A 288358-nucleotide genomic window follows, 5' to 3' on the forward strand; every position below is an offset into this window, starting at 1 on the left:
AGGAGGAGTCAGCATGGAGAGAGGGGAGAACAGACACAGGCCCCATTCCCTGGTAAGATGGAACCACATGGAAATACTTAGATTAACAGAAATGGGTTAATACTTAAGACAGAGCTAGCCGATAAGAAACTAGTACCTGGCCAACAGCATTATATAGAGAGAGTCTCAGTGTGTTAAATGGGGCTGTGGAGTGGCAGGACAAGACCAGCTGCAGAAGGAAAAACCTTATTCCGTACACAACTTCTTTTCAAGAGTCTCATTCACAGAAAGAGGCACTCCCGCTAAATAACAGTCATCGAAGTTCATAGGCCTTGTGGTGGTGTATGAGGCAGCCTGGTCTACAGAGTGAGTTCCGGGACAGTCGGGGACCCTGCCTCAATAATAAAATAAAAATAATTCATTCAAAATATAGCAAACTAACAGAAGTTAACCTTAATATGTTTGTCTTTTCTCCTTTGGGAAACATTTTTATAAAATTCAGGTTGACATATATGTGTATGTGTCCTCTCTGTTCACAGCAGCCAGGAGCTGAAGAGAAAAAGGAAATTAGCAGGGTGTGTGCACACCTTTAACCCCAGCACCCAAGAAGCAAAGGCAGGCAGATCTCTGTGAGTTAAAGACCAGCTTGGTCTATATAGTGAGTCCCAGGCCAGCCAGAGTTATATAGTGAGATAATTAGAACTAATATATTGATCAGCTGGATGTATTATTGTACATAGAGTTCTATCTTTTCATCCTATTTTCTTGGGGGGGGGCATGCCTTTGGACTACTCAGGGACTCTCTTCCCAAGCTAATTAGTACATTTAAGTAGCCCCAATAATTCTGTCCACAGACATCTTTTTTTTTTTTTTTTTTTTTTTTTGTAGTTAGGGTTCAACTGCAGCATGCAGGGCACAGCTGTAGGTGTTTGTTGTATTTACATTAACTAGTTCAATTCAACAATCCTGTAGAGCTGTTTGTGATCGGTAGAACTCTAAAGGAGTTTAGCCTGCAAAGATTCTCATTTCTATTCAGTAAAGCTGAAACCCAGGCACTACTCAGAAAATATAATTTCAGTCATACACCTTAAAGCCTAGGGGACTTACTCTAGATTATTTGGGCATGTCTTATTTAACCACTTGAGTCCTGAAAACAGAGAATGAAGGTAAAAGAACGCAGAGGAGAAATTGGCTAGTTAGATTACCAAACCGTAGGGAGACATCTTCTACTTGGCTTTGGAGTGGCAGCAAGGACACAAAACCATGGATGTGAATAGTCTCTAAAAGCAGACAATTCCTAAAAACCAGCACAATACAGAAATTGCATGAACCTGAGTCTGCCAGTCACTCAGATGTGTTTAAAAACAGATTCTGCCCCAGGCCTCTGAAGGAGCTGTACTTGTGCAGCTTTCAAGAAGGGACTAAAGAGAATTCGAGCCCTTGGTTGTATTCTGGTTGTGGGTAGGGTGGGTTATCAGTGTTAAGAATATTGTTGGAGTAAGGTGGCTGTAATGTCTGTCACCCCAGCACTCTGGTGGTAGAGGCCAGCATGGGCTTGCCTAATGAACGGACTACAGAGGGAGCCCCTGTTTAAAAAAAATAAAAAACAGCTAGATGATTTAGTTGTCAATAAACAGATATTGTTTCCATCCGTATTAAATTTCCCGGCTTGTAGTTAGCATGCTCTTAGTGCTTTAGTGTTTCGGGATGAAATCCTCCTTATTATGTATGTAGACATAATATGTATGTAAAACAAATAATAATATGTATGATATGTATGTAAAACAAAAAATAATATGTATGTAAAACAAATGCGTAAAGTAAAGCAGTGGCCGTTGGCAAATGTGAATGACACGTGTACGAATTTTATTATTTGCAACTGGCCCGAAAGTACTTTTCGAGTTGGAAATAAAAATCGGCGTGGACAGTCTATGCAGAACGCATCGGGTTGGAACGTGGAGTAATAAAGACAGCAGAGACTTTTTTTTTTTCTTTAAGGCATCCTTCCCTACCCTCCTAACCGCAGGCTGGGCCAGGGAACTCAATCCCGGACCACAGCAGTCAGGGTCACACACAACCCGCTGCACCCCGCAGGGGTGTGGCCGCCTCCCTGCCAGCCGGTTCTCTGCGAGCGCAGCGCGCAGCCACTTTGCGCCTGCGCAGAGACGAGCCCACTCGTTTCCCTGCCGAGGGGGAGGCGACGTCCCGAAGGCCATTAGTCCCCGCCAGGTTCCCCCTACCCCGGCGCCCTTAGCCTTTGCCGCCGCCGAACTTCCCCGCTCCGCAGTAAGTCCTGAAACTGATGCTTAAGGGAGACAAAGCCGGAACTGCGTGAAAGTTAATTTTCCCCTCCGTACCTCGCGAGAGTGGGCTGGGCCGCGGGCCGGAAGCGGAAGTGCTGGCCCGCGCCCGCCAGTTCCTGTCCGGCCATGGAGGAGTCTCCGTCTCCTGCGTTCGGGGAGCCGGTGCTGGACGCCCGGTCAGAGGTACGCTCGGCGTGGACGGGCGGGCGGGCGGGCGGCTCCGGGGAGGCTTTCCCCTAACCTGTGTGTCTGCTGCTGTTGCAGGTCACCTGCCAGGTGAGTGGCCGCCACACGCTGCCGCAGCTGCGGGCGTGCGGTCCCCGCCCCTCTTCGTGGGTCCCTCCCCGGGGATGCGTTTCCCCCCCGGGACACGAGCGGGTAGCGGCTGTCAGCTAGGCCGCTCTGCCCAGACGGTGCACACCAAGCCCTGTTCCAGCTTAGCCTTTGTTCCAAGGTAGGACTGTGGCGGTTTTTTTTTTTTTTTTTTTTTTTAACGCGAGGGTGACGTGAGTGATTACTGGTGTTTGCACCAGTAAAAACTGGCTCCCTTCCTTTATCTTTAAAGTTTTTGTTTTGTTTTTTGTTGAGGCCAGGCCAGCCAGGAACTTCTCTAGGATGATCAAGTTGGCCTTGAACTCTTGAGAGATGCACCTGCCTCTGTGGGGTTGGGATTAAAGGCGTGTGTCATCGGGGGCCCAGCCACTTCTCTAAAAGAAAAAGTTACTCTGAAGATGAGCTATAGTTTTTCTAACTTTTTGTATTTCACATTAGGGAAAAAAAAGTTTGGCTTCCTAAATTAATAATAACACTTCTTCTAGGAAACTGGAGGTTTAGAACAGGAGTTACCTACTTTCGCATAAACTATAAGAAAGTGATGAAGTGGCCCATGGTGACATTGAAGGGGCCTAGAAAAGTGTCTATTCACTATTATTTGTCTCCAAATTAAAAATTTTTTTTTAAACTTTGAGGCAGGCTCTCACTGAACTGTTGAGTCTGGCCTTAAACTCAGTTTGCAGCCTCAAACCTGTGATTCTCTGGCCCCAGCATCCCAAATAGCCAGACTTACCTGCCCAGCACCCTCTGTTGCTTTTGAAGACTCCTGGGAGAGGACTGAACTCTGTCATACCAATAAACCTACCTGTCTTTGTATACTATATGAGTTAGTGGCATTTCGTTGTTCTTTTTTTTTTGTTTGTTTGTTTGTTTCTGTTTTAAGGTTTATTTTTTATCTGTACAACACATGGGTCACCGGAGGCCACAAGAGGCCTTGGATTCTCTGGAATTGGAATTATAGATAGTTGTGAGCCTCCAGGGTGGTTGCTGGAATCCAAACCTGGGTCCTATGCAAGAGCAGCAAATGCTTTTAACCACAGGGCTATCTCTTCAACCAGAGTTAACCTAGTTGGTATTATTATCATTATTGTTATTATTATTTATTATCATTACATTTCATGAACTGTTTTGTTCATTCACTTTGTATTGTGTTCTATTAGAGATGCCCTGAGACGAATTGTACTGGGCTATAGGTTTTTATTTTTATTTTGTATGGAAATTTTCTACCCTAAATCAACACAAATCTACCCCTTACACTTTTGGAAGTCAGAAGTATAAAACCAGTCTTACAGGGCCAAGGTGCAGGAAGGTTTGGGTGTGGCTGGAGGAGAGGGTCCCTCGAGTATCTTTCCCTATCCTTAGCTACCACCTTTCTTGGTTTGTGACCTGTGCGTGATCTCCTGACTATGACCCTCCTTCTACAAAGACCCACTGCATTGAGATTACATCCAGGGCAATGCAGCCTAAGATCTTGTTACATCTTTAAAATGTCTGTTTCGCACTTGGAGACACCTCTGTTACTAGGACATGGGTGTGTCTGAGTGACCAGTGTGCTACAGTCCCTCCCACACAGTGATTTACTGGTGGTCGATCATGTGATTACATACACAAGGGAAGCCAAGATAGTTTATAAGACTATTAAAATTAATAGTGAGTTTGGTAATGTGATCAGTTTGGATTTTTTGTTTGCTGTTTTTTTTTTTTTTTTTTTGGCATGTTCAGACATGAAAAGATGACCTGAAAAATACAATTTTAAACAAGTTTCACAATTTGAAAAAATTATACAGTATGTTGCAAATAAATCTACCAAGCTAGGTATGGGCGCCTTTATTTCAGCACCTGGGTGGCTGAATTAGGAAGGTTACCACAGTTTTGAAGCTACTCTGAGCTTTGCAGAAAAATCTCGTCTCCAAAACCAAAAACCAAACAAAAAATAAGTAATGACAGAAAAAAACAAAAACCACACATTTATGAGGAAAATCACAAGACCATCGGGGTGGCTCACTGGGTAAAGTAAAGGTGCTCGCTGCCAAGCTTAAGACTTGAGTAAAATCCCAGCACACGTGTGAAGCAGAAAATAAACTTGATTCAAGCTGTCCTTTGACCTCCACATGCCTGAGTAATTATGAAAAGCAATGGGTCCACCATGTTGGGACCTTGGAAATTATTACTTGGTCCTAATAATTAAAAACTGGAAAGTCAGCAGCCCTTGTGTCTGTCAGAGAAGTACATCACAAGGCATCATTAGTTTCACTGCAAACGACAGTCAGCCCATCCGCAAGTATCTTTTGATTGCTCCGCACCCTAATGTATTTGGAAGTAAGACAGGCAAATTTTTACTTTCATTGTGCAGAGCTGCGTTTACGCAGCCCTGTTTGATGCCATGGCAACCCTGAATAAGCGTCATCCGGAACTGGATTAACAACAAGGTAGTTGTGAAGCTTTTATTTAGTCAAACTGACAAAGGTTTCTGAAATGTGTGACCTTGATCCCATTACCTAAGCGCTCTGAAACTGGGTTTTGTCATCTGCAAGATGGAAATAACTTATAAAACCGTGGTGATTCAGCGAGGCACTGAACAGGCACATACGCTGCATAGCACGTCACCTGGCATGTGTCTGTCACGAGGACTGATGGAATCCAAGGCCTCGTCATCACTAATAGTAGGCTTGAGCTTGACACTAGTGTTGAAACACCTGGGATGGTTTCCATGTGTGCCTTGGGCAACCGTGAGGACCGTGTCACCCATCTTCTGTTTTAGTCTCATGGCGTATGGAACAGGAAGGAAGGTCAATGCCCCAAAGCATTTGGGGAGGCGAAGTAGAGAATGAGTTAAGCCTACTACAGAAAGCCACTTTCCACATCTTTTACTTCTGTTATACATCTGGTAGACAGCAGTTTCCTTTGTTTGACATTTTGCTTTTCTCCACTTCTTTTCTGGTTGTGCCTATGCCCTTTGTTTTCTCCATTTCCCTTTGACCATTTTTTGCTTTCCTTGTACTGGGACCAATACTGAAGCAAATGCAAGACTGAAGACAGACCTTGGGTGTTTGTTTAAGGCAGTGGTGTTTCTCACGTGATACTCATGCTGTTCTGTTAAAGCTTATAGATTTTCAGTGGAAACTGGCCATGGCTGTGAGCTCTGACCGATGCAGATCGCTCAAGTACCCGTACGTGGCAGTGTTGCTAAAGGTGGCAGACCATTCTGGCCAAGTAAAGAGCAAGTCCATCGAAATGACAATTCCACAGTTTCAGGTCTGTAGCTTAAAACTCACCAAATTTAAGTATGACTGCTGTATACAAGCTTTCTTAAGGGAAAATGTTAATTTATTTACATGCAAGTTGATGTACTTAGGTCATACTAAAAAAAGTATAAAATTATTTTCTCTAGGAGTATGATTTTTTTTTTTGAATAAGATGTACTGATGTGTGTATAGTGTCCTTTAATTACTGTAATGGTTTTCCGTGAGTATATTTAAGAATCTTTTATCTTCTCTACAGGGTATTTACTCTAATTAACCTCTTAGTATTCTCTTTAGGTTGAATAATAATTTTAAGCAGAAGTAATCCTTTCTGTGGATAACATTGACATTGGATTTGTAGACTGTTTACAAAATGCAGTTCAGAGTTAATACCTATTGATGGGTCTTACTAGCTAGAGAGTTAAGTAATTCTGTAGTTTATGCTTCAACATAGGCATTCATATTGACATTAGTGCTTACCTTCTATCCAAGGAAGAAAACAGAAGTGTCTTAGTTAGGGTTTTCATTGCTGTGGAGAGATAGCAAGACCACAGAAAGTCTTATAAAGAAAATAGGGGTGGCTTGCTTACACTTTCAGAGGTTCAGTCCATTGCCGTCACGATGGAGAGCATGGTAGTGTGCAGGCAGATGGCCGCATCTTGGCTTGCAGGCAACAGGAAGTTGACTGACTGTCATACTGAGGGAAGCTTGAGCAAAAGTGATCTCAAAGCCCACTCCTACAGTGACACACTTCCTCCAACAAGGTCGGAGGTCCAAATAGTTCCACTCCCTTAGAGGGCCATTTTTCTCTAAACCCACCACATGGACCGAACACTTTCTGAATGTGTATTATGAGAGATGCCTATCCTTAGCTGATTTAACTAGCACGTACAATTTTGGTTTGGTTGCTGTGAGCATTTCAGTAGCTGAAGCAGTTCTCAAAGGAAAGTTGAATACTCCAGAAAAGCAACCATAGTGAATGAAATGGAAATAAAAGATTAATTTGTTCTTGGCTTTCTTTATTTTTACTTGTTTCATTTGGGGTGTATGGGTGCTTTGTCTGCTTGTGTATCTGTGTACCACATGTATGTAACATCCACTGAGGCCAGAAGAGGGCATCATATCCCTTGGACTGGAGTTTCAGACTGTTGTAAGTGGCCACATGAATGTAGGAACTCACACTCAGGTTCTCTGGAAGAGCGGGTAGTGCTTATAATTGTGGAGCCATCTTTTCAGCTCTGTGCTTCCTTTCTTATTTGTGTATGATGTGGGGATCACACCCACCACCTTGCTCATTCAAAGTAGGTGCTCTGTATCTAAGCCAAGTCTTTCCCTCCCCATTCTGGGCTCCTGGAGAAGTCATATACCATTGTATGACCTGTGAGTTCCTCTTCATAAACTGCACTCTTGGTAGACAACACTACACACGTGTTCTTATTCATATTGATAAGTGTTTGAAGGAATGGGGCATGGCGAAAGGAAGTATGGTGCCCAGTCATCCGCTGAATGTGAAAAACCAGATCAGCCCACACATTTCAGTTATTCACATGTCCAGGCCCTTCTTTTTCTGTGTTCTTCTATGGGTTTTTTCTTTGGGAATAAGTAAGTAAGTTAGTAAACAGGTCACCTTTTCCCTGAAGCATTGTTGAGGTGTAGTTGATAAATAACAATTATATATTTTCATTGTGTACAGTGTGACTTGGTAAAAATATATGTTGTCCAGTGACATGGAGGTAATTGTCACCTGCATCACACACTGTGTATAAATGTATGTGCACTAAGAACATTTAAAATCTCTCACAGACTCACAATATGCTACTGTTAACCATACTAGCATTCTGTACATTAGATCCTCAGAACTTTTCTTGCTTAGTTAGTACCCTTAGCCAACATCTTCCCTTTTTCCCTACCTCCAGCACCCGACAACCACCTTCCATTTCCTGTGTCTGTGAGGTCGATGTTCTTAATACAAGTGAGATCATATAGTGTCTTCTTGGGTTGTGTGATTTGTCGTTACCATAGTGTCCTCTGGGTTCACTGGGTTGGAAATGGCAGGATTTCTTCTTTTATACATGAGTGATTCCATTGTATGTCTACGCCTGTGCATACAGTGGGACAAATAGTGACCACATATATGTGGATACTGCATGCAGTTACTGTGTATACATGTAAGGGATTTGAACGTTTGCAGATTCTGCTGTCCGTGGTCTGCCTTCTGAGCCAGTGCCCTGACGATACCGAGACACTAGCAGAAGTTATGGACATGTGTAATTTTTCTTCAGGAGACAGTTCTTCCTGTTTGTCTTTTAAATGTGGTCTTGCTGGGCTTTGTCTTAGATTTGCTGTGTATTCTGTGTCCTCTAGGAGTGCTTGTTTCTCAGTGATCTTCATTAGGGATGTAACATTGAAATGCAGACAATATATCTGGTGCTTGTATATAATTAAAGGAACTGTAGATAGACTGTAAAGGCAAAATTAATATTTTTCCCCTTTCTCTCCAGAATTTCTACAGACAATTCAAGGAAATTGCTGCTGTCATTGAAACTGTGTGAGAATTGATTCGTGATTCTAAAGTAATGGACTCTACCATCCAGAAGAGAAGTACATATGGATCAAAGGATATTTATACAATGAAAATTGCACTTCTGGGGCTGGAGAGATGGCTCAGAGGTTAGGAGCACTGGTTGCTCTCGGATAGAGTCCAGGTTCAGGTTCAATTCCCAGTACCCACATGGTAGCTCACAGATGTCTGCAACTCCAGTACCAAGGGATTCTACACCCTCCCACAGACATCTATGCAGGCAAAGCACCAATGGGTATAAAATTAAAAAAATAACTAAAATCCATTTTTTTCCCAATAATTAAAAAAAAATCTGATAGACACATTATTTTAATGGTGACCAATGATTTGCCGTGCCAATGAGATAAAAGTGTATTAACTACTAATGTTTGTATGTGTAATTATATCTTAACCGATGAATAAATGATATTTTAAATACAGCACAGTTTTGAATATTAGAAAATTTTCAGATCTTATTGCTGCAGATTTAACTATGAATAAAATCTTGTCTGGAACTTATATGAAGTTAGGAAAGTAATCATTGACTAAAGCTATTTTACAAATTCAGTTTTTAGCATTCCCCTTGAAATAATTAAAAGGAATTATTTGAAGGAATTGGTGAGGTCAGGCATTGGTGGTGCACGCCTTTAATCCCAGCACGCGGGAGGCAGAGGCAGGCGGATCTCTGTGAGTTCGAGGCCAGCCTGGTCTACAAGAGCTAGTTCCAGGACAGGCTCCAAAGCTACAGAGACAAACCTTGTCTAGAAAAACAAAAACAAAAAAATTGGTGAGAAGAGTTAGATTTCCTTCAGACGTTTGCAGTTGGGTTAAAGTAACCAGTCCTTCTATTAGCTTAGCATCCACTGTCTGCTGCTGCTGTTTGTGCTGTGTGCAGCACAAACCAGAGCACCCCCTGGTGGTGTCTGCACTGCCTCCTTCCATGCCTGCTGTGCTGTGTTCTAATGGGATGGTCCCCAAAGGTTCATATGTTTGAATACTTGGTGTCTGGTTAGTGGAACTCTTTGGGAAGGATTAGGTGTGTCACTGAGGGTGGGCTTTGAGGGTTTCAAAAGTCCAGTGGCTGCCTACATGCATGCAGATCAGGATATGGACTTCAGCTCATGTGTGCCTGTCACTGCCATGTACCTTGCCATGATGATCTTAACCTCTCAAACTAAGCCAGCCCCCCCCCCCCCCCCCAGTTTTTGAGACAGTTTCTGTTTAGGCCTGCTGTCTTGGTACTCACTCTATAGACCAGGCTGGTCTTGAGCTTAGAGATGCACCTGTCTCTGCCTCTCTAGTGCTGGGCTTAAAGGTATATACCACCATTGCCTGTTAGAAAGGCCTCTATTCAAAGCTTTCATTTATGTTGGTCATGGTGTCTCTTCCAAGTAATAGAACAGTAATTAAGATACCAACAAAGTGTGGTGAGCTAAAGGCTGCTTGCTTCATCTTTTCTGATTCTCACAAATACCTAGAGTTTCCAGTCAACTGAAGGGGAGGGGGGCGGTGAGAAAACCAGAAATTACATAGTAAGTAGTCTCCAAACTATTATTGGTAGCCATTCACAATATGTGCCTCATGTATTTTAAATTCATTTTTCTAAAATCCAAGATACTTTGGAATGACTTATTCTCCTCTCTTGCTTGGTTACTCTAAAAGTCCCATAATAGTTATGGGATTGAAGGACATAAAATCAGAACACTTGAAGTTCTGCAAACCCTATGCAACCACCTGCAGCAAAAAGATGTGTTCGTTAAAGGATGCTGACCTAGTGCCTTGCTTTCCTACTTGCTAACCCTTCTTAAAAATATCTCATGCTATAAATGATATACCCTCCAAGTGTCATACAAGCTTAGAAAAACATACAAAAGACATAAATGGCCCTAAAAAAAGGATGGGAAATCAGTCTGCCCAAGGTGAAAAGTCCAGTTACACAGCTGTGGAATTTTGGGGAGTGGTATACATGTTTTGTACAGCAATGGCATGTCATTCAACATGCATGCTGCGATGGGACCATTATTCTTTCAAGCCTCCAGTAAATTCAGCTGAGAGCCAAGTGGGACAAACTACAAGAAGGGATGCTCCATCTCTTTAGATGCTCAGCAGTCTGACTTCAGAAATGCAGTTCAAAGATGGAAGGCATTTAGGCATCTTCGCAGCCAAAGGTAGAAGGTTTTGTGAGCCTCTGGGACCATTACTGCATCTCTGTGTCCTTGAATTTGGAATCCACGACTTGAGAGGACTGACTTGTCTTTTAAATTCTAAAGCCCATGACCCAATAACTTCAAATAGCACTTTATAAAGTATTTTACTTATCCCAGTAGAATTGCTGGCAACGACTCAGGCAGTGGCCAGGCCAAAAATGTAATTAGAAGAGCTACTGTTTCCCAGACTGAATTCGAAATCACCCTTAAGTGAGATAGTAACCATCTTTTTCTTTTCTGTCTCAGAACATTTAAAAGTGAGCACATAAATCTTTACAAAAATCCTCTTCTTAGTAGCACAGTGTCTCAGCACAGGATGGAGGGTGGACTCCTGCCACAGTTACAGTCACAGAACATCTTCCAGCTGCCCACCAGCAAGCCAGCCTCTACTGAGCAGGAGCAATTCCTTCCTCATCCTGAGATTTTTAGCTTTACCTTTTCTAGTGTTCAAAGGGTCAGCCCTGAACAAGTGTGTTTATGCAAATCTGCATCTTGGTGACAAATGTGCTGCACACAGTATAGCAGAAATGTTGAAGGATATATATTTAAAACGAAAATAAAACTGAGACATGGTAGCACATGTCTATATTCTGAGAACTAGGAAGGGGAGCCTGAGGCAGGAGGATTGTGAATTCAAGACTCTGTCTCAAAAACCCAGAGATAAATAAGTAAATAAATATTTCAAAAAACAATTAAAAACTAGGAACAATTAATCTGCAAAAATTAAAGTAGATTGATTTAAAAAAATTTTTAGAGCCTATTAGAAATAGTGATCAAGCAAGAACCAGTTTCCCAAGAGTACAGTTTTATTGAGACATTAATATTGCTTTTAGTTGTAAATGTTTCCTTAGGGTAGAGAAAACCAGTCATGATTCCAATACAAATGTGCAATGTACCAGTACAAGATGCATGAGGTTTCACTCAGCGGTAAAGTGTGCAGGGCAGGCATGTTTAATATCCCCACATTAATATTCTTGTGCAACCACACAGTACTTTACAATTTGTGGTCCTGTGTTTGGCTGATGTGGGGCTATTTATCCTGAGAGCATGCGTTGTTAACTTTGTGCATCAAACACACAGTACCGGTCACACAGAAGGCTTTATAAATGTTGCCAAAAGAAAAAAAAATGTATATTTAATTTAACCCTGTTATTCTAGAAACCATACTGACAAGAGTGACCACATAACTTACTGTAGTAGTATTGATGTGAAGAAACTTAAAGAAGAGGTTTTTGTTTTGTTTTTAAAGACTTGACGAGAGCGGTTTTTTGGCAGCAGGGGGACCCCAGAGGCTGCCTCTGAGTGAGGGTGCAAGGGAAAAGAGCAAGCAGAGAAGGCACTAGCATTTTATTAGGGACTATAGCACACTTGCACAGGGAGAATTCAAGACTCATGCCGACAATGGGCATGTGCCAATTCTTGGCCACTGCTGACATGTCTGGTTTTGCTAGGTCTCTGAGGGAAGACTGGTGGAGTGCCTGGTTGCTCAGAGCCACATATGGGACCAGAAGCCAGGATGCTACCTTTTCCTGGATCCCATCTCTCCTAACTTACAGCCAGTCTATTAACAAGTCCTGTGGTCACCACATTCAAGATACACACCAAATCCTCCTTTGTGTCAGTCTCTGCCCACTTGAATGATTCTCCCAGTTGGTCCTTTGGGAATGAGTCTCTGGAATCAAGGAACAGGTATTTTGTTTTTGTTTCGTTTTTTTTTTTAAATAAATTTTCAAATATTGTTTCATGTTAAGTAAAAATAAAGGCATATTTAAACATACAAGGCTTCAAAAAATCTTCATCAGCCAATATTGCCTTAAAAATACTTCTCCAGGGGCCAGAGAGACCACTTCATGGGTAAAGGCAGTTTGTTTTCAAGCTCAGCAACCTGAGTTGAACTCCAGAACTCTGACCTCCATTTGTGCACTGTGGAAAATGCCCATGCTACCTTGCAATCACACACGTGCACACACATGCACACAGGCATACATAAATGCACATTTAGAAGATGCATTTGGAGGAAGCATTTAGTAGATTTAATTAATTTAAGTAGAACTTTGATGATGACCTTTTGGTCAGTGAAGGACTGCATATACATGGGCTGTCTAATAAGATTTCATCACTTAGGGAGCGTAAATACATCTGAGTCCATGTAAGTATGTTAAAAGTTTTTCCACACACCATCTATTGATCATATTCTTTCATTCCCCCAAACATGTAAATACATTTTATGTCTTACAATGATGAAGGTGTTTTTTGTTGTTGTTCTGTTTTTGTTTTTTGCTTTTTGAGACAGGATTTCTCTGTGTAGCTTTGGAACTTGTCCTGGAACTCTTTTTCATAACTATCTATTTTGTAAAACAGTGTAGGGTGCTATAAGATCTATTATCTGTAAATTTATCTTCCACATACATAAATAGCTGCATTTAATTTGGATTTTATTATAGAATTGTATGTACATACTTTTGTACACAAAGTTGGCTTACAATTTCTTTGTTTTCTTTTTCAATTGTTTTTTAGGGTTGCTTTTTGGCTATGATAATAACAGGAATGTTTTGTTCCCAACTCAAGAATATTTATTATAACATGGGGAAGTTTGAAATTAACCCAATGACATCTTCACAGGTGTCCATGCAGGCTAGGGTTAGCCACTCAGCAAAAAATCCACTTGCTGCCATGACAGCTTACAGAGCCATGTCTGAAATAGGTTCCTGAGCAAGAGGGAAGTGCTCAATTTTCAGCTGTGGAGACATTAGATTAGAGCTGTCACATACCTTTGCCAGCTCAGGGAGAAAGAAATTGTACTAAGGCAAAACAGCAAAAATGTGTTAAATATGTTAGTCCAAAACACCAAAATGTCCTCTGAGGGGAGTAGGGTGGTTTCCTGAGAGTCTAGAGTCCTGTGACATGACTCCTCATTAGAATGAACACTACCTGTTTTCAATTTAAGTCACATTTCTGGGAGTTTGTACCATTACCTTTTATACTGTGCCTTTGCTTGGTTGAATGTTCAAAGGAAAACTGACATCACCCAGTTTCCAGTTAGCATTTGTATTAGGCAGGGCTCTCCTGAGGAACAGAACCAACAGACTGTAACTCAGAAAGGGGACTTCATTAGGACAGCTTACCCAGCAAGGCCAGGTCATCTGCATGCCTGAGACTCAGAGGACCTGGACAGTTCTCAGCCCATGAAGCTCCATCCCTCAGCAGCCAAACCAGACGCTGCAGGCTGGGAAGACTCCTGGAGAGTATGTGGTCTTCAGTTCTTGTTGGAAGGCCTAAGAACCTGGAGTCTGATGACAGTGGATGAAGGTGGGGTTAGGGAGGAGACAGACAAAGGAGGCGTAGAAAGGGGAGAGCAGTGCCTGGAAATTTATGTCTCTCATTTTCATAGTTGTTTAAAACCTCTGTGTAGCCCATCTCACATTTGTACTCAGGGTGGCTTGAAAAAGAAATGTTGGTCATTTGAACACCGGGTGCCCACTTGATGGTGCTGTTTGGGCATGTTTTGTTGGTAAAACTTGCTAAGGGGTGGGCTTTGAGATTAAGAGCCTCGAGGCGCTTCCAATTCTCTCTGTTTGAAGACGCATGCTCTTGGCTTTCGGCTCCTGCTGCTGTGCCCGCTAGCTGTGCCTCCCTGTCAAGATGGTTTTTTACCCCTCCGGTACAATAAGCCCAAATAAGCAGTCCTTCCTTCTGAGGTGCCATAACCATGGTGTTTTATCACAGAAGTGTACAGGTACTAAGACAGAAGTTGGTACAGAGAGTCAGGTGTGAAGAACCTGAGCTTATTGTGTTTTGGAGGAATAAGGAGGACTTTGACACTTTGGACTAGGAGAGTAGTTGACTGTAAGCAGAACTTAACAGACCATTCTAGTTTGAAGCTGGGATGTAGGTGTACTGAGAACAATGTGGACTACTAAGGCCCAGCTCAAGAGGTTTCAGAAGAAAACTATAATAGCATCTGGGCTGGAGGCCATTCCTGTGCAATCTTGGCAAAGTATGTGGCTGCCTTCTGTCCTTGTCCTAAGAACTTGCCTAAGGCTACGCTAATAAGTGACAGACTAATTTCTTTGGCAGAGGCAGTTTCAAGGAAGCAGCAGATCTGTGGCCTAGCCATTTTCAGCACCTCTGATGCAGATCTACAATGAAAATGGCAGAGAAAGCAATACAAAATATCCTGTTGGAAGAGAAAAAGAGCAGCGGAAAACTTATTGTTGCAGCCAAGGCTTATGCTGAAAGGGTCAAGGGGAGTAGTAGCTTTTTTGTTTTTGTTGTTGTTTTTCAAGACAGGGTTTCTGGAATTTACTCAGTAGACCAGGCTGGCTTCAGACTCAGATCTTCTTGCCTCTGTCTCCCGAGTGCTAGAATTAAAGGCAGGCACTACCAAACCTGGCTAAGATTAGTACCTTTAGTTAAGGAAAGACCTCTGGAAGTAAGGGAAGGGGAGGGAACCTCAGAGCAAGATGTCAACTCAGCAAGTCTTCCTCCTTGTTAAAGAGAGTCTGGGATGTTTCCTGCTCATAGAAAGCAAATGAATAAAAGTTCTGCTAATGTGGTCCAAGAGATGCAGGGCTCATCCCAAGCTGTCAGCCAGATTCAATAGTATCACCCACATGGTGCTGGCTTTGAAAGCATGAAAGATGCAGTTTCCTCTGTGGTTTCAGACAGTGGGCTGAGGCCAGCGTGCCCCAGAAGTGCCTCTGTGTGAAACCCCATGATGGCAGAAGGTCCTGAGAAGCCACTTTGTAAAGCTGTGAAGTTGAACACTGAGTTGCAGTAGTACCTCCAAGATGTCAGAGATGTCACATCCGTGAGATGTCTGCCAAGGAGGGTTGTATATAGGGAGTGTATATAGGGAGCCCAAGAGAGAGATGCTTGTTGAAGGAAATAAAGCTGGAGAGACAGATACATCTAAGCCCTTTGACACGGGACATGGCAGATTTGGTGTTTTCCTGTCTGGTTTGTTTTAGTCCAGTATTTCTCACTATCTCCTCATTCCTCCCTTCCGGATGGGGATGTATATTCTGTGCCATTACACGATGGAAGCATGGACCTTCTTTTAATTTTACAAGGGGTTATAATTAAGAGATCGTCTTGAGCCTCAGAAGAGACTCTAGTCTTTTTAAACAATGCCTAGACTGTGAAAGACTCCCTCCCTCCCTCTCTCCTTCCCTCCTTCCCTCCTTCCCTCTCCTTCCTCCTTCAATACTTTCCTGTCTGAAGTGTCATGGCAGAATATTTCAGAAAGAAATGGAGGCCTGGCGAGGAAGAAATAGGGCGGCTCCCCTACTGTGTGTCCTAGAAAGAATATGGAAGGGCCCAGGAGTTGCCCTCATCTTCCTCCCCCTTCTCTTCTTCCTCCTCCTAGGGACAGTAAGTGGGACTGGCTTGTCTGTGCCCTCCAAACTGCATGATAAATGCTGCAGCTCCTTTGCCAGGCAAGACCAATGGTTTGCTCCAGAGGCTGTTTCCACTCTTCCGTCCATTTGCCCCTTTCCCCCTGCCTCTTAGGCTTGGCTGGCTTGGGAAAATGCAGATTCCTGGGGCTTATCCCAGAGAAAGTAGCAGGCCTTCTGCTTGGGGGGTGGAGGTGGGGGGTTTTGGGGGGGCTCTACAGCTCCTCTTCCCTAACCCAGCTGTGAGAGCAGAGAGATCTTCAGAAGATTCAGAGAACCCAAACGCTCCTACCTTTTGTTTCTCCATCTTCCAAGTTGAGGAGTTTTTTTCCTTTACCATCTAGAGCAAGGAAAAAAAAAAAAAAAAAAAAAAAAAAAAAACTATTAGTCTTTGCCAGTCTCTGGCTTTTGAAGCATAAATGCTAAGAATGGGCTCTTTTGTTCTTTGCATTCTGCTGTATCATCCTTTCCCTGAAGCCAGAACATAGAATGACCCAGCTGCCTGGGTTGGAGCAAGGTCACAGGCAGTAGGGGAAACCCTGGCAATATTTCAGAACCTGGTCCTGCTAAGGCCAGTCAGAACGTCACCACACATTTGAGGAAGGCGTCCTTTTGCTTTGTAACCTTCAATAATTACCCAGTGGGGCTATTTGTTAATCAGAAGTTATCTAATTAAGAATTTGGCACATCACCTCTGTGATAGTAAAACACTTTTGTTTCTTAAGTCCTAATTAGCGATTTATTCAACTCCTCTGCTCATTCAATACTTATTAACTACCCAGTAATTTTCAGCTGCCGTGCGGCTGTGGGAGGGAAATGTAAAAGAAAACCCTTCTTTCAGGCTCCTGTCCTTGAGGGACTACGAATCATACAGTTTGCTCATAGACAGCTACAGAAAGGAGGCCTAAGGTGAATAAATAAATGTGCCATCAGTTTTAGGATGGACAACCTCCCCATGCCTCCCCTCCAGACCTCCAAGTAGGAACTGTTCACATCTGCTGCCAGGCTCCTTTCCCAGGAACCAAGCAGCTTCCCCTTCTTCATTCACACTACCCAACCCCCACCCTCAGCAATAGCCCAAGCCAGCCAGTTCAGAGGGAGGAAGAGGGTCCATCTCACGCCCACAAGCCTGTAAGAATCCTGATCATCTGGGCAGATTTGGCTGCCCATTCTGAATCTTTTCCCTTCATGGGAGGACTCTTTGTGTGCTGTGCTGTATCTGTGTTTTCACTTATAATAAAATTTGACGGATTGCCGTCTTCCTTGCCTTTTTAATTCTAGTTAGGGTTTCTCTGTGTAGCTTCGGAGCCTGTCCTGATACTCTGTAGACCAGGCTGGCCTCAAACTCATGGAGTCTGTCTCTGCCTCCCAAGTGCAGGCCTTTTTAATTTTTGTTTTTTTGAGACAGAGTTTCTGTGTGGCTTCAGAAGGTGTCCTGGAACTAGCTCTTGTAGACTACGCTAGCCTGGAACTCACGGAGATGGACCTGCCTCTGCTTCCCCAGTGCTGGGATTAAAGGCATGCGCCACCCACTGCCCAGCTTAATTATTTCTTTAAAATTAATTTTTATTTAAATTAAAAACTCTTATTTTACATACCAATCCCAGTTCCCTGTCTCTCCTGTCCTCCCATTCCCCTACCAACCTCCCATCCCACCCACTATCCACTCCTCAGGGAGGGTGATACATCCCATGCAGGATCCTCAAAGTCTGTCACATCATTTGGGGCAGGTCCTAGGCCCTTCCTTGAGTATCTGGGCTGAGAGAGTATCCCTCCATGGCGAATGGGCTCCCAAAGCACTAGGGATAAACACTGATCCACTGCCAGAGGCCGCATAGACTGCCCAAGCCCTCCAACTGACACCCACATTCAGGAGGTCTGGTTCAGTCTTACGCTGGTTCCCCAGCTGCTGGTTGGGTGGGGTCCGTGAGCTCCCACTTGCTCAGGTCAGCTGTCTCTGTTTCCCCAGTGTGGCCCTGACCCCTTGCTCATCACTCCTCCTCCTCTACAACAGGTGTCTGGCTCAGTGCTCAGCTGTGAATCTCTGCTTCTGCTTCCATCAGCTACTGGATGAAGGCTCTTTAAGTTAGTCATCAATCTTATTACAGGGGAAGGTTATTTAAGGTAGCCTTTCCAATATTGCTTAGATTCTTAGTTGGGGTCATCCTTGTGGATCCCTGAAGGTTTCCCTAGTGCCAGGTTTCTTGTTAAGCCCATAACAGCCCCTGTCAAGGCATCTCTTTCCTTGCTCTCCGTCTCTGTTCTTCCCCCAACTCGACCTTCCTGATCCCTAATGTTCTCCTTCCCCCTCCCCCTCTCCCTGTGCTCCCAATTTACTCAGGAGATTTTGTCCCTTTCCCCTTCTCGGGGGTCCATGTATTTTTCTCTTAGAGTCCTCCTTGTATCCTAGCTTCTCTGGGGTTGTAGATTGTAGGCTGGTTATCCTTTGCTCTATGTCTAATATTCAGTTATAAGTGAGTAGATCTTTACCAACCTCACATCTGACAGAGGGCTGATCTCCAAAATATGCAAAGAACTCAAGAAGCTAGTCACCAAAACACCAAATAACTCAGTTTTAAAATGGGGTACAGAACTAAACAGAGAGTTCTCAGTAGAGGAATCTAAAATGGCTGAAACACAAGAAATTGCTCAACATCCTTAGCCATCAGAAAAATGCAAATTAAAACATCTCTGAGATACCATCTTATGCCTGTCAGAATGGCTAAAATCAGAAACACCAAAGACAGTTTATGCTGGAGAGGATGTGGAGAAAGGGGAACACTCCTCCACTGCTGGTGGGAGTGCAAACTCGTACAGCCACTTTGGAAATCAGTATGGCGGTTCCTCAGGAAAATGGGTATCAGGCTACCTCAAGACCCAGCAATTCCACTCTTAGGCATATACCCCAAAGGATGCACATCCATACAACAAGGAGATCTGTTCAACTATGTTCATAGCAGCATTATTTATAATAGCCAGAACCTGGAAGAAACCTAGATGCCCCTCAATTGAAGAATGGCTACAGCAAATGTGGTACATTTACACGATGGAACACTACTGGGGGTGGGGGTGGGGGACAATGGAATCTTGAAATTCCCAGGCAAATGGATAGAACTAGAACTAGAACTAGAAGAAATCATCCTGAGTGAGGTAAACCAGACACAGAAAGAAAAACATGGTATGGCCCTTGTAATTCTTAAAATTGGCAGAGAACAGCCGGGCGTTGGTGGCACATGGCTTCAATCCTAGCAGGCAGAGGCAGGCAGATCTCTATGAGTTCGAGGCCAGCCTGGTCTACAGAATGACATAAGGGCTGTATTAGAGGGAAACACGGGAAAGGGGGCAAAGAGGAACAGCTACCAGCTGTGGCTGGCGTGTAGCTTCCGGAGATGACTCTTGTATTGGATCTTGAGTAATGAAAGGTGTTCAAGTCATGAAGGATGGGAGAGGCTCCGGTTGTGGGGAGATAGGAAGAGAAGGCATGAACATGAAATCATTTATCGTTATTATTTTTACTCTTTTTGTGTGTGTGTATGTTGTGTGTGTACATGCATGTCACAGGGCATGTTCAGAGTGCAGAAGACAACCTTTGAAGTCAGTCGCTGCCTTCTACCTAGTTTGAAACAGGGTCTCTTTGTTGTTTGTCCCTATGTACATCAGGTTAGTTAGCTGGCCCATGAGCTTCTGGGAATACACATTGTTAATATGCCTGGCTTTACGTGCTTTCTGAGAATTCATTTCACTTTCAAAGCCAGTGCTTTATTCTATGTGCCGTCTCTTCAACTCCACAGTTTTATTTTTCAGGCACGAAAGAAAAGTGCATGTGTATGTGGATACCAGGTGTGTGTGTGTGTGTGTGTGTGTGTGTGTGTGTGTGAGAGAGAGAGAGAGAGAGAGAGAGAGAGAGAGAGAGAGAGAGAGAGAGAGAGAGAATCTCGGAGAAACAGAGCGTGGGGGAGGAGAGGAAGATCCTTCTATTTGGGAAGAAAAAAACAAAGATAGAAGACTACAACAAACCAAACCCTTCTCCTCTTTCACTATCACACTAATTCAGGGCCTTCTGTTTCTCATGTCCACGTTATTTAAAGGTTGAGAGCACTTTACAGCTTTTTAGTAGTACTGGCACAATTTTATTTGGAGTAGTAAAGGAACATTTTAACCATACATGAAGTTCACTTCTCGGTATTGTAGGAAGACATTTTTTCCCAGGATTTTCCAGGACAGAGACTTCCACCAGTTCTTTGGAAATGCTGTCTAAATACATATTCTCATCCTCCCTCCAAATGAAGACCCAAAGAATATGCCGAGGCAGAACATAGGTGGTTATAGCCTCCAGCCTCGGCATAAAGTAAACATCATGCACCTACATATTTTGTGTAATTATTCCTTTATGTTGTAGTTGTGTACTGTATTCAAAATTCAAGTGATGGTTATGCAATTGAGTATTTTTAATATGTAAAAGATTCTGGGGTTCTGGAGGTGAAACAGTGATCGTAAGAAACTAATAGTTTACCATCAGTTTATGTAAGTACAGAGTCAACTACTTCAGTAATTATAAAACAAGTTATGATAAGTGTGTGTTAGTGAGCCCATTTTATTATGAGTATGTTTTCTGGCCAGCCCCAAATAACACACAGAGACGCTGTATTACTTATAAAGCTGTTGTCCTGGTACTAGTGTTTCTTATTGGCTAGCTCTGTCTTAAATATTAACCCATTTCTATTAATCTAATATTTCCATGTGGTCTTATCTTACCGGAGAGAGAGGCCAGCGTTCTGCTCTCTCCGTCCTCCATGTTGAATCCCTTCCTACCACTTCTCGCATCCTCCTTGTTCTCCATCAAATGTGTGCTAGTGAACCCATTTCATTTGACAGGCTAAGACAGGCTAATAAGGAAACAAACACACCCACAATCTCAATGGCCTGATAGGACAAACGTTTATTTTTTATGTGTGAGGAGCCTGTCTTGTCCCTGGCAGATTTTCCAGGACAGCTGTCATTAGAGTCGTGGCTCAGCATTCTGGTCCCTGATCATGCGGTGCCTCCATATAGGTGCATTCTTTTCACCATGGCCACTGGACAGTAAGAATGGCCATGTGGCCACTACTGTGCTTCCAATTAAATGCTTTTACTTCAGATATAACCCAAGCCCCTTCTATTCACATGTCTCTGTCAAAATGAGTCACACCACGTGGCTGTATTTAACTTCAGGAAGGCAGAGAGAACTATCTTGCCATGTAGTAATATTTATAAATGTGAGATAAACACAGAAATAAAGAAGGGCTTCAGAGCAGGAAGCAACCCCATGTAGCTTGTTATACATTTGAAGACAGTATCTCCGTTTTCCTGTCAATCGCTGAATGTTTATTCTCCGTTGCTTGGATTTATTAAACCAGCAGGAACTGGTATGATAATAATCCCCACACTGATTGATGTGGCCGGGCTGTAAGGCTTCTGTAATTGACTCACGCCCTTATTCCTTTCTTTCTCTTTCACAAGCCTCAGATGCGCAGCCCTGGGAAATGAGACCTGTGCAAGAAAGCTTCCACTAAGGTCTTGGGATGTCTCCGTCCATGTTCTCAGACATTTCATTGCTCCTTGAGGGTTTTGGTTGTATTTTACACAAAGGTTTTTTAGTGTTAAAATAAATGACTTAAACCAACCAATAACGTCTCAGTTCTGGAATTAGATGTTCATTAACAAGAGGATAGCTACATGGTGGCCCCAGAAATGTAGCAAATGTGACCCATGTTGACTCTGCATGAACAAGAAGCAAAATGACCATAGGATATTAGAGAAAGTAGGAACACCATTCAGTGTGCAGTACAAAAAACAAGAGAAAACTGTGTTCTCATTTTTCTTATAAGTACCTGGGAGAGAGTAAGCTGAAGGTGTCCCCTTTTGCTTTATTTTTTCTTTTACCCATTCCTTATCATCCAGTAAGGGTAGAAAGAGAGTAGGAGAGTTCTTCTAGGATGGTGATACATTCCTGTAACCCCAGGACTTGGAAAACCGAGGCAGGAAGATGATGTGTTCCAAGTCAACCTGTACTGTACACGAAGGAGACTTTGTCTTAAAATAGTAACGACAATAACAGCAAAACAAAATCAGTTTAATCTACTAAAACGGAAAAGAATTCTGCTTTAAAAATAGAATAATTAAATTATCCCTATAATGCTTTTTTTAAATAGGTATTCTCATACATAAAAGGGAGGAAATTTACCATAGTTCTGAAATGGGGATACACAAAGAAGTTCAACTTCTTCATATTTTAAGAACTTAGCTTCATTAAGAAACGGGAAGATTCACATCAAAGTGTTAAAGTTTAAAGTGAATATTACAATTAAACTATTTTGTCATAAAATTGTCATTGAAATCACAAGCAGTGCTCGAGAGTAGGAAAAAAGATGCAGAATATAGTAAAATTCAGACTTTAGACGGAGTAAAACAAGCAAATATTTCTTAAAAAGAAAAAGAAATCCCTGTGTCCCACTGAGAGTGGCCCCTCTCCAGGGGGCAGTAGAGTCTCCAGGAGAGGAGAGAGGCTGGGCTGGTCCGGGAAGTGCCCGCGCCAGGCTGGGTACGGCTGCCCCCAGGCGAGGTGAGGGGCGGAGGCAGGAGGAAGAGTCTGGGAGGCGACCTCAGATCGGCTGCAGCAGGCAAAGCTCTCCGCCGGCCGGATAGGAGGCAGGGCAGCAAGCAGCCGGCTTTAAAGTAGCGGCCTGGAAGGCAGGAAGGAAGAAACGAGGGAGGGACTGGAGCCCTGGAGGAGGAGCAGCGATCTGGGCTGCAGAGTCAGCGGCTGGTGGAGCTGCCCCCGAGAGGCCACGTTTGTTTTTGTTATTTTCCATTGGAATAGTTCTCTGGGACTGAGCGGGCCGCACCCCCGCGCCCCCGACCTTCCAGGTGACAGCCGGTCACCCTGCGAGCAGTCAGCTCCGCCCCGAGTCACCCCTTCCCGCCCACAGCCCCACTCTCCGCCCAGCCTTCTAGTGCCAGCGTCGGGCGAGCGCGGCGGCAGCCGCAGCGGGCTGCAGGAGCGGGAGCAAGAGACCGCGGCCGGCGTGGTCCCCGACCCCGGGGACGGGCGGCAGGAGGACAGGCGGGTCCGCAGGAGCGAGCTCCAGGAAGGAGGATGCGCGCCTGAGCCTCGGTCTCCCGCTAGTCCAGGGCGCTGCAGCCGGAGCCTCCAAGCCGCGCCCGGGAAAGTGTCGCATGGGGCAGGGCCGCTGAAGCGCGGACTTCAAGGGCTGCAGGCACCAAGGCAGGCGCGGGGGCCTGGGGCGACAGTTGGCAGTTTCCGCGGCGCCTGCACAGTGAGAGTTGGGGGCGCGGTGCCCTCGTTAGGCGCGAGTTATGGAGTCGCCTAGCTGCATTCAGGATGAGCCGTTCCCGCATCCTCTGGAGCCCGAGCCGGGCACCCTAGTGCAGCCAGGTGCCGCCAAGCTGGGTGACAAGCGCTTCCGGCTGTGGTACGTGGGAGGGTCGTGTTTGGATCGCAGGACCACGCTGCCCATGTTACCCTGGCTCATGGCCGAGATCCGCCGGCGCAGCCAGAAGCCAGAGGCGGGTGGCTGCGGGGCGCCCGCGGCCCGCGAGGTGCTCCTGGTGCTCAGCGCGCCCTTCCTGCGCTGCGTCCCCGCGCCGGGTGCCGGGGTCGGAGGGGCCGCTGGCTCAGGGACTGTGCAGCCCAACACCGGGGTGTTCATCTTCGAGCACAAGGCGCAGCACATCTCGCGATTCATCCACAACAGCCACGACCTCACCTACTTTGCCTACCTGATCAAGGCGCAGCCGGACGACCCCGAGTCGCAGATGGCCTGCCACGTTTTCCGAGCCACCGACCCTAACCAGGCAAGTCTCGGGCGCCAGGGGCGGGAGTAGAGAGCCTCTGGGACTGACCGGCAGGGACCCCTCTTGGATCTGTCTTGGATCTGGCTGCTGGCTCGCAACCACGTGGAGCGCTCGGGTGCCCCTGCCACTCTCGATCCGCATTTGGGATCTGGGAGTGGGAGGGAAAGCAATTGGCAGCTGGGTTAGCCTCGGGATCGGCTGGCAGAGAGGAAAGTAGACGCAGACTGAGTGGTTCTGGGACCTTGGAGGAGATGGCAGATGGGCTCAGGACTCAAGGAAAAGCGCGGGTCCTAGGAGGAACCTGGTGACCGACGCTGGCTTGCCAGGGTTTCGCCAAGGACTGCGTATGTGCAAGTGTGTGTTTATTAGAAGTGAGGGAGACACCCTCCCCCCCCCAATGTCTCAGTATTCATTTATATCATTTATACCTGTTTGGCTGGCAAGTCACGGTCACCAAAGCGTCTTCAGGTTGTCTGAGACTGGGCAGTGTGATTTCAAAGCAGAGTTTAGGGTTAGAGTTAGACCGGTCAGATTGTCAGGCGAGTATGATTCTGCGAATTTGAAGTCAGAAGACCTTTGCTGATGTTTACCCACCCACCCACGAAGACAATACGTTCCTATTCGAGTGACTTAAAAATTACTGTGACAAAACAGGTTTCAAATGTAATTTTTTTTTGTTTTGTTTGTTTTTCGAGACAGGGTTTCTCTGTGGCTTTGGAGCCTGTCCTGGACCAAGCTGGCCTCGAACTCACAGAGATCCGCCTGCCTCTGCCTGCTGGGATTAAAGGCGTGCGCCACCAACGCCTGGCTTCTAATGTAATTTTAAAATGTATTTTAAGCTTCTAGCTTAGTGTCCAATATTTCCTCAGAATTTACTATCTAGAAGTGTTCTGTTACTAAACGAAACCATGGCTTTCTTAATAAAACAGGTGCAGTTGTAGCTAACACAGTGATTCTTAGCCTGTGGGTTGTGACCCCTTTGGGGTCACCCATCACATATCCTGCATACCAGATATTTGCATTACAATTTATAACAGTTGCAAAATTACAGTTATGAGAAACAATGAAATAATTTTGTGGATGGGGGGTCACCACAACATGAAGAACTGTATCTTAGTGTGTCTTAGTGTGACGAAGGTTGAGAACCACTTGTTTTAACATAGGTAGGAAAAGTAGGAAACTTCAGTATGGTAACTGTGCCTTGGGAATCAGGCTTGGAAGTCTGGAAAGAAGAGTGTGTGTGTGCGGGTGTATCTCTGTGTGTGTATCTCTGTGGGTATGTACGTGTGTGTTCCAAGTCAACCTGTACTGTACACGAAGGAGACTTTGTCTTAAAATAGTAACGACAATAACAGAAAAACAAAATCAGTTTAATCTACTAAACGGATACTATGTGTATGTGTGTGCTTTGCAACATTAAAGTCCCCACCCTTGTACTTTTTTTTTTTAAATTGTGTTTTCAAAGTAATTTAGGTTTTTAGGGAAATCAGTGTTCACTAAATATAAATAAATAATAATAAAGTCTCAGGTTCTATCACGTGGTATCCTTCTGGTAGCTGGGAAATTAAGAATAGATGAGACAAACATCCTAAAACAAGTCCTTATTTCATTCTTATTCCATAGTTGAACTTTAATATTCATTTTTTAAAAATTTGACGGCAGCATTCTACAAAAGTCCTGTAACAAAACTGAAGTAAAAAGACAATTGTCTTCAGTTTCTTCATTATATTCTAAAAGAGAAAAATACCTTTTCGTTCATTCGTATTTTTATTTTTGCGTGTGTGCTTGTGCGTGCACACAGATATGTCCCTGAAGAGGCCAGAAGAGGGATTGGACTCCCCCCCCCCCCAGGAGTGTAGTTCCAGGAGACTGTGCAGGTACCGGGAACCAAACTCAAACTCTGGTCTTCCTGGAGAACAGGATGTGCTTTTGACCACCAGAAACCATGCCAGCCCCCAATTGATAAATGCCTTAAGCAGCCAGAAAAGGCAGTTAAGCTTTTTAAAAATTATTTCTTTTAATTTTCAGATTATGATTGCATCATTTCCCAGTCTCTTTCTTCCCATCAATCTCTCCCACATACCTTTCTTTTCCCCCTTTCAAATTCATTGCCCCTTTTTCATTGATAGTTTTTGCACATACTCATATATGTATGTACGTGTGAAATACAGCTTGCTCAGGCTGTGTAGTTATTAGTATGTAAGTTTCAGGGATGACCATTTGGTATTGGAAAACCACTTCCCTGGGGAAGACGATGTTTTGTACGCCCAGCCTTCCTTAGTGCCTGCAGTTCTCTGTGTAGGGTTGAGGCTTCCTGGTGGCAATTTTAATTTGTGTTCACTGTTATGCTTGCAACAGAATACTTCACTACAAATGACTTGAAATCCCCTTCCATGGGTGGCCCGTGAGGTGGGGTTCATGCTTATTTATTTAAACTCATTTCACAAATGAAATAGGAAAGTTCCTGAGATTATCACTATCTTTTGTTTTGTAATACATTGTTCTGGCTCTGGAAATAAGGAAGAATACATTAGTTTCCAAACTTTTAAGAGACTTGTGGTAGCTGGCCATGGTGGCACATACCTGTAATCCCAGCACTCCCAGAAACAGAGGCAGGTGGATCTGTGAGTGAGTTTGAGACCAGCTTGGTTTACAGAGTGAGTTCTAAGATAGCCAGAGCTGTTACACAGAGAACCCTGTCTCAAAAAACTAGAGAGGGAAAGAGAGAGAGAGAGAGAGACAGACAGACAGAGAGCTCTCAGCAGTGGTTACTGTGTCCCTTCTGGACACAGGATTTGCAGTCAATTACACGCATCCTTGGATTTACCTAGACCATATTAAGTGTTAAGGGCTGAGTGTGCTATTACTTTACAAATAAAATGTTTAGGCTAGTTTCTCTCACTTTATTTCAGAGAAGACAGTGAAAGCCACAAGGCTTTTTGATAAAAGAAAAGAAAAAAACCTTTTTTGTTTACTGTAATTTCTCAGATGAGTCCTTGGTATACATATGGATTCTAAAAAAAAAAAAAAAAGCCAGACGTGGTGGCACACATTTTTACTCCCAGAAGTTGGGAGGCAGAGGCGGGCGCTGTTTCTGAGTTTGATGGCAGCCTGGTCTACAGAGGGAGTTCCAGAACAGCCAGGGCTGCGCAGTAGAACCCTTTCTTGAAAACAACACAAAGCAAGGCATTTATATAAAAATATTACATAATTTCCCTCCCTCTTTCTTCCCTTCCACACCTCCTATGTCCTCCTTCCAACCTGTCCTATCATCCCTCCTCACTCCCTGGAACGTTTATGGCTTCTTTTTCTTTATTACTGTTATATACGTATGCATGAATGTAAATGTACTGCTCATCCAGTTTAGTGCTTCTTTTACTATGTGTGTGATTTCAGGGCTGACCACTTGCACTGGGTGACACTTGCATTGGTTAGAGGGCTCATCCCTGAGCAAGACTAATTCTCTTCTTGGCAGTTTTAATTCCCGGTTCTTTATGTAGGGAGGGGATTCCATGCGATTTCCCCTTTCTACCGTAGCTTTTTGTGGTTGTTGTGTTTTGCTTTTTGGGACAGGGTTTCACTGTGTAGCCCTGGATGTCCTGGAATTCTCTCTGTAGGCCAGGCTAGCCTCAAACTCACAGAGATTCGCCTGCCTCTTCCTCTCCAGTGCTGGGATTAAAGGCGTGTGCCATCACCACCCAGCCCCACCATAACATTTTTATTGCTATTATTGTTCAGGTCTTGTTTAGGGAGCAGCATTGTTGCAGTTTCATGTTGTTTTCTGTCATTCTAGTAACACAATCTCACAGCAGGAGTCTCGGTCTTCTGCCTCTTCCTACCCACTCACCCACGGTGTTCCTTGAGCTTTATTTAGTTGCAGGGTTTGTGTTGTAGACCCCACAGTCAGTTGTCCTCTGCGTTTTGACCGGTTGTGGTGTTCTGTAATAGTCTCTGTCTTCTTTGATGATGGTGAGAACTATAGGACAAGGTTATCTGTCAGGACAAGGATAAGTTGCAGGATGCAGTTAGGAATTTTGCTGGTCTAATAAAGTGGTCATACAGTAGGTTCCCCTTTAAGAACCACAGCCTTACCCTGGGTAGTTGGATGGTTATGATGTCACTCCGAAGTGTCCTTAAACGTAATTAGACACCTATTGATTACCACCAAAATATGTCACTGTTGCTCCTTCAGAGATTTCTTGTCTTGCCGGTCGTTACTATGGTTCATTGGTGTCACAGCTGGGTAGGGCAGTTTATTGCTTTCCTCTTTTAGCAGCTTGCACAGCACCTTCTGATATTATAGAAGGTAGACTGCACAGGGGAGGGAGAAAATTCCCCTCAGAGGATCTTTAATATGAAGGGTCAGATGTGGTCTCCATAGAGACCATCTCTGCTAAGAGTTAGTAGTTCCAAACTCCAGTGCCCCAGAAGAAGGCTGGGTGAGGACTGTGGGGTAACTGGATAGGGGGTGTCCCTTCTCAGTGTGTTACTCAGGGCTATCTGGAAGTGACAGGAATGAATGCAAGCTCAGTGTGAAACTTCTGCTTTCACAAGGAAGAGATGAAGTTGGAATCTTTAATATATATATATATATATGGATATATATATATATATATATTATTTATAAAATATAACCTCACATTTTAAAGCATTGGCAAACACTTTACACTTTAGGAACAGTCTTTGGGTCAAGCAGTGCACTAGAGTTTGGTTTTGGATATTTCCCATTTTCCATCAAATGTAAATATTTAGGACTTGGTGAATTCAGTCATTGACAGTGTTAGTTACATCTCCTTGTGAGCACCTGAGTTGGTGCAAATGACTCTTCAAGTGAGAACCACTGGGACAATTGTCCTTGCAGTATTTATAGCAAATATGCTCCAGCGCATGGCTGCCTTCAGCCAGACACACTGGCACTCAACACTTTTATCAACCATGAGCTTGCTTCATACAAAGCAGGGTTTGGAAGGTCCGGGTACCTTTGGAGGGTAAAGAAGATGTCCTGTTGTTAGTTTTGTACCAAGTTCTTTATTTGAAGTGGATACTTAAACTCCACGCTTCGGGAGCCTATTTGCTGCATTCATTGAGCAAAGTCTCCAAGGCAGCCTGGAGCAATGGGTGTGCAAACATCTCTAGTAGGCTTGCCTTGCTCTGTCTCCCAAGCCTGTCTGTTTTCTGACATGAGCCTGCCTTGAGGAGGACCATAAAATTAATCAAATTGGGATGGTTTTTATTGTGAAAGAGGGCACCATTAGCAAATTACTCAAGCATAACAAGTTATACACATCGACTGGGTAGGGCAGACTCGGATTCCCATCCTTGGCAGTGAACTATAGAATTTGTGTTCCCCTTGGGCCACTGATTTGGAGGCTTGTCTACCAGAAAGGCATGCTTTACAGAATATCCTCTCACATGTCTTTTCTGAGGGCGGATCTCCATGTGATCACAGACACGGGAGTGCTGAGCTGATAGCTTGGGTCTGTTGTGAGGAGTTGCCATGGTGATGTGCTGTGGTTTCATACCTCTTCTTGGGTTAGAGTTAAGGATGTGTGTCAGGAGAAGCACTCAGCTGGAAAGACTTGATGTGCACAGGCCTTCCAGGTGCAAAGAGAGGTGAGAAGGAGGCTAAGAGTAGGTTGTGTTGTGTCCAGTGGTCCCCATCTAGGCAAGCCTGTGGAGTGTGATGTGGATGGAGTGCCAGCTTCAGCCCAGCTTGGGTACTTGAACAAGAAAGGGACTTACCTGAAGAAACTCTTTACAAATCCCATGGCTGTAAATTGAAGTGTAGGATGCCTCATTCTTATGAGCTAGGGTAAGTCACTGGCAGATCTCTTGAGTTAGAGGACAGCCTGGTCTAAAGGGCAAGTTGAAGGACAGCCAAGCTTCGCCAGTGAAGGTGAAAAACAGAACACAGGTGAAGATGTAATTGAATGAGGAAGCCACGTTCCAGCCCCGGAAAGCAGCAGAACTTAGTAGCTTTGGTCATGTGGTTCTGGAGCTTAGGATAGAAGAAAGGGCCTATGGAATTTGCCCCCAACACTAAGGAAGGCCTCTAAGGCCAGGCATGTGTCAGGGGTGTTCCTGGATGGAGGAGACCATTGCATGAAGTTGTGAAGTTGAAGCCTAGATTGCCTTGGAGATCCCAAGATGTTGGAGATGCCAGAGTCATGGGACACCCGCCAAAAGAGTTATCAGGGAGCTGAACCAGCCCAAGAGAGAGAGGTGTGTTCAGTCAACAGAGCTGAAAGGAGTTGCCGATCTGAAGAGCGCTTTGACATCAAGCATGGAGATGCATAGTTTGGAGTCTGCCCAGCTGGTTTTCAATCTTGTTTTGGTCCAGCATTTCCTTACTGTGCCCCCTTTCCTGCGTTTTGGAACAGTAATGCATATCCTGTGCTGTAGTGGCATCTTGTTTTGCAGGTGTACTTGTGGTGGTGGCCACATTCTAGAGGTGTGGCTTCAGGTGTGCAGACATGACCCCATATAGGGGGTTGGCTCAATCTACAATGATCACAGTTGGTTTTGAACTCCTGGGCTCAAGTGATCCTCCTTACAGAAATAAAAATTATCAACAAATAGTTCTGATCAGTACATTTGGAAAATAATTGACACATAATGGTTCTGTTGGAAACTCTGATAGAAATATAAATTTATACTTGTTAATTTTAATAAACAGAATGTAAACATGACAAAGTCAGATTCATCTTTGTCTTTTTTTTTTTTTTTTTTTTTTTTTTTTTTTTAAGCATGTAATCTAAGTTAACTTTCCTCTTGCTTCTCTTACTTTTAACTTCCTACCCCTTCCTCCCAAGTGCTGGGATTATAGGTGTGAGCCTCCAGTGGGGATCGAACTCAGGGCTTCAAGCATGCTAGGCTTGCTGAGATGCATCCCCAGGCAATTCTTCTACCAACTGAGATGTATCCCCCAATTCTTAAACCCATCTTAATCCAAGGAAACATTTATGAAAGAAGCTTAAACTTTTCATTATCCTGTCTCCACAGGAAAAGTTTGCTGACCTTTGCTCTTAGACAGTCTTATAAAAGAGAAGTAATTTTAAAATCTCTGTTTTATAGAAGTGAAAATGAGACTCAAATGCTTGTACACATGGTGACTCGAGGTTTACATCCAGTGTCGTCTTCAATCATCCCCCACTTTGCTTTCTTTACATTTATTTTTATTTTTATGCATATGAGTGTTTTGTAGGAATGTATGTATGTGTACCCCATGTATATCTGGCATTCTCAGAGGTCAGATGAAGGCATAGGATCTCTTGGAACTGGAGTTACAGATCGTTATGAGCCACGCTATGGGTGTTGGGAAATGAACCCAGGTCCTCTGCAAGAGCAACATGCTAGGACATCTCTGCAGCTCCTCCATTTGATTTTTTTTTTTTTAAAGGTGGGATCTCCTAACTGCAGCTCACCAATATAGGTAGACTGGCTGGTCCCAACCTCAAGGATTCTCCTGTTTCCCCCTCCCTGGATCTGGGATTACAGGCTCATGTCACTAGCTTTTTAACTTGGGTGTTCAGGACTGGACTCAGGTTCTTGTGTTTCATGGAAGGCACTTTACCAGCGAGCCATCTCCCCCCGTCCTACTTAAATTATTTCTTAATGCGCTCACATCTCTTTAATCACTATCACCTCAGATTTGATGGAACAACTGTGATCTATTGCTGAGTCTTTGTCTTTGCTATTGTTCCTGCTCAACTCTTACCCTTCCATCAATATTCTTCCATGAAGCTATAAGGATTGGTCCTTTCAAAACACAAGCCAGGCCCCCTTTGAACTCAGGACACATGCACATTCTTTGGTGTACGCCTTGGCTGACTGAGCTGTGTCATAGACTCTCACTCATATGCATACTCCCTAATTCGGAGACTCAAACAGGCTGTCCTGTTCAAAACAAGTCCGGTTTCTAGATAATTTCAAAGCTTGTGCATGCTTCCTATTTTTTTTTGCTGGCTTAGCGCCCCACAACTTCAGTTTTCTGCTTAAATGACAGATGTCACTTCCCCGTATTGGGGTCCATTGCCTCTCTAGCTGTAGGTTGGTACCTTAGTTTATTACTCCTGTGCCAGGAGTTTGTTTTCCTTCCAATGGCTAAACATTGTTTTGGTTGGTTGTGCACATGCACACATGTGCACGCATGCATCTATCCCCACCTGTGGAATGCAAGCTCCGTGCTGGGAGCTCCTGTTTGTGCATGGTTGTATGACCAGGAGGAACTTAGTTCAGGAGGAGATCATTCCAGTCCACTGACATAAGATGAGTTTGAACTGGTCCTCAGGAATTTAGATTGACAGCTAGATGCAGGCCACCAGGAAGAGTACCTGTGTGGTCCTAAATCCCTCCTTGCCATTAGTTATTATCATCTAACACGTGTCAGTTGTCATGTGTTTGTACAATAGTATTTTCCCACATGGATACTTATAATTTTAGAGAAATTATACAGCATGCAGTGTTAAATGGGATTATGAAACATGTTTTTAAATGGAAAGTTAAAAAAATATTCTTGAGACAGGGTCTAACTATGTAGCCCAGTCTGGCTTTAAACTTGTAATTCTCCTGCATCCTAGGGTTGTAAGCGTGGGCCAATCACATCTCAAACAAGTAACTTAAGTACTTTCTGAAATATTTTGTAGGCTAAATGTAAAAGGCTTTCTTCTTCCTTTTCCTCCTTGTCTCTTCCTTAAAGCGTCTTGGTGATCATATGCTTGTATAAGCACAGCCTTTTCCTCTAAGGCCATCCTCTCCATGAAGGGCATTGTCTCTTTTTACTCACTCCTGCATTTCATCAGCACTTGGTCTCTTGCAGGGGCAAGAGATTCTGTCATATAATGGATTCTGTATTAGTCACACTTTTGCTGTCATGATTACATATTGGAGAAGATCACCGTAAAGAGCAAGGAGTAATTTTGGGTCACGGTTTCAGTCCATCATCAGATGGCCCGTTGCTTTAGGCCTGTGGGGAGGCAGGAGGGGCAAGCAGGAGGGATATGGTAGAGGAAAGTTGTTCACTTCATGGAGACCAGGAAGAAAGAGGAGGAACACGAAGAAGCCTGGGTTAAGTTGCTGGGAGTCTTTATCTGTCCCGCCTGCCGGCTCCCAAATCACGACACAGGGACTTATTAGTTATGAAAGCTCAGCCTATAGCTTAGGCTAGTTTCTAACTAGCTCTTATAACTTTTAACACATTTCTACTGATCTGTGCGCTGTCATGTGGCTCGTGATTATTCCACAACATTTCCCCCTTTTTGTCTAAGTAACGAAGGAAAGGTTTTAAACTCTAACATAGTAAAACTATACACTGGTGTCTAGTCAACACAACATCTTATTAAGGCAACAAAGTAAACACATTTCATAGCATGATTGCCTCTTTACTAGAGCTATTTCCTAGCACCACTGGGGTGGAGGGTAAACTCATAAGTCATTTCTTTTAAACAAAGTGTTTAGTGTGTGTGAGCACATGCACATGCACGTGCACATGGGAATGCATGCTAGGGAGTAAGTGTGGAAGACGGAGGACAACCTTTGGGGGTTCTGTCCTTTTGCCACATGTGCTCTGGGGATCACATCCAGTTCATTAGGCCTGATGGCAGGCAGGCGCTTCACCTACCGAGTTTAGTGCATGCTCTTCAGCAGGAGAGCCGATTTCTGTTGGTATTGGATTTGAGGCACAGGACTTTAGTTGTTTATTTAGGAACCAGTTTTTCTGCTTGTGATTGTTCCCCCCCCCCCCCCCCCCCGAGAATAGAATTGATTTTGAGAGTTAGCATATGTTTGCCAAGTAAGATTTTTAGCTGTTCCTGTTTTCCAGGTGGTTTTCTTAAAAAGCTGTGCTGTTTGTCATGAAATCGAGTTACAGCACAATGCTTTGCATGTGTCTATATCCACCTAATTCATGTGGAGACACCAACTTTGTTGGTTTATTTACATATTGTTAATTTGGGGTTGGGGGATGGCTCATTCAGTGAAGGTGCTTTCAGACATGAGTCTGATTGCTCAGATCCCAGGTTTAAAAGCTGGGGGTGTATGGTAGAACATAATCCCAGGGCTCGGAAGTGCAGATAGGCAAATCTCTGGGGCTTGCTGGCCAGCCAGCTTTGCCAAATAGAGTTCAGGGCCAGTGAGAGATCTTATCTGAGCAAAACAGGCTCGGTGGGGAAGGACATCTGAGGTTGACCTCTGGCCTTTACATGTACATTCGTACCTTCCTGCACACATGAAGCTCTCTCTTTCTCCCTCTCCATTGATTTAAAAGACATCATATTTTCTTCTTGATGCTCTTCAGACTTACATTGCAGTTGTTTCGTGCTTTTGCTTCTTGGTCTTAATGAATAAAATACTCGTTGTGTAAAGCAGAGGGTAAATACAGAAAACAACACCCAACAGCTTTTACTGCTTTGAGTATATTCCTAATGATCGGCCTCAGACTGAATTAACCCAGGTTGAGCTTTCATCTGCTGTTTGGTTGTGAGGTCAAGGACAAGAGGAATTACTGTTACTGGATGGCACACAAGTCTCTAACCAGAGAAGCAAGAGCAGACGTAGAACATTGGTGTTCTGGACTCACCCTTCTGTTGGAAGTCATGTAACACGGTGGGTCCTTTGGTTATGGAAGTAGTACTTTCCTAGTTGGTCCTTTGTTCATTACCTTATTCGTTCATGAACTCATTCCCTCAGTCCTTCAACCTTGTGTATTCATGCATTTTTGATGTTGTCCAGGATTGTTATGTGAGTGATGGTGTGTTGAACACGGATACTGAGACAAAATGAACGTGAGCCCTATTGCGTGTATCTGAGGGTTTTTTGAATGAGATAACCTAAGCAAACAAACAACAGCAGAGCACACCTATTGCTTTCTGTAGCAGCCGAGTGCTTTGGCTTTGGGGGGACTAGCTGCTGGGATTCTCAGCTTAACCCCCTGTGGCCCTGTGAAAGTTCCTTCACTGTTCTGCACCTCCATGTCCTTGTTTGCAATGTGGAGTCAGTAAAATAGGCCAGCCTCAGAAGGTCATTGTGAATGCTAAGGGGGTCCACTCATAGAAAGCATTTACGTTTGTAAGATGCATACCCAGAAATGCCGACTTTGAAATAGTGACCAGGGCTATGAAGGAAGAGAAGACGGTGTGAAAGAATGAAGAGGAGACAACCCAGCGTTGCTCAGTGGGCACATCCAGCTCTCCTTTCCTAAAACTCGTAACTTTAAAAACTGGCTGTCTCTCTGGTATCACTCACTCACCCACACACTTTAGTAAAGCCAGTTCCTTCCCAGCTCCAATGTGAGAATTCCAGCGGCGTCCTCTCTCGTGTGCAGGGATGTGTCCCAGTGGAGGTCTAAACCCAAGGATGACCCACGGAGCACCGTGGATGCTAAGCTTTTTCCTGTTCGGCATACTGAATTCCATGCCTTGTAAGAACGTAATTAAGTTCTTGTGTGTCGTGGCCATAACATTTCCATTTGAGAAACAACAGGAAGGCTGGCACACATTTCTTTTTCCCTTGTCACAATTTCAGGACTCACTCTTAACAGGGTTTTTTTGTTTTGTCTTGTTTTTACAAGTTGAGTATATGCCTTTTCCCCCATGTTCCTGCTGGGTTGAGAATTTCAGCTTTTCATTCATATGGCCTCTCTTTGGCACAACCAATTTGGCGGCATCACTCCGCCAATGTTGATAAAGACTCTTTGACCACAAGCATCGCAATAGTTTATCTAATAACCAAACAAGCACCCAAAGTGCGGGGTACCGAATACAGGGTAGGTACGTTGGCCAAGGGGGCAGACTTGTGACAACTTGAGATTTTATGACCCTACTCAGAAGGGCATGCGACTGAAATCTTAGGACTTGTTTGTAGACTAAGTATATGTGTCGGACTGTGTGGCAGGGTATGGGTAAGTGAAACTGAAAACCAGAAGGGGCCACCATACCATGCCATGAATGTATTCAGGAAACCAGGTTCAAGCCAGGTTATGAATACGCACGAGAGATCTAGTGATTCCAGGGAAAGCACCACAGCTTGCGACTGTGAAGGAATAGGGGCTTGTGGGAAAGGTTTTCCTGGAAGTGGTAGCCCTTACTCCATGGAGCTAACAGTTTTCTTAGTGGGACAAACTAAGCAAGCAAAGGGCAACAAATCCACTTTGTGAAGCTGCTGGGTGCTGGGACTCTCGGCCCGACCACGGCGTGAAGACGAGGGTACTGCAGGCAGTGGAGGGAACTGAACTCCAGGCCCAGCCAAGCAAACCTGCCTGGACTTTGCTTCAGTTTATTTGAGTAGAGTTGGTTTCCCGCTGTCTGGCTGAAAGCAAGATGTGGGCGAGAGGAGGAGGCCTTTTGTGGGGATGTCTGTTGAGGGTCCCTTCCAGGTTCGCTGAGTTTCCAGGGCTGGGCAGAGCCCATGCCATTTACAGGGAGGAGACTCCATGGGGGATGGAGGAGAAACAGGTTTTAGAGGCAAAAATGCAGGCTTTCCTTGTTAAACTGAGACAGCTCCACACTGGCGGGAATGACAATGCTTTCCGATCTTAAACTCCCAGGAGAGAGACGACCTCACAGTAGTGAACTGTCAGGTTCAGACTCTTGGGTTGCAATTTTACTGTCACTGAGCCTGCTAGAACCAAAATATCCCCACAGAATGGGAAAGGTGCCGTTGGTGCTTTTCAACCAACTGCTCATGAGAACTTCATGGGACTTAAAGCATACATTACACGCAGACTAGATTCTCGGGCCTGTCTGTGGATACACTGAGCCAGAATTTTAGGGCTGGCCCTGGGAATCTAGCTAAAAACTGGCATGTGGTGAGCCCACGATCTCTATCACGCAGCAGGCAAAGGCACTTTCTACAAAGACAGACTACCCTACTTCTATCGCAGGACCCACTTGGGGGAAGGAGAAAACCAATTCCCACAAGTTGTTTTCTAAAGTCTGCACAGGAAAGGGTCAACTTAGCATTTGAATGCAGCCCGAATTTGGGGAAAACCACTGTATCTGGAGAGCCAAGACTCCCTGCTTTATAACCAGGAACCTGTAACCTAGGCCAGGAAACAACAAAGCTGTGGGATTTGCCACAGAATAGTTTCATATAAGTGCCATCAACAAGATCGTCCCTGTGCTCGTGCTCCTTTACACTTATCTAACCAAGTTGTTGTAGCTTTTCCCTACAGGGGTGGCAAATATGTCATCTCTCACTGTAGACCAATAATCAATATTGTGAGTGCATTAAGAGTTGTCAAAAATCTTGAATACTTGAATGGGCTTCTCATGCCTGTCACTTAAGCAGTAGTTAAAGTTAAAGTTGTTGCGTGAACATTGCTACCCGTGCTTTGACATAGAGAATGCCAATAAATAATACCAGTTGTCAGGCGGGGTCTGGAGAAGAAATTTGTCTCAGACACACAGAAGCAGTCAAGACCGGCACTCTGAGCAATGGAGAGGGGGGATGATTTGTGATATGGGCGAGTCCAAAGCTGAGCCAGTGCCCGAAATAGTGACACCATTCACGGAAGAAATTAATTCATGTAATTGACACTCTTTTGAGTGTGCATCGGCAGCCAACTGGTTCTCTCAAGGTGGTAAGGACTACCTTAATTTTGATGATGCTGTAGGTGTGTGTGTGTGTGTGTGTGTGTGTGTGTGTGTGTGTGAGAGAGAGAGAGAGAGAGAGAGAGGGAGGGGGGAGGGAGGTTTGACTCTGCTTTACGTCTTTTTCCCGTTCTTCCCTCCTTTTCTTTTCCTCCTTCTCTTCTTTCTTTTTCCCCTTCTACCTTTCTAGGTTGAGTATGAGTGAAGGGAGGGAGAAATATGAATTCAAGAATGAGGCAACATTAATTGTAAAAACTGAGCTCATTTATGACTTTTCATACTTGTATATTATACTTTAAATGTATTTAAAGTGTAATTATCCATTATCACTGTTCCCCTTCTTTCTAGTCCCCCTGCTACTCCCAAATACTTCACCCCTCTTAAGCCTGGATTCTGTATATCAGATAAAACAGACGTTTGCTTTTCTGAGTCTGGCTTGTTTTGCTTAACACGGTGACCTACAATTCCATTTATTTTCTTGGAAATGAAATAACTTCATTCTGGTTTTCCGGGTGAGTAGAACTCTGTGGTGTGAGTGTGCCACACTTGTGTTATCTTTCCTCGATGGGCATCTACGCTGGCGCCACAGCTTGCTATGGCACGTAGTGCCTCAGTCAACACGGATGTGCAGTTTTTCTGTGGTATGCTGACTTGGAGCCCTGTGGCTGTGTTCCCAGGAGGGGTATAGTTGGATCATATGGGAGTTCTATTTTTATGAGGAACCAAGGATGTAACATGTCAACTCTTCCATCGCAAAGTGATAGACTACCAAGTTACCGTGGGTTTCTGTTTGCCAGGAAGCAAGGTGTCAGCCACAGCGTTACTCTCATTGCTGATACTTTCTGGATATGATCGCGTGTTGAACCTCACAGCATTGAACACATTTCCTCTGGATCATTTGTGATCCAAAGACGAAACTGGCCTTGGTGCTCACAAATCAGTTGGCGTGAGAATAGTAATAATAATAATACAGATAATGCTGGCGTCAGCGTAGGGATTTTAGAAGTTAATTTTTGCTTGCGTATTAACAAGAGCCGTGAAAACCTGTCAGGTTTTTAGTTACCTTTATCACTGCCTTTGTCGTCACCCTCACAGCCCTAGCAAGTATTGGCGAGGACTAATCAAATGTAAGATTAGCAAGCTGGCAGCCAGGGCTTTAATTGATTTCTGCGCAGACAGACACCGGAGAGGCATTAACTCATGACGGTAATGAAGGAAGATGGGGGAGAAAAGACACATTGTTGTTGGGCTTCTCCCTATTCCAACAGACCAGCACCTAACTGGTCTCAAGGAATGCAGATCTTAGTGTCTGGTTCAGGAACGTAGGGACAAGTAATAAATAATTAAAATTTAAGCTTTTTGTAGAGTTACATTTTAAATGAACCTCTTAATCTGACTTTAAAGTATGGGGTTCAATGATTAAGAAATTTTAATGGAAGTGCTCCCCTGCCCATCATTTTCAATATTTTAGAAAGAATGTGGCATTTATGGGTTCAATCAAGTTAAGAAGTTCTATTAGTGGCATCCTAGTGATTTCGGAATTGCTCAGAAATGTAATCATACTATTTTGCAAGAGCATCTTGATGAAGTAAGAAGTTTGTGGCACCTAGTAATTTTTCAAAGCTGTGGCATTAGAGTGATTTATAGCTCCATTATTCATGGGAAATGCACGGTGGGTAGCACGTGATAATTGCAATCCATAGACAGTCCTTCACTTGCAATTCTTTCCAGAATGAGGCCAGGAACCAATAAGCACAGACGGTCTTTAAGCCCTTTTTCTTGTAAGTCACGGTTCACATTTCTTTTCGTGTCACAATTTATCAAAGACTCTTAATAGGTAAAAGAAACAACAGCTGGAGAAATGGACTGAGTGGACTTTGAGCCTCTGCTCCCTTTGCAAACAGACACTTGGTCCCCTCCAAACACTCAGGGGAAAAATTAGACTTACCCTGCGTGAGCAAGTGGCCTCACAGAGTACACGCTGGGAATGTGTGCCCTTCATCTTGTATGGCGGGTTTGTGCAAACCGTAAGACTCTGAGGTTGCCTGTGGCGTGAGGTTTGCTTAGCTACGTCCCTTGGTCCTGCTCCCTGTCTCATGCTCACTGGAGTGACTCAGGGGAGGCCTGAGCTGCTTACCCTGGCTTCTCAGTCTTTCAGCTTCCTTCCCTACCTCACACTTCAGCTCTGTTATTCGGTTTCTCTGTCACTGTTCATACAGAATAGGAGTGCCGTCAGAAGGCAGAGGTCACATGGCTTTGGAGAAGTATCACTGTGTCAGAGTACAGTCTGGGTGGAATCTGGAGAACTAGTCAGCTAGGTGATCTAACTCTTCATGGTGGTTAATCTTCATTATCAAAGTTAGTGGGTTTAGAACCACCTTGGGGACACACCTCTAGGTTTCTTTAGGAGGGAAGACCCACCCTGAATGTGGGCAGTTCCTCCAACCCATGGGACCAGGTCCCAGACTGAGTAAAAAGCAGGAAGTGAGCTGAGTACCTGTGCTTGCTTCTCTGCCTCTTTCCTGTAGGTGCTGTGTGGCCAGCTAGCTGCCTCATATCTTCCTGTTTTCATAGGACTATCCCCTCAAGCCCTGAGCCAAAACAGTCTATTCCTTTCATAGCATAGGTGGCTTTTGTCAGTTATCTGTCTGTCTTGTCCATCCATCCATCCATCCATCCATCCATCCATCCATCCATCCATCCATGTTTCATCTATCTGTCTGTCTGTCTATCTATCTATCTATCTATCTATCTATCTATATCAATTATCTTCTATCTATCTATCTATCTATCATCTATCTATCTATCTATCTATCTATCATCTATCTTATTGCTTCATCAGTGACAAGAGTAACTAATGGATTCATTCCCCATTTGTAGAAGTATCAGTACTTACCTCACAGACAGGATGATTCCTGTGATGCCCTTAGCATAATGCTGAGAAAGAACTCACATGAGAATGATACAGATTGTCTTTTTTGGGGTGGGGCAGGGTCTTGTTCCTTCCTTGGTGCAGGGATCACAAGCTTATGCCGTCACTTTAGATGTTATCATTATAGTTGTTATCATTAAACTGCAGTGGCTGGGACTAAAATGTAAAGGGACCCAAGGCAGATCGAGACAAGCAGGCAGGAGCCTCAGAGAAGACACACTGGAGGTGGTGGATGGGAAAGTAAGCCCGGGGGAGTGGTAATGTACTGCTGCGGGAAGGCAAAGGCAAGGAGGTTTGAAGAGCATTGGAGGATAAGACACAAGGCATTAGTGGAAAGAATACGACCTTGAGGCTAAGGCATTGCAAAAACACGGTCAGTTTCCTGCTGGGACTAGAGCCATGGCAGAGTGACCAGCCCAAGGCCTGCTGGGGAAAGCAGGTGTGCCAGACATGGGAGCTGATAATTAGGTTAGCGAGTGGAGGGTGGGGAGTGCAGCAGGCACAGATTGTGACAGCATATAGAGCAGAGGTGGCTGAGTTCCTTAGGCCTCTGGGTGGGAGGTGGTGTGTGAGCCTCCTGAGAGACAAATCTGTCAGCATCAGACAAGTCCTACGTCCATTATCTCTGCTTTGGTAAACCTATCTACAGTTTTAAATCATGAAATAAAAATAGACATTTGCTATGCTTGTGGAATTGTTCAACATTTTTTTTTTTTTTGGGTCAGGCTTTGTTAAAATATTTTCTACATTAAATAGAACAATCTGAGAATTCTGCTGTCAGAATTGCTTATGGCTGCCTGCCTGCTTGCCTGTCTGTCTGTCTGTCTTTCTGTCTGTCTATCTATCTACCTATCTATCATCTATCTACCATTGAGCTATCTATCACCTATCTATCCTCTGTCCATTTACCTATCTACCATGTGTTTATTTAGCTATCTATTATTTATCAATCTATTTCCTTCATCATCATCATTTTTTTATATACCTACCTAGTATGTATAGAAAGGTAGATATATAAATCTTCAGAGGAGCTTGTTGAGCAATTGACATTGTCAGGTCCTATCCTATATCTACTAAAACTACATCTGCAGGGCAAGCGCCTAGGAATTTGTGTTTATAAGCATTGTAGACTCTTCACTTGGGCAGCCTGGGAGAAATATTGCCTATGTCTAATGAAAGAATTTTCTTGCAGGTCAAGGATTCTAGCACTTAAACACCCCCCCCCCCACCCCATGGCCTAATTGTGCTCTGCTTCTTATTTTGAGAGGTCCTACACAATACTCTTTCTAACTAGCTAGTAGTTTAATGCAGGTCTTTTCAACTGGGAGGGGGTTACTTCCCAATGCCCACCCAGACATATGCAGAGACACTTGTGAATGTCAGGCCAGGGCAGTTGGAGCTAACACATTTAATGACAACATAGGCTGCAGCCATGCTAACCCTTCCATAGTGGACAGGACAGGTTCCTGCAAAAATGATTTGTTCAAATATATCAACCTCTTAGAGGCTGAGAAACGCTGGTTTGGGCCCCAGGTCTTTGTTAACGTGTACATTGGTTATTTTCTAAGTGAAGTTTTAAATTGTAGTATATTATGTGTTACTTGCCACCTTCTGTATTAACATGGAGAATAATTCCAGCCACAGACATTCCTGCCCCCTTTTCTGGACCATTCTCACTCTTCTCTCAAAACCATTGCTTTGATTTCTTCATTACAGGTAAGTATTGCCTGTGTCGGAACCTCATATAAGCGGGACCACCTGGGATGCATTATTTTGTGTTGGCTTCTATAGCTCAGCATGTTACTTGGGAGGTAGTCATGTTGTTAAACAGAAGCTTAACATTTTTATTCATTCCTTAGTATGCACACCATAATTGCGTTACCGTTTTTATTTTAGATGGGCCTTCCTGTTTTAAGGTTGGGTTATTTTCAATGAAGCTGATATAGTGATTTTAAAAAACGTTTTTGCCATAAAATTCATATTTGTTTTGATTAATGCGTGTGTGTGTGTGTGTGTGTGTGTGTGTGTGTGTGTGTGTGTGTGTGTGTGTACTTGCATGAGTTTATCTTGCATTTATGTGCTCACGGAAGCCAGAGGGGAGCATTGATCTCTTGTAACTGGAGTTACTGGTGGTTGTAAACTACCCAGTGTGGGTGCTGAACCTGAATCTGGATCTTTGCAAAAGCAGCCGGTGCTCTTAAACACAGCCATCTTTCTAGTTCTGTGCCCCTTCAGACTTTTCAATATGGGGATTCACTTAGAGGACACCAACGGTTACCAATAGCTTGTGGGTACATGGATATAGTGGGCCTAGCAGAGGGCATGAATTAATTCAGCTCATTACAGAAGGACAGACTGTGAGTCCAACTGACACACGAAGCTTGAGAAAAATATGAGTGGGAGGACAAATCAGAAGACCGGGCACAGTGTCTGCCTTCTCTAAATGAAGAGCCAGATGTTGGTGAGAGAGCAGCTGTGTAATTACCCAGCAAAGCACTTAGATGCTCATGCTTATATTTCTTTCTTCTAGAGGGCACGTATCCTCACCCCTGAAAGACAGAGGAATATGACATGTACCAATGGCTTTGTTTGAGTTTGTTTCCGATGTAGTTACCCAGAGGACTTTCCAGATCATAATTCAAAAGGTAACCCTGGGCAAAGACCTGGGAACTTGTTAGGTCCTGTTTTTATGTGGTTGGAGTCATCCTTGCACCGACATGCCAGAACCCTCCCTATGAATGCAGCTGGAAAGCAGCGTGCCAAATGGGAGTTACACATACATACATGCTAGCAAAACACTCATACACGTAAAGTAAATCTTCAAAAGCATGAAAAAATTTACAAAAACTTAAAAAAAATTTGAAAGCAACTTTTGTGTGCAGTCTTAATTCTATGGGAATACTGCTTTAAAAAAACATAATAGTCTCATAATAATGTAAAGAACCTCAGTGTTAACGTTTGTGCTCTTGTATTAAAAGTTGGAAAGAACCCTATAAAGGATGTAAATAGGTGTTTATGTTATGTGTCAGGACAGAGGCCCACTTGTTCAAAGGTACAATGGAGATTAGAGAATGGAGAATGTAGAAATATTTGCATCACACCAAACATTCCTTTTATTTTCAGTTTTGCCTTGGTTATTGGCATTGCAATGTATAAGAAATTCTCACAGGATTTTGTTGTCCAATATTATTAAATATGAATCTTGTTAGTTATTATGTGTAAATGCTGTGCACACACACACACACACACACACACACACACACACACACACACACATGCACAGTTGTGAGCCACCATGCAGGTGTTGGGAACTGAAACCTGGTCTTCTATGGGAATGCAAGTGCTCTCAACTGCTGGGTTAGAGGTGGGATTTATTGTAACAGAATGATCCCTGAAAACATGTATCAGACTTTATAATGGCCTACTCATTTATTCTAGGGTTAAGCCCTCAATAGCACTTTTGGCATTGACTGATTTAAGCTTGGCACGCTTTGCGCAAGCATTAAACCCCATGTTCATGGCTCTGATTTTCTACCCCAAACTATGTGGCTGATTGTGTGCAAAGCAAACTAAATAACGACTGTATTCCACTCAGGGTAATTCAGTCTTCTATTTTTAGATGACATGGTTAAAATTGTAAAAATCATTTGTGTGTGTGTGTGTGTGTGTGTGTGTACGTGTGCGCACGTGCACGTTTGCATGTGTGCAAGTTTGGAAGTCAGTTCTTTCTTTTGCCCATGTGGGTTTTGGGGCTAAGGCTGTCAGACATGGTGGCAATTGTCTTTACTTGCTGAGCTGTCTTTCTGGCTTTGCAAACCAGTTCTTAAATGTAGGATGTGATTTTAATTATATCTCCTTTGGTCCACATTTTGTCTATTTTTGTGTGTCTTTTCTTTTGGCTACTTTCTTTCTTCATACCACTTATTTTGCCTGTAGTTTTGTTAATTGCTTCTTTTTACTATATATTGATCCTTCCTCTCAAGCAATATTCATACATACTTACATACATACAATTTATTTTCTTGGTTTTTGGAGACCAGGTCTTCTCACAGTACAGGTCTGGCTGGTCTAGAACTTAACTTGCTGAATAGGCCAGGCTGCTGTTCAAGTCTTAGCAGTCCTGCACTCACATCTTTGGCTTGGGCAAACAGCTTATTTCAAGTGTTATTTAGTCGCTGCACAATGTGTGGCATTGCTCACTAAATTTAGCTGTCTGCTCAGAAATTAGATGACCTTTTTTTTTTAACCTTCACCACAGAAAATAAAGATACTGTGTTGATGTCTGTGATCCAAAACACAATAATCAACACAGGACAAAGCCCCGTTTGTTCAGAAAGCATACACATACGATGTGCATGTCTTTTTGTAACTTGTCACATTGGTTGACACAGCTGAATTAAAACACCAATCAAAAATTTATAACTGTAAGCCTGTCTTCCTAAAACATGTCATGCTCACTGACAAAGCTGAATTAAAATACCAATTAAAAACAGGGAAATGTAATTTGCATCCCTTATTAACTGTAGCAATTTATCGACTGACTCATCCTTATTGAGTTTATAGATAAGTTTTCATTCCATGGTTATTTCTAAGAACTTTCAGTTTCATGGTTAGGTATTAGCCCACATTCTGTTGCATAACCGTGCCTTAGAGGTTGTTACAAATTGCCACCAGAAGTGTTCTTGCCAAAGAAACTGGGGGAGGTTGAACTATAGTCTCCTTTAAAATGTGTGCACGCCTTACGTGTAAGTGAGGTGGAGGAGCGAAGCAATTGTATGAATCACAGGCACTAACATCTTTCTTCATTGCGCTTACCTAGAAACATGACACAAGACACTTGTTTTTCAGTCTCTCTCTTGGTAAAGTCTCTGCCTCTTGTTTTCTGTATGGCCTGTTGTTGTGATGAGGAAACCCGAGAAGGGATAGTGTCTCCTAGCTTTCCAGCTAAGGTTCCTGAACCAGAACAGCTGGTTTTATTTAATGTGTATACTGAGGGAAACATAGACTCTGCAAGACGTTCTTTGAGAAAAGTAATTCCAAATCCAAACAACAAGCATGCTAACTTAGAACCCACTCGCTTCACGGACTGTTCAAGGATTTTTAACAAAAGCAGAGCCATAGGAGATCATCTTAGAAGGCAGGGAAGGGCTTGCATGGGAGGCGGGTACAGGCAGCAGGAGAGAGAGGAGCTCTCCTGAACACCACAGAGGAAGTGAAGGGCGGTAATGATGGTGCAGCTGATAATCGAGTGTTCTTTGCTACAATTGTGTTGTATGCTAAAAAAAAAAAATTGGGAAAATTCAACTACTACAAAGTTAATAAAACATACAATTTTGTGCCTCTTACAATATTCAGGTTATGCAACTGTCATTGCTGTTTTGCTTCAAAACCATTTTATCATTATGTTTTTAAAAAATCTTTTATTTAGCTTGCTTATACTATGTTTCTTTTAAAAAAGGGCCCAAGGGTAGCTTCAAATAAAGGTTATTAATAAAACAGATAGAAGATCAGAACCAAATAACAAGAGGTAACATGGCTTTGAGTCTTTTAGCTTCAGGACATAGCCCTGCATCTAATAAAATGTCCAGAGGAAGCAAAGAATATCAGCTGCACAATCCACAGACCCAGAGATGCTAAGTAACAAGGAAGGCAGGCTCAACAGGGGACATGTGAATCTCACTGTGAGAGGGAACAGGAGTGACTAGGTCACTGGTGGATGGAGGGAGAGAGTACTGGGAATCTGGCAACTCTGGGATAAGCTGGAAACCTAATGCAGTGTGGAAACTCCCAGGGATCTGTGAGGGTGGACATAGCTAGGACTCTTAGCAATGAAGGATACAGGGCCTGAACCAGCCATCTCCTGTAATCAGGCAAAAATATCCAGTCGAGGGATTGGGACTCTAACCCAGCCACCCTTGACCTACAGTTTGCCCTGCCTTCAAGACAGGCTGGGGAAAAGGTGGTATATAAGTTGTGGAAGTAGCTAACCAATGATTGGTCCAGCTTAAGACCCATACCATTAGAAGGAGCCCACCGCTGGCATTGCCTGGAGGGCCTGGACCCAGAGGCTGGACAGCCCAGAGACCTAGGATAGAACCAAATATAACTAGAAAAATGAAAGACAACGACATGATTCCTAATGGTATTCTGCTATATTCATAGATTGTTGCCTAGCCCAACAGTCGTTAGAGAGGCTTCACCCAGCAATTTATAGAAGCAGACACAGAGACCCACAACCAAACATCAGGTGGACCTTGGAAAAAATCTGTGGAAGTTGGGGAGGAAGGATTATGGGAGCCAGAGGGGCAAAAGACACCACAAGAAAACCCACAGAATCAACTAACTTGGACTCATAGGGGCTTGCAAAGACTGAATTGCCAACCAGAGAGCTTGTATGTCTATGCCCTGTGCACATATATTACAGTTGTGTAGCTTGGTCTTCTTGTGGGACACCTAAAAAATGGGAGCAGGGGCTGTCTCTGTCTCTCTGTTATCTGCTTTGGGGATCCCTTCCTCCTCACGCAGCCTTAGTAGGAGAGGAGGTGCCTAGTCTCAATGCAACTTGATATGCCTTGGAAGGCGGACATACATGGGAGGGAGGACTGGCCTTTTCTGAAGACAAAGGAGGAGGGGTGAATTGGGAGTGGGAGGGTGGAGGCTTGAGGCTTGGGGAGGGACTTCGAGAAGGGGAGGCTGATTGGGCTGGGGAAAAGAAAATTAGAGGAAGGATTGTTCTTTTGCTATTTTTTTTTTTTGTTTTTTTTTTTTTTTTTTTTTTTTTTAATTGAGACAGGTCTTAGTATGTAGACCAATCTGGCCTGGAACTCACAGAATTCTGCCTGCTTCTGCCTCCTGAGGGCTGGGACTAAAGGCGTGCGGCACCATGCCAGGCTGGAATGGTTCTTCTAGATACTCAACTGTAGGTGAAATGTCATGATTGGGACTTGATTGACACTGAGCAATTGCAGTTTCACAGTATATACTATGAAACAGTATGGCACTTTCTGTAATAATCTTCAGTAAAAGCAAAGGGCGCAGTATTATTCTGTGATACATTGATAAAAAATTGGCCTCTGCTATCTTAATTTCACAGCCCAGATACATTTTTGTTTCACGAGGAGGGTTGAATGTGAGGGCTTAGAACTGTGTAACAGTGATACCCCGTCCACTGGGACATCAGTGACAGGACAAAGTGGGCTAAAGTGCAGCCTGGTGAACCCACAAAGCAGAGATGACTCAAAGCAGACACCAGTAGCGTCATCAAAAGCCTAGCCTATGGCTGAGGGTCCAGCAAAGCTTGAACCCTGGCGCTCACTACGTGAGGTACAGTCTGCTGGACATGTAAGAGAGTGCCTTCAGGAGGCGTAGCTGATCTGAGCCTCTCTGAGGAGCTTGGCTGGTCTAGACCATCACAGGTAGGATGTCTTATCCTAGCGTGCCACATTGCCTGTATAATCCTGGCTTTAGAACATGCCAAACATCCCGAGAAATAGTAATTTAAGGAGGAAAGATTCATTTTGGCTCATGGTTTCAGAGGGCTCAGCTCATGGCAGGCCGGCTCTCTTGTTTTTAGGCCTTCCCGAGGCAGAGCATTATAGCTACAGGGCATTCAATGCTCCCCTCCTGGTGGCCAAGAAGTAGAGACAGACAGACAGGGAGGAGCCATGGCAGGATACAGCCCTCAAAGAAATGCCCTCAGGGACCTACTTGCCCCACGCTGGTCTCAGCAAACATATAAAGAAGTTCCTAGATCTCTACAACCAACACCCGAGGACCAAGCCTTCATCACACGAGCCTGTTGGGTACTTGTCATGTTGAAACCACAGATCAGGTATTTGGCACTGACGGACCCCAGCTAGCATTTGCGCTCTCCTGTCTCGTTATCTGCATCTGATGTTTGGGGGTGGTGGTGGCTCCACATTGAAGTAACTAATGACCCACCTAAGCCCAGAGGAGTGATGACTGAACCACAAAATAAGCAAAGCACGCGGCAGTTATCACCGTTGGCACTTTTCATCAAGCTAAGTGGGGAAACTATTTTTAGTTGAGATTAGGCCAGAAGGATATGTCTCAGCTGGGGCAGGGTAGGCAGCCTGGACCTTTTTTGCTTCTTCGGTTCACCCTTAGTTTTATTGTTCAGCTTTTAACTTTCTATTCAGTTACACTCAAATGTAAATACTAGCTAGTATTTTATTGTTCCAGAGCCAAATGAAAGTGATTTTAGGTTCCCCTTCTGTTTTGGGATACCCAAAGCCTAGGTCGATTTTGTGGCTGCTCATACTTACATTTCATAATTCATTTTCCTTTTTCATCAACACGTAATGATTGTACATGTTATATGTATCCGTGGAGTGCAGTGTGGTGTTTTGCAGTTGTAAACGATGAAATGATAAAGCGCGAGGATCCACACAATACTTTTAGTCTTACCTGTGGGTGTCGCCCTTGCGCATGGATGCTTTATTCCTTTCTAATTCTGGTACCAGAGGGCTAACCCTCTCAGCTATTAAGGGTCTTGAATGTCCTTCCGGAGGACCCAGGTTCAGTTTCCAGCACACACCACGTGGTTCACAACTGTCTGTAACTCCCGTTTCAGGGGATCCAGCACCGTCTGGCCTCCTCAAGCACCTGCAGGCATGTGGTGCACATGAAGACACACAGGCCTGCACACACTCACACACATGTACTGCTAAAAGAAAATAAACCCACATACATGTTAGTTCACCATGATTCTGCGAGCCCGTTCTTCTGTGAATGCTATTTTGTGTATAGGAACACTGGAGATTTTTCAGAGGTTAAATGTGAAAGCATTTGTTAAAAATTAACACCACTTATGCTCCAATGGTAGCTCACTTTTTTATCTGAGATTCTGTTACATAAGATCAAGGGAGTAAAAGATATGCACAAACCTAGTATTTCTTTTTTTTTCTGGCACTTGAGAGTTGTCCAAATTCTTTCAGAAACCCCAACTTGAGCAGCCTTGCAAAGGGAATTATGAATAATCAATGCTAACCAAGTGTATGATGCTCACTTCTGAGCACATTGGCTGAACATAAAACGTGCACAGACTCACACCATTCCTCCAGACACAAACAAGTATGTGTCTGATTTGAGGCCCTCCCATAGAAACAGAAATACATGCAATAACACCACAGAACCTTGCAGCTTGTCCTGGCTGCCATAATTCAGAGGGGAGTTGCAATGGGAGCAGAGAGGAGAAATGATTGATTTTTACTAGCAGGAGTGGGGAAGACTATCAAATTGCCATTCTGTGTCTGAGCCGAAAAGTATGAGAGTTTGCAATTTCAGATTGATACAACATTCCACTGCAACTTAATTTCCCAGCAAAATTGATAATTGTAGACATTCTTGGTTCTTGGGTTATATAAAAATATTTTTAATTTTCTTATACATACTAGGAATACAGATGTTTAAAAAAAGCTCTTTGGATATTTTTTTTTTTTTGAAGAATAGTTTTACTTTGCTATTGAGAGTAGACCACATTTTGAGAAAGTATACATATCACTGTTTCTTCATATTAAGTTTTGTTTTTTGTTATATGAATTTAGCACCATTTCTTGAAAATACAATTTCTAGATGAGTTTCACAAAATAGAATTAGTCGCTTTGGTCCTATTCCTTTTGCATAGTGTATATATAGTTATATAGTTTCATGGAACCCACAGACACATATCATTTTTTTTTTTAATGAGCTGGTATTTTACAAAGCTCCTGCCTGGAAGAAGACAATCAACTCTGAGTGTCTGTGAGTGAATATTAAGATTTAGTGATGTTCTAGAAAAACCTGGGTCCAGTGTATAAGAACGGAAAAAGCCAGGGGCAGACGGAATCAAGACTACACCGAGTGCAGTTCCTTGGGGGAACCTTAGGCACAGAAGCCTGTCTTAGGTGTCAGCAAGAACAATGGATCATAGGATTTTAGTCAGAAAGAAGAGAGCTGATGGAGTGACTTCATCCTAGCTGGAATGCACCCAGCTTATCTCTAAGTAACATCCAAGATGGTAGGTACATGCCCTGCCAGAGTCCCTTCATAAAGCTCTGCCCACTTGAGTGGCTTTATGTATTCATAGTATGATGGGAACCTGTGAGGAGAAAAGTAACTAGGGATGGTCATGATGGCTGTGATTCATGATGGCAGCAATAAGGTCAGATTGAATCTCTGCAGGCTAAACAGGATGGGTCTATATTGTGTTGTTCTAGAACAAATATCTTCCTTCAGCTTCGGCATGGTCTTCATATACTTCACATCATAGACGGTGTTTTGATTTGATAAAATATAGTATTTCAAGTTATTTACTTGTTTAATGTCTGTCTGTGCACCACACGTATGCCTGGTACCCTCATAGGTCAGAAGAGGGCGTTGAATCCCTTGGGACCAGAGTTAGACAGTTGTGAACTGTGTGTATGCTGGGAATCAAACCCATCTCTTCTGGAAGAGCAGCCAGAGCTGAGCCTTCTCTCCAGTCTCTTGTCCTTTTAAGCTTGTGCCAATCATACAGTTGCTTAGCAGCCGCTTCCAATTTCTCCTTGTTTGAGGGTGAAATCTACTTTCCTTCAGAACTATTGTCTGCTTTCTACTGTAGCTGGACTCAGTTTATCCTCAGTCCTCCACACTGGAGGAATTAGCCCATTCTTTTTGTGTGTTTACCACACTTGCCTTTTTTCCTTCTCTGACTGCAGGATATGTATTATCGCAAAATACTCATTAATTTGTGTGTATCAGTGGGTCTCAAGGTAGAATTCTACCTTGATACATTTTATTACTCATCTTTTTGATAATCAGTGTTTCATGCATTGCAGATTAAAAATTGTTAATCTAGTGATTATGTACTCTCTCCCACAGCCCTACATAATTATGATGCAAGATATCAAGAATCCTTTAATAAATGATACCTTTAAAATCAATTTTAATTGTAGTTTTCAGCATGCTATTTTCTAAGCAGTTCTGGATATTTTATGCATGTATCAATTACCTTTGATACTAGCCCTATTTATACTTGCAACTAATAAAACTAGCATTACTGCTGTAGCAAATTACTGTAAACTTAGATCAACAGAAGCCTATTACCTTACAGTGTTGGAGGTCATACACATGAAATAGGTCTTATGGTGCTAAAGGCAGTGAGTTGGCAGAACTGTCTTCCTTCTGGATGCTCCAGGGGAGCATCTGTTCTTGTCTTTCATGGCTTCTGGGGGGGGGGGGTTCCATGCATTCCTTGGTTTGTGGCCGCTTCCAGAAATTGCATCCATATGATATCTGTTTCAGGGGTCTTATCTCCCTCCTTGACTCTCTTGCCTCCCCAAGAAAGGATTCTGTGATTACACCCAGGATACCCCCGCACTTCATGAGCTGCTGAAAGTGCCCAGGATAGACCCCCCCACTTCATAACCTGCTGAGAGAACACAGGATAGCCCCCACTTCATGACACACTTAGAATATCCAGGATAGCCCCTCCCCCACTTCATAACCCTTTAACCCCTCAAAATTCTTTTGCCATGTGATTCATTAGTAATTAGGACATGAAGCTGAGTGTGGTTTCTCACACTGAGGTGGAGGCAGGAGATTGGGAGTTCTCGATCATCTTTGGCTGCACTGCCGATTTCATGCCTCCCTGGCCTACATGGAATCCTGTCCCCCAAACAGAAACAAACCAAAATTAAATTAGGTAGGACATTAGACATCTTTTTTTTTTTTTTTTTTTTTTTTTTTTGGGAGGGGCATTAATTCATCCACTAAGTGGATTAAATTGAAACTTGTTTTGCTAAACGGAGTGCAAAACCAAATTAGTAACTGAGAAGAAAAATAAAACAACAAAAACAAGCAAACAAACAGTCAAAAAGGAAAACAAACCCCCCAAAACTTCATAACACAGATTGCAGGATGTGTCATAGGTGATCGCGAGGAAGTGTTCATCTGTTTACATGGAGATTTAGGTATGACCAGTGGTAGAGCACTCTCCTTGTGGAGAAATCTCACTCACAATTTTGTACAGTCAAGAAGTAGGAGAAAAAGTGTAAGTTTGAAAGATGAAGTGTGTTGGGGTTAGGCATGTGGTTCTGCCTGCCACAAAAGCATGGGGACCCATGTGAATACTGGGCGTGGTTGCACACATCTATAATCCCAGTGCTGGGGAAAAGGTGGAGACAAATGGATCCTTGGAGCTTACTGGACAGCTGGGCCAGCCAATCAGTGAACTCTGGATTCAGGGAGAGACAGTGCATCTCAACAGACAAAGCAGAGTGTGACACTAGAAGATGCCAATGTCAACCCCTGCAATACACCACAACTATGCGATAAAAATCATTAAAGATGTGGCTTACTGACTTACATGTGACATACTCAATTCAAGTCGGTGACAAAGCATTGAGTTTGAATGGTAAAATACAGAGGCTATGGTTTTTGTTCTATTTTGGGCTTTAAATGAATAGAAATCTTCATAAATACTGTAAGAATGAAAATTTACTCTTGAAGCTCAACAAATGAGCACAGTCATAGCAGATCTTATGTAAGATTTCTTCCGTGGAGGAGCTGGTATGACTGCTTGGTTGAAAATCTCCCCGTGGTAGACATGCTCACAGACACGAATGGCACACAGTGTTGAGCTCATCTTCAGGGGTAGTGGCTAAGCTCTTTGCTCTCAGGATACATGGTCCACACAATCAACAGAACATCGCATGGAATATTTGATATGTAGCTTTTCATTTAATTGCGCTAAACTGTGAGTCTTGTGTCATATGTCTCTTTATTGCATAGGCACAAAGCTGTGGGAAACAAGGTTTTCTAAAAGAGGAGTCTCCCAGGACATGGATTAATCACCTTTCGTCTGGAGTGGATGATGTTGACTTTGCATTGCAGCACAGGATAAGTGGAGAGATACCCTGTGGTTCTGGATGTGAAGCCTTAATGTTGTGAACGTTTTCCACAGGGTAATGCTTGTAGCCTGGATTCTCACTCCAGCTGTCTCCTTTAGCACTTTGCACTAATGCGTGAGCCTGACACAGTGCTGTCAGCTGTGCTTCCTAGGAGGATGAGTGCTCCGGAGAACACTGATGGCCATTGCCCCTCTTTGAGCATCTCTGATGGAGCAATTTTTGGTTCTCCATCTTTAGGTATTTACAGCAACTTACAGGCTTTTGTGAAGAACAGTATCTCGGTGTGTGTGTGTGGGGGGGGGGGATTTCCAGTGTGTAGAAATGGAATATTCTAGTAGAGCTTGCACATATGCTCAAACGACTCATTTGGAATTATTCAACTAGCATGGTTAATATATAGAGACGCTTGAGTCACTTGTTTCTTCATCAGTTGCAAGTTTCTGGAAGTTTAGGAAAACCTAGCTGGTGGTATGTTCACGAGAAGAGGTCCGTGCCTCAAGAAGGAGATGTATGAAGAGACAGAAGGTAAGGGTTGTTTGTAGAAAGACTGATTCACCATCATGTAATTATTACATCTAGAGAGTGACAAAAGGCTTGTGCCATGTGGGAAGCAAGAGTATGATGGAGAAATCTATAGCTTGGGCTGTGCATGTTTATTAGTCTGTGAAGCTAAGAACATTTCCCTACACTGTAATATCTTTGAATATACTTTCTCTACAAGTTGTCAGAATGGATTTAAAAGCCTAGGTTTATTAACCACACTGAGCACAACTCTGCTGTGCATACTCTCTTCTAGCAGCCAAAGGTGGGGTGCCTTCCAGTAGTTGACAGTGGTATCCTCCTTCTGGGAAATTGGGCTACTTAGCGGCTTGCTCAGTTTTATAGAGGAATTAGCTGTTCCCAAGTAGTTAGCTGCTGTGTGACAGTCACTTATCCATTGGAGAACAGCCAGAGTTTTGACATCAACTACTTTTTAGGGGATTAAATTTAAAATGATGTGGGCTAATGCTTTCTGGAGATGCTATGAATAACCTCACCTTAAAAAATATTTATGAGACTTTGGCTGTCAAGGAGTGTACTCCACGAGAATAAGTTCCCTTTAGATCAGGGCCATGTGTGTGTTCTGCACAGATTTGCTTTGTTTTAAAGTAAGTTCAGACTCATGGGAACACTGAAAGAATACTACAACACACTTAGTATTTATTTATTTATCCATTTATTTATTTATTATTTATTTTTTACTAATTTGGATCAAGTTTCATGTTTGTTAACATTTCCACCAAATCTACCTTATAAATCCAGAACTTTCAGTTTTCTCTTTCATTCTTGAAGAGTACGCATTATTTTGAAAGGGCGTTTTAAGGCGCCTCTACATTAGGGTTTTGATTTGGTGCTTCCTGCTTCATGGGCGAATGCCCTGAAGATGCCTCCTGCTGTCTTTGCCATCCTCTGTGTATGTTGCTTTCCTGGATGTGGTGGGCTTTCTGGTCACGTCAGCCTCTGGCCTTACTGCAACTTTGTAGTTTCCTCATCCCTTTGCTGCCCGGTGACCCCAGCCAAACGGGACATGACTGTAAATGCCAAATGACTGTCACATGGGTGTGCAAGTACATAGTGGGTAAGGCATTAAGGGCTCTTGAGGTGGCTCAGTGGGCCAAGGTGCTCATGATACAAGCCTGATGACCCAAGTTCCATTCCTGGAACCCACATAAGGGGAGAGAGAGAGAGAGAGAGAGAGAGAGATAGCCTGTTCTGTTCTTCACATAATACATCAAATAATACATAATACATCAAATAATAAATAATACATCAAATAATAACACAGAACATTTTCTTGTGGCTTAAACTAGTTACATCAGGATACCTTAATCCCCCACTTCCCCCCCCCCCCCACGGTTCTGGAAATAGAACTCAAGGTCCCACGCATGCCTACTTCACCTTTATCCCTGAACTCCAACCTCCAGACTCTTTTTCCTCTTTACTTTTCCCTCTTTCTCCCTCTTCCCTTCCTCTCCTCCCCTCTTTGGATTGATTCCAAGGCTTCAGTACTAAGCAACTACTCTGCCACCATGCGTCATCCCTACCCCCATGTTAGTGTTCAGGCATCTGTACTGGCCTGCCCTTGGGGTTCCGACAGGATACGCCCTCAGCTGCAGTCACTAAGAGCACCACCTGGGCGCATTCACTGCATTCCCTTTTAAAATGTCCCTGCCCACTTGCCATCTTTCTTTTTCTGGCCTCTCCCTCTTTTTCTTTCTCTTCTAACACTCTTGTCCCCAGGAACCAGTCTCTGCCTCTTTTTCTACCCCCTTTTTCTCCTCTTGCAAATAAACCTATGTGAATCCTGTTGTATGGAATGACTTTTCTTTGTGACATTTTATAAATTACAACCCTCCCTTGTGTTTGAAGTTATTAACAGAAACAATATGATGTAAAAAAGTTTATTATTTGCCTTAGATCTTTAGTATCTAGTATTCAAATTTGTGTAGACGAAATTACAAACTTGCCTATTTATTATTGCTGATGTCTTTCTTCCTTTGAAGTGATGTTGAGTGACTCATAGTCTTTCTGTTCAAAAGCACTTTAATTCCACCTCTGCTATGAAAGTGCTTTCTTCTGTTGTTATTGTGGATGACTTGGTTGACCTTTTCTTTCTCTGCCTTCCCTTAATATAGTGGATATAATTAGAAGCAATGAAAATAACTGTTTCTAGGTCTGTGGAATTCTTACAACTATTTTTTGCCCTACAGTTTGAAGATATGCAAATTATATTCCTTGTTTGCTTGAGTCTACACTATTAAAGCATTAAAAAATTCTATATGTTGGCCAGTGAGATGGCTCGGTGGGGGTAGTGCTTCCCCCACAGGCCTGATGGCTTGCCTTTGACGTGTAAAACCCATTTTGGAGGGGAGAAATAACCCTGAAGGTTGTTCTCTGGCACCCACATGCATGGTGTGGTGTGTGCACACTTGCATTTACACATGCACACACACCCGGTAGAAATCATAAAAATTAAAAGCACCCTACTTATTAAACACTTTTAGCCACCTGAAGCTTATTAATTTGCTATTGGCTGTCTTTTGCTTTTCATATGAGTTAAAATTTGGTGTGGGTTTTGTGTGTAGTAGAGGAATCAATTGTGTTAGGAGGGACTTTGCTCACCAATATGCATGGGTTACACTCATCTGCCTCAGCATCTGAAATAGCGAAAAGGGGCTTACGTTTTTGTTCCTTAGCAGGGGGAGCACATTGCTTTCTTTTTATGATGGTCATGTTCTCTGTATCTTGATGCTTTGAGTATAAAGGAACAGGAGCTGATTGTGTGAAGAATCTGTTGAGTCTGGATTAGTCTCTTTTTCGACAGAAGCAACTTAAGAGAAGAAAGGCTGATTTTAGTGCGTGGTTTCCACTGGGTCACCGTCCCTCACTGTGGAGAAGGCAAAGGAGAGTGTCTGGGTCTATGGCTGTGTGTGTATGGTGTGTGTGTATTTGTGTGTGTATGTGTGTGTTTGTGTGTATATATGTGTGTTTGTGTGTGTATGTGTGTTTATGTGTATATGTGTGTGTGTGTGTTTGTGTGCTTGTGTGTGCTTTCGTCACATGACAGCAGGCAGGAAGCAGAGCTCACAGGTTGGAGTGTGGGGTACGTGTAATCTTCACAAATGGGATCCCAACAGCTGACTTCTTCCCCATTTCATCAAGGCCCCACCACCTTCAAAACAGTACCATAAGGTGAGGGGCAGATGCTCAGTACATGCACCTTGTCATAGTCAAAACATGATAGCCCCTTCAAAACCCCCCTGCCATGTGAACTCAGGGGATGCTGTGTGGAAAGGAAGTCTAGTTCAGAGAGCCATCGGGATAAGTCGACAGCAATAGGGTCCTGTGTCCTCCAGTGTGCAGCAAGGCTGAGCTGTGCTCTTATCCTGGAGCTGCATCTACCAGTGTGGTCACATGGCTTATTTGTAGCAGATACTGGGTGTTTGTTGAATAGCGTGGGATGGTGAGTGTGAATTGAGGCAAGGTGTGCAAGGGAAGGAGGCTCTTCTGGCATGTGGTTTCCCAGGTCTCTGTCTTGCACCTTCTGAGAGACAGGCATGGTCCTAAGACGGGTGAGATGTTAGTGCTATCGTTCTTTGAGTGACTCCCAGTTTTCTTACCTATACAATGAAGATGGTGATACTTGTCTAGGAATGCGCCTGAGGTCACAGACGCTCAGAAGCATCAGTTCTCACTTCCTGCTTCTTCATTTGTAGATAATGTGACCTACACATTTGGAATTGCCGAGTCACCTCCCTGTTGGTGCCAGCAGGCGCTGCCTATTCAGTCCTCCTTACCCATGGCATTGATTTCTCTGGGTGGCTGTTGACATTGCTGCTGTGCTGTTGACCTTATCGTTTTAGCTGCCGAGGACCAACTACTGCCTCAGAACGTGTAATTCCGTGTAAAGTCTGCCGTGTCCCATCAGGTCTCTGGGGATGCAGACATTCGTGCAGGCACTTGGTCTTTCCTGCTTAGCATCACTGCTTGCCTTGGGGATAGGCCAGGCCTGACAAACATGTCCCCACCCTCTGATGACAGAACCAGAAAGGTGCCGGTTCCGGCTGTGTGTCGAGCCAGCTCTACACTGGTTCTTTCTAATTACAAGGGAAGTGAGTACTCTTTGTTTCTTTACTCTGTTTGCCATTTTAACCCATTCCTCTAGGCTCAGTTTCTTGTCCCTTAAACTGGACTGAAGCCTCTTTCTCTTTCTGTCACTCAATACTTTCTTTTAATCTGTAACATACTGACGATTTTAAGATTTTTTTCGTGTGTGTGTAAGCCTGTGTCTATCACCGTATTCATTTTCTTGACTATAAATTGTGTAACTTCTTAGTGTCAGCACAGATCAGGTGCATTGTAATTAGTGTCTGCTTAACATACAGGCACAACAAAGCAATGCTTTGCATCCTCCTGAACCATATGAAGTGCCAATGGTTCCAGGGAAATGCCTCCGATTTCACTGTTGCCATCATATTCTTGTCCAACTCTAATCTTTAAATTAACAAAGATTGCTTAGAGAATATGGACCATGAAAGAAACCTGTACGGGGATTCTTAGAGTAGTTCTACCACCCCTATGTTCAAAGAATGTGTGATGTGCATTTTCTCGAAATTCTCAGTGATGAAAGTCCCAGAGAGGGAAGAGCCAGAAGTAACATTGCTCATACTAGTTCCTGCAAGACCGCGAGTAGATTGTGCTGGCTCCCGGTTTTAGGGAATCTCCCCGTCTGATTCTTTAAGAGGGGGTTTAGTAACGTTGTCACCAAGCTCACTTGGCAGTCTGGTGTCCCTTTTGTCATCTCTGAGGCCCCTCTAGAAATAACCTAGCTCAAGCGTGCCATGCAGTCCCTTTGCAGGGAATCTCCCAGGAGCTGAGTTTGAGTCCTGCCCGTTTTAAACTGCATGACTCCCTTCTCGTCTTGGGGAATCAGCAAGGTATTGTCAGCAAGGGAGCAGCTGGGAACTTGAGAGCCATGAACACTGGGAATGGGTTTCACCTTATTTGATGGGAGGGGCGGGTAGGCAGGGAGACAGTGAAGAGGCCTAATTGCATGCAAAGAAGCCTAAGGGAGCAACTGTCCATACCTCTCAAAGGAACCAGGAAGTAGAAGAATGGAAGACTCAAACAGAAGCAGCCATCTGTACATATAATAAACATTTGGTGAGCGCTGACTTTCCCATCTGTCCCTCGATGAGCCCGGGGCACTAAGCTGGTGGAAAGCGAAGATGCAGGAGGAGCCCGACAGCGCCCCTGCCCTGTTGTGCCAGCTTCCCATTCTGCCCTACAAGCACCAAGCGGTGTTGGGGAAGCAGGGACATCAAGAAAGAAGATCATTGGGAGTGTGCACTTGGAAAGGGAAGAGGGAGGGGCATGGATGGTTTAAATGGCCCATCTAGCTTAGAATTCCGAGAAAGGTCCTTTGTTTAATTTTTCAAAGAAATGGAGCAACAGCTTTCTTTTCTTTTTTTCCCTTTTCAGAGTAGCAACTTGTCAGTCTCTAAAGCTCTGTGTTTGTTCCACGTGGAGAGGAAAGTCTCTAATTGCCGTTTTTACTTACAGACTGAAATCAATAATTTCCCATTACAGAATGAGCCTCTGAGGGGACACAGCTGGCCACTCCGTAGAGCTCTGGGGATGCAACTCACAAGAGTGCTAAAACTTCCTTCTTTTTTGTCTTCACGTTCATCTTTGCAGGGGATAACTGTCCTCCTAAACGCTCCTTAGGTTAGGGTGAGGCACTTTCTCTAATCTTGCTTTCATGGGGACACTATGGAGTTTCCCTCCTCCAGGTGGCCGTTTTGGGTGTTCATTATCGGGTAGTTTTTGAAATTCATCGGGAGCTCTGTTCATTCAAGTCCTGCAGGAATCCTCTATGCTCTGGTAGTTTTATGGGTTCTCTACACATTTCAGTGTCATAAGGGTTTTCTGAGAGGAGATCTCATGAACATTTTCTGTTTTCATTAACTTATCCATAGCTTTTCCTTATAAATTTCCCCCCAATTCCTTCTATATGTTTTGTCTTTCTTCTCCATCCTTACCTCACCTTTGAAAAGCACTGGCTCTACATAACTTAAAAAGGTTTGGCATCATTGAAATGATATCTGTTTTGTTTTGTTTGATTAAACCATGTGCATGAATCTTGCTCAATAGTGGCAATTTTCACACCTTTCCTTTTGGTAGGAAAATGTTGAGACATTCTTACCCAACAGAGATATTAATTTGCAGGTGGAAAACACTGTGTTCTTTCAGCTTTGAAGCCTTGATGTTGTATTCAGAGACCGGAAGATCCATGGAGCTTTGGGTCATCCAGAATCGCTGTTTTGTTAACATACTCCTGAAGTTTTTTTTCCATCATAGCGACCCACAGAGGTGGACATTTTATGATTAGAAAGTAAGAATTTATTCAATGATGGAATGAAGGAGAGGTTTGCTTTGCCATCACAAGCCTGCTCATTTTCATCCTGACTTATGTCTAGAGTAGCATAAGACTTTCATGAACTAATTAATGTTCTTGCTATGCTACCTGAGAGGGGAAATTGTTAAGCATGTTCACGTCACATATTTGGATTATTAATGATGGCAAAAACTTATTGTGATTTTTCGTCATCACACTTGACCCCTAACTCATTGTGCATCCTGGTATCCCAGATTCTCTTGGTTCTGCTTTGCCTTTGCTGTGCTTTTCTTTATGGATGGGTATAGGATAACAACGTAACATTTATCCCGTTCTTGTTAAAATCGATTTACTTCTATTTGTCAGACTGTCATTTCTAATTGAGAGAAGAGAGTCAAAGTAGTGGTTGATACTTTTGGATTGGGTTTGGAAAGCTCTTCATGCCGTGTGACCATCATAGCAGTCAGTGTGCTGAGTGGTCAGGGCAGGTGTCCTGACCTCAATTCTATTATCTGTGAGAATCAACAGGCAGGCATCATGCTGAAGACCACACCACAACTTTACCTACAAGACTGGGCTAGAGCCAGGATGCAGTTCTGATCTTTGTTGCGGTAAGCTATGTTCTCTGTACACTGGAGACTACTGACTTCACAGAAGGTCAGAGGACTCCACAGTAGAGGGGGAAAGGTTTTCCCTAAGGTGCCAGCATCTTCACAGGATGCTGTCACCATTTTTACATTGCAATTTCAGAAGGCAGAGTTGGTGGGTTCACTAGTGGGACCGTCAGGAAAATGTGTCCTTCTGATGGGCACTGTGTCTCCTTTCTGTCTGTCTAAGCGCCTGATCTAATGAAAGCAGAGGCTGGGAGAACATGATCGAAGGTTCAGTTTGGCATCTGCATCTGCCCTGTGGCTTTATGGCTGCCTTCTTCCTGCTGAAAAGAGCTGCCTCAGACCCTTGTCCTGGACCACTGGTTCATTTCCATACTGATTCCTTTAAGGAACATTGACTTTTCCCCCTAGTAATTCTCTTAATCAGTTCAATATTGCCACTTAGTTAATTTCTTCCTTCCTTCCTTCCTTCCTTCCTTCCTTCCTTCCTTCCTTCCTTCCTCTTCCTTCCTTCTTTTCTTTTGTATGTAGTATGTATGTAGTATGTATTTGAGTGTGGTGTATCTGTGTGTGACATATGTGCAGTTGTGTGTGGGTGTGTGAATACAAGTACATACGGAGAACAGAGGAGGATGGTGGGTGCCCTGCTCTATGCTCTCTGCCGTATTCCCTTAAGACAGGGTCATTTATTGAACTTGAAGTGAGGCTGGTAACCACCAAGCTGGCTTTAGCAGTTCTCTTGTGCTCTGTCCCCAAGCTCTGGTCTACTGGCATCATTTGGCCATGCCTGACCTCTTAGTTAATGTATGCACTTATCTTTTAATAGCTTTTTAAAATTTGCACTCAAAGTGCAACTTTGTGCATGTGTATAATGCATCCTGACTACTTCCCTCCACCCTTGCTAATCTTCCTTCCATCCCCTATCAGTCACACCCCGATTCTTCCCACCAGTCTCTTTCCCAGATTCATGACTTTCGAATCCATCTTGTGACCTATTTGGAGCCATCTGTGAGCCCTGGATTGGAGCTAGTCACTGGTGTCTGGTGAGTTCAGCAGTGGTTCCTCACTGAAGGCAATCATTCCAGGTCTCCCCAAATCTGCTAGCAGAAAATAGTTCAGCAGTACAGGGTAGATGCAACCAGCTTTTACGTGAACTCTGGGGATTGGAACTCAAATTCTCACCTTAGAGCATCAAGTGCTCTTATTCAATGAGCCATCTCCCCAGTCCTCAGCTAGTTTTCTTTTTTCTTTCAAAAGAAAGAGTTCGTTAGCTCCTTATTTCGATTTGGTAATCTTTTCAGGCCATCATTTTCAGTGGCTAAATAGTTTCCCTTAGGATATGCCAGCAATTTTAATATTTTATCTTACTCAAAATACCGTAAGTTCCTGGTGATAATCTGGGTTCGAGGTCCAGTTCAGCAGGGGCAGTTTGCATAGGTGACTTTCTTAGTGTGTATGTTCATATGTGTGCACATATTCATGTGTGTGCATGTGGGGGCCAGAGAACAGCTTCAGTTGCCATTCCTCAGGGACTGTCCGTCTTATATTTTGGTCTCTCACTGCCTGGAAATTTTCAAATAGGCAATGCTAGCTGGCCACCAAGGCCCACGGATCCCCCTGCCTCTGGCTCATCAGTGCTGAGAATATAAGAGCACACCATAACAGCATTTAGAAATGTGTATTCTGGGGACCAAACGTACACCATCGTGTTTGTGAGGCGAGCACTTTAGCCACCGAGGCATCTATCCAGTCCATAAGGTTCACAGATTTAGGCAAGGGCCACCATGGTGTCATTAGTACATGAACACTGATCTCATTCCACTGAACCTCAGCCTATGATGGGTGGGGATATGGAATACAAGAAATGTGCGACAAGGACCTGATGGTTTCCTGTATATTTCTGCTCTGCGTTTAGGGCAAGTCTCTGACCAAGAAGGCAAAAGCTTGTGCAGTCTCACCTCACGTGAAGAATGAGCCTGTTTAAAAACGAACAAGATGAGCTAATATAGAGAACTATGCTGCCAACATCCATTTGGAAGAAAGTTGTTTCTCATTTGTCTACTATATTTTCATTTCTCTTGTGTTCTATTTCCTAGTTTTATACACACATAGCATGGTGTACCCTAGGAATATTGATCTTATTCATATGAGCTAAAGGAAGTATTTGGTACTAAGTCCAGATTTGTTTTCCTAAAAATTGCAAGTAAAGATTCATAGGACCAAACATCGTGCTGGCCTTCCATTTTTACTTTGTATTTCTGTATGCACTTTTTTATTTTTTTAAAGTAAAGGTAGAATAAGAAACACGTTGGGAGGCTATATTAAAACATGAGCAGTTACCAGGAAAGTCTTTAATTTGTTATCCTTACAAAGCCTTATTTGACAACTCACATGAGACAAACTGAGAACTCTGCACAGACTGGTGTTTCATTCAGTCACATGAGTGAAAGTATCTATACTGTGGAGTCTGAGAGGTTAGATTGTTCCTCCAGCCCCCACACCCCTCTCTACCCTCCCAGCTCCTCCCAGACCAATCGCAACACACAGAAGAACCTCATTGCTGAGGGCTGCAATCCTCTCAACTTCATGGTCTGGTTCCCAGAGACGGCATAAGCGCCTGCCTTCTGCCGTTATTTCTATGGTTCCTACTCTTTAACAGTTGTTTCCATACTTCAGCCTTTATTTCTGCCACAGAAACGGTTCCCGAGGGCATCAGAAGTCAAGGGAAACTTCATAGAGTAAATTAATGAAAAAGTGAGCGGTTTCCTTGTGTCATTTGAAACTGCTCAGAGCAAGAAGACAGAAAAGTAGATTCTAAAGGCTGTTTGCTTGAACAATGAATAATACATTGTAAGTGCAAGTGATGCAGGGTGAGAGGTCCAGGCCTTCCAGGGGCTGCTGTCTAGAGGTGCAGAGTCACGCATGTGATGACCTTGAGGGGGAGAACAGAAGTGGGGAGTGTCAGTGGTGTCTATGTGCAGGAAGGCCTCTGGCTTCAAGATGGAGCTTCAGGAGCGTGACCCTAACTCCCTGCTCTGAAAGTTCAGTCTTAGTATCATTGCTAATGCGCACAGGTCTGCAAAAGGAAGTGTCTCGTGTCTAGCCACTTATTTATTTTTCTTTGAAGATTTTTGCTCTGGAGATGTCTTTCCATTTCCTTTAGTTTTTGATACCCTTAGCTTTATGCTATTGACACATGTTGGCTCGTACACCTTTGAGTCCAGACATCTGTAGGTATTTGTAGGTAAGCTGGTGAGGTAGGAAGGGGTAGTTCTCAGGTTATCATATCAGTTGCCAGGGAATACATTACATGTGAGGTGAACAAGATCAAGCATTAGTCAGTTTAAGTGCAATAACTATAACATGTCTTGAACCCTAAGCATAGACAGAGTCAATTATTTCACTAATAATAAACTTCCTCTTTACTAAATGAACTCAAGTTTTCTGTGGAATCACCTAGTAACTTCACAGTTACTATTTTAGAATAGGGAACTTGACTTGTACCCTCATCATCACTATGAAAAGTGATTTTCCTTCCTTTATCCCATTCTTTCCAGCACTGGTTATCAGTGACCCTTCTGAGAGCGATGTCTTAACAACCCTGAGGCCATCTCTCATCGTCCTTCTAATTTTCATTTCTATGTTGACTTGTGGTGTTGGGCAGCTTAAAGTCTGTTAATCACTGGCTCGTCTGTTTTGAGAGATGTTTATCCAAGCCCTTTCTCATTCTGGAAGATGCTTGTGGGTGTTTCAATGAGTTACTTCTTACATACAGTATGGATCTCATTGGATGCGTGGTTCACACATACATTTTGCCATTTCACAGGTTGTCTCTTAGAGCTGTTGGTTGCTTCTTTGGTTGTGCAAAAACATTTTAGTTTCATGTATCTCATCAATCTGTTTTTGCCTTTGTTGACTCAATTTTGGTTCTAGGAAAAAGAGGCAGCAACCACAGATCTGCCACTAGGCTTTTACTGATGCCTTATCATAAATGCCTGCATAGATGCTGTCCAGTCTTCGCAGCACAGATTAAAGAGTTAATTCAATATACATGTTAACAAGTACAACTGTTTCATGAAAGATGACTCTCTATTGTGAAGTACCACATTTTTGAAAGCATTTCTTTTCTAATAAAATTACTATAGTAGAAATACACCAAAGTAAAATTAGGTTTCTTCACTGAGTATGTAGCTTAGGGCAGCATTTTCCTGGCATGCATGAAGCCTCACGTTTAATCCACAATATATAGATTTTCAATTTTCTATGATTCAAAATCTCTAATTTTCCAGTTTTTCTACCAAATGAATGTTCACCTGATACTAGGACAATGAAATCAGTCAAAGAGTTTGTGTCAGGTATAAATGAACCAAGATATGTATGTGAGTGTCTGTGTCTCTGTGAGTCTCTGTGTCTGTCTGCCTGGTTCTCTTTCTCCTACTGCGTTCTCTCCCTCTCTCTGAATTTATATGTGTGAATTTCTCCTTTCTTTTTCTTCTTTGTTTTTTTTGTTTTGTTTTTGTTTTTCAAGACAGGGTTTCTCTGTATAGCTTTGGAGCCTGTCCTGGGACTTGGTCTGTAGACCAGGCTTGCCTCAGACTCACAGAGATCTGCCTGCCTCTGTCTTCAGAGTGCTGGGATTAAAGGTGTGCATCACCAATGCCCGGCTATGTGTGAATTTCTTATATCAGGTGTGAAGAAGGAATACTTTGGATTTTTTTTTTTTTTTAACCCTGTAGTGATCCCAGAACAGAGGTTTCCTATGTTCTGGCCTGAAGTAGTTTATTGTATGTATTGTTTTTCTTTCATATCCTGAGTTTTAGCACTGTGTTTCTGTAGCAGCCATGGAACTTGGATGAATTTGGGGCAAGATGATCTCATCTTTGCTCAATTTCTTACAATGTTGGTCAACTACAATAGCTTCTTGGACTGAAAATTACACTATAGCAGTATGACATTCAAAATGGTACTGAGTATATGAAATGTGCATTTATGTGCTCTAACTTTGCACATACAGATAGTGAAAAAAATGTCTTTAGAACATTAGTAGAAATGGAGGGACAAGGAACATAAATAATTGATTTATCCCAACATTAATAATTAAGTCACAGTAAGTAACTTGAAAGAATATGTCTTTTCAGAGAGCAAAGGATCACCAGCCTACAATCCACACCTCCAGAAAAGTTAGGAAACAAGGAGGACCCTAAGAGAGACATACATGGTCCTCTGAAGAAGGGGAAAGTAACAAGATCTCCTGAGAGAATTGGGAGGGGGCATAGAGGGAGTTAGGAGAAAGAGAAGGGGAGAAGAGGAGGGGAGAGGAGGACATGAGGGAGCAGGAAGATTGAGTCAGGCGATGAATACAGGAGAACAAGAAAAGAAATATCATAATAGAGGGAGTCATCATAAGTTTAAAGAGAAATCTGGCACTAGGGAAATGTCCTGAGATCTACAAGGATGACCACAACTAACAAGCTAAGCATTAGTGGACAGGCTACCTTAAATGCCCTTCCCTGATAATGAGATTGATGACTATTTTATATGCCATCCTAGAGCCCTCATCTAGTAGCTGATGGAAACAGAAGCAGAACCCCACAGCTAAGCACTGAGCCGAACTCCTGGAATCCAGTTATAGTGATGAGCAAAGGGGTCAAGACAAGGCTGGGGAAACTCACAGACACAGCTGACCTGAACAAGGGGGAACTCTTGGACCCCAGACTGATAGCTGGGAAACCAGCATAGGACTGACCCAGACTCCCTGAATGTGGGTGTCAGTTGGGAGGCCTGGGCAGTCTATGAGGCCTCTGGTAGTCGAACAGTATTTATCCTTAGTGTACAAATGGATATTGGGAGCCCGTTTCCCATAGAGGAGTACTCTCTGAGCCTAGACACATAGGGGAGGGCCTAGGCCCTGTCCCAAATGATGTAACAGACTTTGATGATCCCCTGTGGAAAGCCTCATCTTTTCTATGGAGCAGAAGAGGGATGGGATGGGGGGGGGGTCAGTGGGGGCATAGGAGGATGGGAGTGAGAGGGTGTTGGGATTGATACATAAAATAAGATTGTTTCTAATTTAAATAAAAAAGGAAAAAAAGAATATGTCTTTTTGTAGACTTCAAATTTAGTTATATTTTCCTTGAGAAAACAGTTACTTTTAAAATACTCATTCTTTTAGTAGTGAAGGAAGGCAAAGGTGCATTTTAAGCCTAAAATAGTTTACATCATAATTTATTATAGCTGTTTTCACCAAACACTCTATAATGTGCTGACTCATATGTCTTTCTTCCAGGACTACACAGAACCTTCAGTGTCCCTTTGAAGTGTGATTGTTCTCAGCACAAATAATTATATTCTGGAGTTCTTGTTTTAGAACATTTTGTTACAGGAAAGGGTGTATAAATACACTCCTAAGAAACGTTCAACAACTGAGTTTCTAATCCAGCTAATTCCCCGGGAGCATCCAGGCCCCAAGGGTAGGATGAGTGCACCTCACTTTATCTTCCAGGACTTTTCTGAACTAAATTGGGGACTAAGACCACAGGGATCCTGCAAATGGGTTGAGAGAAATTAAAGCCAAGAATGGTCAGTGAGAGGGTGTGGCTGTCAGGAGGGTGGCTTGTTTCTTTATTTTGTCTCTGTTCTAAAGTGATGGATGTGCTCTGGGCAGCATGCTGAAGGCCCTCCAACACTTGAGCCATGGCCACTGGCCCCATTTCCAGAGACTTAATCACTGTTCTTAAAAGGACCTGGGAGTAAGTGTGGCAGGGTTTCAGAGCTTCAAGGTAGGTGTGTGGGTGTGTGTCCGGTTGACACTGATGAGCAATCCACTGTACTTTAGGTAAAGAGACCATTGTTGATTACCCAATGCCGACACATGAATTATGTGTATGTGTGAATGCTTGCTTATCTGTACGTGTCCCACATGCATGCAGGTGCCTGTGGTGGCCAGAAGAAGGCTTCCAGAGCCGCTGGAGTCACAGGGAGTTGTGAGTGAATTCATATAGTTGCTGGGGCCCGGGTCCTCTGCAAGAGCAGCCATCTGTCCAGCCCCTAAAATTGTATCCCTAATAACCACATATAGTTGGCTTAAATCATTTCAACTTTCTTGTTTTTCTTTTCTCCCTCCCTTTTCATTTGCCTACTCCCTCCCTCCCTCCTTCCCTCCCTCCTGTCCTCCCTTCATCCCTCCTCCCTTTCCTTATCTGTTTCTGTGATGGGGCCCAGATAGCCTAGCTGATCTCAAACTCACGCTTTAACCTCCCAAATGCTGAGGATTAAGGACCCCGGTCACCAGTGTCACCTGTGTTAGCTGTTATCACCGGTGTCACCATGCCTGGCTTCCCAAATCTAACGACTACTTTGCACTTAGGGTTTACTCAAGACTATTTTTTCTTTCTCCTGCTTGCTGGTTCTTTCCTTCCCGGATGTGTTTCCTTTACTTTTTAATATGTGCTGTGATCAGGCTGGTCTTGAACTCAGTTTCCTGAGTAGTTGGGACTATTTAGTCTTCACCTCAGGATCTGGTTTGTGAAGGTTTCATTCAACTCTAATTCATGCTACATGTCTTCATTAGCGTTTGCTACCCTCTTTGTGACTGGCTTCTCTATTTACAAAACATCTTGAGCTGTTCCCTTGCTCTCCCTGTGGAGTGAGCATATTCCACGATGTCTGGCCAGTTCAGAAGGATCTCATGAGGATCAGCACACCAGGATCATTTGAAACGCTTTCTGACTATGGCCAGGGACGCTTTGGATCTGTTGATGTCTCTTGCTTATCAGCATGGAAACAGAAGAGCTTTGTTCAGGCTGTGTTAAACACATCCATGCACCTTGCTTGTTACCTGCAACAAATTACCCCCTGGGGCCCATGTGGATTTTAAACTGCAGAAGTAAGGGCATGGACCAGATGGCGGGGTGGGATGAGCATTGTGAGTGGCTTATGTTGCGGAAGTACTTCCCTGACAACCTGAGTTGATGCCTAGGACCCACGTTAAAAAAAAAAAAAGCAGCTGTTCATTTGTAATGCCAGCACCCCTACAGGACAACCCAGGCCCTGCCTCAAGGTTCAAGGGTGAGAAGTCACTCCCCCAAATTGTCCTGTGACCTCTATACACACGCTACAGTATTCATGTGTCTACTCAATGTCTCATGCTTATGTACACAGACACAGACAGACAGACAGACAGACACACACACACACACGAGAGAGAGAGAGAGAGAGAGAACAAAAAACTTGAGCAAAAAGAAGGAAGGAAACACATGTATATTATGTTGATTCCTCACCTATGTGACCCTGTAAAAAGAAATTCAAACATTAAAAGTATGGAAGAATGACGCTGGCCCAGTAATTAAGCTCGATGTATCATGATTTACCTGAGATGCCATGTAGTTAGGTGGCTCACAATGCCTGGTGGCAGTCCCCATTCGCAGGAATTTCTCCAGGGCCCAGTGTCCCTTGGCTAGAAAACTCATTTGCTTTTTTTATTTCCATGCTCTGAGCAGTGGCAGTCCTCTCCACCTTCTAGAGTGTGCATCTTCTGGCTCTCCCATTGGTCACTGAGAGATTCACCAGACCCAGGCTTTGTATCACAGTCTTGCCTGTTGTCTCTGTGCCGAAATGTGTTACCGTTCTTCAATCCTTTCCTCCTCTCTTTTGTGCGTAAAGAGTTCCCATGTCTGCCAGTAAAACCCTGCCATTTCTTACTCAGCCTAAGCCCTTCTGCCTGCATGACCCTTCTGATCCTTCTAGAAACTGCAATCTGTGTCTTCTTCCTGCATGGCCCTTCTGATCCTTGTAGAAAATACAGTCTGTGGCCTCTTCCTTCATGACCTTTCTGATCCTTCTAGAAACTACAATCTGTGCTGGGGGCACAGTGTTCTTCAATACTTATCATATTTGATATTGTACTGTGGTTATTTGTGTCTGTCTTATCACTCCTGAGGAGAGATATTATATCATATAATTTATTTTTATGTTTCCAGAGCTTGGAGTATGACACCGCTCATATACTGAGTGCTCGGTACAGATGTCTGTCTTGAATGAAATGTGTGATTGCAAAGGTGTGGTTATGAGCTAAGCGCCATCGGAGTGACTGCGGTTGACCGTGTAGCATGCACCTTGGCTCCAGGCTGTGGAAGACTAAGTTGTTGTGCTCCTTGGTGCTACTGTGTGTTCTTACTTCACTTTCTGTTGTGATTTAAGAGACAACACCCGTCTTAATCAGAACTAGTTCTTTGTCTTTTTAAATTCCGTGTGTTCTGAAAGCTGCTAATAGAATACCAGCATTGAAACGGTGGGTTCTCCTTACTCTTTGCACGCTTATCTTTGCACAGACATCAGGGAATATGTGACAATGTTGCACAATACTCCAACAGTGTTTTGATTTTCTTTCAACCCCGGGATGGGAATGCAGCAAAGCTATAAAGAGGCCAGATCATTGCTTAACAGCTCTTTGTAGATTGCAACACAGCCTTACCAGCAACACTCACACCAGCCAAATTTTCTTAAGCAGTTATATGCGAAATCATGGAAAATAGTAGTGTATAGTAGAGCAGCTGAATGCAGTCATATTTATATAGTGCTTTGAACTGTATGATGTCCACTTGTAGCAACGAAATGGAAAGAATGGTGTGTGTCTTTATCCTGTCTGCACTGGGATTTGAACTATAGCCTGTTTTCCTCACACTGACCTTCTGAGTCCAATAAGCAGAGACTCTGTTGCGGAGAAGAGCACTGAGCATTTAGCGTAGGATATGTGGTACGATGGGAACGCACTAGGCATCCTTCTTTCTGTCTTGATAAATAAAGCCAGTGAAAGGTTTGAGATTCAAAATTGCTTGAAACATTTCACATCGATGCTTACAATGCCAGTTAAGAATATTACCTGTAGGTCTTCTACAGATGTAGTTTCCCCCTTAAATTTCCATGCATTATCTCTGAAACAAAATGACACATATTTAATTTTTTTGTCAACTAAATATTTTTTTTTCTCAACGTACAATGGCACTAATTTGATGTAGTATGCCGTGGTCACCAATCTAGCCATGTGTGTGGTTTATTTACAATCTGACCTCTTGTCGTCATCATTGGCTTCTACTTTATTTGGGGCATCATTTCTTGGGGTCAGCTAAGGAGAAGGAGATGGAAAAAGAAAACTATTCTAATCCTGTCCTACTCGGGTTGATACATGCATCGTGGCTGTGGTTCAGGCACATGATGGTGGGGTGTGGGGTGGAAGCATGGGAATGTGTGGCCAAAGGGCAGACATTTGTTATTTGAAAAACTGTTGTAGGTGAGACATGACAAAAAGACACCAGATGTTACTGAATGTAGTTATAATTTGTTGAATGATTGTCCTAAGGAGATACCATGTCTAGGATAGCACCTGCACACCTTAGTGGACTTACTGTGTAGCAGTACAGGGAGAGAGCTGATGTTTCCTTTGTGTTAATCAGGCAACAAAGTTTTAAAGGTCTGTGGAGAATTAGGATAAGGAATACATTTGGTGAACAAATTTTAAAATTTGGATTCTGGAAAAACTTTAAAAAAATCTTAATCAGGTTGGGTGAGAACATTAGAAAGAAGTAAAAACTTATAGCATGTGTGTGTGTTGTCTCTCTGTCTGCTTGCCTGCCTGCCTGCCTGTATGTATGCATGCATGCATGGGCACATACCACAGCATACTTATGGAGGTCAGAGGACAATTTTTGGAAGTCAGTTTTCTCTTTCCACCAGGAGAGTCACAGGGATTGAAGTTGGGACGCTAAGCTTGACAGGTGTCACTCATTAATATATCTCACTGGCCTACTAAAATGCTTACAATTCTTATTTTTAGAATTTTTAAAATGTTGTTTTATGTATATGATTACTTTTCCTGCATGTATGTCTGAATCACATGCATCTGTTGTGGCTGTGGAGTTCAGAAGTGGGAGATGGATTCCCTGTAACTGGAGTTACAGCTAGCGGCTATGTGGGTGCTGGGAATTGAACCCAGGTCCTTGAACAAGTGCTCGTAACCTCTAAGCCATCTCTCCAACCATGGCCCCACCTTTGTTAAAGGGAAATTCTATAGCAACTTAGAATGGGATTTGCTAATTATATATACTTTTACATATCATATAAATGCTGAAATCAGAATTGCAGAGAACACGTATATTCTCTGATGATAGAATAAATTCATGGAGTGGAGAGATTGGTGTTTTAGTTCTTTAACACTGTACTTAAGATTTTGATTGCTCGATTGGGAAGTTTCCCCTAAGGTTATTGTGAATGAAATTGTGGAATAAAATAGTCTGGTTTATAAAACATCAACAAGTACCTACTACTATAAATTATCCATTATGGTGTCTTAAAGCAGGGAAGGAAACCACAAATGAATTCCTGTAAATAAGCCCACAAGGGAAATAATTAACCATTGACTGAAAATGGACTGCCAAAACGGAACAACAAAAACTGTGAAAGCAAACATTATTTCTCCACTATTAAATTGTGGCCTGAGCTTCTGGGAAATAAAGAAGAATGTACTGCTTAAAATAAGCAGTGTGTCCCTGTTCTGAGACTTCCTGTTTGTCCCTCCTTTCCTTAGATCTATTTCTTCTGTGTTCCATGCCCTGCTCAAGTTTGAGTCCATGCCTTGTAATCTCTTGTTGGTGTGAGTTCTTGTGACAGTTGGAGCCTTGCAATTTTCCTGGGCTTGAGATCCCTGGACGTAGCTGCAGGGCATGGGTAGACTTTGCCGTGTCAGGGGCTTCACCCATGCTGTCCAGGCAGGACTCGATGTGAGCACTGTTGACTAGTGTGGGATTGTGTGCTTTCTGGCTCTCAGTCATACCCAGGCCATGCAAGCCATGTATGTGTGTTGTACAAATCGGCTTCCTTATAGATTTCAGAGGATTTTCTTTAAAATCTAATTTTGCTGTGGCCATTGTGGGTTTTGATTTTGATCACAGTTTTTTTTTTTTTTTTTCCCATGTAGATTTGGGAAGATCTGGGATATTGGTTTCCATCTGTACCTCCATTTTTTGGACAACTAAAGATGAGGTTTAGAAGGAACTGGTTTGGTGATTGCTGGCATTCAGGCATCTGTAGTAGCCTGTCCTTGGGGTTCTGACAGGATACTCCCTCAGCCGCAGTTACTGAGAGCACCACCTGTGCACATCCACTACGGTCCCTTTTAAAGGGCCCTGCCCACCTCCCATTATTCTCTTTTCCCCTCTCTCTAGTTCCCCACTCTCTCCCTCCTACCCCATTTCATATCCCCCCCCTCCTTTCTCTCTTCTGCTGCTCCTGTCTCCAGAGGCTGGTGTCCCCCTTCCCTTTCCCCTGGTATCCAGGCAACCATGGTTCTCTGGGGCTCTGAGCCCTTGGCCCCTACCCTTTGTGTGAGGACCCATGGGTGGCCTGCGCCAGTCTCAGACCCTCTGGTCCTTGGGCCCCCTGGCCCTTGACTGACGAATCGCGGAGGCGGCTTGAGCCTTTCTCATTCCATCCTTGCTTGGTAAAAGCCATTGGATCCTGTTCCCGCTGCTCACTCATGTGGAACACACCTTCCAAAAATCCCCTTCTCAGCATTTTGTAATCATTTCATGCTGGGACCCCACCCACCTGCTTCCCCTTCAATAGATCTGCTCTCTTCCACCTGCAACAAATCTGCTTTTTCATTCGTTGATGGCTTTGCCTTCTATTTAATACCAACAATTGGGTCTCTGGTGGGGTTATCCACTTCTGACCATTCCCCTGGATGTGAGGCTTCCTTTCTCCAAGCACAGTCCTCTCACTTTCTGGCTTTTCTTGAAGTCCTGGTACTGTGTCTCTTGGGCTCAGAGCCCTTGGCCCCCACCCTTTGCGTGATGTCTCACTAGGTGGCCTGTGTCTGTCTCCACATCGACCCTCTCTGAATTCTTGGAACAATAGGAATTGCAGACCTTTGGGTCTTACTTCTCTGCCTCATTCATGGGAGCTGTGTCATCGTCTATAACCTCCTTGCCCGCAGTGGGACGTTCTTTTGGAGATCCGCTGACCATTCCTGATCAGCTGTTGGCCATAGGGCTGGAGGCACAAGGCTACAAACATGTCCAGGTGCTGCTGTGATGATGGGAAAGAATCAAGTGCTTAAAGCCCTAGGGAGTTGATTCGGATCCACTAAGAACGGCATTTTCCAGGTCCTGGAGGCACAGGACGGTTCAGAAGTGAAATAGCCATCTACTCCAGGATTTGGTTCGCACCCCAGTTTCCCCAGGTCCCCCAAAGATGAGTGATGCCCCCCAAGTCAGCAGGAAGTAGTCTTGAGAACACAGTATCCTCATCCCCACCTTACACGATACTCCTTTCTAACTCCTCACCTTTTTATAATAAATAAAAAGGAAGGAATTTTAGTATTCAGGCATCCGTAGTAGCCTGTCCTTGAGGTTCTGACAGGATACATCCTCAGCTGCAGCCACTAAGAGCACCACCTGTGCACATTCACTGTGTTCCCTTTTAAAAGGGCCCTGCCCACCTCCCATCGGTCTCTTTCTCTCTCTCCCTCTCTGTCTGTTCCCTGCCCTCTCTCCCTCTTTCCTTTCTCCTCTCTCCTGCTGCTCCTGTCTCCAGAGGCCCGTCTCCCTTTTTCCCTTTCCCCCTTTTATGATCCCTTTCCTTAATTAAAAAAAAAAAAAACCCTCAGTTTGAAACCTGTCACTGGTGTCTTTCTCTCAAGTGCCACCTTTTAAAAATTATAACAGTGATAACAAAAGAATAACACAATGTCATTGAGAAAAAAAATGTGCATTTCACTACCTTTTGAAATCCATCTCCTGGCTCAGGACTTGGAATTAGTAAGCACCCACATAGATAGTTGTTGACAACTAGGTAGGCCAGGAGATGGGGGGTGGGGGTGGGGGGGCTGCATGGATGAGGCGTTTGCCACCTGGGCACCTTGAAGATTATTTTGTTTTCATGAGCAGATTAGAAACATCCCGGACCTTCATTTGCAACTCAGCATCTGCTTTCTACACCTTTGTGTCTGAAGAACTTCGGGAAATGAAATGTAGCCACCATGTTGGGTTTCTAAGTTGTTTAGATCCCCGACTGATTATGCCATGTCCTTGGTTGACCTTACTTGCTGAGTCTGTGTTCCAAAATCCTAAAGCTTCACAATTTCCTTTTGATTTCCTGCCTGAAACCTTGCTTGTGGGCAAATCACTGGCAGCCTCCAGTCATGGCAGACTTTCTGCTCTGCTGGGGGAGAGGAAGGGAAGCTGCCTGGGTGTTTCCGAGCTCTTTTTTGTCTCATGACTTGTGTTTATTCCACTTTCATAAAACACATGGATATTAGTAAATAGATCTGCATACCTGTCACAAGATATGCTTCACCGAAGCTCTGTTCTGGGAAGCTGCTTCCCCATTGCGTTGGGCCAGACAGGGGATGTGCTAAGTCCACTCTGTTCCTCATGTTCTCATCCACCTTGGAATTTGGGACACTGGGTTTCATCTTGTCTTCTTGGAGAAATTTTTCTTGAAGAAATTTGGGATGAAGACCAGAAATGAGCAGTCAGTCTGTTCAGAGGATTGCTGCTGCTTTGACACACTCGGTGGCACTTCAATGTCAAGTGAAGTTGGGTGGGAACCCCAATACCCCTGTTACCTTTCAAACCAGCTGATGCCTAGTGTTCTTGGCCACAAGTCATGGGAGCAAATCATGGAAATCCATGAGAACTGTGCTTACCGGGTTCTGAATGTGTGTGAAGATGCTTATGGTACTCTTTCTGGCTCGAGCACTTGGATATATTTCTTAGCAGATTTCCTTGAGGTACAGGTGGAAACAGCTTGTTAAAACAATAAGCATGAATCCTTCACAGGTGGATGCATACAAAAAGTGTCACAGACATTGAAAAGGTGCATGAAGAATGAGATCCTTAGCCTGTCATTCTTGACGTCATTAAACTGTCTTCTGTTTTGGTATATTCACGAGAACTGTGGCATGCAAACATACATGCATGTGCATATATCATGGTTAATTTAATTTTAAATTAATGAAGTTTTGGCATATATTTGGCATATATTGGAATATATTTAAGACCTTTTACAAATAAAAGATGATACTGGTAAAATTTGTACAGTATAAAATATAAGAACAAACAGAAAAAGGCGTTTCTTTTCTAATACTTGTTGTTCTTAGGAATTACATACCCATATATTATGATATCTAAATTATATATAAATATTTTTGTGTGAAAATTTGATCACTATTTCCACCACAATGAACTGAAAACATTCTTAAAATATACTGGAGATTGATAGGAAGATTCGCTTAAGTGTCCCTAAGCGTATTAGACACAGGATGGTCTTTGTCTGAGAAAGATATCTTGGGTACCACAGCCATCCCACTGTAGCTGCCCCTTTCAACCCTTAGCCTTAATGAAATGCTTGTACCTAGAAGCCACTCTGCAGCTGTCAAACCAATTGCACAGCTGCTGGAGACATGAGAAGGAGTGGCAGCTGATAGACAAGTGTGACCACCCCATGCCTGCACACAGCTGGAAAGGCAGCGGGCAGACATATGTCTATCATTGAAATGTTCTGAAAGTGACTTCACACCAATACAGAGAGGAAAATAATTACTTTATTATCTCCCAATTAATTATGATTCCAGCTAATACTTTTTTTTAATACTTCCCTTTTTAATGTCTTCTATTAAATGCCTTGTTAGAAATGGCCTATGACCTGCAGGGACTTCCTCCCCAAACTACCATGCCATTCTAATTGCATGAGAAGTTAATATCCTAATTAAGGAATGTCCCACAGAATGCTTGATGAAAAAACCTCAGAACTGTCATGGTCCACGATAAGGAAATTGTGAGACACTATCACAGGCAGAGGGTTCTTAAAGAGCCATGACGACTAAGTATGAAGTCATATCCTGGATGCAATATTTGGGGCGGGGGGGGGGGGGCAAGATATATATATATATATGGGCTTTAGTTAATAGTAATGTACCAGTATGAGTTAATTGTGCCACACAAAAGGGAGGCAGTTTTACTATTTTACTATTTTATAGGGGGAAAAAAGCTGGATTTCAAGGAAATTTTTGTACTATCTTCCGATCTCTTCTATAAATCTAAAACTATTTGTAACATGAAACAAAACCTTTTTTAAAGTTGTAATGATATTGTGTGCAGTTTCATATTCTGACTAATTTTAGCTCGACTTTCAAGTTAAAGATTGTATTGATTTATTTATGTGTGTGTATGTGCGTGTGTGCATGTATGCGTGCGTGTGTGCGTGCGTGCATGCGTGCATGCGTGCGTGCGTGCGTGCATGCATGAGAGATGACAGCAGGATGTGAGTATATGCATGTCTGAGTCCAGTGACCTTGGAGTCCAAATGAGGAAGCCAAACTTGGGTCCTGTGCAAGAGCAGTATGTTCACAGAGTCATCTCTTCAGCCCTTACTGTGCCCTTTTAAAAGCATTAGTGGGAGTGAGTAAGCTATATGCATTTAGCTGTTTGTTTATAGGAGAGAGATACTTTTATAATATTTTTTAATTTAAACTTGAAACAAGCTTGTTTTACGTGTCAATCCCTCATCCTCCCCTCCTCCCCTGTCCCCCACTGACCACCATCCCATACTTTTCTGCACCCCAGGGAGCAGGCTCCCATGAAGCAGACTTCAAAGTCTGTCATATCATTTGGGGCAGGGCCAGGCCCTCCCCTGTGTGTCTAGGCTGAGAGAGTATCCCCCTATGTGGAATGGGCTCCCAAAGTCCATTCGTATACTAGGGATAAATACTGATCCACTATCCGAGGCCCCATAGACTGCCCAGTCATGAGAGAGATTTTTATCTGTATATGTATATACATATAAATATGTATGCATTTATATGCATATGTAAATTTTTATGCATCAATTAAGTTAATATATTTTATAATGACACTGACTATAACTAGGGAGAAGAAAAAATATAACAATGAACTGGAATTTGTATGAGAATAGGAGCAGAAGTGGTAATGAGCTCTCAATTGTTTTATGTCTTGGTCTAGAACAGCCTGTGGATTTGGGAAATGTTGAAGCTGATAGTCCATGCCTTAACCTGTTTGTTGGTTTGAAAATAGTAAGTTTCCTGTATACAGGAAAACTGTAAAACATTTGAAATAGCTCATTGAAACAATGTGAGTGGAACCTTTATCAAAAACATTTTGCTTAGGAGTAATAGTGAACTTGAGGCTGTAGAGACGGGTCAGCAGTGAGGAGAGCACATTGCTCTTCCCAGTGCTCATCTCAGGTATCACCCAGGCACCTGTAACTCCAGCTCCAGGAAAATCTAATGCACTACACACACACACACACACACACACACACACACACACACACACACACACACACAGAAGAAGGGTAGAAGGGTGAATTAACAAAAACAAACAAACCTTCCTTTCCCTCAAAAGATTTCATTTTTTAAAAATAATTTTACTTTTTATTGAAAATAGTTTTTTATATAGTCTATTCTGATCATGGTTTCCTTCCTCTAACTTCTCCCAGATCCTTCCCACCTTCCCATCCATCCAAATCTTTCCTTTCCTCCTCTATCAAATTCAAAAACAGGTAACTAAAAACCAACCAACCAACCAACCAGAACAAAACAAACAAAAAGAAAACAAAAACAAACAAACAAACAAAAACCCCAAAAAGCACAAGAAACATACAGACTCAGACAAACACACTCAGATACACAAAAATCCCATAAAAACACAAACTGAGAAACTGTAGCAGATCAGTTCTTAGTAAGCCGTTTCATTAGTGGCTTTGAAATCAGAACTGATAGTTATGTTAATCCTCCCTTCCCTAGCCCAAACACTTTTCTTAAAAATTCTATGAGTAGATAGCCATGAGAAGCACAGTAGGGCAAACTAGTGCATATTTCAGAAGGTTTGGTAGAAAGGGCTTCGGTATTCTCATCTCAGAGAAGTGGTGTTTACCCATGTTTAAGCATGTATAAATCTACTAAACATCACATAGCACTCCGCCGGTGTGTACGATTTTATGCTGTTTTGTAACCATTAAAAGACACATCTAACTAGAGAAGGTAAGCTTAATTTAAAAATGAAATGAGTGGTCTTGTGAAATTTAGCACCTGGTAGAAGATGAGGAATTTAAAAATTCCTTGGCTCTGAATGCACGTATACCTGGCCAGGTATGAGATGCATCATCACCCTCGGTGGGGGACAGGCAGTCCTGACTCCTGGTTTGGTTTGTTTTGGAATAGCTCCCGAGAGACAGAGGGCTGCATGTTCTTTTCCCATGGCTGCAGATGCCAGACACACTGTGATCTTGAACCGTGGTGCTCATTAACCAGGGCCTGGTGACAGCCAGTCTTCACAGCTTCCTCCTGCGTGACCGGGCAGGATATTCTCACATCTGGGGCGTGTGTGTGTGTGTGTGTGTGTGTGTGTGTGTGTGTGTGTGTGCTGAGAAAGTAAAATTTTAGATGTAACATCTCCTTTATATTTCATTCTTTCAACTTCTTTAAAAATTTTGTGTAATATTTTAGGGATGTTTGTTGAGAATTTCAGACATGCATATAATGTATTTCCATTCTATGCATTACCCATTTTCTTCCTCCGACACCTCTCAGATCTCTGCCCCTTTTCATATCCCCCTCCCACCCACCTTCATGTCTTTTGTCTGGTTTTTATTAAATTCAGTTTGTGCAATTAGTACGGCCCCTTCAGCATTGGTGTAAGGCCATCTGCTGGACAGTGATCAACCTACCAAGGATCACACTGCTAAAGACAATGGACTCTTCCTCCTCTAGCAGCCATCCACAGTCAAACCAGTCCTCAGCTTTAGGTGGGGGATGATGCGTCACTCCCCCATCCATTTTGGAAAGTTACCCCTGGCTTGCGTTTCTGCAGACAACTATGGCAGCTGTGAGTTCATGAGCTCCATTGTCCTGTCATGTCCAGAAGATATTGTGCTGTCCCTTTGATTCTTACATATATTGTTAAGAAGTTTATAAAATAGTCAGTCTCCTATGGATTTTTTCACCATTCTTAATGTCCTAGCTTTGTTAGCTTGACACAAACCAGAGTCATTTGGGACTATGCAAACTCAACTGAGAAATTGCCTACACCAGATTGGCCTGTGCTGTATAATTTTGATTAATGATTGATGTTGGAGGGGCTCAGACCATTGGGCTGGTGGTCCTGAGTTGGATAAGAAAGCAGGCTAAGCAAGCCATGAGGAACAAGCCTGTAAGCAGCCCTTCTATGATCTCTGCCTTGAGTTCCTGCCCTCATTTCCTCCCAGCAATAGAAACCCTAAGTAAAACACTTAGCCTTAGTTATCCCAACCCCCACGCCCTCCTCTTTGCTAACCTGAATTAAAAGACTATACCAAAGGCTGGGAGGACACAGGGAAGTTAAAGAACAAGTAGATAAAAATAGGGCAAGATGTTGGAAAGGGGTAGGAAATGGGGAGGGATTCCTGGAAGAGTTAGAAAGGAGTAGGGAGTGAAAATGACCGAAATACAAGTATGAAAATGTCAAGGGGTAAATAAATACATATTAAGAACAAATAAATCTGAGCATTCTGATCCCATTTCTCATCTAAACATCTCACTCCACTCCATTTTATTTGGAACCGACAGTTTTACTTCGAAAAGCATTTTAAGTTACCCACTGAGTTCAATTTGTGCTGGCCTTGTGCTTATGGGTGTGGTACCATCCACTGGAGTGTGGTTGGCCTACTAGTGTAACACACACACACACACACACACACACACACACATACACACACACACACACACACACACACAGACCCAGAGACAGATATAGGGATTCAAACTTAAAGCTGAAGATCAGAAAAGCAAAGCATCCAGCCATTAGCTCTTACCTCTACCTCATACTGAATGGTGATCTTGGCTCCCCCAAACCTCAGACTGCAATCCCAGACAATATGTTCTCCTCCACGTGGCTGGAGAGTCCCGAGACTCAATGTTATTCTATCCGCAGTGTGGCTGGAGAATGAACGCTGAGAATGAGCTTACTGAAGACCCTGCTCCTATCTTTTATACCTTTCTAGTGCTGGGATTAAAGGCGTATAATAATGTGCTGCGATCATCTTTGTGTGAGCTGTTTCTCTTAGCACTGGATCAATTTAGTGTAGTCAGTGCGGCCTTGGACTCACGGAGATCCATCTACCTCTTAATCCTGAGTCCTGGGATTAAAGGTGTGTGCCTGGCTTCTATGGTTTGTGGCTGACTTTGATTTCTAAATCTTCAGGCAAGCTTTAATAAGTCATAAATAATTTATCACACATACTGGGGCTCTACCCTGAAAGAAAATTGACTTCCTCTCTCTCTTGTAGAAACCATCATTTGTCTATATCTCCCCAGCAGCTAGGACTCATGGACCCCTATCCATGTGTTACAATGTTGACTAGTTTGATCTTAGGCAGGATTCTTGGAGGCAACCACAACTGCTGTGAGTTCATGAATTTGGTTGACCAGCATGTCCAGGAGATGTTCTCCCATGCTGGTCCTCATTAACTTCCAGCTCTGTGATGGTCCCTGAGACGTGCGTGCGTGTGTGTGTGTGTGTGTGTGTGTGTGTGTGTGTGTGTGTGTGTGTGCGCGCGTGTGTGCGTGTGTGTGTAATGTAGATGTCGCATTGTCCCATTTGTGGCCAGCTCACCTTTGTTTTATCTTTTTCTCTGAAGCTGTTACCTGAGAATGGAAATATTTATTATACTATTAAAGTACATTCATTTTATCAGTTCTTTTATTCTAAGTGTAGGGAAGCCTACTACTTCCTCAATAAGAAGGATACCTCTTGGTTAATCCTTTGGAAGTTTTCTAAAAGGTTCAGGATAGGAGAGGCTGAAGGCCTATTCCTCATTGAAGCATGGTCCACTTGCAGTCTGTCACAAGCTCTAGATCACCAAGACCCCTTGTTGTAGATGAATGACTAATGTAGTCTTAATCTATAGTGCATTTTATTTAATGTGAAGTGTGTTTTAAGTTGAATGCCACCTTCTTCCACCCTATAAGTCAGAATGAGTAGAAAATAGGTGCTGTTTTTATCTTTGATCTTGGGACACCTTTGGCTGGGGATTACCTCCAGAGTGGACAGAACTTGGGTGAATAGCTTTGGAGTAGACAGAAGAAGACTAGTCCATAATTTGAATGTTTACTTTTAGTATCTTTTGAATATCATGTTTATAACTTGAGACCTTATCCTTTTTTTTTTCCTATTTTTTTCTTATTTTACATATTGATCCCAGTTCCCTCACCCTGTTATCCTCCCATGCCCCCTGACCCTCCTCCCCACCCAGAAGGAGGGTGAGACCTTCCAGGAGAGATCATCAAAATCTGTGGAGTCATTTGGAATAGGGCCTAGGCCTTCCCTCCTGCCTCTATGTTAATGGTGTATCCCTCCATGGGGAATGGGCTCCCAAAGTCCTTTTGTGCACCAGGGATACATCCTGGTTCCACTGTCAGAGGTCCCTTAGACTGCCCAGGCCTTCCAACTGAGACTTGAGGGAGGAAGGGGAACTTCAGGACCGAAAGGGAGCTGATCCTTCAGACCAGCCCTCAAGCCGGCTGAGGGTAGAGCCGGGGCTCATAGAAGATGCTCTGTAGGACATCCTTCCTCTTTGGAGTGTGCTTCCTCTGTGTCTGACTTACCTTCTTCCATGCATTTTGAGAACCACTCATATTGAGGGGGGACAGGAGATCATCCAGGAACAATGACTAAGCTGCTGAAACTGTAACAAGCCATAATTAAATGCCAGCCATGGTCTTGATGTCTCTTTACCTCAGTAGAACCAAGGCAGTCCCACAGAAGGACAAGTAATGTCACAGAAGGACAAGTAATGCACCATTGTGTTCCCAGTCTTCAACCGCAAAGTCGTAGTATAGGGACTAGATCAGCGATGTAGACCTTCCTGCTCAGAATGGCATGCAGGGGTAGTTTATGGATTCACGTGACAGGACTGGCCCACAGCAAGTCTGAAGAGCAGTGTGATTAGGATTTTGATGATGGCGCGTGTTGGAGAGGGTGACTGGGAGAAATGACATGTTAGGAAGCTTATGAGAATTGCTCATGAGAAAATAAAGAGATAATATATGTAGTGTTGATAACAAGAAGTTGGAATGGACCCGGAGCAGCTTTGAAGAGCTAGAGATACAGGGTGTGATGATCATCCGGGTTTTCCTAGAAAGGAATGGGCAGATACAGAGTGTTTGTTTCCTTTCCTCCTCCCTTTCCTTTCCTTTCCTTTCCTTTCCTTTCCTTTCCTTTCCTTTCCTTTCCTTTCCTTTCCTTTCCTTTCCTTCTTTTTCAGTTCTTCTTTTCTTTGTGTGTGTGTGTGTGTGTGTGTGTGTGTGTGTGTGTGTGTGTGTGTGTGTTTGAGACAGGGTCTCTCTATGTAGTCCTGGATGTCATGGAGCTCTCTGTAGACCAGGCTGGCCTTGAACTCAGAAAGGTCTGCCTGCCGCCACCTCCTGAGTGCTGAGATTGAAGGCATGGGCCACCATGCCCAGCTCAGTGTTGGTTTTCAAGTTTATAGAACAACAGCTTAGCCCACCAGCAATCATTCGCCACCCAGTGACAGACAGTTCTTCATTTTCTGCTGTCCATGTGGCACATCCGTCCTCCATATAGTACCTACTCTATGGATTTTCAGGGTGGTGTCTGCCCTTTTCTGATTCTCATGTGAGGTGGCTGTGTCATGTTGGAGCTGGCTGAGATCTCTTACCATGCGTAACCTGTCCCCAGGGCTAGCTTTAGCTGACTTCCAAGGTGTTGGTCTCATAGTAGTTTCTTTCTATTCCTTCCTTCCTTCCTTCCTCCCTCCCTCCCTCCCTCCCTCCCTCCCTCCCTCCCTTCCTTTCTCCCTTCCTTTCTTTTTTTTTTTATGTGCTGGGTTGCCTTTTCCCAGAGTTCATAAGCAAAAACTGAAAGCTTTCTCACAGTGGCACTGGAGCAGTCTTCAAGCATACTCTTAGTTTGTCACACGATTAGAACAGATTCCTAATGCTAGGAAGCAGCTTCCATCACAGCATCTGTGGGCTCATATTTAACCCACCACAGCCTGCCTTCTGGCCATGAATATTCACATTCCTTTACAGGCAAAACTATAATCATTCTGCACGTGCCTAGCAGCCTTCTCCCCTTATAGTACTAGGCTCAGACAAAGATATCAGAAATTCACTCCTCAAGTCGTTTTTTTGGGTACACAGAAGGTAGGCTGGCTGTGCCTTTTCACATATACAAGCCTGAGAAGTGAATGGACAAGCTCTGCATGGTTTCATCCCCCTGCAAATAGGGAGCAGATCAGCATGCTGGACCCCCTGTTCAAAGGGATGTACCGGAGTGGTTCATGGAGTCACGTGGCAAGAAGTGTCCACAGTGTAAGTCAGCTGATTTCTGCTTTTGTGTAGACAAGGGAATATACATTTATTGGGTCCATTGGGAATGGTTTTTCAACGGGAACGGTTTTCTGTGGTTCTTGGCTCCATCTGCCATGTGGACCTTTCTTCCCAATAAGAAAAGCTGGTACCTGTATGTGACCTTTTCATTCTGCTGCCATCCACAGAGGACCTGGGATTATGGGGTTCAGAGCCCTCCTCTTGTCTCATTTTATTTATCTCGGTCCAAGTGAGTGCAGTCCCAGACATTCTCAGGAGCCTTGTGTATATTAAATTAAAATCTATTTGACAGAAGGTCACATCGAAAACAACATTGACTTAGATCACTTCTTATTTCTGATTTACCTCCAGGGCTTTTGTCCCCCCCCCCCCCCAGAGCTCTGGTTTAGTGTTTGTCTAAAGCAGCGTTTAATTACTCTGAGGGGCACTGCAGGTGAGTAGCTGGTTTCCTTCTGCATACATGGAGTCCTGACTTCCCTGTGTTTTCTCTCAGTCCTGAAGACCCAGCAGTTCCTCGGTAGCTCATCTTGATTCTCACAAAAGGAGACAGCTGAAGCTTTCTGCCTACGAGACTCACGTCAGTTCTTGTGTTCCTGAGACAGTCTTCCTATGTGCAGTTGCACTGCGGGGCCCAGGGGACCCACACAGTTTTCTCCCTGCCCTTCTGGCTCTCTCTCTCCTCCCGGCCACACCCACTTCCATACAATGACCATTCCTAAAGCTGATGCCACATGCTCTGGGATTCTGCTGCGGCAACACCCTGTTTCTAGATCCTGACTTTTCTGGGGTGTTTTTACCTGAGAAACTCCCCACCCCTTGGAGTTTTAAAACAACAGCAGCATTTCTTTATATAATCATTCTGTCAGCCGAGTTCGTTCATGGTGAGAATGGCTCATGTTTGCACCACATGGCATCTGCTGGGACTGGATTGACAGAGTGACTTTGTTAGTGAGTTGGAGCCTCAGCTGCACACCTGAAACACTGGGGACTGGCTAGTTATGTCTGTGCCTACTAGTTTTCATGGGGCCAGCTCAGGCTCCTTCCCAGTGTGATGGTTATATGTCTAGATGGGCTTTTCACCAAGCTCATTTTTTTTTTAGCTTATTTTGCTTTTAATTCAAATATAATTCTATGATCTCCCTCCTTCCAAGCTATTCCGTGCCCTTTCCTTTGCTCCCTTTCAAATTCATGTGTAGTTAGGTTATTTCTCTTTTGTGGGCACGCCACCCAGCTCCCAAATGAATCACACATGGAGACTTATTCTTAGTTATGATTACCTGGCCGTAGCTTGGCTTGCTTCTACCCAGCTTTCTTATCTTAAATTAACCCAAGCTACTTTTTGCCTCTGGGCTTTTACTGTTTATTACTTTTGTAAATCTTGCTCTTACTGGGTGATTGCTGTGTAGCTGGAGTTCTGGGTGGCTGGCCCCTGACGTCCTCCTTTTCCTGTTCTCTTCCTTTGTCATTTCTCCTTCTATTTAATAGTCTCTGCCTGCCAGCCCCGCTTATCCTTGCTCCTGACTTGCTATTGGCCATTCTGCCCTTTATTAGACCATCAGGTGACTTAGACAAGGGGAGAATCACAGCTTCATAGACTTAAACACACACCTTAAAATAATATTCTACCACATTCATGATCTCTTTTTCTTTATTTTTGTTAGACAGGTATATGCATGTATAGGGATAAATATATTCATAACATATAAATATAATCTGCTGTGGCTTGGATTCAAGTGAAAGTGAACAGCTATTAATAGGAGAACTGGAAAGAGTTGATGTTTCCTCTAATCCATTGTACCAGGTCAATCTGCTTGCATTGTGTTGGTATGTTCCTCTTACTCGTCTTCTTTTTTTTTTTCTTTTGGGCTTGGGATAAAACTCAGATAATCTTCATGAAGTCCACAGATTTTTCTGGGTTAGGCCACCCCCGTAGATTTTGATACTACTTACTTCAACTTTAATTTCTTGGAGAGGTTATGGTTTTCTCATGGATGCATTTCAAAGAAAACAACTTAGAAAAACAAATAGCAGTAACAAGACAAAACCCAAAGTGATAGTGATAGTGTGTGTGTGTGTGTGTGTGTGTGTATAGACCAAAAGTTTCAGACCAACTTCACCATCTCTTCCCAGATAGTTAGTTCATCTTTTGCCTGTAATCTCCTCTTTGGTCAGCCATGGACAAATCTCTTTGTTTCTAGCACCTTGACCACTAATCCTCTTACATCTTTTCTTTGGCTTCTACTTTCTTGTTCCTGATATCTACTCTCGTTTTTTATGTTGGAGGTTGATCATTCAGTAATAGGTGTTTGCTGTTGTGGATGAAAGCTGGCTACTTTTATTTCAACTTGTCACAAGCGAGAGTCATTAGAGGGGAGGGAGCCTCAGTGGAGAAAATTCCTCCATGAAATGGGTCTGTCGGTAAGCCTAAGGGGCATTTTCTTAGTGATTTAATTTAGTGATAGGGAGAGCAAGCCAGTAAGCCACACTTCTGCCTCCACATTCTTGCTCTGTTTGAGCTCCTGTCCCAAGTTTCTTTGATGATAGACAATGGTGTGGAAGTATAAACCCAATAAACCCTGTTACGAGCACTTTCCCGCCAGCCTGGTCCCACATTCGTGTCAGCCCCAAATAACACATTGAGACTTGTATTAATTATGAAACTGTTGGCTAGTGACGAGCATTTCTTACTGGCTAGCTCTGTCTTAATTAAAAACCCATAATTACTAATATATGTATTTCTACATGGTCTTATCTTACTGAGAACGCCAGACTCACACATCCTCTCCTCCCGAGATCACATCGCCTACGTTTCCCAGAATCCTCCACCTCTCCTAGTCCCACCTATCTTACTTCCCTATTGGCCAACAGTGCTTTATTCATTAACCAATACTAGAAACATATTTGCAGAATGACATCCCCCATCATTTTCTCTTTTCTGTCAAAATAAAAAGAAGAGTTTTAACTTTAACTATATATAGTAAATTACATAACAAAACATTTATCAAATAAAAACCATTGTTAACAATATTTAGTTCATTAACATTTAACAAGATTTAAAGGAAATATTCCATCATCTATCCTATCTTTGTGAGTCTAAAGTCTTGTATGTAACTTATCTTTTATCATAACTAAGGAAAACTATAACCATGACTATCTGTCTTCAACTGTAATTGAGAATTATATATATGTATATATAGTTACATCTTTTGAAGTCCTTGTCCTTGTTAAATTATTTTGTGCAACTTCCTCCATTGTACAACTATGTTCCTGAGAATTACAGATTATTATCACCCACATTTCTTTTACCTATGAGATTAGTCAGACATACATATTTGATCTTCAAACAGTTCATAGACCTACAGAATATGGCATTTAAATGTCTTAATATTAGTACTTGGTTGACATGAGGCACTATTGCTCCTGACAGCACCAAGCTATTCCCAAGAAAATGTTGGGCACTGACATCACTCCTTCCAGAGTTCGTTCTCCCCTCAGCTAATGACCTCTTGGTCAAAGAACTGCCCCCACCTCGACTACTGACTTGGATGTGCTGTCCTACTGCGCTTGCAGGAGACAAACATAGAAGACTGCTGAATCTTGCCAAGTCAGGGTAAGACAGCCTTTCTACCTCCCTGCTTCTGTGTTGGTCAGTCAATCACTGTAGGCCTAAGCCAAAAATGGTTGCTCCTACACTGCCGTGAGACTTTGGATGATTGTAGCCTGCTGTTTCTGTCTTCGCTGTACCTTTTGGAAGTTGCTCACCTGTACTTCCTACTTACCCCAGTACTGTTGTCCTCCTTCTCAGGTCTTTAATTAGGTTGAAGATTAGACTGTCACCAGTGTTGCTTTCTCTTCCTAAGTAGAAGTAGTAGGTAAAAGACTTAAACTCTACAGCTTAGGACAACTCTATACTAATCTCTGTTATGCTGTCACCCTAGGATTGGAGATGTAGTTCTAGCCATTTGCTCTTGTTACTTCACTGGCAATAGGTCTTACGTGTGTATGTTCTTACTTTCCCTTCTCCTAGAGCATAGTTGATACTTCATGTCTTTGTATATAGTTTTGTATCAAGCCTAAATCTTTTTCTTTAGACTAAAAGGCAAATTGTAGTGAGATATACACCCCGTCCACACCTGCAGCACTGACCACGCCCGTGACAGAGGGTTAGGTTAGGTTTGGGATCTTCTGACCCCAGCACGATTCTTGCTTCTGTGGATGCTTGGAGGAGGACTTGCGGCAATCACCTGCCTTTTGTGTAAGTGACTTCTCCCTGAATAAACTTCACTTTAACAGCTTTGAGTCTAATGAATCTTGATTCCCACACATTAAATCCTTTTCCTTTCCAACTTGCTGGTCATAGTATTTCATCACAGCAATAGTAACCCCATTGTGACAGAATTGGTACCAGGATAGTGGTGCATTGCTATGACAGACCTGATTACTTTGTTTTGGAGAGGATTGCAGAAGGACTTGGAAGTTTGGTCTAGAAAAGCCTTTCAGAGCTCAGGGAGGTTCTTTCTGTAGGAGCTTGGAAGATAAGAATGTTGAGGGCAATGCAGACGATGGCAGCCTTGCTTACAAAGTTTTAGAGAGAAGTTTAAGGACTTTTTCAGGGCCATTTTTTATTTTGAGTTAAGATTCTGTTGTTCTGGTCAGCTGGGGCTGAAAGTCAGCCATGATTAACAGGAAGCAAACACCACTGAGGTGAAACCTTTATGTTATGGGGATAATTGATGCTGGTCAGCTGGAACTGAGAAATTATCTGTGGCTAAGAGACCAGCATCACTGAGGTTGTGAAGAGACACCATGACCGCAGCAACTCTTGTAAAGGGAAACCCTGAATTAGGTTAACAGATCGGAGGTTTAGTCCGTTGTCATCGTGGTCGGAAGCATGGCGGCACGCAGGCAGACATGGCGCGGGAGAAGTAGCTGAGTTTTCTGCAACTGAATCAGCAGGCAGGAAAAGACAGTGCCATTGGGCCTGGCTTGAGCTTCTGAAACCTCAATCCCCACCCCACTCCAATACGGCCAAACCTCAATAACGCCACTCCTTATCCATCTATGGGGGCCATTTTCATTCAAACCAGCACAGAGGGGGAAGTCTTCTGGGAAATGTGTCCTCAGACAGTGTCCCCTCCTTGTTAGTACTTAGGACTTAGATTTCATCTGGTTGGACAAGCCTGCATGGATGGAAGAGGGGGAGCCTTCTATGAATAAATCTGGGCTTTGACTCTTCAGAGTCTGGGGAGGCCGCAGCCTTGGGGCACACAGCACTTCAGACCAGTTGTGTTAGCCTTTGACACAGCTGCTGATCCAGTAAAGGTTGAGATGTCAACTCCAGTAGGAGCATTCATAGCTGGAAGAAAAACATGGCTTTAGCACGATGAATGGAACTGTCTGGGAGGCCATCATCCGTCTTTTCTACCTGGCGTCGAAGTGTGAGGTTTACAGTGTGTGGTTTCTAATGAGTGAAACTGAGTTGTAACATAAATTGTAGCCAGGTAGAAGAACCCTGTGCAAAGTGGTGCTTGAAGCCAGGCCCTGTGTTATTAATAGCAGCACATGAGGTAAATGAAGGACTCAGCAGGGAGTCCCTGACCAACGAGTTGCAAAAATAGCCTGGTCCCATATGTAAATAAGGGTGCTCAAAGAACACAACCAATTAAGATGGAGGGAACACACATATTGACTGGAGCCAGGGAACATACCAGGGTGTCATTTGTTTTCACTAGCAGATTATGAGCTTTGCAAACTGTTTATGGGTTAGTAGCTATTTCTAGTAACTCATTGAGCAAGACAAGGACTTTTTATAAACAGCTCCGGACCCTGTGCAGAGGTTTTATTATAGTGTTAGAGGAGTGGATTCCATGTTCATTCACTTTCAAAAGGAGGTGAGGACGAGGTGATATTGAATGTAGGCTTTGTATGCCCCTCCCTGTCTGGTGCTGAGACGGTGACTAACATATTTCAGGGATGTTCTACCCCTGCCCTCAGATTTACATTACACGACTACTTTAGTGTTCAAAGGACATTTTGCTTCAAAGATAAACTGTCAACACTTCCCTTTATTTCACATACTTCTTGCAAACACGTTTCTGTAAGTGATGCCTATGCTCTGAATGTCAGTGTGCTTGGGTATTAAGCTTCTGTATTAGATGCCTTCCCTTTGACAGAGTATGGCGAGAGTTTTTTTTTTTTTTTTTTTTTTTGTTTTGTTTTTTTTTTTCTTCCCCTAATATGTTTTCTGCCAGATGCTAGCAAGGGTTTGTACATTGTAACTCAGTAGATGTTCGTTGGATGAAGTTAATTAGGTTTCAGTTCTGTTCCCTAGTCTCTGTTCCCTGGTGTCCCCACTGTACTGGAAACAGTGCTGTAGACTTCACTGCTCAGGATCTTTACCAAGAACACAATTAATCATCCCTGGCTTACAACAATGAACAAACAAAATAAAACAACTAGTTGCATGCTTGGAACTTTTAAAACAGTGGCTGACAAATATGACCTCTATTGTCTAATAATTCCTTGTGCCATTTTAATAACAGCTAAGTTTTCTGGCACTTATTTGGCATGTAGTGATTTTTGCTAAGTGTTTTCCTTTCTGAACTGTCTGTGATTGTGTATGAGTGTGCGCACGTGTGCACAAGAGCTTGTGTGTGTGTGCTTGTGTGCCTGTGTGTGTATAGCTGAATTGTTGTCACAGAAGCTTCTTCTTTTAGTGGGTAGCAATACATGTAAAGATTCAGGACTGTTCAGATCAGGAGAGTAAGGATGTGCCCATCCACAGACGGGACAGCTATATGAACCCATTCTCCATCAAGGCTCCCAGGAACAATTTGAGACGGGGAAAGAGAGGATGTACGAGTTAGAGGATGGGGGAAGAGTGTTGTGAAGTATTATTGTCCTCTGTCATTGCCACTGAACGTAAGAACTGACAACAGCTGAGGTTATCTGCCTAGATCGGTCCAGTTTAAAACTCTGACGGAGTCGGGAGGGCCTGCCAAGTCCCAGCCCTATGGAGCTGAATGAAGGGCTATCAATCTTTGTGAGCTAAGGGGTGAGGTGGGGTAGGTACTGGTGGTTGTCTAGGCCTAGACCTATGTATCTGTGTGCAGCACTAATTGGATTCAGTTGGTTATTATTATTATTATTATTATTTTTAAAGAGGCTGTGAGGTTGGGAGGGAGTGGTGTTTAGGGAGGGATTAGGGCAAGCATATACTGTCTAGATATACGAAATTTTCAAAGAATAAATTAAAAAATATGTCCGGAGCATCTGAGAAACCAACTTAGTATACAGTTCCAATTACCATTGTTTCTCTCTGATTGTGAGTGCTGTTATGGCCTCATGTTTTTCCTGGTGTTATTTCCGTTTTAGAATTCATAAGGGTTATGGCAAGATAGGAAATCTGTGGAATCTAAACTATGGTCCTGCCAGACTTATGTAAATAAATAAGGAAGTGAAATGGCCATATGAATTTTGCTTAAATTAAAAGTGGGTCTGAGGTGACGGTAAACTTGAACATAGAACATCAGAGTTTGCGGGGCTCAGTTCTGTGTTTGCTAGTGTTGTGACCTGTACTTTCCAAAGTTAATTATATTTGGTTTTTTTTTTCTTCATAAGGTAATTGTGGCAGTTAACTTAAAACTAGTTGAAAAGCACCTTTGAAGCTATTAAGCTGTACACATAAGCTTGTAATTATGAGGTCTTATTATGTAATCCCTGCTTCAAAGTCACTAATGTAGACATTCTGGGAAATCATCTCTGGGGCAGTGTGACTCCTGTCAGCTTTTTCTTTTGGAAAGAAAACCTCTGTGTTACCCATGAGCTTTATGTATGCCACTTGAAACCAACCAACCAGCCAAACAAAAAAAAAACACTTACTCAGGAATGTGGAACCTACAAATTTCCCAGGTGTGGGTAACCCCAAACTTCGGTGTTGTTACACTGGAAAGTCTCTTCATTGTAGATCCGGCCTGTGTGTGGCAAGCCAAGTGGCTGTTACTCTGTAGTGTATTATCTAGTGGGTTTTACGAAATGAAGGAGAGCTATTCACTACCACCAGTGAACTGTTTAAGAACATAGCCTGGCAGATCATACGCCCTACGTAGTTTTGTCATATAAACATTAACTAAGAAATTATGAATTGTTTTTATAGAGTGGTTGTTCCATCGTTCCACAGCCCTGCATTAAGAAGGTCAGGGGAGTCTGCTAGAGCCTCATTGGTGTCCGACAGATGACCTTTTCCTTCATGAAGGAGAAGGTGGCAGCAGAAGGAAGGAAAACACAAAAGCAGGTTCAGCGGTGAGGTCACATCGAGACCGTCTGTGTACATCTGCACTTTAGTTTAAATGAAAACCAGTTCACATTGCCAAGGCTGGAGAGCCTGAGGAAAAGTCTATGTTAAGATTTGGGGTCCTTGTGAAAGGGAGGTAGACAGGGCCTTGGGGGGGGGGAATGAATGATTCACTCTGGAGGGGGAGGGCACATGTTTTCAGGAGTTGAAGGGGAGGAGAGAGCTGCAGGGAAGCAGGGGTGGGGCGGTAGGGGGGGTGTGGTGATGCTGAAGCGAACGTGATGCTGAAGCGAAGAGGAATGCTGGAGAGCATTCACAGAGTTGGTGCCATAAAGGCCCGGGCACTGCAAGGGGATGGTTAGCTGTGCAGACTCACCCCCTCTTCTATTTGTAGATGGAAGCAATTAGAGAAGAAATAAAGGTGCAGGAGACACGCCCGAGGGAGGGCAGGAGAGGTGGCGTGAACAGTGATAATGGGATGGACATAAAGCAGGAAGAGGGCCTTGATGATTGCCATGGCGAGGTTCCGAACACGATGTTATAATTCTCAGATCACATCATGTCCTATGCACTTCTGACTGTAACATTTTGCTATTTTGTCTTAAGAACTATGTACGTGTTGAAGATCTTTGCCTTCTTAGGGCTCACTTTTTACCAAGGGAGGACGGCCATTCAAAAGAGAAGGAAATAAACTCTGTAGCGTATATGCTCGAGGAGAAATTTTCCAGGGAAAGTGGGAGTAGGAGAGGGAACGGGAGGAGAAAGAAAACTGAAGATCCGAGGGTTATTTTAGGGAATGTGGTAAGTTATGTTTTCAATGAGAAAGACCAAGGTTGAATAAGGATAGAAAGGAGATAAAGAGAGGGACAATGTGTTCCCGGAGCTGAGGAGGAAGCCACCTTGACTTCTGTGTGGGAGGAACAGTAGAGAGGTCCATTGGGTAGGCTGTCTGTGTGAGGAGACAGTGCTAGGAACTGAGCTCAGAGACCACGGGGTGGGAGCAGACTGGGTAGGATGACTAACGTAGAGTCAGTATTTTAGCCTAGAATGGGGATCTATAGACTATTATTGGCTTTTCTGGAACAAAGAATCTGTTTTCTTTAATGGTGTTACTTGACCATGAACAACTAGACACCCTTGCTCCTAGAAGTACATGGATCATACAAACTGAAGTCAATGTGTTATTAAATTGAAAAAAAAAATTAGAAAGGTCAGGAAATTGAGTAGGTGGATAGGGAGGAGTTAAGAAGAGCAGACGGTGGTGAATGTGACCAAAACACCGTATAAAATTTTCAAAGAATAAATAAAAGTATTTATTTTAAAAAACCAATTCATCGGTTGCCCCAGGGGAGGTTGAGTCTCAGCACTTGGGAGATAGAGGCAGGAGGATCATGAGTTGCAAGTCAGCTTGAGCTGCATATCAAAGTCCCATCAAAATAAATAAGTAAAATAATATTTATAGGCAAGAATAATTAAAGCCAAATCCACTGAAGAATGTTTTGAAAAATTACTCAATTGTAATTTGACAGTTTTTATTAGAATATGTGATAAAATCAGGTATATACTCCAAACACCATTGTCTAGAGAAAAAAAATCATTAAGTGTGATTATATGAACTGAGTGGTAAACATTCATGGCTCTGCAAATACAGCCATGCCCTGATCTAAGAAGTCTGTGTGTGTCTTTCTCATATGTCAAAAGTAACTTGAAGATCTGTTCAAAGTTCAGGTCCTTGACACAAGATGAAAATCCTTCATCATCAGGGTGGATATAACCTACCCATGTTACTCTGAGTCTTTACAAAGGCCAAAGACGTTGATGATGAGATGTGTGATGGACTCCACTTCCTAATATTGTTAGCTTTGAAGACAGACTAAGGAAGCCTTCCTCCATGGAAAGCAGAGGCCCACTGGAGGCTAGTCCTTGAGTGAGAGCCAGAACATGGGAACAACAGCTTTATGGACACATGGGAAGTAGCTCTCCCTGGAGATTTCAGTCACCAGCAACTGGGATGTCAGTTTGGAAAGATTTATACTGAACTCTGACCCACAGAACTGCAAGGGGGTCAGGAAAGTTTGCCCTTCTCTATTAGGCAGCAGCTGAAAACTAAAAGAAGAAATCTGAACGGCTCATGTTTCAGGGAACATTTTTTATTTCATAGAATGATTAAACAGCAAAAAAACAGTGGCATTTTCTTGAAAATGAACGAAGTGATCTTGCCTTTTCAAGCAAAAGAATTGCCAGCATTTAGAATCTGGGGAAAAAAACAAAACAAAAAACAACAACAGCAAAATCTGTGTTGTCACCAGGGACTCGATGGCTTGCCAGTACTAAAGACTTGAGTGGATTGGTGGTTAGATAAACTGGCATGATATTTTAATGTTTCAAAAAACATGTCAAGATTTACACAACCCAGTGAGCCTATATTTTCCAAAAATAGAGTGCATAAACTTTGAAGTCATGTATTGTTTAGTGATCTATTTGAGGAGATTAAAAAGAAAGTTTTTGTAAGCAGGAACACCTCCATATGCAAAGATGCCCAGTGAAGTCTATGTAGTGTACAGTAGGGAGCATAAACTCCAGGTAAGCCTCCAGATTAGAAGCTCTTTTAGGAGGCTGCGTGATGTCATTAAAGAAGCTTCTTGGGTACAGTGTCTCAAGAAGAACGAGGTCAGCAAGTGTTGACGTAGGCAAATCAACTTTGGATGGAGACTGTTTCATTGGGATTGGGAGTCTGTGGCCTAGGAGGTATAAGGACAAGAATGAGGAATTCACCCCAGTAAAGAACATGGTGCTTTGTCTTACTCATCAATTCGACTGGCACATCTCTGGCGTGCCTTAATGAGGCAGGAAGGCCTACCCCGAGTGCACTAAGCACCATTTCAGAAGCTGGGGACCGGGGCTGATTAAAAATGGGAAAGCAAGCTCAGTACCAGCTTTCCCTTCTCTTTGCTTCCTGACCGAGGATGTGTAGGCAGTGAATTCAGCTTTTAATTACTATTAATTAATTACTATTAATTACTATTAATTATAAATGCTTGGCAGGTAGCTTAGGTTTGTCCTACTAGCTCTTACAACTTAAGTTAACCCATATTGCATATCTATGCTGACCTCATGGCGGTCGGTACCTTTTGTCGGTGTGGCATATTCATCTCCTGCTTTCTCTGCATCTGGCTGGTGACTTTGTCCTCTCTCATCCCTGTGCTCTTTTTGACTGCAAGTCCCACCTAACCCCTACCTGTCTAGCTATTGGCCATTTAGCACTTTATTAAGCCAATGAGAGCTACAAATATTCACAGTATACACAGATTGTTCCACAGGATAAGAAGATTTAAAAATATGTTCCCAAGTATACTATATAAATTAGTACTTGCAGAAATAAGAAGGTAAGGTAAAAAAAAAAAATCAAATGGGTTTTACAAAGACAAAATGTCATCCATGACCATAGCATTAGGACCCACTTTTTAACATATTAAAAATTATAATTTATAGCTTTGAAAATTTTATGATAGAAAAATCCCAAATCATAAGATTATGTTATTTTAAAAGAGAAAAAGCAATAAATGGATCTTAGCAACTAAAATATACTACTGAACACTTTAATATACTACTGCCTTTAATATACTACTGAACACTACTTTCATGTGCCCATTTTATCAGTGGAGTTGCTCAGAAAACTCTATTAGGCCTCTTACTAAGCCAACCAATGTCCTGGTGTGTGTGTGTGTGTGTGTATGTAAACTGGAACATTAAAATGTTAGATGGGCATTTAGGAGCACATTTTTAATCCCAATATTTGGAAGGCAGATGGAATGCTGTGAGTCTACATCCTAAGTTCCAAGCCACCTGGGTTTATTTAATGAGACCATGTCTCAAAGAAAGACAGAGACACACAGAGAGAGATAGAGACAGAGCCACACAGACACAGAGAGCCAGAGATGGAGACAAAGACAGACAGAAAGAAGGAAAGACAATAAAGTTTTATAATTCAAGCTTTGGCATGATGTGACTGGTCTTGACTCGTCAGTGACATCACGCTTGAGTAGTGCTGGAGTAAGTGGCAATCAGTTTGACTCATCTCTTTGAGGACAGACCTGTAGGCTGTAGGATAGTGCAGTGTTGTTTACATTGCACAATAATTTCAACTGGGCCTTCATGTTCTTGTTGGACCTTTTGGTTCCTATTGACTTTTAGAGCCATTTTGAAGACTTTATTCAAGGGACTTTCTGGGATAGTTTCTTTGAGGAACAAGTATGAGGTTGGCAGAGAATAAAAAAGCCATTTGTGTGTCGGCTTTCTATAGACTTGAAGAATAAAGTCTATAAAAGCAAGCAGACAGCCATGCCTATTACTTTTGCAAAGCTCCAGCCGTGATAAAGTGTGTATTTCCTGGAGAGAATCGGTGGCATATTTTGACACTCAGCTGTGTCTCTTTGGTGTAGGCTTTCTTTCCTGCTACCACTTTTTGAGATTTATTTAGCAAATGACTGGGAGATGGAGAACCCCACTGTGTTACAATGAAGGCATGGGACCCCGCTAGGAGTTGGACAGAAAATTCATGTTACAGAAAATTATGCTATGTTATGTTAGTGCATGCTGTCTGTGAAGATGGATGTCTGCAATGCACACCTCGGATGATTGAAATGGAAAGCTATAGGCAATGACAGGTGACTCTTTGCTGCTCAGTAAATTCTTGTGACAAGACAAATGCTGGCTACTAAAAGGATAATGCTTCCTGTATCTGGCCTGCTGGAATGGATTGAATCTGTGTTTCCTATGCGAAAAAGCAGTTATGAAATTTAAATTATTACTTCCCTTCATTTATTAGCCTCACTGTTTTGTGAGCCTACACCATAACAGAAACACATTACAGGTTGACATACGTTCTGAGTGGGTATTGCCTGCCCTTTTGCTGCCCCTGTAACAACGTAGAAGCTACTAGAAGAGCATCAGTCTAATGCTCCCCTCAGTGAAGGCTGTGGATGTAGCTTGCTTACATCTGAAGTACTCCGCTATTTCTGAATAGTAAGGAATAGTCCTGATTGTCTTTCAAAGTTTGCCTTTGCGTTTATTTCTTTAATTAGAGAAATATGGTCTTATTAATTAAATTTGTTTGTTGGTAATTTCATACATGTATACAATGTATTCTGGCTATACTCACCATCCCTGCTTTCATCCCTCACCCTGGTAAGCACGCTTTTCCTACGGGCCTCTTCTTCATGATCAGGTCTATTCTAGTTACTTTTCTGTTGATGTGATAAAGTACACTGATGGAAAAAAAATCAACAGAGGAGAGGTTGACTTGGTTCTCAGTTCCGGGTTGCAGCCCATTATGTGGGGAGTCAGAACAGCAGGAGCCTGTGACAGTTGGTCACACCACAGTGAGTCAGAAGTACAGGGAAAGGGATGCCCACATGCTGTCTACGGCTGTCTGCTTCCTCTCACCTAGGCTTCATCCTTGCTATACAGTTCAGGGACTGGAAGCACTCACAATGGTGTAGGTCTTCTCTCAGTGTCAGGCTAAACTGGTCTTGGTACTCTGCCTACATCAGCATTTCTCAACCTGTGGGTCTCGACCCCTTCAGGGGGCTCAGACAATCCTTTGACAGAGGTTGCATATCTGATATCCTGCATGTCAGATATGTATATTACGATTCACCACAGTAGCAGATTTACAGTCATGAAGTAGCAATGAAAATAATTTTATAGTTGAGGTCACCACAACATGAGAAACTACATTAAAGGGTCGAAGCAGTAGGAAGGTTGGGAACCACTATCTTAGACGATTCTGTGTTTTGGAAAGTTGACATTTACAACTGTACAACACAATGTATTTTTACTTTGTTTTGTGACTGAGCTTAAAGTCACTAGAGGGTGCAGTCTGAAGATGCTCATTCTCCCCCTCCCAGAATACATCTATACCCAGAAGTTCATGAGGGAGAGGTAAGATCCCATAAGCCTACTTTGGGATCTTTTAAAATACCCAGTAAAATCGACCTCTACTTAGTGCACATTTCTGTGCCTTTGGCCTGATTTCTTTCTTTTTTTAGGGTCATCCTGTGGCTTGGTCATTTGTTTTCCATCACTAGTCTTTCTTGTTGAAGAGCCCCGACTGATGCTTTCTCTGGGGTGCATCATTGGCAATTATGACAAGAACACAGCTTCTTCCTGATGCCCCTTCTCCCGTCTTTGCAGATAGAATTCCAAAGTTTGCGTGTTAGCATCTAGGACTTCCCTTGCCAGAGGTTTCCTCTTGCTCTGGTCAATAAGTTTTGGTCTCTAAGTACATTTACTTTGCACCGTTTCCTTAAGAAACTTTGCCCATGGTATGTGTGCTGGCCTGTGGGTGCATGTGTATGTATTTGTGCGTATATTTATGCATGTATATGTGCACGTCCGTATATGTGTGTGTGCACACGTACATGTGCACATGTATATTTGCATGTATGTCTAAGGGGGTGGGGCCCCTTTGTGTCCTGTAGCCCAGAGTACAGTTGCCACTATTTAAGATCAAATGATTGAAGTCTCCAAGGTAGATCAGCAAAGCACAAGGAACCTGATTTTCAGTATGTAAGGATAATAAATAATACCAAATGGCCCTAAGCCTTCAATAAGAAATATTAAGTGAAAAATGCATTTTTGTGAAATATTAACTAAAAAATACATTTGTGGTGTGTGTGGGGTTTCTCCCTCCCTCTCTCTCTCCCTCTCCCTCCCTCCCTCTCTCTCTCTCTCTCTCTCTCTCTCTCTCTCTCTCTCTCATTCTGTGTGTGTGTGCTTGTGCAGGGAGACCCAGAAAAGGCCATCTAGTGCCTGCCTTTTATGACTCTCTGCCTTTTCATTTGAGGAATAGCCTTCCCTGACTCTTCAGATCATGTTTAGGCCAGGCTGGAAGGAGCTGAGGTCTAGGTGTTTATTATGTGGATGCTGGGTCTGCGCTCTGGCCCTCATGATTGAAGGGGAAGCACTCCTAACTGTTGAGCCATCTTCCCCCACCCAGCTCCATCCTCCTCAGCTGTGTTTGAATGAGAGGAACATCAACTTTGTGTTGTATAATCAGCTATTGGTTTTGGTTTTAATTAAGAATGATGCACCCAGCCCTGATCATTGAATTCTACAGATCTATAAACATTGATAGATATATTAATGTCTATTCTTGCAAATTGGCATTATTTGCTCCAACTCTTAGGCAAGACTAGAAACCATCATTTGAAGGAATCCTGGAGTGGCCAGGATTGTAGGAGGCCAAGAGCTCATCAGTGACCCCTCCCAGTGTATCTTTATCCTACACTCAGGGACTTGATCCTACAGGGATTTCTTCATTTCACCTTGTCTTTTATTTCTCTTTTCTTCTTGCTTTCATTTCATGGTACTACAGACTTTCTCTGATAGAAGCCTATGGACACCTGTAGCGCCCAGCTAACTTAACTGTGTGCCAGCTTCTATGTTGATAACATTAGGGGCCATCTCAAACTGACCTGGCTGGGACTGCATGAACATCCCAAACCTGTCACCAGAATGGTTTCATTTGTGCCTGTCTGTAGCTACATTATGATGGGTAGTAACTGGATTGGGAAGCGTGCAAAGATTGGCAGTGTCCACTGAAGCATTTGCTGTAAATTACAGAACAATTGCTATTTAGACCTTGAAGCCTTGTCTAACACTGCTAAATCATTCACAAAGTAGTTCACTTAGGATAAGTTCCTAGTTTGCTTTGCTTTGCTTTCTGACTTGAAGTTGCTTAGATACATCTCCTGTTTAAGAATGATGATGAAACTGAATCCTGTCCACGACACCACACCATACACATTATTAGTGAGCAGATTTTTACCAGTTTCCTTTATCTCAAATCATGTTGACTGTAATGTTAACACGGAAGCACTGGCTTCATTAGCCCTTGGGTGTTAAACTAACCCCTCCCCTGTGTGTGTGCACCCCTGTAGGTCCTGTATAGGCCAGGTGTTGATGTCAGAATAGGCTAATGAGTCTCTAGCCAGCCATAGGTCTCAGTCCCTCTAGTGCTGGGATTATAGGCAGGCACTTTCATCCTTGGCTTTTGAGTGGGTTCTGGGGATCTGAACTTGGGTCCTCATGCAAATCCTTACTTACCATGTCATTTTACCAGCCCCAGGCTACTATATTCTTAAAAATATGTTAGTGTCACAAATCACTTTAATGAATTAATTAATTTCCGGTTGTTCAAGACAGGGTTTCTTTGTATAACAGTTCTGGCTGCCCTGGAACTAGCTTTGTAGACCAGGTTGACCTTGAACTCGCTTAGATCCACCCACCTCTGCTTCCTAAGTGCTGGGATTAAAGGCATGTAGCACCATCACCTGGATTGTTTTACTTCCCAAGGATGAAGAAATTAAGGAACTTAAAAAACTTCACTGCCAAATGCGTGGTACTTATGAAATTTCATAAGTAGAAATATCTTCTTGAGGTCCTTGATTTTACTGTTATGGAACATACTATGAGGAGCTGGGTTGAGTGCTGTGGAATGGGAGAGGTAGCCTATCAGAGAGTATGCATTCAAAGGTGGGGAGAGCTGCTTGCGAGCTGGGTAAAGATGTACACTTTTAGGCATTTCTCAAGCAATGGGATGACATTTCAGAGACCCTATTGCTTGTGACAGTGTGTCTAACATTTTTAAAATTGGATTTCAAGTCAGTGACATACGATTAAGGATGTTGTTCCTTGGAGACCCTGAAAGGCTAGCTTTTTTTTTTTTTTTTTTTAAACCTTCTTCTTGCATCAAAAGTGCCCCTTGGGCCATCTAAACGGTTACATTGTCTTTAGATGTAGAAGGGGGGCATTTTGCGATTTTTCAATGAACAGTGAGGAATACCTCAGGTCTGCCGATGTGAGAACTGGAGTTGTCTATTCTGGTAAGCGTCCTCTCTGGGAGATTGATGGTCACTCTCCTCCCAGATCTGACCATGTACTGATAGCCCAAAAGGCAACCTTGCTGGAAGACATCCTACTGTGAAGTTTTCATTTACTGACAATAGCTGCATCTGACACACTTCACTATGACTCCTGTTGTTTCCAAGGGGGTAAAGTCTACCACGAGGGTTGGAGACAGGGTCATTTGGAGCTCCAGTATGAATAGAGATGGTCGGGGACCAGCATTCTGCTGTCACTCAGGATATGTGCCAGCTTGGGTCAGAGAGCAGGCATCTGGCTGCTTGTGGCTGCCATTTCTTCTGGCCTATTTTTGGAGGGAGGCAATTGTGTGTTTTTCTTTTTATCTTTGGGTGGTATGAAGCTAGGATTGTTTTGTTTTTCTTCTTAGAAGAAGAGGGACATATGCGCCTTTCATGATTAATGATAATGTTTGCAAGCAACTGAAATCTCTGGAAAAAAATGATCAAGGATGTTGTCTGTTACTTTGTTTACAGTGTGAAAGATCTGTTGTGCTGTTATTAATATCTGAAGCGATATGGAGCGCCAGGACAGAAATAGGTTTCTGAGAAACGTGTGGCGTTTTTGTTTCCTGATACTATTACAACTCTATCTACGATCTAGCAGACTTGTGGTGTTCAGATCCTCTGGGCTTAGTGCTCGCCCCCTGGCCCACATTCCATTGCACAACCATGCCTTGCTTAAGGCCTTCTCTCTTCTGGAGTTCAGATATTTCATGAGTTGGCATTTATTAACCTCCCCTCTTTGATAGTTTGTCTAGAAGGCTTCATATTTTCATATATCCCGATAAAATACCAAGACATATTTTCATTACATTTATTATGTACTCTGTGAACATATTTAATAGGTTCAAAGTTATTAAATCCTGATGTTAAAATACTCTTTTCAAAGTATCCTTTTTTAAAAAAAAAATTAACTTGCTAATTTTATTGGTAAAGTTACTTAAATATTCAAATCTCCAGTTACTTTACTTCCAAGTGGTTGATTTTTATCATCCTAAAATAAAAGCAGTGGCAATAAATTTATAAACTATAATTTTTTCCAGTTTTTTTTTTAATTTTGTAACAGTATTACACTAGTTCATGTGAGAAAGCTCCCCCTTGTGGTCATTACAGCAAGTGCAGGTACTATTAAACAGCATTAAGCTCATATCCCTACTAATAAAATCAACTAATAGGTTGATTCACTGTGTTTCGGCTGGGTTGTTGGGATATACAGCATCCAAAACCATGGATCTCACAGTGCCAATATAAACAACAGCAATTTATAGTGTTTCATGGTAACATACTCTGTGTTACTACAATTAGAGAAAAGATTAACTTTGAGTTAATGTGTATAAGAAGTTTTACTCTCATGTTATAATGACTTTGTTTTTCATTGGCTTTTAAAAATTGTATCTACATAAGGAAAGAAGTAGAGAGTTGTTTTTCATAAGTGACATAAATACTTGATAACCAGACATTTTTGGTAAGATACAGAATGTTCTCTTCTTTTCTCCTAAGTCTATGCAGACTCCAAAATATATTTGTGATATCAGTCTTCACTGTCAACCCAACCAGATTTGGAGTCACCTAGGAGACACACCTTTGGGACTGTCTGTGGGAGTGTTTCCAAGAGATTTAACTGAGGAGGGAAGATCCACTCTGGATGTGGGCGGTACCATCCATGGGCTGAGGTTCCGGAACAAAGAAGAAAGCAAGCAAGAGAAACTCAAATATATATATATATATATATATATATATATATATATATATATATATATATATATATATATATATATATCTCACGTTTCTGCCTCCATGCCTTCCCTTCAGTGATTGACTATATACCTTCAAACTATGAACCAAACCAAACTCTTCGTTAAGTAGCCTTGGGTAGATCGTTTGTTATAGCACAAGGAAGGCAACCGATACAATCCTCCTTAAAATAGCTCTCGGTTTCAGCCTGAGCAGGGGAATGTAGTTTATTTGCATGACTTCGTTTAATGTTGCAGATTGCTGTTTCCTATTTCCTGATCACCAGGTTTCACCTAAGACATTTAAGCTCTCTGGTGGAATCTTTGATTCCGTCATAATTGCCTCCGCGAGATCTCGGAATCTGCGAGACCTCGGAAAGAGTAGCCTTAAGATGCCAAGACAACCGCGCCTCACAACTCCAGCCATAGCCACTTTGCGTGAAATTTGATGTGTGCCCTTCAGCGCTCTGCTGGGTCTTCCTGCCTCGGCTCTGCTTGTGAGCCAGCCTTCTGGTTTGCAGGGGAGAGGAGGAGTAGGAGGAGGAGGTCCGCTGCCACCCCCCCATACCTGCCCACACTGCGCCTTCGCGCTGCCCTTCCCGTTCAGCAAACTCTTACTGCTTCAGTTGCGTTTTCTCCCCCTTTGCCCACTTGAGGGCGTTGTTCCCGCCATTCTGCCGTCTTTTTTCTAGCTTGCCAGTTTGCCCATTGCCGTTGGGCATTCTTCATCGGACGCCATCATTTAAAAACTTTTATTAAAATGTTTTTGGGTCTATTTTGTTATTTTTAATGCGTATTGTTAGTGTTTTGCCTGCATGTGTGTGTACCAAGTGTGTGTACCAAGTGTGCATGAAGAGCATCAGATTGGAACTGGAGTTACAGCCGTTTGGGAGCCACCATGTAGGTGCTTGGAATAGAACCTGGGTCTCCTCAAAGAGCAACAAGGAAGAGCTGAGCCAGCTCACCAGCCACCATCATTATTTTTCTATCTCTCTGGCTTTAATAGTTTTTCTTTTCCTGTTGCTGTAGACTTCGTTCCTGGTATTTTTTTTTTTTTTTTTTTTTTTTTTTGAAAAGTTGTTCCGGAAACGGTTTGCCTACAGCTCACCAAAGCCATCTATGATGCCATATTGGGAATTCTGTTATTACTGTTTTTAGTGTCCTTTTCTTGGGTGCTTGTGTTCCTGGTTCTTGATGTATTTTCCTGTGTTTACTTCTCTCCATCTTCTTCATTGTAAGCACTTTCAGACTGCAGGGTGGTAGGGAGACTGGGGGGTGATGGGACTGGGGGAGGGGAGATGGGGTGGGGGGTGGGGGGAGGGGAGATGGGGTGGGGGGAGGAGAGGCTGGGGGATGGGGAGACTGGGGGGAGGAGACTGGGGGAGGGGAGACTGGGGGAGGAGACTGGGGGAGGGGAGACTGGGGGAGGAGACTGGGGGGAGGAGACTGGGGGAGGAGACTGTGTGTCTCTTTACCTTATTTCTGTCTGTTTTCCTCTGTCATCCATACACAATCTTTTTCTTCTTATTTAAACAGTGCAGGAGTACGCGCCTCAGAGTGTACGCGAAGGCCAGCCCTCCTGTCTGCGGAGTATGTCAGGCTAGCTGGCCTTGGCTCCTTCTGGGAGCTTGTCTCTACCGCCCATCTTGTGGGGGCCCTGGGATTGCAGGTGTGTGCTCCCTGCTTGACTTTACATCGTTTCTGGGCTCTAAACACAGTTTCGCCTTCAGCCGCCCTCCCGGCCTGGTGCACTGCAGCTGTTCCCCTGTGTGTCTCCTCTGCCGCCCAGACATGCAGTTATCTTGGCCTCTGTCTCCTCTTCACTGTCTCGGGGCCGTTAAGACCCACACTATACCTTTAAAATTACATGGAGGTGCTGGCCGCTGCTTGCCACCTCCCTCTCTCATGGTTGCTGGTGTGTGAGCCATTGGTAACTAACTCCTCCTGGGTAAGCACAGATGTCTGTATTCCATGCAGCAGCCAAAGGGATCTTTTGAAAAATATAACCTAAATCGTGCCATTTCTCCACTCAGCCAGTCACACTACGAATAAAAGCTTGATGCCTGCGATGTGCCTCCCCTAGAAAGCTATAGGAACATAGTTATAGCTATGGTCTTTGCTGGCCATGACTTTTGCTCTGTGTCTTCCAGAGAGTCCTTTCTCTAAAACTGTGAGCGGTCTTATACGGATTTCCTTTCCTTCCAACTTTCCCTCATTCCGTAGAACCAGTCTTTTCCTTCTTGAAGCTTTTCACTCTCTAAAAGCCTACTCATCTTGCGGAGTATTTTTTTTTTTTTTTCTCCCCATCTCTCTCTCACCTCTCCCAGTTCTTGAAGGCCAGGATGTTTATGCTTCACGGCTTCTTTCATTTTCCTACATAACACAACACAGAATTACACGTTAGCTTTAATTAAACATTGTGGGCTATTCTACTGTCTCAACATTTTCGGGCATATTCAGACAGTTCATTCAAACGTTGAAGCTTACCTCTGAGATAAGTGTTGTGATTTACACTTTCCAGATGGAAAATCTCAGCAGACGGATCTGTAGGCAGCAGCTGGTCCTGAGGATGGGGCTGCCACAGAGAGCATGCTCTGTGCCTTTCTACTAAGCCACATAACGGACCGCATCTGTTCCAAAACAAGGCTTAGTTTGTGACAGAGATATGACAAGTGGCTTTTCCTTCTAACTTTTTGTCACCCACTGTAGCCCTGAATCCTGTCGTCTTTCCCTCCATCATTGAGCACCCACCACTTCTAATGGGATCCCACCCTTTTCCAAGTCACATGATTCCCCAGTATTTCCCGTGAGTTACTCTTGTATAGGGTCTATGCTTCTTTAATTTGTAACTGTCACAGGCTAAGACCCAGGGCCTGGGTCCATGACTCAGCAGTTAACGCTTTCAGATAATTGGAGATTTTGTTTCCAGGGCTTAGATCAGGCAGCTCACAACCACCTGTAGCTCCATCTCCAAGGGCTCTGATGTCCCTTTCTGACCTCTGGGGGGCACTCATATACAGGTGTGCATGCACAAACACACACAAACATGTAAGTACAAATAAACTAAAACTTTGAGCTTCCCATGGAAGGAACTCAATGCTATGAGTAGTAAGACAGAATGTGTGTGATGGGGGCAAGGGGAGAACTTAGCATGGAGACAAATTTGTTTAACATTTTTCACTAAGTCGGTACCAGGAAGAGAGCAGAGAGAGAGAGGCTGGGGTATTACTAGGGCTTGGAGCAAAGCAGCTGAGGGTTGCTAAGAACTGAAGCAACCCTAGGCTATGAGGAAAGCATCTTGGCTCATAGCCCAGAGATCAAAACGGAATCTGCTGGTAGGAGTCTGGTTCAAGTCACAGAGCTACTGTGCTCTGCTTTCTTTGGCCCCGGATAGACTCTTTTAATCTCATTATCTTCTTTATTGCTTTAACGTTTGATGTAAGATGTTTGTTTTGAAACAAGAAGGGGGTAGACTAGAGATTTCTCAAGGGTACCAAGAGCTTTGCAGTCTTATTATATTAGAGTAACACTATTACTCTAGCCTATTTTGAACCTGCACCCACCCAAAATGAAACTTTATCTTAATGTGAATCATTTACTTGGGAACAATAACTTAGGCTTTTAAACCAAATGCAAAGGATCTGAAGGACTTGTGGGAAAAAGTTAGAAGTGAGGCTGTATGTTACAGCATGCATTTGTAGTCCCAGCGACTTAGGAGGCCGTGGGTAGTGGATCGCATGAGCTTCAGAATTCGAGGTCAGCCTGGGCTGCATGGGGAGACATCGTCTTAAAATGTTACGGTGAAGTTTTCAGACAGCCACACCGCACTCACGTTGTGAACTGGATGCGCTGCCAGGGCAGAGGCGTCTGAAAAAGCAGCTTCGAGTGTGCTTCTCTGACACAAACAGACTGCCGCTTGCTGTACACACCTCCCATGGTCCTCCATGATGATGGCATTTTTAAGGAGCCCAATAGAAAGGATGACATTGAGTTACCAAACTACTCTTTCCTAAAATGCTCGATTTCACTTTACACCATTCTACTTCCAGTAGTTCACACTGCCCAGACGGTCTATATTCTACTTTTTTAAGCGTGTTTGTGAGTGTTAGTGCCTGCAGAGGTCAGAAGAGGGAGGGCATTGGATCTCCTGGAGCAGGAGTTACAGGGGTTGTCTGTGAGTCGACGTGAGTGGGCGTTGGGGACCACACTCCATTCTCTGAGCAAACATGTTCTTTTCCACACAGCCATCTCTCCCACCCTTAGAATCTTGTTTCTTAATCAGAGCAGAATTACTAAGAACTACCCTTCCTCTAAGAGTACACAATATTCACAAGACACACTTTATGTGGGCTAGGCTACTTTGAACTGTTATTCCCAGTCAAAGACTCTTTCATGTGTTCTGTAATATTTTCTCTCATTTTCTGTGTTTTTCCTTTATTCCAATACTGCTGTGCCCACTTGTAACCATTAGAAAAAGATTAATAATGAACCAGTCAGGTAGGATTGCACCAACTGTAAAGAAGGACCTAATTGATCTTTCAGAGGGACCTAATTGATCTTTCAGAGTGTTATTTCAGGAAGAGTACTCTTACGTTCCTGTTTGCATCCTTGAACAGTATTTTACTGATGGACATCTGAGCCCTGTTAGGAAAGTGACTTTTTACCCTGGATTAATCTTCTCTTATCTGCACAGTTAGTAAATGTTAGACACATGGTTAATGAGCAGAAGGAAAGGGATAGACACAAACAACAAAGCATTTCTTCTTTAAAAAAAAAAAAAAAAAACTGAAGTTTTGGCGCCTTCATCCCTAGCCCTTTGCATGTTTTCCTGATTGTGGACTCGGGGAATACTCCACATTGAAGCAATTATGGTTGGGAGTCCACATAGTGACACTGTGGACTTAAACACCACCATCAGGACTTCGGCTGGCTTGTTCGGAAAGAGAGAGGAAAAGCTGGGAGGCTCCTGGTCTAGCACACTCCACGGTGTCTATGAGGACGTCAGTGTCTGCTGGTTCCTGACTGAAGATATCTTTCCTTGGTGCTTTTTGCACTCTAGGGTTTTCTTAACCCTGTAGACACCAATGATTCTAAACCTGTGGGTTGTGACTCCAATTGTAACAGTAGCAAAATTACAATTGTAAAGTAGCAATGAAAATCATTTTATGGTTGGGGGTCATCATAACATGAGGAACTGTATTAAATGATCACAGAGTTAGGAAGGTTGGGGATCACTGTTTTAGACATGCGTGGTAGTGGTAGATTTGGTGTTCTTTTGAGTTAGGCAAATTGTACTTTCAAAGTACAAATATTTTTATTATGTTAAGTAATAGTGTTTATTTGATTATAAATAGCAACATGGTATCAGAGGAACTAGTAGTAATTTGGTGGGGGACCTGGAGGGATCTAGAGTGTGTACTGCTTTATTGTCTGAGTCTTGGTACAGGGATCTGTTGTTTTATTGAGTCCCAGGGGGTTTAACAACAAAATACTGGCTAAAGGTGGCGCTGTGCTTTTTCTGAATCAAACAAGACACTTAAGCTTCCTTCATTGTATTATCTATTAAATTATCATGCATTACTGGAAGTGAAAAATTCCAACAATGTAGGCCTTTTCTGACAATGTTAAAATGATAGAAGTTTTCTTTTTCTTCTCTTACGTCAAGTGAATTCTGAGCATCAGGCACCTTCCATTCTTCAGACAACTCTAGTTTGCAGAGGCAGAAGAACTCTCCAGAGGGAAATGAGCGAAGCATCTGCCAAGCTGGCTGTGGAATATAAACTTCCTAGTGTCTAGCTGGCTGGCATCTTTTCCGGTTTTGTTTCTGTTAGAGAGTAAATGTTGCCCAGAATAAAAGCCGCTCCTTGAATTGACTCTGTCTGAATCAGGCTGTGTGGGCTGCAGGCTGCATCTGAGCAGTGGGAATATTTGTTGCCAGAGCACAAATAAGTGGAATGCACAGCTGAGGTGTGTGGTGGGGTGCCCTGCCCTGCAGCGTTTGGGGTTGTTCTGGGGATCCATTGACATTTCCCCGTCTAGTGAGCAGAGCAGAGGGAGAAGCGATGGTTCCTCACTTTCGAGGGGGCCATGTCTCCTAAATATAAGCAGCACGTATGTACGTACACACACACACACACACACACACACACACACACACACCCACCCACCCACACACACACACACACACACACACACACACACACACACACACACACACACACGACAGTGTTCATTTAAGCATTGAGCCCAAGCTTTTCCTATGGACCACAGAGAATTCTGGTAAGACACAAATTACTGCAGCTTACATCTTTTCTCAAATAAAGACTCATGTGTCAGTAATCAGGAAAGAGACAGAGATGTAACAATGCACAGGGGCTCATTTATTCAGCAGCATTCATAATTGTGCAGATAGATGCACACCACTTAGCACTGTGCTACAGGATAATGTTATTTAATTCTATCAACACAAGTCTGTGTCAGTATTGGAGAAAGACTTTATTTCTGTTGCAGTGTTTCTGGTGGATCTCATAAGCAAATGCCAAAAAGGAACGCATGTGCGTGTGTGTGTGTGTGTGTGTGTGTGTGTGTATATGTGTGTATGTGTGTGTAATATATATGTGTGTGCATACATGTGTTTGTGTGTTTCTCCGATAGCATTTTTCTACTGTGTGTGCCTTATCACCTTCACAGTAATGGTAACGGATAGTGTGCGCTTTCTCATGCACAGTGGGTGTGCAGGCAGGGCTGTAGGATGCTCGATTTGTTTCTCCTTGTCTTTCACATAAGGAGAAGCATACACAGAGCTGGATCTCCTCGGCTAGGCTTTGTGGTTAGAGCCTGTGCCTGGGTCACTGACGCTGTGGTGACTCATAGTCTGGGAGGAGATATTAAAGGCACTTGGAATGGGTTTTATGGTGTAAACATGTTAAGTTACTGGAAGGTTAAATTACCTACTCAGTTGAGAATTCAGGATGACAGCCTCTGCCTATGTAAATGGAGCCATTTACTGTAATTCACCGAGGCGCTGGGTGGTCACAGAAAAGAGTCCCAGCTGCTATGGCAGTTCAGCCACTGGTTAGGCTCTCGCGAAGAGGTCTCCGTTCTCCATACAGCAACAAAGAAATGTCAAATAAACTTGACAGTAGCGAGGAGCTGTCTGTATGCAGTCTCACTCATGGATTATAACTCGGACACTGTACCTGAATCATTTTCATGGTAGTAATGAAAAAAAGGGTGAAAAAGTTCCTCCAAGGGACTGGAGAGATGGCTTAACAGTTAAGAGCACTTGCTGTTCTTGCAGAGGACCCAGGTTTGAGTCCCAACACCTACTTGGTGGACTTTTGGCTCCGTCTAAGAAGTTAGCTGTTTTGTGAAGTCCTGTGTCCTTTAATACTCCCACAAGGTGTTTGAGACTTGCCACTCTCCATCCACTTGGTCCTTCAGGTGTCACCATCTCCGGTAACATCCTCTCTTGGTGGTTTTAGTTTGCTGATGAGAGCATCTGGGTTTTATATCATCACTGGGACTTTAGTTCCTTCCAGCAGAGGTGCACTGAAACTTTTACCTATGAATGCATGGAAGGTTCCGTGACCTAAGTAATCTCGTGTTTTACTTTGGAAAAACAGGTACTTTTGTTGTTGCTTTTGAGATAGCGTCTCACTCTATGGCCCAGGTTGGACCCCAAGTCATAGCAATCCCTCCAGCTTCAGCCCACCGCCAAGGGGTTACAGGTATGAGTAGCTTTGCCTGACTGACACTACTATAGTCAAAGCGGGAAAATACAAAACTCTCATTAAATTTCAATTTTACCTGGAAGCAGTTTGTGTCAGAGAAGTGCCATTTCTCCAACTCTATCTCCTGTGGGCACTGCAGTGCATCCTGCCGTCCATCATTCAGGATGAAGATCTGTTCTGTGTGCTCCAACAGGTCAGGTAAACAGAAATAATCGCGGGCCACGTCACTAAAAGGAGGGTTCCATTGTTTCCCTAGGTTCCAGATGTGATCAGTAGCATCAGGCAGTTATCCAAGGCTGCCCTGACGGAGGACTCCAAACCCAGCAAAGATAACGAGGACGCCTTCTATAACTCTCAGAAGTTTGAAGTGCTGTACTGTGGGAGGGTGGTCGTGACCCATAAGAAGGCGCCCTCCAGCCTCATTGATGACTGCAAGGAGAAGTTCAGCCTGCATGAGCAGCGGAGACTGAGGCTGCAGGGCGAGAAAGGTGGTGACCCCCCCGAGGACGAGCTGGGTATCTTCGAGGCGGAGTCTCCCGTGTCCCCAGATGGCAGCCTGTCTGAGAAGGCTGATGGCGCAATCAGCAGCCCCTGCGCCCTGCCCTCGCTGGCCAGCCAACCTGCACCCACCAGCCCTCGGGTTTGCTTCCCGGAGAGAATTTTGGAAGACTGTGGCTTTGATGAGCAGCAGGAGTTCCGGTCTCGGTGCAGCAGTGTCACGGGCGTCCTGCAGAAGAAGGTTCATGAGAACAGTCAGAAACCACAGCCAAGAAGGAGGCATGCAAGCGCGCCCAGTCACGTCCAGCCCTCGGATTCCGAGAAGAACAGGACCATGCTCTTCCAGGTAGCCCGGCAGGGTGATTTTGGCCTGCAGCTTCTTAAGATGCTGAGCAGCTGTAGCTCCTCCCTGGTTAGTGGGTGTGTGCCTGTGTGCGTTTGTGTGTGTGTGTGTGTGTGTGTGTGTGTGTGTTGCCCACAGGTGCCTGGCCAACCTTTGGGTACCATTACTTAGGCAGCATCTACCTTGTTTTGTTTTGAGGCAAGGTCTCTTGCTTGTCTGCAACTGTGGACGTATGGATGGCTGGTTGTCTAGTGGAGTCCCAGAAATTCACTTCTCTTCTTCCCAGTATTGGAAATACTAGCACTCGCCTATACCCTGCTTTTAAAAAACTAAACAAAACTGGGCTCTGGGAATTGAGGTCCTCTTGCTTGTATCTGAGGGACTAAGATACCCTCCCACTAGTCCTGTCCCCATTTCCCAGTCTTCTCTTTCTGCTCACCATGGTAGCCACAAAAAACACTTCCGTCCTTCAGATTTTCTCCTTCAAAAGCAGAGATGGGGGAACACAGACATGTTATAGACCACAGGGAGGCAGAGAGAACGCAAGACTTCTCGTACCATCTACGAGTCATGTGACAGATCCTAGGTGTCCATCTCAGCATCTGGCTTGGGTTGATTCCCAAAAGCATTTTTTTTTTTTTTTTTTTTTCAGTAAAGCTACAGAGTCTTAGCAATGATTGTAAGGTGTGAATCCTGGAAAGCAGGCTTTGGCATGGAGCAGGGCAAGGTGAATCCCGAGAGAGAGAGAGAGAGAGAGAGAGAGAGAGAGAGAGAGAGAGAGAGAGAGAGAGAGAGAGAGAGAGAAAGAAAGAGAACATGGTTCCAGAGCCTTGCAGATGTTATTCATACACACACCAATTTACTCTGCCACCAGAAAGGGAGAGCAAAGGGACCCCGCTGCCCTGGTGATTGACTCCATCAATTTTTAAATAACTGGATACAGCTACATTAAATGTAAAAGACGAGAAAGAGGGGGCAGGGAGGAGGGGGAGTTTATGGCGGGTGCAAGTATGTCTGACACCAATGCCACACACATAGCAGCCTAACATGACAAAGTTAGGGTTTGGCCTCTGTCACGCTCTGCCCACATCCCTGTGAGGCAGAGCTTCTTCTTGACAGTAGCATTCTCTATCAAGTAGGCTGGCAGACCGCAAGTTTCTGCCATCTCTTCTGTTTGCCTTCCCCCAACACCCCCAGTGCTGACATTATAATGCCTCCAAGACCAAGGCCAGCTTGTTAAATGACTTCTAGGATCTGAACTCAAGTCCTTGTGTGCACACAGCCAGTGTTCTTAAGCCCTGAGCCGTGTTTTTAGTCCCTCTACAAGATATATGTGTGTGTGTGTGTGTGTGTGTGTGTGTGTGTGTACATATATATTATTTTTTAAAATAGTTTAAAAATTTACAGGGTTATGGAAGACATCATTCACTTAAATAATTGACTACATAATACTGTCCTGGAGGTTTGTAGTTAGTCTGTGGCTGACCTGAGGCTTGCATTCATTATTTTTGTCTTTGTCTTGTCCTGTCTCTATCTAGGCTTGTAGGCAGAGTGGCTCTGGTCCTTTGTGTGGTGTTGTGTGAAGTTAGTTTCCCCTCTTCTTTGGACTGCCAGACTTGTTCTCTGCTAGTCATAGTTCTTTCTGTTAGCTTTCTGGAATAGCTATTTTCCAAAAATTTAACTGAGCCCAGTTCTGCATATATCATTTTATTGACTGTTTTGGAGAACATCTTATTATACCGCAAGTCAACTGATTTAAGATTAACACTTGAGGAAAGATTGCGCATTAATAAAAAAGTTTTTTTTTTCCTGTGGGGCGGGGAGGATTTATTTATGAATATGAGTGCCTTGTCTGTATATATGTATGTGTACCATGGTCCCACCTGGTACCTGCTGGGTTAGAGGAGGGTATCAGATCCCCTGGAAGTGGAGTTATGGATGCTTATGAACTAGGAATTGAACCTTTGTCCTCTGCAAGAGCAACAAGTGCTTTAAACTGCTGAGCCATCTCTCCAGCCGCAGGTGACACATTTTTGAAAAGGAAATCATTTCATAGCTGCTAAAGAGGTTGGTATTCTTTGGCTTTCTGCAGTTTAAGGGTTGCTTAATTTTTCCGAGGGAGGCAAGAGATGACTTAAGACAGCTGCCTTGGGTTGGATTATATGGAGGAACACATGAAAAGTAGGCTTGTCCGGGCCACATCCCTTGGACCGCCATGGTTGCATATTTAGTTGCTCGGTAAGACTGAGATCCTTGTGAGCTGAAGTGATTGGAGTTGTTTCCTTTCCCTTTAAAGGTTGGCCGCTTTGAGATTAACCTCATCAGTCCAGACACCAAATCCGCTGTGCTAGAGAAGAATTTCAAAGATATTTCCTCTTGTTCTCAGGTACGTGGTCACGCCTCGGCACAGTGTCTGTCTGAAGAAACCAACTGTCGTGTTCCAGAATTAACCACACGACAACTGGGCTCCTATATATCACGTCTTATTATTTTAAAATGAAGTGTTTTTTATTTCTCTATCCCTCTCTTTCATCTCTCCTCCTTTTCTTTCCCCCGGGGAATGAACCTAGGACTTTTCTTAGACATACTGGCCAGTTGCTCCGCCACTGAGCCCAAATTTAAGCGGTATTATGATGTATGTATGTATGTATGTATGTATGTATGTATGTATGTATTTGGTTTGTCAAGACACCGTTTCCCTGTGTAGATTTGGAGCCTGTTCTGGAACTAGCTCTTGTAGACACAGAGATCAACCTGCCTCTGCCTCCCAAGTGCTGGGATTAAAGGCGTGCGCCACCACCGCCTGGCAAGAAATAATGTTTTAGAGAACTTTTGTCCCTTATAATTAAAACGTGTTCATGTGCTTGTCTCTGTGGTAACAGAATCCTTGCCAGGACCTCGGGTGTCTGTCACACCACCTTCTGCTCATGTTCCTCAGCATTTTGTCTTAGTGCTGTTTCATCAAATCCCTTCTGCCGGTGGAAGTTTTGTGGTGGAGAATTCTTTTGAAAATTCCTCAGACTCTTGGGCTGTGGGTCTTGTGGATATCACCAAGATAAGTTTGCTCTTTATCCCACAGCGGGCAATAAAAGGAGAAGTAGTCACTGCAGTGTCTGTTACCAAAAATGGAAAATTTTGATTAAAAAAAAAACCCAATAGAGATAAATGTGTGTAATATAATATTAGCCATAGATTATAGTAATGTTTTAGAGCATCTACCCCAAAGTTTGAGTTACCAGAATATATTGTAAACATGAGGAGAAAATTTGCACATGCCAGAGAAGGTGTATTTAATTCAAAATGTGGTAATGTTACATATTCAAAGACACTGTGGGATTGAGAATTACCTTTTGTTTCTGGCCTGATAACTATAAGTGCATTCAGGAATGTATTCTTACAGGCTCCTTACAACCTGATGTAGGAGTATGAAATATTCATTAAGTATTCTTGCAGTTGTCTGTTCATTGGGAGGTCCCTGCAAGATCATAAGCCTTGATGGAGCTGGTGGCGTATGGTGTGACCCTCTCTTATTCGGAGGGTCGTTAGAACTCTCATGTATTGAGAGGGAACCCTTAGGTATTCAGTACCTGGCCACTGTGAATGAGCCTGTCTCCATGGCTGGCCGTGTGCCCAGTGCTGCAGCAAAAGTGACATGTGACCCAAGTGTAGCTCATGCCGTACTGGGCACCAAGGAGCATGGTTGAGGGCAGCACCTCCTGCCCCCTTTCCTAGGCGGCCCAGGGAGCGTACATCCGTGTGCATTGATTATCCCAGGGAATGTGAGCACACAAGGACAGAGACAGACCCACACCAAACATGTGGACGTGGAAGTCCCTCTTCCTTTTATTGAGGACAAGCTCTGATGTCATGGAAACAATCAGGCAGCATCCAGAGGGGGCCTGGTGGGATGGCTCCCCCCCCCCACAGCCATTCACCCCCTTCCACTCCCACAACTGCCTCCCAGGAGACACAAGGTGGCCGTGCTCAGTAACTGGCCTGCTTTTGAGTACCTTACACCTCCAAGGGTTCCGTCTTTAGAAGGAAAGTGGTGTCACTGTTTTCTGGTCCTCACGGTAGTCAGGGAGGGTTTTTGGTCTTGTTTTGTTTTGTTTTCCTGGCAGCATTGTCCACATCTGAAGGCCCACTGAGCTAATGAGGCACGTGAGGTCCCCCACTTAGTCCCAAGCCGGTGACAAAAGCTCTTTTACCAGACTTGTGCAGATGGAGCTTATTTTACAAGACTCTCAGCCTCTCTCCCATTTGCTTCCCCCCACAATCACTTAAAAAACAAAACCAAGACAGGGTAGATTGCTTTCGGCATGCCCACTGGGTAGACTGAGTGTATTATAACAAGAAAGCACAGGGCCGCTAGGGATTGAAACACTCTTGGAGCCCATCACAGCCCTGTTTCAGTTCTAGCTTCCACACCTTCCTCACAGCAGGTGATGTTACACTATTTTTGTTGTTGCTATTGTTTTTGGTGTTTTGTTTGCCGAGGTAGGGGTTCTCTGTAGCTTTGGAGCCTGTCCTAGAATTCACTCTGTGTTGTAAAAACAGAAACAGAGCCCCAGAGATAGCAGCAGCCAGCCACTCCGCAGGCGCAGCACCTCATTCGCCGCTCAGTAGCTGAGAAAATGCCCAGTGCAAATCTCACCCCAGAGACTCTTCTTTTCATTTGCACTGAGGTGACCGGTCAGGCACACGTCATATTTTCTGTCAACCTAGGTTTCAAATCGCTGTGCTGGTTGTTGAAACAAGCTGTGCCGATTATTTACTGCTGTGCGTATCCAGACTCAATTCTTTTACAGTTGAAAATTATTTTGAAAACATATTTATTTACTATTATTAGTGCGTGCGTGCGTGTGCGTGTGCATGTGTGCGTGTGTGTGCATGTGTGCGTGTGTGTGCATGTGTGCGTGCGTGTGTGCGTGCATGTGTGCGCACGTGTGTGCGTGAGTGTGTGTACGTGTGTGCGTGCATGTGCGTGTGTGTGCACGCGTGTGTGCGTGTGTGTGCGTGTGTGCATGTGTGCGTGTGTGCGCGTGCGCGTGCGTGCGTGTGTGTGCGTGCGTGTGTGTGCGTGTGTGTGCGCGTGTGCATACTATAGTACATGTATAGAGGTCAGAGGGTCACTCTGTGGAACTGGTTGTCTTCTCCCACCTTTGTGCAGGCCCCGGGGATTGAACTCCTTTTCCAGGGCAGTCACTGCTGAGCCATCCCATCACCCCCCACCTCCGATTGAATTTTTTACATATAAATTTAATTTTCAAATTTCAAGTTCAATTTATTTATTTTGCATTCAGACCATGGTTCCCCTCCCTCCTCTCCTCCCCGCCCCTCCCCCACCTCCCCTCTGCGTCGCCCCCATCCAGTCTTCATCCACGTCTTATATTTTTGGTTGTGAGCCTAGTCTTTAACGGCTGAGTCATCTCTCCCACCGTCTTCCTCCACCTCTATTCAGAAAAGTGCATGCCTCCCATGGATATCAAGAAAACATGGCCAATCAAGTTGCAGAAAAACTAAGCACCTCATCATGTGTTAAGGCAGAGCAAGGCCATCCAGCGTGACCAATAGGGTCTCAAAAGCCAGCAAAGGAGTCAGAGGCAGCCCTTGCTCTGACTGATAGGAGTCTCACAAGAAGATCAAGCTACACAACTGCCAGCCTGGATTTCTAATTAAAGTAAACACAGCTGAAATCCTTTAACTTGGATACAGAAAGCACAAAGATTTGTAAATGCAGATAATTGGCACTTGCAATAATTAACAAACGAGTGAACAATAATATTAACCTTTCTTAATTGGTTCCTCGAATATCTATAAATTGACAAATGTTCCAGCAATTTCCATACGAACTTTATGGAACCGTTGGGTAGTTGATTTGATGATTGTCACTTGTACTTTTTCTGAGATTCTTAGCTTCCACATAGACTGACTACTGTGCTATGAGAATACATTGAAAACTCACTACAGGCTAACAACATGTTTGCATAATAAGAAATAATGAACCATACTAGCAACGCCTTATTTTGTTTGTTTTTAATAAAAAAACCAAGGGGTATGAGTGGATGTCCTCTTTATCTGCTGCATCAACAGGACATCCTGTGAGGGTTATGTCCTCTGTCACATGACATCGTGTCTTATGGCACAATGCCATGACAGAGAAATTGGTGGGGTTAGGGAAGTGTAGAAATCATGTTGGTCTCTACCAAGGAACATTCCCATACACACCGTTTATGTTGTGTTTTTTTTTTTTTTTCTGCCATCTAGGGGATAAAGCATGTTGATCACTTTGGCTTTATCTGTCGGGAGTCCCTAGAGCCGGGGCTGAGCCAGTACATCTGTTACGTGTTCCAGTGTGCCAATCAATCTCTGGTAAGTGGAGCTGTTGTTGCTGGTGCTTCTTGAGTGGATCCACCCATCTTATTGGAACTCAGGACTCGGTGAGGAGAGACGAGGGCGTCTAGAGAGATGTTTTTACCCTTGAAGGATGCACAGACGTCGAGTGCCACAGACACACATCACGGCACGGAGTGTGTGTCCTTGGCTTTAAGGGACTTTACTGTTACCATGGTTTTTTGTTTTTGTGGGGAAGACTAATGACAGAGAAAAGCTGTTATGTGTCCTGTTGCTTAAAGACAGTGACAAAAGCACTTACCTCTTATTTATTGCTATGGGGTCACAAATTAGGCAACACTCCCACCAGGAGGCGTGAAGAACTGTCCTTCCCTCACCCCAGTTTTTAATTATGGTTTTAATTTTTCAAAACACCCCATTTATTTTGTTTCTTTGGAATTTTCAAGTCCCCTTTCCCGTAGCCTTCCTTTCTTCTTCCTATTTGAGAAGAACTGTGTAAAGCAGGCTTGGAAATATACCTCGCCAAGAAATACGTTGATTTTTTTTTTTTTTTTTTTTTTTTTTTTGATCTCAGAGTTTTTTTTTTTTTTTTTCCCTGTTCTTTCACACATACAGGGTTCTCATTTACTGTCACACAAACATTCCGATGTGTACACCACCATTATTAGATGCATCAATGGAAAAATATTAACTTTTATAATCTTAAATATGTAACTGTGTGCATGTTTGTGTGTGCAGATGGTTGCATTTATCTATGTGTGTGCACATGTACACGTGTGCCTACATGAATGGAGGTCAGAGGACGATCTTGGGTGTTACCATAAGAAACAATGTTTGTCTTCTTTGTGCTCACCACTTAGACTAGACCGGCTGGCCAGGGAGCCCAAGGGACTCTCCTGTCACGCTCTCCAGCATGGGATGGTAAACACATGCTACCACAGCAGATATTTTATTTAACATGGGTTCTAGGGATTTAACTCAGTTTTGTGAGGTAGGCATTTTATCAAATGAGCTGAATGAACCCCCAACCCACCACCACGGTTTTTGTAAACTTATAAGCCTCCTACCACCATTTCCCGAACATGAGTATTTCAGGCCACAGCATGCTTGCTTCCTGATGCTTGTTACATTTAACTCTGACCTCCACGTGCCTGACGAGGACACCGAGATACGGAAGACATTTGAGTGAACTGACTCATAGGTGCTTTCTCATCCCTGTCCTCTGGGGTCTCTAGTTTTTTTCCTCTAGGCAATATGAATGCCTGTTCTTAGCAATTTGTTATTCTAGAAATTTCCATTTGAGCTTCATTTCCCCTCTAGGTAATTAATGTTATTTAATGAATATCCACATGTACCTGTCCAGGTGTCCCCTCTTAGCTGAGTTGATTCCATTTAGGAACCAGGAGTGAACTTTGAGGGAGTTGTCCTTAGATGATCCCGGTGGTGGATAGCTGATGACTGTGACTGCTCTCTCACACACACCATGCTCAGATTGATCACATTGCTCATAAGGGCAGAGGCTGTCACAGTCCAGGGCACAATTAAATGTGCTCATTATATCTCTTGCCCAAAGAGGAAGAACTTGGTAAGACCCATTTATTGGAATCTTGATAACAGGATTTATTTCATTTGTAGCATCTAGTTGGTTTTTGGTTGTTTTGGAAACTGCTAATGATGATAGAAGATGCGGGTTACCTGGCCTTTCTACATCCATCCCCTGGCCAGAGCTGCAGACCCCACTGGCTGTGTGCCCTCCTGTTCCATAAGGCACTACCGGGCTGAGCTTGGGCCTCATTCTTTTTAAAGTAGATCGAAGACAAGATCTTTTAAGCCCTCTCTGTTCAAATTTTATCAGTCAGCTTCTTAAATGCATTATGTGGTACCAGAACTGGAAGTTAGAAGAGAAATAGAATGTGCACTTCCTGTGTAATAGAAGGTAGCTCAAGCCCTGACAAATAAAACAGAACAAAATAGTCAAGTCAGTAATAAGAGTCCCAGCAGCTTGATGAGTGACATGGTGGTTGTAAAAAACAGAATATTCCCGACCACACATGCTGACTTGTAGTCTCCGAGTACTGGCTACACAGTTACCACTTTCTTTTGCTTCTTTGTAACAACTGTAATGAAATTGTGCCATTGTAAATTGTGCCATTCTAGGGTGGGTCCTTCAGGGCTATGCACAACTTTAGATGCTACTCTTCCCCTTCTCCCTCGTTACCTCTTGGGAGGCAGATAATACTGTTTCACAAATGCTTACATTTTATGGAAAACATCATTTCTTCATAGTACTTACTCCAAATTTATTTAAAGATTATAAGAAAAGTCACAGCCACTAATAAACAACCCCTCTAAACTTCAACACACATAGAAATTATTCTATGAGTATGCTATTTCTGACCTAGAGTTTATATGAACTCAAGATTTAGTGAGATAATAAGAGTAATATTTCTAGTGAAATATTGGCATATTGACAGAAGAATGAGGTTCATATTCTAGAAGTTATCTTTCTCTCATATCTGATGTGAATGGTATTTGTAAAAAGGAATCTTTAATATATAAGAAACAAGTAATATGTAGAGAATGGGTAAAGGGACAGATTCAAATTTTGGGGTTGCATTGTAAATTGGAAGGAAGAGAGACATATGATTCATGAAATGTGACTAATTTATAAAAGTTTCTTATTTGAAAATACCAGTATTGATATCATTTGTTCTCAGACCAGGACAGATGGAACATGACTAGGCATATGAACACTGGTATGAGCATTGGAACACAGGATGAGCGTGATCCCTCCATTATGTAGCTGGTTACCTTCTTAAAGTGAGCTCTGGCTTTTAGCAGCACTTGTTAAAATGCCAGTATTTCAAGGTATTCAGGATACCTTGAAAAATTAGAGGTGTTTTCTAGCAAAAGAAGACTAGATGGTCTTCAGTTATTTTCATCTAAACTTTAATATAATATTAAACTTGGCATATTATACCTATAGATACTATCTTCACTATGGAGTGTCCTATTAGCATGAATGTATTTTGTCTGACCTCATGCTGTCTGGTGAGATGGGAACTGTGCCAGGTGGTGACTGCCAAGAATACTAGAATTTTCTTTGTGTGTGACTGACATTTCTGCCCATTCCTTTGCTTTTGCCCTTTTGACATGACCTGTGATTTTTTTTTTATTGTATTCATAATGCTCTAACTTGAACTTTTAGGGCATTAACCTTGTGATAGAATTTATAGGGGATCTGAAAAAGTGGTGAGTTTTAGAAAAGAAAACATAATATTTTGTAGAACAGTTGGAGTTTACAGTAGTATTTGTGGTAAGGAGAGGTTAGAGGTCACATTTCAGAAACCATTGAAATGGCCTATTGTTTCATTTAGAGAAAAGAGAAGACAATACAAACATCCAATACTTCCACAGAACTCCTTTCACAAGGCAAAATTTTTATGTAACAAATACCACATATAAGCATGCTAATTATATGTAAGGTATTTACTTATGTTATATATTTATGTAAAAATTATATATAACACACACATATATGCTATGTACTACCAAATCCATTGCCAGCACCGTCAGTGTCTGACATAAATTAGAAAAAAGAAATAAAGGAGTATATGCATAAACCATTAATTCACCTTTGACTGGAAACTAAGTAAATGACATAAACCTGTAAAGGCATTGCACAGTTTTAGTTGTGAAAATGAGGGCTCTTTCTTTTTAACCATAGTATAAAGTGGTGATTTGTGAACAATTTAGTTTTATTTATGGAGTGCTGTGAAATTATTCCTGTGTTTTTCTAAGGTTGGTCATCCAATGAAACACAACAACGATGGCTGCTTGCTTAGGGTTTTGAGGTCTCCTTTCGGTTTCACTAGGCTAGCAGAGTTTCTTTGTATTCCAGGCTCCTCTCTGCTTCAAATGCAGAAGTGGATCAGTATTCTTTCAGAACAACTTCAGCTTAAACCAGGCTGTAGGAGGAAAGGGAATGTGCAGCAAAAACAGCCCACCAAGTACCACCGGTGGCTTTGTTTACCAGACCGGGTTGGGATGAAGCTGCTAGATCTCTTCCCTGATGGTTTAGAATGTTGCCGGAATCCTACAGTGTGGGGACATCTCCCCTTGCGTTAGCAGCCTTGTCACAGAAAAGGTGGCCGAGGGAGAGGAGGAGCTACCTGGCTTCCAAGGAACAAAGGGGATAGTCAATGCTGGGCCAGTGCTAGAGCAAGGCTGGCCATCCTGGGCTGCTGGCCCTGTGGCGACGGCCAGTTCTTGAGCATTTAGGTGTCACAATTTAGACTCACAGATTATAAATACAATGGTAATAAGTCAGACAGGGTAGAAACAAGGCTAAGCAGTACTCATCGATTTTCCCACTGGTACTTAACTTGAGATTGTTTCCCCTCAGAACTGTCCTCAAACAAGTATTGTTTGCTTATACACTAACAGCCATCTTGAAGAAAAAGGGTGCCTATTAACACAATTGAACATTGACTCTAATTTGTTGTTCCCCGTATATATCCAAGGAAACTTCCAAAGACACATTTATCTGATAAGTCATTTAATTACGCAAAGGCTTGATCTATTAATTAAGCTGTCTGTGGTAGCGTAGCCACCCGTGGGACTTGAAAATAGAGTTCGAGTAACAGCTCCGTGTTTTATGCCACAGGCTGCAAGGGTCTTTTCATCCAGCTTTTAATTAGATGGATGAAAGATCTGACTTGAAGACTTGCTGTTTGCTCTCTGCCAGTGTGCTAGTCATCAGAATTCTATTTTTTATTATTTATCCGGCCATCTGTCAAGGCTGGCATTGCTGATGGGTGTGTGTGCGTGTGCGTATTTCTGTGAAAGCCGACTTTTATAGACCTGTTTATAGTCCTGTTTCTTCCTGTAGGTGGATGAGATCATGTTGACTCTGAAGCAAGCTTTCAGCACGGCCGCTGCATTGCAGAGCGCCAAGACACAGATCAAGCTGTGTGAGGCCTGCCCCATGCACTCTTTGCATAAGCTCTGTGAGAGGATCGAAGGTATGGTAGAATGTGGCCTTGGCACGAGAGGCGCTTGCTTTGGCATCTTGACACACTGAAGTCCCCACTGTCACTGAACGGTTCTTTGTTTCGTTGTGAGCAAGAACCCCAAAGGCATTTCTCTTGCTCAACTGTGCTATCACTGTGTGCTTCTGTGTGCTTGACTTTCCTGCTGTCTCTCTCCCCTTTCTTTTGAAGGCAAATTCAAGCAAAGGGCTTGTATTTCCCACAGTTCTTAAGACCAGTTATGTATGTGCGCAGTGGGAACTGAGCAAAGAGTCGCTGAATAATCAAAGAGAGGCAAACTCACCTCTGACTGTTCAGTTGTTCCTTTTTTCCCTCTTGGTGATGCATTCCTTTGTAACGGTCGTTGCTTGGCTTTTCAGGGTCTTTGGAAAAGCTGAGATAACAAAGGTGGAATCATGAAGCAAGTTTTCTTTTTTTTTAAATTTGTGCTGAGTTGCAATGTGGACCAGGCAGGATGCGCTGGGGATGCAGAGATATTTGCCACATACTGTTCCCCCCCAAACTTCAGTTTGGAGGAGAAGACCGGCATGTGAAACAGGGCGAACTTCACAGTGAGGCCAATCGACTCACTGCGGATTCTAGTTGTAACTTTTATCCCATAGACTCCAAATATGTGTGTGCTAAACTCTAGATCTTTTGAATATCCACACAACTACGCAATCTAAAACTATTTTAATGTAACATTCAGGTTTTAAAGTTTCTAAGGGCGATTTTACAGAATGATCATTACTTTAAAACATATGAAACATTAACAAAATGGAACGTGTGTGTGTGTGTGTGTGTGTGTGTGTGTGTGTGTGTGTGTGTGTGCCTGGTGAAGGGAGGTGGTGCTGTTAGATTAGTTAACTGTACAGAGGGAGAGAGAATTCTTCCATTATCTATTTACAGTATATTCCAACTGGATCCTCAGTGCAAACAAACCAAATAGTAAAAGCATTAAAAGAGAAAAGTGTTTTTATTTCTGAAAGAGGGAAAACTGTATTCAGATACAAAAAAGAAAATCAAATCATATCAAAGCAAAAAAAAAAAAAATTAAAAACAATCAGTAATAACTTGGACCTACTCATTCTGGACCTACTCATCCCAAGAGTTTATGTAACAGTAACTGCTTACTTGGGAGTAATGGTATGCAGATTGGTACCCAATCCTGCCAAAGCTCTACAAATAAAAAAGGTAAAATTACCGTTTTTAGTTTTAAAATCATATTTGTTTATGTGTTTGTTATGTGTGGGTATGTGTGTGGGTCCTCAGGTGCCATAGCACACAGGCGGATGCCCGATGACAGCTTGGAGGAGTGGCTTCTCACTTTCTGCCCATGGTTTCTGGGGTTCAAAGCACCAGCGAGCATCTTTACCCTCGGATCCACTTTTCTCAATACCAAATTATTTTAAAAATTGCTAGTTTGTCTAAAAAGTTTGTTATGTACTATGTGTAGCTTCTTTATAATCGAAATATAGCGGCAATACTTAAAACGTCACCTATGCACAGTGGAAACCTGCTTTGCTAGAATGGATGGTCACTTGATCATTGTAACTATGAATCTAACTATTTTTTTTTAATTAAAAATAAAAACATTCTCATGGAAAAATTTTCTCCAAAGATTTAATGTCTTTGGCATTACGCTGGCCTGCCCCTGTCACCTGGTAAAATGCACTCAGGCAGTACTCTGGTCAGCCCAGGGTTCCATGACTACTAATCTGCAGGCAGGTGTAAAGGACCCCTTTAAAAGTCAGACCCCCCCCCCCGCCCATTTACGCTCTATTTTGCTCTCTCCCCTGCTTTCGGTTGGCCACCAGCTACCTGCCTCTTCTTTTTTCCCTCTCTCTCCCCCTCTCCTCTTCTGTTCCCGGTGCCTCTGTGTCTCCCTTCTCCCTCCCCTTTCTAAAAAAAACCCGCGTTTAAGCTCTCTCTGCCTGGCGTGTTATTCCCTCCCTCTCCTGCTATGGAACCTGCTATGCTCTCCCACGTGGTCCCTTTACCTCGGGACCCCACTCACTTGGGACCCTCACCCAGGACCGCCCCTCCCCCCTTCCCCAGCTTTTATTCTTATAACTGTAACTAAAGAACAACGCTTCATATAAATTTCGTGTAAGCGTGTAGGATGTCTGCTGGAGTTGATGGTTTGGCACATCTGGCGATGAGGGTGCACTGCACAGCGCTGCACATCTGGAAAGGTGGCCTGCACAGCAGTGAGGGTGCTGGGGTGAGGACACCTTGAGGCTATCTTGGGCTACAAAATGCGACTGTCTCAACAACAGCAGCAAACAAAAAGTTGGAAAGATTTATAAATACCACAATACAGAGAAGTAAGACTTTTCCTGGAATAATTACCCCACATGAAGTTTTGTTCTTAGAGAATGGGAGCCCCGGAAAGGGGGTTATCCCTGTTCCGGTAGTTCTGTATTTCAATGTCATTAACGTCGGTTCATATTTGTGATCTGACGGCTAGACGCTTAGCTTGTTAAGGCTTTCCTTTTCACTTTCTGTCTAACACAGGCTCTGGGCTGGCATGTTCATTCCCATGCGAGTTCTCATTGTGGTCATTTCCTGAGTTTAGTGAATGGAAGCTGGCTGTGCTTGGCAGCATCTGGGACTCTCCATAGATGTTCTCTGTCTTGGCCCACTGTGGGGTCTGTTGGTTTAGGTGGAATGGGTTGCCATCAGGTCTCATGCTCCGGGGCCCTCCTCTTGAGAAGATGGAAGTTGAGCGAGCTCAGGGAGGGTGAAGTGTCGTGGCTGTCACCTCAGCAGCCAGCCTCCTTCTCATGCTTCCCGCATCTTTTCCTTTATTTAGGTCTCTACCCGCCACGAGCCAAGCTGGTCATCCAGCGACATCTCTCTTCACTGACCGATAATGAGCAAGCTGACATCTTTGAACGAGTTCAGGTAACACTTTTCACAGTTCCCGTAGATGAATATAACGGACAACGCTGGGTCCTGGCATTGAATTCTCGTTTCCACTCCATGGCCTCTAAGAGATCCATCCCCAGGGTTAGCAGGATGGGGAAGCTAGATTTTCACTCGTCCCCTGGACATGTAAGCCTAACCGAGCCTTCAGCACGAGGAAAGAGGTTGCTCTGTCCTGTGATCTTGCTTCCTCTGTCCCACAGAGAATGAAGCCCATCAGTGACCAGGAAGAGAACGAACTTGTGATTCTGCACCTGCGGCAGCTCTGTGAAGCCAAGCAGAAGACCCATGTGCACATCGGGGAGGGGCCGTCGGTGAGCGCCCACCTCTGCTGGCTTTCATCTGTCTGTGTACTCAGCTACACACACAGTCAAAATACTACCAAGACGTGGAAGAAATTGCTTTCCTTTGCACTGTCCTCCTTTTTAGGGTGAAAACCTATCATACTTTAGAGATTTCAGCCTTTATGAAGTTTATGGGAGATTTCAGCAGAGGCTGGCACATTGACATAAAATCATTATGGTTTCAAAATGTAAAATAATTTGGTATTTTGGGTAAGGAAAAAGACATTCACGATGTACAATGTATCTACCTTAAAAATTACATTAGTCTATTTTTTTCACAGTCCTATGCCTGTTTAATCTGAATGGAAACAGGGACAACCTACTTTAAGAATTCCATTAATGTATGTTTTTTGGTTCATAGCTCTATGCCTGTTTTATCTGAATGGTGAAAAGGACAGCAGTCTTCTGTGTGCATGCCTGTTTCTATTGTAAACTGAAGAATGGCATGTCTGCTCCCCTAGCTTTGAACTTACTCAGCTGCACAACGATAACAAAAACACACACACGACAAAAAAGCTACCACTGTAACAGCATCAAAGAGGTCCCTTACATGTGTAACACTTTTTTCCCTTTGAACATGTGTAGCTCTTAAGGATGTATATGAATCCTGGTTTTGTATTTCACTGCAATTTTTTTGCATCAGCACATATTTTGATGTTGAGATACTTGAGATGTAGCCCAGGCTTCCCCCAAATGCGGGATCATCCTGCTTCAGCTTCCCAGTGGTGAAACTGGAGGCTTGTATCACTGTGCCTGGCTCTTCAGCCAAAGCCGTTGCTTCTGTCTCTAAGGCGTGTTGTTCACTTTGAGTGTGCGTGAGGGCGTAGGTCATAGGAGAGTGTGCAGGACTCTCTTCTTTCTCCCCACAGACCTCCCAGGAACCTATCTGGAGTGGTGAGGCATGCAGCCAAGCCATCTCTCCCTCCCCTCCAAAGCTGCTGGGGGTGATCAGGAATGGCCCTTTGGTGCCTCCTGCATGGTTCTGAAACCAGCAGCCTTCAGAGACGACTGCTCTTCTGGTCTCCGATTTCCCTGACCTTTGCATGCTTTTAAACATGCCTGGGAGATCCCCTAAGACACCGCGGATGCCTCTCTTCTTAACACTTACATCAACATTTTCCACATTTATCTAGTGCTTGAGGAGCCACTTAGGGGTTCCCCTAGGTTGCCTTTCCCATGTCACCAGAGGACTGCAACTGGGTAAAATATGCAAAGTACCTAACAGTGGACACCTCACTGATTCATGTGGTTGGTGAAGCTTTACAAATCTGAAAAGTACATGACCACATACAAATAAAAATGGAGACTTTAGAAAAAAAGATTTATTATTTTATGTGTATGATTGTGTTGCCTGCATGTATTTCTGTCTGTGTGTGTATGTGTGAATGTGTGTATATGTGTGTGTCTGTGTGTGTGTGTATGATCATGTGTGTGAGCGTGTGCGTGTCATGTGAGTGTGTATGTGTGTGTGTGTCCATGTGTATGAGTGTGTGTATGTGTGAGTGGGTGTATGTGTATGTGTGTGTGAGTGTGTGTATGTGTGTGTGAGTGTGTGTGTGTCTGTGTGTATGTCCATATGTGTGAGTGTGTGTGTCATGTGAGTGTGTGTGTATGTCCATATGTATAAGTGTGTGTGTCTGTGTGTGTGTCCGTGTGTGTGAGTGTGTGTGTCCATGTGTGTGTGTCCGTGTGTGTCTCTGTGTGTGTGAGTGTGTGTATGTGTGTGTGAGTGTGTGTGTATGTATGTGTGTGTGAGTGTGTCCTTGTGTGTGTCTGTGTGTGTCCGTGAGTGTGTGTGTCCATGTGTGTGTGTCCGTGTGTGTCTCTGTGTGTGTGAGTGTGTGTATGTGTGTGTGAGTGTGTGTGTATGTATGTGTGTGTGAGTGTGTCTTTGTGTGTGTCTGTGTGTGTCCGTGTGTGTGTGTGTGTGTCCGTGTGTGTGAGTATTTGTGTGTCCATGTGTGTGAGTGTGTGTGTCCGTGTGTGTATGTATGTGTGTGTGAGTGTGTCCGTGTGTGTGAGTGTGTGTGTCCATGTGTGTGTGTGTCCGTGTCCATGTGTGTGTCCGTGTCTGTGTCTGTGTGTGTGTGTGTGTGTGTGTATGAACCTGGGTTCTCTGCAGAAGCAACCAGTGCTCCTCAGGATCGCACTCTCCAGCCTTGAAAATGGAGTGTAGCAGAAGCATCATTGACCTGCAGCTTGGTTTCCAGGGTGCTCTGTTCTTTGAAACGTATTGTCCCCTGTAGGACACATACCAGACACGGAAAGGGATGGTGGTAGCCTACTGAAAACAGCTGAAAAATTGTCACCCCGAGTTTAACTTTTGGTAGATGGAGTGGGAATGTGTGAGTGACATGAAAAGGCATGGAGAGAAGGCTTTAGTTCTCTCCTTTTCATTCCTTATAGTAGTAAATTCCTTTCCTTGTAGCCTCTGTGTTCACAGTGTGGAACATAAATTACTACTTCTCTTTGAGGATCGCTTGCATTTTTTTTAACGGCTTGCTCCTAAGCCCTCATTTAAAGCCTCATGTAACTTCCAGTGTGTCTGTACTATAACTTTGCTGCTTTCCCTTTCCTAGATTATTTCAAATAATACAATCCCAGAAAATTCGACAAGTAGTGGGCGGTTCAAGCTTGACATTCTGAAAAACAAAGCGAAGAGATCCTTAACTTCCTCCTTGGAAAACATCTTCTCTAGGGTAAGACTGAACTCGGCTGTCTTGCGTAAACACTTATGTTTTCTGCTTTATTTATGATCATCTCACTGAAGACTTCCCAGTGGTGACGGTGAGGAACCTGTTAAGATAACTTCAATTTCATTAACACTGCACTTGAGAGGCAGAGGCAATATTGGAGTTGGTGGCCAGCTTGGGCTACATACTGTACTGTGTCACAAAAAAAGTATCATAAACAAGTTTCTTTCTAAAGGTCTACATTTGTTCTCCAGCCTCTGGTATCTGAAGTCAAGCCATGGAAATATCTTAGTAGAGGCAAGTATGCGTAGAAAGGCAGCGGCAGGCGGGGGGTGAGGGAGGGCATCCAGATGTGCAGTTCTATAAGAACTTTTGATATTTCTCTATTTCATAATGGGTTTTAAAAATATCTACTGATGTGGGATGCTCCCTGTATGCTGTGAATATGTTTTTTTTTTTTTTCAAAGAAGCTGATTTGGCCGATAGCCAGGCAGAATATAGTTAGAGGGGAAATCCAAATAGAGATACAGAGAAAAGGAAGAGAGTCAGGGGGACACCAGGGAGCTGGAGGAGGAGTAAGATGCCAGAGCATTACCGGTAAGCCACGTGGCTGTGGCAATACACAGATGAGTAGAAATGGGTTAATTTAATTGTTGAGAACTAGCTAGTAATATGCCTGAGCCATTGACCAAACAGTTATAATTAAGTCTCAGAGTGGTTATTTGGGGACTGGCAGGCAGGAGAGAAGCTTCCAGCTACAGTTTGCCTTTATTGTATCTGTTATTAGAGGCTGATATAAAATGTTAAAAGTAGTATGAAGTAATAGAAAAAATTGTATCCAACTTAGTAAATTTATCTACTTCATTTAAATGTTAGCAAAATGTTTCCCGTGAACTTCATTTCCCTCTTTCTGTGTCATGAGGTCTTAGGACTGGGCTGCCATGTTCGTGTGCATGGTACTAGAGCCAACCTACAGAAGGCAGCAGCCAGGAGAGGAGGGTGCCTGGGCTGGGGATACTGAGTGGCGAAGGAGGGTATAGCCTGTGAAGAGAAGTCTGGTTGGGTATGGGAGGCAGAGGGGAGGAGCAAGCATTCACACAGAGAGATGCCTTTTGTGTGGAGGTAGAGTCTGGGCAGGGTGCGGTTTCCAGTGGGGCTGTAGTAGCCTCAGTGGGGTGAAGAGAATGGTAGTCCACATACGGGGGAATGGACCCAGTCAGAGGATGGCCTTCTGTATAAATATGCTAATGTTCATGGCATCTAGCAGAGAAGGGAAGTGTGAAGAGGAAGAGGGAGGAATCTAGGGGGATTTAGACTTATCTGCATGAAACTGTGTCTCTGTGAGTATATAACCATATATGTTATATATCCCCTTGGCTTTGTCCATCAAGAGAACCTGGGGGCAGTTTTCCTGTCCACACTCGACCACAAGCCTGCTTGGGTGACATGTAATTTCTGGAGTTTGATATCTCCATGGCAGGTAGTGTTGGGCTACATTCGTGGCGATCATGGGTTGCATGTTGTCCATGACCTACAGGTTGGACATAACCTGTTATGCAAACAGTCTTCCTCAGACTTCCCTCGTCTTCTAGGCCTTGACACTCCTGAATTCAGCTGGCTTGCTGTTTTGTAAGCTTTCCCTCAGCTTGTGTTTGCTGACAGGCTCCCTCATTAGACTCAGGCTCAGGCACGGCCTCTGTGGCACTATGTTTGTTCATCAGGGCAGATGGCAAGGACTCCAGCCTATCACTTTGCTCATGCTGGTCAGAACATAGACTGCCTGTTACTATGAAATAGCCATGGTTAATCTCGTCCAAGACTCATGGTGGAATGTAGCCTCTATTAGGAGAGAATAGGAGGGGGACCATTAATGAGGTGGCTAGTTGACGGAAGGGTTACTAGGTTAGCTCTAAAGTAGGGATGCTGTCACAGCCAGCGTGGCCAGGTCTCCCTCTCTCATGTGAAGTTCTGGATCATCTCACCACTTTGATAACAGGAGGGTCAAAACCAGATCTGACCCTTGACCTTGAACTAGAATTGTGAGCTAAAGTAAACTTTTCTTTGTTAGTTATTGGCCCCACGGCCTGGTGTTTGTTATTAAAACCAGAAAACAGAAGAAGACACAAGGAACAGAGTTCTTTCCTTTTATTCTACCTCAGTGTGCTCTGGGAGCAAGGGCCGTGACATACCCATTGCCTAGGGATTTGATGAGCAGTAAGTGAGCTTATACACAGACATTGCTTAAAGAACTGCTTAGCCCGGCTGTTGTTACTGTAAAACAATGTTGTATGTGTCATTTAGCAATTAACCCTGAACTATTAGATGACTATAATATGTATGAACATGCGTACGTACGTACGTATGTATGTCTATCAGTCTACATATCATCTATTTATATATTATCTAGCTGGCTGGTTGTGTGTCTGTCTATCTGTCTATCCATCCATCCTAGGACATTCCAGTTAGCAGTGTTTTTTTAGGAGGAGGATGGGGGAGAATTCACTAGCATGAGGAGTTCGTCATTACGAGGCCTCCGTTGTAATTGTTTTACTGAATTATGCCATCAAGGAAGATGGATAGACACACATTCAAAGCCAACATTATGCTCCTCTCCTGTCATGCACACAGGGGAAGCATGACTTAAATAACACAAACCTTGGTACATGATAATAAGATGCTGACCAGAGTTCTCCTGAGTGAACATGCCTGATAGGGTAGCAGAAACAACCCACTGTGAACTCATAGCCAACTTGCTTACAAATGATCTTGCCATATTCAAATATGTTTAAGAGGTAAACAATTAGAGTCTCTTGAGAAAAATCACTGTAAGAAGTCAGTTTAAAATAATTGTCGTAGACAAGCTGGGAGTTAGGAATTAGTGGGACATCTTTATTACTGTGGATATATATTTATAGCCCACCACATCCACACAACGCTGCCCGTCTTTGCATGGATGGTAGTGGGACCTCTGGACCATGGGCAATCCTTTCATTTTTAAAAAAGAATTTATAGAATAAGTAGTGAAGTGTGTTGAAGCTCTCTGCCAGTCTCCTTGGTCATGGTCAGGTGCTAGCAACTTTTCAGAAACGGAACCCAGAGCTCATCATATCACAGTATGTAGGGGGGTGAGCTGAGGCCCCTCTGGTGAAGAGTCTTCACCGGTGATACTGATGTACAGTATGAATTTTGCTACTTAGCTCACCATTGTGATTTCTCATGCTCTGGGATGGCCATTTTTTCTTAAAGTTTGGACACATATGAGCACCTTCACCTTCATCTATGCTAGTGGTTCTCGACCTTCTTAATGTGACCCATTAATACGGTTACTCATGTTGTGACCCCATCATACACTTATCTCACGCTACTTCATAACTGTAATTATGTTAGTTACGAATTATAATGTAGACATCTGTCTGATATGCAACCCCAAGGGGGTCATGCATGACCCACAGATTGAGAGCCACAGATCTAGGACCTTGTCAGTCATTCAGAAGCCTGGTCTGACCTCAGAATTGCTTCATCAGAAATTCTGGAGTTGAGTCCAGTAGTGTGGACTTTTAACAGCCCCCGAAGTCACACCGGCACCACTTCAAGTTTGAGAGTTACTATTCCCGACAAGCAGACTGGTAGTCATCAATGTCAGCTGTCAGAGAAGAACACTGTATTGATCAACAATTTCATTAGAATGACCACATAGGTGGCCAGAGACCTGAAAGTAAGACCTGGCCTTGGCAGATTTTAGACCTGTAAACTTGGGCCGTTTCATCCCCAGCTCAAAGCTCCAAGCTGTAGTTTCTCCACTTACCAAATGCGCATTGCAGTACTGGGTTACATTATAAGTTAGCGCTGTTAAAGTGCCCCACTGTAGATGTGAGGAGGGCGTGATCTGTAGGCTGGAAACCTGTTGTTTGCAAAAAAGCTGAAGGTCTGCCCTTACTCTCCACTTAGACCTTGGTGCGCTACGGGGCTGACTTTGCAGTATCTCTTCTGCATGCCTTGAATTGCCGCGATGGCTCCCAGCAAGGGCACAGCTAAGCTATTTTGGTCCCAGTGAATACTGTAGCTTTTGTGTCCTTGGGTGATGCCAAATGCTATAAATGTGGCCTAACAAGGTCTTGGGTGCTTCAAGTGTAACAGAAGGCTGACGGCTCCATCTGCCTGATAAAAGTGCTTTTCTGTTTTGGGTTGTGTAGCAGGAAGTTCACTCCAGCCTGTCTTTAGGTCACAATTGCTTTCTGGAGTGAGATGTAGTTGTTTTATGAGATGGGTCCATGTTAGAATTGCTTAGAAGCTCAGCTCATAAACACTAAAAAGTGGGTCTACTGAAAATGGCTAGCCCAGGAGTTACCAAATCATCATTTGGTAAAACTGAGAAAGTTGTGTGTGTAGAATTAAAGACAGAACTGTGTGTCTGGCTGTTTATTGCTGTTTCTTGAGTTTTCAGTGTACTCACCAGTGGAAAGTGTTATTTATTTTGAATATACTCTCCCTTGTTCACTCTCTTTAGAGTAATGTTCATTGTGTCTCTGAGGAAGTAGGAGAATTAATGCCTGTGGTAGGGTTTAGTTTTAAAGTAACTTGGTTTTATGCTACGTGAAAACACACGCCCAGTCATGGATAAATTGCACCACAATGAGCAAAGTACATGACTTACATTGTTTTGCTCATGAAAATGTTTTGGTCCTGTTATGATTGCTTTCCCTAGTGTGATGGTTAACTGTTGAGACACCGGGCAGGTTGGCATGTAAACCTCAGCTAAGAGTCGCAGGCACCAATCAGCTTTACCGACTGTCTCTGAGCTACACACTAACAGTTCATTAGATAAAAATATATTTTATCACTAGACATTTGCTTGCTATAATGCAGAATTGAGGGCTTAAACAACCTTGATGAGGTTCTAGGCATTTCAGAAAATCTGGTTTACTTGTAACTCCATCTCCCTTCTGTAAGGCCTGACCACAGCAGACCACCACTGAGAAGGGGCTTAAGGACTCATTTTTTTTCTTGTGATATTATTTTTAAAAATTCTATTGATTCTTTGTGAATTTCACATCATGCACCCCAACCCCCCTCATCTCCCCATCATTCCATATCTGCCCTCTGCCCTTACAGCTTCCCCCCAAAAAAGAAAAGAAAAATCTCACCATGGAAGTTGTGGTATTGTCATGGTGTGTCACACAGCATACCCTTTTGCCCAAACAACTTTACTTATAAATGTTCGTTTTAATGAGTCGTTGGACTGTTTTGTGACTCCTGACTTCTGTTACTCTACTGGACCCCCTCTGGGATTCCTCTCAGATATCTGCTGTTGCCCTTTGTCATGGAGATCCTGTAGCTCTGGTTTTGCAGGACTGTCCCCTTCACGTGTTCCAGCAGCTCATAGATGGGGCAGATGTTGGGGTGGGCCAACTCAAAGCCCTGGATCTGGCCTGGGTGATAGCTGAGTTGGTCAGCCCCTGCCCTTCGTCCAGGTGAGGGCTGGAACCAGCTCCCCTACCTGTGGTAGCTGGCAAAGGGTGGGAAAATATGTTAGAGCTAATGAGCATGGCTTTCTAGATCTAAGGGGCTGAGAAGATACATGTTAGAGCAACTGAGTAAAAATTCATGCCAAGGCACTGTAAGAAGTTTCTCAATTGTTGCTTGAAAAGGCAACGTCACCCTATGCACAGATACCTTAAGGTCACAAAACCTTTAGATCATAGAACAAAGGACACTGAACAACGCTAAAGAATGATGAAGGAAAATTTCCAAACATCCAGATGAACTATTGATGAAACATAAGCATAGAACAGTGGCATTTGTAAATTAAAGTGACTTACATTCCAATCTCCCCTTTCTGAGAAAGTACCTGGTGAATGTGTGCCACCAAAATGAGGAAATGAACTGAAAAAAGGGGAAGACATGATTCTAATGTCATGGGGGGGTGGGGATCAAAGGAGGGTACCAGGAAGACCTGTAGATGGAGTCCAGCTCAGGGCAGGGAGACAAACATCACGATGATGCTGAGTTCAAAGATGAAGACTAATTGGTGGATTATATGATGCTTGACCATACAGTGATCTGTTGGCAAATTTTATGATTGCTGAATAAAAGGTCATTAACACTTTGAAAAAGGACAAGACAAGTCACAAAATACAATCAGATGTAATCATGGTAACTGTGTAGCTTAACTGTAAACAATACTAACAAAGAAGTCAGGATAATCAAAGCAGAAAACACAGATTTAAGTGGTGTGTGTGTGTGTGTGTGTGTGTGTGTGTGTGTGTGTGTATGGTGAGGCAAGAGTACTTGTTTCATCTTCCAGATCTTGTCTGAGCTAGAAAGACAAAGGAATACTACAATGAATGGCATATTAGAAGCACCAGTAGAAATCATTTCAAGACTTGCTTTTGGTGGTAGGGTTCGAAGTGTGAGAGAAGAGGGTGATAGCTAAACCCTTTCTTCATAAGACTGGCTAACAAAATTTGACTCTTTGGTTGTGGCGTGGGTGGTGGGCAGAGCTAGTCCCATTGTGCTGTAACTCCATGGGGCCTGCAGTCCCTGGCCGCCTGCCATGGAGCAGGGCTCCAATGGTACTGTTGCATCTGGTCTTACTGCCATCCTCAAGGGCTGGTCCCAGACACCTGCAGCCTGTGGCCTGGCCAGGTCCTGTTGCTGCAGATGGAGCAGCTTCTGCATCACTGCTGCTTGTTGTAACAAGTATGGTTTTCTGCCCGCCACTGCTGGTCTTGTTCTGCAGCCGCGCCAGCCCCAAATAACACACAGAGACTCTGTATTTGATACAATGCTGTTGGCCCGGTTACTTGTTTCTTATCGACTAGCTCTGCCTTAATTATTAACCCATTTCTGCTGATCTATGTATTTCTCTTACCCGGGAGCCGGCGGCCTACTGCTTTCTTCAGACTCTCCATCTTGACTCCTCCTTACTACTTCCTATTTCCTCCTTGTTTCCTAGCCCCTCCTATCTTCCTTTCCTATTGGACAACAGTGCTTTATTATTAACCAGTATGAGAAACATATACAGAATGACATCTCCCATCAGCTTGTGGTAGCAAGACATCCTCATCTTCCGCAGTGAAACCTACCGCAATGTGGTGGTTCTGGATCCAGGGTCCTAAGAGGGACAAGTTTTCCTCCCAGGAGATGGTCACCAACCTGCCGCTCTGCAGCCACCTCAACCCATGGAAGATGCTGATCATCAGGGTGGAGATGCGGGGTGAAGCACCCCTCTGTGGAGTCTGTGGTGCTGTGTGAGATCAGTGAAGGTGTCGTCAAAGATTCCAAGAATTTTTGACTAGCATGGTCATTGGCTCCTCCAGCTCAAAGCTAACCCTCCGTGTGGGCTGTAGCTTTGAGTTCATGAAACAGAACCAAGATGACTTCAATGTCATCACCGACTCCTCAGACACCATAGGCCCTACTCAGAGACTCTTCAAGGAGACCTATTACCAGCCCCTCATGAAGACGGCACTGAAGGAAAGCAGCATCCTAAGCCGGCAGGGTGAATGCCAGTGGCTGCACCTGGACCTCATCAAGGAGAAGAGATACTTCTGCAGATCTCTCTTCTCTGTGGTAGGCTATGCCTACTGCACCATCCCCTTCCTTTCTAAGCAGCCAGATCGGCTTCATGTTGTATAGCAAAAACTTGAGCACCGACTTCCGGAAGCCCATGCAGTAGCTGACATAGGCCCGGGTGGAGCAGACACAGCTGAAATACTATAACTCTGACATGAACCGCTCAGCCTTTGGGTTGCCCGAATTCACCCGCAAGGCCCTGGATGACCTAAGTGGAGCCTAGATGACCCTGCAGCACTGCCCATGACTTCAGTCAGACTGGACCACGGAGCATCCAAGGTGTTTGGGGCCTCCCAGCTCCGGACCAGACTCCCAGATGACTCTTGCCCACCAGCCAAGTGTTTCCTGGCCTGAATGCTGCCTGGACTGCCCTTCTGGGTGGACACAGTCTCTTTGTCTGTCTGTCTCCAGACATTCAGCCCCAAGCCTATACCAGCTCTGCACAACACTGTCTATACCCTCTGTCACCCAACAAAAGAGCATGTGTGTTGTTGCTCTTTGCTTGCTGGATGGAGACAGAGAGCACCCAGAGGCATTCTTAGGTTGGGAACCTGCTGGCCTTCATCTGTCTCTGTTGTAAGCTATTTCTCCCTGAATAAATATCTGTTCAGCCTATCTGTTTTTCCCGATCCTTATTATTCCATGATACATGTGTATTTACAACAAGCTCAAATTTTTGTTGACTCTTGAAACTTTGTACAGGTATTACTTTGATGAACAATTAAAATTTAATTCCTTCTACCCCAACCCCCTACATATATTCACTATTTAAATATATATCTAATATCTAATATATTATATCAGTACACATTAAAATAACATGTATACATAAATAGTGAATATCTTAATATATATTAAAACGGCGAATGCTGTGAAACGTTGTGTATCTCTTCATTTTGCAGACGTACTGTTCCATGCCTGACTTGTGTTTCTGGCCCTTCCTTTTAGTTCCTTTCTGTATTTTTAATGTTTTACCCTTAAGACCCTCTGTATGATATGATGTGCTTCCTAACCCACTTTTGTGTTTTCTTTCCTTCATTTGGCTTAGTTTCGTCCTATGTATTGTGAGAGTAATAGATAGCCATCCGTTACATCAGTTTTACATTGTGTTGAGATGTCTACCCAGAACCAGTCATTAACAGTGACACTGACTGACCTAACCTGGTAAAGTGAAATGATTTGTTGGCATTGGCAATTTTTATAGGATAATTAATAAAGCAAAATTAATAATTTTTGAAGGCTTTTTGTTGTTGTTTTGTTTTACTCCAAAGGACAGAACTCTGGTTTCTGTGCAAGCTTAGCATTTCTTGACACAAGACTTGCCCAGGCTGGTCTTGAACTTACTATGAAGTTCATGGTGGTTTCAAACTTGGAATTTGCAATCATACTGCCCCAGCCTCCCAAGTCCTGGGATCACATTATTCTGTTTTAATATATTTATTACATTGTTATGTGAATTGTGATGTCTATGATATGTTGTATGAAAGGCATGCATAGCTTGCTTGGTGTCTTTTAATGCTCTGTCCATATTTACGTTTGTCTGTGTGAGGTCAGAGTTAATGACACTCTCACGATCTTGTGGTGAGTCACCTTTAAGACTGTAACCAAAATAGCTTCAAAAACCTCCGTGTGCCATGTGGTCGTCTAACAGCTGAGTTAGAGACACTAGGAGTCTGCAGGCTCTGATGGCCGTTAATGCAGTTGACAAGTATGAGTGAACTAAGGGGACTCATTTAATGCTTAGGTGGAGTGAAAACTTCAGCTGGCCTTCTCTTTTCTCCTGTAAGACTCAAGCTGCAGTTGTAATAATTCTGTCTACCCTCTCTCTGCACACAGGGAGCAAACAGAATGAGAGGTCGGCTTGGAAGCGTGGACAGCTTTGAACGGTCCAACAGTCTTGCTTCAGAGAAGGTATCTACTCATAGCTCCTCAGGTCACCAAACACTGCTGCTTAGCCACAGCTATGGTAAAACATGCATGCATAATTATTTTGTGGCGAGATTTTTATTTTTAAAACAGCCTTTTAAGAAATAAATACTTGATACTCGCGTTTTAAATAAGATTCTGGTGCCTATTTATTTCTCACCCAGCTAAGTTCCTTTCTGTTGGGACAAGGTGCAGCACACCCTTCACTGGCTAACTCTGTATGTGTTGCACTGGATATACTAAAGCCATACAAGCGGAACCACCCAATTAGCACCCCTCCCCCCAAGCAGAGACCCCCCCCCCCAGCTTATTGTTATTCTTTATCCATGTTACTTCATTTCCTCTGTTTGGTTCTCCTACATTTCAGCTCTAACACCATCCTCTCTGTATCACAGCCAGCCCTAGAGAGGGTTTCCTGTTTCCTGTTTTGTGCAATGTGCAACTACAGGCACCTTCAACCTTTGTTGTCCTAGTAGGAAGACACCAAAGTATTTTTTTTTTTTTTTTTTTTATAAACTTTTGTTGGCACCAGAGACCTAGTCCAGCGATGTGTCTTATCTGTAGCCCGGCTCAGCAAGCCGGATGGTTTATTTACTGTGGTGCATACCTCTCTGGATTGAAAGATTTATGTTCTTTGCACCGGGTGGGAGAGGCATTCCAAAGGGCTCCCTTTTGTTCATTTCCTGTTTTTCACTTCTTCTAAGAGAAACTTACCACAGGGATCATGCCGCTGGGCAGAAACATCCAGAGTGTGGGAAGATAATTCACAGGCTTTAATTTACTTTTGCAAAGCTTTGCTCCAAGTCCCAGACATTAAGTCACTGTGATATTGTTTTGCCATTCCTGGAAATATGCAGAGCCATAGGTCACAGAGGTTAGGAGATCCCTGAGCAAAGGCTCCACCCCTTTTCCCGTCATGGCCTCTTCATCTCTCTGGCAACAATAGGAAGAGGACAGTAGCCCTAGCTTTCTACCACAGCCCGCCCTCAGGGGAAGAGTACCTTTTATCGGCCTTTCACTTTCCTGCCTATCTTTTCCGATGCTCTGTGACACCTGCTTATCAGCAGCAGTGGGTTGTGGTGAAACAGACAGATTAGTCTTCACCAGGGCTGAGTAAAAAGAAAAACAAAACAGTTTTGTCATGAGTCAGGAAGAGGGTTCCTCTGTCGCTGCTGAGCTCTGGGTATCTGTGTGTCTGTCCTTAGCCTGGTAGGGGCAGACACCTTCTGGTTTGTGTTGTAGGACTTCTCACCAGGGGACTCTCCTCCTGGAACACCACCAGCCTCCCCTCTGTCCTCTGCCTGGCACGCCTTCCCAGAGGAGGATTCTGATTCTCCACAGTTCCGAAGACGAGCTCACACCTTCAGCCACCCACCTTCAAGTTCAAGGAGGAAGCTGAACTTGCAAGATGGGAGGGCTCATGGCCTAAGGTCCCCTCTACTGAGACAGAGTTCCAGTGAGCAATGCAGGTAGGTCCTGGCCTGTCCCCCACCATGGGACAGCATAGTCTAATGTCATTCTGTTTGGGTCAGTTTGGAGTCAGTGTGGATTGTGTTTCATGTTTTAGCCAGATTTTAGGGTTCCGAAGGAGCAGAAAAGCAAGGGATGCATTTTGTTTTTCTCAGTGAGGCAAGGTTAAGATATACCCTGACAAACTCTAAGACATTTTAAATGGGACCTTTTAATTTTATTTATTTGCGCCACCAAAAAATAGAGAGCACATGGAATGCAGTCATTTTGCCTGAAAATGTGCTGGCTCACATTATATCCTGCCCTTTTAAAGGCTGGCTCTGAGGACGTCATCAGCACAAATGGCCAAGCCCACAGCTTCTTGTCAGCCTGCAATAATATCCCTTTCATGCAGGAGACAACATTTGGCTGTGTTTTACTACATAACAAATAAAACCTAAGTGTGATAACTACCACCCGTTTTGCCTAAAACACTGTCTACAAAGGAGACTATACAGTTGCAGGTGTTGTCCATTAGATTAGAATGACCTCAAATAGTATTAAAGAATAATCCAAAAAAACTGCCTGTTGTCAGGTATCAAGGAGTAAAGGTAAAATGTGCAGCTTCTTACCGTTTACCTCAACTCATGTCTGGCAGCCAATTTTCTTCCTTTTCCTTCCCTGTGGGTTTCATGCGGACAGACGTGTGCCACAGTCATTCATAAAACCGAGTGACAGTAGAACATCTTGTAAAATGGCCAGTGTCAATATGAAGTGTTATCAGATTTGCTTTCATGTTTTTACTGATACGGTTTTCAATGCTGTTTTCTGGTTGATTTTAATTCTAAAAACCCAGAAATTATAAGACACACGGGTTACATAAAGAAAGCCAAAGCAACCGTCTTCAGATCTTGTGTGTCTGTGGAGATTAAGTGTTCATTAGAAAACCAAGATTTTACAAATAATAATTTCTCTCATTTTTTTTTTTTTTACTCAAGACAACAAATCTCTTCCCCCTCAAGAAGGGATTGTTGTCAAGAGTGAAAGGTGCCAATCATTTTGAACTGTAAATGATGTCCCTCTCAATTCTTCCCCGAGTTTCCCATATGTTGTACCATATACACTCCAATAATTTTTATCACCATCAGTATAAAGAAGGTGCCATGTATGTTCTGTAAAAGCATTCTACAGGACAAGCCCCTTGTTTATTTAAAAATAAAAAAGCCCCGTGGGAGAGTCAGGCTTTTGATGAGCCGTGCTGCAGGTTCACACGGGAAATACCACAAATCTAATGTTTGGTTAAGCCAGAGATACTGTTCACTAAGATTTTGTTCACGAATATTTAGAAGGGATTTGTATCTCTAGAATAGTTAATGCTTGCACTGTTCAGTCTCAGTTTGCCCTCTGGAAATTGTTTTCCTGTAACTGTTTGTGTTTTCCTGCCCTGACCGTAACTCTGTTTTGCATGTAAACATACTTTTTGCTCCCAACGTGTTAAGAAATCCTAGCTGTGAAAGGGTGAAGCATCAGGGTAGCCCTAAGCACAGGACTGCATGCTCCTCTCCTTAGACTCTGAGTAAGACATGGTCACAAAGAGTAAATTAGTAGCAAGAACCTATCTCTATGCTTTTTCTTAGTAAATGAAGATTTTGCTAAAAGCTAAATTTTAAGACCAATTTGCTGTATTTTCTGTACTCAGCATTCTCCCGTCAGCCCGACGCATGTACAAGGAGAATAACTCTTCCTCCAGCCTTCCAAGCCTTCACACTTCCTTCTCTGCCCCTTCCTTCACTGCCCCTTCTTTCCTGAAAAGCTTTTACCAGAATTCAGGTAGACTGTCCCCACAGTATGAAAATGAAATCAGGTGAGATCGGTGTGCTGTTTGCAAAGCGCCATTTTCTTCAGTGATGCATTGCTAATGTTACTAAGAAGTGGCTGGTTAATGTCAGAGTGACTCTTACCTGTGTGCTCATCTTAATCTGCTTCTAATGTATTGACCTTGATTCCAATCAATTTGATTAATAAAAATAATTAGAGCTCGTGGTTACACCTTTTTTTTTTGATGTGTTTATATCTTTTCGAATTAAGTGTTTATGTAATAAATGCTATTATTTGCTGCCATCCCAGAATCTAAACTTTGTATCGTTGGGAACAGGATCTGGTATCATCGTGTAGTGAGAAGGCCTTCCCTAGTCTTGCTTGTATTGTTTTAGTCTCTGGGAATGTATTTTGGCACCCTAAAGCAGCTTGCTAACAGGATAGGGGCAATATCTGTAAGTACATCAAGTCGAGTGTCTCAGAGACCTTTCTTTGATTTTTCTCAGTGAAGGGTTTATGTGTTGAGGTTCACTGTACGCTGTTATGTGATGGGCTCAGGATAGGTGTCAGTAGATACTCTCAGAACATGAGAGAAATCTGAACCTTGTAGCTTTTGTTTTGTTTTTGCCCTTGGTGTAGAAAACTTATATAACTCTCACAGCACTCCCTTTTCACAAAATTAAATACCATGAGCTTTAGAGAACTGTCTCTGTGTAAGCTGGGATCATATTGGCCGTGGAAATACTAAGGGGAGTGTTGTCTCTGCAGCATGCTATGACTCCACTAAAGGGATTGCTGTGAGCTTAACAATCTGAATTTCCTTCCTGTTTTTGTTTCTAGCTTGACTCATTCATTTTTTACTACTGTCTAGTATTCTGCTTAATATAGCATGGCATATCCATTTCCCTGTTGATGGACCATGCTGGTTGTTTCTAGTTGCTTGATGATGGGCAATCCTTGTAATCAAGTAGAGGAAAAATGCTGTCAGTTGGTATGTGTGCCACTGACTAATACTCTTTTGTTTTATTTTCTATATTTCTATATTCCATGTAATATATTCTAAAAGTTAGCACTTTTGTAGATAACCCTCATTAACTAGCTACATCTGACACATCCTAGAGTTATTTCTGAGTATCTTTTGTCCACATGTGCCTGCTCTTCACATTGTATTAGCGTGATTGGGAATGTCAACTTTCCTTTTGAATTAGTGCAATGTGCTCAAACAGAATTTCATTGCTGGTGACATAAGGCCAATGAAATAGAGTTCTCAGAGGAACACTGTGGGAGAAGAGTCTGAGAAAGCCTCCTGCAAAGTAGTATAATGTAGATGAACTATGCAGTGAGTTCAGAGAGCCAACACTGTCCTCTCCACCATCACAGGATCTCCAACACTGTCCTCTCCACCATCACAGGATCTCCAACACTGTCCTCTTCACCATCACAGTATCTGCAACACTGTCCTCTCACAGGCATATGGCACTCAGCAAGTCCTTTCATAGGACTGAACTGCTGCATTAGTTGAAATAAGCATGTAGAGACATCCTTAAGTTGGGACAGGCAATCCCCCCACCTCCAATGACAGAAATAGTCATTAAGAAGCTGAAGGGTTAGCAGTGACTAGATGTAGACCATAGATCTTTTTAGAGATTTGCCGACATACATAAAGGTTATTTCCATTGTTTAATGTGAGTTTGTTCATTTGTCATCAGGAATTCATGCTTATTTGTATGTTTTATTTTTGGTGGTCCCCCCCCATAGCCCTCCATACCTCATGCTAATAGAAGGACACAGAAGTCACAAGGCATATATACATGTTTGGGCAATTTCAATATTTAGTAGCTGTATCTTTTGCAGTGTTGGTTTTGAACAAGAAAAGTCCTAATCTTCATAACATTGAAGATTGTAAATACTTTTAGATGTTATTTTCAATTGTGAGAAATTCTAAAAATCAGAGAATAGTTTTTCCCCCAACCCTTTTTTCTTTTTGAAAATATTTTTTATTTAAATTAAAAACAATCTTATTTTACACACCAATCCCAGTTTCCCCTCCCTCCCATTCTATCACTCCCCTCACCTACTCCCATCCCTCTCTCCATCCATTTTTCAGAGAGGTAGAGGCCTCCCATGGGGGATTATCAAAGTCTGTCACATCATTTGGGGCAGTACTGAGGCCCACCCCTGTGTATCTAGGTTGAGAGACTATCCTTCCATAGGGAATGGGCTCCAAAAAAGCCAGTTCATGTGCTAAGGATAAATACTGGTTCTACTGCCAGAGGCCCATAGACTGCCCAAGCCCTGAACTGTCACCCACGTTCAGGGGGCCTAGTTTGGTTTTATGCAGGTTCCTCAGCTGTCAATCTGGGGTCCATGAACTCCCGCTTGCTCAGATCAGCTGTTTCTGTGGGTCTCCCCAGCATGATCTTGACCCCTTTGCTCATCACTCCTCCCTCTCTACAACTGGATTCCAGGAGTTCGGCTCAGTGTTTAGCTGTGGGTGTCTGTTTCTGCTTCCATCAGCTACTGGATGAAGGCTCTAGGATGGCATATAAGGTAGTCATAGGGGAAGGGCATTTAAGATAGCCTCTCCACTATTGCTTAGATTCTTAGTTGCAGTCGTTGTGGACTCGTGGGAATTTTCCTAAGTGCCAGGTTTCTTGTTAAGCCCATAACAGCTCTCTCGCCAAGGTAGCTCCCTTCTTCCTTTCAATCTTCCCCATCTTTCATGGTCTCCTCCCTGCCTCTTCTCTTCTCCTCTCCTCCTCTCTCTCCTACACCCCCCACCCCGCCATGCTCCCTATTTACTCAACAGATCTTGTCCCTTTCCCCTTCTCAGGGGGTCCGTATATGTCTCTCTTAGGGTTCTCCTTGTTTCCTAGCTTCTCTGGGGGTGTGGGTATTAGACATAGAGCAACGGATAACTAACCTACAATCCATAAACCCCCAACTCTTTTAATTTAATAGCCTAGAGTCAGTAGCTCTGCAGTACAGTTTGGGTAATATAAAACCTTAAATTGTTTTCATGAAAAGCACATTAACCCTAAACACACAGACCAGTGGCTCACCAAGAAGAGAACACCATCACATCACCTATCTCCATGCCATAAATGAAAGGGTACCAGAAGCCTGCTGGCAACCCTCATCTCCTGGGTCATTACTACCTCTGACCTCACAGAGAAGAGCTGAGTTTTGCTACTTTTTGGACGCACTATAAATGGGAATATAGAAGATCCTCTATTTCTCCATCTGCCTTCTGTTGACATTGTTTTGTGAGATTCATTCCTGATTTTAGGCATACTTCAGTGTGTTTAGTTTTATTGTAATGTAGTATATTACCTAACATATCCCAGTCCACCTACGCTTTTATGAATGGACAGGTAGTTATAGAAATTTGGTTTCTTAGAGTGCTGTTGTAGCTATTATTGTATATATTAATCAGTTGTGCATACATATTTATTGTTAATGGATATGTACATAGTGAAAATATTGGATGAAATGTGTATTCTTAGGTTTATTTGGCTAACAAGTCACTTAGACATAAATACACTGCTTACAATCTTGAAGAGAATATATATTTTTATATTTTTAAATAATATCAAATTTATAGAAAATTACAAAATACTAGAGGATTCCCTTTAATCCATTCTTGATTAGTCAACTTCAAACATTTGTTGCATTTGTTGTATACATATTCATTTACAAGGCTCTCTCTATGCACAGACACATATATATGTTCTTCAACCTTGGCTGTGTGTGAGTAGATTGCTTGTATTACATCCTTTGCCATTAGTACACCAGGGTGTCTGTCCCAAGAATAATGGCATTCAAAAGCATGCTTTTAATTCAGTGGCTTCTGAACTCTGTACCTCTCATTATCACTTTTTATGGAGAGAACATCATGTACATACAATTACTATGGTATCTTCAATTCTCCATAATGATGAAGGAAGGAAGCTTCCTGTTACTTGGGAACTTAATATTTTTCTAATTGCAAAAACGGATCTCTAAATGTTCATAGTTAAGTAGGGAATAGGACACAGCAGGCTGTAATCTAACAAGTGTGTTACTTTTTAAAACAAGTTTACTGTCCTGAATTATTAAGTCATGTAAGGGTACTAAGGAAATGGAACCAATGTCTTTTGAATGTCACAGTTTCTTGACTGATAGATTCATTTGCACAGATTTGAAATTACAAAGGAAAAGGAATAAGTGTATTTGTATTATTAATACCTTAATTCAAATTAGTTTTTGAGAGCTGAACATTATTTTTCTTGGTAGGTAAGTCATAATTGTGCCTGATAATTCATATTTTTACAATGTATATTCACCAAATATGATATTTCCTTTCCAGCAACAGACATTTTTGTTGTGATGAGTTGCTTCTCAAGTTTTTAGCTTATGTTTAAAATTATTTATCTTGAAGCTTGTTGCTCAAAGTAAATGGTCATTTTAAAAAGTGATACTCATTACTTCTATTCTCATAAAAATTTTAATAAAAAAGAATAAGGCATTGCTGATAAGTATTTGAGGTATAGTTTTGATTTTATATTTCACTTGTATTTATTTTAAATATAGTTATTTATTGTGGTTCACTGTTGAGTTAATTTGCCTGTGATGAATGAATGATTTATGGAAATGCATTTTATTTTAAGTCCTGCTTTAGAGCAATTATCTCTCTTTGTACTAATGACATTCTTGTTTTCCTGTTACTAGACAGGACACTGCTTCAGAATCAAGGTGACTAACACTCTAAACACTTCCTTTAGTAAACATTCAGATTTTCCCTGTGAATAACCACTTCAGTTAAAGATACAATACTGGTTGTCTTCTGAATGCATGCTGTCATTCTGCATTTTCTAAGGGCTTTGCGTATGGATATGTGCCCTGTGGTGTAATCAGATATCATGGAGAGCCATTGCAAGCTCAAGTCCTGTTTCTACTCTATTCTGTACTGAAATTCCTTTGAAATTGAGGTCTCCAAGAAAATGCATACTGAAATTTGAAGTTTCGACAGTCTATTAGCTAGTTGAGAGATAATAATGTGCAGATGAGGAGTTTTTTTCTGGTCCTAGGAAGAGAGAAATGAACATCCTTGAGGAAGCTCACCAATGCAGTGGGATCTGGGGATGGACACAGTCTGTTTCTACTCATCATTTTGGTTACTGTAAGACATTGTCCATCTGTCATACCTTACAGATGTTGTGTTGGTCACCGTCAGGAAAACACCAACTTCCTGGCTATCGATGAGAACGATCTTGGTGACACCTATTCCTGAAGGATCATGCACGTCCTCTGGGAAACACCCAGAGTGATGCAGCCCAGTGTGGCTCTGAGCAGCTGTCCTCTGCCTATTGTACTTTCTACACTTTGCCTTCTACATCAGTCTCATGAGAACACATGCCCATCTCCCAGTCAAAAAATCTAACACTTTGATTTCTATGTAGTTGCAATAAAAGTATCAAAGATAGTACTGTGATGAGCTGTCAAGGGACAGAAACAAAAACATCCGCAGAGAATCATTTAGCCGATGTCAAGTTAAAGCGACTCTTCCGAGAGTTATCGCAGATGGCACCTTTTTTGGTAGTTGTATGTATGATCATTTATGGACTATTTCTCCCATTTCAGAACTCTGGCAGAGAAACAAGAGCATAGTCCAGCGGCAGAGCAGTATCATAGTGTGTACAAGGCTATGAGTTTAAGTTCTAGCACTGAGAAAAAAGGGAAAAACATTGTTAAGTTTAATATAAGTGTTTTGCCTTGTGGGTTTGGACATTGTCTAGCCTGAATTTTTTTTTTAACATGGTATTAGACTGATTATATTTTACTGGGTATGGTTTTATTTATCTTATATTTCAGGGGTGTATGAATAAGCATATGACCTACCCAGAGATATTTTGAATCTAACGTACAAAACATTTTCCCACTACCTGCATTTGGCATGTAGAGTTTAGTGTATGAACTCTTCGTTTGTCTTGTTTGCTTGTCTGTGTGTTCTTCCACTGACTAACCTCTCACATTTGGTTCACACTCAGATACTATAGTGATTTCCGCCAGGGTGGTGGAATCTTAGTTCTGTTTAGTCAGTAAAGATTTTCCGTAGCATGACACGTTTGCCTAGATGAAAGCCAGAACTTTCACACACTGGTAGTGCTGCTGATTCAGTTATAAATTAGCGAGTGCTGTGGGTTGTGTAGGAAAAAAAACAAAAACAAAAACAAAAAAAAAAACAAAACTAAAGTTTCATGAGTTTGCTTCCCGTGCAGCCTTCTTAAGACATTCATGGAGTTTTAGACATTAGTGAAGTTTTGTTATTTCTCTCAACTTGTAATACACAATGATTTAGATAAAGATTTTGCCAGCGGGTAGTGATGGTGTGAACTTTAGGATTCTTGTTTTTGTTGGGCACTAAGAGGTGAAGGATGGCCAGGGCACAGTTTGATGCTCAGTGGAATATGCTGTGCATCCAGCAAGAGAATGTATCTTAGTGCACAGTGAACCTCTCTTTCACTGTGGATGAGGAAAACCGTCATCGTTACACTTTCATTCGGTGCATTACCCAGTGGATTTGGTCTCATCAAAGTAAGCGAGTGTGTGGAAAAATTTCTATGTTCACAGGAGCCCAACGTTAATAGCAGTTGATGTTTAGGACTACATCTGCTTTCTTGAGGGTGTACAAAACCTCATCTTTAAGCACTAGCTGTCACATTCTATCCATAGTTTAATGAGTACCACATGCGGAGTACCCGGAGCTAGCTTCTTAGCCCAGGTGGCAATACACACAGAATCCCGCCCACAACACACACACTTGATTTCTTACAGCGCTCACAAATTGTGGTTCTTCATTGGTTGGTTCCTAGAAGCAGGAAGTATGTAAGGAATGCACCAGCCTCTCAATGGTTGTATGCTCTCCCAGCTGTACTTCCTTCCTGGTTACTCATTTTAAACTTCACAAATTTCTGATAGAGGGGGCCCCGGCATGGATGCTTTTCCTGGCTATTTCCTATGAAGCACTTTATACTGCACATGCTTACATTATCAGTCACAAAAGGAGGTGGCCTGGGGTTATATGGAAAATAAGGGGAAATATGGATACACTGTGTCTGATTGCTTTAAAAACACTTGCATGTACATATAACCCACAATGTTAAGGTATTTTCACTTTAGCATATTTAAATGAACTTATACATTTTTGAATTGCACTTATTGCAAAGCAAAGCAGTGAGACATTTACATAACTATGACACTTATGATACTGAAGTTACTTCTCTGCTGGAATAAGTTTCTCAAAAATTGGAAAGGGCTATTATCAAAGGGTTTCATGGTAACTAAAGATTGATTCCCCCCCCCCCAGAAGAGCAAAGGGTCGTCACATCTCTAACAGTTTGTTTGCAAAGACCCTAGAGCTCTGTAGGAACTGATGCAAAGGCCATGAATATTTTCACAGTAAACCATAATGGCTTGAGGGTCTGGACTATGGACTGACTGCCTGGCTCTGAGTTCTGGCTCTATCCCTCGTTGTCATAGAAATGAGCAGGAGCAGGTTATTTAGCCATTTTCTAGTTAGGGTTTCTCACCATCAGTGGAAATCATAACAGCCACCCGTTGTAGCTTCTATAGTACCCGTTGTAACTACTATAAAGATGAAAGCAACTGTGTGTGCGTGGAACTGTTCAGGACAGTTCCCGGAATGCGGTGTGCATCCCCCGTCTTCCTTAGTGTCCTCACTAGTGTAGGGGACACCAGGAGCAGTTTAGGCTTGACATAATACTTGTTCTAAGTCTTAAGTTTAGTAAGGACGTTAAAGTGAAAACTAATATAGTTAAAGCAAAAAGACAAAGGAGAAATAAAATAAAAAGCTCTCCCTCGTCTCCATCCTACAAATACCCAGCATCCCAAGTCAGGTTATAGGCATATCACTGCACAGTGTTTCCTAGTTTCAGTTCCTTAAGTTGGTTCATTCTCACCGTGCAAACTTCCGATCACATGCTGGCCAGACAGGGAGCTGCTGTAAGCTGCAAATGTACTCTGCCTGCTTAAGGTTTTCCCTAGGAGCTGCCTTCTAATTGCACTTACACGGATATGCATCTCTTCTCTTATTAAGTGAAACAGGGCAGCCTTCAGCCCATCTCAGCAACAACATGTCTTTGCAAAGCGAGGAAAGGGGTCCATATTCTATTATGTACAAGTTTCCTTCCTGTATTACTAGCACACCTTTGAACCCCTGGATTTTGACAACTAAGTTCCAGATATGGATGAAAAGTGTGCCATTCGGCAGTTTGCATTTTCAAATGTGTATCAGTGGGCTAACACCAAGGTGCTTTTATAACGTAGCCATCATAAGGGCTGCATTTGACATACAACAATGAAACTAACCCCAGCTTTGTGTTTCAGTATTTTCTAAATACTCAGTATTTAGAGGGTTTCAGCATGATTTTTTATTGAAAGGTGTTTCCTTAAGAGTATAAATACATCAGGATCCTTTGCATTGTGTTAGTCTAGTTTTTGTAGAATTACTTTAAAAAATATGAAAACGGGAAATAGTGTTTGTTGAATATTCGCATGTGAGACATTGCCTTGGGTTCTCTCTCAGTGCTCAATATTTCATAGCGTGTTCAAAAAGGGAGTTACAAGTTAGACAAGAGGCAACACCTAATAAAAAGAAAAGGTGTTTTTTATTAACAATATTGCCATTGTCAGTGCCTACAATTGTTGTTGACAGCTCAGTCTTCTCTACTACAAGTTTGTGCCAGAAAGATGTTAAGATAGATTACCAATGAAAAGTTCGAAGGAGGTTGATCTTTTATTTATTCCTGACATATTAGGTCATTCAGTATTTTCTCTGTCCATTTTTACTAAGCCTTCAACATAAATTCACATGGTTGTATAAAATACCCATATATTCCATGGCTATGAGTAGAGTTCTTGCTACTGGCTGTTTCCTACCAGAAACCAGTACTAGGTCTATGAATCAAGCTGTGAGGAAGTTACTCAAGCAAGGTAGCATTACAGAAATTTAGGTAAAGACCAGTCCATGAATATTTATCATGACAGATAAAGACTGTATGAATCAAAAATGTTGAAGGGGAAATACTTGAACTATAGCTTCTACTAGCCGACTTAAAGGTGAAGCTTTTCAGAATTGCAGGGAGTTTTGAACACCAGGGAGGTTCTCACTTTATCCATGATACATTTCAAAGGAGATGGGAGTGTATGAGATGCCTTGCGTGAATCACCCACTTCCTAAAATAAGACAGCCTGACACTTGGAGAAATGCAAGTTAGATCTTTCTTATGTCACTTGTCACCCTTAATTTAGTGAACCCAGAAGTATTTCTAAGAAGATAAGTCCAGATTAGAAATAACAGTTCTTGAGGCTAGAGATGTACCTCATTTGGTTGAGTACTTGCCCTGCACTCAGGGAACCCTGAATTCTGATCTGCTGTACCATGTGAACTGGGCATAGTGGTCCACACTTGTAACATCCAGGAGGTAGAAGCAGGAGGATCAGAAGTTGAAGGTCATCCTTGGCTAGTTTGAAGCTAGTCTGGGCTACATGAGAGGACATGTCAAAAGCAAACAATCAAAACAAGCGAAATTAGGAGGTGGAGAACCAAGAGGAAGAGGGGATAAGGGAGGTAAGGGAGAGGAGGATCAGGAAGGAGCAGGAGGAGGAGGAGAAAGGAAGGAAGGAGGCAACAGCAGCTACATTTCCTGATATCCGTAAGTGCAGACATACAGAGTAACTGTGAGAGGAAACGCAATGGACACCTTGGACATTCTCTCATATTAACTGCCACAGTACTAGCCAGGCAGTGGCTTTTCTCATTGAGTGTAGTTTCTGAACTAAGGCTAACTTTTGTGGGCATCACTACCTATAAATGTTCCTGTCTTTATCATTGTCCCAGGACAGACCATAGACTACAAAACTTCAATAAGTAAAACATTCCTACCACCAGCAGCAGCTACCACCATTGTATGGTCTTCTAAGTGCAAACAGAGTTGGTCTCAAAAGTAACTTTGAGTCACTCCGGCCTTCATTTGCACACAGCCTAGCGAATGCAGAAGTGTCTTTTCTCTAGAAACAAAGTTCTAGAGGAACAGAATTTCTAAATGTGAGTTTCACAGAGCCCCAAGGTGCAGTGATGGGACATTCTTCCCACCCAAAGGTTAGAGATCTTAGGTCAGTTTCTTTTAAAACTTAGTTGGATATCTGCCCACTCCCCCTGATGGGGAATCTCAGTACGCACCAGCATATTACACCACCTTTAAGTCTAGTTAACTTTTGTATTATTTTTTAGGTAGAGTCTCACTGTGGAGCTCCAGCTGGACTGGAACTCACAGAGACCCACCTGCGTCTGCCTCCCTTGCGCTGGTGTCAAAGGCTTGTTCCACCATACCTGATGGGTTTAAAATTAGTTTTATGTAACTTAACAATAACCCTCAGGTTGACCATCCTGCCTATATTTGTGTTATTTCCTGACATGACCCGGATGTTTGGTAGCTATGAATTCTAACAGTCACGTTGGGTTATACACTCTTGCATATACCTAGGATGAGCTGTGAGCCTTGTACAGGCTGCTTCCGTTGGATCAGGCTTGTTTCCTGGGCAGTGCACAAGTTCATTGCTTAAGAATTACTTTAAGCATATAAATTCCTTCCCTGCATTAGGACGCAGATTAGAACCAGGACTGGTTGCCTTCTAAGGAAGCAGTAGAGACAGCTGACTTTTCTGTGAATGGGCTGTGACCTCAACTGTGGTGGCTGCTGTTGCCTCTCTCTCCATTGCCTGTGCCTTGTGCTTGCCTGCAACAGAACTTTGGAATGGCTTGCGCTCCCGTTTCTCTTTGAAGTGTGTGTCTTCCTTACCAGTTACACTTTTCGTTGGCATTCTACAGTGATGGAGAAGGCAGAAAAAGGACCTCGTCCACCTGCAGCAACGAGTCCCTAAATGCCGGGGGAACCCCTGTCACCCCTCGAAGAATCTCCTGGAGGCAGCGGATTTTCCTCCGGGTTGCATCTCCTGTGAATAAGTCTCCATCAGCAATGCAGCAAAGAGGTCTGTGTGAAGTCAGTCAAGAATTCACGTGTCCTGGGCTAAGAAACAGAAAGTGTAGACATTTAGGAGAATATGGGGAATCATAGCTCTCTGTGTGCCCCGTTGCGGCTTATTTTAAGCGATCGTTATAACACGTTAGACTACATATCTGGTACGTGCTTGACTGGATGCATGAGTGAATGAGATTTCTGGCTTGGGTGTTATCCTACAATGCTGGGGAGATATGGTGTTCACAAAACTGCCATAGACAGGAAGGAAAAGCAGAGAACATTGTGCAAGGGTCATACACAAGGAGACAGAGAAGTTGAACAATAAATGGATAGATCACACTGGTCACATAGCAACTAGAAGAGAGCATGGGCAGCTCTCTGTGATCTATTAGGCCTATTGAAAAATCAGAGCAAAACCTAAAGAAAACAACAGTAAACAAGAGATGTAACTGTTAAGAGAGCATGCTCTATTATATATACCTGAGAGCCGGAAGATGATATGCAAGAGAATTTTGAAGAAAAGCGAATGAGCCAATAGTGCATATTAGAGATTTTAATAAATTCCTTTCTGAAAATTGAGAATAGGAGAGTGAACCAAGTGTAATATTTGAATAACGCAAGTGAACAAGCTCCACGTAACACTGATAAATGATTTGCCCCTGTATAGAAACTGAATCCATTTTGAGCTCATAGGAAACACTCACACAAATTAGTTATATATTTGGCCAAAGTATATGAATATGTTGGGAACTTTCACACAGTTGCGTCCGTATGCACTTCATTTTCTGATCTCAGTGGGAAAGAGAGAAGGAGGGGGACGTGAAGATTCATCACATTTATCGAAAAGCAAACATGAGAGATTTAAATATGCTGAGGTGTCAAAGAGCTGGCATCAGTCACCAAGACGGGGTAGCAGTGGCCTGAGCAGAGATCAGTGAATTTACAAACAGAATCAAATGGCATTGCTGAAAAATAAAACTGCCTAGGATGGTTCAAGGGTTTCACAGAAAAAAAAAATATTTACACTCATCTTTGGGGGAAACATATCCCAGGAAAGTTCTAGATTCATGTTGAGGGAGTGTTCAGGCCAGAGGAATTGTGAGGGACTGAGGAAGAAGGGCATCCTGGGTGGGGCAGTGAGACCCGAGGTTGGAAAATCAGCTTGGGGTGATCCTGACACATGCTATTCCCAGAGAGCTACATCTTTTTTATTGATTTCTTTGGCAGTGTCAGCCATTATTGAAATGCTTAGGAGATAGGGTCATTCTATTAATAGAATAATAATTGGCACATGCACAGAACAGCTGGAGTGGCAGGAGAGAAATAGCGTGGGTGAGCCAGGTAAGGAAACTATGCCGGGGGAGGGGTGGCCTTGGTGTATTGCTCAGAGGGGAAAGGCCCAGCATTGCTCAGCTGTGGTATCCTGTGGGACTCAGCTGGTGGACAGGGACCTCAAGAGGTCACCCACACCTACCCGCACAGCCCTGTGTAGCACAGGCTGAGCGCACACACTGGTGAATTGCAGAAGTGTCAGCCCCTGGGGAAAGGCCAGCTTGCTTTGCAGCCACTGGCTCTTGTGTTTCTGGGTGGAAAGAAGAAGTGGTAGCCTCACGCGTGTTCTTGTTTCACTGCAACAGGGAACCCTGGGAGGGGAATTCAGTCTGAATTTACTTAAATCACCAGTTCCAGTAACTCAGAGCTACTGGGAAAGCGGTGTGTGAGCACCTTTCCCTGTGCTGAGCCGCGTGCATTCTGCAGTACGGCCCCACTCTGAGGACCACTGCGGGATGCCACTCACTGTCTTCTTCTCTGCAGATGGACTGGACAGGACCGAGCTGCTCCCGTTGTCGCCCCTCACTCCCACCATGGAGGAAGAACCTCTCGTTATATTCCTGTCTGGTGACGAGGACACAGAAAAAGCTGAAGAAAAAAAGAAATCAAAGGAACTAAAGAGTCTGTGGAAAAAAGCTATACACCAGCAAATTCTGTTGCTTCGGATGGAGAAAGAAAACCAGAAACTGGAAGGTTAGCCATTCAAGCAGGGCTAAGGTCTCCATAGACACTCATTCTGGGGTGGATGCATACTCTGATTGAATATGGTTGGTTATCAGTCTGTCCGTCCGTCTGTCTGCCCCTCCCTCTCTCCTTCCCTCCCTCCCTCTCTCTCTCTCTCTCTGTGAATTATGGCTTGAGAAAGATGGGTTTTTAAAACATTTGCCTTTTTATTTGATGCAATTGAAATTCTAGTAGCCTTTTTGCATAATGGAGAGTGCAGATACATAGGAACCCTGTATTTACCGGATTGAAGTTTAGTACTGTTATGCATTACTTAAAAACTTTGGAGCACGAAAAAAGCAAATCTTTTCTTTTTGATTGTGATCTGTCAGCTTCCATGTATATTCATTTATTCTGAGAGACACATGCCCATTTCGAGCAAATTTGTCTGAGCTGTATCCAATTTAACTATCACCAATTAAATACAACCAAGTCAAAGTCTCTAGGTTTTTATTAAAGTTTTATAAATTTTCCATTTAAAATAACTTTTGAATCACTAAACTTGTAATCCAGTATTCATAAGAGCCAGTATGCTGGCCATGGCCCTTGACTGCTAGGTTTGTATATACTAAATGCTTTAGAGTATGTTTCTCAGCCCCTTGAAAAGATGATGTAATTTGTTTCAGTTCCAGTAGGATCCGCACACAGATAGTGCCCAGATCCAAAACATACGCAAATGCCATTATTTTGGACAAATTACTTCACCCAAAGGGTTTGTTTCTCTGTCTGTAAAATTAGTCATTAGCTTAAGTGGGGCTTTGCCATCTCAGGGTTCCGGCAGATGTATAGATGGTGTTTTTCTCTCACTTGATTTTGTTGTATTGTCTCCCAAAAGACATTTAAAAGTGTAGGTGTTCACGTTTCTGAGATAATTTTCTGCCATAATATCCCTTTTACTGCACCTCAATGCAAGTCACGTTTTGATTTTTTTTTTAAAAGTTTAACACCACTTATTTAGGTTTTTTTTTTTGGTTGTATTTTCTTCTCAGAATGCAAAGTGCATAAGCTACTAAATATTCTTAGGAAATAAATTAGCTGTTACTGATGTGGTCTTAGGAGGGTGTGTGACACATAGTGTACCCTCTGCAGCTCTCAAAGATTTTGGTAGGACTAGAATTCATATTTTTTCCCTTTTTTAAATTTAGATTTGAAACAAGGTTGTTTTACAATGTCAATCCCAGTTCCCTTACACTCCCATCCTCCCATCCTCCCCTAGGACTCCCATCAAACCCTAGCCCATCCCCTTTCTGCTCCCAGGGAGGGTGAGATCTTCCATGGGGTAGTATTAATATTTTTTTCAGCAATTGGTTTCATCTCATTTATCCCCTACATAAAAAGAAGTTGGCAAAAAAGATGATTAAAGTTCTTTTAAAATTTAAAGCATGGATTGTGTTTCAGTTGAGAATATATTCAGATAAAATCTTATATTCAATATCAAAGGATGGTTTTAGAATCTTGGGCTGTTTGAATGGACAGTGTCCTTGTAGGTTAGCTTAGTCTTTAAGTGACTGGTGTGGGGACACTATAGAATTTACCCGAATTCACATGGTAGCACCCAAGTGGGACAGATTATTCTAGAACACAGGGCTGCCTGTTGTAACTCTCTGGCTTTTTTGAGTATTCTGCAATACTTGCTAACTGCACGTGTGAGTATGAAACAATGGAGTGTTTTAATATAAATGATTGCACATCCACACTGAGGTCAGCTACGCTGTATAATTTTTCAGGGTAGGGAAGAAGAAGGTGGTGAGAGCTCTTCTGAAAAGGTTTTTAGCAACTCTGTGCGTGCTAACTTCATAGCTTAAGCAAAAAGGGCAAAATTCTAGTTCAGTGGCAACCATTTCTCCATGTTTCTGTTTAATTAAACAGTTGAGGGAGGATAAAAAAAAAATCAATGTTCTAATCATTTTGTCTTAGGGTCTGTGGCTAGCATGTAACAGGTTCTTAGGATTATTTGGGATGCACACTGACAAGGAAGGGTGTAGGGAAAATAAGCTAAGGAAATATGCGCAGTTCCCTCTGACGCACACTGTAAGTAGTGATGTATATATAGAGTTGTGTTTATTGTTAGCTTCGGCAAACCTACTTCTTTGAAAGAATTATCTCAGGCATGCAGGTGTCTGAGAAGCAAAGCTGAAACGCACTAGAAAGCCACCTAGTGGACTCCAGGAGGAATATTTTTGTAGCTGATCTGTCTTTTGGGTATGTCCAGACTTTTAAATAGGAACCTTTACCACCCTGCTTGAAGAGTAGTCTATTTTAAGATATTTTACTTCTTTTTGGATGGTTTCAACTGCATTAAGTAACAAGTAACATTCATCCTACTACTACTACTGTTTTTTGTGCTGTCGAGGACTTCGGATGCTTGACAAAGATTTGTGTTGCAGAAGGTAAGCTGACCAGGGGAGAACCTGGAGCTTGAGGGGCTGGAGAGCCCTCAGATCCCTGTGAAGGGACCATAAGGAAGGGTGGGGTGTGCATTCTCGTGTCTGTATCTCTTTTGTAGTCAGTTATTTAACATAAACACAGGTCAACACAGTGAGTGCTTTTATAGGCATTTCCTTTAATGAGTCTGGGCTTGTGTTTTAATCAGCAAACAAGAAAGAGTTCTGTGTCATTAAAATAAAATGAATTTCTCTTTTTAAGTTTAAGGAACAGTGGCTTGGGTCCATAACTCGATGGTAGAGAGTGTGCTTAGCCTGCACAAGGCATTGTGCTCAATCCCCAGCACCTCAAATAAACAAAAGGTTATTAAAGATGAATATAGGAACATATAGCCTTCTGTTAAGGGAGATGTGAATAACTCTACAAATAATAGGGATGCATGAAACTCTCACAGTAAAATAGTTTCCTGATTAAGGTTAATGCATGAGGTATTGCCTCCTAGTATATATATTTTGCATAAAATATTAATGCTTTCTTGGGAATTTAAATTTTATTTTATTTTTACATATGTGTTTTGCTAGCATGTGTTTCTCTATACCATATGCATGCCAGTGTCCTTGAAGAATCCCCTGGAAGAGCAACCAGTGTTCTTAACCACTGAGCCACCCCTCTAGCCTGCTTTAATAAGCCGCTGCTTCTAATGCTTTCATATCTCCCCAGAGTTGAAATTTATAGCATTGCTAACATTTATTATTTGTGTGCATGCACACTCAAGTATGTGTGCACACACATGTCACAGTGTGACTGTGGAGGTTAGTGGACGACTTTTGCCAGCTGATTCTCTCCTTCCTCTATGTGGGTCCCAGGGGTCAAATTCAGGCTTGGTTAATAGTGTCTTGAATACACAGAGGTATCTCTTCAGCAGCAGTTTGTGTTTTGTTTATACTTAGTGAAATTACTGAGTATAAAATAGTAAAAAGCTCTTAGTTACTGCATGCATTTTCTCATAGGAACGACTCAACATTTGTAAACTTCTTATGTTTCCCTCGAAAGACTTAAAAAGACTTTCCTTATTTTTATGTACCAGGGTGTTTTGCCTGATGTATGTCTGCACTTCACCTGCATACGGCGTCCATGTAGGCTACAACAGGGCATTGACCCCCTGGAACTGGAATTACAGATGGTTCTTGGCAGGCATGTGGGTGCTTGGAATTGAACTTGGGTCCTTTTATCCACTAAGCCATCTGTCCAGTCCCATTTCCTCAAAATTTTAATTTTTCCCTCCAGAGGAAAGTAATTGGGTATAGTAATAATGCATCCAGTATTTACAATGCTGTATTTTAACAAGAGGTTGGTTTTGATTCTTTGCTTTTCTTTCTTTCTCTTTGTTTTTCAAGCAAGAAGAGATGAACTCCAGTCTAGAAAAGTTAAGTTAGACTATGAAGAAGTTGGTACGTGTCAGAAGGAAGTCCTAGTAACATGGGATAAGAAGTTGTTAAATTGCAGAACTAAAATCAGATGCGACATGGAAGACATTCACACGTCCCTTAAAGAAGGTAGTCACCTTTCCATAACCTTTTATCAGTGGAAAGCTGTGGAGATGTTTTTGGTTTATGAAGTAGAAACATAATATTGTCTGGTAGCCTGTTTGTAAAGGAATGAAAGTATAGTGCCGTGTGGATGGATGGGTTTTCTTTTTCCATCTATGCCCTGGTTATAGGATTGATGAGGAATTGGTGACACTGTCCCCATGAAGGTTTCTGACTTTAACATTACTCCTTCATATTTACTGCAACTTTTCTGATGCTTGGGGTTCTTGTTTACTGAAGAAAAGATCTGTGCCTTAGTAGACGTCTCTAATTGTTGCCATGAAATAGTGCAGACTCACCGACTTGACTCATCATGAGCATTTGATGGGAATATAATTTACACATAATTGGGAGGGGTCTGTGGGAAACAGCTTGCCAAAATACGCTGCTCTTCGCACACTGGAGGACACGAGCTGAGGGCAGTGTGCAGAAAGGAGAGCTTCCGTTTTCACCGTGATGTGATTCGTCTGCTGGAGCTTTATTCCCAAACTCACGATCTGACTTCTGCATCTCTTGCATTGTAGGGGTCCCCAAAAGTCGGAGAGGGGAAATTTGGCAGTTTCTAGCACTACAATACCGCCTGAGGCACAGATTGCCCAACAAGCACCAGCCTCCAGACACCTCCTACAAGGAACTTCTGAAGCAGCTCACTGCTCAACAGCATGCCATACTTGTGGATTTGGGTATGTCTGTGGACTGGGTTATCATTTACACGAGCAAAGGGCACCTTAGCATTTGTTGCTTGGTTAACATTGCTAAAGAGGATGATTGGCATCCACTGAGCTGCTGACCCCTTTGTCTGAGTAAGTTGGCCTTATATTCAGATTAAAGAACCATGAGTGTAATATTCACCCCCAAAGTGTCCCTCTGATGTAGGGATCACTGTGAAGGCCATATTGTGGGACGCTCTCAGTCACCGAATTTTGAACAACCGGTGTGTGTGTATGTATGTGTGTGTGTGTGTGTTTATAGTGCTGGAGATAAAACCCAAGGCGGTGGGCATGCTAGGCAAGTGCTCCCCCACTGAGCTACCCCCTCAGCCAGGCAACTCTGTCACGATCAGTGCTGATTTTAAAATAAGTTGAAAGGAAAAAGAAATATTTAACAGGGCTTTGGAGACTTTCTGACACTGCTGAATACTAACTTTTAGCAATCACTGTAAAAACTAATGCCATACTCATCCAAGTAGGAACTGTGGAATGTCTAGATAATGGCAAATCAGAAGGCAAGCAGCCGTGTGGGTGGACAGGAGGGTGGATCATGTGCTCTACTGAGATACATCCCCAGTCCCCAGATAGTATGATTTTAAAAAGCCTTTTTTCTCTAAAGCCCACCCCCTCTCTCTCACACACACATTACTATTTTGAAGTATCTAAAATTTTTGTGTTGGTTATTTATTTAATCACTACCTTTAGGAGCTGATCGCTATCAGGTAGCCAGATCCCCCCAGGTCCCCGGGTGGTAAGGAGAGGGATACCTTATCTTTGGGTTCAGTTTATATTAGGCATTTAAGAAAAACCACTGGCTAAAAAGCTAGTGTTTGCCTCTGTTTTTTTCATTGACAAACAGCTTTTCTTGGGGGAAGGGCTCAACTCAATTACCATATTTTCATTCCAATAGAATTAAAGTGGAAATGTTACAGGGAAACTGGGCACCAGTCATTGTCCTGACTGTGGGTGCCACCAGGCTGCTTTTCTCCCAAGTCTATTCCTTTTCTTAACTGAGAACTGGACTTGGCCTTCCCCGTGGTCCCTGCCAAGCTGTGACACAGTGTTGGTAAATGGGCTACGAGATGTAGACTAGGGCCTTGCGGCCGGAGCCGGTCTGGATGTCCCCAATAAACAGGAAAATGGTGAGTGACAAAGATGGAGTTCTTGGATACACAGTTTATTTATAACTTTTTCTTAGCAAAGGATTTGAGGGAGAAATTAGGTCTCTAATTTTAAAAACTGCTTATTTGCCTCTGCCAGTGGCCATCTGCGTTCCTCTATCCTCTCTTTCGCTTCCTTAGGCTGCAGAAATAATCTTATCAGTTCCTGGGAAGAAAAAAAAAAATAAAATAAAACGGAAAAGGAAAGCAGAAAGCACTTTTAAGCTTATGTGCTGGAAAACAATTTAAAATTTTCCACTCTTGCAAATTCTAATTGACCTGAGTAGTCATTTGACAAGGAAACTTGTATGGTCCTCCTTTTCTGGTGGCTCAAGGAAAGTCCCAAACTAGTGCCAACAGCTTTGGTGAGGAGGGTGGCTCTCTGTGGCGGCAGCAGATATCAGCGTTTATGAAATGCAAGGCCGAGTTTGTTTGCTTATTGGTGTCTCCACGGTAATTTCCTATCCATAGGTAAATTTAGGCAGAAAAATTTACTTGAAATCACATTGAACTTTCACTCTCTTTATCTTCCTTGGACATGTGTGTGCATATATGTGTGCACATATGCATGTTTGTATTATGTTCATAAGTTGTATGTATTTTTTAAAGAGATTGCATTGTTTATAAGAAGAGAGAAAAAAAGTTATCTAGAAAAGCAGAATTCCTAAATGATAGACTCTCTGTAAAAGAAAGTAAAACCAGACAAATTCCTCCAGTATCATTATCACAAAGCCACAAAATAAAAAGTAAATCTGGTTGTAGGTTACCAAGATTTTGTCTTAAATAATGACACCCCATAGACTTTGATTTGCATTAGACAGTGCTCTTTCTGTGACTTTGCCTTGATTAGGCCTCACCCTCCCTGGGGAGCAGAAAGGGGATGGAATGGGGGTTGGGTGGGAGACAGGGGAAGAGAGGAGGGTGAGGGAACTGGGATTGCCATGTAAAATCAAACTCAAAAGCAATCTGAGTTTTACTCTGTTATACCTCTTGGCTCTGCCGCCGTCGAGGGCAGATTTCTGTTGAATGGCATTGCTTTTTTAGCTCTCTGTGTCATGTGTGTGGAACATAGGACTGCCATGGTGGTGAGGGGGAGTGGGGTGGCGAGGGGGGAAGGAGAGAACAAGAGCCTCTGAGATGAAGATTCCCAGCAACGGCCAGGGTTGACAGTGCTGGTTATTTCCAGAGGACGCTGTGTTGGGTTTTCCCTCTGACTTCTAAGTCTGGTTCTCCTTTCCCTCCACAGGGAGGACGTTTCCCACCCACCCTTACTTCTCAGTACAGCTTGGGGCAGGGCAGCTGTCCCTCTTTAACCTGCTGAAAGCCTACTCTCTGCTGGACAAAGAGGTAGGCTACTGTCAGGGGATCAGCTTCGTGGCCGGAGTCCTGCTTCTGCACATGAGCGAAGAGCAAGCCTTTGAAATGCTCAAATTCCTTATGTACGACCTGGGCTTCCGCAAGCAGTACCGACCAGATATGATGTCACTTCAGGTGAGGTGGCGGCTCATGGTGAGTCAGCTGTGTAGGAGGCCTTCAGCGGAAGTCTCAGTACCAGCCCTTTCAGAATCATAGTTCAGAGTTCAAGAAATCTAGACCCGCTGTCTTAGAGTTTGGGCACATGTGTGGATATGGGTTAGTCATTGTTTGAGGGATTTGAGATTTTGCTAAGTGTCCACGTGCTTAGGAAAGCATACAGACAGTGCTCACCAAGGCATTTAACTATAGCAATCTAATTCTTACTTGGCAGCCTGTGTATAGATCTGCTTAACAGGCTAAATGATGTTTTATTCTGAACAGTTTACTTATACTTTATATCAGAGAGAAAACATTGGTACTTGTAAGGAATTAAGTTAACTCTGGTTTTCAGAAAACAATTTCTTTGTTATTCGCGTTTCAGAGAAAAGAAGCTGTATTTGAACAGTGATTTTGGTCCACAGGCAGAAAGATTTCGTTGCAAACTTAAAATACAATGTATTAGAGAATTCCTAATAAAAATGTAACCCAGCATAAGCCTAAGTTAGTTGGATTCATATGTTAGCAACCATTATGATTCAGGAAACATCACAGAAGAGTCCTAAGTGGTAATCCCTAAGCACATGAACATAAGAGCAACATTAAGTGGGCTCAGTGGGTTGTGCATGTGTGTACATGTATGTAACAATAATAATTATAGGGGAGGTCATGAATCCATGTTGGAAGTAGAAGTGGGAGTCAGGGAGGAATGTTTGCAGTGTGCTGTGTCAGAGATACTCAGAGAATCATAAAAATGATCATTATGATTACTAAGAATATGCTTCCTCATTTTGGAAACGTAAATGTTCTTGTGACATCATCCTAGGTGTCACCGTCCTAGGAGTGCTGAACTCCGTGCTTCAGAAAAGTGAAACAGGACATCTTTTTAATGTCTAGAGCAGGGTGTCAGTATGGTTTGATCCCTGAGGTTTTCAAAGATGGTGCAGGTACCTTCCCTACCTACGCCATTGAGCCTGGCTTCCTTGAGAGCAGGTCTGACTTCTTGTTTCACCCTCAAGTGTGGGCACTACTTCGATGGAGGAAACATTCCTAACCTCGAGTTTAGAATATAGATCGCAGAATATAAAATCTTGGAAATAATAAAATGGCAAACATTTGTTTCATCATTATGGTCATAGCTGAACAAGAACAGAATGCTTTATCAACATGCTTTCTTTTTCCTCTGCTAACTAGGTTTGTTTCTGAGCTTACAAAAATACTAGTTCTTCTGCTGATGAACACCCACCCCGTCTAGGTTCTAAACCAGAGCGGGTCTAGGGGAATGTCTGATTTCCTTCTGGTCACGACCTTCTGAGATAAAAATCTCATTACAAAACCTCTTTTCATGTTTGCCTGCTGCCAAGCTGTTTACCCGTGACTTTCTGTGGCCCTGGTTCCTTCCCTTCACGGTTTGTGTGGAAGCCCAGTTTCCAGGATCCGTGTTGTCGATAAGACTCAGACGGGATTGGCAATGTTTGTGTGCAGCACTTGGTACAGATTCATGTTTCCCCAGGAGGTGTCTCGTTTTTAGTTTATGCTCTGGAAACCGTTCTTGACTTGATAACGTGATTGGTTGTTAGCATGCATTTTTATTACTTTATATCTCTTTATAAGAAAAGGTTCACGTTCAGCAGGAGGCATTGGAAATCTGTTAGGAGACTCAAAAATAATTCTTTCTATTGGAAAAATGATGCTCTTTCCACACATATACACCATACCAAGCACACAATAGAAAGACTTGATTGTGAGACTTAGTTGAATTTGCACTGGCCTGAATCATGCTCGAAATACAGTGACCTTGCATTTGGACATCATCTTTAAAGTTCTTAAATGTGTGTGAGTTCTTGAAAGTCTGTATATTGGACGGAAACACCTGCAGATTGCTGCAAGTCTTCTCTTTCTTCTGTATACGCACCACAGATCCAGATGTACCAGCTGTCCAGACTTCTTCATGACTACCACCGGGAGCTCTACAATCACCTCGAGGAGAACGAGATCAGCCCCAGTCTATATGCTGCTCCCTGGTTCCTCACGCTCTTTGCCTCTCAGTTTCCCTTAGGATTTGTAGCCAGAGTTTTTGGTAAGTGACACGTGCGTTCAATAGGGACAGTGTTATATATTCTCCTGCGGCCATTGTCAGCGAAGTTCCTATAGGGCTAGGAAAATCCTAAGCATTATCCAAATACAGTAGAACACACTTGGGCCCCTGTGAGCTTATATTTATTTGTATGGGCAAACCTAGAAAACTCAGTTTTCAAATCTGGATTAGGGACAGACTGTATAGTTTTCTGGATTTTTATCTTCCTGGGTCTTCCATCTTTCTCTCATCACCTTCTTCAACTTGGACTCAAAATACAGAGAAAGGAACACAACTGCTGTGCTATTTATTATGGGTGCGTTTTCTAGTGGCATTTCTTGGTCTTTCTGTTGTTAACATGTAACTTTTGTTCCTGTCTCATTGCTTACATAGCTACCCTTACTGCCACTGCAGGAGCCATAGCCAACCTCTAAGACTATGGCTAAGAGGAAAATCACTGAATGTAGACAGGTATACTATTGTGTAGCTACTTTGCTCCAACCACAGTGTTGGCAATGGGAGAAGGGAGAGGGCGGCATGGCTTGTGTGCCTTCTTGGGTCTTCAGATCTATTCACAGGTCTTAAATGGGTTCATCGAAGTATCGTAAAAAAGACATGAGGCTGAGTGTTGGTGTACACACCTGTAATCACAGCACTTTGGGAAGCCAAGACAGGAGGATTGTGAGTTTGAGCCTGCATGAGCTACATAACAAATCCCCATCTGTCTTAGCTATGTTCTCTGTTGCTGTGAGAAAACACCGTGACCAAAGTCAACTTGGGAAGGAACGGGTTTATTTCAGCTCTCACACCACAGTCCATCACTGAGGGAAGTCAAGGCAGGAAGCTTGAGACATGAGTAGATTCAGGGGCCATGGAGACATGCTCCTCATGGCTTGCTTAGTCTGCTTTCTTCTGACACCCAGGACCACCAGCCCAGGGGCGGCACCATCCACTGTGATCGGGGTCCTCTCGCATAAGTCATCAGTCATAGAAAAGTGCACTACAGTTTTGTGTATAGGCAATCTTATGGAGGCATTTTCTCAGTTGAGAGTCCCTCTTCCCTATCAGCTCTAGCTTGTGTCAAGTTGACATAAAACTGGCCAGCACAGCATCTAAAAACAGAACAGGAAATAAAGACATCAGCAATTACTGTTAGCTAGACATTTATGCAGTGGTGTTGGCTGGGACCTCTGTAACCTGCAGGAGGCTCCAGCATTTGCTGGTTCTATAAATCCATCTAGAGGCTGGGGCAAAACCCTCAGTATTTATGTACCACTGTGCTAAGTTGGACCTTTGCATGTATTTGGTCAAATTTTAAGTACTCTCTAATTTTAAGTCAAAAACTGTTTTTTTTTTTTTTTGAAGAACTAGTATAAAACTCAGAAAAAAATCAGATTATAACAACTAGAAAAATGTTAGGAGAAGCTTGAGTTTTGAGTATGTGTGTGTGTTACATATACGTACTCGGCATTCTGGTTTAGCATCCGTTTTTGATGGGAGGTCTGATACTGCCTTCTGACAACACTGAAGCTGAAATGTAACGTCCAGTTGCACTGCATGAACACGCGACCCCAGGGTGTCTCTTGCATGTTGGATATACACCACTTTTTTTTCAGTGGAGTTTTCTGTGGTGCTTTGGAATCTGATAATGGGTCTCCTAAAAATTCCTCTAAATGTGTTTGTGTCCAGTTGAATATAGATTTAATTACATATTAATTGGCTCATTTGTTTTTGGATTATGAATAGTTGAACAGTACAAGTTGATTTGTTGTTATGTTCTGTTGTTAAGAAAAACCTGTTGGTTGAGTAAATTTATTTGAACTTTACCTAGGATCCATTAAACTTACCATTAAAACCTTAAATTGTATATAGACAGGCAGATATATAACGTCTCATTTGTTCTCTTAACCATATATAAAATCCTCAAAAGTAAGATGAATAGACCACATTCTATTTGTTTCAGTCATATTAACTCGGTTTTAAAAGTAAAAGCTGGTTTTGACCAGTTTTTTTTGACATGCTTTCTGGTTCTGATGCTGCAATAAAACAAAGAATATGCTCTTTGCAATAATAAACACACAACTTTGACCGTGAAAATCTTATCTCTTGTTCTAGATATTATTTTTCTTCAGGGAACTGAAGTTATATTTAAGGTTGCTCTCAGTTTACTGAGCAGCCAGGAGGCACTTATAATGGAGTGTGAAAACTTTGAGAATATCGTGGAATTTTTGAAAAGCACATTGCCTGATATGAATACCACTGAAATGGAAAAAATTATCACCCAGGTATGATGTAAATGATCCAACACAGGTAAATTATTTCACACAGAAATATGATTTGCCTAACATCTATTTTCTTTAAGGTCCTCTTTTGTTTGATTAGCATGTCTTATTTAGAAATGAGACAATTATGAAATTTCAGCATTGTAGCATTGTGTGTCTGCCTATGCACAAAAACATGCTACAGCGGTGCGTAGTGGGTTTTCAAGGAACCCTCCTGATTTCAACCAATGGTGAGTCTTGGTCACAACTTAAAGAGTCAGTATGACCAGAATATAAAGTGAAGCTCACTAGCTTTGCAATATTACCAATTCCTTCAGAATTTGTAAGAAGGGCCAGGTCTGTGGCTCCAGCTACTTGGGAGGTAGAGGATGTGGGATCACAAGTCTAAGGCCACCATGCTGATGTCACTCAGTGATTGACCACTAGTTTGTCCAGCATGCACAAAGCCCTGGGTTGGATCCTTAGCACCACAAACCATAATTCATATGCAGATTATGTATTTGTAATCAGTAGTTTCTAATTATTAAAATCATTAAGTTAACAAGTATGGCTTTTGTTTATATTTTATTATATGTCAGGTTTTTAAAAATATCTTTTCTGATTTGTTTGAAGTATGGTCACACTGGGGAGCCCAGGCTGGCCTTGAATTTGCTTTTCTCCCACTTCTGTATCCAAAGTTCTGGGCTTCTGGGTATGGACTGCCATGTACTGTTGCCCGTAATAACTCATATGAGTATCAAGTAGTTATATATAATGATATTGGAAATTTGAAGCCATATATGTTCTCTTAAATCCGTGCCCACTCCTAAACCCAAAATAATGAAATTAACGGACATTTCCTGACTTATAGCTTGCTACCCCAATTAGAACTGATTGATCATGGAAATGATTGCCAATCTTGAGAGTGGCTCACAAAGACTAGCAATGAATACAACCATTTATTAGGACCTTTCTGCTCCATTAACTCATACATCCAAAATACCTCTATGTAGCTTTGCTTACTAATCAGCAGTGATTGTCTCTGACACAGGTAATCATTGCTCAACAACAAATGTTGACCTGGTACTCTAAATTTTGGGAGACAGTTACTGGATTATGCTCATTTTGGTTGCCAACTACAAATGGACATTAGTTTACTTTTGTGACGTGGTCTCATTCTTAGGATGTTTCAGTTGCACAGAAATATTCTGTGTGCTATTGTACTGAAAGTCAGATCTGTATCTTGTTTATTCTGATGTGGATAGCTAGGGATATTTTCCACTTTTGGAGTGTTTTCATGTTCCCAACAGTGCTGGGAAATAAATATAAAGTATCTTGATGTGGATACTGAAGGCCAGATTAACCAACTCATGGTACTTCAACAGGTTTTTGAGATGGACATTTCCAAACAGTTACATGCCTATGAGGTAGAATATCACGTGCTACAGGATGAGCTTCTGGAATCTTCCTATGCATGTGAGGATAATGAATCTCTGGAGAAGCTGGAGAGAGCCAACAACCAACTGAAAAGACAGAACATGGACCTTCTAGAAAAACTCCAGGTACAGAAATGAAGATGGGAATAAGTATGAGCGAGTAGCCCTGTCTGCGTGGAACTGCCCATGAAGACAGGGGCATGTGTTTGTGGGTTGAACCAGTGAAGACCAGTGACCTAGGTATCTCATCAGGTTCATGTATTTGGAGGTCAGCAAATGTACTCAGGAGCATAAGTATCACTCGGGAGAAAAATGCACCCACAAAATAGCAGAAGAGAAATTCAAAACAGAATTTGGGTTCACCTTATTGGAAGTTATAAAATCCAGGTAACTTCAGGGGAGGAGGAATGAAACCTGAGGGATCAGGTATGTGGTTATGTGAGCTTGGGCTGAATTCGGAGGGATGAGCAGTGAGTGAGGAGGACTTTTGTATTGCTCGGGGGAGGAGGCTGCATCAGTCAGAAAGCTTGGCAGAGCTTGTCAGTCAGGCCTCATGTAGGTGAGAGGAGCAGGTGAGGGGAGTGAAGCAGAGTTTCTTTGTTGTCTAAGAACAGAGTTTAATGTCCCTCTTCAGAAGGAAACGTCTCAAAAGTATTCAAGCCTCACATTTGAAAGAGCAATATAAACCAAAGGCACATCAGGGTGGAGTACGAAGGAAGGGAGGCAGCTAGTGAATGTTAGTGAAAATCTAGTTAGGGAGATGTCTCCAGGGAAACCAACAGTGAACTCGTAACACGGACTTGCTACAGACTTTCTGTTGACAGCTCCAGGTAGCCGCAGTTAAGCTTCTCAATCAGTTGAAATGAGTGGAGTTCCAAGTATGTCTGTAGAAGCCAAACCTCCTGGGAGGCCTTAGGTTGTTGAAGGTACTGCTCTTGGGAGGGGTTAAGACAGTTCTCCTAACACCCCAGTTCATTCTTCTGGGAGGGTTGTTACCAACGAGCAAGACTGCCCAGAACCACCGATCACTTGGATTCCTCCTTCAACACAGGAGCTTTTCGTCACCAGTGTGCTCAAACGATGATGTGTGGCACGTAGGGGTGGTGGGAGTGTTTGCCAGAGTGAGCGCCATGTTGCTTAGACTGGTATCTCCCAAAACTGTGAGATAAACTGAGTCACATAGCAAAAACTAGTCAAGAGTGTCCTTGTTCTGCCTTCAGTCAGGCAGGACAGGGGAGCACCAGTGGGTATGAGTGATGACTTCAGCATCATGTAGGTGTGATACAGCATTGCACTGCTGCTGTCATTAGTGAAAGGAGAGAAGTCGTGTGAGTTCATGTGTGTCCCTGTATGTGCCGGTACATATGTGTCATATATATGTTCCTGAGGTTTGAATCCAAGATCTTTTGAGTGATAAAAAAGTATTCTATCACTGAGCTTATATTGTCTGTTTCTAATATCTAGATTTTTGAATATGCTAAGAAAAAAATAATGAATCCTATTTCAGAGAATATTTTTGTATATTGAAATATTCTTTAAAAAGCCAAATGCATTTTTCTCAGTGTTTGTTCACTTGATATTCTCCTAACTATTGTGATGAAATTATCTAATAACAAAGGTAAGACATGGCTGTTACTGTAATAAAGACACAGACTTCCTCAAGTTTTTTTTATTTTGATTTGTTTTCTTGGCAAACAGGTAGCTCATGCTAAAATCCAGGCCTTGGAATCCAACCTAGAAACACTTTTGACCAGAGAGACCAAAATGAAGGCTTTAATCCGGACCCTGGAACAAGATAAAATGGCGTATCAAAAAACTGTGGAACAAATCCGGAAGCTGCTACCAGCAGATGCGCTGGCCAACTGTGAATTGCTGCTGAGAGACCTAGCTTACTCTAGCAATGACAAAGCCAAGACAGGAAATAAGCCATAGTTCCAGACGTGGCCTCAGCATAGAGCTGCCTTACAGTACCCAGAAGGTGGCACCTGTACGCTGCAGATCTAATGTCGACCAGAAATCTGGTGGGACACCCACTACTGGTGCTTAGATTATCAGTAGATGATGTAGCTCTCCTCAGAGCACTCCACTCCTAAGCCATCATAAACATCCAGACTGGATTTTCTTCTGGTTGTTGCCAACTATGTACATAAATATATATAAATGGACATAAAGATCCGTGCTTTCAAATCCAACGGTAGATGAGTATTCAGAGCAAGTTTTTTTTTTTAGTCAAAACTTCATGGAATCCACACCAAATGGAAGTTGAAGTTTCCTTTTGAACACACACAGAATCCTTTTGTTTTTCTAGTGAAACAAATCTAGAATATCTTTGTATATTGAAATATACTTGAAAAAAATGAATGTATTCCCCCACCGCTCCCCCCCTCAAAGACTAGCATGTTTCACTCAGTGTTGTAGGCAGACACATTCCTGTTGCTGTATGTAAGGGATGTGTGAGTCTCTAAGGAGGGTGGGGCCCTTCTACCCTGCCCACTGTGTGACAGCCAGTATGTGGAATCTTCACTTATCTTGAGTCTGGTTAGGCTTTGCTTGAGACACACAGGAACAAGGCAGGACCTGTGGCTGAGTCCACCCACCTCAAAGTGAAGGTGAATGTTGCTAATTTTCTAGCAGATTAGACCAGCATTGATATTCAAACTAAAAATGTCAGGCCTCATAAACACAACTAAGCTCCTAAATTGTCTATAGTAGCTATTTGCCTTTCTATTTCGGTGACTTCAACACTGGCAAACAGTTGCTTAGTGTTGTATTTACCAAGTGACAAGGTTTGTTATTTTCTCACAAAATAAAGGGAGCCTTCCATGTAATTCTTGTGACCTTCAGTTTAGAATAGGGAAATAAAATTATGATCCATGTTCCAAAGATGATATGCCATGTTGAGTTGCCTTTTATCTTTTGCTCAGTAACAGAACACCTACGAATAGTTTTCCTCTTCATGTGAAAAAATTTTAGAACTGTGAAATGTTTAGGAACAAACTGTGTGAAGTACACTGGAATGGAAGAGAAATTTCTCCAACCCAGTTAAAACCTGTACAGTTTTGTATTTGGACCCCTGGCTTCTGCCAGGTAAAGAGCTTACTGGAGAATGTTCATGCATGCTGGCTGCATGGATGGAAAGTAATCTTCCCAGAACCTATTCAGTCCCTACAACAGAGATGACTTGACAACAGTGCCTCTGAACATGAAGGCAGCATTTCTGCCTTTCCAAACAGTGTTTATTGTTGCTGCTTTTGGCAGTCCTTGTCTTATATTTGCAGATGGGTTATTTGGAGGTAATTTTCCTCAGAGAGAGTTTATTATGCACAAGGTGAAATTTCATTATAGAGCTCACAAATCAAGATGTAGATCAGTAGATGCCAAGTATCTACAAATCCTTTTAGGCTGTTCCTCACTTGAATATCACAAGTCTTGGCGTCAGGGTGACCTTGGATCCAGGGGGTTTCCTCCTCAAACAACCAAGTCTTATTTTGTAGGATTTTGTAGGAGAGTGGACATAGCTTCTAGATCCTAGGAAGTGCTTGTTCTAGATTCTCTGTTAGGTTGAGGGCCATTAATTAGTTGACCAGTTACTTCAATATTCTGAAAATTTCTTCATTTGTAGCATCTTCTATTCTCCTCCCAGGATGAAGAAGAATACAGTCTTACTTTCTGACAATAGAAATTGCCTTATGGGTGTGATGCACAGGTGATGACTGAGGGGTATCCGTGTTGGGGAAGGAACTATTTTCTTTCTGTTTCTTAGTTAAAATTACACTATATTCTGGATGTTCAAAGTCAGCAATTAAGACAATGTGGATACAGTATTTCCTTGTGAAATGCTTTTTTTCTTTCCCATTTGTGATTTCAAAAGGTGTCACACCACTTCTGCTTTGACATTTTACATCTTCATCATGTCCATGTAATGTCTAGTTCATTTCCAATAAATATGTTGCTGCCGTTTCCTGACCTCTGCTGTTGTTATGGTGTGTGTGTGGGGGGGGAGAGGTAGGATGGAGTGGGGCTTAATATTTTGCTGAGAGACTTGCCTGCATGGGTTGAACAGATACTACCTAAACATGAAAATGCTGAACATTCTCATGAAAGGAATCCAGGACAACAAATATAATTTAAGACAGTTATGAAAATACAGTGTTAACCAATTTCCAACTTCTTTCACAATGAAAGCCTTTGCTAGTGGCTGTAGAAAGAAAAGGGAGGCTGAGCTGCACTGCTCCCCTTTCCTCTCTTTCCTCTTTTTGTCCTATCCTCCACGCTTCCTTCCTTTCCTCATTCTCCCCTCTCTTCATTCCCTAATGGGAGATGCCATTCTGTAAATATGTTTCTCATACTGGTTAATGAATAAAGCACTGTTGGCCAACAGGAAAGCAAGATAGGCGGGACTAGGAGACAAGGAGGATTCGAGGAAGTAGGAAGGAGGAGTCAAGATGGAGAGACTGGAGACAGCAGAACCGCCGGTCCCCTCTCTCCGGTAAGACCACATGGAAATATTTAGCTTAATAGAAATGGGTTAATAATTAAGACAGAGCTAGATGATAAACTAGTACCTGGCCAACAGCATTATATCAAATACAAAGTCTCAGTGCATTATTTGGGGCTGGCGTGGCGGCGGGACAAGACCGGCCAGGCTGGCGGACAAACCTTACTCCTTACAATTCCCTCTTTTCGCTTCCAGTGCTGTGGATAGAAGCTAAGACCTCATGCATGCTAGGCACTCCATAGACTACTGCTAAGGCCTCATCTGTGCTAGTACTCTACCATTGAACTGCATCTTCAACCCCTTTTATTGTTTAGGTCCTCTTGTCATACTGTAGTCATTGAATTCAGCTGGGAGAGAAGAGGTTAGGGCGCTCCAGGAATGGGTGTGATAAGTGTCCTAAGGAAGAGTAGCTTGGTGAGGGCCTGAAAGTACCAGCTGAGGTGCCCTTATGAGTGTAAGGCAGCACATGAAGAGAGGAAACCATAAATTACACCGTGTTTGCTAACACTGAAGTTTATTTAACCCAGTGAGTGCAGTCCCTCAGGGGTGTGGTCAGAGATAGGCCTCCACTGGCAAGAAAAGAAGTTGGGTGAAGGCCTCTGTGGACCATGTTAAAAAGGCTTAAGTTTACTTCCAAGGAAGTTAGAAACAGAATGGCTACTAACCAAGGAAGAGGCAGAATTATTCCATCCTATGGAGACATTTGAACAGGAACTAGGGAATAGGAAAATGCAATAAAAACCCAACCAAAAAATATTTAGTGAATGCCAGATCTAGGAGAGTGGGTTCTAGAAAAAATTATCTTTACAACTGCATCTTTGATGCAGATAGTCAGTGAATCCTGCTAGCTTTGTCTGCACAGATAGGCTGTCTTCCTATCCTCACAGCAACTATCTAGGCCCACATGCTCGCTGTTAATGGATTAAGCTCCTACCATTACCTACTTCTAAGAGCAAAATTTCAAATACAAAGAGATTAAGCGTCTTGACTCTTGTTTTGTTGAGTGAGAATTGAAAGTAGAGTCTGGGGCTAGATGATTCATTTGAAAGACAAGGCAGATCTCAGATTGAGGAAATAAACTAAAAGTATTGGGGAGAAAAAGGAAAGTGTGCTAATTAGGGTAGTTTTGCTATACATTGTAAACAAATTATATCATATAAAGTACCTTATGCCCTATATCAAGTACATCACAGTATGTGCCGAGAATCTAATGGGTGAGTTGCACTGCATAATCCAGGTGCATTTTCTTCATAGACTATAGTGTGGATGGTTGTCATAGAATGGTGTCCTCAGCACACAACCTCCATTATCATTTCATCAGAAGTAGCTCACAGTAAGCCATGAAAGATCATCAAGATTGGGCCTGTTGACATTCTCTCATAGACAGTGAGGAGTGTCACCAAACCCACACCTGAGATCTTAGCCATATTTTGTTGAACATTCCAGTAGCCCATGGAATCTTATATTCTCAGGAGGTGATACATGATGAAGTGTGGAAGGTTCTCTGATCTATGCTGATAGCTATGCAGAAGCCATTATCCACATGTTAGCCTTTCTGGTGGCATAGTACCTTGGGATCATCCACATTTTTGTGAGTAGCACCTATTTGTGCTTTGCAAATCAACCTAGTAAACTCATTTGTACGATGGGGTTGTCCTTCTGTATATATTTCTTTCTTATTGGTTAATGAATAAAACACTGGCCAATAGAGGCAAGAAGATAGGTGGGACTAGGAGATGAGTAGAATTCTGGGAAAGGTAGGCAGAGAGAGACCTCGAGAGATGCCATGTAGTCAAGGAAGGAGTAACAGGTCTGGATCCTTCTCTGGTAAGATAAGACCATGTGAAAATACTTAGATTAATAGAAATGGGTTAATAATTAAGAGAGAGCTAGCCAATAAGAAGCCCTAGCCATCAGTCAACAGTTTCATAATTAATATAGTGTCTCTGTGTGTTCATTTAGGGATGAAGCAGCTGGACCTGACAGGATATCCAATTATTATCCAATTGTTTTCATTGAAACAAGTTTATTATTTCAGGAAACGGATCCAGGAAAATTAAGTTATTGTTCTTCATAGGAACTTCCCAACCAGATCTTTTTCAGTAGATAATTCATAGCCTTAGACTTTTTAAAAAACTTGTCATCTTCAAATCCTTGTGTTGTCCCTTCTACCACCCTGGAATAGTATATCCCAGACTTAACTAAGCACCACACAGAAATGTCAACCTTAAACCAATTTCTCTTGCCTGAACACACTCAAAACTGCAGAGCACTGGTTCTCAATGTGTGGGTCACGACCTTTTTGGGGATCTATATCGGATATCCTACATATCAGATATTTACATTACAATTCATATCAGTAGCAAAATTACAGTATGAATCAGCAAGAAAATAATTTTATGATCGGGGGTCACCACACAGTATGGAACTGCATTAGGAAGGGTGAGAGCCATTATTCTGGAGTTTGTGTTTTCCTCTAACATGACAGGCAATACCATCAGCTCTGTCTTGTCTAGGAGACACATTGGGGAAATTTAGGTGACCCCCGGCATTTGATAATAGTGTCTAACATGACTACATAATTCTGCTATCTTCTTTCTTTTTCTTTTTGTCCTTTACTATTCACCTTTTCTAGTCTCCTTTTAGACTGCTCAGTAATCGTTCTCAGCAAGCCTTAATTACTGACTCAGCAAGACTTAATTACAAATGTTATGCAGGAAAAAAATTTAACTAAATGTTACTTAAATCTCAGGAGGATGGGCTACAAAGGTTAAAACCTGAGACTACCGTGAAGTGCTTCGGCAACTTTGAAAGTTAAGGGCAGTGTGAGAATTTTTGAAGTGGCATCTACATGTTTTGATTTCATCTGTGAGATTTCTCTAGGCAGCATTGCCACTGGACCTGAATGCTTTATGATAATATAATTGAATATACTTTCACATCTAGAAAAAGATTAGGTCAATCCAATAAAGAATTGATTGGTCTTCGAAGAAAGAAAGCATGGCAGGTTTTGGCAGATGGAATGAGAGGGAACCTTTGCCAAGGCCCCTGGCAATGCCCATATTGTGAGTGTAATGCCAAGAACTCTGGCCTCTGGAATCACTATGGTCTGGCCCCTCTGACAAGTCTGCCCCCAGTGTGACAACACTGTGTCATCTGTGTTGGACTAGTGCCCTAGACACCCAACACACTGCTCTCCCTTTATTTAAAGTCTGTGCCCTCCACCCATCCTTCCAGTTATAAATCACCTTTGCTCTCTGTCACAGAGACACACGAAGCTACGTTTATGCAAATATCCAAGGCCCCACGACAAATGTGCTCTTTTAAATGCATTACAGACAGGAAGTACTACTCTTAAAATTTCTGGTGGAATATATGAAATGTAAAACTTAGTATCTTAACTTTTAAGCGTGCGCATTAACTGCATCCACATTGTTGTGTGATCATTCTCCATATTCCTTTACTCCTTCTACTTTGCAAAATGTCAACTGCTTCCATTAAAATGTTCCCAGTCTGTGCTGGTCCTTGTTAACCACCATCTATATTATGGAAAATGTCATAATTTCCTTATCAATTTCTCTCTCTCTCCCCTCATCTCTTCCTCCCCCCCTCTCTGTGTATAGTGGTGCATATGTGCCATTTCATGTATGTGGAGGCTCAAGGACAGCCATGGGTGTCGGTCCTTACCTTCTACCTTGTTTGAGACCGTACCACTTGTTCATTGTTGTGTACATCATACTAGTTGCCCCATGAGCTTTTAGGGGCATTCTACTGCCACTGTCAGTCACTGTCTCCTGTCCCTCCATGGGAGTACTAGGCTTATGGGTGCACACTACTGTGCCCAGCTTCACACAGAGTTGGCGAATCTGAAGTTATGTCCTCATGCTTGTACACCAGACACTTTACTTATTGAACCACTAATTTGGTCCCAGAATTCCCTGTCTTTTAAAGACTACTATCCCATACTATCAATCTCTAATTTGATTCTTCAATACCTTTGTATTTGGATACTTGTTTTCCACATGCTCTGTCGGTTATTGTCATTAATGCTGCTGTGATAGTTGCTGTACAAGTACATGTCTTAAGAACTTGGGTCTTGTGAGTCTACCCATGAAGAATGAATCTGTAGTTTGTGCTCCATGAAATCAGATTGTTGAGCCTTCAAGGTCCAAAACTGGAGCAAATCCATTAGGGTAAGTGAAGCTTTAGGGTGAGTTATTGTTATTGTTATTACATGGAAGGACCCCAGAATGTATAAGACTGGTGTTGGCAAATTAGTTTTTGTAGTAATAATGGTGCTTTGCAGACACAAGAGAAGAAATTTCTCTTTCTACAAGCTATTCAAATGCTGCTGAGATTCATGTTTACCTCTCGCCAAGTAGAATCCTTATGTGGCCTGACACTGTTTCCCTTCCCAAATTGAGTTAATTTGCAAATGTACAGTTGTTAATCTCAATAGAACAGGATGTTATTCAGAAATAATTATTGCCATTAAAATGCATATTTTATTAATGCTGAAGGGCGTCTCTGAAATAGGACCCTTCAAAAGGAAATGAGGGCATTTGCTATTCAGACTTTCAACAGCTCAGATGTAATCTATTTCCTTTTTTATATCTGTGCTTTAGTTTGTCTAGCAAGTAATTCCTCACCCTCAGCCTGCTCTGAGCCCCCATTTAGCCTTTCTATAGTCAATTGGATACTCAGGAGAGAAGCCCCCGTTGGCCATGTAAGTCAATTGTAACTCATGCAGTTAGAGCAGTCCCTAGGACTTCACTTGTACTTACATTCAAAGCCACAAGGTCAACCGGAGGGGGAAGCAGCAGTGACAGAGGTGCACAGGTGTGCTTGATTTTCTTCCCAGTTTCCCAAAAGCTACATTTACAAGTCACTGTATTCACTTCTGGATGGATTTCTCATGTACTCAAAGAATCCAAAGTCTTTCCTCATTTTATTTTCTAAAGCTATGCTGATGAACCATTCTTTTTAAAAGCTCATTTTTATCATATCTATTTGTGTGTGTGTGTGTGTGTGTGTGTGTGTGTGTGTGTGTGTGTGTGTGTGGCTGTGGCTGTGTGCATGGCATGGCACACTCATGAGGTCACAGAACGATTTTCAGGAGTCAGTTATCTCCTCCCACCATGTGAGTTACTGGGATTGAATTCAGGCTATCAAGTTTGGTGGCAAGCACCCTTACTGACTGAATCATCTCCTTGGGTCTGATTTTCAATCGACCAACCTTTACTTTTTCTTCTGAAGTGTACTGATATAAAAATGACCAGTAAACATCGGTTTGGAATGCTTAACTTCTCAGCCAATGGGAAACTCAAAACTAAAACCTCTTTGAAGATTCCATCTTACCTCAGTCAGAACAGCAAATGTCGAGAAAATAATTGACAACAAATGCTGACGAGAATGTAGAAAAGGGCACTTGTTCACTGCTGGCGGGAGTGTAAACTTGCCCTGCCACTATGGAAGAAGTATGGGCATTTCTCAAATCACTAAAAATAGATGCACCACAAAGCTGAGTGATACCACTGGCCATTTATTCAAAAGATCCTTACCACAGCGATGCCACACATCATATTTTACTCATAATAGCTAGGAAATGGAATCAGCCCAAGTATCTACCCACAGATAAATGGATAATTAAAATGTGGTGCATATACACAATGGAGTTTTACTCAACCGTCAAGTAAAGGGAAATCACAGTATCTTCTGGGAAATCAATGGAATTGGAAAGTATTACATTAAGCAAGGAACTCAGACAAATGTTTCATGCTTTTATGTGGACCCTAGAATTTAATTTTTACATATGTGTAGACCCTACACTTTAATCTTTATATATATATATATATGTCCAAGTTAGGTTAATATTGATGTGATAAACACCATGACAGATGCAACATGGGGAGGGAATAGCTTATTTCATTTTACAGGTTAAAGTTTACTATGAAGGAAACTCAGTAGCAACTGAATCAGAGACAATGGAGGAATGCTGTTTACTGGATTGCTCTTCATGGCTTGCTCAGTTTGTCTTTTCATGTAACTCAGGACTACAGCCCACAGTAGGCTGAGCTATCTCACATCAGTCATTAATTTAGAAAATGCCCCAGATTTGCTTGCAGTACATTCTGATAGAGCTAATTCCGCAGTTAAGGTTTCTCCTTCTCAGATTACTCCAGCTTTTGTCAATTGAAAACAAAATCAGCCCAGCATGCGTACATAGGTGTGGGTGTAGCTCATGAAACCAGAGAGATTTATGCAAGATTTATGCATGCATCCATCCATCCACCCACCCACCCACCCATCCATCCAAAAGGGACCATAAATCAAGTTTATCTTCTGTGATTTCTATGTTTGTGCATACAGAAAGAAACCACATAATGACACAAATTTAGGGAGAGGCTTCTAGGGGAATGCAAGATGTATGACAGGAAGAATGATTTGTTTTACTTTGAGGAAGAATGTGCAGAAAGGAAGGATCCACACATTCGGAAGTTGGATTCCTGAGATTAGAACTGCGACTGCTGTTGTTCACTATTATCTGGTTGGCTGGATGACTTGGTGAGTACATGGAAGAAATCTCTGTGGTCCAGAGCACTTAGTTAATTAGCTAAGACGTTGAGATTGGTGGTTTCAATTGTCAGATTGATATACAATCTGGAATCACCCAGTACAAGGGCCTCTGAGAATGTCTGTGAGGGATTACTTAAATTATGTTAATTGATGTGGGAGTACTTGTCCACGGTGGGTGACGTCATTCCTTGGGCTTGGAATCAGGAACTGTGTCAATGTAGAGAAAGCCAGCTGACCACTAGCACACATCTCTTCTCTCAACTTTGGATTAAATGTGACCAGGTGATTCAAGTTTCCAGTGCTTTAATTTCATCACATTGACTAGAGCCTGTAACGGTGAGCTAAATAAACCCTTTCCCTCAAGCTACTTTTGTCAAGGTATTTTATCACAGCACAGGAAATGAAACTAAGGCTGAAATAATATTAGAAAACTATGTCTTTTCTGCCTTTCCCAGAACAATATAGAATAGATCTTCCAATAAATGGGTTTCCTTTTTACTAGAAGATTAAAAGATGGGAAAGCACTCACTGTGGTTCTACCTTCAGTGCTAATATAATTTAAATGAAATCCATTTCAAAACAGTTTATGGATGTTTGTTTCTCCTATATCTCACCCTCAATGAAAAGCTACACCATCTTTTCTGATTTGAGATGCTTTGTTAGATTAACATTCAGTTTTCAGTCTAGACTGGTGTCTGTAGAACTCAACTTGGGAGATAATTCATATTAATTTCATCATCACAGATTTGGATAGTAGAAATAATTACTCATACAATGTGATTTGAAGGGCACTGGCTCATTTCAGGAATTTGTATCATCTAATTCTATTTAGTTCATCTTTTACTGAATGACGTGTACTTTTACTAAGCAAGAGAGACACAGGTACATTCATACACTGCTGTTTGCAGAATCACAGGGTGAGATGTACTGTAGGTCTATTTGCACATAATAATGAAAAATAGCTGTGCCCAGGCTGGCTGTGGCTGGCAGACATGAGGAAATGACAGACCTGTTTAGCTGATCCAAAAAGGACTGATCCAGAAAAGGACTCACAGGGAGCCAAAGTGTGAGGAGGGATGTGGGAAAAGAAGACACCAAAGGCATGGAACAGAATCCATTAACTTCAATACTCCCTCAGTACAGTGGTTCTCAACTTTCTTAATACTGTGAGCTTTAATACAGTTCCTCATGGTGTGGTGGCCCCAAACCATAAAGTCACTTTGTTACTACTGCCTAACTGTAGTTTTGCTATGGTTATTAATTGTAATATAAATATTTGATGTATAGGATATCTGACATGTGACTCCCAAAAAGTTCATGTCCTGTAGGTTGAGAACCACAATCTCAGCACCTCTTTAAAACCCTCATCTACGGCGACTAGCATCATTTCTCTAATCCCATGAGCAAACAGAAGGTCCATGGGCCAGGCACACTCTTTATGATAAAAAAAAATACCACTGTTGGGGGGGAGGGATTTTCTGTGATGTCATTGCTTCAGAATCCCCCATTTGCATGAGATACTTCCAAGATTCTCTATCAATATTTCATTGCATTCATTTTGAAGGTGGATCTCAAATTATGGGAAATTTCAGAACCCACAACACTTCAGTCTTCTTTTTATCGTTTATGTTGTGGTCTACCTATGATCCAATCAAGAGACACAGAGCAATTTGTACAGGAAATAGTTGGTTCAGTAATTTCTTAACTAAAATGGGAAGTAATGGGAATTGTAGAATGAGAGGTAAAGAGAATTTTAAAGGCTACAAAATAGCTGGCACAGGGTACAGGCATTCGGGGGGGGGGAAGGCACCCTCCCATCCCCATCCTTTCCCCCAGAAAGCACAGAACTGTGCTTGATTGGAGAGGGAATGGCTACTGCTCTTTACAGAGTGGAGAGGTCTTAGGGAATGTGAAACTGCTTCAAAGGTCCCTTGGAAGCCGCATATGAGTTGGTGCCAGACCAGTGGAACTTTATAGAAAATGTCTGTTGAGCAAGGAGGTAAGCCATACATGGGTAGTATCATTCCATGCCAGCCAGTGAGCACCCCAGGAGCTGGGTTCCTGGTAACTAGGTGCTATAGAAGAGGCAGCAGATGCAGGTGTGTGATCAGAGGAGTACCATGGAAACAACAGGCACAACTTCCTCCTGCTGGGTCCTTCCTACATCCTCATCCCACAGAGTTCAGATTACATCATTACCCAAGCTGCAAACAAGGAATATAAGATCCAGCTTTGTTATGGCAAAGAATAATAGCTGAACGACAATCCACTGATAACTGGCATATGTAGTTTCTGCATGTAAGTCACATTCAATTCTCCCAAGATACCTTTCTGTTTCAATAACTGCTACCAGCATGAGTCACAGATCATCAGTTTAGGAATTGCTCAGTGTTTGGATTCAGCTGGTAATCTGCCGTGAGAAAAGCCCATATGAGACACTCTCTTTAGACCACAGGAGAAGGTCACCTAGTCTACCAAGGACTAGAGGACTCTAACATCGTGTGATTATTTTGGCTTTCTTGTTGTAATCAGCAATCACCTTTTGTCTTAACAACAGAGATTTCTACTTGGTGTCAGATCTGGAAAACAGAAGATTGCATTAGAAGCGTGCATTAGGAATTTAATGAGAACATTCTAATTCTTTTAGGTTTAGCCTTTAAACTTCCAGATTATGTTATAAACTGTTATTCACCCCCTCACTCCCACACAAGGATTTAGCTATTCACAAGCCTGATGGTTTTGGCCTATATTTTGCATCAGTCTGGTGAACGCTTGAATGTGAAGACAAAAATTTGAAACAAGTTGGATCGCTCTGAAAAATTAATTTAGTTTTTAAGTATGTAGGGTTTTACTTAATCCTAGCTAGGCATATTGAATGCTATTCTTGAGCCTACCACTAGATGACACTGTTGTTTCAATTTCATTGTCTTCCTTGGCATGACCGCTCTTAGGACCACACCACATTATGAGGAAATTACAGAGTTGACCGTTCTTCCAGGGAGAATGCTCCAAAATAAGAAAATGTACAATTTAGCAACACCTTCAGGAGCCACTCAAGTATACCTTTGTAGCAGCTCTAAAAGGGTTCTATCTGTTGCTGTCAAGAGAATATTTCACAATGAATCTGTTTTTGCTGCTGTTTAAAAACTTAACAAATCCCTCTGTTGTCAGGGGAGCTGAAGGAGAACAGACTCTCTCTCTCTCTCTCTCTCTCTCTCTCTATATATATATATATATATATATATATATATATATATATATATATACACTTTTCCAAAACACAAGACCAACAGAAATGTGCATGCATGCATAGTCTCACCCCCTCTTTCTCGTGTCTCTCCCATTCTATCCCTGAAGTCTGTTTCCAATACTGTTGCCTTTAAATAAACAACCCACTAATTTTAACTAGAATAGTCAGTGTGGCAATGGGCTTGGAACTATCAACCGGAGGTGGTAGGCTCACTATTATGAATACATGAAGACAAAGATTGTTCCTGTGTCAGAATCCATCAGAGACCAATGGTTAGCAGGAGGCATGGGGACCCATGATACATCTTCATTTCAGTGTTTACAGGCCCTGTGTTGTGCAGGGCTAGTGCAGGCCGCCACAGTTGCTTTGAGATCATGCTTTCAGTGACCGTGTCACGCACCAAACACAGAATTTCCCTGTCCTGCTCGCTGTCTTCCAGTTCATTCTATCTGCACCATCTTCCTTGGTGTTCTCTGAGCCTTAGAGCCAGTCGTATAAACTTCCCGTTTAGGGATCAGCATTCACTCATCACTTATTCTCCACACCTTGAGCAGCTATGGGTTTCTGCATTCTCTGTTATTCACACCAAAGTGAAGCTTGTCTGATTAAGGCTAGAGTATAAACATCATAGATACTTAGATCATTTGGTGCCATACCAATTTAGCTAAACCAAACTAGTAAATTTGACCTGAAGACCTCCATAGCTATGTTTTTTATGTTTGTTTGTTTGTTTTTTTTTTATGGAGTTTAACAGTACTAGACATTTCCCCCTCCTCTGGATTGGGCCTAAATTTAAACTGAGAGCAATTGCTCACCACACAAAAGTCATATATGATTTGGCATATCTTGACTAGCAGGTTGGGATTGTAGTTTCTAGGGTCCACAGCTGTGTTAGATCATGACGCCTTATGTGCCGTAGAAGCCTGCACAGTACCTTCTGCCACTAAGAAAAGCTATCTCTCTGGGAGGAAGTTTAAACTCTAAAAATACTAGAGAAAAAAATAGGGAATACATTAAAGCTACAGGCATGAGGCTTCCTGAATATGACTTCACAGATATAGGAAGTTTCTGAATAGTGCAGGAAACTATCAGGTGTGTGGAAAGGCAGCCTACAGAATGGGAGAACATCTCTGCCTACTCTACATCCAACAGAGGATTGCTATCTAAAGTATACAAAGAACTAAAAAACTTACACACCAACAGACAAGCAACCCAACTGAAAAATGGGTTTGGGAACTGAATTGTGTTCTCAAAACAATATTAAAAGCTAATAAACACTCCAAATGTGCCTAAGGCCATTAGCCACCAGAGAAGTGCAAATTAAAATGACTGCCAGTAGCCAACTCATTCTAGTCAAAATGGCTGTTATAAAACCATTATCAAGTGATAGTAGGTGCTGGCAAGGCTGTGAGCAAAGGAGAGTCCCATTTCCCAATGTGGAAATCAGTGTGGAGGCTCCTCATGAAGCTAGAAACAGAACCACTGTATAACTCAGCTATACTATTTCTGGGCTCTGTATCCTGTTACAGAGATGTTCAAGATCATCACTGCTCTACTTAAAGTAGACAGGACAAGAAAACAGCTTAGATGCTTGTGGTGAAATGAAAATGGCCACTATAGGGAGTGTTTGAGCAGGTGTGGCCTAATTGGAGGAAGTTTGTCATTGTGGGGTGGGCTTTGAGGTCTCTTATGCTCAAGCTATGCCCATTGTGAAGTACCGTTCACTTCCTGTTGCTTTCACATCAAGAGGTAGAGCCTCAGCTCCTTCTCCATCACCATTTCTGCCTGCATGCTGTCATGTCCTGCCATGATGATAATGGACTAAACCTCTGAAAGTGTAAGCCAGCCCCAACTACATGTTTTTCACTTCTTATTTCAACTGGGATCATCATAATTTCTGTGCCCAGCATGCCATTGTCCTGTATATTTTCTATACACCCAGTCCCAGGATGTGCATAATTATTGTTGTGCAAACCAGGTCACAAGCCTCATAACCATCTGCAAAGGCAACTGTCTTTTCCTTTGTAGAATTTTGTGCATATAAAGACACTATTTATGAGCATTTTCTAATATCTGGTCTCTGCTTAGATTTAGAATAAATTAAGCTGTGGCTGAGGTCCATTTTGTTTACTTACCAAATTCTAGCACAAAGTAGTATCTCAGAAGTTCTTTTTCAGATAACTATTCATTTTGCATTTTTTTTTCCTGGAGGCAATTGTTAATAGCCAAACACTCAAGGGTCAGGAGCTAGACAGGCACATTGCTCATGTGGAGATCTGCTTTTTAAAAAAGATGGGCCAGTTACACATATGCATTTGGTGTAGTAAGCAGGGATAGGGCTGTAAGACTATGTGTACCAAGGGTCATCAACACCATAGGCAGGATTTCCAAGAGGAAAATGATACAGTCAGATGGTTAAAATTCACCAGGAATGATGAATAAGGCATCAGACAAAAACTGTTTATGTTGATAGTTATGGTAGTAATCCTGACACTGGCTCTTCTCTTCCTTGGTGATTTGATTTCCAACTGTGAATTTAAGGTTATTATTATTATTATTTACAAGGCTTTAGAAGTCTTTCTTACAATGCTTGTTAGTTTCAGATGTAGGCTTTCCACAACCTAGAAACCTTTGGGGGAAGAGTACCATTGAAGAGTTACCTAGATGAGGTTGGCTTAGGGGCATCTGTGTGTGTGGGGGCTGTTTTGATTATTAATTGCCCACTGTGGGCAGCACTGTTTTCAATGCAGGAGTACAGTAGAAAGGAGAAGGGAGCTAGCTGAAGGCAGGCAGGCAGGCGGGTGGGCGGGTGGGCCAGCAGCATTCATCTTTGTCTTCTCTTAACTGTGGATATGGGGGCTTCAGTTTCTGTCTTGGATCCCCCCCTCACAAATGAATTGTAAACTGGAATTGTAAGCCAAATAAAACATTTCCCTCCACCAATTATTATTATTATTATTATTATTTTTTACTATGATATCTTAGAACAGCAACAGAAATGAAACACACACTAGTGAAGATGATGCCAGAAATGGAGTCATAGCAGCATCTAATATTTGAGTGCATACTTGTTGTCTACAGGGCATTGGGCCTTTTAAGCTAAGGTCAGATCTTAGCAAGCACAACACTTGCCTTAAAGGGCTCCTTGTTAATTGCTGCTGCGTGCATTCTGAGTGTCATATTTAATGTCACGGGACACCTGCTCATTTTTGTGTATCTGAGGATGTACTACTGAGTGACTATATTGCAAGTAGAACTGCTGAATGTTAAGACACTTGGAAAGGAACAGTAGTGCTGTTGTCAACTCTTTAAAGACAAGGCTCCCAAAGTAAAGCAGCTTGGAGAGGCTAAATAATTTGCTTTGAATCATACTAATGGGAAATGTCTCTCAAACCCATTTATTTAACTTGAAGGCTGTTCTTACCCTGTGGGTGCTCAAACTTTGTATACATCGGGATCAATAGGAGGACCTGTTAACATTCAGGTGCCTGAGATCCACCCCCATCCAATTCCTCAAAATGAAAGAGCAGAAAGGGCTTTTATCTGATGTCCTTCTTAGCGGGTTTCAATGCACAGCCCTTTTGAGATGAGTCCACTTGGTTACACTTCCACTGTTCTCTGAGAAATCACAAGGATGCTGGCTTCTGCTCCCTCCCCAGGTGATTCGACTTGCTTGGGAAATAGGATATTTAAGCTCTTCCCAAGCAAGTCTAGTATATAGCTTGAAAACTGAGAACTACACTGAACTTAGATGTTGTCTCTTTTTTGTAGTCTTTAAATTTTGTTGTTATTGTGCATGTGTGTAATGTGTGTATGTGTGAGTGCATGTGGAGGCCAGAGGACAACTTAGATGTCAGTTCCCTTCCACATTTATATGGATTCTAGGAACTGAACTTGGATCCTTAGGCTTTTAGGACTGTAACTTCTTTACCAGATAAGCCACCTCACAAGCCCAATGTAGGCATCATCTCTTCAGCTTGACTGCTCATGTCTTCAAACTTTTGAAAGTGAATCTATTACAGGAAATAGCTTGAAGCCAGAAAGACTCAAAAGCATTTTGTTTTTTGCTTCTTGCCTTGTCGCCATCACTGTCTTCTTCTTCTCCTCCTCCGTCTCCTCCTTCTCCTTCTCCTTCTCCTTCTCCTCCTTCTCCTTCTCCTCCTTCTGCTTCTCCTCCTTTTTGAGAAGCAGCAGACTTTTCCTAGAAAAGGCTGTGAATATATAATTTTGGGTTTGTTTTGTTGCACCATTTATGAACTCTTTGTAACCTTGAATGAATCTCCTAAAGTGTTCTGAGCCTGTTCCCTTGTGTGTAAAAGAGAATAATGCTGAGATGACATCCTTGACCAGCACAAAGCATTGCTGTGGAAATTAAATAAGACCATGTCTCTTTAAGGCATTATGAACTCTTGAGTAATAATCAAATGTGAGGGATTATTTTCTTCCCCCATTCAAAAGAGACATCTCATCAAGGAACAATCCTAGCTGGCAGTAAGTGAATCTACTTTACATTTTCCTACATTCCATAATGCCTAGCTCATATTCAGGTAATGATGTCCAATATATTTCATTGGATCCTTCCCCCTTTTCTACTTTTTATTTTTTGCCAGTCATAAACAGAGACAAAATCATTTTTATATCACCAGTATGCTTTTCTGAAAGCAGCAAATTACAAGCAGAACTAATATGTTGAAAACGCTCATCGCCAGCTTATGGTGGCCTGGAATGACATATACCATCTAAAAGACCATTGCAGAGGAAAAAAAAACATCATTCGCAGTTTAATTTAAATAATGGCCGCATCTCTGCAAGGATGACAGACTGTGACAGGTTATAGGTTTTAGATGGCGATGACTCCTGCACTTTGTAAAAACAGATCAGCCGCGGGTGGACCTACAGTGATTGCCCTACACATCTGAGACTTTTTAAAAAGGGAAATTGGGTGGCAGCTGCCATTATGCTCAGGTTAAATCTGATGAGTGAATAGATCCATCAAGTGACTTGGTTGTGCATGTCAAATGCCAGATCCATAAATCCTGTTTTCCTCCTTAAACTTTATGTGCTTCCCTGGAGAACAGGTGGACAGCGGGGAGGAGCTGAAGGATGATTTCATACTGAGGACAGAAATGGGAGGGCTGAGAACCATTTTCTCTATCCTCATCCTCCCTGCCTTGTTAACCCCAGAGAGGGGGCAGATGACACAGACACGGAAAGTCACAGAATGTATTGAAGAAGCAATTGCCTGTCTTTGTCTTTTCAAAGTAGTTCTTCCCAGACCTTTGCTTCCCTAAATGACACAGAGCCCTTTGTTCTTGTTTCAGGACAGGATTTCATTTGTAGTCCGGATCTATCCTAAACTTAAGATCTTTCTGGCTCAGCCTCCTGAGGGTTGAGATTTCTGATGTGTATGGGGCACCGTGCATGCATTAACAGGGCTATTTCCCCTAAGCAAAATCTACAAGCCAGTGAGGGGACCTAGGATGCACATTTTGCCCAGCCACCACTTTGCATGAGTAATGAGGCTCTGAGAGCAAAACTAGAGTTGGAATAATAACTACTTTTGTAGACTACTATAAAAGATTGGCAACTTTTCTTCATTCCATAGCACCAGGAGGCATGTTGAGTCTGTATTTTCTGAATTATTAAAAACAATATTTTGAGTTATTCACTATTGATTTTTTTAAGTCCCAAATCAATGGCATCATCAGTGTTCATCTGACTTGATCATTTGACATTGGTGAGCGTACTACATCCTCTTTTCATTTGGTGCTTTTCTGGCCTGTGGTCAATGCATAAAAGACAAATAGAGGTAGAACTGTGGTTAGAGAAATGAGAAGAGCAAGTTTTTCTCTGTGATATTAATCTGGCTCCAATAAAATCTTGCTTACTTCTTGATAATGGCGCTTATCATGTTTTGTTGGAAGTTATTATCTTCTATTATCCTATGAAACCCTTGAGAGCTAGGCAGGCACTACTCCACCTAATAAACACAGTGCTGGTACATTATAGATATTTGATAAATGTTTACTTAATAAGTGGATCAATATCTTCATCAACATATAGAAACCTAAGCAGAAAGCTAGCCATTTATAAGAACTCATATTCTGCATGGATTTTTCGGTTTAAAACATACAGGTTCCTGTGTGTATGTTTGCAAACATAATCGCATCCTTTTCCTTTTCCTCCAGTTTTCTGAGAACTCAGTGCTTGGTTTTAGGGGTGTTTTTACCCAGTTCTTGAGGTCTTTTGTTACCACATTTCTTCAAGGATCCAGAGGTGTATTATTTATTATTGAAAGGATTGTTGAGAATATGATCAGTTTAATGTTGCTCCTTCATTATTAACTTTCTCCTTCTAAATTCCACAGGAAGTGTTAGTGGTAATTCTTTATGGACAATAATAGAGGAAGTTCTTTTCTTTATTGGTTTTCCCAGTAAGCACATGCTATTTGGATGATAAAATATTAAATGTTGGTAAAAATCAAACATCTGGTCTAAAAAATAAACCACATATGCACACCTAGAATTTATTTTTGACAACACAGCATGGCATTGTCTATAGGTTTTAGTCTTCTATTGTTTTCATTCCACTCATAAGAATGTTGGTATCTATTTCTATAATAGTTGTGGACATCACTTGTTTATAGTATTAAATGCAGATGCTAGTGAAATCATGCACATGGTTAAAGATATTTATTCTGCTGTTTTTGCTATAGTACTTTGGATACACACAGACTTACATTATACTTACCTTCTGCTTTGGAACTCATTGTTGCTATTATCTATAAAGAATATGAACGATGTAGTAACTTAAGGAGACTGGAAATGTTACTTACACTTCCTAAGATGGACACCTCATCTATTGGCATCTGAAGGTGTAGTAAAAAAAAAAAATGAAGCTCAACTGAGGTAGATAACCACCACAGTATACACTCAATAGAACCAATCACTTATAGGAAAGGTATGGTCGTTTCTCCCCCCAGCAGTAAGGAAGCAAGAAGTTTTGCCATGGACACTAGCTGTGTGTCCACCAGTTCAATTGTAACATTACTTGGAGGCAATCTAGGTTAGGGGGTACAGTGGCCTCCCCTTGCGATGCTAAACGCAAGGGTTGGATGTCTTTCATGTGCTTCTGTCTGGGGGGATATTTCCACACTAAATTTCCTTGAGCTGCTCGTAGGACTCAGGGTGACACACGCACTTGTTTATTGGAAATGTATTATAAGGGCTCCAGATGAAGAAATGTGCAGGGCTGTGTGTGAAGGGGCATAGAACTTCCTTGCTGTCCTCTACCTGTCTTAGAAGCCTCTACATGCTCAGCTGTCTCAGAACCCTATGCTTTAGTGGAGAGTTCATTGTCTATAAAATGGGAGTACACTGGGTGGTGAGACCTAGCAAGGCCCTTTTGTTTAGACTCCTGGTCCTGCCTGCCTACCATTTGTTACTCTGCACACAGGCCAAAATAGTCTCTCAGTCTTAATACCTACCATCAGACAAGGTAGGTCAGAGAATTTCTTTATGGTCAACTTCTAACTCAGAGAGAGATTGACATTCTTAAGATCCACCTTGCAGAAGTTCCATGACATTCCTTGAGGATGAAGTTAAAAGGTCCAAAGTTATGAATAAAAACAAAAAACATATATGCTGTCACAGTGCATTTTCACAAAGCCCGGCAAAACATTGCAGATATTATTTTTTAAAGTGCAACTTTTAATCTCCAAACATATCACAAAACCAAAATTATTTAAAACATTAAATATAGCAACATCTGACTCCAAAGAGGGACCAGAGGAAAACTTAAGACACTCATTGTTCGAGCTACCTTTCATTGACTCTCCTGTTATATCTGCAAACTGACCTCCAGTCACTTGAGAAAGACAGCACATCCAGGGTACACTGGATTAGTTAGGTGAAATATGGAGTCAATACAATGCGTACAGTGTGATGAGAGCAGAACGTTTGTTCCTCTCACTTCCTGCAACTGGAGTTATGGCAGGGAGGCTGGGATAGCTCATCCTCCTGCACAGCTGGGAGGATGCAGGAAATGACTCACGAGGAAGACAGTTCCAAATTGGAAGCCAGTGGCTCTTGCAGATTTCATAATAAAAACTGATTTTTTTGTACTTTCCATGTGCTTATTCTGCAAATGTGCAGTGAATTTTTGTGTGCAAGGTTTAATATTCTAATTTTGCTCTGGTTTATGGGCGAAGCCGATTTGCCCAAGTTAAAGGGAAGTAGCTAAGGCTCCCCCCACCACCGCAGGGGGTGGAAATGAGTGTTCAGTCAGGGGAACTTCATTACCCTCAACAGGCTATTTGGGGTCAAAAGTTAGTGAGTTCAGTGGGCAGGGGATCCTTTATGTTGTGCCATATCCATTATATTATTTCATGATTCAATGAGTCCGAATTAGGATTGTTTTGGTTGGGAAGCACCATGGTGATTTATCGAGTCCAGTGACTCTAAATTAGCAGGGAACTGAGGTGGAGGAAGGGATGGGCAAGGAGAAAAGCCCATAGAACTCTTCTTGGGAGCGTTCTCAAAGGTGGTAAAACAAACTTCCTCTTTCAGATAGCGCACATCCTTCTGGAATCATGACAGGAAACATCTCCCATCCCCAGGTACGGCTGTATTTACGGAAACTACATAGGCCAGGAAACTAATAACATTCTGACTGAGCATTATGAATGAATGAATGAATGAGAGGGAGAGACAGACAGACAAGAGACATAGGGGGAGACAGAGAAACACAGAGGGAGACACACACACATATAGACATATAGAGAGACAGACACACAGAGAAAGACACAAAGGACACACAGAGGCAGACAGAGAAATGGACATACACACACCGAGAAACAGAGAGAGTCATACAGACAGAGATTCCCACCAACCTCTCAAATCTCTACATCTCAGTTCATTTCTCTTGTAAATCATTTGAGGATGATAAGTGTAAGTTTGCCTCTCTCACAATCTGTTTCTCTTCTTCAGAACAGACAGATACAATCCAAATGCTGAAGTAACCATGTGTAGCTGAAGTAACCATGTGTTGCTTAGGGAAGGTGTTGGGTCAAGTTGTAAGGTATTCAGACAGCAGCAAGTACCAGCTGAATTTTAAACAGGAGAGAGCTGTTTAGTGGCATTCTTGGCACCAAGTATAAATCCTCCACGAGGAGGGACCACTCAGTCCCTGCATCTTTCCATAATTGTCCTGTTTAGATTTTCATGAAAATGTTAAAAATTTAAGCCATGAATATATGAAATTATATTATTGGGCAATATCTCTCTGTTGGTTTTGTTTTACATGTAATAACTGCATGAAATATGTATCAGTATGGATGGTTTATAGTGAGCGTTGCTATTAACTCCAGCTTTCTTGATTCAGTTGTGGCCATACTTAGCTAGCATGCCCGACTGCATTCCCAGCTTCTGCCATGGACCAGCCTCTTTTTTCCTTCTGTCTTTGTTTAGTTTCTTCTCTCAGTTATTGTAGTTTATCCTGGGCTGCCTGCTCATGGCAAATGGGGGAAAGTTGATATTTGCTGTTGTACTTGGTCAAGATATAATAGCTGCATGTGAATTCTTGTTTGCATATGTTGGTGTCTTCATGAATCCCCATATAAGGCAGAGCCCTGGATCACTGTATAATATTGGGGACATGCTTTTTGAATCTCTTTACTTGAAGAGCTTAATAATATCCGTGTACTTTAGCTTTCCGCTCTTTCTGTCAGACTGTCAAGCTCAATGTTGAGAAATGAATGTGATCACTTCATGTGAGAAAAAACCATTCCTTACTTATGGTCTCAGTAGAAAATGAGTACTTTATTGATAGAAACAAAACAAGAAGCAAGTATTCACTATGGCTTCCATCTAAACATACCGTCTAATTAATATAGGCTACAGAACTACCTTTACTCATCCTTTGCTGCCCAGTGACATGCATATTCATGTTTCTCACTGTGTCAACTTGATACAAGCTGGAGTTACCTGAAAGGAGGGAAACTTGAGAGCATGCCTCCATAGGATCAAGTTGTAAGGCGTTTTCTTAATTAGTGATTGATGTAGGAGGGCCCAGCTCGTGGTGGGTGGTTCTGTTCCTGGGCTGGTGGTCCTGAGTTCTATAAGAAAGTAGTCTAAGCCAGCTATGGGGTGCAAGCTAGTAAAAAGTCCCCTCCATGGCTTCCGCAACAGCTCCTGCCTCCAGGTTCCTGCTCCATTTGAGTTTCTGTCCTGACTTCCTTCAGGGTTAAGCAGCACTTTGGGAGTGTAAGCTGAAATAAACCCTTTCAACCCCAACTTGATTTTTCGTCATGGTGTTTCATTGTAGAAATAAAAGCGTAGACACTCACACTAAAGCGCTGCCACCCCAGTGTCCCCTCCCTCCCCTCCTGTGTTGAGAATTAAACCCAGTACTGTCTGTGTGCTGAGTATCCGCTCTACCACTTAGTCACATTCTCAACTCACATACATTCTTTAAAATTTTCTAGTAGCCACACGAAAAACACAAAAATAAATATTGAACTAATTGTAACTATATATATTACTAATATGTTAACATTTAACATTTAATTACAAAAGCACTATTTATTCCCATCTTTGAGATCTTCTATCACTTGTATTTACAGCTCATATTAATTTATGTTATAAATGTAGAAGTTTCATTGGCAAGACTCTCTTTGTATTAAAAGTGTCATTCTTTACTCAATATAAAATTAATATATATCAAAACACATATTCAACCCATTCATTATGAAGAAAATGGATATGTGTGTGCATGTATGTGTTCACATGCACACACAAACATACACATGTCGAGGTGGTTCATATATGGAAATCTGGCTCTCATCTTATAGGGAAACAAATATAGTATTAAGCGCAAGTTGTCTATATGAAGAAGTCAAGGGCATCTCTATTTGTAAATTCATATGCATAGACAGGAATCATTTACATACATCTTTAACAAGTTCATCTGATGTTCTAAACACTTCAGGCAGTAGAAAGGCAATCCCCAACTATTAAGGTGGGAAAAATAAAAAAAAAAACAAAACACAAAACAAACAAACAAACAACAAATAGTTGGCATACTGAGGCAAGTTGGAGAAAACTCCTTGAGTTTTATAGTACTTAGGAATTCAAATCTACATGGGACCTCATAAGAAATGCTGAGCAGATGACACTAGTTAATGTTACTTGCATGCCTGTAAACCCCTGGTTATTGTAAAGCATGACTTCTTTTTTTCATGCATTTTCCTCCCACAAACAAATGAGTTATATTCAAAAGTTAAAGACACTTCAAAAGCAGATTATGTAAGATTTCAATCAAAAAAATCGTTGCACTGCTGATAGATATGTTCTAAAAAGATATTAATAGATGCCCTTCTTATGCAATTAAATACATGGTATGATAAACCTTGTAACAAAAAGGAGCTAGGTTAACAGATATAAAGAGAGGCCTGCGTCCAATTGAATATTGTGAGGATACTTTCCTGATAGAGGGACTATTTGCTAAAGTTGCTTTACTATTGCTTTGGTAAGACACCAAGACCAAAGCAAGTTGCAGAGAAAGTGTTTACTTGAGCTCACATTTCCAAAGGATTGGAGTTCATGACCAGCATGATAGGGAACATGTTCTCTCTTTTTTTTTTTTGATATTAGCAGTTATTAACACTGCCTGGAGTGATGTCTCTTTGTGTGTATATGTATTTGTGTGTATATACATGTATTTATGTACATACATTTCCCTTTTAAGACACAGAGCTGTGATGTACATAGAATAGTTGTTGCCAGCCTCATTTCCTTCTAGATTTAGTTCTCTTCTCTTTTTGGCACATGGCTAGGGTGGAGTACCTGATGTCTCTTGGTTGTGATGGAATATTAGGGTTTACTTGGGATGGTGGCAAATGGTGGATGACTCCCAAAGGAGTCAGAATTGGGCAGAAAGGAGAATTCCAGGTAGTGGGAAGAGTTTCCAGATGAGGAGACAGAATGGGCCTGAGCCTTATGATTTCTTCCCATAAACTGTGAGTGTATTCACTGCTTACATAGAAAACTCTAGACAAGGGGTCTGAGTCAGTACCATGTTGGATTCCCAGCTATCAGTCTGGGGGCCCGTTAGCTCCTCCTTGTTCAGGTCATCTGTCTCTATGTGTTTCTGCAACCTGGTCTTGTCCTCTCTCTCTGCATCTGGATTCTAGTTCAACTCAGTGTTTAGTTGTGGGTGTTTGCTTCTGCTTCCATCAGGTTCTAGATGAGGGCTCCATGATAGTGGATAAGTTAGTTGGTGATCTCATTATCAGGGAAGGACATTTATGGTAGCCTTTCTACTGTTGCTCAAATTGTTAGTTGGAGTCAGTCTTGTAGGTCTCTAGACCTTTCTTTAGGTTCAGTTTTCTCTTCAAACCTATGATTGCTCCCTCTTTTATGTTCTCTCTCTCTCTCCCCCCTCTCTCTCATATTCTATTCTTTCCCTGACTCAATCTTCCCAGTCCCACATGCTTTCCTCTCCTCGCCTTCTCTTTCTCCCCTCACTGCCCCCTCACTCCCCATGTGCTCTGGAGAACTTGTCCCTTCCCCCTTCTGTGAGGGACTTTATATGAATCTCTTAGAATCCACCTTGTATCCTAGTTCCTCTGGTGGTGTGAATTATAGGCTGGTAATCCTTTGCTCTAGGTCTAAAATCCATATATGAGCAAGTACATATACCATGTTCCTCTTTTTGTGACTGGGTTACCTCATTCAGGATGGTTTCTTCAAGTTCCATCCACTTGCCTGCGAATTTCAAGATTCCATCATTTTTTTCCGCAGAGCAGTACTCCATTGTGTAGATGTGCCACATCTTCATTATCCATTCTTCAGCTGAGGGGCATCTAGGTTCCTTCCAGGTTTAGTTAGAAGGCCTGAGCAGTCTAAGGGACTTCAGACAGTGCAACCAGGATGTATCCCTGGTGCACAAAAGGACTTTGGGAGCACATCCCCCATGGAGGGATACTCTCTTAATCTAGAGATAGGAGAGAAGTCCTAGTCCCTACTTCAAATGACAGATTTAGATGATCCCTCCTGGATGGCATCACCCTACATGTGGAGTGGGGGGGGCGATGGGAGGGGAGGGTGGTTGGTGTGCATGTGAGGGGGGGAGAGAGAGAAAGAGGGAGTGAGGGAGAGAGAGGGAACTGGGATCTATATATAAAATAAAAATAAAATAATAAAATAAAAAATAAAATATGCACCATCAAAAAAAAAAAAAAAAAAAAAAAAAAAAAAAAAAAAGAAAGAAAGAAAGAAAGAAAGAAAAAGAAAGAAAGAAAGAATGAAAAAGAAAACAAGCAATCTTGGGGACAATGAAGACTTGGGGTTGACAGGGCCTCTCTTGTAGCTTCTCTCAAAGTTTTTAATCAGTGACTAGGGTAGATTTGGTTTTAACACTGAACACTTCCCTGTAGGGAGATCAGAAGCACCAGGTAGATTAGTCTGTTCTTGCTGCTGTAACAAGCGGGTGACTCATGAATGGCTGGAATATTCCCCACTGTACTTGAGGCCATAAGGTCCAAGATCAAGGTGCCGGTATTAAATGTCTGGTGAGAGCCCATTTCCCAGTTTACAAATGACAACTTCCTTTTGTTTCTTCACAAGGTGGAAGGGACCACACATTCTGGTAGGCTCTCTTATGAGGATACCCTTCTCATTGCACCCAAGAATTATGTCAACTGTCACATTACCCACCTCCTAACATGCCAGCCCAAACACTGAGGGTATGAGTGCATCCTTCTGAAGGCAATGCATTCCACTTGCTTCTTCCTTTGGGGAGAGAATCCATGTGTTCCAGATACCGCAAGGAAACATCCAAGTGGAACTCAAATCCTCGTTCCTCACGCAGAAGTCTTTTTCAACTTCTGCTGAGAGAATAATCGAGAGTCTTCCGGCACCTCACTGTTATTATGGGATGGGAGAAGGAGAAATCAGGCATGCATCCATTATATTATTTTTCTTGTCATTTTAAATTACTAGTTGGCAGTGCTGAAATGCCTACATGGCTGAACATTGACTCAAGTAAATGCCATGTCTGATGCTAGCAGACAATAGATTTCCATAAGCCTAAAACAATTTAAAAAGCTCTCTTTCCTTCATCCTCTTTCTTGAGGAGGAAGAAGAGGCTTTTTCTCTTTTCAACATAGAAAAAAATGATAAGCTTCCCGAATATTGCACATGTAAAATATATTTAAAATTCCCGTCTACATTTAGCATTTTGGCACTTGTTTTCTCTATTTTTTTCCTCTTGACATAATTTCAATCACCATGTTAGCTTTTTCTGTTCCACCCCATGCACTACTGATGACTATTTTTATCTCCTTTGGTTATTTGACTTCCCCATTTATCTTGTCTAGAAGGCAACTCAGTGTTTGAAGAGGCACGTCTTCCTTTCCCATCATTTCTTTTTCTGGCTATCAAGACCTTTAATTTCCCACTCTACATGTGAATTTAGAGTGAGCTGGTGGGCAAAAGCCGAGATGATTCAATTTTAGCTTTTCTGAAGCTTTTCCACAAGGCCAACATTATTCCGATTAAATAAGTCCCCACATTTTTCTTACATGTTTTACTAAAGTTTAATGTTAGAGTTCTTTCCATCTGTAAAACACTTTCATTGAGATGCTACGGTGGGCAGAAGACTAGGACTGCAGAGAGACAAGTTACATGAGATCATAAAATGTCCACATCTGAAACCAAATCCACCCTCACTCTAATAGTTTATCCCAAACCCAAAATGATTTTTTTTTAGATAATATTCTTTTATTTAAATTTGCAACAAGCTTGTTTTACATGCCAATTCCAGTTCCCTCACCCTTCCATTCTCCCATGTTCCCCCCATCCCATCCCCTTTCTGCTCCCCAGGGAGTGTGAGGCCTTCCATGGGGAGTCTTCAAAGTCTGTCCTATCATTTGGAGCAGGGACTAGGCCCTTCCCCATGTGTCTAGGCTGAGAGAGTATCCCTCTATGTGGAATGGGCTCCCAAAGTCCATTTGTTCCAACTGAGACCCCCTGAATGTGGGTGTTAGTTAGGAGGACTGGGCAGTCTATGGGGCCTCTGGTAGTGGATCAGTATTTATCCAAAATGATTCTTTTAATCAGAAACTTGCTACTAATTTAAGAAAAAAAGTTTTGCCTAATTTCAGTAACTTATTTCTTCCTATGTGAATACATTGTGACTATTAGTTTTCAAATTTCTTTTCTGTTCTCACTCTTGCTCCTAGATTTATTTGCCCACTGTATCTAATCATTCTGATGCTCTCTTATTACTGTTCTCTCTTGCCCTTATGTTTAATGCATTATGAACTTCAAATTAGTTTTCCAACTGTAGTAGTTTGGTTACACAATTTTCTTCCTTTAGGTATCTCTACTCACTAAATGCGTAACTAATTTCTTTAAATGCATTTCCTAAAATACACTGTTAATTACCATGACATATGATAATTTTTTATGACAACATAGTTTTCAAAGATTTGATGACACATGGGAGTAAAATGTAAAACAACCAAAGAAGCTTCTATTTGCAACTAAAAGAGACAGTTACCTAAAACCACAACCAGGCATAATGTAGGTGTCAGTCGTGGGGAGTCTAGCATCAATGGATACATTCACAACACAACGACAGCTCAGAAAGCACTCTGGAGGAACACTGGGTAAGGAACCAGGGGACCAGGAAGGCAGCTGTGAGACTTTATCTCATGAAATGACAGGAAAGATAAACCCATGAGACCTTAGGAATTTGGTTGCCTAAACAAGACCTGAACAATACTATCAATAGGCATGGCAACAAGGTGGGGAGGCAAAAATCTCATGTATCCTCACTCCTAGACAAAAAACTGCAGGCAACTAATGACTATAGAGAAAGGGAGAACTAGTCTGTCCTAGGGATGAGCCTCCTAACTGGTTATCCAGCATGAAGTGGTCAGTTCTGGAAAGCATATACACATACCACACTAAACATATGCAACAGGTCACACACACACACACACAAAATCATATACACACACACATACATATAATCAAAATATATATATAAAATCAAAATATATATACACATATATATCAACATATATACATATAATCAAAAGATACATTATATATTTAAATATATGTATATATTACATACACATATATCTAAAGAAAAAGAGGACATCCATTTGAGAGGTATTGAGAGGGGATGGGAAGGGTTGGAGGGAGGAAGGAAAAAATTAGTCAGTGATATAATTATATTTTAATTAAAATATACAAAAGGAACAAATAAGATAAATGAGTTGTAGATGCTTCTGAGAGTATCCATAGGAGACGTCTGCTGGGTACTATGGTGTCCGTGGGAAATTCATTTCACTGCCTGTTTTTATTCTATACAGTTGACCTTGTGGATATGGTTCTACAGATTGTCAGTTTGGAGACTGTTGGTCTGTGGCACAAACTCTAAGTTCCTTGGAATGGTCTTTAAGGCCTTCTACAATCTGACCACCCTGTGCTTTATAATGTTGGGAGTTCTGAGGCTTGTGACAATTGCATGTTCCATTCTGGAGAACTCTGCCAAGGACTCTGGGAAGGAATAGTAGTAAGTATATGATGAAGTCACTGAGCCATGGAACAAGTTCTGAACTCTTTGTTTCTGGTCTACATCGAAAACAAATTACACATTTCTTTGTGTTTAAACCTTTGCTACTCCAAGAGGTAGTTGGGAAATCAGCAGCGTTGGCATCACCAGGGAGCTTGTTAGAAATATTGAAACTCATGCCCTGTTCCAGAACTACTAGACTAGACCTATGCTTTAGTAAGATCCCCTAGTTAACGTAAATGGCTACAGTTTGAGAACAGGGTTGAAGTTAACAGCTCTCAAACTTGGGTGAGCACAGTCTCCGCTGGAGTGCTTACTTTATAACAGACTGGTCCAACTCCTGAGAATTTAACTCAGTATGTCCAGGGGTAGATCCTGGTGCTGTGTGTTCTAAATAGTCCTAAGCTGTTGCTAGCCTGGAACCACCTTTTGAGAATGAGTGGCTGGCTTGTCATTGGGTCCCCCCTCCCTCCCTCCTTCCCTTCCTACTTCCCCCCTCCCTCCCTCATTCCCTCCCACCTCTCCCTTTCTCCCTTTCTCCTTCCCTCCCTCCCTCCTTCTTCTCCCTCTCCCTCCCTTTTTCCCTCTCTCCTTCCCTCCCTCCTCCCCTCCCTCCAACTCTTTTCTTGCTGGCTGTTTGGTAACTAAAGAAGCAGTGGTGATCTTGTATTATTTACCTTGCAACTCTCCAGTTAAACATGACAAGAGCTTGGGAAACTGCTTAGTGGGTGAAGCTGTTTCTATGCAGGAATGAGAAACAGAGTTTGAGTTCCTAGCCCCTCCATAAAAGCTGGGGTGGCAATTCTGGGATAACCTGTTGTTGACAAAAGGATTATTGACTGGACAGTTGAGACATTCTAGTTCAGTGAGAGATGCTGCCTAAGAAGGTAAAGTGGACAGTGACACAGGAAAACATCCAGTGTTAATTTATGGCCTCCCTATGTGCATACATAGGCACACAGCCATGCACACACCAAGGAAAAGATTGTTCAGATTGTTGTGGTGTAAATGCCCTTTCCTTAGCTACTCTGAGCTATCAAGACCGATCACTTGATGCTGAGCTGTTAAGAGCTATGCTTTTAGTGACTCTCCACTGAAGAATACTGGAGCCCATTCAGCCCTTACAGTGAAGAGATGAATCTGAGGACCAGTGGGTGCAGGGGCTGCAGCAGAGTCTAGAATGTTCTTCAGAATAGCTCTCTGGGTGAATTGATGAATCAGTAACTGCTAAGATCAGGAAATAGGAAGAGATTTTTTTTACATGATTTTGGTAAAGAGGAATTTTGAGTACTTCATAAAATTATATTTAGCAATGGGTTGTTAATTTTTTTTGCCAGTCTTGTGATTATCTAGATAGTTTAGTGGATTTTTACAAGTGTGCAATATGTCAAAATAGAAAAAAATAGGATTTAATATGCAGGATTGGGAAATAAAACAATGTAATGGCTAACTACATTTAAAGTTTATAGTTATAAAAGATAATTTGTGCAGTATGCTTATGCCTATGCATTCAATATATATCTATTGATTCAATATATATCTATATAGAATTCAAATTTTACTAGAAGAATTATTCTTTCTCTGCTAGTGAAGCCAAGTACCTAGCTGCGTTTAAACTGAACTGAACACTAGGGTATCCTCTGTATTCAATGGCCCTGGGTACACTGTGTTTCCACAGGTGTAGCTCTCATGTGGCCTGGAATAGGGGAAGGAAGGGAGAAAGAAAGAAAAGAGAGAGAGAAAGGAAGAAAGCCATTTACGCACAAGTTTAGGCTGCTCTGTCCATGTAAGTGGGTCTGATGTTTATGGCCCCTGGCCTCAAATTTCCCATCACATCTAGAGCTTCTCTGAATTCTCCTTCTCAGGTCATAGCTGATGATGCTTTCACTGGCAGCCAACCGAGGTTGTAGGAAACATCCCACGCATGTTTGCAACATTAGGCAATCATTCCACTCATGATTCCAGTGTTACATCCCATGATTCCTTTACTCCAGAAGTGGCCTGCTTTAAATCAGACTTGTGGTCTCAATCCTAAATCCCTCTGAACAAGGGCCAGCTGGCCTTCTCTCTCCCAAGTGAGGTACAGACCATGTTTGTGCACATTTCCCACACCTGGGACTTGCCCATCAGGAATAGTCTTGTCACAGCCAGGTCTTCTGAAAGCCTCTGGGGAGACAAACAGGAATCTGGAGTCCAGATGGCCCCTGCCTTCTGGACTCTGCGGGCTGGAAGGACAGCCCCAGTTATTGGGAAGCTAATTGTGTCCATGTGTGAGTTAGAAATCAGAATCTAAGTGACAGGGATGCTGTGCATTCAATGGCGTATTTGAATGATCCTGTGAGGAGAATAGAACTACATTTTAGGTAGAGGGACATTTCTGAAGGTCTGAAATCTCTGGTCACGTTCGTTACCTTTGTGAAGCCTGTGTCAGTTGCGTTGTATGTACCCTTGTGGCATGGCATACCTGATCGTTTTGTGTTACAGCTGAGAAGTACGCTATCATCTCCCTTTCTTCCTGCCTGAGGCTTGCTACTGAGTTTATTTCCCTAACCTTTGCTACGGGTGTTACCACTCCCCCAACTGTCCTTCCAGACTGCCTTCCCCCTTGGCTTTCCCTGCATGGGGATACAAGTCTCCCCACATGGGGATCCGAACTCCAGTCCCAGTGCTTGAGCAGCAGGTGCTTCCTCAACCAAGCCATCTCTCCAGCCACCATTTCTGCCATATTTATTTATTTATTTGAGCGCCCACTGTATCCATTACATTCTTTCAGTTCTTGAGCGACTCACCAATTTGTCTTTCCTTTGGATCGCTATTGCCTCAGTCTCCCCTCTCAATGGAAGGATCTCATTATGTCTCCCCAGGTCCAAATGAACCACCTCTGCTGGGGCACGGATAGAAGAATGAAGTAGTTGATACTGCATTTGTACGTTCATGTTTGGTGTAAGTTTTTGCCTTTGCTGAAGCATCTTTTGCCTTCTTTCTTGCCTAGTGTCCTGGTTAGCTTTCACTGTCGATTTGACATTGCTCACAGTCATCTGAGAGGGATTGCCTCCATCAGATTGGACTATGGGCATGTCTCTGGGGAATTAATTGTCTTGGTGGTTAATTACTATGGGAGTGACCAGACCACTGTGGGTGGCATCATTCCCTGTGCATGTTGTTCTGGACTGTATTTAAAACAAAACAAAACACAAAAACTAGAAAAGCAAGAGCCTGCAAGTGAGCCAGCTAGCAAACAGCTAGCAGGTCTGTTGGTTGGAATAGTAAGCAGATCTGCCTTCAAATTCCTGCCTTGTATTCTCGTCTTGAATTCCCTCAATGATGGATCGTAACCTGAAAGACGATATAAACTCTCTCCTTCCCTATTTTTTTTTTATCACAGCACTAGAAAAACAAACTGGAATAAGTAGTATAGCCACTAAGGTGGTACCAGCATGGAGAGTCAGAATCCAACTTCCCCACATTTAGAATGCAGCCATATCTCACTTTGTGACTTTGGATGAAAACAATAAACTTTGCCATGTTTTGCTTTATTCGTAGATTAGGAAGATGATGTGTCATCACAGATTCATTGTAAGAATTGGATGACAATCTTGAATGAGGATGTGCTGGGTTGTTCATTCTGAGCCTGTCTGTGTCACAGCTACCATAAGTCAAAAGCTCAATAGGGCTCTGGTTGTTTTCTTATGACTTGATGATACCCTGAAAGACCCAAGCTTATGTCCATATTTGCATGCTGGAATGGGCCAGGTTCTAGGGTAGAAGTTTGGGGCATTAACACATCTCTAGAATAGTACCAAGAAGGGAAAGTAGTAGGACCAGGAGATGCTGAGACCACATACACACCAGAGATGAGTTATTTCACTACAGTTCCTGTTCTGGAAGTCACATCAGTCTGTCAATACTAGTATCATGTATTGATGAATTTGATCATTGAAGCTTTTCTCACGTTTAGCTATTCTACATTCAAGGTACTTGGGAATTTAAGGTGTACAAAGAATCAGCAGTCTTAAAGCAGGAAAGTCATTTATAACCAAGAGTTCAAAGTGAGATTTTTTAAAAAAAAGCCAGAGGAACCCAAACCAGAGCAATGGCGCATCAGTGTGTAGCAATCCATTCAGGGAGGTATCGTCGGTCGTCATGCAGGAACTAAGCTCAGAGACCCACAATGAGTACAAGATAAGCCTCTGCCTAGGAGTGCCTGGAGCTGCTGGAGGTGACCCAACTGGGGTGACAGGAAATGAACAAAGGGCAGAACAGCAAAGGTCTGGTGGGTTGTGCTCTCCGGTGAAGAGGCACTGCGGCCTGGAAACTCAACCTGTTTCTTGTGCTCAACTGAATGGGGAGGAAGATTAGCTCTTCTAGGCAGGGAGGTCTTTGTAGAGGAGCCATCTCAGGCTATATTCATCTCAGAGGAGCAACTGGGACAAGGGAAGGCCTTGCCATTCCTCTGAGCGATCTGCACAAGACCTTCTAATTTCCACGGTTCTGAGACATTGGTGTCCTTTACCTGTCCATGCTCATCCATACAAAGGTACAATTGCCCTTCACGCATGAGGAATGCAGATACATCCTGGAATTACCAGTCTTGCCTTGGATTCATAGTTGAAGTCCATGTGTGGCCAGGGCAATGTGGAAGACGGAAGGACAATGGACAATGGGGCTACAGGTCAACACTTCTATCATCTTGGAATCTTTTTTTTTTTTTTTTTTTTTTGGTGAGAACTAAAGCAGGCAATTGTTCTGGGAAAAACCTCACAGAAGGTGGTATGTTATATTTTTATTCCAATTTGGTAGTGAAGAAATTGTTTCTAATTAGGGTGTTGGGGTGAGTTCTGGCTTTATAATGTGCTAATCCTTTGGAACAGGTATTCCCATGGGTCTTTGAATTTGGTGGAGAATCCAGGAGCCACAGAGTGGTAGAGGGTACTCACCCTCCTCAGAAATCAAGAGGGCAGCAAGGGGAGCGAGCCATCAAATGACCCGTTATGCTGCGGGCAGGGGGAGCCAGCATGGGAAGCCACCCTTTCTTGTGTAGTGGGATGGAGGTGTGGACAGTTTCGGGAGACTGAGTCTCCAGGTCACACTGCCTTTGTGTCACCTTCTGAGCTTCCAGGTACCCAGCAACCTTCCTCAGAAGAGCTGAGGGCAGAGAGAGGTCCCCAGCATGAGCCCTACCAAATACATACTTTCTTAGGCCACTCCATATTCCCCCTCAAAGGAACAAAATCCCTGCCACCCAGCTATTTTCTAAGAATGTTTATAGTGTCGTCCCTTTGTTTTCTTCTTAAGCTTAACTGGGGGAGGAGAGCTGGGGGTGGTGGTGGTAAGAAGCTTATGCAATTTGTCATTTCTTTTTGGAGTAGGGCTATAAAAGATGCAGGCTTGCTCCCAGGAGCAGCGTTGGAGAGTTAAGGTGCTTCTTGTTCTCTTTGCCAGTAGATGGCGCTCCGTCTCCGTTCAGCCATGCACCAAGCCCGGTCCTGCGCTGGCAGGGTCTGAGGTCCAAAAGGATGTCACCCGAGCAGGCAAGAGGCAAATATCAAACCTAGCATTCCATGCATTTTTGAGAAAGCAAGCCTTTCTTTTTAGGTTCACTCCGAAGTCCCTGGAGATGTGCTTGGGAACTCCCTCTGCCACTGAACTCATCACGGTGGCCTTTTATTCACTTACAAAATGCTTCCCCAGGATCCCAGCTCAATTACCTTTTGTCTCCCTTCTGTTCTAATACTCTGGTAGGATGCATGAAAAACAAAGCAAGGTTAGACATTTGCTCTCTCTCCCACAATGGTTTGCTTTTCTTGTTTTCAGAACCAAATGGAATAAGTGGTCTTACTGTCCCAATGCATGTGCAGGCATATGTGTGTGTACACACGGATGCGAGTACTGTCATCTATAGTCTATATTTACTTGTCTGAAGGGAATGTATAAATAAACACAAGTAAGCAAAAATCTCTTTCCTTTGGGTAAGATGTTTGAGCAGATTTTCAATAGTCTGCCATAAATGTGTGTTTATTTGCCATTCCAGAGGTCTGATATCTGAAAACCTATCAAGGATGATGGTTAATCAATTCCACAACTAGGTACCGACTAGGATGATGGAGAAAGCCTTTTATTCGCTGTTGGGGAGGATGCAAAGATAAGTCCTTCATGTCAAAGAACTCACCACCCAGTGCTATAAAAACAGCTGTGGGCCGGTAGAGCTAAGCAGCGCGGACATGGATTTGAATGTGTGTATCTAGGCTGCAGCTGTGTGCTGGCATATTATATTCTTCCGAGACTGAGATCCTCTGTAGCCATTCAGAGCATGGTATCTAGCAACGAATATAGGGTAGTTTGGTTGCCTCAAAGACTCGCCATGCTTGATTTGAGCTGTACTGTGCTATACTAATAAAGATGTGAAGTAATTCCCCGAAAGGACAAAATTTATCTTAGGTCGTCAGGATAATCAGCCTTTCCAAAGCACCTCTACATGTATTATCTAGGGAAGAACATGGTGCAAATATTGTACATTCTCCTTACCTTCAACAATGCATAAGCAAGAGATGAACACACAGATATTGAAGACTTTAGCATGGCCAGAACCCAGATGTCAATTTCCTCGTTTTTACCGTGGCTATATATTCTTTCCCTTTAGAGTGTATTTAGTGTATTTGGAGGGAAAGGACAAAGAATGTAGTCTCTCTCTCTCTCTCTCTCTCTCTCTCTCTCTCTCTCTCTCTCTCTGTGAGTGTGTGTGAGAGAGAGAGAGAAAGAGAGAGAGAGGAGAAGTCTTTCTAGAGGTCTTGGTCTGTTGCAATAGCCTTGCCAATCCTTCAATTACTGTTTTTCTTTCATGAGAAATTGTTACTAGAATGCACTCACCCTTTTAGGGAGCTGTGAATGTGGTTATAATTGCTTGTTTCTGAGATAATTGGCCCTGACTGCAGAGTCCTGGAAAAGTTACTTGAACAAATGGAACAAGGACACCAGCTTGGGCTGCATTCAGACTTTGGCTCTGTCGGCTGCAATGCTGTAGAGGGACCTCAGTGGATGGCAAGAAGCACAGCTGGCAAGTCTGACAGACAAGGGTATTTCAGACGTGAGGACCACTTGGGCTTTGCTGTTTCTGTAAAGAAGGAGAGCGCTTGGGATAAATGAACTGCTTTTGCTTTGGGTGGGTTCAGATCCAGTAGCTGATAATGAGTATATTGTTCAGCTGATCCTGTTTCTCCCCCTTCTTCTCGGGAGGGAGGATGTGTGGATGCAGGTTTGAGTTCATCTGAATCCCATCAGTTCTGCCGGAGTGAGGGAGGGGGAGAGAACAGTAAAAGGTTGATTGATTTCAGGCATTTAATCAATGCGAAATTTTCTAACATCTGTAATATTGGTGCTGCTGATAGCCTTTGATGTCATTGATCAAAGAGCTGTGCTAATTCATTACAAGCTGACATGAAATGATCATGTTTTTAGCTCCTGGGGAGTAGCGAAAATACATGTCTTAAAAGTTTAAGCTTTTGAGGGCAGCATACTGTTAGTGTTTTCCCATCTCTAAACTTTTGGCTCATTTCATTTTCTTACATGGAAAGAGATTGTAGAGAACTTCCGACGATGCCTGTTTATTGACACAATAACCAAGTACTGGTAATCAAGAAGGTGAAAGAGTCAGTCATCATTCACAGGGGAGAATAGAAACCATGCAGCAGTAAGGTGAGTTATCTAATGAGCAACACCGGATTTAGAGAGACACTGAGTAGCCATTCAGGTTTGATTGGCCAAACAATTCAGCTGATCTCTTTCCTGTTTTTGCTACCTTCCCAACATCCCTGTGTCATGTTAAAAGAGTTGCAGGATAATGTAGCTTTCATGTGAAACATAGTCAGGTTTAGAAAGCATCTTACTGTGTGGCCAGTTTCAAGTAGGTACCACAGAGAGAGAACCAGGAAGTTTCTTTGCCACTTGCTAGATTCCAAGGCAGAAAGCATTCCTGGCTGCTCCCGAACAATGAGCAGTGCGATTTATTTTGTTAAGTGGTTTTTCAGTGACTAAGAGCTCAAGCATGCACTTGCAAGCTACCACTTAATTTTTTAAAAAGTTACAGCAAAACCAGGCCAATATTGCGTAAACTTTCCCAGTCCTTTTAAGCCACGAAAGCACAATTATAATGTTCTTGTACATCAACCTCGATGACTCTGCAGCTGAGAAAGAGCAAAGCAGAGCTCTGTGTCCCAGCATGGAGGGGCTGCACAGAGGTGTGAGGTTAAGCAGAGAAAGAAAAGCAATAGGTTGAAACTCATATTTAGTAAATGATTGAAATCACATACTCTATGTTTGGTTACTTTTGTGGAGAACAATAGTAGTATGTAAAAGCTAAAAACACGAACTCATTTCACTTTACTTTCTATAGTGTTTGAATCATTTTTTGTTGTTGAAATATGTGAATGTATTATTCATGTAATAAGGCAGTTTTGGAAGAGTACGCATCTCATCACTCGAGCTCAGACACCAATTTTGTCTTCTGTTTTGGGTTGTGAACATACAAAATCTTCTTTTGGTTTTATCATTTATTACAGCACAGATAGATGAAGAGTTAAGCCATCTTGTTCATTTTAAATGCCTGGATTCTTGCAATCAAAGTAATCAAAACCCGCTTTCACCTTAGCCCTGTGCTCCCATTCATCACATGGGTCCCGCTTTGCTGGGAGGTAAGGTTGTTTCACACATAGGAAAGTATTGGGTTGCAAGGGGCCAGCATCATGTTGCTGGAGAGAAATCCTGCATGGTCCTGGCCTGAGCTTTTTTTCTCATATGCAGAAGCCTTCTTTCACACCCATCAGCCCTCCAATGAGCAGGGTCCTGGCACACAGAGAGAACACCAGAAATGGAAAAAAGTTCAGCGTCACACTTGTCTGAAGGGACAGGAACCAGGGTCCAAAGGATCCCGCCTGACTGTCTTCCTGGTACCATTTGTGCTGTCAGAAGCTTGCGGTTGTCCTTTTGATGTCTCATTTTACTCTTATGTCTATTTCCAAACCACAGTTGTAGACTGGAGAAGTCCTATGCTGGTCTGGGAAGACTGGGCTCTTGTGCACAAGTTAGATTCTTTTCTCTCTCCCTCTCTGCCTCCCGCCCTTTCTCCTTCCTCCTTTCCATCCTTCCTTCCTCTGTCTGTTCTTTCCTCCTCTGTGATTCTTTGTTCCCTACTGGTGTCTCACCGTCTTGAAGTAAGCCCTCTGGACATACTCACATAGACCCTTGCTGGGGTCTATCATAGTTCTGCACAAGGAATGACAGTACTTTCATTTCCTAGGCTGAAAAAGCTGATTTCTTTGTCATATCTAATTGAATGTTTTGTTTGCTTGTTTTCTTTCCTCCTCTCCCCCACCCCAAAATCATCCTTAGAGTTGGGGGAATGCCAGACAGTAGTTGGGTTCAGCCACAAGTCAGAAATGGGGAGGAATTTGGGGAGGAGCTGGAGGGAGTCACCCCTTCACAAAGCCCTCCCCTTGTGGCAAAAGAGCTTGGTTATTTTCCCATGTATAGGTTCCTATGAGATGCTAAAGAGAATAACAATGAGAAAATGTTTTAGAGGGTGTACGCGCTATCAGGGTCTGGGAACAGGCGTAAACCACGACGAATAACCAAGTCATTCTCTCTCATATAGGTCAGGATTCAGACCTTTAGTAAAGTGCTTATAAAATTCTCTATTTCACACCTAAAAAGGACTTTAAACTTTGCAGAGAGTGTATATGAACGTTATACGGTTCAGGAAGTTGTGACTGTAAAATACAGTGTGGAAAGTTAAAGGATCAGAGCTACTTAACTCATAGAAAACACTCTCTTCAGTCTAGATCTTCACTCTCTCTCAAAGACTTCTCCCTTTTCCCACGGCCAGTGGCCAGCCACCCCTCAAGTGGCTATGTGGAAGAGACCAAGGTGGTGCTGCTGGGCCTAGGAATGTTCCACTCAGAGCCTGCCTTAGACCTACAACTAAGGTTTTGTTTCTGAAATTTTCCCTCATGTATATCCACATTGAGGTCCTCTCGATGTTTCCATTCAAGTGCAGAAACGGATGGAGTGCTCTCTCACTTTCTGGTTGCAGGTAGTGGCTGAGCTGTCTGTGTTTTGCCATGTCACTAGAGTCAAGAGCCACTCTCAGAGAAGGAGCTGGAGGAAGTTAGGCTCAAGTGAGAAGCTGCCAGCAAACAGGACACAATAGAATGCCATAGTGAGAATTAGAAGATGCTCTTTCTGGGTACAAAACTTGAGAGGAAAAGCAATACACTAAGTCTCTGTCTCTGTCCCTCTGTCTCTGTTTCAATCTGTCTGTGTCTCTACCACCTCCCCTGTGTGTCTGTCTGTCTGTCTCTCTCTCCCCTTCTGTGTCTCAGCTGAAGCACCCCAATCCCAGGGCACGCATGCTGAGTGTCATGTGGTTGGCTTTTAGAGACCCATTTGCTCCTTGACCAGGACCCTTTGAAACTCAACCATACACAGGAGCCCTGAGCCTGAGAACGAGTTTGCAGAGCTTCTGTCTTCATTATAATGCGCAGAAACCAAGACCTCCTAGGTCAGCAAGGGACTGGGATGAAGGATGCAGGAGCAGGCTGGTGAGGGGTAGAGCCACCTTTAACAGCCATGCAGGGATCAGGCAGGATGGACTTCTCAGAGGGGGTGCACTGATGGCTGGGACCCAGTAAGGATGAGTTTAAGGAGCATTCCGGGTAGCTTTCCTGTGCTCCTCATTCTCATCCTACTCTGTGCTTTAGAATTTGCTTTATTAGAGATATGTTTTCTCATACAAAGCAGTTAATTTTTGGCCAGTGCAATTAGCTGGCTTTATTTATTCCACAATTTGTTCTTGTATTTAGAATAGACAGTTCCTAGATTTTTCTGTAACCAAATTCCTTTCAGTTTCACCTGCTACATCAATAACCAATGATCACCTCTGCATTGACTCATGCTGACTAAACAATGCCCACTCCCCCCCCCCCCCATCCCCACATCCCTGCCTCCAAGTCCCTCCTATTCTGGTCTTCACCTGGGCTCCTGAATCATGAAATTACCTGAACATCTGAATGCACACTCTTCTACAAAATGTTGACCACTGGCCACGCTAGACTCTGAGAGGCTTTTTGGAAAACTAGTTAAGCAGATTGGGCCATCTAAAAGGATAGCATGGGTGTTCTCAGTGTTTGATCTCACTCCAGGCCATGTCTGTCTTGTAATGACACCCACCCCTGCCACAGATTTCTCAAGCTCTTTGCTCACACACAAAACTCCTATGAAAATATTTAAATTCTGGATTTAAGCTTCCCAGAATTAAAAACAATGAAAGTACATTTCTCTCTGGATGCTTAAATAAATAACACACCTTGGATTGGTTTATTTTTCTGTTTATGAAAAATTATATCTTCTTTTAAAACAACAAATGGTGAGAGTTTCCTATTTGTCTAGGGATCTGGGTTTATTTTTAGTGCTCCTCTACTTGGAAAAGTTGTGGCTATATACCACAACTGGCTTTCATAGAAAGTAAGTTCAAAAAAACATTTTAATCTTTTCACTTACGCTTGGGTAGTATTTTGCCACGTACACAGTATTTTTATGTTCATTATCTTATTGATTGTTGCTAAGACATTTTAAACAGCCTTGCAAATAGTATTTAAAAATCATTAGGGCCATTAATATTCTATTTAGTCTGCAAAAATTGGAAATAGCTGATGCATCCATATCACAGAACCAAGAGGGTATAAAATGTTTTCAGTAGTGTTCTGTTCACTTACTTAAACACAGATGTCAGATTGCAGTGAAAAAATAGAGGAGAGAAGGTAAAAGGAGAAGAGTTGGCCACTCTAGTTAGTTTTAGAAATACTGACTCCAAAATTATGCTTTTCCTGATTTTTAAAAAATTCTGATCATGCTGTTTCCAAGGGCAGTGTGTATCCTACATCCTCAAAGATTATGAGCCTTACACCATCACATTCTTCAATGGTTGCCAGCAAGTCAGGCCACAAATAAAAATACTTTGTTGTGAATTTACCTCTAATTTTTTGAGAGGGAATATTATTTTTTTTACAGGTGCTTTCCAGTTAAAGTTTCTATGATTTTAAAATTGGTTTATAATTCTGGTTTCTGGAGGAGGAGCTAAGACATATTTTTAAAAGATCAATTTGTGAAATTTAAAACTTGTTTTCATACCCACCTTTGATGTTTCGATATAAACTGTTAAGTCTGAAGCAGTTGTGTCTAGATTTCCATTGAATTTATATATATTTTTTGTTCTTTTTGTCAGTGTAGAATTGCTAATCAATAAATCAGTTTCAAGTTATACTGATTTTGACGTAGGCATACATGTGTAAAATGGTCACCACACTCAGAATAATGACTTCTATCCTTCTATTACTCTCCTGTGCCATTTCTCCCCTTTCTCAGCCAATCGTCCACGTCTTTTGCATCACTACAATCTCATAAGAGGAGAAACGTTGGCCTCCATCTCTCACCCCCTGTATTCTTTTCTTTAGACTGTGGCCCACGTAAACCAGTTCAGACCCAGGTATACGGTATACTATCTTCCTGGTTAAACTCCTTCAGTTTCCAGCCAATTACCAGTATGTTTTCTGTCATTCCAAACTACCTGAACAAAATTAGAAGGTGTCTTTGCTATAGCTGTATTCTTCCACTCAGAATAAAGATTCTGGGGATTGTTGTGTTATTTTCACCTGTATCAATGTTATTCTTTTGAAAACGTATTTTGGGTGTGACGTATGTCTTTGAAATATGTGGCTACTGAATGTTAATGTATCACATGGATAGTTCACATTTTCTTTATCTTTTGCACAATCAGTTGTTTCTAGTATTTTCATTACTAATAAAACTACCATGAAAAATGATGAAGAAATAGAATTACTGGGTAGTGGGTCAGATGCAACTTTATGCTGATTCTTTGTTTTCTGAATTTTAAAAATGCAACCTGTGACACAACCTCAATGTATTACATATCATCAGAGAAAAATCCAAAGTTTTCTTAAACGTATAATATTACTGATTCCTCTGCCAAGAAAGAGCTATAGTGGAAACAAATGAACAATTAGATGCGTCACCTGTTTGCATGTAGCTTATAATATGGGTAAGAGTGAGACGTTAATTAAACAACTCTTCCAATAATACATAATTATCTATTGACATATGTGCTCTGAAGAAAATTGATGCGATTAAAAAATATAGTATAGAAGATGGATTTCCGAACCCAAAGTCAGGGAAGGCTTTCCAGGTCAAGTGGTGGCAAAGGATGAATGGGATAAAGTAACTGGAGGCTGGATGGTAACAGACGATGGGAGAGCATTTCAGGAAGAGGGGAAATCCCGTGCAGAGTGAGAAGTGAGAAGATGGGAGGCGCGTCTGAGGACGAAAGAGCCCAGGTGGCTGGAAGACAAGAGGAATGGGCACCAGGTAGGTCACATAGGGCCATCAGGCTCTAGTCACGATGGGACCTTAGCTTTAAGAGAACGTGAAAGGAGTTTATCCAGGAAGACAGCATAACTGATCTGAACTGGTTTCTGCCACACCAAGGAGAAAATTATTCAGGGGTGAAAGACGGATGTGAAGTATTTCTTCTGTTCCTGGTGATGTCAGAGTAGTGTCAGATGGTATGTGTAAGGTGTATGGAATGAAACTGATGGGCGCATGGCTGGGTAAGGTTTCTGATTGGTGAGGCAGTGGTATGTGCTGAAAGCCACTTCTAGAGCAGGACTGGGTTTGTGGGGGGGGGGGATGCCAAGTTTTACGATGAGGGCATGGAAAAGTTGGACCGAAGGTACATTTGCATCACTGTGGTGGATATGGCATGTGACATTTACCTTCAGGTGGTCTGGGCTCAGGATCTCTATAATACTAGGAGATAATGAAAACGATAGCCTTGCTTTTCAGGATCCAAGAGCTTCTCTTCTAACCATCGGATTTTTATTTATAAATTAAATAATGGATCGTCTTTCACCGATCTCCTAAAAGTGAGTTATAAACGCGAGATTTAAAACACTCCTATTAGAAAGTAGGAAACCCTTAATGGTAGCACCTTAAGGTAGTTTTGACTTTTGCCTCAGCTCAAACCCTGGTTCAGAGTTCAGGTACGGATCTCGGAGAACAGATGCTTTGGCACATGAAGGCAAAGTACTCCTTTGCTCTCACCCTGGCTCAAGATAATTACTAGCAGAAGGGGCCACGTGAAACCTTTGTGGGTGGGTGGGGTGGGAGGCAGTTCTGTGGCTTACATAAGACTTGGTGTCAGAGCTCTGTGTTTATTCTCCGGGTCCACTTTGCTGTTTCCACGCTCCCCTGGATCATCGAAGGAACAGCCTTGCCGTCTTTCCCACCTCGATCCTGCCGTAAAGTTGAGATTCTGAATTCATGGTGTTACGGTCACTTTCACGGCAACAGATTGCAGCATCATAAACCAGTATGGTGATGACGTCACTCCAGGAGGGAGGAGAAGGAGAAAGCAGTCTATGCTGAAGTATTTTTTTTTTTTTAGATGCAACTTGCTTTGGTGACAAGGAAGAATTCAGGCTATTTTGCTGATGTAAAAAATGTCTGCTAAGCAGACCTGTAAACCTGCAAACATTTCTACCCACCACGGCCAAAAGCAGGCATTTTCTCTTTGAAAGACATTGTGCAACCTTTTGCTGTTTGTGAAGAAAGGATAGTTATCCACTGAAACTAGGATAGACACTGGATGCATTAAGTGGATTTTAGAGTAAAAATGTTCATTACTTGTTGTTTGGCCAATAATGCCTTACAAGTGACTGAAGGTATATTTCTTAAACTTATGTGGTCTTAAAATTGCAGTGTACGTGAAATTTGTAGTTTTGGTAGTATACTTCTGATTTCTTTTAAAATTAGTTTTGGTTCAGTGAAGAAATGTCCCTGTTGACTTGTCTGTCAATCACGTCACAGGGCACTCCAGTTTTGAATCCACTGTGGTCTCGGTTCTAGAGACAGAACATCTCGCCTCTCTCTGCACTATAGAGAGAATCCTACAGTGTTTGTGCAGCACTGTTCTATTGTTCATGATGTGGCACTTAAGTTTTTGTTCAGCTTTAGAATTTTTCTTTTCTGTTGAGATGTGTATTTCAAGCCCAACGGTGTGCTGTGACATAATGGCCTCTTTATGTGTACTGTGGCCCAACAGTTAAGCGGTCAATATTTAGCGGTATTGAACACATTTTATGAGTTCAGCCTTGCATCTGTCCCTGGTGAGCTCTCTGTTTACTGAGGCATAGAGTCTGTCCCTGTAAGTGTATCTTTGCGTGCATGGGCAACGAAAGAAAGGGAAATTTCACTCCGTGGATCGTTGTGCGCACGCGCACTACAGGAAAGGGACATTTCAAGCCTTCTCCACTTTCATCAGCCAAACTGCTAAAGGTCCACCGCCTCACAGTCATTTTCGAAAAATCATCAAAAAGGGGACAATGTGCAACAATTATTGAAAGCCCGTTTCTATAGAAATATCCCTACATTTGACTATTATCTTAATTTATTGTTAGACTATCGGTGTCTGGTGTGCCGCGCACAGGAGAGTTAGCTCATTTACCTCTCATTTGGATGGTGAAAGTTTTGTTGCCAGGATCCTATAGTAGAGTCAGAGATTCAAAGAATATATCTGATGTAGCCAGTTTTGGGCCATAATTTCTGCATAAAGGTAAATAAACATCGTATAAGGTGTTAGGATGGTGAAGCCAGCTGTTTCTTTTGCTCACAAATTCCTTGTGATGTCCATTTGTGTCTTGTGTTTTCAATGTTTATGTTGTGTTTTGGTTTAAATCTCGGTGAACTCTTATTACTGTTTTGGAGGGGTGTTTGTTGCACGGTCTTGCTGTGTTTTCCTGACTGACCTGGAGCTCACTGTGTAGACTAGGCTGGTTGCCGGGTTTCCTCCTACCTCTGCCTCCGGAGTACTGGGATTACAAGCTCGTACCACCATGACTGGGAAAAGGGATCCCTTACCACTGAGAATTGAATTTAGGGCTGTATACATGCTTGAGAAGTAAGTACTCTACTATTGGCTCATAGTCCTAGCTCCTCAACTCTGATTTTTGAGCAGTGTCATATAGCTTAGTTTGGCCCTGAACTTCAGGTTCTCAGCATCAGAGTGCTGGGGTTGCAGGGATCACACACATTTTGTGTGATGCTGGGGATTAAACCCAGGGATTTCTGCATGCTAGCCAAACACTCTACAATGTGAGCTACATCCCCAGTCCAGTGACAGATTCCTTTTTGTTTTTTTTCTCAAAGTTTTGATAAATTCTGTTTCAATTGAAGCTGTGAATTTCTGTTTTGGGGTTGATGAATGTATCTCATCAGCATTTATCACACATTTTAACATATGTTTAAATTTCGAAATTTATTTTTAATATTTTAGTTTGTGGTTCTCAACGTTGACTTCCTTTTACATTTTTAAGTTTTTTAAGTGTTTGTATGCATGTGTGTGGAGGTCAGAGGGCAGCCTGCAGGGGTCTGTTGCTTCTCTCAACCACGTGGGGATTGAACTCAGGTCTTCAGTCACCTTTACCTGCTTGAGCCATGTCACTAGACATAAATGGTCACTGTTTTGAATTCACTATTGTTTTATTACTTTATATTTTTATTGACACTTTCCTGTGTTTCATCATTTCTGTTCATGCTTTTCTCTAGAAAGACATTTTGTTTTCCTAGTTGTGAAGGTATACATTCTATTTTAATTATTTTATTTTATATGCATTAGTGTTTTGCCATGGGTGTCAGGTCCCCTGGAACTGGAGTTACAGACACTTGTGAGCTGCCATGTGGGTGCTGGGAATTGAACCCGGGTCCTCTGGAAGAGCAGCCAGTGCTCTTTGCCACTGAGCCACATCTCTAGCCCATACATTCTATTTTGAATTTACTTTGAGAGTTGCCTTACCTTAAAACTCATTCTTATGTTTAGTTATCCTGTAGTGAGATAGTCCTTCTGTAGCACTGACCATGCCCATTGGGGGGTGGAGTGATGGGCGGAGGTGACCTGAGGAAGGAGGTCGGAGGGGGCCAGGAAGGCGCTCTCTCTTTCTGGCGTGACTCGGACAGGAGAGGATCGGGTTGAATTTCCTGGTGTTCATCTGTCTAGGTTGTAAGTTATTTCTCCCAGAATAAACATCTATTCGGCCTATTTGTTTATCCTGATCCTTATTTACCGCAATATCTGGTGATTTTGTTATATTGTGTTAAATGTTTCCACTTATAATATTTTATACACATTATTTTTTACCATATTCTATGTATGTATACTTTTCCTGTATTCAAGACATTTTGTATATTGATACAATTTGGGATATTTATCTTGCTGCCCTTTATAGTTCTACCTCTTGTCTTGACACTTATACTCTACCTCTATTTTAGGGATTTACATGTAGGTATATGTAAATAGTTATATTGTTTAAGTATTTGTTCCTGCTTTACTCAGGAAAGTTTTAATCAGTCTTTTTAGCTAAGTTCCCGAGTATTACAGATTATCTTCACTCACATTTCCTGTACCTATGAGATTAGTCAGATATAGATGCTTAATCTTCAATCACTTCATAGACATGCAAAACATGACATTTAAATGTTTTAATATTAGTACTCCATTGACATGAGACACTGTTGCTCCTGACAGCACCGTGCACTTTCCCAAAAATATGTTGGACACTGTTGTTGCTCCTGCTGGATTTCAATCTCGCCTCAGCTAATGGCCTGTTGGGCATAGAATTGCCCCCACCTTGACCACTGATTTGGACATGCAGTCCTATGTGCTTACAGGAGACAAATATAAAAGACTGCTTGACCTTGCCAAGTCAAGGTAAGACAGCCATTCTATTTCCCTACTGTTGTTGTGGTCTGTCAAGTTCTCTTGGCCTTAGCCAAATCTGGGTGTACCAACGTCACTGTGAGACCTAGGATGACTGTTCAAATGGCTTGCTGTTTCTGTCCTTGCTGCACCTTTTAAAAGTTGTCCATCCACATTTCCTGTCTACTCTAGTATTGTTAATTTCCTTCTCAGGTCTTGATGAGGTTGAAGATTAAACTATCACAACTATTATTCTCTCTTCCTAGTTAGATATATTAGGTACTAGACTTACGTTTTCCAGCTTAGGACAACTCTATTGTAAACTCCATTATGCCCTCACCCTAGGACTAGATATGTAGGTCATTTTGTTCTCGATTTTCCTTTTCTTAGAGCACACTTGTTATTCACTGTTTTGTATATAGTTTTGTATTAAGCCTAAATCTTTTCTTTAGACTAAAAGAAAAATTATCCCAGATAGCATTGTAAACACTTACCTAAATCTACATTTTATCCTTCATATTAAGATGACTATATTCCCTAATACCGCTTTGGTTTTAATGATTCTCTACATTTATAAGGTTGACATTGTCCTGAATTTTAGTCCTCAGTAAGTTTTAATGTGACTTGAATATTTATTTTCATTAACTCTACTTTCATCCCCAAAATTAAAGTAACAATTACTGTTTCACATTGTTTTTTCATTGCTCAGTTTTTGGAAGTTTCTGGAAATTTTTTTTTCTATATTTGAGTTATTTCTCCATGAACCTTCAGTGTGAATATCTAAGTTTCAAACTGTGTACTTGTATGTCAAGGACTGTTGTTACACTGGTTTGTACATAAAAATCTCTAGGAACAAAACAATATGTTCAAAGGACTTTGCAAAAGGCATTTGTTTTTGGAATTTTGAGACAGGGATTCACTTAGTGGTCTATGAGGACCTTAAACTTGAACTTGCCTTAACACAAAGAGCAGCTAGTGCCACAGCCCTGTGCCACTAGCACAGTTAGATGTATCTTCGTGTCCTTATGTTCAATATACTTCATCTGGATACATCTCTTACTGTTATGCCTGGCATTCTGTGGACACTATCAGCCTGAGGCTAGCTGTCTTTTTTAAATTCTGCAATATTAAACTTCACAACTTCTTAAAATAATCCTTATATTCTTATTTCCCTCTGTGCATTTTTTTTTGTAAATTCTTTTCTCTTGATATTGGAGCTTGTACATCCATATCTCTTACCATTGAGATTAGAAAGAAAGCTCCTGTTTTCATTACCTTCTCAGTTTAGTATTCTAGCTCATACATTTGCAGTCCAACATTTCCCATCTTGTTTATTCAATAACTACCTTAAAATTTCAGCTACTACAGTTTTATATCTACTAGTTTAGTAGGCTCTCTTTCTTTGGACTTTTGGATTTCTTGTTATTAACATCGTATCTTAGCTCCTGGAAGATGTTTAATGACATGAGATTTCCTTTTAGTTCTGAGACATCCACTTCAGAAACAGTGCCTGCTATTGTTTTCACAGTGGTTGCACTGTTCAGATGTCTTACTACTTTGTCTTAGGATCTCATGTCTTTTAGCAGTGCTAGCTTCTATGTTCTGTGTTTTGAGAAAGGATTACAGGATGTGTAGTAGTCTGTATCCATTCTAGTGGGCTTAAGTAGAAAAAAGACAGTCTTAATGGGCTTTGTGTTGCAAAATTAGAATAGTACAGTGTGGGTTTATATAGAGAGACATTCCTTTGTCTCGTGATCTAGAGACTGAAAAACCACGGAGCATGGCTCTGACATTGGTAAAGCCTTTCATTTATGTTGTCCCATGAAAGAAAGCAGGAAGGCAAGGGGGAGGCTGGCTTCACTTTTAGAAGAAGCTGAGCTGATTTACTCACTCCCATGGCGAAAACATTAATCCATTCTCAATGGCAGGACCTTTGTGACCTACTTGTCTCTGTTGCATTGAGGATTAAGTGGACTTTGGAGAACACATTCATACCACAGTAGACAGGTCCTTAGGTTTCATGCAGCTTACCACAATGGCATTTTTTCTTGGGCTAAAACTTCTATGCATTCAGAGAGAAGCCATCTTGGTGAGAGGTAATGTGGGTTCCTGAAGAGGGGAGATTGAGTGGGGAGGGCTGCAGAACAGCCCTCCATATGTTCATTAGCACTCTAGGCACGGAGCTCATTTCCACTAAGCTGATATAACCTAAAGGCCAGTGCTTAGACCAATCCATGAAGTACCAGGCAGAGCTTGTCCTTAGGCAGGGCTTGGGAGAGATAAAGCAGAAGCTAAGAGCTTCTCTCTCTCCTGCCCTCCATTATTCCTTCAACTGAATTTCAGTGTCCCTAGTGCTTTGTACAGCATTAGGTTTTTACAGTGGGAAATATGGTGATTCTTCCTTTTCCTCTGCTACAGTCTCTCCATGACTAATTTGGGAAAGCAAGCAAATACCATCTAGGTAGCCTCTCTTTTCTGATTGCACAATGAATGTCTCCAGTGGTTCCAGTCTCTGGGGCATTTATGTCTGCAGACTACCTGCTTCCAGAAGGCAGGGTTTGTGCTTATCTTACCTTGCTGTCTATTTTCCTTCACATGTCACATGTTTCTGTCTAAATTTCTCTCTTCTGCTTGTATTTTAATGAATTATTCTTATTATTAATTATTTTAGACATGGATTTTCTATGTAACCCTGACTAGCCTGGAACTGGCTATATAGATCAGGCTGCCTTAGAAATACCAACCTCTGTCTCCCTGTCTTAGTGTTTACTATTGTTACGAAGAGACACCATGACCATGGCAACTCTTACAAAGAAAATATTTCACCTAGGGTGGCTCCCTTACATTTTCACAGGTTCAGTCCATTGTGATCATGGAGGGGAGCATGGTGCCCTGCTGGCAGATGTGGTGCTGGAGCTGAGAGTAATACATCTTGCAGGCAACAGGAAGTTGACTGACTGTCACACTGAGGGAAGCTTGAGAAAAAGAGACCTCAAAGTCCTCCCTCACAGTGACTCACTTCCTCCAACAAAGCCACACCTCCTAATATGCCACTCCCTTGGGAGGGACATTTTCTTTCAAACCATTACACTCCCCACCTGCAGGATTAAAGGCTTGCACCACTGTGTCCAGCTAATTAAATCAATAAATGTTCATCCTTCCTGTGTTTTATATTTTTGTAGAAAGCCAGGAGTCTCTTTATTATAAGTGCACATATTGTCAATGTTGTGGCACTGACAACATCCTCTAGGCCTGTTCTCCATTCCCCTGACAATCTATATGTAGGTACAATGTATTGTGATCATATTATTTATTTCCCATTACCATCTGATAGCCCTTTTCCTCTAAAACTACCCACCCCAACAGTTACCCAGCAGCTATATTGTTAAAGAAAAAAAGATAGCACTTTTCCAGAACCATTATCTTAATGTGAGTCCTCATGGGTACTTTTTTGGTTCAAATTGGAGTGTCAAGTCTTGTGCTAGTAACCATAGCTGTTCTGTGTTCATGGTCACAATGGCAATGTCATATCTAGATGGCAGCATTTTATGATACTCTTTCCCATATGCTGACCCTTATATTCTCTCTCTCTCTCTCTCTCTCTCTCTCTCTCTCTCTCTCTCTCTCTCTCTCTCTGTGTGTGTGTGTGTGTGTGTAAGGGTTGGGGAGACCACTGTTTAAGACTGGGATCTTATGAATCACATTTTCTCTGCATTTGACCAGATATGACCTTCTGTATTAACCACAACCTTCTAAAGAGGAAATTCTCTGCCCCAGACTGAGAGCCATATATGGGTATAAACACTAATATTTAGGAGGCATTCTGACAATATATTCCATTAGGGAAATAGTGACTGTGTATTCCCCTTTGAGCCCAGCCCTCTTGAGCCATAAGCCTTTGACTAAATTTGTTGTATCAAGGGTGTCTTCACTTCTATGCAGAAGGCCTCAAATCCACTGCAATTGGTTATCTCCCAAAAAATATGTCATGACATCACCAGTGGGAATTTCTTGCTGGTAGGTTGGTGTTGTAGCATGCATGATCTATAGATGAGTGTGACTAGTGATGACTTTTCTCCACAGAACAGGTCCTCATATGCAGGATGGACTCGCAGTTTGGTTCCAACTTGACGGCAATGTGTCCTGGTGGCTTTGGTTGTTCAGATTTCTTTATTCTTAAGTTTAATGCTGTTTAGAAATTAATTTGCTTGTGACTAGCAAACAAGTTTATTTGATTTCCATATGACAAGATGGTGGTGAACAATATAAGGGTGATACCGTGTCTATCTGCTTCATAGGGACCTCTCACTACCGGGTCCTAAGTCTTCCAAGTTCACCTCTCTGTAAACCCAAGGATGTAATCCAAGGAGGTGACATCCTTTCCATGTCATGAAGGCGGGAATGAAGGGTTAGTTCAAGATGTGATCCAGATGTTTCCTAGGGGAAGAGTCCAAGAAGCCACCTCATGAATTTGTCTTTTAGTAGAAGCTACGGCACAGTTGCCCAGGACTTAGATTAGAGGAAACTGGAAAATCAGCCTTTGCTTTGTAGAGTCACACACTCAGCTGAAGAGTCTGTAACAACCTAATAGGAAAGAATCGGTAAAGAGCACAACCATTAGTCTCTGTACATCTTTCTTCCGTTATTTACCTTGTCTTCCTGGTGACTGTTGCTCCCTCCTCTCTTTCACTCCTCCCCTAAACATTATTTACTGCCTCATGTACACCAGGGGCTGTAATAAATGCTTTATAACCTCAGTATTTTAGCCCTCATTGCTATCATTTATCTGGAGGACATAGATGCTTTATGTGTTATGAGGAAATCTCAGGGAGCAAGTGGGTTGAATGCAAAAGTTCTATTTGATGTATGAAAACTGTTTGCTGTTTTATGGATAAAGAAACAGACTCCAGGAAGCGATGTCAAAGATTTAGGTTGAAGTCTTCTTCTGCAACTTTCTAGGCAGTTACAGACATTAAACATTTATTCATTCACCAAACATGTCAAGCATTCTGTCAGTTAGTAGGAATTCAATCATAAACAGACACGCTCCCTCTTCAGATAGACTGGGTATTGTAACTTAGGAATATAACAGTTATAATCTAGATTGTAACCAGGTAAATAAGCAACAGAGAGAGCATCTGTACTCCAATGGGATAGGCTGGGGAGTTTCATGCTTTCCCCATAAGACCATAGCATATCATGAGCAAAATAAAACAAACCGTTTTCTTTAGCCTGTATAGTACTTTCAGGTATAGAAAATATTCTTCAAACAGTAGGTAGCTAAACAGAAACACAATGGGCTTTCCGGGAAGAGAAGAAAGGACTTCTGTTACAGAGGCAGGAATAATGTGGAAGTGGTCAAGCTGGAGAATGGCGGTGGGGGAGGTGAGCGCCAATCTAAGAGCCTTGGTTTGCAGACTAAAGGCTTTAGACTTAGATAACAGGAAACATTTGGTGTTTACACATAAAGAATGAACATAGTGCTTTAGGAATAAGATGGTACAAATTGCTTGGAGACATCAATGTCTGAGCACAAGAATGTTGACATCAGGAAAAGGCAAGGAAACTAGAAGATCCCATCTCCTTTTGGTTCATTTTAGCCAGTATGGGACTCCTATCCTTGAATTTACCTAGGTGTGTAAGATAGCCTCAGACAATGTCAACACTATCTCTGGGTCCCAGGAAGAAGGACTCCATAGGAATCCATCCATACATGGAGACTAGTGTTCTTTCTGTATCTTCCTACGCATCTAGTTCTATCTCATTGACCATAATGTAATCATGTGAGTGTATCATTATTTTAAAGTGAAGAATATAATGCTTTGTTCTGGAAGGTAATTTGCTAAGTTACAACAATCATAATTTTGTTACTAAGAGAACAGAGTGCTAACCCTGTTATTAAAAAGGAAGGAAGGATTGAAAACTGGAGCAGCTGGCTGTCATGGTCCCATCTTGGATTAATGAACTAAAAGAAATATGTCCAAAACTATACAGATGGAAAAACAGGACATAAGGTCCTTTATTCTGGGGAAGTGTTGTGACAGAAGAGCTCACTGAGTAGAAAATTAAAAATAAAAGGTATAAGACATCAGGAGGTTGGGGGGGCATATTATTTGTCAATTGGCCAGTCTCAGAAGTCTTTTAACTACTGTCTATAATGGAGCACATCAATGGAGACACTTTTCCACCATGGGAGACTGGGGCTGGGGAAGGGTTGTTCTCCTTTGCTGCATGCTTCCAGGGGACACCATTAGTGGAGAATCAATGGGAGGTGCTCTTAGGTCATGGCACACAGCAGGAGTCCATGCTGCTGTCACCAGGAGCTTCCTGGCACTGCAACTGACTTCATCATGAACTTTAGCAGAACAGGGTGTGTAGAATGAGTGACCTCAGAGTTTTGTTTCTTGTATGTTCTATTCTTTTTTTGGGGGGACTAAGATCACTCACAGAAGAAAGAGGGATGAGGAGGAGAGAAGGCTTTTAAATTTCTCTTTAAGAGTCTACAAGGCATCTGGGTGTGGTGGCACTCACCTTTAATTCCACCCCCAGGAGGTAGAGGCAGGCAGATCTCTGTGAGTTTGGGAGGCCAGCTGGGGGGCGACACAGAGAAAACCTGTCTCACAAAATAAATAAAATAAAAAAGAGTCCATATAGCTAGCAGTCTGACTTAGCTTAGGGTAAAAATTATCACCGTCTCTGAAAAATTTTCACCAGCAGTTGGGCTTGGTACTCCAGACAATTTTAAGATTAAATTCGGTGTTTTTTTTCCAGAGACTTAAAAAGAGCACGTAGGAGAAAAGGTTGGTTGAATGCATACTTACTTTTTCATTGATTGATTGCCTTGAGAAAGACTCCTATTTTTAACCCAGACTGGAATCACACTCAACCCCTTCCCTTTGCCTCAGTTCAAAACCTAAAGACTAGCTGTAACTAGCTGGTGTCAGTCAGAACTAACATCAGCACGCTTGTCCAATGTTGCCAGCTCCTCCCTAGTTAGCTTCTGCCTCATACCTGGTGGACCCAGCCCCTACATTTCTCACTCAAATATCTGTGTCCTGAGCCTAACTTGGGGAAATCTACACAAGCATGAGTATGACATGCTTTTTTTTTTTTTTAATGAATGGCACCCAGCTAAGGCTCCTAGCAATAGTGGAGAGGGTGCCTGAACTGGCCTTCCCCTTTAATCAGACTGATGAATACCCCAACTATCATCATAGAGCCTTCATCCAGCAAATGATGGAAACAAATGCAGAGATCCACAACCAAGAACCAGGCTGAGCTCAGAAATCCAGTTGAAGAGAGGGAGGAGGAAATATATGAGCAAAGGAGGCCAAGATCATGATGGAAAACTCTACAGAGACAGCTGAACTAAGCTAGTGGAAACTCATGAACACTAAACTGAGAGTGGTAGAGACTCCAGGGTCCTGAACTAGGCCCTCCATATGTGGGAGACAGTTGTGAAGCTTGAACTGTCAGAGGCAGTAGGACCATGATACAAACCTGGTACAAGAGCTAGCTTGTTGGAAACCATTCCCTATGGTGGGATGCCATGCTCAGCCTTAATGCATGGGAGAGGGGTTTGGCCCTGACCCAACCTATTGTGTCAGACTTTGTTGACTCCTCCTGAGAAGTAATGGACTTGGGATGAGCTGAGAGGGAGGCGAGGAGGATTGTGGGAGGAGGGATGGAAGGGAGAACTGTGGTTGGAATGTAAAATGAAATATAAAAGGATAAATACATTATGAAAAATAACTGACACCCTCAATATGGTCTTAAATACTGCTAGCTGATTTGTTTTTGTTTTCTTCTCTGTTCCTTAGATCGGGAGTAAAACAATGATTTCCTTACTCCAAAATATCACTTCCCCTTCCCTTCCTGCTCTTCCTCTTTTCTTCTTTTTAGCTGGAGGGGCGGCCTTCATCTAACAGGTCCTCCTCACTGTGGTGAGAGTCAGATCTCATCTGCTTTATTCAGACACTTGCTTCGTTGATGATGCCACCTCTTCAGCATCTTTAAGCTTTCCATTCGCACTGGTTCTGTCTTCTGAGCACTTGCCTTACATTATAAACAAAATCTGGTCCTAGCCGCTGCCTCCCACTTTACTCACAATCAGTTGTTGTGGAATGTTACATTAACTAGGCAAAGACATGTTCCATTTGTTCAGGCTGCTTTTGTTTAATGATTTAAGACGGGTTGCTTTGCCTGCCTAAAGCACCTGGTTGGTCTAATAAAAATCCGAATGATCAATAGCTAGGAAATGGTCAATAGAAGGATAAATGGGGCTGGTGGGGCAGACAGAATAAATAGGAGGAGAAATCTAGGCTCAGGAGGAGAGAGAGAGAGAGAAGAGAATGAGGGAGAAAGAAAGGGAGAAGCCTGAGGCCAGCCAGTCAGCCAGCCAGCCAACCAGGCAGAACTGAATAGGACATACAGAATGAAAGAAAGGTAAGAAGCCCTGAGGCAAAACTTAGATGAAAATAAACAGGTTAAATTAACTTATAAGAGCTGGTTGGACAAGCATAAGCGAAAGCATTCATAACTAATAAGTCTCTGTGTCATGATTTGGTTGCTGCTTGGTGGCCCACAAGAAAGCTTGCTACATTTGGTTGTCAAAAGCCAGTCAAAAGACAATGCTCAAGGAGAAAACCAGCATACTGTCAGTGCTGCAGGTGATGAGGGAGTAGTAACAGGTAGATGCTGAATCCCAGAGACGACAGAGGAGAGTCGGAGCACAGGCTTCCACCTCCTCTTATTTCTGAAAGAGTTACCTATACCGCATATCTGGAGTATTAGACCATTTCCTTTGTGGTGATGGGAACTGGACACTGGAACTTGTACCTTGTTATTTATTTAGTTTTATTTTATTTGGTGTCTGTCTCTACCACTCTAATAAAACTACGCTTGTCAGTCACAAACAATTTTCTCATAAATAATTTCTCATCATTTTCCCCACAGGTTGTTTTTTTTTTAAAAACAGATTGTACTTGTTTCGCTCCAATAGAAATGTGAGAGTGGAACAATAGTTGCTGGAGCCCTGGAAAGAGAGAAGCACACACACACACACACACACACACACACACACAGAGAGAGAGAGAGAGAGAGAGAGAGAGAGAGAGAGAGAGAGAGAGAGAGAGAGAGAGAGGGGAGTTAAGGGAAAAGGTTGAGGAGTAGTGTTAAGAGACGGTTGGGCAGGAGCAAGAAGTCCTATTAATCTATTACAAAACAGGAAGCCTATAGATGATGATGATGATGATGATGATGATGCTAATGATGTATATACACACAAACCAGAAGAAAGGGATTTTAACGTTTATATCATAAAATGGTAAATGTTTGAGATGTTCAACCTGATTCACACTTTATACAACATATTATTGTATCAAATCATAATTATTCCATTGATATGGATACTTTTTAATCTCTGTACTTTTCCACTGAAAGGAAATGAAGTGTAAGTTACAATAAGAAAAAGAAAATGCAGACCATCATAGCGATTATTTCTTTGGCATCTGTCGCCATCTTCTTGTACTCTGTTCTCCTGCTGTTTATTTCCTCAGTGGGTATGCACTCATTCCTTGTGAGGCTCCTTAAGTGCTCATGCTGTCTTATCTCACGCACATTCCCTTTTCCGGCGAGCCTGAGTGTATTCAGGGTGGTAGGGTCACAGACCCAGTCTCTTTTCGATGTGTTGCTTAACGACTTTTTACTCTCAACCATCAACAATCATGCTTTTCACTCTTGTGGGAATTTCAAAATACAACCCCAATATGGAAAAGATTTCTCGTTGTAACATAGCACACACTGTAACCTGCCTTCCTCTGTCTAATTTTGCTGTGGATGAGAAAAAATAATTGAGAAAACCCGTAAGGTAACAACTCATTTTGTTCCATTCTGTCTTCGTTTCTATTCCTGTTGCTGTGATAAAATACTTTAACAAAACCAACTTAAGGAGAAAGGTTTGTGTCAGCGCAAGGTTATAGATCTTGGCCAAAAAGTCAAGGCATCAAGTGCTTGAAGCAGCTGGAAACGTTAGGAATGGGCAAAAGAACGCAGTGAATGGATGAGTGCTCAGAAATCCTTTTCTACTCTAAGTAGTCCAGGATTCCTCCTGCCTAGGGAGTGGTACCACCCATAGTGAATATGTCTTAGAATTCCCTGCAGACTTTCTCAGAGGCCCATCTTCCAGATGGTTCTAACTTCTGTCAAGTTATCACTATCACTACAATTTCTTTTTTTGTTTGTTTGTTTTTGTTTTTTTTGCATTTAAAATAAATTTAATGGTATACACATAATTTTAGCACTGAAGACAAAAGTAAATTTGTATACTAGTAAGATAAGTTTGTTTGCTTGTTTATTTTAATTATTTTTTTTTGACTTTATGTACTAACCCCAGTTCCCCTCCCCCCTCTTTTCCTGCTTCCACACCTCCCCCATCCCATCCCCCCCATCAGGGTAAGGCCTCTCTTGGGGAGTCAACTAAGTCTGGCATATCAACGTGAGGCAGAACCAGAACCTCCTCCCCTGCATCAAGGCTGGGCAAGGTATCCCATCATAGGGAATGGGTTCCAAAAGCCAGTTCATGCACCCCCAAGGTAAGTCCTGGTGTCACTACCAGCGGCTCCACAAACACATCGAGCCACACAACTATCATCACGTTCAGAAGGCCTAGTCTGATCCTATGCAGGTTCCCCAGCTGTCAGTTCAGAGTCTGTGAGCTCCCATTAGCTTGGGTCAGCTGCCTCTGTATCACCACAATTTCTAATGAAAATTTTAATGTAATTATTAAGCTAACACAATTTTATTTTTATATGCTTGCTTCCATCCCATAGAAGCTACTCCCCCTACCCCACATCTTGTCTGTCCAGATGAAGTCTAAATGTAGAGTGTGTGAAAATCTTTCTTGGTTGATGGAAGCATGGACACAAAGCTGTACTATTGAACGTACTGGTTCAGTAGCATAAGCACTGAAACGAGCTATTATTTCTCAACATGATTCCACTCAAATTGACACACTCATTATGGTTAATCTCGACCCACTAGAAGGAAGTTTTGGCAGAACTCAGAGGCTTTCTTTGTTATGTGCTACAACTAATAGTCCAATTCATTGATTATATTTAAGTAACACCAGTCCTCTTTGCTTCCATGTATCCCCAGTGGTACCCAATTAGAATTTCCAGGGATGGAATGAAGCTCCTTTGGCTTCATTATTGGCTAGCTGCCTTTAATGACCATAATTCCCGCTCTAATAAAAGGGAAGGATTTTGTTGTTTGTTTTTATCCAGACAGGGTTTCTCTGTGTAAGTCCTGTCTACAGTCCTGGAGCTCACTCTGTAGATTATGCTGGCCTCAAACTCAAGAGAGTCACCGGCCTCTACCTTCAGAGTGCTGGGATCAAATGTGTGTGCCACCATGGCCCAGCAGGAAGAGGGTTTTGCAAAAAGAGTTTACTTATTTTTTTATCTTGTGTTGATACTCTGACTGTTAAGAGACACAAAAGTATCAAAAGTTGCTTTTTTTTTCTCTCTTCCTGAATTCTTCTGTGCATTTTTAGAAATGGCTTCACTTTGGTAAATGTGAGATATATCTCGTTGGACTTCAGGGTTGCTTTCTCCGGCAGTCATTTGGGGCCCATCATCCTCTGGGCCCTAGTTCATTGTTCTGGGAGCACTGCTTCCTGGTTCTGTCATTCCTTCAGGGATTCTTACAAGAAAGTGTAATTTGTGTTCCTAAGATCACATATATTTTTTTAAAAAGGATGTATGTATATATCTATCTATGTCTGTATGAGTGTATTCCATGTGTGTGTATGTGGTGCCCATGGATGTCAGGAGCTCTGAATGGCTGAGCCATCTCCCAGCCTGGGAAATACAGCTTTTAAAAGAGAGAAATGGGGTTCTCCCTTCCCTTTTCCTCTTGTAATTTCACTTCCTTCCTCCTCCCCTAGTTCTCTTTCTTTTTCCTTCCCTTTTCCATGCTGTCTTTTTTTCACTCTTCCTTCCTCTTCCCACTTCCTCCAGTTTTGAGGCTTAGTTGAGATTTAGCGGAAGTCACCAGCAAAGGTAAAGGAAAGTGTTGGCCATGCATTCTCATGGGATGACAAGAGAGTCACCTCACCTGGCCTGCTTCCTTTTCAGTGAAATCTATGGAGGTTTCCCATTAGGTGAACCCAAAATTACATGAGGACATGGAAATAAGAAGTAATAAATGAGTAACAGTAAGAATAGGCATCAAATAAATATTTAGAGCAGTCAATATTTGGGTGGGGGTTGCAAAAGTTAAAATTGTTTCCTTAATGGTGACAAAGATCCTTTGTTTGGTCAAACTTAACGGGCTAAGCATCTCTTGGACTCATCCGTTTATCTCCTTATGAGACGCAGCTGTGACAAGGACCTCTTGCTTTGTCGGTGTGGTAAGAACCTCCTACCATAGATGTCTGACTAGCTCCCTTTCTTCCTCCATCTCTCACGTGATGCCTTGTCATGTGACTTCTTTTCTACAAAGAATTCTATTAGTTTGGCTTAGCCAGTGGTCATTTTTTTTTTAATAGACTGAATCAGCTTTATTATCAACCAACGAGAGTAATACATAATCACACCAGACAGAAGTATTATCCCACTGCATCTCTCCCTTTCTGTATAATCAAAAAAGGAGGTTTTGGAATTTAACATAGTAAAAATAAATATAGTGGAACAGTTATCAAGTAAGAATTACAGTTGTAATATCTAGTCTATTTGCATTTGACAAGATTAGAGAAAATATTTATTTATCCTATCTTGGTGAGTTGAAGGTTTTCTTTTCTTTTTGTTTTGTTTTGTTTTTTGCTTTTTATTATTTATTTTCTTAATTTACATACTGATCCCAGTTCCTTCTCCCTCCCTCCCTTGTTCTGTCCCTCCTTCCCTTCCTCCCTCCCATGTTCTCTGACCACCTTCCCATCCCATCCCCCCATCCCACCTCACCCCCACTCCACAGGGAGGGTGGTGCCTTTCAGGAGGGATCAACAAAATCTGTCAAGTCATTTGGGATAGGGCCCAGGCCCTCCCTCCTGCCTCTAGGTTAAGGGAGTATCCCTCCATGGGGAATGTGCTCCCAAAGTCCTTTTGTGCACCAGGGATACATCCTGGTTCCACTGTCAGAGGTTTCTTAGACTGCCCAGACCATTTTTCTTTTTCTTTTCTTTTTTTTTAAACGACCAATGTGATGTGTCTTCTCAGTCATTCCAACATCCATTCTGATTCCAGGCTATAAACTCTTATTTGCTCACACCACACACTGAGTTGAACCCAGTTTCCTTCACTTTATGCCAGCTTTGTGACAGTTCCTGTACCTGTTGTGATGGCCTTGATAAAATGTCTCTTACTGTGCTTCAACAAGTGTCATTAAATTTATTTTCTTTAACAACAATATGTAAAGAAGTTGGAGAAGACATTTTACATTTCCCTCCACATTCTCTTTATTCAGGGCTATATTGTTGCTATCAGTTCACTGGGGGCTTTCTGTCCTTTTCCTCCTCACAAGAAATAGTAAGAATTAAACCTTGGGCTTTGATGCACAGCAGTTATAGATCTCTCATCTCTTTATTTGGAAGCACGGGTTTGCTCACAACACAAACAAAACGCCAGGGCTGAATGAGGGATGGGTGAGATATTTGTCTTTCTCGGAGGACCAAAGAGAGTAGCTTTTGAAGTAGAAGACACAGTACTTTGTACAGAAGAATCTTAAGGAAGTTGAGAATTGAGAGCCATTTCTAAAACCCTCTCAGCCTATTCTTCCTCATGAAAATCCTACTGTCCATGGATGTTGGGATTGTAGTTAGTTTTTATTTTTTTTTTTATTTTTCAAGATAGGGTTTCTCTGTGTAATAGTCCTGGCTGACCTGGAACTCACTCTGTAGACTAGGATGGCCTTGAACCCACAGAGCCTACTTCTGACTCCAAAGTGCTGGGATTAAAGTATACACCACTACTAAAGAAGGTGTTCTTTCCAAATTTACCTTGCAGCTAGATGGTGCTCTCTCTCTCTCTCTCTCTCTCTCTCTCTCTCTCTCTCTCTCTCTCTCTCTCTCTGCCTAAGCTTACTAGATACTGAAGTTATAGCCATGTACCATGTCTGCCTCTCTAATTCACATGTTACTACATTCTCTTGAGAGGAGATCCCACAGCTCTTATTATCCTTCAAAAATGTTTTCTATATCCCCAAAGGGTTAAGAAGTGATGACAGACAGCTTGACCTCCTTTAGCAATCCTAATAGTCAGGCAACTGTGTGTTCAACACATGACTGTAGACTATGTACTGTACATAACATTTCTGCCTCATTCCGATTCTGCAGACCAAATGGTCTGCTTCTGTCTTGTTCTCCCCATAATCACTGGGGACTCAGCTGCCATTCCACAGGGCATGGAGTGCAAATTAGTTATTCAGGCTCCATTGGCAAACAGCAAGAGCACTGTGCAATCTGTTATCCTGTCTCAATATCTGTGGCACAAACAATGACTTAAACATGATTATAGTTATTTGATGCTACAGTTTAATCTCATGATAAAATTGTATGTGTTCTGTTATCTCTCTGCCAGTTTTTATAGAATCATGTCACACACATGACTTGCATTGCTCCAAATCAGATACCCACCAGTAATTTGTAAAACATGCACACTAAAAGGAGGATGTTTGTATAGGTAGGCAGAAAGACCAATAGCAGGACTATGGTTTATTTTCTCAGGGTAAATACTGCAATGCCAGTGCTGTTTGAAGACTGCGCTTCCTGATGGGTACAGGGGTGGTGACCAAGAGTTCTACTCCTTTGTAAAAAAAAATAAAAATCCTTAACTGTGGCTGAGATCTACCTCCTTGTATGAAAAGATGATACAAAGAAAGAGGGAAAAGTGCATCTTAATCTAATGGATAAGGAAACCACCAAGCTGTCAATTCACTGAGCTGTGGATGTAGAAGCAGAATGGTGCCTTTCAATTCTGCTGCCTTCTCCCTGGGGTTAGAGACCGGTTGCCATGGATATTCTGGATTCCTGCAGCTAATGGGAGGGAGTTCTGTAGCCTGGCATCCTGGGGACCTGCCAGGGTGAAACATGAAATGGAGGCTGGTGGGTGTGGTGGTGGTGGCTGGAAGCCAGAGGTCAAGGGGTCCACTTCCAACAGAGTTAAAACAGATTGTATTTCGAGTCACATTCACTTGACAATCTATATTTTCCTGGAAAAAAAAAACAGACCTTTTTGTCCCTCCCCTACTGCACAAAGAGAATCTCAGTCTCCTTAATATGGTTGTAAGCACATCAATGGTAGTGCCTGCTCTAATGAGATGTTCAGTGATGGGTCTAAGAGGATGTTTTTTAACGTGATTTTTGGAGGAAGGAAAATGATTTAGTTTGGTTCATAGATTTGTCCATTTAAAAATAAGTATGCACAGTAACTGTGGTGATGACATAATCTTCTGATTTATCCTGTTTTATTTCAATTGTCATTTGGTACCTGGCCCCTTGTTTCTTTCTAATAGCTCATTATCCTGCCAATATTTTCTGTACTCCTTACATTTATCCTTAGTTTTTAACCAGGTCATAGTGAACACATTTTTGCTCTGTAGAACCTTTTGGAAAAATTTTCTCCCTCTGGCTGGATAATCAAGCACTTCAAAGTGAAGGTCTTTGGCCATGGTAGTTAATCCTGATAAGCAGGAATATGTCTGCTTTGACCATGTGGAGCTTTCTTAGCAGAGTGTTGAAATGGCTGTGAGCTTCCAAGTTTGCTTCAGAGAGAAAAATATTAGGCAGTGGCTTTAAGATACTTTGTCTTCAGGTTCCTCCCGTCTTCCCTGAAGGAGTTGCTCTAACACAGGTAAAAGAAGCATCAAACATCATTGCTCTATAATAAGGTTGAAATAATAAGGCTGATTTGGGTGATAAATTTGTTCCTTGTTTTTAAAGCATTGCATAGTCCTTGGATAGTATTCTGCTGATCTCTGAAGCTCAAGAGTAGAACTCTAACTTCAGTATAATAGCCTCCTAGAAAACAGAGACTTGGAAATATTTTCTCACTGAAGAAACTTAAGGAAGTTCCATGGTTTGGAATATGGAAAAATAGCTTGCCAGACTCAAATGAGAATGTGTTGACCAATTTCTGCTCTTCTATAATGGAGTTTAACTCCATGAACCCATGTCTTGCTATCTATCATTCATTAAGCATTAAAATAAACACATGGTTGTCTCTATTAATAAGGCTACCCTCACCCCAACAGGGTTTGTGGTGGTCACCTCTTATAACCTACACCCACATCTCTGAGCAACTGGGACAAAACAGTGGCTACTAAAAGATCCCATCTTTACTCAAATGATGTTGAAGAGCATGTTTGAGGTTCTTTGAAACAGGCATCATCTAGATGACTGGAAAGTATGGGCAGAATTCAGGTGGTCCATATGAGAAGTCAGTTCAGGAGGTTCCCCCAGTTATCTCCAGCCAAAATCTTTATTTCACACTATTATAGAAGGGCATTTTTTATATGCTGAAATTTCCAGCACTGGGAGAATTGCAGCTCACAACCACCTATAACTCCGTGTCAAGAACATAGAACATTTGTGTACTCCTTGGGTACCTACAAGTATGTGTGTGTGTGCATGTGTGTGTGTGTGTGTGTGTGTGTGTGTGTATGTGTGTGTGTGCATGTGTGTGTAAGAGGGGACTTTTCTCCATTTATTTCAGTCCCATTGGACCAGTTTCTCTCTGCCCATGGGATCTCTGCCTATGAAATAACCACCCAATGACTTAATCTATAGTTATAATTGTTTGGTCATTGAGTTATGCTTCTTAGGGGTCTACAGAGTGAACTCCAGGATAGCCAGGGATACACAGAGAAACCCTGCCCCCCAGGGGGGGGACTGTGTGTAAATCTGTTGGAAATTTTCTCAATTAGTGATTGATGGAAGGGGTCCAGCTGGTTGTGGGTGGGCTCATCCCTTGACTGGTGGTCCTAGGGTCTATAAGAAAGCAGGCTGAGAAAGTCATGGGAATCAATAAGCCACAGCCCTTCATGGCCTCATCATTAGGTCTTTCATCCAGGTTCCCGCACTGTTTGAGTACCTGCTCTCGCTGTGAGTGAAATAAATTCTTTCCTCCCCAAGTTGCTTTTGGTCATGGTATTTCATCACAGCAATAGTAATCTTAACTACAGTACTAACATACTCCCTGTACATTGGCTCATTACTAAGACACCCTCTCTACATTGGCTTTTGAAAAGTAATGGATGAATGGTAATATGCATCAATACATGCATTCTCTTAGGTATTTTAGAACTATGTTATAAAGCAATTCTACTTCAGAAGTAGTATATCACAAGGAAATAAAACATGGTATATACGATATTTATTCTTAGGAAAAACCCAAATGTCCAACAATTTTAAATTAGTGCATTATGGAATGGAATACAATACAGTAAATTAGCAAGATGATACATAAATGTTTCTTCTTGAAAGCAAATATTTTAAAGTTTAAGCTTTTTATCATGTTGGCAAAATGTCCAAGGTAAACAACTTAGAAAGAGTCAAGGTTTATTGGCTCACAATTAGAGAGTTTTCAGCCCATAGCCATTCAGTTCTATTGCTTAGAGTTTGTGGTAGAATAGCTCGTCATGACTATTGTGTGTGATGAAGGGGACAGTCCATCTTGGTGGCAGGAAACCAGCGAAGTACAAATATTTCTCAACTCATGCAACTTCTTCAACATGAACTCACCTTTAAAGATCCTAATGGTGCCATGGACCATGCTTCAGGACTCCAGTTCACTGGTCTTCTACTGACTACATATCTAAAACATAGCAGAGGCCAAATAATCAAATCTCATATAAGGTATTACAAATTTTTGCTGAAAGTAATTATCATAAATATACATACAGCCATGAGAACAAGTTAGAATAACAGAAAATAATGTGTTTGTAATGAATTTCCAAGGCTAGAAATATGACACATTTATTTGCATTGAAATATTTTTGTTTGAATATTTTGAAATGATAATTTATTTCTTTTATATTAAAAAATCACAATATCCTCAAAATGTTGTAATTTGGGAAGAATGTGTGTTTAAATAACAAACTTCTAAGTGGGCATACTTCTATGTAGAATTTTAACAAACCAGGAGTCTTGGTATCAATGAAGGCAGGGCATTTTTGTTCAATAATTTAAGTCCCTAAACAACTGATGTTTACTTAGTAATGTCACAAATGTATTACAGGATATGCGTCTGAGTGTTGTTTTAAACCTGTGAAATAGAATAGGTTTCCAGCAGTTATGAGCATCCTCAGATCTGCTATAATAGTTGCATGGGTTGCAGTAGCAGGGATCAAGGATATTTTATTGGACTTGATTTTAAATGGAAACTTTCCTGTACTGAAGTATGCACACAGTATTAATATTCACCTTGTAAGTAGACGTGAGCTTCTGATGGATGTATTCTAGTTCATGTTGTTTATTTTAGATTTGTCTGTATTTGAGAGCAAGCACATCTATTAGAAAGCATTTTACTAATATAAATTCACTGTCTCCAAAGAATAATGGTAGTTGGCTTGCACAGTCTTATAACATTTATATACATAGATTGACAAATCACCTCAAGTTACTCACTGAAGAGTTAAACAAGCCAGCATACTTTCTGTTTCTAACAATAGAAGTTTCTTTTTGTTTTTAATGGTTTCTCCCTTCAGCATTTCTAATTTTCACCTCCTTATCACCATTCCTGTGTACTTGCCCACAGACTCTCCATTACCCACCCACAGCTAGCTCTCACATCCTTGATCCAAAGCTGTTTTCTGCTTAAAGAATCTTGCTTCCCAGTGGAATCACTGATTGTGTGATTTTCAGGAATTGGATTTTTTCCTTAGTATCATTCCATGGAGAAGCATCCAGTGACCAATATTTTGTTTGTCTTTGGTTGAGTAGAATCTCGTATAACCAATGTATCACTGTATTGTTCACTGTTTTCAGGGCACCTGGTTTCTGCTTTGGGGCTATTGTGCACACAGCTTCTGTGCTATTCATACAAGAAGCTGTGGAACTCACAGTTTTATTTGGAGAGGATAGAGATCTATGTCACAGCAGTTCTATGTCAGTCCTATGTTTGGCTTGACAACAAGTTGCTCAACTATTTTGCAGAATGGATGAACCTTTCTTATAAACCATGGCAGCAATTAAGAGTGATCCCCTTTTTACCTCATTCGCCACAGTATCTGATGGTATTACTATTTTAGTTTTAAACATTCTGATTTTTTTCTGTCATGATAGACTATTGTCTAAATCTGCAGCTTCCTTATGGCTAGTGATGTTAAACTTTTGTATATTCTTCATTTCTAAAATCTTCTTCAGTTAAATGTCATTTAAAGCTTTTACTGCCTCTTAAATACATACTTAGAAATTTTTGGACTTTGATGCTATTTATATATTTTCAGTACTAGTTCTTCATTATCCACACTAATTATGAGTATAGGTCAAATTTATATTTGCCTTTTCATCTCCTTCACATAACCCATTGTGTTTTAAAGCTTTCTGTTTTCATGAGACTTGATTTACTTATTTGTCATTCTATAAGTTGTATTTTTGGTGTTAAATGTAAGGAAGTCTTTCCATGATTCTAAATCCTGAATATTTTATCTCATTTATTTCTCTTAAAAATTTAATTTATGTTTTATCTTTAAGTCCATGAACTTTTTATTATATAATTTTTACATAAATTTGAAACAAGCTTTTATTACATATCAATCCCAGTTCCCACACCCTCCTGTCCTCCCCTGTTCCCCCCACCAACCCACATCCCATCCCCTTTCTGCTCCCCAGGGAGAGTGAGGAGTCTATCATATCATTTGGAGCAGGGTCTAGGCCCTCCCCTGTGTATCTAGGCTGAGGGAGTATCCCTCTATGTAGAATGGGCTCCTATAGTCCATTCGTATACTAGGGATAAATACTGATTCACTACCATAGGCCCCATAGACTGCCCAGTCCTCCCAGATAACACCACATTCAGGGAATCTGGATCAGTCCTATGCTGAGTTCCTAACTATCAGACTGGAGTCCATGAGCTCTCCCTTGTTCAAGTCAGCTATTTCTGTGGGTTTCTCCAGCCTGGTCTTGACCCTTTTGCTCATCATTTCTCTCTGTCTGCAACTGGATTCCAAGAGTTTGGCTCAGTGTTTAGCTGGGGGTGTCTGCTTCTGCTTCCATCAGCTACTAGATGAAGACTCTAGGATGGCATATAAAGTATTCATCAATCTCATTATTGGGGAAGGGCATTTAAGGTAGCCTCTCCAATATTGCTTAGATTGTTAGTTGGGGTCCTCCTTGTAGATCTCTAAGTCCATGAACTTCTTTGAATTTGTTTTTGCCAATAGCATGAGGTTTGGGTCCAGGTTCTTATTTTCCTCAGGAGTGTAATTGTTCCTATACTACTTACTGAAAATGGTGTTGATTACTACTATAGCCAAATTGATTTTATATCTTTTCAAAAGGATCAGTTGAACATATTTCTATGAATCCATTCTCAAATTAGTACATATTCTATTGCCTGCTGTAAAAAATTGTGTACTAGGTGAATTATGAAGGAAAATCTTATTTTCTGGTGCTACAAAGTTGAAGGAGTCCATTGAGGGATAAAATCTTGTTGGCTGAGTCCTGAGGTGGTACATGGCAAAAGATAGCAAGCAAGAGAGAAAGACAAGATTGTGTGTGTGTGTGTGTGTGTGTGTGTGTGTGTGTGTGTGTGTTTTGGTTATTCTTATAAAGCCTCTAGGATTTAATTCTGGGGTCTCTACAGTAAGAATCTTATATAATCCTCTTTATCTCCCAGAGGTCCACCCCTAAAGATCATAGGGTTAAGCTTCCCCCTATTAAAGTTCACACAAGGGATTACATTTCAGTTCACAAGTTTCAGGGTCATACTCAAAATCACAGCAGATCTCTCTTGTGTTTTGTGTTCCATAGATCTTTGTCATTAACTTCAGACAGAATCTCTCAGCCTTTATTATTGTCCCTATAGAACAAGTCTTAATATTACATATTAATCTGGTAGTGCCTCTGTGACAAATTAACATAGATTCAGCATTTGAAACCACAGAAATTAATTTTGGAGTTCAAAGTTTGGAACCAAGATTTAAGCAGGGCTGTGATCTCTCTGGAGGGTTTGTGGGAACGCCCCCCCCCCCTCCAACTCTTTTTTTCAAATTCTGGTGGCTGTTGGTGATTCTCAGCTTTATTAGGCTGTATGCCATCACTTTTCTGTGCCTGTCTTCATGACATATTTATGTTTAGTCATTTTCTTTGCTCTGAAATCTTCTTCATCAAACATTTATATAACCATTCTTCTTTTCTTGCTTCTGCGTTTCCATAGTGTAACCTTTTCCACCCTTTTACTTTTGGTGAAACTATTTCATTGAGTTTGATGCAAGTAAACAGTATATATTGGGTCATTCAAAAACATCTCTGTAGCCAACCATGATTGTTTGATTAATACAATACAGCATTTATAAGTGAGGGATTTTTGTTGTTGTTAATGCTTAAGTCTGCAATGTTTTGTTTTATTTTCTCTACTCTTGTTTCTCATTTTCTTTTCTTTTCTTTTTTTGCATCTTGTGGGTCAATTGAATTTTTTTTTTTTAGTATATCAACTGGTTTATTCGTAGTGTTTCTGATTAAATTTACAAAGTGTTCAGAGTGATTTCTTTGGGTTTTCTGAAATAGAAAGATTGATACACAAAGCAGAATGCTCTTTGCTCTAAGGTTTCCCTGTTCTTCCCCTCCTCCCCTGTCTCCCCCACCCCATCCCATTCCCTTTCTGCTCCCCAGGGAGGGTGAGCCCTTCCATGGGCATCTGTCATATCATTTGGAGCAGGGCTCGGGCAAAATGGACTTTCAATATATCATTATTTATGTATCTAGAAGAGGGGACCACTAGCATCCTTTTCTATCCAGATCCTTTTATGTCTTTCTCTTGTCTTCTGTGCTGCCACAGGGAAGGAAGTTCCTGTAGCCTGGCTTTTGTGAATGAGAAAAAGACATAAAAAAGGAAGGACACGACAGCTCCTAGCTGTGGCAGAGGAGACAGTTTATTGTAGATAATAGGGAGAGCATAGCCAGAGGCAGGGGCACGTAGGGGTCCAGAGTGGACATGACCCTGAACTGGGCCAAGTAGGGAGAGAGGAGGTATGCGAGCCATACCCTGTAACAGGTAGAGACTGAGGGATTCTGGGAGATCCTGGTGGCCAGGTCCACTTTGGTATGTTCAATAGGCACCTCTATGTAACCATTTGTTCTGACCCCTAACAGCAGGGAGTCAGAAAACACGAGTCTCAGCGAGGTATACGTTCTGGTGAGTAGAGACGGGAGACTGCTATGTTCTTCCTTGAGTCTTAGGGTTTCAACCATGTTTGCCTTCTTCCATGTTTAAGTGTTATAGCACTGTTTATTTCGTTACTTCTAGTGTTTACAGTGATTAACAGGAATGACACTTGTTAGGTGTCTTTTGATAAGGTCCCTTGTTCATTTTCCCTTGCCCCAAAAGAGGCTCTAGTATTCAGTTGTCGCTTATGATACTGTGGGAATTGGTTCCAGGAATTCTCCCAGGATTCTTCACTGATGCTCAAGTCCCTTATAAAGTAGAGTGATATTTGCATGCAAGTGACATTTATTTTTTATGTGCTTAATTTTAAATAATACCCATATTACTTACATGTTACACAGTATAAATCCTATGAATTTATACACAGTATAAATCATGAAAGTTGATGGTTAGTTTTTGTCAACTCGACACAGAATGGAGTTACCTGAGTAGAGGAAATCTCAATTGAGGAACTGCATTGGGCAGATTGGGCTATAAACATGTCTGTAGGAGTATTTTCATGATTGATGGTTGATATGGGAGGGACTAATAAGTAGCAGTTACTTCGACAAAGCTTAATGTGGGAAGGAAGAAAAGTTGGAAAGAGACTTCAATGATATTTCCTGCAGAGTTGGTGATGGGTTGGCTATGGGATGTGAGTGAAAGCCACAGATGCTTCTCACAGCTTAGTGTACTCAGAGTTGACGACAGTCAGGAAGGGCAGGGGACTGGGAGGTGGTTCAATCGAGGAAATGCTTATTGCTCAAACACAATGATCTCATCTCAGATCTCCAGCACCCATGTTAAAGCTGAGCATTGTGCTAAGTGTCTACCACTCCAGCCGTGGGGTCAGACAGATCCCTGAGCTCACCAGCCAGCCAGTGTTGAAAAATCACTGAGTTTCAGGATCAGTGAGAAACTCTGACTCAAAAATCAAGATGGAGAATGACAAGGAAGATACCTGACGTTGACCTTTGGCCTCCACAGTCACACACACATCCCACATGTATGTGTGCATGCAGGTGTCTATACACCCACACACAGGAGGAACAGGAGTAAGGAGGCTTATGTCAGGAGTTGATTTTGAGGTGGGTTTTACAAATATCACAGATGAATCAAGTCTGTGCCTATGGATGTCAAATCCCACACCCAGAAGACAACAAACAAGAACAGGAAAGTAGAGGCAGCAGCCATAGCACATGCACAGACTGAGCCAGCCAATCAGACAACCCACCGCCAGTTCTGATCAAAAGTCTCTGATTTTGGAACTTTGTTTTTATTTCAGGCTTCTGTGGGAAAGATGTTTAACTGGGAAAATCTATGAAAATATTTGAAAATGCAAATGTCTCTGAAATCTGAAACACTTCCAGTCCAAAGCAAGCGTTATGGATAAAACACACTCGACAGGAATACGGAAACTCTGGGAGTTTGTGGGAACGCTAAGGGATCGTGGGAACTCTGGGGAGTTGTGGGAACACTACAGAGAAAAACACAGAGTGAGCAAGCAGGATGCTCAGCTTGCAGAACGGAGACAAGGAAGTTTAATTGCTTGAGAGGGAGGAGAATTGAGTCAAGGAAGATATGCAGCAGGGACCACAAGGAGATAGGAAGAAAGCCAAGGAAGGAATTTATTTCAGATTCCTCTGGTAGCCACCCCACCCATGAGGATGACAAACAAAGCACAAAGTCACAAAACGTTCCTGCACATGATTCAGCCAAGTCACCTAAGTCGTCAAGAACTTCACTGCCAATGTACATTAATAGTTTGCTGGAGAAGACATCCCTGTATACACATAAACACACACAAAACCCTGGAAGATCCTGTAAGAAAATATTAACAGGTTATGTCCAATGACTATGGGTGCTTTTTCTTTCATTATTACTTCCCCCCACCAAGAAATAACCATATTCAGAGAGCTGAATAAATTTGTATTTATTTTGAACCACGTTTGTAATTCTATTTATTTTCTTAGGGTGATACTTAAGTTTTTTGTTTAGAAAAAGAGTAATCAATCTGAGTGTTATGGCACTCCATGACTCTATCACACATCTTAGTTGGTCAAGTGAGTTATGTAGATAAAAAAGTTGTTTGCTTCTCTGTCTTCAGAGATTTGTCATGTAGACCAGTGCACAGCTATTTGTAAGTAATAAAGGGAGATGGCATGTGAAGAGTAAGACGCAAAAAAAGAGAAGCCATGTTACTTTGTATTTGGATTAAATCTGTTATATGTGCTATGATACAATACGAGACTTTTGAGACACATATTTATGTATATACTTATAGAATGCATACAACATATGTCGTATAATTAAAGTTCTCCTTATAAGTACATATGTTGAGAAATATGAGATAAAAGTAAATGTGTGACATAGCCCAATTTTTGGCATGTGCCAATAATCAACATATAATGATAGTTTATATCTCAGAGAGGCTGTGGAGTCAGAAACCAGGATTTGAAATTTACTCATCACTTGCTAAGTAGGTCATCTTACATAAACTAGTTAATCTCATGTTGTAGTTTCCTAATGCCACTAGTGAATATCTTAATAGTACCCACCATGGGGGGGAATATTATCATTTATAATTAATATTAAGTGCCTAGGTGCAATAAAATGAGAGTGGGAGAGCATTCTCCAAATGAAAAGCATTTTGTATAATTTGTAAATGAAACTGACTTTTAGCTCAGAGACTACATTTTTAAATTCTTTAAGAAACAAGAATTGGACTTTGCTTTTTTTTTTTTTTTTTTTTTTTTTTTTTTTTTTGTTCCATAAAGTAATTCATGGGCTAAAAAGGACAATTCAGGATTATCACTACAAAGAGCAATTCTCTTGGCATGAGAACGGGATCTCTTAGCCCATCTGTGTTTCAAGGATTTCAAGGTTAACCACACAATCCTTCTCTTTTAGTGCTTAAGGACTGGTGGCCTGGGATGCTGACCATCCCTTGTCACTACTGACTGTCTTCATAAATAACAGTACTGTAGTTTTGCTCCTTACAGTCACCTTGTTTACTTGCCTAGAGACTTACGTTTACTTTGAGCCACTTTTCTGAAGAGTAACAACTGCAATGATGTCATTTGACAAAGCGCTGAACAAGTCATTGGAGTTGTGGAAAAGGAGAAGGCTGCTTCTTTCCAAAGTTAAGATGAGAAAATTGAGACCCTAAACACTGCTGTCAAATTGTAGTCAATGAAATAAAGACTGCTAGATCTTTTCTGTCCGATTGTTACCTCCTCTCCGGCCTGGCCCCACAGTTCCAACTACATGTCTCCATTCTCCACCACCGTCTCTTAGATGGACTCTCAGAAGAGCTGCTGAGGCCTCACTTTGTCTTCTGTATTCTCATATACTCTGACGCCAGACCACTCCCTCCTGTGCATCTTGAGTTTCAGAGATGTTTCTGTCATTTTCCTTCCCGGGTACATCTTCCCTCCTTACCGCTTCCCTTCTTTCCATCATTATTAACTATAATGCAATAAAACCCATTTTAGTTTTATTATCACAACAATTACTTCATAAAGTTTCTTTTCCTAGTAACTAAAATCACGCCCCAGTTATTCAGGTCAGGACTGTTACTATTTCTCACAGTACGTTCCTTCTCTCTGCTTACAGTGTGTCCAATGCCAGTTTTGCCTTTTCATGACATGACTCTAATCTGTGTACACACACACACACACACACACACACACACACACACACACACACGCACACACACACACACCTTGTCCTTATATTCAATTTAGGATCTATTTTCCTTAGTTTCACATGTAAGCCTACCAAAGTCCCGCTGGGAATACATTTTTGTAGATTTAGTTCACCAAGCCTTTCAATCAGACTTACCTGTGATTCTCAAACATCCCCTATTTCACGAGTCTATGCTCTTCATGTGTTTAGTAGCACATTCAAATTGTGAAGCATCCTATGTGGTGAGTCCATATGTTCTATCTGGGAATTATCCCCACTCCCAAATGCCCATCTTTGAGCGTATCTGGTGTCTGAGGAGCGTGTGTGACTCTTTAGGGACTAGTCCTATGTCTTCCATTATGTATGTGTGTATTCCTGTTTCTTTGCAAGTTTGTGGATATGATGTATAATTCTACTCATTGTCTTAGGTTGAGTTAGAGTTGTTTTCCCTAATTACTCTACGAAGGTCCTCAAGTGACAATACAGCTGGTTATGCAATTAAAAACCTTTGGGCCATGAGTGAGGAGATGGAGAGAATGACGTGAAGGGCAGAGCGAATAACTTACTCACTGATTTAATAAGGTAGAAAGCATTGGGATGCTTGCTTATGAATTCATGTTGGCTTGAGCGGAGAAGTCACATTAACTTCAGGCAGGTGTGATAAGAGACGACAGTTCCTACATCTTCACTGTTGCATGGAACAGGAGATGGTCCTTGCAATCACAGGTGCCCTTTCTCTCTCCTCTTTTCCATAGAAAATTTTCTTTAAAAAGTGTCCAGTATGTACTCTCTAGTAGCTGAAAGAATATTTTGGTTTTGTGTCTATCAATTATAGAATTTTCATGAGGTAATGAGAACCCATTAGCATATGCTAAAAAGAAATCATAATGCCTAACCCATGATGGTAGATATTATTGGTCCTACATTTCTGGGTGTCTCAGCACAGAAAAGCAGAGATATGGTACTTTTGTCTCACTCAGGCTTATTCGGATGATTCCAAATGACTGTCCCTAATTTTCAGCATTACCTAGACAAAGGCTGGTGTGGTATGTTCACTTTCAAATGGTTCTTGTGCTAAAGAAAATAAAGAACAAATGTAGCTTCCTTTAAAAATATTTCTTTTGTTCCTATTCATTGTTTAGGATGTCTGCTTGATGGCTTAACCCATGTGCTAAGAGAGAGAATACACAAATTAATGGACTACATTAACAAGAGCAATTTTAATATTCAAGCCCCTTGAAGACATGAGATACAAGTTATGATTACAAGGAAAAGCATCCTTTCTAAGTTCATTTGGTGCACAGCTTAAGCAAAATAACTAAGCAAAAACAAACAACAAGCAATTACAGAAAAATTAAACCACTTGGCACCATTATACTAATTATTATGCTACTTTATGTTGACACACATGCTGCCATGAATATATTGTGATGGCTTATTAAATCTCTATTTTCCCTATACAAAACGTATTACACACACACACACACACACACACACACACACTCACACGCACGCACACATTTATTTCTCCTTTTGTCTCTCAAGTTAAAGCTAGGTGATGTGGGGTCACGCCTTTGTAATCCCCTAACTGGTCAAGCTCCCCCTCGCAGTAGGTTACTCATAATTCTCTTATCAAAGCAGCACTATTGATTGGGAAGTAGAGGAAAATGAACAGATGGGACACAGTGAGAGACCCTCAGGTCGCTGGGGGACAAGCTGCTACAGGGACTTGTGAACCCTACTCCTCTCGTACTGTTTCCTGACCACGGCGTGAGAAGGGTTTATTGTCATTTTTGTTGTTTTGTTTTCCACATGCTCCAGTCAAGATACACTGCCTTGCCACAGGCTCCAAAGTGATGGATGAACCTGATTCTAGGCTGAAACCTGCAAAAACAAGAGTCAAACTAGTTTTCCCACTTTTAAAGTTAAAAATCTCAGAAATGATACTTTGTAGCGGAATGCCGACTAACACACAAACAATTTAAAAACTAGCTATTATATACTTTGCTGTATTCTAAGAACTATTTTATTTGCATACCAACTGTATGGGTTATCTATTGCTGTGTAACAAATAACACCACAACTTAGTGGCTCAAGGTTAGAGCAGTTACGTAGCACATCTCAGAGTTGCTAGCAAATTGGTTAGACTGTGCTGTAAGCTTGTGGTTTTAGGGTCTCTCATGAGGTTGTAAGGAAGACACTGGTTGGGGCTGCAGTCATCTGGAGGTTGCCAAGGTGACACGTTAGTGCTGGGTTAGTTAGTTGCTAGGAGGCCTCTTGGAAGTTGACTTCTTCCTGAGTTAGTGAATCAATAGATGATGTCTATGGTCTAACCTTGGAAAGAACATTCTGCCATCTTTTAGTATCTTATTGATTTCACACATCAGTCTACTCCATGTACAGGAGGTGCCTGGCTAAGGGCATGGACACAAGGATATCATGTCCATTGAGGGGCACCTTGGAGGCTATATCTAGTATAGCTGGTTTTATGAAACATGCTTTTATCATACTCAATTTAGAACAGGGGAAATGAAGCTTATGGATCATGATTAGGTTAGATAATATGTCTCCCCCCTCATAAAGAAACATAATACGTGGAAAATCATGTCATATGTAACACACAGTGAACCTCGACTGTTACCTTTTTTATATCTGACAAATAATTGCCTTTAGCAATCTGTTTTGTAAATTCCATTGGTCCAAGAAAGAAAATTGGGAATAACTTTCAGGAAAACACATTTTGAAGCTATTGAATAGGGAAAATGACCTATGATTTTTTTGTTTCCTATTGGTGAGGCAACAAACTCCAAAGTTAGTGGCTTTGTATAAAATAAATGTATCATTGCACAGTTCTTTAGGTTCAGGTTGCTAGGGATCCTATTGGATAAAAAGATGTAAGGTTTTTTATTCTGAAACTCGAAAAGACATATTCTTTTCTTTTACTTTTTTGTATTCTTGGGGCTTCTTGAATTGCTTTTTGTTCATGGGTGCCTTTAAAGTCATTACTACAGGTCTTGTTCCCTTGTCTCCTCTGACCTCTGTTCCTATTGCCAATATCACCTTTCCAGTTTTTACTTCAGAGGTGGCACTCTTTGTCCTTTGCACTCCAGTCTTATAAAGACCTTTGTGGTCAGCTAAATCACACCTCAAAGGTGAATCAAGGCAGCAAAGTTCTGGAGTTTGGAGATGGACGAGTCCAGTGAGGTCCCATTCAGCTGACAATGAGGCAAGTCCTTCACATCAACACTTTATCTGAATGCTGAGCTCCTGTCAGGAGACAGACCGGCAAGCTAAGTATGTGTGCCTCATTCCCTTGGGGCTGACTTTGAGGTTTAGCTCTTCATTTCCTGTGAGTCATCATGCAAACACTCGAGAAGGCTGACCTGTAGTGGAAAACACCCTGGACCAAGTATCACAGCCTAAGTCCTTGCATTCTCTCTGTCACTTTTGAGCTGTGGTGTCTTCAGCAACTCATTTAACACTTTAACCATGCCTACTCAAGCCAGTCATGATGGGGCAGGTCTGTGCTCCCAGCTACTTGGGAGCTTAGATAGGATGATCACAAGTTCAAGGCCAGTCTGAACATAAAGCGGTTTCAAAGGACACAAGCTAGTGGTGTTAACTTAGTGTGAGAGTGCCTTCCTGGCATACATGACTCCATGCATTTAATCCCTACTGCAACAATAAACAAGCAGAAGTCTACATGTGGTCACACACACACACACACACACACACACACACACACACTACTTGCTTCACTTCTTAGAGTACTGTGTTCATCAACTGAGTAATTAGAAGGAGCATGGTGTGTGGAAAAGCCAGGCGTATACACGACCTAGGCAGGACACAAGTTGCCTGAGGAGATTTCCCTGACACAGAACACCTCAGAGCAGGCTGGACACAGAGAGGGCCACTATATGGAGTCCTCCTTACGGTCCAGCCTAGACCTCTATTTTTCTGTCCTCACACTATCTTTACTGTGAGTATCTGAGACGGGCCTGCTGCCTCTCCCCAGGTGACATATCCCCGTCCGTTTGACATCATTTCCTAATTCTGTGAAGTCTGATGGAAATGGGCGAGTTTTGTTTTCGGTCAAACACCCATTGTTTCTATCTCTGTGGTCTTCCACGTTCTAATAAGAACACAGGTCTCCACCATGAGGTCAGGTTAAAGCAGCATATTAATGAAGTTAGAATATTACTAAGTGGCTTTTATGTGTCCATTGGGGAGGGGTTAAGTGACGGGTCCTCAGAGTTGTTGCTTTTTCTTTTTTTATTTAAATGCTTATCTAGTATATGTCTGAAAATCAGCCTTTGGGGGCAAGGGGGGGATGTTGGATGACTGTGTGGTCACAGCTACACGAAGGGGCAGTGTCCCCAACCACGATGACATAGTATTTGTGTCATTTCTCTCTCTGCGAAAATGTCTGTGGGCTGCTTTGTGTGTGCCTGAGCAGGGCCCTGACAGCCCAGGGGTTTTCATTTAGTGATCCTCTCCACCCGGAGACACACTTAAAAGCTGGCTGGATCCACCTCCCTCCACCTCTCTTCGCCCACAATGGTTTACACAGCAGAAGGCCAGCACCTGCCCCGTGCGATAATGAACTGATAAGGGGGTAGAGAATCTCAGGCTGGGGCTGGGAAAACACCCAAGTGCTTTAACATGTTAGACCTTCAGCTGCCTCTCAGAGGGCTGGGGAGGTGGCTCAGCCATTAAAGGCTAGGCTCACAACCAGAGTGGGGGTATTTTAAAAGCTCCCCCCCCCCTTTCAGCAAGGGTTTAATTTACTTAGAATCATCATCGATTCACCCCTTCCCCACAGTTGTCAAGTGCCATTTTATTTTCCTACCCAAGCATCCATCCTGCTTCACAGCCTTACTGGAATGGGAGCTTCAGGCTCTTCTGTAGCCTCCTGCCCCTGGCATCCTGCCCACCAGGGCAAGCGCACAGCACAGCGGTGACATCGGTCACCCAACAGGAGGTGGTGACATATAACGGGAGCCTGGAGCCAATCGGTGCCCCTTGACAAAAGCACAGGGCACTGCTGTTTGTATGGAGCAAGCTGGGTGTTTTTCTTGTCTTTCCGGAAGCACAGAAGCCACAGAGCAGTCTCGCTGAGAAGGGAGTGACTGCCTGTCCTGAAGCGGCACCAGAGAGACACCTAGGGGTATAGTCCGTCTCCCCCCCCCCCCCCCCCCCCCCCCCCCGCTCTTCCATAGAAGACAGGTCCTAGAAACATAGAAAGGAGTTTGCTCTTTAAAAGAGCTTCAGACAGAAACCCCTTTCAGGTTTTCAGTGAGAAAATGGTCTTGAGAACCATCTTCTAAAAGATTTAGTTTTGATTTTTAATTAGAGGTATGTAGAGGTATGGGTATGTCTCTGTGGAGGAAAGTGCATGTGAGTGGATGCCACATGAAGATGGGAACCCCCCCTCCCCGGATCTGGAGTCACAGGCAATTGTGAACCATTTGATGTGGTACCCAAGTCCTCTGTGTGATGGGCATGTGTTCTTAGCTATCTCCCCAGCTCCAAGAACAGTCTTTAAGCTTTGCTTGCTTTTTCCTTTTTTGCTGCCTAACTTTGGGACATTTTAGTGCTTCTTAATGCTTTCCTTCCTATGCAATGGGAGGGGCATTGTATCTGAGCTAGTTTTTGACTCTCTAGAGATGGTGAAATACAAACACAAGGTCTGCATTTAGGCAGTATATCCCATATATCATTTCTTGCACAGGGGTCGCTAAGGACAGACAGTAAACCCGATTTCTTTGGTTAACTATTTAAAATGATTTATTGGTGAACACTTTTTTGGCAAAATCACTAATGAATCAGCTAAGCAATCCATTTCTAACTGTTATTGCATTCAAGAAACTCAGATTCAAACTTCAGTTCCCAGGAATCAAAGCTCACTGTCTTAACTAAAGGTGTGGATCTTTTAATGGCTGAAGTGGTCAATATTGCCTCAGGCATTTAATGGTATGTTAATTATATATCATATAATATAATATTATACACACACATATGATATTATCAAAGGGTAAACCCACTGGCTGTGCAGGAAAATAGCCCTATTGGAATGTAGTATGCAAGGAGATACATTGAAATGTACATAAGATCAGTGTGTCTCTAAAGTATAATCAGAAATATGACAATCTATTTACTTTACTAATTTGCTACCAAGGCTTTTATCTTTGTGCTTTGCCAGTTCTAGTCATTTTTATTCTCCTCCGATTTCATAGCCAATTTGAAGATTTCAAATGAAATTATCAAAGTGATCCATTTGAAATGAGTTTGAAAATAACATGGATCTATATGCAGTTACACATGTGGATAGAGTTAAAGTAAGCAGGGGACAAAATAAAGACATAGAGGGCAAGCTACTAATCAGACACTGAGATAATTGAATCCTAAAGTAACTTTTTAAATTTTTCTTTCTGGTGAGTAAGTGAGTGACTACATGCTTATGTTTATGAGTGTGGGATATGTGCTTCTATCTGGGCCTGGGCATGTGCCTAGGCATGCATAGAAGCCACAGGAAGATGTTGGGTGTCCTGACATACCACTCTCTTCCTTATCTCCAGGAAACAGGGTTTCTCATTGAGCTTGGGTCTAGATCGACAGCTAGACCATCCTAGATTATTCTTGTCTCTGAACCAATAGCTCTGGCCTTAGAGGCATTCTCATGCCTGGCTTTTTCTGTGGGTACTAGAGATTTGAACTCCAGTTCCCATGGTTATACAACACACCCTCTTCTGTGTTGGTACATCTCCTTAGTCCTCAAGGCAATTTCTTGAATAAGTAAGAAAAGTGGCAGATATGAACAAAGTTCTGAGTTAAGAGAGGATATTTATATGATTAATTTTAAAATTGCAGTATGTTACATTAAGCTTGGAATTATACTTGTCTTTGATGATCAGTTATTTAAAATATTAAAACTAAAATGTCAAACTTGCATGGATGTACTCGATAAATTCTCTTCAATGAAAAATAGCAATTGAGTAGTACTCCATTGTGTAAGTATACCACATTTTCTCCATCCATTCTTCAGCTGAGGGACATTTAGGTTGTTCCCAGGTTCTGGATATTACAAATAATGCTGCTATGAACATAGTTGAGCAGATATCCATGTTGTATGAATGTGCATATTTTGGGTATATGCCTAAGAGTGGATTTACTAGATCTAGAGGTAGCCTGATTCCCATTTTCCTAAGGAACAGCCATACTGGTTTCCAAAGTGGCTGTACAAGTTTGCACTCCCACCAGCAGTGGAGGAGTATTACCCTTTCTCCACATCCTTTCCACCATAAATTGTCATTGGTGTTTTTGATTTTAGCCATTCTGACAGGAGTAAGATGGTATTGTTTTGAATTGCATTTCCCTGATGGCTAAGGATGTTGAGCACTTAAGTGTCTTTCAGCCATTTTAGATTCCTCCATTGAGAACTCTCTATTAGTTATGTACCCCACTTTTTCATTGGATTATTTGGCGTTTTGGTAACTATCTTCTTGAGTTTTTTGTGTACTTTGGAAATCAGTCCTTTGTCAGATGTGAGGTTGGTGAAGATCTTTTCCCATTCTGTGGGCTGCTGGTTTTTCTTGTCAACTGTGTCTTTTGCCTTACAGAAGCTTCTCACTTTCAGGAGGTCCCATTTATTAATTGTTGATCTCAGTGTCTATGCTATTGGTATTATGTTCAGGAAGCAGTCTCCTGTACCAATTCGTTCAAGGGTACCTCCCACTTTCTCTTCTAGGGGGTTCAGTGTGGCTGGATTTATGTTGAGGCCTTTGATCCATTTAGACTTAAGTTTTGTGCATGGTGATAGATATTGATCTATCTGCAATCTTCTACATGCCAGCATCCAGTTATGCTAGCACCATTTTTGGAAGATACTTTCCTCCTTTCATTGTATACTTTTAGCTGTTTTGTCAAAAATCAGGTGTTTTGTAGGTGTGTGTGTGTGTGTTAATATCTGGATTTTCGATTCGATTCCATTGGTCTTCCTGTCTATTTTTATGCCAATACTAAGCTGCTTTCAGGACTATAACTCTATAATAGAGGGTACAGGGTTGTTGTGGCTATCCTGGGTCTTTTGTTTTCCATATGAAGTTGAGTATTGTTCTTTCAAGGTCTGTGAAGAATTGTGCTGGGATTTTGATGGGGATTGCATTGAATCTGTAGATTGCTTTTGGCAAGATTGCCATTTTATTATGTTAATCCTACATATCTATCCAAGAGCATGGGAGATCTTTCCATTTTCTGGTATCTTCTTTAATTTCTTTCTTTAAAGACTCAAAGTTATTATTATATAGGTCTTTCACTTGTTTGGTTAGCGTTACCCGGGGATATTTCATGTTGTTTGTGGCTATTATAAAACGTGATGTTTCTCTATTTACTTTCTCAGCCCTTTTATGGTCTGTATTATTTTAAGTTAATCTTGTATCCTCTCACTTTGCTGAAGGTGTTTATCAGCTGTAGGAGTTCCCTGGTAGAGTTTTTTGGGGTCTCTTATATAATCTATCATATCATCTGCAAGTACTACTCAGCAGGAAAAAAAAATGGAATTTTGAAATTCCCAGGCAAATAGATGAAATCATCCTGGGTAAGGTGACCCAGTCACAGAAAGACAAACATGGTATGTACTCACTCATATATGGATTTTACACATAGAACAAAGGATCACCAGCCTACGACTCACATCGCCAGAAAAGCTAGGAAACAAGGAGGACCCTAAGAGAAACAAACATGGTCCCCTGGAAAAGGGGAAAGGGACAAGGTCTCCTGAGTCAATTGGGAGCATGGGGGAGGGATGAGGGAGGTAGGAGAGAGAGGAGGGGAGAAGGAAAGTGGGGAGGAGAGCATCAGGATCAGGAAGATCAAGTTGTGGGGAAAACAGAGAAGTAGAGCAAGCAAAGAGATACCTTGATGGGGCAGTCTTTATGGGCTTAACAAGAAACATGACACTAGGGAAATTCCCAGGGATCCACAAGGATGACCCCAACTAACAATCTAAGCAATAGTGGAGAGGCTGCCTTACATGCCCTTGCCCAATAATGAGATTGATGACTGTCTTATGTGCCATCCTAGAGCCTTCATCCAGTAGCTGATGGAAGCAGAGCCAGACACCAAAGCTAAGCACTGAGCTGAACTCTTGGGATCCAGTTTTAGAGAGGGAGGAGTGATGAGCAAAAGGGTCCATGCTGGAGAAGCCCACAGAAACAGCTGACCAGAGCAGTGGGAGCTCAGGGATTCCAGACAGACAGCTGGGGAACCTTCATAAGACCCAACTAGGTCCCCTGAATGTGGATATCAGTTGGGGGGCTTGGCAGTCTATGGGCCTCTAGCAGCACAACCAGTATTTTTCCCTAGTGCATGAACTGGCTTTTTGGAACTCATTCCCTATTGAGGTATAGTCTGTCAGCCTCAATACAGGGAGGAGTGTCTCGGTCCTGCCCCAAATGATGTGACATACTTTGATGATCCCTCACGGGAGGCCTCACTGTTGCTGAGGAGTGGTTGGGAGTGGGATGGGAAGATGGTGGAGGGGTAGTGGGAAGACTGGGGGGAGAGGGAACTGTGACTGCTATGTAAAATAAGATTGCTTTTAACTACGTAAAAAATTAATAAAAAAGACTCAATCATCTGAAAGATGCTTTACAGACATAAAACAGCTAGGTAATTGGAGACACAATACGAGCTGTTCAAAGCCCGTGAAATCCTGGAAGACGTGAGGCACTATTTTTCCTGAAACTGTTAGGGAGTGTAGTTTCTTCCTGCAGTGGTTATCTTGAGAACGACATCAGGACAGGAGAAGAATGCACTCATTCTCCAGTATTGACCCTGCCCCTGTTAGTCGCCGACATGAGAGTTTAGAAGCAATTTGAATCATACTCTGTGATGTTTCTCAGCACTGAGGTTGGATGATGGATAGAGTCTAGCAAGTTGTTGTGCATTTTAGTCACTGTTCTGTGGCTGGGAGGTGACACTATGACCATGGAAACTCTTATAGATAAAGCACTTAACAGAGGGCTTGCTTGCAGTTTCTGAGATCTACTCCGTTATCATCAAGGCAGGGTGCAGGCAGGTGTAGGAGCAGTAGCTGAGATCTAAATCCTGAGTAAAGGGAGAGAGAAAGAGAGAGAGAGAGAGACACAGAGAGAGAGACAGAGAGAGAGACACACACACACACACACACACACACACAGAGAGAGAGAGAGAGAGAGAGAGAGAGAGAGAGAGAGAGAGAGAGAGAGAGAGAGAGACTCTGGCTTTGTATGGGCTTTTGAAATCTCAAAGCCCACCCCAGGGACACACTTTCTCCAACAAAGCCACCCCCTAGTCCTTATAATTCTCTCAAATACTGTCACTCCCTTGTGACTAAACATTCAAATATGTGGGCCCATGCGAGCCATTTTTATTAAAATCCGTATACTATGCATATAGTGAGCTTTTCAACATCGTGACTTTTCTCCCACTCCATCTTTAGACTCTGGTGGACCCTTCCCCCCTTAATTAGTACAATTGTAAAGCTGTGACTGATACGTGGAATTGTACTATTCTCTTATTCAAGCCGCAAACTTGTTACTGAGGGCTCACTGTGGTATTATCGTTGTACCTCAGTGAAATGCATTTCTTTTCTTTGTTTAAAATTCATAACGCGTCTATGTTGTACTTATACATCTGAATAATTATGGAGACAAGTTATTTGGAATGTTCGCCGTCTTTAAGATAACCCAGTTAATGGCGGACAGGGTGTCAGTGAGTGGAGAATTGCAGTTGTGGGCTTCCATGAGTTGTGTGTTCGCTCTTGGTTGTTCTTCCTGTTAGGTCTTCTTCGGCCCTGACTGATGTTCTTCTCATAAGGACTTGTTCTTTGTCCTGTCAGGCTGCAGGGGGGACTTCCTTATCTTCCAGCGGAGGGCGCTGAGCACCCAGTAGGCAATAAGCCTTTCCAAAGGCAGAATCGTAGGGACTCCAGTGTGGCACCCAATGCATTTATTTCAAGCACCACTTTGATTTTACTTTGAGCACGACTGGTTGATTCACTTAGATTAATCGTAGCTATCTTATATATGGCACTCTGATGGCATCAGTATAGGCACGGATAATATTTGCTGATTGAGTAAAACAAAAATAAATGAACTCTCTCCATCTCATGAAGTATTTGTGGCATTCTGACAACTGCTGAACATGTACATGGTAGAGGACACCCTTCCTTCTATGCAGCCCAGGAGGAATTCCTTAGTCCACCCAGCCCCTTTGGTGACTGATGAGCTCTGAGGCGTTCTCATCATCTCTTTTAGGGAGCAAAGTTTCCAGTTACAGTCTGTAAGGTTGTAGTGTTCAAATTGAGATACTGGTTTCCAAACTTTTGGAAATAGTGGGTTAGATCATGATAAAGTTATTGTTTGGTTTTGGTGAGTTATTATTCATATGTGTGTGGATATATGTGCATATGGAGACCAGTTTAGCCATCTACCTTTTTGAGTCAGGGTTTCCCATTGGTATGGGATTTGACTAGTTGTCTCTGCCAGCCAGCAAGTCTCAGGGATGCTCTTGTCTGTGCCTTCCTAGTGCTGGCCATCACACTTGGCCTTCTCCCCGATGGTCAGTGCCCCACCCCCATGCCTTCCCCCTTTCTCCCCTTTTACACTTTCCAGAGATTGAACTCATGTCCCTATGTCCTTATGCTATTAGCCGAGCTGTCTCCACAGCACCCAAATTGTAGCTTTTAATTGTTACTTCTCCGTATTGCTGCTTAATGTGTGTGGTGGAGGTAAAAGGGGCTGAGTTGTGCAGCATCTCCCACACTTGCTGGCCCTCTGGACCCTTTCCCTTCCTTTTTTATTTTTTTCCACTCATCGTCTTTGTGCAAACTTGAGGTCTTCCACACATTCTGTGAAAAGCCTGTGTTTAGCTGTCTTAAGGAAGAAACACAATTCTCTGAACAGTGAGAGATAATTGAGCCCAATTTTATTTTTCGCTAAGTTCCTGCTAAGGAGACCTTGACTACTATTGTCCTTAAAGAAAGCCAATCTCATCAAATGCTAATTCTAGTAAATGATAGAAAATGAGTTTCCAAGTATGAACAACAGCCAGACAGCCTCACAAGTGGCATCTTCTCACATGCCCCGACCTCACGGCCACCCTAAAGCTGCCAACTAAATGCCCGGGGAAATTTCCAGGGAAGCAGATGGTGCTGCCTAGAGACGGTGGCTCACAGCTTGGCATCTGGGCTCCTGTGCCGTCCAGCTGAGGACTTCTCAGGCAGAATACTGGGTGACAGGCTTCCAACTGATCTCCATTAGCGCCCTGGCACAGCCACTTCTTTTCCTTAAGGTAGGGATTTGCATTTCAGTAGTCATACAAAAACTACTTGTCCCTCCTCCGTAAATGTGTGAGGCAAAATATAGCCTGTAAAGGAACACACTTAGAAAAGACAGAAGGGGATTAATAAAATGTACTTTCTCCTGTCTAGCCAAACCTATAATCAGACCTAGATCTAGTCCATTGGGGGAGACGGCTTCCATGTTGCTTCATGTATTCATTACTCTTCTGTTATCTCACTAACAACTAAGGGCAGGGTTATTTTGGCTTATGGTTTTGGTTCATGATGGGCGCGATGGTTCATGATGTAGCAGGACTTCTCAGTTCACATGCAGAAGGGCCAGCGACCACAGAAGGTGGCGGGCAAGGCTGGCAATATTGGTCCCCAAAGGACCTGACCTACTTCACTTAAAAAAAAAAAACTTCATTTAAAATAATTAATTTTATTTGACATTTTTGTACTTGTATCTAATACCTTCTGCTGTTGTTCTCTCTCCTACATTCTATTCCCAACTCCCTCCCATCTGTGCCAACTTGCCCCTCCCCTACCTCTTTCCAGATTCATGACTTTTGGTTTTGTTTTGTGACCCATTTAGTTTAACCAGGACCATCTGTGTGACAACTGGATTGGAATTATCTCTTTGAGCTTGATGGAGTCATTAGTGGGGACATGACTAAAGGCAGTGATTTCCTCTGTCTGTGTATCTATCAGTAGCAAATAGCTCAGAAGTGAGCGGTAGGATCCCCTGAGTCCCAGCTACCCCTCTCCACATTTATGTCTGACTATTGACAGCCAGTCTTGTGCAGACATCAGTGCAGGCATCTGCAGATGCTATGAGTTTGTTATGGCTGTGGCTGTGCCTTCATTGTTATATTGCAGTTTCATGACTCTGCTCTTTCTATTCTGGCTCTTACATTATTTCCATCCCCTATTATTCACTATTCCTTGAGAGGATGCTGTAAGTGACTTGTTATCATCACTTATTCTCAGCAACTTGTGCAGCCATGAGTCTCTGCATTTCCTACTGCACACCAAAAAGAGAGGCTTTGCTGATTAAGGCTGAGAGTCATGTTTATCTACATAATTATTTACAGGGCCATTTCACACTAAGGATACTCAGCTAAATGGTACTATTCCACTTTTTTTTCCCCTGGGGCTTATGACTCCTCATGTCAGGAGGTTTTGACCAGGTTCCTAGTGTCAGACACATATTACTTCCTGTCGAATGAGTCTAGTGACCTACTTCAGGAAGCTTGGTTCCACCTTCTAAATTTTCCACTACTTCTCCCAAACAGTGTCAGTAGCTAGGGATTAAGTATTCAAAAGTGGCATGAGATTTTCAGGTAAAGGAAGGGACAAAAATGATTCCAAGGGAACCTAGACTAGAAAGACAAATGTGGTATGTATTCACCTATAAGTGGCTATTAGCCATTAAGCAAATGATAACCAAGCTGCAATCTGTAGATTCAGAGAGGTTAGGTAAAGAGAGAAGGATCTACGAGGACACATGAGTCTCCCTAGGAAGGCTAAGTAGAAGAAATTTTATAGGTGGACTGGGGGCAGGAGCTGGAGGGATCATGCGCAGGAATGGGATGGAGAGACAGAGTACAGGGAGAGATAGCTGGAATTTGGGGGGTCACATGGGGGTAGCATGGAAAGCTGATGTAGTGGAAACTTTCTGGAAGTGATTGACATGATCCTAGTGTGGACTCCTAATAGTGGGGGATGTGGAGTTTCAACTGGCCATCTCATGGCAAGGCAAGGCTTCCATTGCAGAGGGTGGTTGCATTCAATTAAGTTGTTGGCCATGGAGATCCCATGGAAACTTCCAAACAACCCAGAATAATGTTAAGACGAAGGGTTGCTCTCAACAAGCTGACAGTGGTGCCCCATTGTGAGAACAACAAGTGAACAACTCACTGAATATGGAGAAGTTGAGCTGGTACCCATATGGAGCCTTCACCCCATGGTCTAGTGTCTTTGGTGTGGGAAAGAACTCAGCAGGCTTCAAAAAGAAACACGTTGACACTAACCCAGAGGCCTAGGGTAAAATCAAACATGACTGATTTAAAAAAAAAAAAAAACAAAAACAATGAAATGATGTCTAATGGTATTATGCTATACTACAGACCAGTGCCTTATCAAGTCATTGTCAGAGACACTTCCTCCAACAGCAGATTGGAAATGATGCAGAGACCCACAGCCAAACATGTGGAGAGAGAGAGGTCTCCATCAAATTCTTAACCTCAGAACTCAGGGGATCCTGTTGAAGAGGTGTGAAAAGAGTGTAAGAGTCAGAAGGGATGGAGGAAACTAGGAGAACAAGACTTTCTAATTAAACTGAGCAAAGCACACATGAACCCACAGACACTGAAGCAGTAAGTTCAGGGCTTACCTGGGGTTGTACCAAGTCCTCTACATACATATTACAGCTCTTAGCTTAGTGTTCTTGTGGGATTCTTGACTTGTAAGAATGAGTAGGTTTCTGACTCTTATACCTGCTCTTAGGACTCTTGTCCTCCTGTCGAGTTCTATGTGAAACTTTCTGCTTCATCTCATTTTACTTTATTGTGCCATATTTAGTTGTTATCTCTTAGAAGCCTGTTATGCTAAAGAGAGACAGAAAGGGAGTGGATCCAATTGGAAAGGGAGGCGGGGAAGAACTGTGAAGAGAAGAGGTAGGGAAATTATAATCAGGATGTTTTATATGAGAAAGGAATCCATTTACAATAAAAAATAGGGGGGAAAGTATTCAAAACATAAATAAGTTGGGTACACTTAATATTTAATACCCAACATTTCTCTACCTTAAATTACTTCTTTGAGGATAAGGACTTTCCCTTTGACCAAACTGTACTAAGAATCTTCTGGGCTCTCTTAACCAGTTTTAAGATGTATGCTGCTAATCCCATTTAGAAAGAATCCTTGGGTGTTCCTAATTGATTGAGTTGCTCCATACTTAGTAAAAGTCCTGTTGACTTAGTAAAAATGACTCTACCCTAGAGACCTAACATGCCAGCAGAGGCAGGGTAACTTCAATCATGGCTAAAGATGCCCAGACTCTTCTTTTGGTCAACTAGCTTTGTATCCCAAGAAACAGCTGTAGGCGTGTGGTATCCCCTTCCACCACCAACTAAGTGCATTCTGTCTCTAGGCTCCTAGGAATCTGACAGAATAAAGTGGCTGTATTTCCATTATCATGGATGTCCAGCTCTTGGGGAGGTCTCTGCTCCTCCCAGTTCATATCTCAGCATTGTACTGAGGAATTTTGTGAGATTCAATGTTTCATTTTGATATTGCTGAATCTTATTATTCATGGTATACATGGTCTTCAAACGCTAACTAACTAAATAGTGAAGCATCAATACTAGAGGAAATATGGAAACACATATGCTTATGCTTCACATAGATTATAACATTAAATTTTAATGTCAGTTCCTTTTATGACTTCTGTTCTGTTTATTTTGCCTATGAGAAAACAAAGTTCAGAACCTAGTGGCTTGCCATGATTTACCAGAGGCGGCTATACCGACAGATGCTGCTGTTGGAGTAAGGACTCTATCCACCTGGCCTTGGCATCCTCACAGTTCCCTGATTGCCCATAACGTCTCTACCTCTCCTCCCCTGCATGAGAGCTGGGATGAGTAAGATGAGCCTTCATATTTTTACTGCTCAGCACATGTCCTCAAATGACTTTGAGAGCACCAGGAGAATTGATTTGGGGGTTACAAATAAGTGCTACCAAGTAAAAGGATGACAATTATGGTACCTGCAAACAATGAACACCATCTGTAGTAGGGTTTGCAGCTGTGCACTTGCTTTTTGTGAGTAACATTCACTGTTGTCCTATTAGTTCCATCTTACAGCTGAGAGAATTTATTCCATCTAACTTGTATGCGGCAAAGACAGAATTCAGTTCTTGACTTGGTTCATTTGATTTCAATAGTTGTGTTCTAAACCATCTTTCTATATTGTTCCCAGGTTTCTAGAAGGCTGTCTTTATGTTTATTTTTTATCTTCTGAGAAGAAATTTCACTATGTAGCCCAGGCTGGTCCTGAATTGATATTCTTCCCATTTCAGCATACCAAGTGCTATTATTAATGATGTAAGCCCCACACTTAGACTTTGAAAATTCTTATATAAATTTCAGTGACTATGTATTTTGTTGCTTTGACATGTAATTATTTTCTTGCCTTCCTTATATTTCTTTAATCTTAGAGATATGAGGTAGTTTCTACTTTTATCCAATGAATAGTTCTGCCTGAACTTTTATTTTGTTCCTATTGAAATTCTCAGGAGAAATGATCTGACTGAGGTGGTAAAAACACATAGTTTTTCAGTTTGCTTTTACCCAATTTAGGTTGGTTGCTTTATTGTAGAGGTGAGTATACAGATTTTTTACTTTTATTTTTCAAATTTTATGTTTGTATACATGTATGTTGAATGCATATACGTACTATGAGCATGTGCGGAGATCAGAGGATGACCTTAGTGAGTAGTTTTCCCCCTTCCTCCATCTGAGTCTTGCGGGGGGGGGGTCAAACCTGGGTTATCAGGGTTGGCAGCAAGCATCTCCACCTACCAACCCATCCTCCCTGGGTTATCAGGTTTGGTAGCAAGCATCTCCACCCTCCCAGCCCTTTGCTGTTTCAGTATAATTCAGTCCCAAGTGAAGCACGTGTGATTTGGGATTAAAGTGGGGAGAGATTCCTTTATTTTGTAAAATATGTGTTTGATTTAGTAACTGTGTTTGTCTGCTCGGGCAGAAATATTAGCACTGTTATAAAAGCTGAATGCCTAAAAGCAAAGTACCACCTCCTACATTACTCAGCCCTTAGCTTTCCTACTTAGCCCCAAGTATTTCTCCCAGGCTGCACTAGTTTTGTTTTTGTTTCTGTGCAACACTTGCTATCTCCTGAAAACTGGCTTCTTTTGTTTACTTCTTTGCTATCTGTCTTCCCATCTGTACAGTATGAGGTCCATGAATGCCAGAGCTGAGTCTGGTGTATTTCTTTAGCTGCAGTAAGGCAGCTCTTATTACACGCTGCTCTCTCATAATGCTCCATTAAGTAGTAAAAGCCATTACAAAGATTTCAAATTGTCAAAAATATAAAAGGGAAAAGTGGTAACTTTGAAGCAATAGATGTTGAGACCGCCTTTGACACAAAATGAAGAATTCTGGGATTTAGGCAGACATGCAGCATGCAAGAAAGGAATCTGGCATTATTCAAAGCAATGGCCATTTTCTAAAATCTCTACGTAATTATATGCAATCTATATTCTACGTGATTTTGTTTATACATGATTTTGGTTCAGGACAGCAAGAAGGAATTATATATGAAGTGAATATTAACAAAAAATTATTAAAACACAATTTTAGTATAATGCCTCACCTGAGGTATGTATCAAACTAGATTAACTTGGGGGCATTGAAGGTGGCATTAAGTGGTGAATTGTTTTTTGAGTCATGCAAATGTATTTGATCCTGCATAAAATATAAAGACGTGGTCTTCATTACATGCCTGCTACTTCTACAGGAAACAATACAGAAAGAGAGAAGTAAATGGAAGAAAATAACTCATCCTTTGGCTTTGCTCTGATTTGAAACAAACTTCTGGCAACTAGTCATGTTGACTTTTTGACAGTCAGATTTGGATTGTTACTCCTAATACCAACAGTGTTTTAAATGCTTACTTGATTTTATTTTGTAGCTTTATTGTATACAGAAAATAATGTTTGGAAGACCAAACTATGAAGTATATGTGTAGAGAATTAGTAAAGTCTACACCTACTGGTTTTATTTATATTATAATCAAATTTATTCATGGATTCTCTTTTTTTATTTTTTTAGCATTTTTATTTAAATTAGAAACAATCTTATTTTATATATCAAACCCAGTTCCCTCTCCCTCCCATCCTCCTATGCCCCCCACCAACCCTCATCCCATCCCTCTTCTGCTCCATAGAAAGGGTGAGGCCTTCCATGGGGGATCATCAAAGTTCATTACATCATTTGGGGCAGGGCTGAGAGAGTATCCCTCTATGGAGAATGGGTTCCCAATGTCCATTCCTAGGGATAAATACTGTTCCATTACCAGAGGTCCTAAAGACTGCCAAGGCCTAACTGACACCCATGTTCAGGGGGTCTGGGTCAGTCGTATGCTGGTTTCCCAATTATCGGTCTGGGGGTCCAAGCGCTCCCCCTTGTTTAGGTCAGCTGTTTCTCTGAGTTTTCCTAGCCTGGTCTTGACCCCTTTGCTTATTACCCCTTCTTCTCTGCAACTGGATTCCAGGAATTGACTCAGTGATTAGCTGGGGGGGGGGTGTCTCTGCTTCTGCTTCCATTGGGAAGGGCTTTTAAGGTAGCCTCTCCTCTATTGTTTATATTGTTTGTTGGGTACACCCTTGTAGATCTCTGGGCATTTCCCTAATGCCAGATATCTCTTTAAATCTATAATGGCTCCCTCTGTTAAGGTAGCTCTTTTCTTGCTCTCCTCTATTCTTCCCCCTGCTCAACATCCTGGTCCCTCATGTCTTCCTCCCTCCCCCTTCTTCTCCCCTTCTTTCCCTCCTAACTCCCTCTCCCCTCCCCCTTGCTCCCAATTCGCTCAGAAGATCTTGTCCTTTTCCCCTTCTCCAGGGGACCATGCATGTCTCTTTTAGGGTCCTCCTTGTTTCCTAGCTCCTCTGGTGGTGTGAATTGTAGGCTTGTGATCCTTTGCTCTATGTCTAATATCCATATATGAGTGAGCAATACTTCGTCTTTTTATGACAGGGTTAGTTCACTCAGGATGGTTTCTTCTATTTCCATTTGTTTGTCTGCAAATTTCAAGATTTCATTGTTTTTATCGCTGTCACTCATGCATTCTTATTCAGCCTTTTTAGACTAAGATGCTAGAACTAAGATAAAGCACACACTTCCTATTTAGAGCAATCTCAAGGAAGATGTTTAATTCCATTCTTCTGTATGTTTGTGTTGGTTATAAGCTTTTACCAATCTAAATTAAATAAATAAGCAAGCTAAAATATGCATTTTGAAAAAAAACAAACTATGCATAATTATAGAGTATAAGAAGCTACAAATCTTTCCTGGTAGAGCTTTGAGGTGAGAAAATGAAAATATAGCAAGGAGAATATACATTTTTTGTTATTTTCCTTTTAAATAAATTTTTATTTAAATTAGAAACAATTTTATTTTACATATCAATTCCAATTTCCTCTCCCTCCCATCCTCTCATGTCCCCCAGATCCCTCCATTCCACACATCATCTACTGCCCAGGGAGGGTGAGGCCTTCCATAGGGGACCATCAAATTCTGTCGCATCATTTGGGGCAGGGCCTAGGCCCTCTCCCATGTATCTAGGCTGAGAGAGTATTCCTAAGTGGGGAATGGGGTATTTTCAAGTACATTTTATATTAGGAGGGAAAATGAGGAAATGAGGGAAAATTGAAGTGAAACATGAATTTTCATTGATTCAAACTGGGGCACATTCTCTGGAAACAGGTTTGAAATTCTTTGCTGTTTGCTTTTTGGGAACCAAAGGATAGTCATTTCATCAATTCATCTTGAATTTGCCTTAAATAGTGATAGAATATGGCAGATGAAAAGGTTAAAATCTCAGGGGTGGAAAAGTTCCTAGAGTTTGGTATGAAAAACATTAAGAAGCTCAAAGCATTTTTTTTCTACTTAAAATTCTTGATTTTCACAGCCTAAGTCTATATACTAGACATGAATCAAGCAGTTAGTACAATAAATTCAAGAGAGCAATTGATAAGTCTTCAGATAAAAAGAATATTTAAATCATATTCTGTACTCAATTTAGTCATCCAGTTAGGTCAGTCAAAAGGCTAGTCAGATTCTAGGCTCTCACATATTAGGGACCCAACTCAAACGGCTCTAAGCACTTGGCTTTCTTTTTCACTGCTAGAGGGTGCCTCAGCTGACAATTCCTTGCTATGTCTTATGGAGAGATGATTACTCATCTTTGTCACTACCTATAATGTGAGGTTAAACTCTTTATGCTCTAGTGAGCTTCAGGGTTAGGCTAGAACTTACTCACATGATTGCCCCTTTCTGTTTAATGGAGAGGATGGGAGGAAGGGGTGTCTCAATGCAAGATGGCTCTCCATCTTTACATTTGTCTACCACCAGGAATACTTCCAGTGCCTTGGCATTTCTGACTGTATGACCTCACTGACCATGGAAATGGAGATAGAGTCTTTTCAATATGGTTTCTATTGGGTTCTCATCTTCTACAGAAAGAATGACAGTAGGAATATCCTCCACCCCTGGAGAAAATTATGCCTTACCCTTATAAGGTTGATTTGGCTTTCAGCAAAGCAATTATTCTGAGTGTTAACAATCCATGTTGCTTAATTGGTTTTATTCATACTGTAATGACTCTATTTGTAGGACACTAAGATTTTGGGTTGTAATTTAGCCTTTCTTAACATCTCTAACAGAAAAATTTAAAGCATCTCCATGTACAATCTTAGCTGTCTAGTTAAGATGGTTTGAAATAACATGTTTTTACTTGTTAGCCTCATCTCCCATATTTTCCACTCTTCATTTTCATCATGTTTGTCTTAGTTAGATGTTTCTATTGCTCTGAAGAAACACAATGAGCATGGTAACTCTTGTGAAGGAAAATATTGAATTGGGGCTGGCTTGCAGTTTAGGAGAACTAGTTCATTGTCATCATGGCAGGAAACATGGCTTTCAGATAGACATGTTCCTGGATGGGCAGCTGAGAGTTCTACATCTGGATCCACAGGCAGTAGGATGGAGAAAGTAAGCTACTGGCCTGACTTGAGCTTCTGCAACCTCAAAACCCATCTCCTTGTGACATACTTCCTGCAACAAGACCATGCCTACTCCAACAAGTCTAAGCACCCTAATCCTTTCAAATAGTGCCACTCCATGTGAGCCATTGTGGGCCATTTTTATTCAAACTACCAAAATGTCCTTCATCAAAAAGTTCTCTATGAATTTTCATGTTAGTTAATATTTATATTAGTATTCTTTAAACTTTGCTACTCTGCTAATTTAGTATGCAATGCTTAAGAAAATTTAATCCTTTTGATTCAATGTGACAGTAAAGAGGATGATTTTTTTTTTTAGCAGAATGCCAAGCTATTGCATTTCTTTCTGTATTTACAGGCAAAATTATGTTCCACATCAGAAAATGGGTGGTGATGAATCTCTTATATCCAGACATGTGAACACAGTTTTATTAAAGATAATTGGGAAATTGTGTTGGAATCACAACAAAAATAGAACAATGGATGAAAAAAGGAAAGGCATACCAGAAAATGTCACCGTGTATATAGTCTGGAGATTACGTCTCCTAAATAACCGGAGACTGGCTGCATTCTCCTCCCAGATTACTAAGTAGGTTTCTAAGATCAGAACCCTGTGATTGTGATGGGGAAAAACAATTTAACAGGTTGAGTTTGCAATCATGAGGGGGCTGAGAATGAATTTAGATTCCTTTAAAGTAGAGTAAAGGTGAATCACCAGGGCACATCCATCAAGTATAAAAAGCCAATTGTAAATCCGAATAAAAACTAAAGAAATAAATGCCTCTTTAAATCTTTGTCTCAATGCTTTATTCAGTTTTCTATGAGGTTATTCACATTTGCTCAAGGAATCATGGACTGAAATATATTCTGAATTTTAACAATATGTTCAGCTCTGTGAGAAACAGGAGAACAGGGCTGGGCAAATACACAGAGCCTCAGTTGGAAGGAGAAACCAACACGCCAGTCAGTAAAGTTGCAAGACATCTGAGCCCCATGGAGAAGATGGAAGAGGGGAAGACAGGCAGTGTGTTCCTCAAGGAGGCTGTGTTGAATAGCCTTTCTCTTGGCCTGAAGGAAAGGAGGTGTCCATTGAAAGCCATTTTGAAGTGGGCAATGCTTCTGGAACCCTTTTCATCCTTCACACTGCTCCACACACAGGTGGTCATCCTTACATCACAACCTGACTCAGGAAGACCGAGGACATCAGTTGATCAGATGTGTCTGAGACGTACTTCCATGACCATTTTAAATGTGATGGCGGTAAACTGCTACACGGAACAAGCAGTTCATGGACATTCTTTCTTTTAACTTTTGCAACAACCCTACAGGGTCTGTTTGATGATCTCCATTTTAAAGTTGGAGACTTTTTGGTTTATAGAGGTTAAATAAGTTATAGGGTCAAGACTCAAGCTAGGTCTGATCCCAGATCTCACGTTCTTAACAAGCATGATCTATGTCCTCTAACTGTTGCAATGAGATGAGTTAATGAACTTGGCTGCTTATCTGATCCCAGGTTGTGCTTCCTCTTTCAGAGCCTTTCATCTGTGACATTGGTTTTCAGGGGCTGCCCCGTTCTTTTGTTTTAACCTTCAATGAAGGCTACATGGAATAAAAGAGAAGCCATTCTCCTGTGATTTAGGCTTTTCAATGAAACATATTTGTGTCTCAGTTGATTACCATTTTATGAATTCTCATGACTATTCACACCGTGTTTCAAGAACTGATTTTAAGGCCAAAATATTGTACTGTACCTTACAATAGAGCAACTGAAAACCAAGATCCCCAGGTCAGGGTTAGATTGCTGCAGCTGCACAGTTTAAGGGGATTATTGGAAGATGGATGGCGTGGGGGAGTGAATGATGGTTTCTATTCTATTCTGTTAGCTTTTAGTTGCAATCTCAAATCATTTATTTCACAGTAGTTACCCATCTGCTGAATCCACATAGCCACATTTCTGCAATCAATCAGTCATGTGCTCTTACATGTCATCATTGTGGATGTAAATGAATATTTTGCTGCTTCGTTTTTGTTTTCAGATCTTCAGTCCTTCTCCTGGTTGTTATACCGTTCTCATGTGTGCTTATCACAGATCAATTGGTGACATATTCCAAGATCTAGGTTTGGTCACTTATATGCAAATGGAAGTTTGTTATGTGTTTCTGGGACATTTCCCCACTAAAATAGAGACACAAAGGAAGAGATATTTTCCTACCACTGGATGTTCTTGTGTCAGGATGTGATATCTGGCATACCAGCAGCCACCTTGTTACATGGTGGAGCCCCCTGAGGTTATAAGATAGGAAAAGAATTGATTCTTGATTATCTACTTAAAACTCTAATCTGAAAGTCATCAGAATGCGTTCCTGGTATGAATCAAGTGAGTTTCATCTTCATGTAATTTTCTGTTTAAAGCATTTTAAGTGACATGAATGACATCTCTATCGTTTTATCATAAGCTACCTTTTAATCACGGAAGAACATTTGTTTATTTTGGCATCATTATTCAAAAACAAATCTACACTTTCTTTTGCTTATCACTCTGTGAGTTATGTGCCCCTTTGTTTGGGTATAAAGAAATTAAGACAACATGAAAGTGTTTCTTCTAAGCACAATAAAGGAAATGTAAGTGACAGGAGACACAGGTAAAAGTCCAAACACTGCCTCTGGTATGAAAGGTTAGTATAAACTATATGTATAATTCAGCTACCTGGAGAAAGGTAAATGATATTTACTTTCCGCAACAACTAGAAAATTGCCCCAGTAAAGTCAGTCATTTATTTAATCAGTCTGCCAATTAGTATACGATGGGTTGACTTTTATATTGGCCTACTTTTATCATTCAGAGTCTGCCTTGGGGAGGCTGTATGGATAACCAGGTAGGATAAGATGTGATTATGCACTTATGTACAATAAATTATTGCATAAATTTTTATCTCATAGCTTCTATGGACTAGGCATAGCTAGACCAGGATCTCTCACAAGGCTACAGGTCAAGGTGTCAAGTTAAGCTGTGGTCTTACCTGAAGGCTTGATTCCTAATGGATCTACTTCTATATTTACTCCTTAGATATCTGCAGCCTTCAGACTCTCTCAAGGGCTGTTTGTGTTAGGGCTTCAGTCCTTTGCTGGTGTTTAGCCTGAGGCTACCATCAGTTCTTGCCATCTATTCAATGTCTTATTTATCACAGCAGATGTGAGTGTCTTACTTCCTCACTGAGTGCCCAACTGAGAAGGCACTAGAGAGAAGTCACTAGGAGGTGGAAGTCACAGTCTTCAAAAATGGACTCATGGCATGGCATCTCATTGCACTTGCTATAAGTACTATGCTAGGGGCAACTCACTGAGTATAATGCAGATGCAGTAGAAGGGAATTCTGAATGGTATCGGGAAATGGGAATCATTGGAGATCATTTTCTTAGTTATGCTAATAATGGTTGAATTGCTGGAAATTCATTGTACATGGTTTTGTAAGTAATTCTTTATGCAGGAATATATGTGTATATACTCCCTTTCTTCTAATTTCTTTCTATGTCTTCTTTCCAAGCACACACACATGCACACACACACGCACACACTCCTCTCTTGATGAAAACCTAGGTTGGTTACATAGTTTAGTTAACGTGAGTAGTGCTGCAATAAATACTGATTTTCAAGTACCTCTGTACTATGCTAACTTAGCATCCTTACAGTAAATACAGAAATGATATAGCTGATCATATGGTAGATCTACTTTTAGGTTTTTGAGGAACTTATGCAGTGATTTTCTTAGTGGCTAGACTGGTTTACATTCCCACCAGCACGTGTAAGTTTTGTCTATACAAAAAGCAGTAGAGGTCACTCAATAGAATTTGTTACAGAAACATACAGGACAATAATTTAACCCATTTAAGCAGCATAAAAAATGAAAGCAAGATCATTAAAGGATATGTATATAAAAGTGAAGTTAAAATTCAATTTAATGTAAAAGACTCAAGGGAAATAAAAGTACAATAGATTTGAACAAATCTCACTTGTGTCTTTTCATTGGTGAGATGAGTTTTGAACTTCTTCAAAATCATTATTAATCAGAATTAATTGTCACATGTGTCCAATGCCAGCACCTGGGAGACTCAAGGAGAATTCAAGGCCATTCTGGCCTCTATATTGAGTACAAGACTATGTCATGGAAGCTTGTCCCCAAACAAACAAACAAACAAACAAACCAAAGGAACAAATAACACCTCACCCACATTATACTTTAATTTTTGACTGTTTAGCCTGGGCTAACCCTGGCCTGTACACCTGTATCTCTTCTCTTGTCAGCTATTCAGTGGTCCCAGTGTGTGGAAGAGAGGAACTGTTTTCTGGCAGTACAGTATAGTCAATATGCAACCGAAAGCAATGGATTCTGCCTGAGTAAAATAAAATAGGAGTTACAGGCAAGAGACCATGGAAAGGGCAGAACGCTATAACCGGGTTCCAAGTCTTACGCTGTAGTTTGAACGGTACATACATATAACAGCAGAGAAACAACAGGAGAAAAATGGTAGCATTTTAGCAGTAGGGATCCGCTGAAGTATTATGAGTAGAGGAACGGTCACTAGGATGAGAACGTACAGAAGACTCAGACCAGGTTGGAGAAGAAGGCTTCAGGTCCAGAGATCGTGTGGTAAGGAGGGGTAGCGCAGAGAATGAGGACAATGACTGAGGCTGTCTTCTGGCTGAGTGGATATCAAGAACATGTGAAGACAACGAGAAGAAAGCATGAACTGGTTTGGTGATGACGGGATATCAAGTTAACCACAAAGGAGAACTTGTGGGTAACTCATTTTGACCCTGGCTGTCTGGGCCAGTGTCAATCCTGTTAAGGAAACCTGGAAATTGGGATGCTGATTTATTCTCCCCCCATTTCTTGATTTCTTCTGCTCTTGTCCATTATTTTCCTTCCTCTTTCCCTCCTCCATCTTTCTTATTTCCTTGCTCCTCCATAGAGTCAGATAATTGCAGTTGGAGATGCAACTAAAAATCCCATCAAGCATCTACACACAATAGTTTTATCACTTGTCCAAATTAATGCCAGTAAAAGTCTTATTTTAAGCACATGGGAAGAAACAAAGCTTATTTAAACCTTGCTAATGCCTGCCATTCTGGAAGATGGTGAAATATATTCCCATCATCTTTACGGTGCTGGGATCTTGTTTCTCAAATTCCCAGGCTGAATTTCTGCCTAAATAAATAGCCATCAGATGACATTATGGGTCAATTTATCATAGGGTATTATAGATAATCAATTTACAAAGCATTTGGGAAAATTTTCCTCTAGCTATTTTATTGGCTACTATTAGTGTCACATGTCAACCATCTATTATTTTGGATTTGCAACGGCAGCTATTCTTTTACAAGAAATCTAATCAATTTGAAGCACAGAGGCTTATTATTGAGGTAAAATCCACACAACGAAGAAAGCTGCTTTTGTTCCAATGCATCTACCCCTATGGTTTATGTTCCATTAGTGTACCAATATCTAGTTATGGTTGTTCATAAGTGGTTAGAGTGATGCTGATCAATAAACTGTGATGGTTTAATTCAAGAGTAAAAGAAAATGAAAATCTGAGAGCTTTGTGTTTGCCCTATATGTGTAACACCAAACATGGAGAACAAAAATCTCAGCTTTTATGGAAGGAAACTTGCCGTGGAAAGTTCACAGATTTCTCAGACTTGGCACGAAGGGAATTTGGGGCAGAACTGTTGCAGAGCCTGAAGCTGGGAGGAAGCTTGTCCAGCTTGTCCCGAGGCTCTAACAGAGCCTGTGTGTCTTTTGGAACCGAGCCTCAGTCAGTGCCAGGCATCTCTAGGATATAATGAGGAGGACTCTTAAAAGAAGTGTAACGAGATGAAATGAAGCTAATTGGATGCCATTTAATTTGTAGTTCTCATGTTGCTTTCAGACATGGGAACTAATTGGCATCAAAATAGTGGTAAGATGCCAAACCCTAGATAAGGTCTGGAAGGGGCTCAGGGAAGACTGGGTATAACAAAGATGTGGCTGCACGCAAAGGCTTTCTTATAATTGGTTGGGGTGAGGGGCAGTACAGACTGAAGCAGGTACTTGGATAGGTAGAAGAGTGAGGTGAAGTTTTCCTGATCAGTTGTGGAGAGAGAGAGACCCCCGAGAAGCAGGCTTACCTAGTGGGATGCTTCAGAGGACATAGGAACAGGGTACCGGATCCTGTGATCACAAGATGAACAGAGTGGAAAGTCTTCAAAGAGGAAAATGCTTCTGCTGCTAACCTCAATCTTGCACAAAGAAATTCTCCCTGTTTACTTTGGATTTGGTCCTCATATGACAACTGTGGTTACTCTAAGTTCTTGTCTCTGAAAATAGGAGCACAAATATAACATTTTTGAAAAACTCAAAGAGTGTGTTAGTCAGGATTCTCTAAAGGAAAGAACTGATAGAATGAATGAGTATATATATTCATACATAAATTCATATATATTTGAATTTATACATATTACATATACATGCACATATATGTGTTGGTGCATACACACACATATGTGGACATATGGATTTATTAGAGCAGCTCACAGGCTCTGGTTTGGGTAGTCCAACAATGGCTTGTCTCCTAAATAAAAGGCAAAGAATCTGGCAAAGGTATGAAGGATATTAAGGGTCATGGGTCCTCATCTGTCATGACTGTTAGCTTTGTTGTCGTCCACAGATTCCCTTCACGGTTCTGCTGGGTGTTGTTCCTACCAAATCCCTTGCCCATTCCCATCCATTCTCATCCCTTTTGGCTCTTCCCAGCTCCCTGACTAATGTTCCTTGCTTTGGAGCCTACTCTCCAATAATGTACTAATTGGTGACAAGGGCTTATTAATTACCTTAAGTAGTCTCTGTCATTATGTTAGCTGTGTTACTGATCGCTTTCTTGCATAGCAATGTTTTAATCCTTAAAGACCAATGCCCAGTGTTTTAGTCAATTACAAGCCTGGCTAGGGGAGGGGAAAGTATTTGAACAAAAGTAGTATTTTTTTTTTTTGCTAGCTATTTTTCCTAAGAGGGACAATGACACAAATCTGTTCATATAAATTAAGGTTGCCTTTTTGAAGACTACCCCATATGGCAGTAGGAAGTATGTCTGCCAACGGGGAGGCTGATGCATGAGCCCCACAGATCTTTGTTGTGTATTTCACTAAAATGAGTGGGAAGGAGCACACTTGTTATTAGATTTTCAGTGATATTCACTGGCCTATTCATTTGCTTAACAGTGTGATCTGTTTGTGCAGGGACTCGCAATGACAGAAGGATCTTGCATCCAGGGAAGAGAGGTGTTATGAATAGGTAGTTCATTGTGTCGAGATGGTCGATGGGCGCATTCAATGTTCTGCACAAATGGCTTATTCCCACTGACATAACTTTACAGGGAGGTTGAATAGATCTTTGGAGAACTTCTTCGAGGAGTGTAATGTCAGGGAAGAAAACTTTTGCAATGGTCATAGACCCTCAGGACACTCTAACGCAGAAATACTATAAAGAAAGGCTTTAGCGTAGAGAAGGAATCATGTTTTATCTTTAAGCTCTCCATTTCAACCAAGTCTGACATTTTGTTTGGCCGAAGAGTGTCAGTAGCTACTTGCTTTGAAGCTTGAAGAATGGTCAACTCATGGCAGGAAGCAGGTGAACGCCTTTGTGGGATGCCCTTTGCAACAGTGCAGGATTCATCAGGTGACACTGAGATTATGAAGTGACCAGTTTAGGTCACTTGTCAAATAACCCACCAAAGGAAAGTCATTCCCATTGCTTTCTGAAGCCCCAAAGAGGGAAGATATGTTTTCATTAGATTAATTCTAATTAACACTACTGACACCTGCCATTTTTCAGTCTGATAGGATTTCAAGATAGGGTAGCATGTAGATGCCCCAAGGTAAACTGTCTCCAGTTCTTCTGAGAGAAGACTGGGGAGTCCTAGTGGTGGGACAAGACACCGAGCCAATGACTTATGTTTTCCTAGAAGTGAAGTGACAATGGCTATGTGCTATATTTCTATTTTTCTGACGTACCAAGACTTTCGGAAGGTAAAAATTTCTTTACTTTAGTGTAAGTCCTCCCAATATTAATTTTTTGCCCCTTTGAATGTGTGAAAGCAAAAGACTATGAAGTGAACTTTTCTAGGGGTGTAATAAAATATTCAGGAGACAACTCCCATTAGGAAAATGATGAGGGTTCTCAGCTTAGTACTCACCTGCAGGTCTTGCTGTAATCTATTTTAAACATCAGGTAGGTTGAAATTTTTGTCAGAAAAGAATTAATGTAATGTCAAATGACTAGAGGTTCTGGCTGTTAGAGAGTTAGATGTGGGTTGTAACTCCAGATATTGGGGTGTGGAACATGAAAAACTTGGCAATAGTGAAAATGTTGGGAATACACAATGATAAAATCGCCATTCAGATCAAATGCTCTGTGAACTCCAGGTGTTTTAGGCAGCACTTCCCATGTTGTATCATGGGATTTTTTTTTTTTTTTTTTTACTCAAGTCTTGGCGCATTTTAGTACTATACACTATGCCCATCCTCACATTAATGAATATTGCCTGGTTACATGAGCTCAGATTTATTGTATGTTATGAGCTTTGTTGAACATTCAATTTTTTTTGTATAGAAACATAATGGCTTATTATACAAGCTTATCATTGTAAATAGCATCTCACATATTTTTTATTCAATATTTAATTATCAAATTAGTAAATTTTGTGGGTTGGATTATGTTTGAATGATTTGAAAATCTTCTATTTGAGTTGCTGACTGGCGTTTCATAAAATATTCACATAATGAATTGTGGGCTAAGATTAGGGCAGATTTCTGAACAGTTTCTGAAATGACCTTAAACATTTTATATGTATTTACACTAATTACTTGTTTTTTTTTAAAAATCAGCATTAGTGATAATAAAATCAAATATCAATCAACCATAAAAATATTGAAGAAGCTTTGCATCCTGCAGCAGCAAATATTCAACCTAGTCTTCACTCTTTTGTAAAGACAAACAACTGCACCCATGTCATTAACATGAATATTTGATAAAATTATGCCTCCTGAAATTGTTTTTAAATAAATTGACATATAACTTGCCATCAGTAGATGTTTGATTTATGGACCTATCTTTACATGCCTGGATTTGCATAGTAATATTTGGACAGAAAGGTGTTGCGAGCAGAAAATCTTTAAGAAGCCCGGCTGGTGAGCAAATTTAATATTTGTAAATTGGATATAGACACATTTAGCTTGCTGTTCACATGAGCTTTTTGTTTCATTTGTTTGTTTTATTTGATGGCATGTGTGAGTTTAAAAATCCAACACATGGGTGTGATGATATCAATTGAATGGCAAATTATTTGCGTATGTAACACCAAATCCATCTGATTGTAGTCAATATTTGCTTCAAACACCTTGAGTGTTTGTGACAGTGACCAGCTCATTTGGTTTAGTCAGATCATTCTCTCACTTATTCATCAAATAATGTTATACTGTGGCATTTGTCAGCAAGTATGCGGAGGCCTGGGGACATAGCAGCTGCAAATATGGTTCCTGAGCCAAATGGCCATGATGGAGTCAAGTACACTTTACTGAATGATTCATCATAGCCAAGTGTGTCAGGACCTTTGATGTAGCAAGAAGAGCTGTAGTAGGTACACATAGGAAAAATATGGAAGAGTCTGGACATGGAATCTCTCTCAGGGCAAAATAAGCAGCAGAGACTGGACTAAGCACATGGGCAAGCATCATAGGTTCTAGCTCACGCTCACTCTTTTAATGTAGGATGTATTTCCAATAAGGGGCTCTCAATGAACAGTGCCACTTAAAAAATCAAATCTCTATAGTCCTGTGTTTTTTAACTGTAAGTTTATTTATAGTTTTTACAAAGCCCTTACACAAGGGATCGTTTCCTTTTCTGTATTTATCGGAGTGTGTGGCTCTCAACAGGAGGGCCTCTTGAGGTCCTTGCTTTCTGCCCTGCCACGTAGAGGAGAATGTTGGGATCATTATGGCATCTACCTATGCTCATATTGGTTGTAGGAGTATGTTTCATCAGGCTGCACATAAGACGTATGAAATGACACCTACTGTTTTGCATATTATTCTCTTTATAATCTCATATATGAAACTGAGTTCATCTTAATTTGTTTGTGACCTGAAGAATTGCAGTATGTTTCAAGTTCAGATAATTCTGTTGTTCTGCTAGTGATTCCTAGGAAGATCTACATTCCCAAATAAGATGTGTAAGTGAATTCCAGAGGGTGAGTGTGATAGAATTGGAGAGGTCAAACGGAGCCCCAGATAATGATGCAAAAGTAGGAAGCTACAGAGCCATGTGGAGCCTTTCCTTTGCAGAAGTAAACAGCTTGGGACGACCAAGGAAGAGTGCTTTTTGATTGGCAGGATTTGAGCAATCTGCCCATTAGAAACAATGCAAAAGCAGGAGCAGATGTTCAGGGTTGAAGGGACAAGGTCATGAAATATGGGAGTTTGGCCACAAGCCCAGAATAGAAGTTGGAAATTTTCATAGGGTTCTTTGGAAAGCTGCAGCTAGGGGATTTGAATTGCTACAGGGGAAGTCTCAGATTGAAGCTAGTGTGAATCTGGGCCTGGGTGACTAAGAGATTTGTGTCTCTAGAGAAAAATGGATCCAAGAAATACTTCTGCCTTTGATGAGGATAGAAATTTAAAGGAACTTGTAAGCTAGTTCCAGAAACCCACATGTCACTTCAGTAATAATGAAGTTATTTTACTAGCTGTATCAGAAAAAGAATGGCTAGCAGAGGCATTTTTTTTCAAAGCTTCTACTGAGACAAAGAGTGATGTAAAATGGAAAGGACTGAGAAATAGTGTTCTAGGGAAGAGAAATTGTTAATGAAAGCCTAGATGAAGGTACCTAATTGGGTTTTATGTAATTATTCTGACTCTCCATTGTGTTGAGGGGACAGGTTTCTTCTCCTGGACCAACTCCAGCCAATGCTCTCTCATTCTAGTTAGTGTGGCTTCTTAATGTCTTCATGGATATCTGTATTGTGCGTGGAGACAAGGAAGATCCACAGTTGGCCTCAAATCATATTCTCAACCACCAGCATATGACTAGAAATCAGTACGAACACTGTCAGCTACAGGGAGACTTGTTTAGACAAGGATTGGGAGTGAGGCATAGGAAAATACTCTGCCTGCATCTTCCTGATTGTGAAAGACTACCTACTTAATTGAACCCAACTGTGAGTACATAAATTGCATTGTCCAAGGCAATCTTACAAATCAAGATGTTCTTTGAACCATGCTGGCCATTCTTTGGGGATGTTTGAGAAGTGTCTTTTGTGTGACAGTAGCAGAAACTCCCACTTTTAAGCCAATTGGGTGTGTCTTAGAGAAGATTCTCCCGAAACTTTGAAAGATTCTCCCTAAACTGTGGTTGGAAAACACATAAGCCTGGGGACAGACAGGAGTAGGTCCAAGAAAGCCCAGGTGGGTTGGAGCTTTGGGTAGCTGTTACTGCATAAAGTGACTGGAGGAGCAGCCAAGCAAGGCAACTATCTCAGGACTGGGTTAGAGCCCAGGGATGTAAATGAGAGCAGAGTTAGTTAAAGTAGAGTGGTTGTTCACTTAGATGCTGTAGTTTGATAGGCTTGTAACCCTAGTCAAAGAGGTAAATTAAGAGGGCCAAAGAGCGTGTTACAGTCTTCCCTATGGGAAAGAGTAAACATGGGGACAGCTGGGTGCTGCTCAGAAAGGCTAGTTTGGGAGTGACAGAAAATAAAAAAAAAATCTGTCTAGTTTTATATCAACTTGACATAAGCTAAAGTCATTTGGGAAAAGGAAACTTCAATTGAGGAAAATGCACCCACTAGATTGGCCTGTGGAGCATTTTCTTGGTTGATCATTAATATGCGAAGGCCCAGCTCACTGTTGGTTGCCATTCCTTGACTGGTAGTCCTGAATGCTATTAAAAAATTGACTAAGCAAGCCATGGAGAACAAGCCAGTCAACAACACACCTCCAGGACCTCTGCATTAGTTTCTGACTTGAGTTTCTGTTTCAGATAATGGACTGTGATGTGAAATTTAAATGAAATAAACCATTTCCTTAGAAGTTGCTTTAGGTCATTGTGTTGTTTCTTCACAACAAAAGAAACATAAACTAAAAAAAAACCAAAACAAACAAGCAAGCAAACAAACAAAAAACCCCATCAGAAAACATTTAAGCATTTCTAAGTATGTTCAGGAATCGAGAAAGGGAAGCATTTTGAAGTATACCCACTCAGGAATAGACTCTTGGAACAGCTATTTATTTAGCCTTGGGACAGGGCAACTATAGATCAGAGACATCTACATGGAGTCCCTTACAACACATCCCTGAAAAGAAAGGAGTTATGTTCATCAGACTTCTGGGTACCACCCAGGGATGCAAATTTGTCAGGCCAAGACACAAGAAGGCAACCAAACTAGGGGAGAAACATCGTCCTTACTTGTCCTTCCCCTGCAAGGATAAAGTAGTGACTTGAAGTTTAGTATGGGCCAAGTTTCAGGTAAGATTGCACAGAAATTCCATGTTGTCCTTGATGTGTTTGACTAGGTCAACTCTGATATGTGAATGTCTGGAGTTGCACTTTCTCACTATTGCATTTGCTTCTGCACCATCTCAAAGCAGAGATTAATCACCACTTAGAATCAACAACTGTATCTTGCAAGAGTTTTCCTACAGAAGAAAGGAGCCATTTAACCAATGAATGCAGTTTGAAGAGACCTGGGCAACAGAAACAAAGTTTTATGGTGTTCCTTCCTTCCTTCCTTCCTTCCTTCCTTCCTTCCTTCCTTCCTTCCTTCCTTCCTAATTAGTCAGCTATAGGAATCAGGCCACCGGTACTCTAATGAGAATATGAATGACAGACAATACAGACAATTCCAGATATATTCTGAGGCCATAAGTCTGTTCATGCCAGGAAGCTTCATTGTGTTATACTAGAGAATGGGATTTCCTTCTAGGTGGAGACATGCCCTCATGTCCTCCTTCTTGCAAGAGTTAATTCAGTTGGGCAGGTTGATGACCTGACTAGATGACTGCCCTTGAAAAGAGGGTTCACATTAAGATAATCCATATCTCCTTCCTGTTAGTCCCACCCTCTAGTGCAATGTCTGCAAGTTGCCATGAAGGTTGGCTGGGCCCGTTTGCCTTTCAGTCTTTACTTAGCGGTAATTATTTCTTTTCCTTCTGGATGTCAGCCAGAGTTTAAGTATGCTTTTAAACTCCCTGATGCCTTGGACTTCCTTATTCTTTCTCTAATCCCCCCACCTACCACGTGGTTGACCCCCGTGCCGGTTTATCTTTTCTGGCCTCCTTCTTTAGGTAGCTGTGAGATTTAGTTTGCCTGTCTTGATTGTTTTTTGTTGGAACTCTCAGAAACTCCTCAAACTTCTGTTCAAGTCTTTCCTTCGTTTTTATTATTAATCAGGCTGAGATCCCCCAGAGTAGATCCATATTTGCAGGTATCATATGGTGGCGTTAAAAGGACCCTGAAGATCTCCGGCTACACCCGTCTGCTTACCTTGTTACCTTTCTCCTCTGGACAGTGTCACGTGTCAGTGTCCTGGATGTCAGACATGCTTTTAGGACCTGACTGAGGTTTCATTTTGAAAAAAATCTCCAGTGCTGTCTATGTAGACTACTTCTCATACAGGTTAAGGCTGGTAATCTCCAGGTCATGCTTCTCAGCCTTCTACAGACTTTCATTTAACATGGGAGCATATATGCCAGTCCCCGGAGGCCTCAAGCTAGGGAGAATGCTGCTAAAAAGTCCCCCTCCTTCCCAAAGCTGAGGCCAGACCATTTATCACAGCCAGAGGCAATGCATGAAATGACTGTAACAAACAAATGAGTGAGTACCCAATAAATCACAGCGGCTTGATTAATCAATAATGATATTGATTTTTCCAGTGATATTTCATTCCCCCCTCCCTCAGTGAAGGGATTTACACAGGCCACTGAAAGATAAATTTATCTTCCATTCTTTGGAGCTTGTATTTGACCTGGTGTAATAGGAATTGATCATTATCTAAGTGTTGTTTTGGCTGGAATGTTGTAATTCGTTGTATTACAAAGTCTAGAGTTGCTTGTACAAGGACCATCATCTCTAGTTACATCATCTTATAACACAGACTAATGTTCCTTATCAACCATCTCTCCTGGAACTTTCCTTTCCCAATTCTATGTCAACCCAGGAAAGTAGTATCAATTGGTGGTAACATTCCTAGCAGGGAAAGCCCATGCCTGTGAAGGCCAGTGTGGACTTGAAATGCTGGGTTGTACCATTGCCTCCTTCTACAGCAGGGAAGATAGATTCCTTTACACACACTGGATACTGGTGGGAACTGTAAGGTATGTATGTGATGTGTTTGAGAGGATATTGGAAGACGGTTTACTATCAAGGTCACCTTCCATGCATGGTGCAGCTCCCTTTTGCTCCACACTGGTCTGTCTCCTTCTGCATCCTCAGCCTACATCATATGGCTGAGGTAGTCAACCTCATTGTGTCATTCCCCCAACAGTTCCAAGACATCCAAAGTGTAACGTGGTCAATTGTAGAAGATGAACAGTCTCAGTTGCGTTTCTTTAGTGTAAGGCATGTCATCAGGTTATTTGTTATGGCCACTGACCCCTGTTGATGCTTTTGTGTTAAACCCATTTGTTTTCCATTTAAAAGTTCTCTGGCGTGTGTGTGTGTGTGTGTGTGTGTGTGTGTGTGTATACATATGTGAGGAGGCCAGAGGTCAGCCTTAAGTGTTCTTACTCAGGAGCTGTTCATTTTTATTCTTGAGCAAAGGTGTCTCACTGGTTCTCAGATTTGGCACATAGGCTAGGCTGGCCAGTGAGCCCTCTCGGAGTGTGTGTAATACCAGTCTGGGCATTTTCATGGGTGTTGGGTGGGGCATTGAGATCAGATTCTCATGCTTTCAAAGCAGGCAGTTTACCAACTGAACTGTCTTCCTCACTCCTGTATCTTTGAATTCTTCTCCGCTTGCTTTGTTTTCAGTTTAAAAAGCATCTTTTCTCAGTGTTAGCCATTCTCTGGGAGGACCTACCCAATTTCAGCATTCGCCGCCTCATGTTGAAGGTTTCCTAATGCATATGTCATTTGTTTTATTGGTACTTCAGAGTTATGTCATCTAGCCATAACGTTTCTCTATGGCTGTCTCATGCATATGATAGTGTCTACCCTAACACTCACAAAGTGGACTCCTCGATCCTCGTTTACGTTTACACCTATTCTTACCCAAGGCTCCTATTTCAGGGAGTAGAGCATTCTCACTATTACCTTCCCTTTCTAAGCCAAGGTTCATACCATCTAATTTTCACAGAGCTGACAGAAGTCAATGGGAAGGGGCATCTGACTTTAGCAAGGTTTAAGTCCTTTGGAGTTTTCTCACAGAACCAGTACAATTCCAAATCCATTTTGTGGTATCCCAAGCTGGTTCCTGCCAACCCCCTAGGCTTCCTTTCATCCTGGTGGACTCCAGTAATTTTAGTAATGTTCACCTTTCTTTTCTTGAACACACCGACAACTTTCTTGCCTGTTTCTCACAATTTTCCTATCTGGAACACATTTTTGCCTTGTATATACTTTTTTCTTTTTTTTAAAACAACCTTGTATTTTTTTTAACCATAATATCTCTTTAAATATGTAGTGTGTGTGTGTGTGTGTGTGTGTGGGACAGCAGGTTCATTGTGTGTGAGTGCATGTGCAAGTAGAGGCCTGAGGTCAAACTTGGGTGTTCTTCAGGAGCTTTCATTCTGGTTTGTGAGACAAAGTGCCTCTGAGACACAAGGCTTGCCTTAGCCTGGGCTCTAGCCAGCAAGCCCTAGGTGTCTGCCTATTTCTAGTTACGCCAGTGACACCATGTCTAGCTTTTCATGTGGGTTCTGGGGATGGAACTCTGGTTCCTATGCATGCAAAGCAAGCACTTTCCAGCTGAGCTATCTCTCCTGCTACACTAGGCTTTTTATGCTTATTTATGTATTTATTATGTTTAGGCCATAGGCCACACCATTTTTGTTGATCCTCAGTGCCTAGCCCAGCTACTGTCACCTACACTTATTTGTTGAATAAGTAAATATTAAATGTGACAAGTAAACTTAGTATGGGGCTGGCCTTCTAGCAAATCATTATTTATCCAATACTAAATAATTGACAACACTTAGAGCTCAGGGGGCCCTAGCATTGTCTCATATAGCTCATAGTACAATAAAGAGCTTTAAATTTTCTGAAAGAGCATCTAGTAATAGAAAATATGAAATATGTTTGCTGTATGATCCTACAATCGTTCTTTTGGAATGTAATCACAAAATGGGGAGAGATTTATGCCCAAGGAGTATATCATAGAACTATTCATAATAACACCAAATTGGAAGCCACCCAAGCACCCATTAAACTGCTTTAGTGAATTACAGCACATAAGTATAATCGAATAATCTGTGACATTGCAAATGGTGTAGATCTATAATTATTGACATGGATGAATGTGTGTGAACATATTTGAATAAATTCCTCAGCTAATACATATTATGTACATGTACCCTCTCACACAGTTTCCTACATTTAACCACATGCATACATTCATCCAGAGAGAAAATGGAGGGATATTTACCCAAACATTAAGAGTATTTATGTCGTGATAATGAAAGTTCAGGCGATTTTGGCTTTTTATGAGTTGTTTGGGTGTCACAAACAGTTGATGAACCTTTCCCACTAACTGTAAAGCTGTTAGAATACTTCCATTACCTAAAATATGAATATTTTATTTAAACACATATAACTATATATATATGTATATATATATGATTGCTTAATATCTCTGTTTTATGGTTTGTTGGCTTGATGTGCTGATTTAGTTATTTTGTGGCAAGGTTAGACAGAAGAATAACTGGACAACCCTTTTGTTTTATTTGCTCTTATGCAATAGGCACGTAAACCCTGTAGACATTGGTCTTAGTAAGTATTAAATATTCAAATTAGATATAACCAAGTGGGGGAAGGGTAGTTTTCCATTGACAACATTGTTAACGTTGTCTTTGTATTTTGGAGTACTGTGAATTACTACTTACTTGCAAGATTTGGACCTTTATATTTTTGAGAGTATTTCAATGAATATGTATTAATTTTATTATCTTTCATATGTCTTTCATTTTTATGATTATTTAAAATGATGAGCAATAACTGTCCATCTTTTTGGTATACACAGTCATGCCTATATTTTATGCCATGACCATTTCAGGCTATAGATACTCCCTGTTACCTGAAACACTTGTCATTCCTTTGTTCTGAGAACATCCATAATCTTGCCTCTTACTTAGTCTGATTTATGCTATATAATATTGCTTTACCATGATGACCCTTTTGGGCAATAAACCATATGAATTTATTATCCTGGATGCTGGAACTTGGCATCCAATTTCTCCCCATCACCTCCCTGTTCTCATCTGCTTTGGGCACTGCTATTCCACTCTGTACCTATGAGCTTAGCTTTGTTGGTTGCAATCTGAGGGAATTTTGAAGTATTTGTCTTTCTGTGCTCACAATGTCATCCCCCAAATAAAAGTCACATATAATTTTATTTTTTTCAATGTTGACTTTCAGCCATTCTCACTGAAAATTGCATTTCCTTTTTTTTTTTTTTTTTTGCTTTATCATAAGAGCAATTTGAGGAGATAATAGTATTGAATTTTTAATCTGTCTATTAGTTTAGTTCAGTTTTATCTATATTAAGACATGCTAGCTTTCTTAAGTTTATAATTTCTAAGTGTTTGAAGTAAATATTTTATTTGTTTTTATTCCTATTTCATAACAAAAGACCAAACTAATGCATTTGTGTTATGAAATATGAGTTAATAAATCTTGTTTCTCAATTACATTTTTGTAAGGGTAATTGAAGAGAAGAAAACTAACAGGCAAAATGCTTATTTTTTAATTTAAAATACAGGGTCTATCAGTTAAAACTTAGATAATTATAATTTATGACGTTACAATGACTTTAAGGGGATGGGAGACAGTTCAGTAGTTGTGAGCTCTATCTGTTTTTCCAGAGGTCCTGAGTTGGATCCCAACATCTACATTATGTTGCTCACAACTGCCTACGTCCACCTCCAGATGATCCCATGCCTCTGTTTACTTCATCACACACCTGCTCACACATGGCATATGCACATGTGTACAAATAACAATGAAACTATGTGTGATGGCACACATCTGTACTTTGAGTACTTGGGAAGAAGAGGCAGAAGAGTGAGTAGGTTAAAGTTATCACTTGCAGCAGTAAAATTAAGGCCAGCATGGGTTACCTGAATCATGTAGCAGCAGCAGCAACAACAACAACAAAAACATAATAAGCAAAGTAAAACAAAACAAAAATGTATATTATTTTGCTATATTTATGAGGATCTTGCTCCTCTACAATAATGATCCCTCACACTGAAAGGGAGTAATATAAGTGTATTCATAGTGTATTTATCTTGCTAATAACACAGGTTAAAAATTGTATCTTACCAAAGTGAAACTTCTTTGGTAGAAGAAAATCTCAATTGTTCCTATAAAAACCTATAGAAATAACACATAGCAATTTAAGACAAGAAACTTACAGGATACACATTTAATGCTGTAAGACACAGGAGAGAACAGTGACTTACATAGGCATTTCCAAGGATGTCTTCAAATAATATGCTGTGCTGAAGACTCCAGGGTGAACAAATGGCGAGAACTAACTTATTTTAGGTAAAGCTTGTTGCCATTTGGGTTTTTTAAGGGTAACTGTTCAATTCTGTGGTGTTTAGGCAGAGCAATGGATTACTTACCAAGGCATACTTTCGTTGTAGTTCTTAGTGAACGTCCTTCCTTACTCTTATCAGCATAATTATCTTTTACACAAATCATCTTCTGCACAAAACAAAGGTTTCTGCTTCCTGCTCACTCTAGTTGCCAGTTTATATACCATGGATGCTAGAAACACTTTGGCTAAATCTTGGCGGCTTCTGGAATCTGCTACTCCCTGAGGCTTGGTGGGACAATTAGTTGTAGTCTTTGAAGAGCCAATAACTTTCTAACTTTCTTCACCTTTTTTTTTTTTTTTTTTTTTTTTTTTTTTAGGGTTAAGGAAGAAGACCATTGAGTTAGAAAGAATGATTCTTTAAATAGACAAAAATGTTCATATATCTATTTATTCTGTATGTGTGACTGTAGCATGAGTGTGTTACATCTTACAGAAGAGGACAACTTGCTGGAGTAGGTCCTCCCCATGTGAATTCAGGCTGCTTGACTTGGCAGCAAGCTCCCTTAGCTGCTGAGCCATGCATCTGGCCCAGGAGATGCTTTCATTTACTTACTCCCAAGACTTTTACACAGTCCCTAATGGCTACAGCTTGGTCTGTCTTCAGGCTGTGAAATCTGTGCTATACTCCCTTAGAACTTCTGTCTCATAGATGACACTGCTGCCTAATTCCAGTGCTGGTTGCTTATGACTGCATTTCTTTATTTGGATGGGGATGTGTAGAGGGAGTACAGTTGAGCACATGCACTCAGAATGCCATCTTGAGTCATTAGATTTCAACCCAATCCTGTGGAAGCACTTGCTCCTGGCTGTTAGGGTAATGGAGGTCCCTATTGAGAAAAGATAGTGGTAAAGAAAACAGTACCTTTTGATCAAGGTACACATTCCAAGGGCATTTTTCTTCCAGTGAAGTTATTTAATTTTTTTTGCAATATGTATTTAACATATAATTTATCTATATAAGAATTAATGAAAATTAACAAATACATTCAGAAACTTGAAAAAATTCCACAAAGTACTATTTAACTATGAACCTTTAATAATGCATTCTTACCTACCTCAGTGTTTTTCTCTGAATCTCAAGCTTGTCTCCTGTGGTTTCTTCTGGTATTTTCATTTTTGTGTTTGCAAACTTAAGAGCAGGTGTGTGTATATAGCAAAGTCAGAAAGAACTTTTAAGTTTCATAGTTGTATTACTAGAAAAGTCTAAAATTTCCTTAGATTCTAGGGAACATTGTACAGTGCGCATATTAAGGAGCAAGTAATTTATTCAACAATAATTTCTACTGCTAAAAAGGCAGGCACCCTGCTTGTGGCCTTCAAATACTAGTTACAACACTACCAGCATCCTTGTGTTAACAGAAGACTTACCCGTGTCCTCTGAGTGCATTTGAAACTACTAAGAACCAAGTCCAATTGTTTTCTTTCTTACAATTCTGGGCATGAAATCTGTCATCATGTTGGGCAGCTATATATTGTGTTTTTGGAGAGAAAATATCAAGAATTGTCAATAAGGAAGGGGTACTACACAGGGTTCTTAGAGCTCTCAAGCAGACTTCAAGTGTGACAAATGGGATTCTGATGAGACCAACTGCTTATGTATGTGACAGGCATGCAATGCCAGCCATGGTAGTTCTGACATAGGGAAGTGGATGGACACATTTCTCTGCCATTGTTACCATTGCTACTGACATTGTTCTCATGGCTGCTTTCTGTAGTTGTCTTACTTCTCTGTACTAATTCTCTGTAATTCAAATACCCATGGTGATAGTAGAGACCAAACTGTTCAAAGAAATATTTTGCTATCCGGTGCCATCCATCTCTTCTGTGTCCAGTGTCTGCAGGAACATGATAAAGCTTGGGTAGTCTGATTGAAAGGTTTTTTGAGAAACTACTTCATATCAGCCTCCTGGTTTGATGCAGACATTTCTCTTTCTTTTATATATGTTTATTTTACATATCAATCCCAGTTCCTTCTCTCTCCCTCCCTCCTCTTCCTCTTCCTCTTTCCCTCTCTCCCCCCTCACATGCACCCAGACCACTCCCCTTCCCCCCACTCCACATGTAGGACAATGCCATCCACGTGGGGTCGTATAAATCTTTCAAGTCATTTGAAATAGGGACTAGGACTTCTCTCCTGTCTTTAGGTTAAGGGAGTATCTCTCCATGGGGGATGTGTCGGCAAGGTCCTTTTGTGCACCAGGAATACAGCCTGGTACCACTGTCTGAGGTCCCTTTGACTGCCCAGGCCTTCTAGATAAGACCCATGTTCAGGGGGTCTGAGTCAGTCCCATGCTGGATTCCCAGCCCGTTAGCTCCTCCTTGTTCAGGTCAGCTGTCTCTACGTGTTTCTGCAACCTGGTCTTGTCCTCTCTCTCTGCATCTTGTTTCTAGTTTGACTCAGTGTATAGCCATTTTAGAGATCAGTATGGCGGTTCCTCAGGAAAATGGGAATTAGTTTACCACGGGACCCGGCAATCTGCCTCTTATGCATATACCCAAATGATCCACATCCATGCAAAAAAGACATGTGCTCAACTATGTTCATAGCAGCACTATTTGTAATAGCAAGAACTGGAAGCAACCTAGATGCCCCTCAACTGAAGAATGGATAAAGAAGATGTGATACATTTACACAATGGAATACTACTCTGCGGGGGGCGGGGGGGGACAAAAAACAATGGAATCTTGAAATTCGCAGGCAAGTGGATGGAACTTGAAGAAACCATCCTGAATGAGGTAACCCAGTCACAAAAAAGAGGAAAACAGTATGTACTCACTCATATATGGATTTTAGACCTAGCTGAAATGATCACCAGCCTATGATTCATACCACTAGAGGAACAAGGTGTATCCTAAGAGATTCATAAAAAGTCCCTCACAGAACTGGGAAGGGACAAGTCCCCCAGAGCACAGGGGAAGTGGGGGGGGCAGTGAATGGAGAGAGAAGTAGGAGAAAACGAGGGGAGGAAAGGAAAACACGTGCAACCAGGAAGATTGAGCCAGGGGAGGAATAGAAAACAAAAGAAAGAGAGGGGGGAGATAGATAGATAGATAGATAGATAGATAGATAGATAGATAGAACATAAAGGAGGGAGCCATTATAGGTTTGAAGAGAAAACTGAACCTAAAGAAATGTCTAGAGATCTACAAGACTGATTCCAACTAATAATTTGAGCAACAGTGGAAAGGCTACCATAAATGCCCTTCCCTGATAGTGAGATCAACAACTAACTTACCCACCATTTCTCTTTCTTATGAAGCCTTTTTGTTTTAAGATTCTGGGACTAGATAGTACCTTTCAAAGACCAGTGTGTCAGGGCCAAGAAGAAAGAAGCACATAAAGATCACTTCTTCTTCAAGTGCAATCTTCTTTCATTAGCTATAAGCTTTTTCTGGAAGATACTATCTTGTAACATATACCATTCTAATATTTGCAACAGATTCAAAGCTTAAATCAATGGGACTGCATATGGGTCTCACAATTTAATGAAGGGGAACGCAGGATTGTCTGTCTCTAGAGTGACTCTACAGTGCTCAAAGGAAAAGCTGTGATAGTTTGCATTTTAAAATGGGATATTGAGGACTAATGAGGGGACATCTCGGAATTTAACACCAGCTTTCCAAAATCTTGTGTGTAAGGTCTGTCAGGAAGTTCATGGTACTGTTTGATTCTCCTTCTCCTCTGCCTCCTCCTCCGTTATCATCATCATTGCCACCATCCTCTTCTTCAAAGGATAGGTTTGTCTCTACTTTGTGAGACTTCAAGCTCACCCCTACTTTTCTCTGTGAAAACTGTCTGCATTTTTTTCAGCTTCAACTCATTTGCCATTTTAAAATCTTCAACTGGTTCTTCATCTACTCTAAGGTCTCGAGTCACTGGTAATTTGCTTCTAGGTGCCCTCCTCTGACCAAGAGGATGTGGTGGGCAATTGGAAACAGATGATGAAGAGATGAGGAAACAGGTCTTTGTACTCCAGTTGAATGCTGGTCTCTGCCTGGGTTCTGCTGTGAGCCAGTGCAAGTGTAGAGAGATGTTACTCTTTATTTAGGCTCTGTTCAGAAGGACCTTCTTCAGTCATAGTCTTCTGTATAAGAAGTCAATCTGTCATTCATTTAGAAAAAATAAATGTGAAGATCATGTGGACCTCTACTGATGAAACACGTTAATCAGTGTTGTATAGTTTATTACATAGCCATTTTTTTGGTGCAGCTTTAAATCATAATTCACCAGTCTTCTACTGAGATGCATTTCTTAATGATTGAAATGGTAATGAGAGAGAACAGTCTCTTCACTTCCTACTGTATCAGCTTTCACACTATTATGAACAAATAGTTGAAAAAAGCATAAGAGAGGAGGAGGGGTTTATTTTGTCTTGTGATTTCAGGCCACGTCAGTCCATTGTGTTGTGGAAGGCATGTCAGCCCTGGCTGTTCTTTCCATGCTGGAAGAAGCATGTTGAGACTGCATCTACCATATCAACACCCGAGGAGGCAGAATTCTCTGGCCAGAATCAGAGTGGCTCTCGCTTTCAAGACCTATCCATAGTGACTGACTTCTTCCAATCAGGCCACTGTCCCAGTGACTCCAAAACTTCCCCAAACTGTCCCATCAGGTGGAAACCAGCTGTTCAGTTACCCTGGGCACATTTCACATCCAAACTATCTCATCTCTTATCCATAATAAGTTATGATGCTGGCAAGTGGCCCTTTATATAGATTCCACATGAACAAATTCAGTCAACTATGGATTGAAAATATTTGAAACATATTGTATCTGGTTTTCCTTTTGTGATTCTCTAAAAAGCAGTATAGCAACTGTTTTTTGTACCATTTGCCTTGAATTAAGTATAAATAATCCAGTTATGGCTTGAAAGTGCATGTATGCACAGAAATATATGTTCGGTTTCAAATCCTGTATCATTTTGCATAAAAGACTTCAGAGCCTGAAGAACTTGGTGTGCTCAAAGCTTCATGCAACTGGTCCCCTTTGGATGCTGAGAGACAATTGCTATTAATCTTCAAACTGATGGTACACAATTAATTATACATGTCCATTTTCATTACATCATTTTTTCTTCCTTGGGTTTGCTCAAGGTAGTGGGAGCTTTACTCCAATGTATGTAAGCAGTTGATCTCATGAGATCATTGCTTTCTTTCTTGAAGTATGCTTTCAGGTTACAAATACAGGGTCTAGTGACTCTTCCTTATTGACACTCCCTAGTATTGTCTCTCCCAACACATAGTATGCAGTTTTCCAACATGACCCTAGAGTTCATGCCAAACAAATCTCCCTCCAGGGAGCTTAGATTCCATGTGGAGGTACTGAGGAACCTACCATCGCAGTGGGAGGTGGCAGTTTCACAATTAAATTCAAAGGGCACATCAGAGTGGCTGCTTTTTTAACAGTAGAAATTGTCATTTTTTTCTCTTTACTTTTACGTGCCCACTGAACAATCTTCCCAAGGTCTAAGGCATTTAGATACACTAAAACACTGACGAACCCCATTTTACTAAAACA

At 42.0% G+C, this 288358-nt stretch overlaps 2 protein-coding genes across 2 annotated transcripts; both read left to right on the forward strand.

Moving 5' to 3' along the window:
- The first annotated feature begins 2288 nt into the window (after positions 1–2288).
- Commd6 (COMM domain containing 6) lies at positions 2289–8699 on the forward strand. Its single transcript, XM_051195285.1, has 3 exons — positions 2289–2465; positions 5718–5870; positions 8359–8699. The coding sequence occupies exons 1-3, from the start codon at positions 2409–2411 to the stop codon at positions 8407–8409; spliced, it is 261 nt and encodes an 86-aa protein (XP_051051242.1). The 5' UTR covers positions 2289–2408; the 3' UTR covers positions 8410–8699.
- Positions 8700–23197: 14498 nt separating this feature from the next.
- On the forward strand, positions 23198–172059 carry Tbc1d4 (TBC1 domain family member 4). The gene is made up of 21 exons (XM_051195286.1): positions 23198–23874; positions 111174–111761; positions 114055–114144; positions 118026–118130; positions 123004–123136; positions 125958–126049; positions 126274–126384; positions 128994–129113; positions 138519–138593; positions 139851–140077; positions 141757–141921; positions 146586–146609; positions 152767–152927; positions 154733–154942; positions 158755–158913; positions 159471–159629; positions 162063–162307; positions 164249–164408; positions 166521–166690; positions 168052–168228; positions 169801–172059. Exons 1-21 carry the CDS (start codon positions 23377–23379, stop codon positions 170032–170034), a joined length of 3903 nt encoding a protein of 1300 aa, XP_051051243.1. The 5' UTR covers positions 23198–23376; the 3' UTR covers positions 170035–172059.
- The last annotated feature ends 116299 nt before the right edge of the window (positions 172060–288358 follow it).

This window comes from Phodopus roborovskii, unplaced genomic scaffold (assembly GCF_943737965.1).
Source record: "Phodopus roborovskii unplaced genomic scaffold, PHOROB, whole genome shotgun sequence".
NCBI classification, from domain to species: domain Eukaryota; kingdom Metazoa; phylum Chordata; class Mammalia; order Rodentia; family Cricetidae; genus Phodopus; species Phodopus roborovskii.

Bases quoted from the DNA above. Each gene is read 5' to 3' on its own strand.
- Commd6 (XM_051195285.1), top strand. From the start codon at position 2,409: ATGGAGGAGTCTCCGTCTCCTGCGTTCGGGGAGCCGGTGCTGGACGCC. The intron at 2,466-5,717 runs GTACGCTCGGCG...GTTCTGTTAAAG, and splicing joins TGCTGGACGCCCGGTCAGAG to CTTATAGATTTTCAGTGGAA. The intron at 5,871-8,358 runs GTCTGTAGCTTA...CTTTCTCTCCAG, and splicing joins TGACAATTCCACAGTTTCAG to AATTTCTACAGACAATTCAA.
- Tbc1d4 (XM_051195286.1), top strand. From the start codon at position 23,377: ATGGAGTCGCCTAGCTGCATTCAGGATGAGCCGTTCCCGCATCCTCTG. The intron at 126,385-128,993 runs GTGAGCGCCCAC...TCCCTTTCCTAG, and splicing joins ACATCGGGGAGGGGCCGTCG to ATTATTTCAAATAATACAAT. The intron at 138,594-139,850 runs GTATCTACTCAT...TTTGTGTTGTAG, and splicing joins ACAGTCTTGCTTCAGAGAAG to GACTTCTCACCAGGGGACTC.